At 45.8% G+C, this 288,358-nt stretch overlaps 1 protein-coding gene across 3 annotated transcripts; it reads left to right on the top strand.

Moving 5' to 3' along the window:
- The first annotated feature begins 18,176 nt into the window (after positions 1–18,176).
- On the top strand, positions 18,177–190,214 carry SYNPO (synaptopodin). Of its 3 annotated transcripts, none has more exons than XM_069199556.1 (4): positions 18,177–18,327; positions 59,344–60,505; positions 142,023–143,959; positions 184,380–190,214. In XM_069199556.1, the coding sequence occupies exons 2-4, from the start codon at positions 60,010–60,012 to the stop codon at positions 185,019–185,021; spliced, it is 3,075 nt and encodes a 1,024-aa protein (XP_069055657.1). In that variant the 5' UTR covers positions 18,177–18,327; positions 59,344–60,009; the 3' UTR covers positions 185,022–190,214. The 3 variants fall into 3 exon arrangements, with proteins under 3 accessions (XP_069055657.1, XP_069055658.1, XP_069055659.1); XM_069199557.1 differs by lacking the exon at positions 18,177–18,327 and adding an exon at positions 52,961–52,977; XM_069199558.1 differs by lacking the exons at positions 18,177–18,327; positions 59,344–60,505 and adding an exon at positions 87,444–88,110.
- Positions 190,215–288,358: the final 98,144 nt, after the last annotated feature.

Genomic DNA, 288,358 nt, shown 5'->3' on the forward strand with positions numbered 1-288,358 from the left:
TTGCGTAGGTGAAGTTTGTCTTGATTGATGTTGGTTTTGAGCCAGGTTTGTTGCTGTTTTCTGATTTGTTGTTTTATCTTTTTTAGCTGGGTATTTCTCGAAGGTATTTTTTTTCTTTTGTCCTGTTTTGTTATTCTTATTGGTATTAGGATTTCAAAAGCTTCCTGTAACCACTCATAAAGTTTTTGAAAATAATTTGTTGCATCTAGATATGTGTTCGCTATTAGGTGTGTTTCTAAGTATTCATAATTGAGTTTGTTCCAAGGTCAATAGGTGGATGAATATAAGGTGGTCTTGTGAATGCTGATTTGTGTTGTTTCATGTTGGAAAGCTACTAAGTTGTGGTCTGCCCATGTGACTGGAAATAGGTTCAGTGTGACCAGACCAGTGATGATCGTTTTTGGATGGGGCACATTGGGTGTGTCAAACCAAATGTTTAGGTCCCCAAAAATGCATAGGTCGGAGATAGTGTTACAAGGTTTGAAACTGTGTCTAGAAGTGTGTCTGGGAATGTTGCATTGCTAGGTGATCTGTAAAAGAGGAGGAAGTTACATTAGGAAGTTGGTGTAGAGTTGCATCTGGTGAAGAGGGCCTCATGACTGTATATGAAAATGTCTATTTTGCAGAGATTTATTGTTTGCTTCTATATAACAGCCAGTCCACCTCCTCTTTTGCCTAAACAGTTTTGTGTGATGGTTTGATAGCCTGGAAGAATGGTTTCAAGCAACACTGCAGCCAATGTTATCTCTCAATCATGATTCTGTTATGAAGAGTAATTCAGGTTGTGTGTCAAGAGTAGGTCAGAGATGTGGTGCTTGCTTTTAGAGAGTGAGCGAGCATTTATTAGTAGGCAGTTTAGAGATTGTGTTTTGGTGGTGATGTGACTGTTTTGTAGAGTGAGCAGTAAATCTTGAAATTGTAACAAGTGTGTCATTAGTGTTGGCATTATTTGTATGGGGGTCGCAATAGTGTTGTTTTTCTATATTGTGATCCTCGTCCGCCAGGCTTAGAAGGCATTTTGTTGGGTCTGTGTGTGTCAGGGGTGGAGATGGTGGTTGAGAGTGAGATGGTGAGTTGTGTTGTTTTTGTAGAGTAGCCTTGTTTTGTAATAGGCATGGGGATGCAAAGTTGTGAAGAGTAGCATGTTGTTTCTTTTATTTGTGTCTGTTTAGGGTGGAAGGAGTATGGGTTAGGGGTGGTGGTGGAGCATGTGGGTCATATTCTAATGCTCTAAACTGTGCAATGGATGACTGGCAGGTAAATGAGAGTTGTGTTGATGTATTTGTTGTTCTTTGTGGTGGTGAAGATATGTAATTTGGGAGTTAAGATGGAGTAGGATGTGTGTCATTTGTGTAGTCACAAGGAAGGAAGTGTGTGTCTGTTTCTAATTGGTGACAGAAAGTATTATGAAAGTGTGTGTGGTGATGATGTGCTGGTGTGTGTGTTTGTTTTAATTCTGTGGAGTAGTGAGAAGAGATTTTGTTGTGGTGGCTTTCTGAGAAGTATTTGTATGTAAAGGACGGCTGGTGGGTGGTTTTTGGATTGTGCAGGTGGTGGTGTTGTGTTTTGGAGAAAAGGGTATGTGGTCTGTAAGAGTGGATGGACAAAAGTTATGAGTGTGTTAGATTTGATCACTAGAAGAGGTAATATGTGTGCTGGAGTGGAGTGTAACGATTGTTTGGTTGTGTGTTTTTGGTAAAAAGAGGAGGAGGGTTTTGGTGAATGACATAAAGGAAGGCTAAGTATAGGTTTTGTTGTGATAAAAAGGGATCTGTTAGGAGAAAGTAGAGGATAGAGCTGGTGTTTTATATGAACAGGGAGTGTGTGTCTGGATGGATTAAAGTATAATGTGGCTTTGTGCTGTGTTTGTGATGTGTGGATTTGTTAGTGGTATAGGACAGAGTTGTGTTTTGTGTGAGAATGAAGGTGCCATAGTGTTGTAATTGGAGTAGAAAGGTTTATAGGTGTAGGTTTGTGGGGTTTTGTAGTGATTGGTGAGACATTAAAATCTGTATTAGGTGTGTTTGTGGTACGTGAGAAGAATGCCTTTGCTGAACCTCAAGTCCAATTGGAACCCTAGCTGTAGAATCCACTCAGAACCCTAGCCCTAACAGCCAATCATAACTCAAACCCTAAGGCCTTAGTCCAAAAGAAATCCTAGCCGTAGCAACCAATCACAGCAACAGATACAACAACCAATAGAAACTTATATAAGGGGCAAGTGACCTTAAGCACAGGCTGCTGTGGCAGGGATCAGGGAGGTTCTCCTCTATTCAGAATCTCCTTGGATACAGACAGGCTCAATCCACACTTTCTAGCTTCCTGATTCTACTTTTTATGTAAGGCCCAGTTCTGAACCCACTGAAATGCTGCTTTATGCGGACTTAAACTTATCACTTTGTCAAGCCAAAAACGAGTGCCACATTCACTTTCCAAGCACAGTTTAGAACCACAAAGCAGATTAAGCAGTCTCCTAAACACACTCTGGTTAGCCACTGAGGTGTATGTTACCTTTTTTAAACCTTGTAAGGGGGTGGGTGGTGTGAGGCCTAGAACAGTATAGGGGACAAACTAGGAGGGAAATGTATACAGTTGCAGGTACAACAAAACAGCAGTTTAAAAGCACCAAGTTTGCAGAAAATAAAGGAGTAAATGTAAACAAACATGGACAGAACAAAGACAGCAGTTTAAAAGTATCAAGTCTGTAGAAAACCAAGATGTAAATGTATACAGTTGTGGGTAGAGCAAAACAGCAGTTTAAAAGTACGAAGCAAATTGAAACACACAGGTAGGGGAAAAGCAGTTTTAAAATTACAAGAATACACAAAAGTCTGTATTCTAATCACCTTCTTTGTCTTTCGCTCACTGGGCTGCTTAGGGCACAGAGAGACTTGGCTCACAAAATGGAGGTGACTGTCTTGGGGTTACCCCCCACAAACCTAAAGGGGCAGTGCAGGTGTGGGAGGATGACTCAGGTCTGCCTGGGAGCTAGAGAGCCAATCACCAATCCTCTATTCAGATTCTCCTTTGATACAGACAGGCTCAAACCACTCTTTCAGGCCTCCTGATTCAAATCTTCAAGTAAGGCCCAATTGATATGGTAATGCATCTACACCACCAGAGTGTCAAAAAAAGTGAAGCTCCAGCAGTGCACCCGCTTGTAGGTATGCCCTTGTGTGCCTAAAGCCACCACTACTGTGACTGAAAGCTGCACACACTACTGTCATGCACCAAGACTAATACCTCCATTCAGCGGTACCCGAAAGCTTTACCACCCACCACTACATGGGATACTATTTAAAACTAATATCAATCCCAAAATAATTAGTTGTAAAGTAACTGATTTAAGATGATGTTGGGATCATTTTAAATAGAACTGACAGTAAATGTCAATGAGACATGAATGCTAAAAAAAGTCTTTAAAATTAATGCCAATAAAGTTCTTAGTACTGTGGGCTTCCTCGTGCATGCACAGGTCCTCTTGATCTTTGATGAACTCAAAATTTGAGTAATTCATCTCCAAGCGAACTACTACTGTAATGTTTTGTGGATTTGTGTCCATTTGGACATTATACCCTTTGTATACTGCACTTGTTACTGGAGGAGGGCAGGGTTGGGAGGTTCAGTTACTATAAGTGTGCTCACAGCATACATAGGCTCTGGGTGATGTACGTATGAACACACAGTTTGCCTAGTGGGAAAGGTATGGCCAGGTTTCCTTGGGCAATAGAAAAGTGTTTAACTAGTAGACCACACCACACCTAAATAAAAATGCAAATTATTTATATAGTATTTAATAACAATGCTTAGCCATTTTGAAGCACTCACAGTTTTGAGAGATATCAGGATCCATGTTTGACAAGGTGAAGTTTTTGTCCTGGATCCTGTAATCTTGTCACATGGGGAAACCAAGTTAAGAACCAAGCGTTCCTAGGTCTGAAGTAGGCACTTTAGCAAATAATTCAAATCTTCCCCATTAGACCACAGCTTACTAAGTCACATCCTAATTGGTCACCTACCCCAGATCACATCTTTTTTCATTGTAATGTAATAAAATGCAAAGGGAATTTATAAAATATGATGAATACCCAAAGAATGGGCTTCCAGATGCTAAAACTGACAACCAACTACCTGAGCCCTAACAGCCAGGGTTATGGAGAAGCTTGGGGGCCAATTTATCAAGGTTTCACGCAATGCAGCAAGACACCTTGCTGAGCTGTAGTGCGTGAAAGAGAGAGGGCAGGAATCTGCAATATTTAATATTATATGATGAATTCCTGTCCTTTCCTTGCGCTGGTGCATAATATGCTGCTTAGTGCCAACAACGGCACCCTTGCACCGCATTGTAGACAGGACTGTTTTTGGGCAGGAAGGCAGAATGCAGCACACTTAGAAAGTGGAAAAACGAGATTTACCAAGCTGTGCAGGTCCACAGAGGGTGGACTTTTGAGGCTTGGTAACTCTGAATCTAGGTTTTTGATCATCCTGCATTGCCTTGTGTTGCACAAGGGTGATGCAAAGCATTGATAAATTTGGCCCCAGGTTTTTCATTCTTTAAACTATTGATGATGGACTACAGCTCCATTGGGCTTGATCTTCACTACCCCAGTATTTACCAGAGCAAATCTCCATTAGACAGCAGTGCCACTTGACAACCCCTTCACCAGATTACACCTGCTGTGAAGTCTAAATGTACTCACTGCAACCTGGACACTTTGAAGACCCTTAGATGGCACCTGATGAGGCCTGAAAGTCATTGTGACTTGCCTGTGGGTTCTTGATATTTCAGTTGAGTGTGCTCCTTTCACCCCTCAGGAACCCTAACAGGGACACAGTGGTTCCCCTTGCCACGAGCTACAGAAATCTATCTTCAAATGCTTAGGAAGTCTCTCCTTCTGTCACCACACTGCACTAGTATTCACCGGGGCCAGGATGCCACAACTCACAGTCATCTGTATTATTACAGAGCCTCGCAGTGGCAACAGAAACCACATGACACATGGCTCCCTCAACTTCAGGAGGTCATTTTGGTTGACTAGAGGCCCAGGGGTGTAGCTTCAATTGGTGCAGCAGATGCAGTGACACTGGGGCCCAGGGGCCTCAGGGGCCTACTGAAACCCTGATTATTGTTGTATTTCATAGATCAAACAGCAGTCAAAAGCTCATTTTCTCTCCTTCACTAGGGTCCAAGACACTCTGGCTATGCCACTTTAGAAGAGGACACCTTTACCCTTTAATTTTTGTTTACATCCTCAAAGGAAAAGGGATCCCTTATAACCCCTTCCTATTTGTTAATGGATTACCATCCCCTTGAGGTGTCCAAGGAATATTAATGCCCTAAACAAGCACCTTCCAAATACCAATTCGCAAAGCCAAAATGCGATTCAGTTGCACGTTACAGAATCACAATTTGTCTTTTGTACTTACAAAATGCTTTTTTGTGGTCACAAATTGCTCGATTCGGCAAATTGGCCCATTTGCGAGCTCCAAAATAGTTTTGTTCAGATGGCCTTAAGTGACTTCACTATTCATTACTGGCATCTGAGTGTATCTTTCAGGTCATATGCTTGAATCCCAGCAACGCCACCACTGCCCTCGTTAGGTACCTTATTATTTGCAGTGCTACTAACCTTTGGCGCCAAGCACAATTGAAAACGTATATTAATACAAGGAATTATCAATACATTTGATCAAATTGCTATCAATATGTCTGAACTGACACAAAATGTGAACATTTTAAATATTGTCAGAAGAATACATTTGGAGCATCTGTAATCCTTGTCCTCATACAATGCTCAAAATCACTCTTATTAAATTTGCATTGTCTACGGAAACCAGAAATTGCTTAAACTGCTAATGCTGTGTGATCAGTCATGCAGATGGAATCTGGAAATGCTGCAACCTGTGGGTGTGAGGGAAATGCACTGCTGCCTCTGGCATATAAGGAAGGCCTACACAACTCCATGTGATGTACCTGAACTCTGTGTGCAAAGGACCTTTTCATTAGGTGGCAGCATGCCAGACAGCACTGCTGTCTGGTTTGCTAAAGACATCTTGGGGACATTCAGAAAGTTGACCTAGTAATGCATTCTGCCCATTGTTTGCCACTGGCTTTGAGGTTTGCTACTCACATTTTCTTGCTTTCCATTTGCTGGTTTTATTTGTTTTAAGCTGTCCAGTTTGAGTTAATTCTTCTCTTTCCAAAACCGATTTTGCTGTATTTTTCCGACTGCTCCCTTTCTGTAAACAGGCCAGCAAATCTTATTCTTATCTTGTCACATTTGAGCATTCAAAGACCAATGTCAAATATCAGGCCCTGTCTTCCGAGGGTGCCTATTTACTTTCCTTCTTCTGACTTCAAAGCGAGAGGACGTATGTGACAAGTTTTTTCTAGCACACAACAACGTTTAAATGAACTGTCTAATTATTTCGTAATATATCAGAATTGGGAACACAATGAAGTGCATTTTTGTTATTTCTGAAGTATTTTCGAAACAAATAATTTACAATGATCAAAACAAATTATTACCCTAGGTGATGCAATTTCCACACATTTTTGCCTGTGCACTGTAGAGTTTTATTAGTAAAGCTGTATCTCTGTCATTTTAATTGCAAATGTGTTGTCTGTAATGGCAGTGTGCTACCACACCATGAATACTCCACTCTACGCCACTCCACTCTACTCTGCACCACTTCACACCACTGCACTCTACTCTGCACCACTCTATTTTAAACCACTCCACACCACTGTACTCTGCACCACTCCACTCTATGCCAATCAACACCACTTCATGCTACACCTCTCTACTCAACCCTGTCCCACTCTACTTTATGTCAATGCACTCTTTGCCACTCTACTCTGCACCACTGCACTTTTTGCCACTGCACTCTACACCACTCCAGTCTAGGCCACACCAATCTACCCTGCACAACTCCACTCTATGCCTATGTACTTTACGACACTTTGCATCACTGCACTCTATGCCACTGCATTCTACCCCACTTTACTAAATGCCATTAACTCTATGCTACTCCACACAACTGCATTCTACCCTTGCCACTCCACTCTATGCCACTTCACTCCACTCTGAAACAATCTACTCTATGCAACTGCACTCTATGCCACTCTACTCCACTCTGAACCATTCTACTCTATGCCACTCTCCTCTTAACCACTGCACTCTATGCTAATGCACTCGCCACAATTTCACTCTATGTCACTGCATTATACATCACTGCACTGTACTCTGCATCACTGCAGTCTACCCACTGCTCTCTAAGCCACTCTTCTCCACTGCACTCTGACATTCTTCTTTGCAGCACTGAAATCTCCGCTACTAAATTCTACGCCACTCTACTATTACTACTCCACTCTACACCACTGCATTATATGCCACTGCACTGTATGACACTATACACTACTCTGCACTACTCTATGCTACTCTACTTTGCACTACTCTACGCCAATGTGCTCTATGCCACTCTGCACCACTGCACTCTACTATGCACCACTCGAATATATTCCACTGCATTCTACGGCACTGGATTGTACGCTTCTGAGTTCAATGCCATTGCACTCTAGGCCACTATACTCTTGAACACTCTACATCAATGCATTCTACAGCTGTCCACTCTACTCTGTGCCACTCCAGGTGACTCCACACTATGCCCCGTCCAATTCATGACACTCTCTGCCACTCCACTCTACAACACTGTACTCCATTCTTCACCATTTCACTCTACAACACTCCACACCACTCTCCCCTATGCCCCTAATTTTCAGCCATGCTAAATAGCAGTCACGCTGGGGTACAACATGGCTAAAACACATTGGCAAAGCAAATAGCTCTTGCATAGGCGAGACCTATTGGCTTTGCCAGTGCTTGTTGATTTTCCTCGCTGCCCCTGCTATACACAAGCCTCCCAGGCCAGGCAGCACTAGTTGAAATGCAGGCTCGTATCGGTGCTGCAGCCTGTACAGTGGCACCGGGGCCTTCCCTCCAGAGCTGCAGTTATTTGAAAAGCCTGACATCTAATCTTTTCCCGTGTCTGCGCTAGGAATGGTTCTGTGTTTACTCTTGGGGGGAGCAGTGGCGGTAGGGAGGGGCTGTATGTCAGCCATTTACAAAAAAACAGATTGCATTTCCTACAGAAGAGACATCGAGATTTCTCCCAGGAGACAGGTGGGTGGAGATGGTGTGTCACTAGAAACATCACTGGAGACATTTTACTGAGAGAGCAATAGCTGGGGACGCAATCTCCCAGCAGACGTTTGGGAAGCTACAGCAATGAAGTATAAAAAACCATGGGCGGGTCGCATCGGGGGTTCTGCCAAAGGGCAGAGTGAGCTAGGGGATAACTGAAAAGGGCAGTGACAGGGGCGTAGCACAGGCCCCATGAAGGGGGCTACCTTTTTCGGGGGCCCCAACTCTTCCAGTGGCTCCCGTTCAGCCCGAGGTCAATAAATATCTGTGAGATATTGGAGACTCGGGGGTCCCTCCTCATATTCTGCAGATGGGGGGGGGGGGGGGGGGGGGGGGTGGAGGGCACAGCAACAGTTGTATGGAGTTCATGTTCCAGAATGAGTTTAAGTTTGAAGTTGTAGGACCTCAGTGACTAACAGCTGCCCTCCCTGCTTTTGATTTCACCTCAAAACCACTCCACCTCACTTCTCTCATCTCCGGCCTGTTCCTAGCAGGGCTCCCCGCCTGCAGGGCCTCCAATGATGAGGGGTCGTGAACAGGCCATCAATGCCCCTCACCCCACAACACAGGGTTCTTTTGTAATGAGACGATCCCCCGGTTCTGCTCCAGGTTCCTTGGTGATGGGGTTTTGGGAGTGTGTTAGAACAGTGAAGAAATGCAGTCACTGCAGAGAAGAGAGTCAGGGACTGTTGAAAGATGTGAGATAGAAGAGGTGCACGGACTGCGGAAAGTTGTGATAGTGAAGAGAGGCATGGGCTTTGGAGAGAAGGCAGTGAAGAGATACAAGGAACGCAGAAAGGTGGCAAAGTGAAGAGGTGCATGATCCAGTGGAAAGAGGGTTGTGGAAAGCTGTGATAGTGAAGAGAGGCATGGGCTCTGGCAAGAGAAGGCAGTGAAGAGATACAAGGGTTGTGGAAAGCTGTGATAGTGAAGAGAGACATGGGCTCTGGAGAGAGAAGTCAGTGAAGAGATACAAGGGTTGTGAAAAGCTGTGATAGTGAAGAGAGGCATGGCTCTGGAGAGAGAAGGCAGTGAAGAAATACAAGGGTTGTGGAAAGCTGTGATAGTGAAGAGTGGCATGAGCTCTGGAGAGAGAAGGCAGTGAAGAGATACAAGGGTTGTGGAAAGCTGTGATAGTGAAGAGAGGCATTGGCTTTGGAGAGAGAGGGGCGTCAGTGAAGAGATATAAGGGTTGTGGAAAGCTGTGATAGTGAAGAGTGGCATGAGCTCTGGAGAGAGAAGGCAGTGAAGAGATACAAGGGTTGTGGAAAGCTGTGATAGTGAAGAGAGGCATTGGCTTTGGAGAGAGAGGGGCGTCAGTGAAGAGATATAAGGGTTGTGGAAAGCTGTGATAGTGAAGAGAGGCATGGGCTCTGGAGAGAGAAGTCAGTGAAGAGATACAATGGTTGTGAAAAGCTGTGATAGTGAAGAGAGGCATGGCTCTGGAGAGAGAAGGAAGTGAAGAAATACAAGGGTTGTGGAAAGCTGTGATAGTGAAGAGAGGCATGGGCTCTGGAGAGAGAAGGCAGTGAAGAGATACAAGGGTTGTGGAAAGCTGTGATAGGGAAGAGAGGCATGGGCTTTGGAGAGAAAGAGGCGTCAGTGAAGAGATATAAGGGTTGTGGAAAGCTGTGATAGTGAAGAGAGGCATGGACTCTGGAGAGAAAAGTCAGTGAAGAGATACAAGGGTTGTGAAAAGCTGTGATAGTGAAGAGAGGCATGGGCTCTGGAGAGAGAAGGCAGTGAAGAGATACAAGGGCTGTGGAAAGCTGTGATAGTGAAGAGAGGCATGGGCTTTGGCGAGAGAGAGGCATCAGTGAAGAGATATAAGGGTTGTGGAAAGCTGTGATAGTGAAGAGAGGCATGGGCTGTGGAGAAAGAAGGTAGTCAAGAGATACAAGGGTTGTGGAAAACTGTGATAGTGAAGAGACACATGGGCTTTGGAAGGAGAGAGAAGGCAGTGAAGAGATACAAGGGTTGTGGAAAGCTTTGATAGTGAAGATACGCATGGGCTTGGGAAGGAGAGAGAAGGCAGTGAAGAGATACAAGGGTTGTGGAAAACTGTGATAGTGAAGATAGGCGTGGGCTTTGGAAGGAGAGAGAAGTCAGTGAAGAGATACAAGGGTTGTGAAAAGCTGTGATAGTGAAGATAGGCATGGCTCTGGAGAGAGAAGTCAGTGAAGAGATACAAGGGTTGTGAAAAGCTGTGATAGTGAAGAGAGGCATGGCTCTGGAGAGAGAAGGCAGTGAAGAAATACAAGGGTTGTGGAAAACTGTGATAGTGAAGAGAGGCATAAGCTCTGGAGAGAGAAGGCAGTGAAGAGATACAAGGGTTGTGGAAAGCTGTGATAGTGAAGAGAGGCATTGGCTTTGGAGAGAGAGAGGCGTCAGTGAAGAGATATAAGGGTTGTGGAAAGCTGTGATAGTGAAGAGAGGCATGGGCCCTGGAGAGAGAAGTCAGTAAAGAGATACAAGGGTTGTGGAAAGCTGTGATAGTGAAGAGAGGCATGGGCTCTGGAGAGAGAAGGCAGTGAAGAGATACAAGGGTTGTGGAAAGCTGTGATAGTGAAGAGAGGCATGGGCTTTGGAGAGAGAGAGGCGTCAGTGAAGAGATATAAGGGTTGTGGAAAGCTTTGATAGTGAAGAGAGGCATGGACTCTGGAGAGAAAAGTCAGTGAAGAGATACAATGGTTGTGAAAAGCTGTGATAGTGAAGAGAGGCATGGGCTCTGGATAGAGAAGGCAGTGAAGAGATACAAGGGCTGTGGAAAGCTGCGATAGTGAAGAGAGGCATGGGCTTTGGCGAGAGAGAGGTGTCAGTGAAGAGATATAAGGGTTGTGGAAAGCTGTGATAGTGAAGAGAGGCATGGGCTGTGGAGAAAGAAGGTAGTCAAGAGATACAAGGGTTGTGGAAAGCTGTGATAGTGAAGAGACACATGGGCTTTGGAAGGAGAGAGAAGGCAGTGAAGAGATACCAGGGTTGTGGAAAGCTGAGATAGTGAAGAGAGGCATGGGCTTTGGAGAGAGAAGGCAGTGAAGAGATACAAGGGTTGTGAAAAGCTGTGATTGTGAAGAGAGGCATGGCTCTGGAGAGAGAAGGCAGTGAAGAGATTCAAGAGTTGTGGAAAGCTGGGATAGTGAAGAGAGGCAGGGGCTCTGGAGAGAGAAGGCAGTGAAGAGATACAAGGGTTGTGGAAAGGTGTGATAGTGAAGAGAGGCATGGGCTTTGGAGAGAGAGAGAGGCGTCAGTGAAGAGATATAAGGGTTGTGGAAAGCTGTGATAGTGAAGAGAGGCATGGGCTGTGGAGAGAGAAGGCAGTCAAGACATACAAGGGTTGTGGAAAGCTGTGATAGTGAAGAGACGTATGGGCTTTGGAAGGAGAGAGAAGGCAATGAAGAGATACAAGGGCTGTGGAAAGCTGTGGTAGTGAAGAGAGGCATGGGCTCTGGAGAGAGAAGGCAGTGAAGAGAACAAAGGCAGTGGACAGATGGCCAAGTGAAGAGAGGTGTAGGCTTTGGAGAGAGGAGATAGTGCAGAGATACAAGGACTTTGAAGGGATGCAAGCCATAGAGATTCAGGAACTTTTGCGGGTTGGCTCAGAAAAGAAATGTAATAGTAAGAGATGTAGAGACTGTGGAGAGATTGGGCGGTGAAGAGAAGCAGAGAATCCGGAGAAGATATGCAGGGGCTGTTGGGGGATCGGGCAGTGAAGGGTTGCTGAGGTTGTTAAGAGACGTGACTGTAAACAGATACATGGCCCTTTAGAGATATAACGGTGAAGAATTGCTGGGTCTGTGGTGGGTGCATGCAAGGAAGAGATCCATGGTCTGTGGAGAGAGAAAAGACAGAGAAGAGAGCTGGGATCTGTGGAGAGGGTAGGCAGTGAAGGGATTCAGGGGCCATAGAGTCAGGAGATATGGAAATGGTTAGAGATAAGATAGTGAAGGCAGTGGCGTTGCGTGGGTTGTCAGCACCCGGGGCAAGGCAAGTAATTTGCGCCCCCTAACCCGGGGCAAGGCAAGTAATTTGCACCCCCTAACCCGTGGATTTTAGCACTCGAGTCTCTTCCAAGATGTTGCGCCCGGTGCGGCCGCCCCCCCTGCAACCCCACGCTACGCCACTGAGTGAAGGGTACCAAAGGCTGCTAACAGATAAGGCAATAAAGAGATGCATGGGCTAGTGAGAGCAGTGGCTTTGAAAAGGTGCTGGGTCGGTGGAAAGAGGATGGAAGGAACAGATCCAGCAACCGTGGAGAGAACAGACAGAGAAGAGAGCTAGGATCTGTAGAGAGACTAGGCAGTGAATTGATGACGGTGCTGTGGAGGGAGGAGAAAGGGAAAGGATGCAGAGACTGTTGAGAGGAAGGGCAGTAAAGAGATGCAGGCGCTACAGAGAAGAGATTGGGCAGTGAAGTGTTGGAGAGGCCGTGAAGAGATAAGACAGTAAAGAGATGCTTGGGTATGTGACAGTGAAGAGGTGCTGGGTGGAGAGAGGACGCAAGGAAGAGGTCCAGGGACTGTGGAGAGAAGAGACAGTGCAGAGAGCCAGGGTCCATGTTGAGAATAGGCGGTGACGACAGTGCTTAATTTGAGCTGGTTTTTGTAGGTGGGGTACACTGGCAATTATGTTTTGGGGCTGGCACTTATTTTGCCTCATCAGACTTTGACACCCAGCAAGAGAGAGAAAAACACAAAAGGGGGTAAGAAGGATGAAGAAAAAAGAGCAATAGCAGTGGCAAAGAAAGAAAGCCGGGTTGAAAAAGAAACTGAAAAGAGTGAGTTAAGGAGGCAGGGAGCATATGGAGTGGGTGAAAAAGGCATGCGTTGGAATGAAGGACACTCAGCCTTTGAATTCTGCACGAGATATTTGATAGCATCGGCAAAACTTTGGGCCCTGGCACCTTTGCCATTCAAGCTCTAAGGTAAGAGTTTCACAGGCTGTGGAGAAATGAGACAGGGAAGTGACGTAGGATCTGTAGAGAGATAGGGAGGGAATGAGGTGTGAAAAGATATTTATGTATACAGAATACATCCATGATGTTTGCGCGTCTCACATTACTCGTCCACACTTGATATAAATCAAGTTGGACAATAAAATATGAACTCTACAGATCTTATAGTAAATACAGAGGGACAAAAACAGGTTGTCTTATGTTAACATACTTGTAAAGTGCTGTGGTACATAGGAAGGGTGTCTTGGTGCTGAGAAATTTAGAGAGAAAACATAAAGAAAGAACAGAATAGTGGACGAGTAAGGCCTTCATGTGCTGCTGAAATGTCTGGTGGTCTTAAGGCAAACTTTAAACTTTACAGCTGAGGACAATTGCCCTGCTGCCCTAAACACACCCTTTCACGTCTGACACCTTTCCACTTCTAGTGAACCCATCATTCCCATAAAACTCATGCTAAGGCGAGGGCAGATCAGGTTATAAGTCTTTTCCAGAATATCACCTACACATGCGCCACCCTTGAGATCAGAGGCCCTCTTACTTACCTCAGTAATGCCTAACCCGAGCATGACCCCCTCCTCATAACGCTCGTAGAAAAGTCCTACCCAGGGCTGGACATCATTGACTTAGTAGCGGCCATATGTGCTGTAACTCCAGTGTATCCTGCTGGCGTTAAGAAGGTAGCTCGAGTCCCTACAGGTAATGCACATGTGATTGCAACATGGCACCCTCAGAAGAGTCCATAAGTGTTATTGCCAAAGAGCAGGTACTAGGCTGCTTATTGGCCACTTGAAGGGATATGAAAAGCAGCAAAGCTTATCTTTATTTAAAGGGGTGCACTGCATCCCATCCTTTGTGGAGAATGTTGGGCAAGGCCACTTGAGGATCTTGGAATCCAGATTTAAAGGAGAAGTACTCTGCTGAAAGAGGTGTTTTTTCACTGATGGGTACCAGTCTCCATAGTGACAGGTGGTGTATTCTGTATGTTAAAACAAGATTTCCTCTGCATCCTACAAACTGTTGCTATATGGATTTCAAACGAGATGCTCTCTGCGTTGCAATGAGGTACTTATTCAGTGAGAACAAAGCCTTTTTAAGCTCAACAGTCATCGTCTGTGAAATGTACCTCTTGTTAAATCACATTAAAACCACACTTTATTTGCAGTGTATTGACGTACATCATGTGTCTTCATTTCTTGTAGTACATGCTGCCATGTCTGTATCTACCCGGTTAAATGTGTGCCCTCTGCATTGGCCATAGCTAATCTTAGTGCAGCAGGTGCAGCATCACCAGGTCCCAGTGATGTGAATAGGCACTGCAGCACTTATGGCCGCCTTTTATTCCCCAGTCAAGGAACGGGGGGTTAGTCTCCTTACTTGCATTAGAGCCCGTGGCTCCCTCGCCACGACAAGGATGAAATAGAATATGGGATGGTGGTCTACATTTTGCAGCGCTCCATGTCCAGATCCACTCATGGGCCACTGGCTGAGTGTTGGGGGGCAGGAGGGGGAAGTTCCCATGCTCATTCCAGCCAAAGGAGAGAGGCCGCAGAGCTGACATTCAGTACTATTTCATGTATCCCTGTTTAACAGAAATACAAGCTGCCTGTGACGTGGCCCTGCTTTTTCGACAAAGGCACGTGACAGACCACAGAAGCCTCGCTTACAGTATGCAGAAAAAGATCGCAGACTACTGGATTTATGTCTCTGTCATAGGCAGGACCTCAGTCTGGCACTTGAGCTGGCCTGGGCAGTTCTAGACTAGCTCCAGCCACTAGACATCGCCTCAGCCACAGCAGGCTCTCGGAGAAGCGACGGTGCGAGGCCAGTCACGTGGGCGCAATGCGTAACATGCAAACCGGCTTTGAAATGATGCTTCACCTAGGAACTGTGGCAACTGGCCTGACAAGGTGTATTTTACACACTGAAGAAATGAGGAAGTTGGCGCTGTTATGTGTGCTTTGCATTTAGAGGCACTGTTGAATGTGACAAGCATAGTTTTTCACATACTGGTGTGATGAGGAAATTGCCATGCATTACTACTTTACTGGGACAAAGTGGAAACCGGCGTTGCAATTGTGCTTTGCATATGAAGGCAGTGCATAAACTGGCATAGGAACGCATGTTTTACATATTGGGGAAGTGTGACAACAAACTGACATTGCAGTGGTGTACAAGAATGAATGGAACTCTGAGACTTAGCACGCTTAAATGAAGAGAGTTTATAATTTTGGAGATATACTCCATAAATAACAATCTAAATTGGCTGATTTATAGTGTATGCCTTATCTGCCTTTGAGATTGGTAATGCATCATCCATGCAAAGTCAGAAAGTATCTGAAGCAATCAAAAGTTCAGAAAAAAGGATTTTCAGTAACAACATTTCATTTGTTCTTTACATGCTGGTAAGTGGAAGAAATTGACAATATATGATGCTTTAAAACTTGGCCAAATTGGAGACCAATGTTGTTTATAAACTAAACCAGTGTGGAAGGTACTGCGATGATGCTTTATATACTATTGAAATACTATTGTTATTGTTACATGTGACTTGGACGAAGCATTTTTGAAGTTGACTGTAACTCGCTGTCTGGCCCCAGCTTTAGTAGCTCTCTGAGTGAGGCTTGCCCTGGCACTGTTCTTTACCTTTTCCTGGGAGAAGTGGATACTCGTTCCGCCCCTGCCTTGCCTATTCCCAGTGTAAACGAAGTATATAGTGTGGTATGCATTTCTGTCTATGTCAGGAACACTTACTACGCCTTACTGAAACTTTCTGTTTGAATGAAGTTCACACAGCTGCTGCCTGTGTTGGTCCTGTCACGTGAATGAGACTGAAGCTCTCATTGCTGCTGCCTTTGTTGGACCTGTCTCATGAATGCGACTGAAGCTTGCTCTGCTGCTGCCTTTGTTGGACCTGTCACATGGATGAGACTGAAGCTCTCATTGCTGCTGCCTTTGTTGGACCTGTCTCATGAATGCGACTGAAGCTTGCTCTGCTGCTGCCTTTGTTGGACCTGTCACATGGATGAGACTGAAGCTCTCATTGCTGCTGCCTTTGTTGGACCTGTCTCATGAATGCGACTGAAGCTTGCTCTGCTGCTGCCTGAGTTGGACCTGTCTCATGAATGTGACTGAAGCTCACTCTGCTGCGGCCTGAGTTGGACCTGTCACATGAATGAGATCGAAGCTCTCATTGCTGTTGTCTGTGTTGGACCTGTCACATAAATGTGACTGAAGCTCTCACTGTTTCTGTCTGTGTAGGGCCCGTCACATGAATGTGATCGAAGCTCGCTCTTCTGCTACCTGTGTTGGACCTGTCTCATGAATGTGACTGAAGTGCGCTCTGCTGCTTTCTGTGTTGGACCTGTCAGAAGAATGTGATTGAAGCTTGCACTGCTGCTGCCTGTGATGGATCTGTCACATCAATGAGACCGAAGCTCGCACTTCTGCTGCCTGTGATGAACCTGTCACATGAATGTGACTAAAGCTCACAGTGCTGCTGCCTTTATTGGACCTGTCACTTGAATATGACCAAAGCTTGCAATGCTACTGCCTGTAATGCTCCTGCCACATTAATGTGACAGAAGCTCACACTGCTGCTGCCTGTGTTAGATCTGTCACATGAATCTGACCGAAGTTCACATTGCTGCCGCTTATGTTGGACCTGTCACATGAATCTGACGAAGTTCACACTGCTGCCGCTTATGTTAGACCTGTCACAGGAATCACTGTGTTGTGTTAGTCTGCCCCAGGGAGGCGTTCCATAGGGGGTGCGTGGTTGTTCCGACACAACACCCCTGGATTTTGATGCATTCCCAGATTTATCAAAAGTGATAGACCTGGGAATGCGCCAAAACTGCTATCTCCCCAGGTGATGCGTAACAAGGAGAAATATGTTTCCCCTTGTTCTGAAGCACACATAGAAAGAGGCAAATGACTCTGGGGATTGTTTTTGTGCAGCAAGGAAGCCCTTCCTGCTCAAAGACAATCCTGCTTACAACGCAGTCGCCCTTGCCCCATGGTGCAAGAATGCCTGCATTGGCACTAGGCAGCCCATTGTGCACTAGCGCTGGGAAGAGGCAGGACTGCGCTGTATTATATCAAATGCGGAGCAGGGCTGCACTTCCTCTGTCACGCAGTGCGTTGCAGCAAGGGGGCACATATAGATAAATGTGCCCCTAAATGATCAATTTTTCAGGTAATCTAACAATTCATGGCACAATAGCTTGCACTGCTCCTGCTACCTGTGTGAGTTAAAGTCAATGATTAATATAATTGATTAAACGTTGCTCCCGCTAAAGGCTTCCAGGCACTACGATACTACCGTTTATGTCCCTGCGTTGCGAAGAAAGTCATGCACTCTGCAGTAGGTTTGGATGGCAACAGCGTGAGGTTCGGGCCTCAGAAGGTCTCAAAGAGGGACCAGTGTTTTCCACATTCCCAGCCCAGTTCGACGGACCTGCAGGTCTCGCATCTCCTCGCCTTGCCCGAAAATAGAAGCCCTCAAAGGTGTCCGTGTTCCCACACCTGCCTTTGAAATGTGGCCGGGCCCCCTTTGGGTCACGGGGTGAAAACACGCGGGGAAAGCAGAATGAAGCCAGTCACGGGGTGTATAAAAGGCTCCCTCATCCCCTTTCCCCCCAAGACCCCTTCTCGGGGTCGCTTGAATTCTGTCAGGTAGGTGCGGGAAATTCTGTAAAACACACCGCTCCAAAAACACCACTTGTACGACAAAAGCGCGCATTGTGTTCACTGCTTCTAGGTTTTCTCTTTTCTGCGAAGTTCTCCAATTCTACCTTTATTTGATTTCGGGGGAATATGGGTCCTGTGTTTATACTGCAGCATGAAGGCCTAAAAATATCCCCCTTAATGCCTTCAGCATGGGAGAAGCAGACCATATGCTGGCGGGGAAACAAAAGGGAGTCTGTTATATCAAAAGTTTCATATCCACACTCCCACCCGGCCCTAGTCCCCTCCCTCTCAGCCTGCCTCTCCTACTCCCAGACTTCCTCTCCGCCCGGGGCTGGGACGCAGAGAGGCTGAGGAGGAGAGAGAGGAGCCCGTGCGCAGGCACTCCCCAGGGGTTAAGCAAATGTGCTTGAAAGGCGAGGACCCCAGGGGCCTGGAGGACGAGGAGCGGCCTGGGGCATCTCTGCCCCCTTGGTCCTGATGCAGGTGAGGGCGCGAGCCCCGGGGACGCGCCGAGGGTGGGCTGGGACCACGAGGAGGGCTAGGAAGAAGATTACAGAACTCGAGCCCTAATTATATATAACTCGTGCATTTTGGGTAAACTTAAAAATCAGGGAAGAACTTGTTCATTTTTTTTTGCTTTTACTCAGAGTGAATTGTTTTGTGTGTATTGTATTATAGTTGCATTTATGCATGCATCCAAAGCAACGGGAAATAAGATGGTTATTTTATTTTGTTTTTCCCAGTCATTTTGTGATTTTTTTCGGGTGAGATGTGTGCCTATCCTAGATGGGGAAGGTTTCAGAGGTTCAAAGATGATTTATGTTCAGATACTTTTTATGTGACCGAAAACTTGAAAAACATGGGTTTCTATTAGCTGAATGAGTGTTTGGTATTGTGGTTAGAAGATTCAGGCATTTTAACTCAATCGAAAACTTGCATTTTGTGAGCGACGTGAAGATTCGAAAAGGACTTTGTGATTTTGAAATCTGATCCTGATGGGATCTGTTACGTCATATAACCTGCCTGACTGTGGCCTATATATTTAATTTTGTTGTTTTTGTATAACTCTAGTGGTACTAGTTAAATACTTTAAAGCTATTGGTCTAATATGATGCTTCTAAGCATTAGCTATCAGGATTGGGATAGGACGTGGGTTGACTTTTTTTTGATCAGGTTGTATTTGACTTGGCAGAAGGTTTTCAGCGAATTAATTTTTCCTCTCAGTTTCAAGCAGTGGAGGTTGCCTTCCAAGCCTCGGTGGTATTCTCTAATTCCCCATAAAGCGGTGTTTAATAGAAACCCCCAAACTGGATCCCAAACTGAGCAAGTGTTTGCTTCATGCAGCAGAGGACAGGCCTGTGACCTGTGCGCAGCGTGTGGTGTATGGCGGAAGATTTGTGATACATGTGTGTGTGGGTGATGGAGACCTGAACACATTTGCAATATGTGGACAATGTGTTCTCAATTTCTTTGAACATGTGCAGGATGCTGGGGCGAATATCTATTAGCATGTGTGCAATGTTCTATAGATGATGGGGAATTGTGATGCCATGTGCAGTGTGTGGTTCTGGAACTCTTAGCACATGTACAGTGTCCAGGGGTTCAATATATGTGAGCTAATTCGCAGTGGTGTAGGTCATACATCTCTGGGAACATATGTAGTATGTGCTCTTTGGAAATGTCTTTGGGAATGTACAGTATGTGAGGGTGCGGATCTCACTGCGAGAATGTGACAGAGATCTGAAAGTGTGCTGTATGTGGGCAACTATTAATGAATCTCACTTTGAACATGTACAGCGTTTTGTGAGGAGATCTATCACCGCCCGTGCATGGCTGGTGATCAGTTTAGAGATATTTAGGCACATATCAAGCATAGGGGTGAAGCTCTGCAGTGCATGGGGTTCCACATCAGACATCACATGCAGAGTGTGGCTGATGAAGGTCCTTGAGCTGACATGAAGCTTTCTGTGGATTAAGAACTTTGCGGACATGTGGAGGGCTCTATGGGCATGTGCAGTGAGGGGGCTGGACAGCTTTGTGAATAAGTGCAGTTTATGGGAGCTGGAGAGGTCTGTGAATATGTGCAATGTCTGATGATGGATGGATAGGTCTGTTAGCATGTGAAGAGCTCTGTAGACATGTGTAGAGAGTGAGGGCTGGAGAGTCCCATGAATATGTGGAGTATGTGGGAGATAAGGAGCTTCGTGCTCATGTTCAGTGTATGATGGATGGAGAGATTTGTGAGCATGTGAGTTTGTGAGGAATGGAAAGTTCAGTGGACATGTGTGGGGTGGAGAGCTCTGTTGATATATGCAGTGCATGGAGAGTGGAGAGCTGTGTGGACATGTGCACTGTGTGAGGGGTGGCGGTATCTGTGAACATGTGCATTGCGTGGGGGCAGTGATCTCTATGAACATGTGCGGTGTGGGGGATGGAGAGCTCTGTGAACATGTGCAGTGTGTTGGACTGTGACTTCTGTAAACGCAAAGGTACACATAAACGTGTAGTTTGTAGTTGAAAGAGAGTTCTGTGGGTATGCAAAGTTTGGACAGGACTGGAGCTATGTGGACATGTGAAATGTGGAGGTTGGAAAGGTCTGTTGCCATAGTTAATGATTGAGGGGGTGATGAGTTATGTTTATATTTGGATGGGTCTATTGACATTTTCTGTGTGAGGGTGGGAATCTGTGAAGAAGTGCAGTGTGAGGATGGAGAGCTCTGAACATACACAGTGTATGGGGGTGGAGAACTCTGTGGACATGCGCAGTGTGTGGGGTGGAGCGCTCTGAGGACATGTGCAGTGTGGGGGTGGCAAGTTCAATGGACTTGTGCCGTGTGGGGGTTCTGTTGATATGTGCAAAGCTCTGTGGACTTGTACAGTATGTAGGGGATGGAGAGCTCAGGGGATGCTCAATGTGCATGATGGTGAGCTCTGATGACGTGGAGTGTGTGGAGATAACTGAGAGCAAATGTAAACAAAGTGTGCTGTTGTGGTGAGTGTGTGCTCTTGTGTGTGTGTGTGTGAGTGAGTGAGTGAGTGAGTTTTTGTCTTTGATGAAAGCCTCTTTGGCTTGTACAGAGTGTTGGCTGGCGATATCTCTTAGCGTGTACAGTGAGGAGGAGTGGGACTGGGTGTAAGAGGTGGGGATCTCTTTGAACGTGTACAGACTGAGTCGCTGTATGATTACCCTTTCCTCGCTTTTCTACAGGTTTTCTCCCCAGCACTTTGTACTCCTCGTCCCGGTGCTCCTGGCTGACTTGGCCACTCTGCACTTACTGTGCAGAGCCTTAGTACATAGCAAGGGGTCTTCGGGACTCTCAAATACGATGAAATAATCAACTCCAATACAGTTAAATAAACAGAAAAGATAAGTCGATGGGTATAGGAGACGTGGCTAATGGAGGCAGGAAGCTGGATAAGACCGGAGATGAAGACCTGAGGGAGAGGTGCAGGAGATGGAGACCTGAGGGAGAGGTGCAGGAGATGGAGCTCTGAGGGAGAGGTGCAGGAGATGGAGCCCTGAGGGAGATGTGCAGGAGATGGAGCCCTTAGGGAGAGGTGCAGGAGATGTAGACCCGAGGGAGAGGTGCAGGAGATGGAGCCCCGAGGGAGGGGTGCAGGAGATGGAGACCTGAGGGAGAGGTGCAGGAGATGGAGCCCCGAGGGAGAGGTGCAGGAGATGGAGCCCCGAGGGAGAGGTGCAGGAGATGGAGGAGGGGTGCAGGAGATGGAGCTCTGAAGGAGAGGTGCAGGAGATGGAGATCTGAGGGAGAGGTGCAGGAGATGGAGCCCTGAGGGAGAGGTGCAGGAGATGGAGCCCTGAGGGAGAGGTGCAGGAGATGGAGACCTGAAGGAGAGGTGCAGGAGATGGAGCCCTGAAGGAGAGGTGCAGGAGATGGAGCCCTGAAGGAGAGGTGCAAGAGATGGAGACCTGAGGGAAAGGTGCAGGAGATGGAGACCTGAGGGAGAGGTGCTCAAGAGATGGAGACCTGAGGGAGAGGTGCAGGAGACGGAGACCTGAGGGAGAGGTGCAGGAGATGGAGCTCTGAAGGAGAGGTGCAGGAGATGGAGCCCTGAAGGAGAGGTGCAGGAGATGGAGACCTGAGGGAAAGGTGCAGGAGATGGAGCCCTGAGGGAGAGGTGCAGGAGATGGGCGGAGGAGGCAGAGATAGAAGCGAGCTGTAGGGGCGAGCAGTGAAGGAGGCAAATGAGGAATGAAAGAGTGAGAGAGACATGAGCTGGGACAGTGAGTGCAAGAAAATGGAGGACGAAGAAAACGAAGGAGAGAGCGGGAAGGCGAAGTAGGAGAGAGTAGAAGTGAGCGAGGGGAGGGAAGGGAAAGAACCAGGACCGCGAGAGCCGGGCCAGCCATAGAGAAATGACGCCAGGAGAGCAGAGAGGCTGAGCGCACATTATCTCCAGATGAGGCGGCGTGTTCAGTCAGTTTTAAAAACACTGAGTTCCCCAGATGCCAGACATGTCGGTGCAGTCAGCCTCTCCTGCCTCCTCGTGTTACCGGACGCCTGGTCACCGTACACAGCAGAGCCTGTAATACCCGAAGCCCGCACATCCTCCCAGAGGAAATGTGATACACGGGAGGCCGGCTGAGCCTCCACCGGAGGGAGGGAGTTAGGACAGGCCGGAGCAGAAATAGAAGGAAGGCTCGGCCTGGAGCTGCCAGCACCCCTACCAGCTGGCGTGGCATGCAGGCATCCGAGCCAGGAATGATTTTTGGATACAGCGCTCATAGAACAATTATACAAAAATGAGTGATTATGACTGCAGATAAGGACCACAGCACAAAGCCTCTACACTGTCTCCAGCGTTACCCTTTTCTTACAATTCCAACCGATCATTTCTATCTGGTCCTCTCAGAAACTGGGTACCTGCCAGCCTGCATTTCTCAACCATCTCTCTTCCCTCGTTTTCATTCCACAGATTTAGTCCTGAGCTGCGCAAGCCACTAGGGGGCGCCTGGGACACGCGATATGAATGAAAGGGACCCAACCCCTGCATTCTGACCGTGTATCTTCTTTAAGGACTACAGGCAGGCCCAGCCACCCCCACATTATCAAGCAGGGCTGGGCGGGTCTCTCATTCCGCGGGCATTTACCGCAGAGCTTGAGCCACTGGAGGCTGGTTTGGAAAACTCAGGGCTGCCCCCGGCTCTTCTGTCACTTGTCTCTGCTTCTTTTCTCTGATTCTCCGGAGGTTCAAGAAAGGCAATGAAAAGGAGGGAGGCACGGGAAGTAAGAGAGGGCGCGATCAGAGAGGGACAAGAAAGAGAGGAGAAAGGGAAGAGAATGGATGCATGAACAGAGAGATTAGCTTGGAGACGAAAGGAGTGTGTGGCTGGTTTGAGCATGTTAGCTCGGCCTGCTTTTGGGGCCCTTCGGGTAAGGAGGCTTATGCCTACTCGCAGCCTGATTACAAGTGGGTTAGTCAGTTCCGAACATTGCCTAGGGGTTACACATGGGTCGGAATTATGAATCAAAAAGGCATTTAACATATCCGATAATTATCAGATGTGTTAAATAGCTCGAGCTTTGTTCCATTTCGGCAGGTCAAACCTACCAAAATTTAACCAACACCACACGGTGCATTAAACACCAAAATCCGCATGTTATTCCCCACAAACTTGTAATAGGTGCTATTTATTGCACCCAGTGACGTAACCTGTGGTATTATTATTTATCAGGTGCGCTAAACAGCCCATGTACTTGTAATCAGGCCCTAGGTGGTTTATGTTCTATAGTCCAGTCCCATCTCAAGCAGGCACATACTTCCACCCACCCATGCCCACAGGGCAGACGAGGACCCAGAAGCATCGTTCTTACACATAAGGACACCCAGGCCCACCATTCAGCTCATTTACAGCAGACAAGGATGTCCAAATCCAAGCCCATAGAGTGCTTCACATCCCAGGATACGGTCAGCAAAACCTATGTCATCCGTCCATTTATTTCAGATTGGGCTGCAGGCCCATCCAACATGGCAGTGTGCTGTTGATGACAATAATAAGAGGCCAATCCAGGCTGCCCTTACTGTTAGGACATAAGCGATCTATTTAGTTTGCCACTTTCATGAAGACTGAAACCACTAGCCCCTTCACAGCCTCGTTCTCAACTGCGAAGAGCCCCAAGATCATCTAGCCCCCCATTTCCTGCACACATGGACCCTTCGGTCCTTCCAGTCTGGTGATGCTCTAACACTTTAAAACCACTGACATGGCAGCTAAAGACAAGAAGCCAAGAGCATACAGTTTATATTCACAAATAAGGCCACTGACTCTTAATACATGCACACATCGACAGTGCTGCCAGTGATGATGTAATATAAGTATGCAATAAGAAGCATAAACGCCAGGCATTAAACAGCTTGTATAGTTGGCAAAGATAAAAAAATCACTGTCTTATGGCACGTAACGAAAGAAAGCGGGTAAATACCAACCACAAGAAAGTGCTGTGCAAAAGTTGCATTTTCAATTGACATTCACATACCACAGAGCTCCCCTATAGTGAGATTTCAATGGTGAATCAAGTTACATGCAGAAGTTCCTTTTCTGATGTCAGAGACACTACAGTTCCCAAAGCTCACCTGGCAAGGATCACACAGGGGGTCATTCCGACCCTGGCGGTAAAACCCGCCAGGGCCGTGAACGACGGAAAGCACCGCCAACAGGCTGGCGGTGCTTTCCTGCCCATTCTGACCGTGGCGGTAAAGCCGCGGTCAGAAAAGGGGATCCCCTGGCTGGGCTGAACCTCCATGGCGGCGCTGCAAGCAGCGCCGCCATGGAGATTCCGACCCCCTTCCTGCCAGCCTGTTTCTGGCGGTTTTTACCGCCAGGAACAGGATGGCGGGAACGGGTGTCATGGGGCCCCTGGGGGCCCCTGCACTGCCCATGCCACTGGCATGGGCAGTGCAGGGGCCCCCTAACAGGGCCCCAGCATGATTTTTGCAGACAGTGAAAATCGCGACGGGTGCAACTGCACCCGTCGCACTCCTGCAACACCGCCGGCTCCATTCGGAGCCGGCTTCTGTGTTGCAGGGCCTTTCCCGCTGGGCCGGCGGGCGCTCCCTTGGCGGGCACCCGCCGGCCCAGCGGGAAAGTCAGAATGGCCTCTGCGGTCTTTTGACCGTGGAGCGGCCAAGTGGCGGTTCCCGCCGGGCGGGCGGCGCCCTCCGCCCTCCGGGGTCGGAATGACCCCCACAATGTCATACAATGGGAACGCTGGATGAGAACCCGGTGTCCTTGTAGTAGAAACTACAATTTATAATCTTTGCTCATTTCCTCTAGGCCACAGCTCCTTTTTGACAGTGATGAAAATACATCTCACATACAAAAATTCTGCTATCATGCTCTGTGCATGTTTGATATGTGTGTGTTTTTGATAAATGTGCATACATCTTTGATGTGTTGCTGTGTCTTTTTTTTAAAATGTAAAGTCCTGAATGCGTGGGATTTCCGCTAGCGGGTAAGAGTGCGCAAATAGGCTCCTGCTTGCTTGGCACACTGCTGTCAGGCAAATGTGCCTTGAACAGTTTCACCATTCAAGGTGCTCTGGCACCATTGTGGGCGTCCTGTGTTGTGGCGGGGGTGAAGGTCTGCATGGTTTTTACACTTGCTGTCTCAGGCATAGGTTGCTCTTTGGTAACTGTGTGGTTCTGGAGTCTGTTTCAGCCTCAACTAAGACTGATCGTTGGTGCAGTGGCCGAGTAAAGAGGCTGATGTCAGCACTTTGAACCAAGCATCAATGCTTTAAATAAGAAGGTCCTGTCAGGTACCATGTCCATGCAATTCTGTAATTACTAAGGGAGAGCACCACCACTTTTAGGAGGGGTACAGTACCTTTAATGGAAGAGAACCAACACTTCTCAGTAGCAAACATGTACTTTGGGGCGGCGAGTATCTGCACTTTTATCATAGTCCTCGATTGGAGCTAGGTCCCTGCCCAGCTTCTCTCAAAACAAGGGTCTGATTCACAAAGGGACTTACGCTTAGTAAGTGCAGAGCCTCCGCACTCGTAACTTTACCACATGTAAGTCCCTTTGTGAATCGGGCCCGAAGTATATTGTTCACCCTGGAGGCCAATAGAACATTCAGTGTGTGGCCTCAACTCACCCTGCGGAACATTTGTGCTGGTGCTCAGAAGGACTTTGAACTACAGGTGGCCGCTACATGTAGCCACCCTTTCCAGATGAGACTAAGCTGAGGTACGTTTATGCTCACGATGGCTACCTGTTGTAATGGTGCCAGGAGCAAGTGAAACACCTCCAGATCCTAGTAAAAGACCTCCTTTTTATGGAGAACTTGTTAGGATCCGGAGGCCTCCAGACGGCCCACACTCCCCCCGCCAGGAAAGCACGAGACGACATGGTTTGTTCGTTGGAAGGAGTATCTTTTATTTTCAAAAAGTCATCATATAAATTACCTCATAACTTTGACAAGCAAAACATCAAATAGCAAGTATAAGAAGGTTAGTCAATAAAGAAAACATTTTTATTTACATGTTACTGAGAAATTACTTGTGACCATAACCAGTGTGACAGGATCCCTTCCTGTCCTGAACCACCATATTGGACCACACAGGTGACCCGTGTCTCACCTGTATCCGTAGGAGGGACGGTTACCCTGACTACTCGGTACCTTGTCCTCCAGTTTAGGGTTCCGCCCCCCCTCCAAACACCAATCAGCCCTGGGGTGTAATGGGGGGAGCCAAGAGCGGGAGCCCCATGTTCTCCCCCAGCGATCTGAGGTCTCTTACCCCCTGATCTGGTGTGTACATCCGCTGGTTGGCTCAGAACTTCAGGATCCTATCCCAGATGTCCTCGTGGGGGCCCCACCTTGGGGACCCCCTCCTATTGTTTCTAGTCACATTTTTTATCTCAATTTCCAAACTCCCTTCCAAACCACTAACATAAAGGAGAGGGTGGGTGGGTCCAAAAGCGGGCCGCACGCCAGGTCCCGCCGCCGCACACGAGTAAAGAAGGAATAACCTTCTTTGGGGGGCCTTTAAATAGCCCCCCACCAGTGTGCGGCGGCCGGAAACGGCGGTCGGCCAACGTCGTCCCCACGATGTGCCCCCTGGGGTATGACTTCCCCCCCAACGCCTCGCGAGGCATCAGGGTGGAAATCCGGCCGAACTCGACACCCCCCCGGCAGGGGGAAAAGGGGGAAGGGAGTGTCCCAGGGCCTCGGAGGCCCCGTCCTCTAACGGGCCGCACCCCCCCACTACGGGGGGGGGCGCTCTACCCTAGGATCCGGAGGCCTCCAGACGGCCCACACTCCCCCCGCCAGGAAAGCACGAGACGACATGGTTTGTTCGTTGGAAGGAGTATCTTTTATTTTCAAAAAGTCATCATATAAATTACCTCATAACTTTGACAAGCAAAACATCAAATAGCAAGTATAAGAAGGTTAGTCAATAAAGAAAACATTTTTATTTACATGTTACTGAGAAATTACTTGTGACCATAACCAGTGTGACAGGATCCCTTCCTGTCCTGAACCACCATATTGGACCACACAGGTGACCCGTGTCTCACCTGTATCCGTAGGAGGGACGGTTACCCTGACTACCCGGTACCTTGTCCTCCAGTTTAGGGTTCCGCCCCCCCTCCAAACACCAATCAGCCCTGGGGTGTAATGGGGGGAGCCAAGAGCGGGAGCCCCATGTTCTCCCCCAGCGATCTGAGGTCTCTTACCCCCTGATCTGGTGTGTACATCCGCTGGTTGGCTCAGAACTTCAGGATCCTATCCCAGATGTCCTCGTGGGGGCCCCACCTTGGGGACCCCCTCCTATTGTTTCTAGTCACATTTTTTATCTCAATATCCGCCATAAGGGCGACCAGGGCCCCAAAGGTCCTTCGCCCTCCCCACCCAAAAAGAGGCTGCGGGCAAAACCCCACATGTCGCGAATAAATTGATCGGTTCCTTCGTCGGACAAATGCACTTGGTCGCTGTGAAACATGTGCATACCTTTCAGCAGTTTGTGGGGGATATTCCATAGGCGCCCAGGGCCTGGGCAGAGCTTCGCCATCTCGGCATTAAGCCGGCGAACTGATACGTTGATGGTGCGAGATCTTAACCCTGCCCCCCACTTAAGACGTGGAACCATGTGTGACCAGGCAAATGCTGCCCTTGGGAATTGCTTTGCCACTTTCGAAATTTCAAGAAATACCGTCTCCCGAAGGGTCTTCCGGCCTAAACGCACCAAATCATTGCCCCCCAAGTGAATGATGATCAGATCCGGAGACTGGAGTCCCCCACGACTACTCGCCAATTCGACCAAATGTTGCAGCTGGGTGATGCCTCCTCCGCCAATGCCGCACCACCGAAAAGCCACACTGTGCAAGTCTGCCCGTTTCGACTCACGGAGCTGTTGCAACCGGTATGCCGCCCGACGGACAAATGAATGGCCCAATACCCAGACTACTCGCTGAGGCATTTGACTGAAAGAAAAGAAAACATGCGCGTGAGACAACACCACCGAGCAACCCAGTCCCTGTTACTCCAACTCTTGCCTGATGTAACGTTTGTAACATTCCGAAGACCAACAACCTATATTTTTTACAGCGGACGCTGGAAGACCTGCTGCTGCTGCCGCCGTGGCTGCGCCAATTCTAAAGGAATGGGATGAATAACCCTGTTGATCCACTCCAATTGATTTTAGGGACAATTTAAATACTTCCCCGAACTGGTAGCGTGAGAGGCAGTCTCCGCCCGGGTGGATGAAGAAGGCCGGAGACTCAGCCATAGGGCGCACCGCCATGTATTTGTTTGTGATTAACACAGGGCATAAGGGGGAACCAGGCGCCTCACCTAGTGTGATGCGTGTTCCTTTTTTCAGCTGGTCGGTCTTTGATTTACACAACATAATGTGCAGTGCCCCCCTGCAGATCGTTACGTCTTCCCGCTGTAGGCCCCCCAAGTGGTCACCCTTGGAGGAGCCTACCAACTCGCTGATGCGGAAAGCTCCGTAAAAAGCCAAAGTGAAGGCCGCGGCGAAAAGCGCTGCCTCGGAGGGTGAAGAGCAGACGGTGTGAAGCGCCCTTAAAATCCCTTCCAGCAAAGGAGGGGTGACGGGACGCCTGGCATCCGAGCTACTCGGGGATCCCTTGGCCCAACCCCTCAAGGCTTGTTTTATGATAAAATTATTCGGAGGCCTCTCCAATTGAACTATTTTTGCGAAGAAACGTATCGCCGCCAAATGTGCCTTTGCGCATGACACCGGACGCCCTAGGCTGCGCAGATGTTTAAGGAATGCCCCTATTGCTGGCTCAGAAAAGGTGTCTGCCATATGTCGAGCATGCAAGAAACGCCTGTAAAGTAAAAAACTGTTCTCGTAAGCTGTTTTTGTGCGTGGGGCCAAGGATAACGCTACTAAATCTGGGAGGGAGGGGCACCAATCTTCCACAGAGATTCTGGGAACTCCGTCATCTTCTCCTTCGCCTGGGGGTGATACCGCAAGAATTCCTGCATCAATGAACGAGACAATGCTTCAGCTGCGTTGTTATGCACCCCAGGCACGTGCTTCGCTTTGAACGTGATGTTATGCTGAAGACAAGCCAGAATCAGGTGTTTCAAAAGGCGCAAAACCAAAGGACATGAAGCCCCTTGCCGGTTGATAACCTCTACCACCGCCATGTTATCAGACCAGAAAATTACCACCCTGTTCCTGAACTCCTTAGCCCAGATGTTTACAGCGACCACGATTGGGAATAATTCCAAGAAGGCTATATTCTTGGTCCAACCCCATCTGACCCAGTCCCTAGGCCAGTCTGCCCTGCACCATAATGGGCCCAAAATTGCGCCGAAGCCTATGCTTCCCGCAGAGTCAGTGTATAGGCCCAGCGTAGGGCTGGGTATTGCTTTCTGCGGCCAAATGACCGACCCGTTGAATGTCCTAAGGAACAAATCCCACAGCCTCAGGTCGTCTCTAACCTCTCTGGACAGCCTGGTGTGGTGGTGTTTTTCTTTTAGCCCCGTCATTGAGCGAGCTATTGACCTAGAAAAGGGGCGACCCATAGGGATAATTCTTAGCGCAAAGTTCAGCTGACCCACCAGTACCTGAAGCTGGTGCAGAGTCACCTTTTCCTGAGACAATATAAATTTAATGGACTCCTTAAAAGCCAACAGTTTATCTAAAGGCAAGCGGCACTCCCCGGCCAAGGAGTCAATTTCAATTCCCAGGAAAGTGATGCAAGTAGAAGGGCCGACTGTTTTCTCGGGGGCCAAAGGCACCCCAAATTCTTTGAACAAAGCGATTAAAGCTTGAAGAGCCCACCTGCACCTGTCAGAATTGGGGGGTCCCAGAATCAGGAAGTCGTCCAGGTAATGAATGACCTCCCGGTGTCCCGTACGTTGTGAGAAAACCCACTGAAGAAAGGAGCTGAATTGCTCGAAATAACTGCATGATATGCTGCAACCCATGGACATGCATTGGTCGAAGTAATACCCCCCTCTGAATTGAAAACCTAGCAGGTGGTAGTCCTCGGGGTGCACGGGAAGCAAACGGAAGGCAGACTCAATGTCGGTTTTTGCTAACATAGACCCCCGGCCCAGCGCTCTCACTTTCTCAACCGCATTATCCACTGACGCGTATCGGACTGAACATAGCTGCGGATCGATGGCGTCGTTCACTGATGACCCCCGAGGGGCTGAAAGATTGTGGATCAATCTAAACTGTCCTGCTTCCTTTTTTGGAACCACACCCAACGGGGAACATACAAAACCAGATAGCGGAGGGCACCTAAAAGGACCAGCAAGCCTGCCCAGGGACCTCTCTTTCTCTATTTTTTTTGCAACTACCGAAGTGTTCTGCAAGGCAGATATTAGGTTCTTACAATGATCTACCGGAGAGACATTCGGGGCCGGGATCCTGAAGCCAAAGGAAAAACCGTTAAGAAGTACTGAAGCCGCGTCCGCAGAAGGGTAAGCCTGTAACCAAGGGCTTAAGGCTTCTAACCTGACCGGGGAGGGAAGAGGAGAATCAATTTGATGGTTTACTGGGGTCCCGACCCCGCTCTTTAGATTTCTTAATGCACTTGGATTCAGGATGGGACGGGTGGCCACAAAAGGAACAGTTATGCTTGAACTTGCATGTTCCTGCGGGACGTGAACATGACCTTCTGTTAAATGCCCAGCAAGACCCTTTCTTCTCACCGGAAAACTGGGGCCGAAAGGGCTGCCTCCCTGGGACCTTGTTGTTAACACATTCGAGCCACACATTCACTTCTGTTTGATCCCACCCAATGGAGGGGTCCTCTACTTTTGCCCAACAAAAATCCCTATCATACTCCAACCAGGCAGACCCCCCGTACGCGTGTTGAGCCTTCAATATCTTGTTGGCATAATAAATCAAAGAGGTGCCCAACTCTGGGTTTTTTTTCCAACAGGATTGACATAAAAACATTAAAGCCAAATAGCCAATTTGTGATGTTTTCTTCAATCCTTGGCTTTCTTTCACCATAGAAAGATGATTTATGTTCCTTCTCCTTCCCTTCCATCTCCCTTCTTTTTGCCCTTATTAAAGAAAAAATGTCCACAAAGTCTCCCTTCCATATTTTTTCCCTTGTTTCAGCGCTAACGTGGGCTGCCAGCTTACCTGGTCTGGATAATAATGAGTCTGTCATCCCTTCCTTGACCGGGATGTCCGGATTCTGAAGTTTGCTTGAGTTGGGCTGGACGTCCTGAACCGGTGGAGGAGATGGGAGACCAATGCTCGGTGCCAGGGCGACACACGGGCTACTGATCGCGGCCTGCCGCAAGTTTGAGGAGTGCGCTGCAACTAGGGAGTCTACCTGGCGTTTTAAATCAGCCACTGTGTTTTGCCATGACATGTCCGCCCCCCATGGGGCAGTGGGTGGTGTGGCGGTGGTAGACGGTGCGTTAATACCAGCCAATAGTTTAGAAACTTCCATTAGCGCCAGCCTGGATGGCTCTTGATCATTCGCCCGGGAATCGTGGAATCCCACAGGCGGTGGACCGGATGGCGCGGGTGAAACTACCCCCTGAAGCGGTGTGGGAGATGGCCCGGTCTGCGCTGTTGGTGCTAAGGCCGCCAAGGAATTACGAATATCGGCCAGGACTCCCTCTATACCCACGCCCGCGGGGGCCGTGGAGCCCGAGATAAGAACTTGTGGCGTGGGGAGTGGGTCAGTGAGCGGGGCCGCGGCAACGGGCACGCTCAACTGTTCTGAGAGGCTAGTTGCTGCATGAGGTGACAGAATGATGGTTGCCGGTGCCGCTGTGGGGGGCGTCAGAATGATGGTGGCTGGCACCTGCGCTTTTGCATTCCTTCTACGCTTAACTGGGGGAAAAGCCGCATTGGGGGCCACGTGGGACCGCTTAGGGCGGGAACCCTTCTCCCTGCCCCCATCTTTTTTAGGAGCCTCTATGGCTACACTGGGTTCCTCACTCCCCAATTTTTCCAAGACTAATCTCAGCAGCTGGGACAAATCGGGGTCGCGCTCCCTCCCTTTTGGGGTGCAGGCCTTCTTAGGTGGCATGGTGACCTGCCCTTATAGCTATCACCAATTGTAAAGGACTGCCCAATTCACAGTATAACCCCCCTTTTATTTTTATTTTTTTTATATAGGGGTACGACCTGAAAAGAAATCAGAGGCAAAAAACAATCAAACACAGGGATCCCAAATGTCCACAAATTGAAACCCCTTAATCCTGTGTCCACCCCGCATAAATCAAAAGAGCTGAAGAAACCAATCTGCAGTAAGTGTGGCTCAACTGCCCAATAATTAATGCAACCACACAGGCTAACCACAGTGAAAATTAAGTGTGGCTCAACTGCCAAATAATTAATGCAAACACCCAGGCTAGCCACTCTTTGGCTGCCTGCAAATGGGCCACCTCTTAATAATGGCTCATACACATAAAGGACTACACAGGCAGGTGGCCTAACACTGTGCTAAAGCACGATAAATTACAATACCAATGTTATGCAACCACTGTCAGCCCCCCCACACCCACAAAAACCACAACTTTACACGAAATTGCAAAGGCAGAAAATTACAAACACTGAGCACAACGAAAAAAGACCAGTTCGCCCAACGCGTGTTTATCAAAATTGTCCAGGGCGTCGGGAAATCGCACTGCCCACCCCTTGATCGCGCGTTTAAAATTGCGAGCGCTTAAACTAAAAAAAACCCGGACAGTTAACACAGCGCGGGTTTGCAAAGCGCTGCTCGCCACATGTGAGGTTTATTCCTGCGACCCCACTCCTACAAATACTTTAGCCGGCTGCCCTGAAATTGAATAAGTCTGGGCACGAAGAAATCCGGCTCAGGCACCGAGCTGGACGCGCCTCCGAGGCTCGGATGAACCCTTAGTTATTTATTTTTATTTTTTAAAAGGCTGCGCGTTAGACTGCCCCCCCCACGCAGCTGGAAAGCAGGGGGCCCGGCACGCCACTTAGAGCGCGAAGCAAACCGGCTCCGAACCGGGCTGGACGCGCAAGAAAAACCCTGCAATAATTAGCCGGCCGCCCGGCACGCCACTCGCGCTGCGCTTTTTATACTTACAATCAGGAAGGACTTCCCCGAAGGCAGCAGAGGACGAAAACGAGGGGAGAAGCCGGAATCCTTCAGGTGACGTGAAGCAGGAAGGACTCTCCGAAGGTGGGCCGCACGCCGGGTCCCACCGCCGCAAAACCTCACCCAACTGGCAGCAGACGATGAAAATGAGGGGAGAAGCCGGAATCCTTCAGGTGACGCGAAGCAGGAAGGACTCTCCAAAAGCGGGCCGCACGCCAGGTCCCGCCGCCGCACACGAGTAAAGAAGGAATAACCTTCTTTGGGGGGCCTTTAAATAGCCCCCCACCAGTGTGCGGCGGCCGAAAACGGCGGTCGGCCAACGTCGTCCCCACGATGTGCCCCCTGGGGTATGACTTCCGCCCCCAACGCCTCGCGAGGCATCAGGGCGGAAATCCGGCCGAACTCGGCACCCCCCCGGCAGGGGGAAAAGGGGGAAGGGAGTGTCCCCAGGGCCTCGGAGGCCCCATCCCCTAACGGGCCGCGCCCCCCCACTACGGGGGGGGCGCTCTACCCGTTGCAATGCACGAGGGGCTATTTTACAATTCAAAGTAACGAGGGGCTATTTTACAATTCAAAGTATATCACAAGTTAAATTCTTTATCCAAAAAATGCATCCTCTGCAGGAAGGAATTGTTTTTTCTTTTTTTTTTCACTGCAACAAGCTTTTTAAAAATATTGTAGTCAGGACTCGATGTGCACCAAGATCTGTTGGCTTGCTTGTTTTTTATTTGTGTACTAAAGAAGTATTCCTTAATAAAGAACGACATCTGCCTAGACTGTCATCTCTATTAAACATAGTGCATTGTATTATATGTAATGAACTGCCATTTTATTGTCCCATTAATCACATTCAAACGTCTGCTAAGGGACAAAGGATGCTGGCAATAGCCAAGTCCGGGTCTTCTCTAAATCCTTGTCCACCTAGGATTATGGCTAGTGTGAATCTGGTGACTGCCCCAATGATAAGGGAGCTATTTAATCTCTTGTTAACCACAGCCAAGCTTCCAGCATGCTGGAAATGTGCACTAGTTCGGCCTATCCTTAAGAAACCTTCAGCTAATCCAGAGCTTCTTTCCAACTATTGCCCCATCTCTTTGTTACAATTATTTGTTATACTTTTAGAAGGGTATACTAACTTCCAGTTGCTGTCCTTTCTTGAAGAGCACACAATCCCAGACAACTCACAGCCTGGTTTTAGACCATACTACAGTACAGTGATAGCCCTGGTGGCAGTCTCAGACAACATCATACTCTCTCTAGATACTGGGGCCGTGATTATGCTGGTCCTACTAGATTTATCTGCAGCCTTTGATACAATCTCTCATTCCATTCTTATCCATAGACTGTATGGGGCTGGTATATACGGTAACACTTTGGTCTGGCTCAGGGATTTTCTGGACAACCAAACCCATAATATCTGTCTCGACTCCTTTAGGTTTAAAACTTCAAGAGTCAATAAAGGAGTCCCACAGGGTTCGTGCCTGAGCCCGACTCTGTTTATTGTTTACATAGTGGCACTAGCGCAAATAGTGAGATCTTATGGATTTGAGATCATATCCTTTGAGGATGATACCCAACTGCTTATGTCCTTTGGGTCTGACTCTAGGAGAGCACAGTTGCAATTCTCCCTTTGTATGTATGAAATTGCAACATGGATGACCAATAATTGTCTCCAGATAAATAGAGATAAAAAGGAGATTCCACCCTTTGGCAATGCAGTTGAGCTATGGTCATCCAGTTGGTGGCTATCTGAGCTGGGTCCTGCCACCTCCCCCAAAGAGGTCGTAAAAAATCTGGGGATCAAAATGTATCAATTTTTATTGATGAAACTCTGTGTGGATTGTATCTGTGGTACCTGCTATGCCACCATGTGGCTTCTAAGGAAGACCTTTCCGTGGTTCTCCCCAGATATAGAAAGTATTTAGTCCAGGCTGTCATCACCAGTCGCCTGGATTATGTTAACGCACATCTGGGAGCAGCTAACAAAATCTAGGTATCAAAACTCCAAGTAGTACAGAATACTGCTGCCCAGTTATTTTGCAATTTGCCTTGTCATACTTCCATGGCTCCCATTGTAATGGACCTTCATTGGATTTCCTAAAAAAAAAAGCATTTTCTTTCAGATATGCGGCCTGACAGAGAAAGCTTCAATTACGGCTTTGCACACCTATCTACATTCCAAGTATGTCTGTATCAGCCCTCTCGGGATTTGAGATCTTCCAACATGGCCTACCTAAAAATTCCTCATAGTCGTATGGCCAGATTTGGTGGTAGAATATTCTCCTACCTAATGACATCATATTGGAATAAGCTCCCCTGCCTATTGAGCAATGTGAGGTTCACGTAAAATTAAAAACACTACTAAAAACTTGGCTGTTTAATGCTTCCTTTTAAGTCTCTGGTAACTGCTCTGCTAACCTGCTTTGCCTGGTGGCGAGATACTCCTTCGGGAGTGAGTTGTGCACGATAGAAAGTGGCTATAACAACTATAACATAACACAACATAACATATATTTTGCATTGTTATGATGTACAAACCTTAACTATACTCTGGGACTTTAGTTCGGTTGGCTAATTTGAAGCGAACAAAGACTGCAACTCCCAGAAGGCACCTGTTTTTTTCCTAACCTTATCATTGGTGCTTTAGCGGTGACACAGGGTTATGTGTTTGCTCTTGGTGTATGACAACACAGACAGACACAGACTTGAGGCACACCCTTGCTCTTATGCACTCAGGTTTGTTAAAATGTGTTTTTCTTGGGCTGTGGAGGGTTTCTAGTGGCGTGTAATTAGCTAAAGGTATCATCTTCCCGCTAAGTGCTGTCGGCCTAGTATCTGAGACACACTGATTCATGTGTTCATCACAGAGCGGGCCAGGATTCTCTTAACATGCTCAGTCTATGATGGACAGCCGATTCCCAGAAATCCCCAAACCTCCTTGAGTGACCGTCAAAGTGACCTCACCCGGAGGCCAACCTATATTATCTTGTGGAATCTCCCAGCAGCTCCTCGTCTAGTAGATTCCCCTCTAGAACACTAGACTTATTTCCAGAACGTTCTTCATTACTCGTCTCTCTTTGATTAAAAGTTTTCAGCTTAACGAGGCCCTGGGATTTAGCTGACTGTTTCACATAAGCACAATTCAGATTTCCTGAGAGCTGTAAATCAGATGGCGGAAAATGGCCTTTTAATGCAAAGTTGTTTCACATAGTGGGCTTCTGTAACATGAGAGAAGCTCTCGGTCCCTGGTGGGCCATAGTGAGGGCGGTGGAGGTAGGCGCAGGAAGGTGATGGATGGAAGCTGTCATGCGCTGGCAGCGAGAATGATCCCATGGGGCTCTTCTCTTCTTGTGGCTGATAGGATTTCCACTGCTGTGTTGGAGTTTCCCTTACGCACGTTTGGCTTGCCCAAGAAATACACGTGCTAAGCTGGAGACTAGGATATTCTCTCCATGGACGGACAAGGGGATTCTGGGATGAACCTTCCTAGTTTGCAGGTCAAATGGGATGGTGAATACCTCTTCAAATGTGGGACATGGGTTTTGGGCTAGTCAAACGCCTTCATATTCGGTCCATAATCGTGAATCAGGCAATTAACAGTGGTTAACGACCTCTGCAGAGGACATTGACTAATGGTAACACTAAGTAGTAGGCAATAAGGTTCAGTTAGTAGCCAAATTTGCTCTGTTAAAACTAGTCACAACTTCTCTTCCCATAACTCTTCACATTAATAAATTGGAAGCCCAAGACTGGAAACAGGGTGCTCCTCTCACCACACGCCCAAAAGAGTCAGCTAGTAAGTGGTAACCCTGGAATAGCCCCACCAAAGGGCAACATTCTAGGTTTCTTGCCAAGAGGTACTCCTGTACCCGAGGTGAGACAAAAGAGACCTAGGGGAGCCCCATTGAAGGTTAGATTGGGGTGTCTTCCTACAGCCCACCACATCTGGCTGGCATAGTGGTGTAACAAGATGATGAGACCCTCCCTGCAGATTTACATGGAGGGCCCCTGGAAGTCGATAACCGACAGATATCTTTGGGCTTAGGGTTGAATGGGGTTTCCAAAGGGTGGGGCCCCTTGCAAAGCAGGAGCTGTAGTGGTGATTAGTGCTTCACTCTGCTGCTCTAGCCTTTGAGTCACAGCATCCCCTGACGGAACCTACCCACCCGACCTCTGTCAGTGCCTTAGCGTGCCTACTGTCAGTCTTCTTGTGCTGTGGTGACTGAGGTCCAAAAATCTGCAGGACAGGTTCACCAATGGGCACTGACAGACAGTAAGCAACCAAAGGGCATATTTACAAGAAAGTGGCGCATCATAAATGATGCGCCCCTTTTCTTGCACCTCCCTACCAGCACATAACGCCACCATGGCGGTCGTTAGCACAATAGCGTCAACCTTTTGATGCTATTTTGGTGCTTTACTGCACTAACGTTAAAAATGTTGATGCTAGTGCAGCAAGAACAGGGAGGCCCATTGAAACGTCGGCTCTGTGCTGGGGTTAAATATGATGGAAACAATTTCATTGTGAAATGTTGTAAATTTCACTGTGCCATTTTTTCGGGCCTCCCTGTGCCAGAACAGCCCCCTTGCATACATTATGCCTGACGCAGGCATAATGTGGCCCAAGGGTTTTCAAAGTGGCGAAATGCATGCATTGCTCCCCTTTGTAAATATAGCGCAGCAGAAAAGCCATTTTAGCGCCACCCTAGTGTAAAAAATAAAATGAGGCTATGGCGGCGCTAAGGTGGCGTAAGGGGCTTGTAATTATGCCCCGAAGTGTCCCCCAGAGAACTGCCATACAGAGAGCCCCTATAAACATTCATTATCATATTAAAAAGCAATACACTTTATTAATATGTGCAGATGTTTACGAAACTCTACTTGCTTTGCAAAACCCCTGTGGCTATCCCAGTGAGGGTGGTATGAATAGCAAGATTAACCTTTATTTCTATCTAGTGGTCAGTGGCACGACCTTGCTACTTCAAAGTTATGACAGGTGTTACTCTTGTCCGACACAACAGTATACTTTTTAGCGAGCTCAGAAGGATGAAAGGGGTCTGTCCCACTGCAATCTGAACTTGAGATCTGTGGGCTGGACATCTATTTTGCAGTTGGGGCACCAACACACACTAGCAACGTGGACCAACAGTAGTCTGACCTTAATCCCTGTGCCAGAATGACGCAGTGAGCCCTATGAGTAAGCGCTATGACTAGACTCACTTGGTGCATGGTGTCACTATGAGTTAGTGCATTAGTCCATTGCCTGAAGCATCACAGACCTCAGTGACCGTGGCAGGAGCCACAGAATCCTGGGAACGTAGATATCAAGTGGCACCATGCCGTAGGTGACATCTTCAGCCAGATACGGCTTTTAATTCAACAGCACCTGTTAAGATGGGTTCATTTTTGCAGCCAAGTGATGTTCGCTGCAAAGCCCAAGGCTAGCTGAAGTATTATAAATGACCTGGGTCCACTGGATGGCTGTGCATGGAAGGTACAGAGGGAGCTTGGTGGTGAAATGAATAGTTCATATTCACTGTACTGTAATACACCACTTTTTTGAAAATGTGAAAAGAATGCATTTAAAAAAAACATTATGGCCTGCCAATATTGAGTATACTGTCTGGGATCAAAACTTAAAAAACACGGTTATACATAGTTGAACTAACAAATTATGCTTGGGAATACTGTTTTAAAAAAATGTATATATAAATATATTCACGTAAAAAAACAAAGGTTGCAAGGGCGTTATTGTTAGGATCTGAATTTACTTTATACTTAGGCTCTCACAAATGCATAAAAATTCAGCAGCTATAGTTATGGTTAGCTCAAGTAACTATAACCCGTGCCCTAAGGTAACTGTAACTCGCGCACTCGCTGCGCACTGCTAATTACCCCACATATCACATCACTCTTGACATCTTTGATAAAGTAATTGATAATATTAATGTAACATTTGCAGTAAAATTATTTAGGAGAAAGCTGTGCATGGCAGGGGCCAGAGTTATAGTTATAGCCCTGCTGCCCTCCGAATCCTGTTAACCCTTGTCTTCTAGTTGAGAAAGGTGGCCCTCTATAAGGAGCCATGTAAATTGTAAATGTATTTATTTATATAATACTTAGGACCCCTGACGAAGCATTGAAGTGCTTTTTCAGCAAGTAGCACACTACTCTGGAACCCAAGGTTAGTAGTTAGTAAGTTAGCACATTTGTTTTTTTGTTTTTTCTTGTGCATTAGCTATGGTATGTTTGTGTTTTTGATTTCTTGTATGTTTAATAGAATTTGGAATAGAAGTATACGAGTGGTTTTGAAAAGGGGAAGAAGTACGATTGTTTTTGTAAATAGTGGTTATGTGTGCCTATTAGTTCGGTGAAATGGCTAGAAAGGAGGGGTGAACGTTTTAGAAGGATGCTTGGGAGTTCATAGGAGTCAAAGTTTTGGGATGAGTCAGAGGATGAAGGGCTGGGAAGAATGGAAGGGTTTTATTTTTAATCAAAATGAAAACAACTTATATATACACATATATGCCGTGATGCTTGGTAAAGTTTTGTTTGCTTGACGAAACCCTTCTATATAAATGTCCATATGTACACTGAAGCAGAAATATTTGCATGTTCTGCTGTTCCCATTTTTGCATGTGGTTAATTTTTTATGGTTTCAGATAATTGTAATTAACTTATATATACATATACATAAATATACACATAGCATTCATTGTAGTTTTTTAGTAGGAAGTGTACCCTCATATATTCACCTGTATATACATAGAAGCAACAACTTTCAGGTGGTATGAAATACACATGCATCATGTGGTGCAATATGTAAGTTTCCACTTATGCGAATGTATCTTGCTTGTAACAGGAGGCATTGTTCAAAGTACAGTGGTGTGTACTTGTATAACAACTGTTTTTTTTCCATACTATGAGAAGTATAGTTTGTCTTGTCTGAGTATAATGTTGTGGTACATTCTTGAGTTGTCAGTATAGTCCTCATGTGAGGTAGAGCCAGCTCCTGACCAATAGTCTAAAGATGAGATGGTTGTCTGTGTATCTTATGTTTGCAGGTAAGGAGTTCCATAGTTTTGCTGCTTGAACAGAGAAAAATGATCCGCCCATGTTTTTTTTCTTGTATAAAGGAATGGAGGTGGGCATATGTTCCTTTGTTGTATATATTTGTTTATTTTCTTCCTGATGAAGAGCAGTCCTTTGCCACATACTGCTTTGTGTGTAATACAAAGCAGCTCGAAGGAGGATCTTCAGGCAGCTGATAGAGCCTTCAAGGAAGGAGTTCTGAATTCTTCGTAGTCTTCTCTTACGTGATACAGACCATTAGTATAGTCTTGTTTTGATAAGACAAGAGGGATGGTAGCTTGAACCTCATACTGCAGAACCTGCCCAGGGACCTTTCCAGAGCTCTGTGATCTTTACAGATACCTGCATTTCCCAAATGAGAGCTATGGTCATCTGTAGGGAGACGGCCCCTCCTACGAGCCTGCCCTGCTGCAGAGTGGGACTTTACAGGACACTGGCTGCCTACACCGTAATGCATAATAGGAATGCCTTTGAAGAGGGTTAGCAAGAGGTGTTGTAACACATTTTAACTGATAACTAAAGGGGCGAGGTACTGGATAAATCACTATTCAGGCTTGCAGGCAAGAAGAAGTATCGACTCAGCTTAAATTAATGCATTCTTAGTGCTAACATGACCCACTTGCCACTCTGTGCGCATGAGCACCTGTGACTAGATATTACATATCAGTGACAAGAAAGCAGCTCTATAACTGAACACAGGTCCCAAACTTTACTGTCTCTTGATCATTTGAGGGTGTGAGCAGAAGCCAGGTTGTCTGCTTCCTGAGCATACAGTATGATCCTATTAATTTGGGGTAGCGCGGTGGAGTGATGACATATTACTGGCTTTTGTATCTAGCATCATTTCCCAAAAGTATGTCCACATAATACGTTGGGTGACTTGGGTGTCATCTGTGTGATTCCAAAGTTGCCATCATTCACGAAAGACTGAAAACTCTCGTGCTGATACATTTAGGGTGTTCTGGTATATCCAGGGAGGTGCAGTGTGTCATGCTTATCATGAAGTTGATCAAATATTAATATGTAAAATAATTCTCTTGGCATGTAGCATACTTTGGAGTTTATTTAAATTAATCATTGGTCTTTTGGTGACTGTTGGACCTGGCCCTTTTTCCATGGTCATCCCTAAACTTTTTGCCTTTCCCCTCCACGCTTTGCTGAATTCGTTTTTTGTTAGTTGTAGGATTCTGAGCACTTTACGACTGCTGACCAGTGCTAAAGTCAGTGCTTAATTTGTGCTTGTTGTTTCACTTATTTTTCTGCCTCAAGCATTTACTGCGAGCAAAAGACACATAAGGGAAACACGGAGGAAGAGAAAAATGAAAAAGTGTCACAATGGGAGAAAGTAGAAAGCTGCAAGAGTAAGCTGAAGGGGAAAGGAGTGGCTGTAAGTGGATTGAAGAGGCCTGAGATGAGTTTAGGATTACGCTGCCTCAGTATTCAGTGCTCGTACATTTAATTGTCACAGGCGCATGTTTAAGAGGAGGGCTCTGGGCACCAGCACATTTTTATTTACAAATTAAGCACTGACTAAAGTGCAGGTGTTCTGTGCTCTAAACATGGTAACATTGGCTTATCCACAATTGCATATTTGATTTACTTGTAGGTCCCCAGTAAAGCGTGCTATATGTGAACAAGGTCTGTAAATGAAATGCTACTATTTGGCTTGCAGCACTGGTTGTACCACCCACTGCAGTAGCCCTTTCAACATGTCTCAGGGCTGCCACTGCTGAGCCTTTGTGTGCAGTTTTAAACTGCCATTCAACCTTGCAAGTGTATCCATTTCCCAGGCCAAAACCTTCTTTTTTATTAAATGTAATTCGCCCCAAAGGCAGTTATCCCCAAGGGCAGGGTGTAGTGTATTTAAAAAGTTTGACGTTCTTTTTAGCTTAACATGTCCTGGTTGTGAAAAACGATGAAATTTGTTTTTCACTTCTGCAAGGCCTGTCTCTTCCATAGGTTAACATTGCGGTTACCTTGAAGCAGTCTTCAAGTGTAACTTCCAATTGAGAAAAGACAGAAATGTGGAGTTTGGTTTCTCAGGACTCACAATTTAAAATCACAACTTATGATGAAGTCAGCTTTTAAATTGTAAGTCTTAAAATGCAACTTTTAGAAAGTTGGCATCTTCTTACTTTAACCATTCTGTGCCTCTACCAGACTCTGAATACACATCTGGGGTGGGTGACGGCTGGGCTTTCTGCATTCCCTCTAGATAGTCACGCACAAAGGGAGCTGGGTTGTGACATTTGCATCCTGATGGTCCATCACCAGGCTGACGGAACCCTGGTCTGGATGGGAGGGAGGAGCTAACACTTACACATGAATAGGTGTACCTGTCTTCACACAAGAGCTGTATAACCCCCTGTAAAGTGCCTGGATCCAGGGAAGGAAGGACAGGGACCTTGTGCACTTTAAATGTCTCTTTTTGAAATCCCTCCCACTTCAAAGGCTAAACTGGGTTTAAGCAATGGACCCCAAACCTCACTGAATTAGACTTCTTCTAAAAGCAAGGGCATTCTGCCAGGCTCCTGTGCTGCTAGAAGAGCTCCTGTGCTGCCAGGAGGAACTGCCATTTTGCTAACTGCAGTGCTGTGTTTGCCTGCTGTTTGCTGTGCTGCAGGCGGGACTGCCACTTCGCTACCTGCTTTTTTGTGTTGGCCTGCTGCTTCTTGCCTGGGATTGAAAAGGACAGGACCTGCTCTCTACATCCTTGAAACCAATTTCTCCAAGAGCTTGCTGGCTTGCCTCCTGTTCTTGAAGTCTAGCGCCCATCAAAGACTTCCTCCAACGTTGCTGTAGCTGCTGGATTCTGCTTATTGTAAGCCCTGTCCTGCCAAGAAGTGGCAATCCAGTCCTGGGCCTTGTAAGTGGACTCTGCAGCTGTTTTTCCTTAAAAATGGATGCAACAAAGCTGTTGTTCTGCTCAGAACCGAGGAAGTGCCCTTCGACGGTGACGCAGTACCGATTCAACGACAATGTGGGACCCAACTATGAGGTTCAATGACAATGCGTCGCCAATCTGAATACATCACTGTACAGCTTGATGACAACGCATCACCTGCATTGAACGGGGTTCGAAGCTGACACGGGACCCGACTGAGAGGCTCAATGACAACGCTTCTGCTGACTGTGTGACTCGGAATCGACACACTGAGTCTTCGACGCTTGCTCTATCCGAGGTACTTTCTCAGGAGGCTCTGCATGAGTCCTGTAGCCGGCCTGCCCTCCATTGCGGTTGACCTGAACTTTGGCTTTACCTCGATTTAGCATGACCTCAAGTAAACTTTTAGCACTATGGACTTCTCAGCACTACATTACAATTTATTCTTTAAAAAATCATATCTTGAGTTCTACTTACTGGAGTTTTTTCCTTTTGGTCTTGTTTTACTCAGATAAATATTTTTCTATTTTACTAAACTGGTGTGGCGTCTTTTTCTGGTGTTTTTCACTGTGTTTCTGTAATTTAAGTCTTGCACAAATACTTTACACGTTGCCTCTTAAGTCTGACTGCTCTGTGCCAAGCTACCAGAGGGTACGCACATGTTAATTTAGTTTCTGCTACTAACTTACCCTGACTAGGATTATGGTCTATACTTGGAGAGGGTGCTTACCTCTGCCAACTAGAGACTCAATTTTTAACAATAGCATGGATAAATATGGACTGGCACAGTTTAGGTAATTGGACACAAGCTTAAAATAATGGTCCTGTTTGTCTAAGGCTAAACATGAATTTTCTGTTACTCATAAACTTGCACAGTCTAGTTCTATTAGTCACAGACTTGCACAAATAGGTCTGGTTAGTCACTAGTTGGCACAGCTTGATCCTATTAGTCCAAGGCTGGCACAGTCTTGTCTGTTCATTTACAGGTTAGTGTAGCCTGGATCAATTAGTTACATAGGAACAAAGACTTTTCCTGTTAGTCACATTCTGGAATACTCTGTCCATTAGAGATTGGCTACCATATGCTATTTATGTTATTAAGAGACTGGCACAGCCTTTCGTTACAGGCCAGCACGATGTCATCACTTTATTTGCAAGCTGACAAAATCTGGTCAGGCAGTGAAATGGTAGAGCTGTCTAGTTAGACATATGTTAGCACATACAGGTGGGTAAACCACTGAAAGCTCTACAAAGGCTCAAGCCACGTGCATGGTTCAGAATGAGCTCCTCTTGATCCCTCCAGGCCAAAATGTGGCGAGCCTTCATGTGGCTTCCGTGTGCCCCCCACGCTCTAACAGCCTGTGCCAAGAATGACACAACATTGACCTATGATGTAAGAGAGAAAGAGGGACCCATCTGGTGGCTGAATTAAACAATGTGTAACCAGATAACCTTGGATCAATATCGGCTTCACTAGTTGTGGTCCTAGGCAAATATTTTATTTCATTGAAACTCCTTTTAATTCATTATTACATGTGAGAGAACGTCCAAATATGTGAGTTCAGGATGTGCACTGTACAAAAACTTCTTGTGTTTGATTTAATAGGTTATATTGTTGTTCCATGCATAATAGAGGCCACATATAGGTCAAACATCACAACTGACTTGCCTGTTATTTCACTAATGTCATTGTCGCTGGGGGAAATGTTTTTAAGTTCATAAATCCCTCTCAATGCTGTGATATAATCTAATGTACTTATAATCTATGAACATAGGAAATGCTTCCACACATGAACAAAATACTTTTTAGAATTTTAGGGAAACTTTATCATATCAGCGCCTCAGCTTTGGCTCGGTCCTCCCTGTAAATTTGTTGCCTCACAAACCTCTATTAGTGCATCTTGTCCTGTTGTCATTGGCTGCCACAGGCCAATATTGTCAGTTCCTGATGGCCACAGATTGGCACAGTTGGGCTTTGCTGATCCCAGACCTGCAGAAGAGATTAGGGCTCACACCGCCTGGTATGCCGGACCCCATGTTACCACTCGGTGCCTGTGTTCGCTCAGGACCTCTTTGATGCCCCAGGGTGCTGTGCTTAAACCCGAACTCCCTCCAGTGGTTAAGCGCTGCCTCCCTATGTCTACTGGGAATCAAGAGACCTCGCAGTGTGCGCAGTTTGATCCCGGCCCGCCATAGAATATTCTCAAGATGAAGGCCGTCTTTCTACTTGAGGCCGTGGCATGTTCCCCAGCTGCCCTGAGCATTGCACATAGATGGGCCGTGAAGAATAAATAGGCAGACTGGACTGATATTTTAGGGAATTGTGGCAACATTTTGAGGCTACGTTTGGCAGGCTCAGGAAAAAAACTGCAAATATTATCAGGCTTATTAGAATAGGGCTCTGCAGGAGGCTGGATGTCAGGGTTCGGAACAAGCTCCTTCCTATTCCTGCTTGAGAAGACATGGGCAAGAGGGTAGGTTTTGAAAGGGTGAGGCTGAGAGAGCTACTGTCCAAATGAGAGCATGAGAAAGCTCACAAGACACAGTAAATGTGGCTGGACACGTCGCACGCAGGGCGACATAGGGGGTACAGCATCCTAGTGTTGCTCCCCTGATAGGATTGAAGCTGAGCACATGGGGCCACTTTAGGTGAAGAAGGTGGGCCACCCCTCTTTTTTATTGCCCTATTGTCAGGAGGGGAGGAGTGAGGCCCAGAGGTCTCATAAGGGGTCATCTTTCAGGGCTGGGCCTCTTTGGTGACCGTTGGTGATCTAAAGAAGGGATTTGCAGACAGTCTGTGGGTTCTGAGAAAGAACAAAGCAGTGCTAGCCACAATTCAGAGCCCGCTGGGCAGGCCGAACTTTGCAGCCAGAAGTATACCAGCTGGTATAATCTTTGCCAGGAGGCTAACCAGGGCAACAGAGAAAGTTACGAAAGACCATCACTTAGTGCATCTTACTGGGGGCTGAAGGATGACCTGTGCATGTGGCTGTCCTTTCTTGAAGAGTTAAACAGTTCATTGTTGTGGCGAACTCCATGGTGCAGCAGTCAGCAGTTCCAGCTCTTCACAGGCCGGGAGTAAATGTGTGGAGAAAGCATGGACTTACAAAAAACATCGCTGTTCTGGAAATATTCCCAATCATTTTGTCCCCACATTTATGGCTGCAAGTGCTGGCTAACAGAAGGATTACATTCTGGTCAGGCAATATGGCAGTAGTACAGGCCATTAATTGCCAGTCCGGGAGTTGCCCAGTCTTGGCTGGTCTGTTGAGGGAGTTGATAAAAGGTTGCCTGTTGAGAAATTTAGAATTTTGCACTGGACATGTCCAAGGGGTAACGAATGTAGCCGCTGATGCTGTTTCTCATTTTCAGTGGGCAAAATTCTGGGTGGCCTAACCCTAGGTAATGGAAGAGACGACACCCTTCAAGGTGGAATGGTGACCCTTGGTACAGTGGAACAAAGGATAGGGGCTTTAGGAGAATTATCACTGGCCCCTGAACACACGAGGAAGATACCGGGTGTGTTACAACAAGTTTACAGCAGTGAAGCATTCCCTGGGAGCAGGGGAGGGCCACCCTCCTGACAGAAGAGTGCAGTAGTCCGTTTGACCAGATTGGGGGACCCCAGGTATTGCCAGATAGAGCTACTTGGGACTTACATGGCCTGCCATCCCAAACAACCCAAACAGAAGTGTCCTCAGATGGGCACTTTCAGAGGTGGGATGCCATGGACAGAAATGGTCAACACATTCCTTTACAATTGGGGCTGCCACCACTGGGTCTAAGGAGGGTTTGCCACCAGGGACAATTAAGTGGATTGGAAGGTGGCAGTCAGACAGATACAAACTGTTGTTCAGACTGGAGACAGGGAAGAGTTGTCACTGCAACCTTCACAATTGTAGAGTACACAGTGACTTGTGGGGACAGGAAGGTAGAAGTGGGTCATCCATAAAGGCTGTATAATAAACAGTTGAGCATTTTTCCAATGTCTTCCCTGCCCAATCAAGTGGGGCAAGGGTTTGTGTTACAGTAAAGTGTTTTGCTGGAGAAGAAGTGACTCAAGACCCAAATAATTGCTTATGTCTTGATAATGTTGCTGGAAGCTAACAAATTGAGTGTGATCACCATTGTTCATAAAGTGTTAATGCTTACCTTCTTATTTTATTTAGGAGTGTGGGTGATGGGTCACTCCTTTGTGGCTAGGGCGGAGCAGTGGGCTATAGTAAGTAGTTGGAACCATGGTTTCAGCAACATTGAATTGTCCTGGATGGGTAACCCAGGAATGAGATGGGCCACGCTGGAACCTAAGTTTCACCAGTTTCTCTGGAACAGAGAGATTGAACCAGACATTGTGATAATCCATCTTGGGGGGAATGATCTGGGCGGGACACCCTTTTGCAGGCCATACAACAGGCTCTTATCAATATGGCCTCCCTAATGGGAGACAGTGAGATAGTCTGGTCAGAAATCATCCCACGTAGGGTGTGGCAGGGAGCTAGATCACCTGTGGCTATTGAAATGTCCATGCAGAGAATTAACCTATCCCTACAGAAGTTTACAATGCAGCATGGATTGAGTTTCATCAGGCATAGCCTCCTCAGTAGGCATCTGAGCGGTAATTTTGCACCAGATGGGGTACACTTGTCTGATGTGGGTACAGACATTTAGGGATTAAGGAGCACTGTTGCGCCATCGTCACCGCGGAATCCCAGCAGTCTGAGGAAGGAAATTTGACTCATTCCTTTTCAAGGAATACAGGAGCTTTACTCCTGTGGATGCAGGCTTAGGGGGCATATTGTTGGGCATTTGAGTTTTTTTCTTTTAAATACGATTTTGACATGGAAGGACTAACCTCAGAGGACTCAACATTACCAGACCTTGTTGACAAACAAGTGGAGGCTACCCTCACAAGGTAGTTTGCAGCATTCAGTTTTGCCATTAGAGCAAACATGTATGCTGCTTATGCTGGGCAGATCTTGTGCAGGCTAGATGCCGCACAAAGAACCTAATACAAGAATACTAAAGCTTCAGTTCTCTGTTCTGAAACTCTTGGTTCAGAGCTGCAGAGGAGGCTCTTCCGCTATGGAGCATTGCCCCCGCCAGCAGCTGCAAAACTTGAAAAATAAAACAATTAAAAAAATGTTTATTTTTGTTTCATTTTTCTAGGGGTGGGGGCATGGGGAATGACAGGCATAAGGGGGAGTGGTGTGCACTGTTGTCAGTGTGCATGTGGGTTTGGCTGGCTGTCTCAGGACGGCCAAACCGTCTTGCGCACTGACCTGTCTCCAACCCGAGCTGCATTGCCAGGTTGGAGAAAGGAGGCACAGGCTCTCAGTCTGTCTGGAGGAGCAAATTGAGGGCACTCAGGCTAATCCTGACACTGCCTTCATGTTCCCAGCAGCATGAGAGCAGCATTAGGATTGGTCCCAGGGCAGTCTGGGAGCCTGTACCTGCAGTGAAGCCAGAAGAGTGGTAATGCGGCGGGCATTGACCCCAATAAGAGCCGCAACTGCAAAGCTGGATGTAATGATCCAAAAGGCTGCTGAGGGGACAAAAAATCATAAAACCCTTCAAACTGAGAGCAAGAAATCTTTCATGGCAAAACAACAAACATAGAGATCTCAAGACAAACGTTCTTTTTATGCTGCTGCAGGACCCAAACAAATATCTCCCAAGATCAAGGACAATCAAAATCTCTATCCCAGAATTAGAGTGAGGTTGAGAATGGTTTTCATTGATGGAGGAACTTTGTCTAGGGTGCTCGTTATGCATTGTCTTTCTTGGATGCGTATGTCCTCTGCATTGTCAAAGAAGGATATCATTTTCATTTTCCTCACAAAAGAATACTCAATGCTCCTGGGAGTTCGGACCTTATTGGACTTGGGTTGAGTGATTCCAGAACCAGAGAAAAAAAGAAGAAAGGAATTTACTCTACTCTGTTTCTGGTTCCGAAAGCAGATGACTGAAGTTTCGCCCGAACCTAGACGTCAAGGCCCTGAACAAATATGTCTTAGTGGAGACATTCTGGATGGTGTCACTACAGACAATAATTCCTTTAGTGAAAGAAGGCGATTTCTTAGCAATATTTTACTTGCAGAATGCCTATTTGAAATGCCTATCCATGTAGAAATTTAGGGTGTTTCTACAGTTTGTGGTTTCAAGCACTTCATTGCAGCCTGGCAACCTCACCCAGAGTATTTATAAAGGTTTTGGCACGTGTTGTAACATACCTACAACTGGATAGGGTTACAGTCTGCCCACATCCCGATGATTGTTGTCTGTTTCCTCTTTCCTTAATGCCCAGGAAGATGTGAAGAAGGTTACGGAAGTCCTGCAACAGCTGTATTTCATCTTCAAGTTTGAAAAATTCCATCAACAACCTGCACGGACCAATACTTTTATAGAAGCCTTGTCCGACACCAACCTGGGTCATGTATTTCTTCCCCCAGCCAGAATATTTGTAATTCAGAATCATCTGTCCTATCTGTTCAGTCATTGCTTGGTGACTGTCATGTCAGAGGTTGGTTGATGGTCCAGCAACTCATGTCGACATCTACAGCGGTAATCCCTTGGGCACACTTCCATCTATAGCCTCACGTAAACCACCTCCTTTAGCATTAGTTCTCGAGTTCTCAAGAGTTCAAAAATCAGATTCTGAGACACCTTGTATTTGTCAGGCATTAGCTTGGTGGATGCAGGAATGCAATCTATGGAAAGGGATTCCACTCCATATTCCCCCTTCAAAATTGTTAACCACAGATACCAGTCGGTGGGGTTGGGGAGCAACGTTACAGGATTAGGGGACAAAGGTTACTGATTGAAGGAGGAGAGTGTACACTCCTCTAATTGGAAAGAGTTGGCTCTTTGGATGACTCTGCAGGCGTTCCCGTTCCAGATGGAAGCTTCCAGTGTAGTTATTTGAACAGACAACCAGGCCACCAGATCCCACCTGCATCAACAAGGTGGCACAAAAGGCACTAAATTGATTGACAGCACAAATTTTTACTTGAGCTGAGGAACACCTCCTAGACTTGAAAGCAGTGTACACCCAGGGTCGATTCAACTTCCAGGCAGACAGTATGAGCCACAATCTCCCATCCTCTGTGAATTATTAGCCTTCTGTCCAGGAGTTCAGTCACATCTGTGCACCATTCCGGACACCCCGGAGAGATCTATTGGTGTCCCCACAGATGTCCCCAGGCCAGAGCAGTAGATGTCCTGTCAGTCCCCTGGCCCAAAGTGATTCTATATGCCTTTTCCGCGATTCCCTTCCTCCTGATGGTGTTTCAGAAGATTTAGGAGAATAGGACATTGATGATTCTAGTTACAGCATTGTGGCCTTTGCTCCCTTGGTTTTCACTCCACATGTCGCTGTCCATGGGGAATTATCTCCACTTGCTTGCAGCCTTTCCCTATACAATTTCCTATACTGCTGATAATTCAGCTTCAACATCTCAGGCTGATGGCTTAGAACTTGAGAAGGTAGGCTTGCAACAGTTAGGCTGTTAAGAGCGAGTAGGCAAGTATATTCAGGTATCAAGACGATCATCAACATTGGTTTCCTGCAGGAAACTCTGAAAATGCTTGGTAACTCTAAAAAGGTTTATTCCCATTAACAGTAAGTCCCTTTCAGAAAAGGGTTTGTTAAAGGCCTACCACCCTTGACTCTGTCCTTGAAATGGTCAGCAATCATACCTTAAGACTAACACACGACTGGGTGAATATTTCCACTTTAATAATTAGGATCTTGAAGAGCATCACGTTAAAGAGACAAACTACTGTCAATCAAGCCCCAACGTGGGATCGCTCCAAAAAATGAGGTGAACTCCTGGCAGATATTGCGCCCTACCACTTTTGAATCAAGCTAATAAAGATTATAGTAAGTAACTGCATCATTCTTAAAGGTGTGAGGTTCTTCTATTCCAGTAGGAGCAGTCTATTCTTGGAGACTCTGCTGCCCTTGGAGGTCTGACTCTCAGACTTTCCACAATTTGCTTACTCCAGTCCAATCACTAAATTGATCCCTTGGGTGCACTTACACCCCAATAAATACACAGCAACTTTGCTGTATCTAGGTTTCTCCTCTGGTTTCAGGATTCCAGCCCTTAGAGAGGCTCCGTCCCCCATTGCAGCAATTTATTGTCCACCTGCATGCATCAGGAAGAGGTCTCCAAAAAGAATGAGAAAGAGGTGTCTTTGGGTAGGGTAGCCAGCTCCTTCCCCGGCTTTCCTTTGAGGAGCTTTATGTGTCCCCTCTGGCACTGGTTCCCAAAAAGGAACATGTGCAATTTAGGCTTATCCACAATCTCTCAGCTCCGAGGGGTCCCTCAGTGAACGAGGCAACAAACTCACAGCCATGCTGTGTGTGGTATGCATCTGTAGACTAGCAAAGCTATGTGCACTCGGGTAGGGGGCTCTTCTAGCAAAGACCGACAGAATCTTCATTCCAATTAATGCCAGTGTACCCTGAGGATTACCACCTATTGAAGTTTCAATTTGCAGGCTCCTATTATTATTTTGATAAATGCGTGCTGAGGAGGTGTGTTGTCTCCTGTACTTACTTTGAGCAGTTTAGCTCCCTGTTACAATGGATATTCACCATGCACATAGGCCATAAGGAAGTTATTCACTAGCTCCATTATTTTTTGGTGTTGGGCCCCCCAGATTCGGGGGCGTGTTCGTAGACATTGACTGCTTTGATTTCCCTGTTTGAAGACCTGGTCGTTCCTGTAGCCCCAGAGAAGACAGTGGGCCCTTCAACTTGCCTTACATTCCTTGGCATTGAAATTGATACAGTTGCTGGAGAGCTCAGCCTCCCATTTGATAAGATGCTGTCTTTCAGGCAGTCGATTGACACAGTGTTAGCACAGAAGAAAGTCACTTTGCATCAGCTCCAGGTTCTTGTGGGTCAGCTGAACTTCGCCCTCAAGAGTAGCCCCATGGCTCTCCCCTTTTCTCGGTCCATCGCTAGAGCAATGTCAGGCCTTAAGGAAAAACATCACCATACTCGCCTGTATTGGGAGTTTAAACAGGACTTCAAGATTTGGTCCTTCTTCTTACAGCAATTTAATGGTGCAGTTATATGGCTTTCCCGTCTGGTCTCTAGTTCTGCTATGGGTCTTTTCACTAATGCAGCAGACAGCACAGGGGTTGGAGCTATACTGGGCACCGAATGGTGCAGAAGGGACTGGGCCGGTGGCTTGGAATGATAGTGGCATCACAAAGAATATTGCTTCCTTGGAATTGTTTCCCATTGTAGAAGCAGTAACTGTATGGGCACAGGTGCTTAGGAACAGCTGTGTTATATTTCGGTTGAACAATATGACGGTGGTGGAAGCCATCAACAGGCAAGGGACTTTATGTAAGTTTGTTTTGAGAGTGCTAAAACATTTGGTCCTGTTGTGTTCAAAGTTTAATATTTCGTGCTAAACATGTTCCTGCTGTTCAAAATAATGCTGCTGATGCCTTATCTCGCTCCATGATGCAGGAGTTTCGGGAATACCATCCACGGGTAGCAGAGGAGATGACAGAGTTCCCATTATATCTGTGGAGGATTGGAGTCCCGCCCTACCGGATTTAAAGCGCACGCAGGTGTCTTATGAAAAGTAATTTGCAGAATATAGATCTTTTCTGCACACATGTAGGGTTGCAGACACATTCTGAACGGATGCCTTTTGCTTGTTTTTGGGTAACCTTAGAGAGCAGGGAAAGTCAGTATTGTGTGTAAGGGCCTACCTCCCTGCCATTTTTTGTGAAATTCCATGGTGTGGAGGACAGATTTAACCCCTTCTTTGTCAAGAGAGCAGTAGCTGGCTGGGCAAGACTTGAGGGTAGTGAGAAAGATGGCAGATGCCCTATTACTGCGCATATCTTGTCCAACTTGCAAAGGGTTTATGCAGCTTTGTATGAGGCTACTCTATTTGCCACAGAATTTACTGTGGCTTTTTACGACACCTTCTGGGTGAGTGAGTTGGTGGGGTTTGCCAAGACTGATTTTGCAGGGGACTAATAGTGGGCAGATGTTTGGTTAGGTGTACACTGGCTACTGATTTGATTTGGTTGAGAAAGTCTAAAACTGACCAGAAGAGGAAAGGGACAACGATCAAACTCAGAGCTGCATTGGGATCCCCCCTATGTCCCGTTGCTCGATTGGGGTTTTACTTAGCGGTTTGGCTGGATACAGGAAAACCAGTCTCGTTCATCCATTCGAATGGAGATTGCTTATCGCATTATCAGTTCTCAGCAGTCTTGTCCGCTGCTCTTCGGGCCGACAGGGTCGACCTGAGCTGTTACTCTTCGCACTCTTTTAAAGTAGGGGAAGCCATGGTGGCTATGGGCGTGAGTATGGCATCTAAGGAGGTACTAAAAATAGGCTGGTGGCCATCAATGTCTTACAAATGTTACATTCGCTCTGACGTGCTATGACTGTGCAATGTCACTTTGTGATTGTATACTCATGCTGTGTCTTTTCTGTTTTAGTAGAATGCTTTCTTGTGCAGTGTGGGTTCTTGGTCACTTCTTTGTCCGGTGGGTGGCCTACAGGTTGCAACAGCTCCATAAGCCCAAGCCGGCGTCTCTACTTGATGTGCCTTTCCGGTGGTGTGGGATCAGAGGCCAGCACATTGCACAGTTAGAGCAGCTGACCAAGGTAGCAAGAGGTTGTGAGGGACTGCACTCTCCAGTTCCCGTACCTCATCATTGTTCATGTGGAGGTTACAACCTGGTAAAACTTGGGCACAAGGCCCTCAGAGAGGTGATCTTCAGGGAATTTGCCCAGCTGGCAGGCAGCTATCACGTGGTCTCACATGGTACCATGACGCAACTGGGGCAAAGACGTTTAGTCTCGGATAATCAGTATATCTGTCTGATAACTGAACTCTGAACTGGCTAGGCTGTGCCTGGCCCTGGGTACCTCTGGAATATCCCACTCAAATTGTTAAGGGGCAAGGACATGGTTCACAAGGATGGCGTACACTTATCTGATGCTCGTACAGATCTTTTTATCGCAGATATTTGGTCTTTTGCTCAGAGTATCTTTGGGGTGGGGAGGGCGAAGGACACCTTGACCCTGGTCGCCCTTGTGGAGGGATCTCAAATCCTAAATTCATCCCTAAGCAGCAGAAGGGCCCCAAAATCAGGGCCCCCTGAACAACACCAAGGGTAGAGTCCAGCATTCCTGAACCAACCATAGATGTACACACCAGCTTGGGGGGCTAGGGTGCCCAGATCATTGGGGTGAGCACTGGGCTCCAGATCCTGGCCACCTCATCACAGCCCCTAAGGCAGCTTGGTGTTTGAAGGGCAGAGTCCCTGGCATGAGGACAAGGGACAGTGAGATGGGGGCTGCCTCCCCACGGATACAGGTAGTGTGGTTTCACCTGTGTGGTCCAATTGCATTTAGGAATGCAGAAGGTTCCTGGTGTTGTGGGCAGTATCAAGCCATGGATTGCTCTGTCTGATTTATTTACATGCCTGCTCTTTATGCTATTTCACTAAAGTTCTCAATCTTGCTTAGGGTAATGTTTTATATCATTAGTTTATCTTGTGCCAGCATCTGGAGTGCTTTGCTCATTCTGAAATAAACTGTTCCACTCACAATCACGGTGTATCTTTGGTGGTTTTTCGTTGGGGTTGTGCTGGGGCTGGTGCCAAACTGGGGAGCATTTTTGGGGGAGGTGATACACTTTTCACTTCCTTGGTTTGGTGAGGGGTCCTTCTCCACAAGGGGGTAATCGGGCCAGCTGCTCAGGCAAACAAAAGAGCTCCTGCTCCCCCACTGGAAGCTGAGTATCCCTGCTTCTTCTCAAGGAGCCGAGAGGCCCTGCCTCTTCTCAAGGAGTCGAGATGCTGATCTGGGAGCTGAGAGGCCCTGCTCCACCTCCAGCGGCCGAGAGGCCTAGATGCTTGGGACAGCCTCCTCGGCAGGGTCTGCTTCTTTAAGGACTGCCTTTTGCCTTGACCTGAAATTTCTTGGCTGGTTTGCCGAGATAAAACTGTATGACCCTGCCAAAAATATTTGTGTGGGTGGGAAACAGCAAACTGTGTCCTTTCCTTTTGTGAAAAATGCAGCAAAGTTAGATAAAAAAATTGAGACACATTGTGAAAGAGGGTGTAATGGAGTACACAGAGCATAGAGAGGGCTAGGGTATTACGCTGATTAGCAGGATAGGTACGAACAGGGTCATTACGTCCACTCCAGGCCGAAGAGAATGTATATATATATATATATACAGATCTATAAGTGATTGTGTGTACACATATTACTAGATGTTAGCATGTGCGTGTTTCTGCATGTACCATGTACATATTCATAAATGTGCAGATGCGTTGGCATGTCTTTAGATATTTAACTTCAAAAGTACGCGCGTGCAGCAAAGGAAATACAGATCTGTAAACAGATACGTGTACTGCCATGAATGTATAATAATGAATTCCATTCCTTCCTGCAAATCTACTCTCATAATGTGAATGACAGCCTGGTCCTTGACTTCACCTCTCGGGCCACAGAGGAGTATTGGGTGTGTAGTTTGTAGCTCAGGGTGTTGAGAGCCTGCTCCAGAGTGCGTTACCAGCAGGACCAACTCTGCATTCAGAGTTATTATAATATGTGCCACTGAATTGGTTTGTTATAACAGCTTTTGTTACAGATCCGAGGTAAAGTTTACTTTACTGCGTGCGCTGTATCAGTGCTTGATATTCTGGTATATTGTTTGCACTAGGGTGCCTTACGGATTAGGGTGCGGGTGTTTTGCAGCGGATGGGTGGTGGACCCACTCTCTATGGAAGATCAAAGGGAGGTAGGGGTGCGTCCTGCGTTTCAAAACGCATGGCATGCAACGCCCTCCACGGATCGCGAACAGCAGCCCCTGTCTTCCAAGGGTCCACAAGGCATGAGCGCGCCTGGAGTGTATGGTGGCGCCTCGTTAGGCGCACATTGCGCCTAGGGTCCGTGGTGGCGCCTCGTTAGGCGCACATTGCGCCTGGAGTATATTGTGGTGTATGGTAAGGCACACACTGCGCCTGGAGTCTACGGGAGTGAGTCGTTAGGCCGGGGGTCTTCAAACTGGGGGGTAGGCCCCCCTATGGGGGCTTCAAGTGCTCCCAGGGAGTGCGCCAGGCTCTGGTCAAAAGATGCAATATGCTGCTGGCAGGGCTGTGTTTTAGGCTGAAAAAAATGAGCAGCAGTAAAGGGGCTCCAAATACCCTTCAAACCACCCCCCCTTCTGATATTCACACTGTGGATAGATACTTTTACATGGTCTGCCTGACCAGAATAAAATGCTTGGCCTCATGTATTTGATCACATTTGTAAAACAGTATCAGATCTTAACTCCAATGTTTAAATAAGTCTAGACCAGAGGTCTTCAAACTGTGGGGGTGGGGGCGGGTGGGGGGGCGCCAGACTCTGGCCAAAAGAAGCATTATACAGATAACAGGCCTTTGTTTCAAGCAGAAGCATGTTATTACATTTTAAAAAGGTAACTACTTAACTGCAATGTTTAAATAGGTCTAGACATATTTAAACATTACCATCTTTATAAAATAATTCTGAAAAATTCTGAGGGGGGGCAATGATTTTTATTTTTCAACTGGGTGGGGGGCGTGACATTAAAAATTTTGAAGACCACTGGTCTAGACATATTTAAACTTTGCCAATTTAATAGAATAAGTATGGAAAATTCAGAAGTGGGTCCCAGTGATTTTTGTTTTCACTTGGGGAGGCACAGCATTAAAAAGTTTGAATACAACTGCTTAGGCGCACACATTGCCTTCAATGGACACTCTCGGCACTAGGCATGTATGAATGACAGAACTGGAATAGCGGAGAAAGGGAACAAGGAGACCAACTGTTATTCATATTTATTTGTATTTTTCTTCACGCTGACATAATCAAAGAAGGATGATAAAGAACTTTAGAAAACAGTGCAAGAGCGTGGTTACATGCATAACATTGGGGTACAGTACTGGTGGGATGTGCTTCGAGGTGCTTGTTATAAGGATGGTTATGAAAAAGGACAAAGTTGCTCAAATAGATGTCTTTCCAGATCGTAGGGGCAAAACCAGATAAGGAATGGGTTACAATTGAGGGTTTCTTGCTTTGTATTTTTCACATATGGAGGTTGCTGATGCTAAGGAGGTGTCTTAGGATACCTGAAAGTGTTGGTTTGTTTTTTGGGTAGTGAGGGAGTTTAGCATTACTTCTTTAAAGATAGCACGGCAGATCTAATTTATAGTGTGTGTGGAATGGGAGCCACTAGAGTTTAATACATGTTAGTGTGGCATGTTTAAAGTACAGCATGTCTGTGACTGCTCTCGCAGCAACATGAAGAATGGATTTTAAAATGTGTTCTAGGGCCCATACAAACCCTATGTATCCCTGCCACAAACCAGGCAAGGAGAAAATGGTGATACTTACTCCTGAGTGGCTTGTGTTCATGAAAAAGACCAGGGACCACGTTCCTGAGTGATCATGGACCTTTTCTCCTGAAAGCTCATGAGACCTTGGAGACTAAGTTTTCTCCTGCCTATATTCTAAAAACAGGGCCTGTAGATCAGGGATTTTTAACCAAAGAGATCAGCATCCCGAACCCTCGGAGGTCAAGGGTCCTTAAACCAGAGGGTTCAAGGGTCATTTAAGCATGAAAAGGTCCTGAGGCCAGATGCTTCAGAGGTTCAACAGAAATGGGAGACTGCCTGCACCCCTAAAGGATCAGGTGCAATCAGACCCTGAATATGAAGAGCTCTGAGGGTAGGGACATTAGGGTACATAAGACCAGACACATCCGAGGCCCTTAGATGTGTACATCAGAATACCTCTGGATGCCTGAAACCTTGTAGATCACTGCTATTAGATCAGAGGGATTCGTTGCACTTTGACCTCATAGATTAGGTTTCCTTAGACCATAGGATAATGGGCCTTCAGGCTTAGGAGTATTCCATCTGGAGCAATAAGAGCCCTTCTAACATTAAGGGCCATGGACCCTTAGAGCAGGATATCAGGAGCACTTAGACCTGGATAATTAGTGTTTTTCAGAACAGAGAGATAACTGACCACTGAGAAATCAGGGTCCCCTGGATCTGGAAATCAGAGGTACTTAGACCTGAGTGATCATGAATTATCACAACAGAGTGATCATTGTCCCTCAGATCTATGAGAGCCTGAATCAGGAGACCTGAGAGGTTAAATGTAGATGAGGGTCCCCAGACACAAGAGCTCAGGGGTCCTCAGAACTGTGGTATTATGGATTTTGACATACAGGGGAGCAGTGTTCATCAGATCTAATAAATCAGAGTTTGTAATGCCTGGAAAGTCAGAGTTCATGTACTTAAGAGTCAATGGCCAACAGAATTAAGAAATATGAAGTTCATAGACCAGAAACATGAGGGTTCCCCAGACCTGATAGATTGCACACATATCTAAAAAGAGCTGAACCGAAAAGTCTTAAAATGCAGTAGATCCATTAAAAATATCTCTGAAAGGGAGGAAATTCCAAGTATCAAAATCGATACCTGATTGGTGTAGACTGTTTTAGACCACCTGTTCGCATTTGGAATTCCCAGTTATTAACAGGAATTCCACTTGGGCAATCAGAATTCTCATTGCCAATTGACTTGCAGTGCATGACTGTGGCATCCACAATTCCAGTTGATCTCTTGGAACCCCAAATCACCAAAGGAAATGCGAATGCCTCTTGACTTTATTTTGCTGTACAAAAGCAATAGAAAGTGAGCAGGAAACATTAGACATTTAGAAAATCTTTGTTACAAAATCAAACCTTGACTGTTCATTAAAATTCTGTGTCACCCTAGGACCAATCTGAATTTTGCTGTTTCTACCCATCCCTGACACCTACTATCTGGTTCAGCATATCGTAAGGCAGATATATACATATTAAAATGTACACCAATTAAGAATTGGAATTTGGCTACGGTATATGGGCATATTTTTAATACTGTTTCTTTTTTTTTAGGCTTGGAGAAAGAAGAGATAGTCCAGAAAAGTTGTCTTCCAAGAAACCAATCTTTGAATGTCTTTAACTGACTGAATGTCTTGAAAGATGCCATATATTTAATGGAAAATCAGTTCTCAAGTTCTGCAGAAAAATGGATCAAACTGGGCAAGAACAGTGACTGGCCTACGACAAACACCACAAGGCATATAATTCTGGTCTTCAAACTTGTCTCTTCATTGAACACGCAACTCTGCTAGTAATACATCTGTTCCGTTTTTATGAAGCCATACTACATATAAGCTTGTCAACTGAAAATGCATTCTTACTAAAAAAGAACACGTTGGTGTATCAAAAAAAGCAACACTATCAAGGACTCATCTGTCCATCAAATTAGCTATTTTACTAGAAACAGGCCCATCAATCTGAATGTCACCATATTAGGAATCTGCCTGACCCCTAGGATGGAGCTGTACTAGGAGAGTATCTGTCCATCACTGCCACTGAGCCTCCAGGTATCAAAGTGTGAAGACTTAATAGCAAAAGGGAGAAAAAGCACTGTGGTTGTACATGTTTGTGGGGTAAAGAGCCCTGATATAACAATAAAGAAGGGTACCCAGGAACTATATAATTGAGTTTGCCAGCATCAATTACTGCAAACAGTGGATCTTGAAGACTCAATACAGGATGTTGCAGGCTCTTGAGTTGCCAGCCACGTGTGGTGGATCAGATGACATGAGTGAGAGGAACTACAGCATCTCCAAACCTGGACCAAAATGTCTACAAAAGAATGGCTCCCCACAGCAGACAGTAGGGGCAAATTTAACTAGCCGTCCACTAACTTGGCGTCCAGTAACAACAGGCTATGTCAGGCCAGACAAGCAAGAGGAAGCAGAAAGAGGCATGGAGTCAACATTACAGGAGAATGGTAGCAACACTCAAGTGAAAACGAAAAGGATTTCCACCACACTGAATAATAGGGCCCAGGGCTGGCAGCCCACGGGGCAAAGTTCAAAGCCAAGACAGTCTGGACCCTCTTCACAAGCAACAGGACCATCACACCAAAGCCCTGTGATGGTTGACGAGTCATGTACTGCCACCATAGATGACCCCAACCAGGAGTGGAAAGTGGCCAGGGTTCAGCACGTCCTCATTTCCGGTAGAGACCAGCCGAGGAAAGCAAGTAAGTCATGGGAGAAAAATCAAAGTGAGGGGACAGCTTTGAGGGACACTTTCACTTACTCACTCTCTTGAACTGCTAGCATCATCATAACTATGCCTCTTTCCCATGAGGAGATTGTAAGTGATATCTTACCTAAATCTTTGCTGTTTGAGTAAGTTTAATTGACAATGACACACAAGCTCGGCGATCCCACCCACCTAACATGCACAGTATGGGATTGTGATTTTACAGCCTTTTTCTTCACCGTCATAAACTGACATAGTAAACAAACAACATCACATGTCGAATGCTCCATTAGCACTAATATTTTACCTCTGACCATTCTTGCCTTCTTAAAACCCATGTGATTTCCTATGCAATTTCTTCTAAGCTCTGTGCCATGTTGGTAAATTCAAGATCGGCTGTAAAACTCCATCCTTCAGTTCTAGGCCTGTTGTTGAATCATGCTTGATTTTCTGGGGCAGAAGCCTGTCTGGCATACCACAGCACCAGCCCTAAGAGACCAAGTGACACTGGTTCTAAGATCTCAGAAAAGCACCATTAAGGTAGAGTAGGAAGTCTGCCATGTTTTCTAGGTGATCTTTGAGGGTTAACTACCTCAGGAGTTATTAACATGCCTACCTTGGAATATCTTTAGAGCTAGTTAACTACCACACTGCAAATTTTAGGTTCATCCATCGATCCCTCCAATCAAATACAATCATTTGATTCCTCTTGCAAAGGCTGCCATTCGGCCTGACATGGCAGCAAGCACCATGGGTGGTTCAGGTATATTCTATAATCTACTGTGAGGCCTTTATCTTAGGCACCACTCAAAATCAGACTGCTTGTCGGAAGGCAGATGACAGAACAAGTAATTTGAAGTTCCACAATTTTTGCTGGTGCAAAAAACTGCCCAAGTAATGGTTATCCACCAAAAAGGTGAGTATGCCGCTCTGGAGGCCAGGTTTAAATGCCTCCACCTATGCCCCTGCAGACCGCAAAGGCGACCCCGCCACCCCCCTTCAGCCAATAGGCGCTAGCGTGCAAAATTAGAAATTAAGCGCCAACGGCAAAAAGGCCGTTGGCACTAGCCCCTTTGCCTCCGGCCAGGCATCACCCCCACCTGTAGCCGGGGCCGGCCATTGCGGTTTGCCCCTGTATTTCATAGTGGGCTTGGGTGATTGGGGCGGGAGGGGTTTAAAGTCAGAATGGGGAATAAAATGAGTATGTTTACAACCATGTTTTAAACCACACATTTATACTATTTTCAACCTTTTAATTCGGGCAAATTCTTCAAGGCAATACCTGAACACATTTCCAAGGGAAAAAAACACCACGTTCGAGAGCAAATTTTACTGAACTTAGAGTCGAGGATCGGACACAAACACCAGGCAACTCAAATTGAATCCTAAAAAGTCACTGGCCCTGCCCTAAGGCCTATCATTCTATTAATCTACAATTTCTATAGACAGTCACACAGGGGCACATCCCCAGTTAGACAGGCTGATCACTTGGTAATTCCTTTTGACATCACAACCATTATTCTGTTATATAAACGTCAGTACCGGGTAAGGTAACCGGATAGCTCCATGTCATTAGGAACACCATAGTCACGTTCCAGCCTTTATTCCTGAAACCTGTGTCATCCCGAAATGTATGCTTAATTGTTCAAATGAGGGGAAATAGGACGACAGCTTCCTGATTGCAATTGGTTGTTAAAGTCCAGGCCAGAAAAACACATATCCCTGAAGACATGGAGCCATGTGGTTCAGACCTGGTCATGTAGTTTGTGCAAGTCAGAGGAGATTTATTCTTTTTGAACAGAAACCCAAGTGTCTATGTAATCTTGGGTAGTCAACATGAAACAAGAGATAGTGGTTCACATCGAACTCATTCACAGCCTGATAGTGTATACAGAACAGCAAAATTACTGTTATTGGTATTATTCACCACCACAAAAATATGATGCAGGTTCCAGTAACAAAGAAATGGTTTATTCACAGCATAGACCACATGCCTAAGTTGGCATTGCATAGGCAGAAGCGCAAAGTGACCCCAATGTGTGAAAACCACAAGAACAGTGACTGAGCAGCACTGAGATTCAAAGGTTTGTTGGGGTACAAACGAATGCGAGTACTTTAGTCCATCAAAAGAGGCCCTCGGTCGCCTGTGTACATATGAAGCATGGGATGGTAAGCAGTTCGCTTGTATTATGTGCCAACAACGATTTCACCCTTAATCCAGGGGTCTCGTTAGGACTGTGGTCACCATCTTGGCATGATGCATTCATGCACGTGTCAGGCTACGCCATGCCACTCGTTTGCCTCTCTTTTCACTTGTTTTTAAAAATTGCCAATACATTGCAGCATTGGAAAAAATATTGGCAAAACCAATAGGTTGAAGATTCGACACCTATTCGCCTTTCCACTTCTTGTTGACGTCCTTATATCTGAACACACAAGCTGCCGCCTCGAGAGATTGGCGGATGAGTGAATGCTCTGAATCATAACATGCCAGGGCGCTGATTTTGTTTCTCATGCAGCTTGTGGATGAATGCATGGCCCCCAGTTCCACGTTTCCATGTGTGTGGCTGAGGTGCCACTGCATGACCCAGTCAAGGGATAATTAGCATTCTGATGGAGCTCGTCTCGGGTGACGGGCCCTTTGAAGCTCAGTTAGATAGTAGCCTCTCAGCAGCAGGCCTGTCATCATGCAGCTAATGGAATTATCCTGCTAGGGATCCCAGGGTGTCTGTTGTTTACAAGGGCAGAACATCTGGCTTGGGAGGCACCCTAGAGCTCCCGAGAGGGACTTGACCCTGCCACGCTCTGAGCAGCCTTTGCCCCAAAGACAGGGGCTGCAAAGCACCCCCAGGTCGTGGCACCTTAATTCCCGCGATTCTCTGAAGGCGCCCCCAAACGCAACCACTAAAGTAACAGGGCCCCCTAAGTGCAGCCTGACCTCTGCTGACCTCCGAAGCTTAATGATGTTGGCGGGAGTCGTGATCCTCTGCAGATTTTGCTGTTCCACTGCCTGTAAAGAAGAGTGGGTGATGCACTGAGATGGAAAATGCCAATATATCTGCTTTAATGCGGTGCGCCCTGCTGTCGCACCTCTCACTGTGAATTCATACCTCTCACCCTGCACTCACACGGGCTCAGCACCCACCGGGCGCGCACACGGGCTCACACCTCCCCCGCATTCACGGGGGCTCAGCCCACTGTCCCCCCCCCCCCCCCCCCCACCGTCCCGCGCTCAGACAGGCACACACCTCTCCCCTCACTCACATGGCACACCTCTCACCCTCTACTCAAAGTGGCACTCATTTCACCGTACACTTTCTCATGTTCCACCCTGCAGTCACGCGTGCACACCTCTCACCATTCACTCTCACAGGCAGAGACAGAAACATGACTTCAATTATACACTCTGGTTAGTTAATTGTATGCCGGTCTACAAAGTTGTGTCTTCAAAATGTCCTAAATTTGGAATAACGTGAAGCAAATCTCATGTCAAAAGGGAGGGCAAGTCTCGAAAAACTGGAATCACCTAGTGTCTTCCTTTTGAAAGGAGGGATAAAGAAAAGATTCAAATGGGTAGATCTTAAATCGTGACCAGGTATGTATTTATGAATGTGAGCCAAGTTAAAAGCCTGACTGCGGCTCTGAAAGGATTTGAAGACAGTGCTGTAGCTCTTGAAAACATGGGATGGTAAGCAGTTCGCTTGTATTATGTGCCAACAACGATTTCACCCTTAATCCAGGGGTCTCGTTAGGACTGTGGTCACCATCTTGGCATGATGCATTCATGCACGTGTCAGGCTACGCCATGCCACTCGTTTGCCTCTCTTTTCACTTGTTTTTAAAAATTGCCAATACATTGCAGCATTGGAAAAAATATTGGCAAAACCAATAGGTTGAAGATTCGACACCTATTCGCCTTTCCACTTCTTGTTGACGTCCTTATATCTGAACACACAAGCTGCCGCCTCGAGAGATTGGCGGATGAGTGAATGCTCTGAATCATAACATGCCAGGGCGCTGATTTTGTTTCTCATGCAGCTTGTGGATGAATGCATGGCCCCCAGTTCCACGTTTCCATGTGTGTGGCTGAGGTGCCACTGCATGACCCAGTCAAGGGATAATTAGCATTCTGATGGAGCTCGTCTCGGGTGACGGGCCCTTTGAAGCTCAGTTAGATAGTAGCCTCTCAGCAGCAGGCCTGTCATCATGCAGCTAATGGAATTATCCTGCTAGGGATCCCAGGGTGTCTGTTGTTTACAAGGGCAGAACATCTGGCTTGGGAGGCACCCTAGAGCTCCCGAGAGGGACTTGACCCTGCCACGCTCTGAGCAGCCTTTGCCCCAAAGACAGGGGCTGCAAAGCACCCCCAGGTCGTGGCACCTTAATTCCCGCGATTCTCTGAAGGCGCCCCCAAACGCAACCACTAAAGTAACAGGGCCCCCTAAGTGCAGCCTGACCTCTGCTGACCTCCGAAGCTTAATGATGTTGGCGGGAGTCGTGATCCTCTGCAGATTTTGCTGTTCCACTGCCTGTAAAGAAGAGTGGGTGATGCACTGAGATGGAAAATGCCAATATATCTGCTTTAATGCGGTGCGCCCTGCTGTCGCACCTCTCACTGTGAATTCATACCTCTCACCCTGCACTCACACGGGCTCAGCACCCACCGGGCGCGCACACGGGCTCACACCTCCCCCGCATTCACGGGGGCTCAGCCCACTGTCCCCCCCCCCCCCCCCCCCACCGTCCCGCGCTCAGACAGGCACACACCTCTCCCCTCACTCACATGGCACACCTCTCACCCTCTACTCAAAGTGGCACTCATTTCACCGTACACTTTCTCATGTTCCACCCTGCAGTCACGCGTGCACACCTCTCACCATTCACTCTCACAGGCAGAGGCGTCTTGAATCCCACCTCCTGCCCGCTCTAGCAGCTGCAGCAGGGTGGGGTTCTTTATGAGCCCGTTTTATCTGCAATTTAGAGATTAAAGAGTGCATTTAAGGTTAAAAGGAGGAAATAAACAAGCATTTGCAATGCACTAGGTCTCCCGTTTGCTCAAGTTAGAGCAATTAGCGTTGTAAATTTCGAACTGGAACTTTCTTGCCACACAAACTGAAAGTAAAACAGTTGACATAAGTTGACATAAGCGAGCCGATTCAAAGCGCAGCTGTGAGCGCGAAGGATGGAAACAAAAGGAAAAAGAAGTTCGCTCGGAGTCAAAGTTATTGGCAAACGTGCAATTATCCATGTAATATGGTCAAGATGGCCAAGGCGGTAACAAAACTGCCCTAAGGAGTGAAGTGTGAAGCCCATGAATGAGTGATAGTGATGGGCGTATGGTGGACGTGGTTAAAAGCCCAGATACATACCAACACGTCGGAAAAGCAGCGCTTGCGCGCTGCTATGCTCGACCTAAAAAAAGGTTGGTAAAAAAGGGAAGGGTTGGACCAGTGGATGCATTAGTGGGTGAAACGATGAGTGGATAAAAGGATGGATGTCTGAGCGGATGAAAAGATGGCTGAGTGGGTGAAAACATAGGATGATGGATGAGTGGGTGAAAGGATGGGTGGATGAAAGGATGGATGGATCAGTGAGTGAAACGATGGATGGGTAAAAAGGAGGATGGTTAGATGAAGGATGGATGTATGAGTGTGCGGAAGGAGGATAGGTGAAAAGATGGATGGGTGAACAAATGGACGCATGAGTGGATAAAAGGACGGGTGGATGCATGGGTGGGAGGATGGGTGAGAGGATAGGTGAATGAGTGGGTTAGAGCATGGGTGAATGAGTGGGTGACAGGATAGATACATAGGTGGATGAAATGATGACAGAGTGAGAGGAAATCTGAGAAGATGAATTGATAGGAGGGTGAAAGGATGGCAGAGTAAATGAGAAGGAAGGAAGGTAGGCAGGTAGGCAGGCGGGCAGGCAGGCAGGCTGGCATGGCCACTGGATGGAATGGTGAAATATAGTTAAGTTATATTATCTTATTTTGTAAAGTGCACATACATTGGAAGGTCTCATGTCGCTGGAGCTACAGAAACATGACTTCAATTATACACTCTGGTTAGTTAATTGTATGCCGGTCTACAAAGTTGTGTCTTCAAAATGTCCTAAATTTGGAATAACGTGAAGCAAATCTCATGTCAAAAGGGAGGGCAAGTCTCGAAAAACTGGAATCACCTAGTGTCTTCCTTTTGAAAGGAGGGATAAAGAAAAGATTCAAATGGGTAGATCTTAAATCGTGACCAGGTATGTATTTATGAATGTGAGCCAAGTTAAAAGCCTGACTGCGGCTCTGAAAGGATTTGAAGACAGTGCTGTAGCTCTTGAAAACTGAGCGTTGCTCAATTGGTGATCAGTGCAACTGGGGCATGATGTGACACTTCCAAGGTTGTTGGTACAGAAGCTTGGCAGCCTGATTCTGTATTATTTGGAGTCTCCCGACTAGGCCTTTGAGGGGCCAAGTAGAGGGAATTAGCACTGTCAACCCTGGTAAGAGTGAGAGCCGTGAAGGAGAGTAGTTTACCAATCTTTCTGATTTTACGAAGTTGGACGAAGCAGGCTGAGACTGTGGCCCCTACTTGGGATTTCGTTGACAGCTTTGAGTCAACCAAAACTCCAAGGCTTTTTGCTAACTTCTTGCGCCTGGGGAGAGCCCACTGAGGAGGGCGAGAAGGCAGCATTCCACAGGTTAAGTTGCTTACCATGATGACAATTTCAGTCTTATAGGAATTCAATTTAAGTTGATGATTGTTCATCCAATCACAGATGAATAACATTGTATCCTGAAAGGATGGCCTTGATTCCGATGAGTTTCTAATAGAAAAGATCGATTGCATGTCATCAGCATAATTGTACATTTTGATGTGTATTTTATTCAGGATGTGCACTAGGGGTGAAATTTATGATTTAAAAGGGTAGGGGGATAGGGAAGATCCCTGAGGTACTCCGCAGGTTAACTTAACCTTAGGAGATTGGGGAAAGGAACGCCTAACTGACTGCAATCAATCATTCAGGAATGATAGAGTCCACTCCTGAGCGGTGCCATGAAGGCCTGCAGCCCCGAAACGGTCCACCAAAACCTTGTGGTCGACCATGTCAAAGACTGCTGGGAGATCAAGAATTACCAGTGCCTGGGTAGTCCCTTTGTCAACAGCCCCACGTAAGTCGTCCATCACTAAAGGGATGACCAACTCTGCAGAATTAGCTGGTCAAAATCCAGCATAATGGGAATCGAGAAAATTAATTTCCTCTATAAAGGAACAGATGCAGCCTGCTATGTGTGCCTGAAGTACTTTAGCCAAGTAAGAGAGGGGTGATATGGGGTGATAGTTTTCTAGTATAGAAGGATGGTCTCCGGCTTTCGTTAGCAGAGTTAGTACTTTGGCTTCTTTGAAGGCACTTGGGACCGTACCACAGCTCAAAGACTGATTTAGGAGAACTAAGGGTATATATATCAGGGAAGCGGGTTAAAACCATTCTTAGCACCTTCGGAGGGCAAGGAGCGTCCAGTGATTGTGATTTAACTTTGATTTATAATTCCATAAGGCGCGTCTTACTAATGACAGGCAGTTCCGACATCATCACAGGATTTCAGTCTTCCACTGTCCTACCCAGGTCAAAGTGCCTAAAATGAATACTGGCTTTAACGGTCGAGATCTTATAGATAAAAAATACATCAAGGGGTTCGCAGAGGCGTCACAATTCCAAAGATGTTCTTCGACTTCTTGGTAGAATGTATGACCCTATCTGAAAAAAAGCAGATTTATCTTGAATGACAAGTCTCTTATAGTGTTTTAGTTGCAGCAGGTATGCCTCTTGGTATTTTTTCAGCTTTCAAATGATCAGAAAACCACCTTGACGCATTATGGCTCCTAGGTGGTTTCTCAGAGCTGAGCAAAAGTGTTGCTAGCTTGTGTCAACCAGCTTGGGATCTCTTCCTCAGATTTGTCAATACTGGGATTTGTGTCTGCCACTGAAGTTGGCAGAGCTTTCTAGAGAGGGAGTTGGCACCAAGGAGGGGTTTAGGAAGGGCCACATCCAAGAGCACAAATTTAATTAGAAAGTGGCCCGACCAAACGCAGGGCAGTACCTTCATATTAGATATTGATAAATGAGAGGCCTATACCTGATTTGAAAGGTTGAATGATGGGATGAAATAATGACTGGGTGAGGGAACGTAAAGATGAACTGATAGATATCTGCAGATGGATGGGAGCGTGAAGGGATGAATAGATAACTGCTTGAATGGAAGAGGCAGGAGAGCACTTCTAGAGAGTTTCGGGCTCGCTTGCTTCATCTGCGTGGTGCCATCAGAGCTTTGTTCCAAAGTGGTAGGGTAGTCTAATTTTCTGGCTGTTTCCTTGCAGACAGGTTTGTCTCTCATTCTGCATTCACCCAGCCTCCTCTCTTTCCATGCATTCAGACAGACATGCCTCTCGCACTGCATTCACCCAATCCCCCTTGAACTTACATGACTCACCCTCTACTTAAACGAGCACAACCCTCACCTTGCACTCACACACGGGCATCACTCACTCTCTGTTCACATCGACACTCCTCTCACCCTGCATCCACATGGGTAGACCGCTACTCACTCACAGGGGCACACCTCGTCCTGTGTACTCACCTGGGCCCATTCTTCCCCTGCACTCACAAACGTTTAGCTCTCATCATGCATTTACAAGGGCCTCAAATTATACGTTGTATTGACAAAGGCTCACCTATCACCCTGCATTCTCCTCGGCTCACCATGCATTCACAAGAGCTCAGATCTCACTATTCACGCACCAGTGCTTAATTTGTGCATGTTGTTTCCGGGGCGGAGCACCGGCACTTATTTTTGAGGGCCGGCGCTTATTTTGCTGCCTCAAGGATTTACTGCGAGCAAAAGACACATATGGGAAAGACGGAGGAAGAGAAAAACGAAAGAGCGTCACAATGGAAGAAAGCAGAAAGCTTCAAGAGTGAGCTGTAGGGGCACAGAGTGGCTGTAAATGGACTGAAGAGGCCCGAGATGGCTTCAGGATTACGCTGCCTCAATATTCAGTGCTCCTACATTTAAATGCAGCAGCCGTGTGTTTCAAAGGAGGGCTTTGGGCACCGGCACATTTTTATTTACAAATTAAGCACTAGCCCTCACACAGGCTCATCTCTGACCATGCACTCATAAGGACTCACCTCTCACCATGCACTGTCACAGACTCACCTTTCCCCGTCCACTACCATAGGTACGCCTATCACCCTTCACTCACATGGACGCTACTCTCACATAGGCATACCACTTGCCCTTCATGAACATGAGCTTATCTCTCACCCGTCACTCAAAGAGGTAGGATCTGCATTCACAAGGTCTAAAGTGTGACTGTCAATTCACAGAGGCCCCCTCATACTGCTTTCACATGACTCAGCTGTCACCCTGCCCTTACATGGGTTCAAACTTCACTCGGCACTCGGACAGGTACACCACTCACCCTACGCTCAAATGGGGTCTCACCCTGGAGTCATAACTTAAGCTCTCACCGTACACTCACTCACTCATCCACACTGTCACACCCCTCACACTGCATTCGCAGTCACACTTCTGAGCCTCTACTCAGTCACACTTCTCACCCAGCACTCTCACCTAGCGCTCACTGTCACACCTCTCACCCTGCACTCACTAGCACTCCTCTCACCCTGCACTTTGTCGCGCCTCTCACCCTACACTAAGTCATATCTCTCACCCAGCACTCACTGGCGCTCGGTGCCACACCCTGCACTCTGTTCTCACAGTCACACCTCTCACCCTGCACTCCTTTCACTCTGGGCTCAAAGTCACACGCCTCTCAACCAGCACGCACCGGCACTCCTCTCACCCTGCACTTAGTCACACCTTTCACCCTGCACTCACTGGCACTCGTTGTTACACCCCTCACCCTACACTCGCAGTCACACCTCTCACCCGGCACTCACCAGCACTCCTTTCACCCTGCACTTAGTTACAGCTCTCACCCTGCACTCACATATACACACATACATACACACATTTACGGTACGACAAATATAAAATTAGCTATGGCTTGACCTCCCACCCTGCACCCCCAACCCGCCCCCACCCACCTCTCTCTGGTCCCCACTCCGTCTCTGCTGGGAGCAGACAGGGGACTGTGTTTCCTGACAGTAACAGATAAATTACTTTAAATATTTCATACTTTGTAGGCATCTGTTAAAGGAGAGCATACCTTTAGCTTATGCTTCGCTAGCTGATCTGACCTTTGTCCCAAAAAACGGGACATTTATTTAAAATTAAGAGAAGCGTCGGGGCACCGGGATAGTCCTCTAAAACCCGGGACTGTCCGCGGAAATCTGGGACGTCTGGTCACCCTACCCAACACCCACATCTCTCTGAGTGTCCACGTGCGCCCACATCCCTCGCCATAGGATCTTCTTCCGGGTGGAGGCAGGTGTTTGTATCCGGTCTCTCGATTAGCTGGTTTGAAGTTCCACGCGGTGTCAAGGCTCGGGCAGCTGGATTTGGCGGAAGGGAAATAACCTCTAACAAGAGGATTAACATCTTGGTATTCCTTCTAGCTGCGCCGCCCTTTAGACAGCTGTTGCCCTGATAAAGACTGCTCGGATGAAAGCATTCTTGGGACTGGCACTTTCATTCTCTGTCTCTGCCCACTGTGCAGATACCAAACAAAGGGCACGGCTGGGAAGGGAGCGAACAGTGTCCTTCTGGGCTGACATTACAGTGTCTAACAAAGACTCATGGAAATGAGCGCTTGTGCGAGGAACCTAGAAAATACCCCAGTGCTCGTCCAGCAAACGAACCAAACTGACGTAGTTTACCTAGCATTTACACGACCGCGGCAGTGATGAGGGAGTCTGTGTTGTTAGAGGCCCCGTGTTCTTCCAATGAAATTGAATCTCTCAGCTAAGTGACGCGGCGCGCGTGCAGAGGTCACATTTAAACAGAGATCCGCGAAGGCTCGCGTTATATGGAGTTTTCTGCAGCATGCTCGTGGGAAGGGAATCACGGCGTTGGGGGGCTCTGTCGTAGAAGATAAGGGGTGACACCGCTGTCTGCGCGTCGGGCACAGAAACCGGACCCGCGCGAGCTCCCACAATGTGCCGCGCGGATACTTCCATTTGCTGTTGGTGAAGTACCTTGCAGATGCACTGCGCACTTACGAGTGACGAAGAAATCCTGAGCGGTCCGTGCCCTCGGCGTGTCAGTGCCGACCGAGGGCAGCTCATACGGAGCCTCTATGGCACATGGGCACTTCAGCCTCCACCACCTCCCCCCTGTGGCTCCCAGACAGGGGTTGCAGGAGAAGCTGGGTGTGGTGATGCCGGACAGCACTAGAGTTATTCAAGTAGTGGCCCGGGAGGCACAGGCAAGGATGAGGGTCAGATAGACGAATTTTCCATTCATGAAAAGGGGCTGCAAATTGTACGCCGACTTTTTGCAAATGGAAAATAATTTTGCAAACTCAACTATGTACTAATAGGGCAGTTCACAGATTTGAGAATCGTAGTTGGTCATAATCTGACCTACCTCGTCCATATTCATGAGATATGTTGCAAATTAGATCTACCTACAAGGCGATGCATGACAGGAATGGGGGTGTTCTGGCATTAACAAACCACCATGTCTGTGATTGTACTTAAATGACGTTAACTTTTATTTTAACAATGCAGCCAATTTTTCTTAAAGTAGAAATAGCTGCATAAAAAATAAGTTTATTTTTTCTAAAGTTTTTCCAGATTTGTCAGTGGTACCCTGTATAACAGCCTACTCCCCAAGAAACCTTTCTTTACATTCACAGGTTTCAAATGGATCACTTCCTTTTTTGCAGGTTACCATCTCGACTTGGGGTTGAAAACTTTATATATTTTGCAAGCGTATTTTCATCGCAAAACACTGATACATAAAATGAATTGCTATTGAGACAGGACAATCTAAATACTCCCCTTCCATATAGCAATTCATTATGCCTTTCTAATCCCCTTTTGCAATTTGGTAACCTGTTAAGAAATAACAAAATGGGCTTAGTATATTTTTAAAAAGCCATTTAGAGGTTGCATCTCTGTGGTTTAGCAAATTGCAAGCTTTGCAACTGTTAAATGGCTTCACACATTTGCCCCTCAGCTCTATGTGCAGCAGTAAGAGGGAGAGCCTGCCCTCCTCACAGTTGGTTTTTCCAGTACAACCAACCAGACTGTAACAGGCTGCTGCAATTCTCGTGACATGGGAGAGGTGAGGGCACTTTCACAGAAACACAAAAAACAATAAACCCCATAATGTAGCAACAAGGCCAGGTTGAAACTTAAACTATGTTGACATAACACAAGCCATTCAGTAATTTTACATTACACTTCCCACTGCTTAATTTGAGTTGGTGGTTTCCGGTGCTCTGCACTTAATTGTCAATACTGGCACTTATGACAGTCTGCCACATGGTGCGCTATTTGCCCACTTTAGAGATGAGCACAGCACTGATGTTTATTTATTCAATGTATGTTTTAAATGACAAATAGCTAGTGCCTAAAACTGTGGTGCAACAAAACTTAAAGAGGTCCCCCTGCAAAGTACCTGTAGGGGGCCCCCTTCCTCCTGGACTCAGTCAAGGGCCTGTCACCAGTGTACTGTGTTAAGGGGGCCTCACTGGAGCTCAGAGGGCCCCCCACACCACAGGGGCTGTGGGGGTCTTTGTTACACCCCTGGCATAAATCATTCTTGTAGCTTTTTATGAATGGAATAGTCTGAGTAGTCAAATGTTTAAGAGTCTGATGGTTAGTAGTTGTGTTAGTAATTATTGTCATTGGTAATAATGGCATTCACAGTGGGTGGTAAAAGTTTCCCTCCTGGAAAGAGCCATGGCATGTTTTTCTTTACAAATGAAGCACTGATGCCTCCTATGTGAAGTTCTCGAAATTGTACCATTATACCAGTTTGGATAATTATGGGCCACTCAAGTAAAATGTTACTACAAGTGCTCAGGAATAATGCAAATGGTCAGTACGTGAGCAGCTGTTGCTCTTACCACTTGTGTTTTTTGAGCTATTCTTTTCCTACAAAATGCATCCTCGTGTCAAAAATTGAGAGGAAGATGAAGTTTGTGCTACACATGTGCTACACATCCAATGATGGGTTTGCTTTTACTGAAGTTACACATAATTTTGAATAATATTTCTGCAATTATGCAAACACAAATTACGCATATTTTGCATACTCACTTAAACGTCACTACCTCACGTGCACCAGTTGCTGCTTCTGCACTACATCATTGTGTTTCTGGGTGGTGCCATCCTGGGTGAGGGGAAAACGCTCTCCGTCATGGTGGAGTTTTCCCCTGTTATGCTGCTGTGTCATTACTTTTGAATTGTCGTTCAACAAGCGCTCTTTTTCAAAGCAAGTACACAAACCCCGCCCAATGAAATGCTGTACTCAAGGTAATTAACATGTAGCTGAAGGCTTAGCCCTCTCTTGCTGTGGTACTTTTTAAAGATCGTTTTCTGTTGGTCGCTTGAGGGATAGCAACAGCTGCACTGTCAAGTCAGGCCTAAAAACTGCATAGACAATGAGTACAAAGGTGGTAAATGTCTCAGGTCAGTGATTTACAGAATGATATAATAAAAAATAGAAATTAATGCATTTCTTTTTTATATAAACGTTTTATACAGGGCTGGCTAGAACCAAAATGTGACAGAGTGCTTTATTGAGTGGTTTTATATAGTGCATACAAGGCAAATGGTTTCTGAGTGCTTCATAAGGAAGTGTTGTAGGGCATACTTGAAAATACATAATGTCATCCGTGAAGGAAGGCCTAAGTAGGTACTAGGACTCTGCAGCCAGTACTTTGGGAATTGGCTCTATGAAGAACCATATGTACTTGAAAAGTGCCAGCTGGGCAATTTTACTGTTTGCTGCTGACGGGTCTGCGGGTGAGATGAAGCTGGCATGAAGTTATTCTTGGGGTGCCTGTCAGCCTGAAGTGCTTGTCTGCAGACCTTAAGTGCACCATTCAAAGGGAAGATTTCCCAGGGTAAGTCTGTCAGTCTACTGTGAATGTTAGACTGGCCAATGAACTGGGACCAGCTGTGCCAGAAATAACCCCATCAATGACAAAGTGTTAATGACAAACAAAGAGTAGTGGTTCCGCTGGGCTGCAACAGTGGTCCTTAGCTCCATGCCTAGAGCCAACAATCCATCAACACCGGGCATGTGAATAGCACAAGAACATCCACAGACACAGGCCACCTCGATTTGATGCCTTATTTGCACGTCACTGAGGGCAGCAAAAAGTAGCCATTGTTCTGTCGGCCAGTATTTAATAGTGGATTCCCTGCTTCTAAAATTTCTAGCACTCCAGCCTCCTCTTGACCAAGCATGATGAAAGTAATACGGAGTACTTCTGTGAACAACTTTATATGACCGATCCATAATTAGAAAAATTGTAAAAATGCTATATCTATGCTTTACTTATTATCCTACATGACTGACTATTAAATTCTTGGACTGGTTTTCTGAAATGGTACTTTGCCTTAGGTATGTGCCACTGATGCATGAGATGTTATTTGATACTCAATGTAGAGTATTGCTTCTTTTTCAAATATATATTTCCCACATTCAGAATACTAACTTATCTGGGCTGTCACAAAATCTCGCTCACTCCAGTACCATGTATGTAGAAGCCATGATGGAAATGATCGCTACTTTTATTATACTGCTTCGCTATCACTCGCCAGTGCTTATCATAGGTGCTGGAAGTAGAGATGTGAGGGATGCCCCAAAATAATCATGTCGCGTTCACCTTGGCACATTTGCTGTGCATTCAAAAATAAAGGTGAAATATGAGGCTATGTCTTTTAATAAATTGATGGCTATTCTTTTAACACGGAGAAAGGTGTTTACTTTTCTTTCTCTGATGTCAGTGTTAGAGGATTTTTAAAGAGAATTATCTGACAATCTTGCTGGGGTACTGGGAGTGTGAAGGGAAAGGCTGTAAGAAGATGTTAGTTTTGTTCTCAAACCAAAGCAAAAGGTAAGTACCTGTAAATTAACTTTACAAATATTTCAAAGTATACCAGCAGTTAGGAAAGAACAAATGAAAAATGAAGCACACTTTTTGTAATTCTGAATTGTGACGGAAACCAAGATTTTTATAGGATCAAAAGAAATCAAGGCACTTTACTTGATGATGTACAAATGACAAATATTTGCTGAAAGCCAATTACCACTCCTTATTGCTTGTGCATTACACAGTTTTATCAATGAAACTGCATGTCAGTACAAATTTCGTGAGCATTTTAGTGGAAAATGTGTTGTCTGTAAATGACAGTGCGATACCACACCATGTTTTAGTAATATATTTGCAAACGTTTTTTCCGAAGTGTACCACTGGCTATATATCACACCTTTACCACTCCCCTGCTGAATTGCATGGCTCATTTGTTTTATTTGTTCTTTTCGGAATGTTTCACAATCCCTATGACTTTAGTGATGTAACATTGATGGCAGAACTCCACCCCCATTCCAGCACCACTGACTCCTTTGATGCTGGGTCCTACCTTTACAAAACTAGGTTAATTCATACATTAATAAACCAGACAGGACAAACAGCTTCCCATGACCCATAACTTTGACTTGAGGGGTCAAGGTACTGACCATTTCAGTTGCCTGTATCACCTACTCCTAACTACAAGCAGTGGAGGTCAAGGCATTCTATGGCAGGCAACAGAACTTCTCGACCTCCCACTCCAAAATTCCTAGAAACATTAATTGCCCCCTTTGCTACTTTTCCAAAGGATTTTTGTTGCAACTAGTGCCAAATTTCAATATACCTTTGTTTCCTGTCTTGCTACATTGAGTATTATTTGTGTATACATGCCGGCAACATTAGACATGACACTGATTGCTGTGAGGGCCAAGTGCTGAGTTTCTGCCTTAGCCTGTCCCTAGGTTAACAGTAACTGCATCACTGCTATAAAATTGGTGGGCTAATACCTCATACACCAAGTAGGATAGAGTCCTCTGCTTTTGATCAACACCACCATGTTATTTGGAATGTTAATATTTGCATGCTTTCCTTAAAAGTAGCTGGACATTGCCCGTTATTGATAATGATGAGCTGTGGTACACTGTTTTTGTCTAAACCTTCAACCAGCACTCATGAGTTAGGCGTTAACTGATTCACCACACTTACCACTGTCCATTACCATACTTTTCTTTAAGAACGTGTAGGACCCTAAGCACCGCATTCCTACCGTCACGAATCCTGGGCATACAGAGAACACAGAAACATTCATGGTGTTCCCTACTAGCAACAGGATGTGCAGAAAAACCTAACTTCACACAGGAAGTTTGTTTCACCTAATGTTACATTCAAAGAAACTTAGTTTCACTCACTGCCTCATTTAAAGAAACTCCGTGTCACCCTTTGCTACTTTTAAAGTAGGCCTCTGCCACTTTCTTCCACATTTACAGCGTCTCTATGTGGTTCTGCTGTACTTAAAGTGACTGTGCTCGATTCAGAGTAACTCTGTGACACTGTATTACATGTATTATGACACTGGATCAACCCACTTTAACAGTGAAAGCATCGCCACCTTTGCCACTGTTGGCCCAAGTTTCTTCAAGCTTTGTAAAGCCTGCCCTTAAGTTAACATTGCCCAATTAATTTCAGTCTGCAGTGGTGTTCTGATTTTTTACTCATATTAGCTGAACACTTTCTGCTTTCACTTTCACTGTTTTCAACCATCATTTCAACCATTTTATCTGTGTACATTTAGGGTGTATTAAAAAAAAAACATATCTGTGAACGGACCCTCACTTATAGGGATCATGATAGCATCATCTTAATTAGTATATGGTGCCAGCCTCCGACAACCTGCTAAGAGAGGCTCAAATTAGAGTTGCCCTAATTAAATGATAACTGTACGGTAACTCGTGTTACTGCACATATAACAATTACGAGTAGTGAGATAGCCACCAAAGTCCTGGTTTTGTACCAAGCTATATTTACTGGGTAAAAAACGCCTGGTAAATAATGGGACATCCACATTTTGTGTGGTTATGTTTTATTTTGATGGCAGCAATTGTAATTGGTGTTATTTATAGCACCTGCTATATTCCGATCCCTGTGGTGTTTTCACTTCCCCCTTGCTAATACAATGAGGGGAATTCTTTCTTTTGGACATAAACACCCTTTTAAAGTAGGAATACTTCATCCGCATTTGGCACGAGGCAGTAACCTTAGGAGCCAGGTTCACCACATGATTGGTACAGCCTAGTTCATAAGAGCAGTTCCATGAGGAGGTGAGATGACAGCCATGACCTGCAAACTGTCCTTTTTCACATGCATGATGGTCCAAGGAAAAGACTCAGGGATAAGAAAAAAAACTTCTCCTAACTTGAGAACAATAAATAATCATCTTATTTATTCATTTTGCCCACTAACCTAATGCTTCTGGATGCCTAAGCTGAGAACCCTAATAGTAGGCACCAAACCCTAGACAATGTGGGTCAATATCACTTCATCATGAGAAGGGCTGTTACAACCTTACTGCACCCTCCTTTACTGTATAGGGGAGGTACACATTTATCAATGTACATTATACATGTATATAAATTTACAATATATACCTTGCATGTTTTCATATATAAATCTTATCCAGATGCCGAAGAGAGGCTTATGATCATGTTTAGTTTTTATTGGTGCCCTGAAGAGGCCATCTGGTTATTTGAGCATTAAAAAAATGATAAACTAGATTTTTATACCAAATGACAATGTAAAGAGAGCATTTTACTAATGTAAATCACGCACATATTTTCGATGTATTGATAAATTGACCTTATGAATGACACAAAACCACACTTTTAAACGAGCTTTGGCAAAGCCAATAGGTTTCGCCTTTGTTTTTTCTTTTGTATTCTATCTTGCTAAATGGATCATAAATATTACAAAAAGGTTATAACAATGTTTGGTTAAAATTAGATAAACTATTAATAGTTGTTTATGTTGTGATGTGTGTCGAATTAATATCCCAGAGTTCCAAACTTGTCATTTGTACCTTATTTATTATGGCATTGTATTATAGTATAGTAATGTGTAATTAGGAAAGTGCCACTGCACCTGCTGCGCCATTCAAATCATGCCCCTTTTAACTGCAAGGTAACCGCAATTGTGACTGCCTGTTTAATAGTAAAATATGGCCATATTTGGTGTTTAGAGGCAGTTTGACAACGTTTGGCCCTGGTGCCACTGCACCCGCTGCACCATTCAAATCATGACCTTAATGCCTGCAAGATAACTACACTTGTGACTGCCTGTTTATAAGTAACAGTTAGTAATAATATGTGTCTAGTGGAGTTCCTAGAGGTTTGAGCCTCGGTGCCACTGCACCTGCTCCACCAATCCAACCATGAGCCCAGTGCCTGCAAGGTAACTGCACTTGTGACTGCCTGTTTAGTAGTAACATTTAGCAATAATCTGTCTTTAGAGGGGTTTTGACACCTTGTGGCACTGCTGCCACTGCACCAGCTGCAGCATTAAAACCATGACCCTAGTGCCTACAAGATAACTGCACTTGTGACTGTCTGTTTAGATGTGAAATTTATCAATAATCTTTGATTAGAGGGGCACTGACACCCTGTGGCCCCGGTGCCAATGCACCTGCTGAAGCATTCAACTCATGACCCTGATGCCTGCAAGGTAACTGCACTTGTTACAGCCTGTTCAGTAGTAAATATAGCAATATCTGGTGTATAGTGGAGTTTTGAAAACTTTTGACCCTGGTGCTGTTGCACGTATTGCACTAGTGAAATCATGACCCTAGTGCCTGCAAGATAGCTGCACTTGTGACTCTCTGTTAATAAGTCACTGAGAGAATAACAATTCGAAATGAAACTTCACCCAGTGATACAGATGCCTTTTTTTTTTAAATGATGGAGTGGTAATTTATGAAACAAATACACAAACACAAACTATTTTAATATTTACAACTGCTTTCATCAGAAATGTAATTATTATGTAATGAAAAATACAACATAATGTGCCCACTCACTGCTTGCTTTATATTTGCACTCGATATTCCATTGCAAGATAGCTGACATGTTTACACACATTTCAACGCAAATTGACTTGCGTTCAGTTCATCTTTTCGTGTACAAACACTAACAAGTAACCAATCACCAAAAACTGGAAGATGTACTTCGGCTACACTGCACGTGATGGCAAAAGCAGAACAGAAAGCAGAACAGAAGAGCGGGAAGTGACCTGCTAGCCAATAAAAAGTAGTGAATTTAAGCAACGTTGGAACGGTGTTTGAATTAACAAACGGGAAGTTCAGGTAAGTAAGGGTCGAAATAGGCGGGTTCTTGGTCCCTTTAAAGATTTTTTGTTAAAGTAACATAAGACTTCGCAAGCACAACGCAGGCGCTGCACAGATGAAACCTAAAAAAGGGAACACTTTTTTTGGTGCATTTAAAAGGGGCGGGTTTTCCACAACTAGCATGTTAGCGGTATGAGGAATAGCTCTGAATTACAGCTATATATATATGACACCTCACCTCAATCCCCTTTAGACATGCTGGTCTCACTTCCACAACTGACTGAAAGCAGTCAATGCATGAGCCTCGTGCACCTGCATCCAGTAAACAATCTGAAAGGTCTTGGCCCAACCCTTGGGAGGTGTGCGAGGGAGATAGCACAGGGGAGTGAAAGAAAGATAAAATGAGAGAGAAGCGGAAAGGCAGACAGACAGACCCGGACATAAGGACAGAGAATGGAAGGAAACAATAAGAAAGAGGAAAGGATTCAGCAAGGGCATGAAGATAGAACAAATAGCCACATTGGTTTACGAGTACAGAACGTTCCAGACGGAGGGGCTGGGTGGGGAGGGGCCTTGTGGTCCCCAGTGCCAGCAGCCATATGGTACCGTGACCCGAGAGGCCAGGAGCCGCGACAGACCTGCTGCGCTGAATGAAAGTAAAAAATGAAAGCATATGTCGTTTTAATGCATGGCCCACCTGCGCCACCTCTTCTGGGTAACTCGGGTATCTGCGCAGACTGGTGGGACACGGAAAGGTACCCCCTCTGCAGGCCTGGGCGTGAAGATGGTGGCCAAAGGCACGGAATATTCCCCTTCCTGCCCCCCACCCCCGTCTCCCTGCACGTGCAAAGTGAGAGGCTATTCTTTTTTAGTTCACTTCGTAGTAAGTGCTTCAAATAAAATATATATATATATATATAGCCGTAAACATTGTTGTTGCATCCCAACCCAGTATTGAGAAACGGCAAGCGGAGTCTGTGTACATTAAATATATATATCTCACAGTGCCTGGTATAAAACACAGCCTTGCCCTGCAGCACCCCAGGGAGCAGACACGCACGCGCGTGCAGTCACGCCCTCGAGCACATCTTTCCAGTACCTCTTAATCGTCACCCAATCTGCGTCGAGGACGCTTAAACTCTGGCTACCTGCGAAGTACTTAAATGTTCAGGGACGAGAAAGGAGCAAAAGGCTGTTAAGCCCTTTCAGCCTTTTCTGAGAAAAAAAAACCTGGGACTGCATTCTTTATTTTCAGCGAGGGGCAAACAGAACAGAGTGGTTTGTTAAAAAAATATTTCCTCTGTACATTTGACCTGTAGGTTGTAAACGCGCTTAATTGTTGTCTCCGTTTCGATTTTTTTTCTTTCAACCCAAGAGGCCGTCACTTGTTGACTGAAGAAAGTTTGGAGGAGAAGATGAAACCTAAAGTGAGAGGTTTTTCACGGCAGGGGAACTCGCCACCCTCTGAGATTCGGAAGTGACCATTTGTGATGTGTTTTCTTTCTTCCTCCTTCTAGAAATGCTTCCGTCCAGCCCCCAGGAGGGTGAATGGGAAGATGGGCGCTCTTCCACAATCAATGTTACTCTGTGGAAGTCTGCATTGTGGGGGAGGGGGCGGGGTCACTGCTGCACGTGAAACCCCGGCGGGAGCTTTACCTTCCACTTCAGGGAAGATGGGACCGCCCCTGCAGGGATCAGCTGCAAAGAAGGGGGTGGGAGGAGGCAGTCGCCAATTATTCCGCCCAGAGATTACCTTGGAAGGGTCAGTCACCAAAAATACTAATGACGTCATATTACAGGAGGGCGAACTAACACCAACAGGGAGAGCCGAGCCCGAGTCGAGCCAAGACTGTGACTTGGCTCTAAATGGTGGTTCACCAGCGGAGTCAAGAAAACGTTTCAACCTTCAACAAGCATCATGTAAAAATATGATAGTTTCGCTTAAAAATTCTAAAAAATGTATTTCTTTAAAATGCAGAAGCATGTATACCCTGTTTGTGACTCAGATTCTTATTATAGATGGAGCAACGTCATGTTCTATTAAATCAAACAAAAATAGATTTTTGCACGGTCCACGTCCTGAGCTCCTGTGTTTGAAGCTCGTGTGTTCATATGTGATAATGAAGAAAAAAGATAATTAGTGAAATAAAATATTGCCTAGCATAACCAAATGTGGTCAGCCGGGAATTATCCCAGGTTTCACACTGTACAACTAAGCCATTTCATGGGTATCTCTTTTGCTTTGACAAGCAGATACCACCAGAAAGCTTAGCTCAATCTGGCCTCAAGGGATCAAGAGGACCCCAAAGTCAGCCAGAGACAGGCATCTGGCCTAGGCCTGGCTTGAGCTTGTAGTGGCCTGGCCACCTTTACATCATATAGCGTTCATCAGAGTGGGAGTGCATCCATGAACCTTCAATTGTAGTGTGTCATTAATACACAGCAACACTCTTCTATCAACTTTGAAGAACATGGGAGTTGACGCTGTTCACATTCTGTTCCATCCACAAATTATTTTTAAAATGGATCTCAGTAGCTGCCACTCCCAATCCACAACTCTGCTTTTCTGGAGTGGTTGGGCTCAAGCACGAGGCACATAATGAATATTAATGAGAGCTTTCTACACAAACTGGCTTACACATGATCCTGAAAGCCCCACTGGGGTTTGCTGCTTTGCCACCTCCTGTAAATGTTTCTCGTGGGTTATTTTCAGAGGTACATCACCAGGGCATCGATGAAAGAATACACTGGTTATATTTTTTGACTAGGATAAACACCAACGAATTGTCGGACTCAAACCAATGAAGGTTTGGACTCAACCCATGGGATTATAGGCTTCTATTAATGGGAGTATATAACTCAAACCATGAAATGAAAGGACATAATTTATTGGATTATAGGATTCAAACTATGGATGCTAGAACTCACCACCAAGGAGGACACAACTCAATCCAGGCGAGATTTGAACTCACTTAGAGATCAAAAGTTATTATTTATGTTACCTAGTGGTTGTACTTGGAAGAGGTGGGCAAGCAGGTGAAAGCTCAGCCAGGCACGAGCCAGATGCTTGCCTCTGGCTCAGCTCAGGGTAAACATGGAATCTTGAGCCCCAAGCGAGCCAAGCTTTAAGGGGAGGATACGTGGTCTAGTGGCTACAGCTGCCAATCGTGTACAGCCCTGTCAAGTTTCCCATGTGTATGTTGGATGTGCTGCTCCAGTCCAGAATTTTTCTTTGAGTTCTGGGACTTGCAGTCTTGTTTCTTCCGTTATAAAACAGGACTACAAGTCCCAGGTTTCAAAGGAGAAAATCTGTACTGAAGTAGCACATCACTATGGGCCTGGGAAACTTATCAGCTATGCACGTAACATGGAAAACAAGGGGTGAATCCTGGCCACAGCTCCACATTCTGTAAATCTGACAAATCTACCTGTGTCATTAAAAAAAGCATGTAAGCTGGTCTTTGTCGTAAAGCGCTCACATGTTCGCGCTACGTAAAATCACCAAAAGTAAAATATAGATTATGACTGTCACTCACGCTCTAATCTCCTCTTCCAAGAATTAAGAACAAAGCATTAACCTTTGATGTCAGAAAAAGACTCCCATCGAGTGGCTGAACTGCACAGCATGAAACTGGAAAATCTGCTATCAACCCCAGCTTCCCTGCTTGACCAAATAGCGTAACCCTGAGCAAATATTTCCCACTGAGTCTCCTTTTTGTTCATTATCACAGATCCAAGCACCCTCAAATAAGTGAGTTTGGGATGTGTGCTGTACAAAATCTTTTCTTGTGATTGATTTCATAAACTATAATATTACTCTGCATAATATGAATTTAGGCCACATATAGGGTATATATGACCATTGTCGTGCCTCCTAGTCCAGTAATAGCATTTCATTCCATTCCAGCATGGCGGGGGCAGGAATGTTTCTCAGTTTCTGATTAAAACCTATCATTTCAATTAAATACTTTGCAATGCAGAGATACAATCTGATGTACTAAGATGAAACACTCATGTGTTAAAGAAAAAAGCTTTTTTTGAATTTTGAGGACACCTTATAAAATTTTAATATGCTGTTTGTTGCATGATTTACATGCCAAATATTTTCAGGGCTCGGCTCATGCATGGGCGTTTAGAGCCAGAGCCCACCCTTGACTTGGCTCTGTCTTGGCTCTCCCTGTTAGTTTTGTTGCTCGCCCACCTCTGGTATTTGCGGACATATCACAGTAGAGTGCAGGTGATTTGATCTTCCACGTAACCCGTGTTAGCAGTATCAGTTTATCCACCTGCTTGTGTTCTTGGTAGACCTTGTTTATATGTTATGTCTGTTCTTTCCTATGTGTTACTAGAATGCTTGTATAAGTGGGTGTGTAGGGTTTATGGATATGATTGCATTACTGAGAGATTTTATGTTCGTTCTAAAGTTAAAGTCGTGTTGCTGGGTTGGTGACCTCTGTAATCCCAGAGTAAGAGTTATAATGTCTTTGTGTAGTTTGCAGTAACTCTCTGCATCTCTACCTTTCTGTTGTGTCCCTCCATACCTAAGGGCTTGTTGGGGATTTCAACCTTACTCTGGCCTGAGTAAGAGTCTGCAGTGAGGTGGTAAAATGAGGGCTTTCCTTAGGATCCGGGGCTTGTGGGATTATGTGGCACTTGAAAACCTTATTATGCAGCAGGGTTGTTGCGGTGTAACACAGCACATTCAGTGGCACTATTATTTCACTATTTGTCGTTTTAACAAAAAACCTGACTGCAGCAATCAGCAGCAAAAAAGTGACGAGTTAAATCTTTTTGAGTGAGACTACCACTTCATGCCACCTCATTCAACACTTTTTGCCTTCTCGCTAAAGGCATCTCCAGATGTCTGTTGCAGACAGCATTTTAACCAATAATTTAACATATACTTAGGTCACGCCTTGGGTCTGCATCTCCCTCATGATTGGATTGCTTTCTTGTCTGTTTCAATGTCCTGCTCGTGATTTGATGGTTTTATCCTTATTTTGAGGTTTAGCCCAGAGACAAGTTTAACCTGTTCGACAGCTTATGTTTTCTGAAAAAAGAATAACGAAAATACATACATATATACCTAAATACAGGGGCTTCTTGGTCAGGTATCTTCATCCTATGGTCTGTTCTACTGTCATTGACATTATGCTTCCGCCAATTACAGTTTACAGCATGGGGCAACGGGTCAGCCCACTTCAGTCATTGGCTTTTTTCACTATGTGGATTTGTCCTCTTCACATGGGCTTCATGTCACTTCACTAAAAAGTAGTACACTTCAATATGAGGCCATTGAACCAGTCTATTCTTTCATTTCAGTTTTCATTTTATGGTTTTTAATGTATTCTGTGATGGGTCTTTTTCACGCGTTTTTAACTATGCGTACCACATTTAGACAGGCACATTTTTAATGTTTATTACTTTTGAACTTGTAAAGCTAGTTGCAAATGTTTGCAAAAAATACAAATTACAAAATCACAGGCTTGCCAAGGCCTGATTTATGGGCCTTGCCTATGCTTGTAGTGTTTGTCTTGCCCCTGGAGCTTTTAGGTTTCACCCTGACTTCGAGTGGTTGAATGTAACTTTCTATTGCAGATATCAGAGGACTATTTATTTATTTCTATTATCTGTCTGGCGGATGTGATTTATCACTTGTAGTTCTCTCTCTCTCTCTCTCACACCCACACACCCTTGATATTTCTGTCTTTAACTCTCTGTTACCAGTCAAGGCTGGTGTCGGGCCCGGTGGCGGGGGGAGGCGGGTGGTCAGGGGTGGGGAAACAAAACAAAGACAAAACAAAGAAATGTGCCTGCTGCATCACTAAAACACCAGTCTTCAGGTGCCACTGAAGGCACAGGCTCCCAGCCTGCTCTGCAGCCAATCCAGATGCTGCTTTCATGCTGCTGGCAGCATGAGGGTAGCATCAGGATTGGCCTGAGCGCCCTGGCATTGCACTCCCAGGCAGGGTGGGAGCCTTTGCCTGCTGTCTACAATGTGGAAACACAGCTTGGGTTAGAGAGAGCTCTGTGCGCATGTGAGTTTAGCCATCCTGAGACGGCTGGCCAAACAAAATGCACACTGAGCGGAGTGCACACCACTTCCCCTGCATGTCATTCCCCATTGCCCCACACCCGTAAAAAATAAAATGATAATAAACATGGTTTATTTTATTTTTCAAGTTTTGCAGCGCCTGCAGAGGAGTCACTGTTGTCTGTTGCCCACTGCATGCTCTGTTCCCTTACTCTTGAGATGAATGGCCACAGCTACAGGTTTTGCCAATGCTGGTGATGCAATTTTGTAGGCACTTGTAAAACTAGTAGCAGCCAGAAATCTTGGAAGGACGTTTTATATTTGATGTGCCTCCAAAATGACCACCACATTGAGTCAAGAAGCATGGATGACATTATGGATAATACTGAGGAAATCACTCACAATCACTGGCCACTTCTCTGTATTCAGCAGTCAATTAATGCTCTGCACCCATCTCGTGTCCAACTTGAAGTAACTTTGATAACTTCCACTGTTATAGTCACACACCGAGTGGCAACTTTAAGACATTCTTTTTAGCTCACTGTCTGTACAAGACAGCTGCAATAGCTGACTCACAACCCTTGGAGAGAGTCTGAAGGCCTTACCCGCAAGCCCTTGTCTTCACTCTGGGTAGGAACCAGCACCTCAGACACACCTCCTGGGAGCTTCTAGATTATATTAATAAACGCTCAAAGCTACGACCCATGCTTAGGGGCTATATGAGTGACCACACAACTGAAAACCGTTGAGTAAACCTCAGAACTACTCCAGCCAAACGTGAACGTGGGAGGGTCAAACCAACTCCACCAAGGACAGCCGGACATGGGGTTCTCAAAACTTCTCCAAGGAAATGAGCTTCAACCCCTTAACTTACCCAGCCACAGTATTTTAAAGTGATGTTCCTGTATCTGCTGTGACAAGAAGCATTTGTACAGCACCTTCTACTGATAGAGAATCTTAGCGATTTCTTAACCTAGAGGCTCTTTTCGAGTGGTTCTGGTATCTCCATCGACCTGTTGTGTTGTATATGGCATAGGGTGACTTGATGGCCCGGATTACCCCGGACAGTCCCGGTTTTCAGAGAACTGTCCTGGCATCCTGAAGCTTTTCTTAATTGTACATACATTTCCCGTTTTCTGGACAAAGGTCAAGTCATCCTGCAAAGCAGAACGGAAATGTATGATTTCCTTTCCACAGGCCTCTAAAGTTAGAAATAACAGAAGTAATGTAACTGGGGTTTTTCAGGTGGTGCAGGACTAGGACGGCTAAAAATATAGAAGTAAAGTTTTAGACCTACTTTTATGTCTGGCCTGTGCCGGTTTTTGCTTATCAAAATCTGGTCACTCTAATTTGGTGGTCTATGGAACACTGGTTAGGTACGCTCAGTATTTTGAACGTGCACACGTAAACCTCGGCTTCCTATTCCCTGCATTATTTGCACTCAGATAAAAGGATAAAACAACACCCGTTTCTCCTGCCCAGTCCTTTCACGTAATAGCTCCTGCTTTTTGATACCCTCCGGCTCTCGCTAGGGCAGGAGCCAGTCAGTCGGGGGGTGAGGCTCAGCGCTCCCTGCAGGCGGCACTAGGACCCTGTGAGAGCAGCACCGAATGCTCCCGGCGCTGCACTGCTGGCTCCGGGCTCAGTGTGCGCTCCCAGCACGACGGGGAGCATCGGGAGCTTCGGGCAGGGAGCATCGGGAGCATCGGGCAGGCTGAGCCCGGGAGCCTACCTAAATCAGAAACTCCGAGACAGGGAGCCAGTTTGCCCCAGGACAGGGAGAACCCTGATAGGGCGGCAGAGACAGTGGACAGGTACATGGTGCCAGTGAGAAGGAGCGAGGCTGAGCCTGGGGCAGGGACCCAGGGACAGGGAGCCAGCGAGAAGGGGCCGAAGAGAACCAGGCTATGCCAGGTACAGGGGGGCGGGCCGGGTAGGGACATGGAGCCAGGGTAGAGAGCCAGCGATAGGACGCAGGGACAGGGAGCCAGTCAGCTGAGTCAGGGACGGTGAACTCGGCTGAGTCAGGAGACGCTGCCAGCCTGACCCGGACACATCAGGAGTTTGACGGACACCACCAGTTGCTGGGAATCGGGATACCTGATCCTCTGCCCGCCCCCCCCCCTCACCCGGGCAGCAGTTTGGGAGGGAGTAGGAGAGCAGCCCAGCGCTGCTCCACCCCAGAGGCTGGATGCAGCCCGGACGGAGCGGAGGAGGGAGCCTGGCCTGCCTGCATGGGGACGGTAAGGGGCTCTTTGGGCAACTTTGGGAAGCTGTGGCGGAGGGGAGGTGGGAGGGAAGTCTGGCCACATGGCCTGAGGAAGGGGCGTACTTTTGGCTCCCTTGCCCCCGAAAGTTAGCATCTCGGTGTCAAACGCGTGTTTAATGAACCTCCAGCGTAAGTTATGTCTTTTTGGTAGCGCCAACTTTGCAATGAGGGGAACTGGGAATACGACCTTATTCACCACTCCCCCATATTGTCAGCGGTCACAGCTTGCTCGCCCAGTAGTTCAGCGGGATGGGGTTGGACCGACTCTTGGAGTGTCCCATAATGTGATCCATCAAGTGATTAGCCGCATTTTTATAGCGCTGTCTCCTGCTGTGCAGTCTTTTGGCGCTGAGTGGAATGCGAAACCCTTTGGGAAAGTTTGCCACGGGACTGGACAGGGTCTGTGTCAGAGAGGAGGCTGGTATTCCAGCCACATACCCCAAGTGCCCGCAGGCACATAACCGGTGGCCAAGGGCCACGTGTACACTCCCCTTGGAGATACAACTATGTCCTCTTACCGGCCATATGTGCAATCACATGTCCATCTTCCCTTTGCCCACTTCCCACTGCCACATGTACCATGTAAACTGCCACTCACGCCTGAATGCATGGCCCAGATTCTCCTTCTCACACTGATTGCATGTACCACACGATGACGCCCCTCAGCTGCACCACGAGCCCATCCATATACATGCGACCCCCAGAGGTCACCCCAAGTGCCCACATGCGAACGTCATGTCCCCTGATGCCTACACGAGGGGCTCCCTAACCCCCCTCAGGTTGTCATCCCGAGTCCACGAATACCCACGCGCAGACCCGCAGCGCGCTCACGTTGTCACAGCGGTTCTCAATGGCGAACCAGACTGTATGGCCTACGGTTTTGTGTTTTTGGCCCTGTGAGGGATACTGTGCGGAGGGAAGGGTCTGAGATGAATTCGTTTGATGCGTAAGTCAATTTGCTTCTCCAGGTTTCACTTTATGGGGAATACTGGTTTGAAGTTTATTAACATTGACTCCCCAAGTTAATTCACCTCTAAAAGCACTTCAACGCCTCGTTAGGGGTAATACGTGCTATATAAATACCATTTACAAACAATTACAGGTGTCCAACTGTGCCCTAGAAGACTTAAAAACACATTTGTCTATAGTTTCTGCAGTGCAGACCCTTGGGATCCAAGAGAAATGAAGTGCAGAAATGATGCCTCCTTAGTTACCTCTGCGGTGATTGGTCTCTTCATTCAGCAGACCATGCAGCCCTTTCAGATACAAATTGAAGTGCTTTGCCTGGAGAAAGAGGAAGTGCTCGCAGTAAAGGTTCGTTTAAATTCAACTTATGTAAAGTCACACTGTGTAGGCGTAGATTCTGTACTGCAAAAGGTCAGCCAGGAGCCCACATTCAAGTTATGCAAAACTTTGCTCCATCCCCTTTAGGTAACCAGTGCCAACCTCTAAGCCTGTTTTGCCCGGGTGGCTTTTTAAATTGTTAAAGGCTTTCTCTACTTTTAAGGGAATGTTATCAGAGTCGTGTTCAAAACATCTCTTTATTAGTATTTTAAGTAGACTGGGTTTACTGAACATAATGGTCTGGGACAAGTGGAGCCGTAGTCCGTGGCTTCCTTACAGGTTAAGGCGAGTCTTGTGTCAGCTGTGTTAGCATCATATCTCGAAGCTGTCAGCTGCTGTCAACAGAGCCACCAGTGATACTGGAGAAGGGGCTTGCCCCTCAGAGGGGGGGTGCAAGCACGCTTTATTACCAGTGACATTCACTTGTCTCAGAACACCACTGAGTACTTAAGAAGCCCAACAAAAAGTGTGTACCCATGAAACAAGGAAGAGCGGGACAGGAAGTGAAGAAGCACGAGAAGACACACAGGTAGGATTTTACTCCAGGGACCTTATTGCAATACTTGCACCAGCACACATCAGATGCACTCACATTCTGCTGTTGGTGGAACCTGGAGGGGTACTGGTGTAGACTAGCCCTGAACATATGCCGCCTTAAAAGTCTGGATAGGGAAGACTAGAGAAGCACCACTCTCCATCCTAGATGTAGTAGATCTCTGGCTACCTGTGATACCCAGGGCTGTCCTTGAGAGGGGACCACTGTGATCCATACCCTGGTCCAGACAGTGGACACTGGATGAAGACAGGTTCACCTGAACCCAGGTGGTATTCCTCAGGACAAACACATATTGGCACTTTAATCGACCTTTCAATCAACCATCTGCCACTTAGCTGGAACACAGCCATTGCTGATAAGACCTTTCCATAGCAAACTTTGGCTTTGGTCACAAATAAGAAGGGCTACCAAGACCCACCATCACCGGTTGTGCCATACAATTCTGCTCTCTACCCAGTGGCTTATGGCTTCCTTTACATTTGGCTAAAATGGTCCATGCATCGTCCCTTTGTTTCAGGTCTATAACAGGCCCCACTTTATCTCTTTGGCTAACTCCATTCTTTCACAATGATGCATGTGAGTATGCTCCAGCAGAGGGTGGTGCCAGTATGGCACCCTTCGTGCCACTGGCCTAGCCAGGGAACTGCAGCCCTTGCACCCACCATTCTGACCATCTCCAACAATGCGAAGCACTAGAGCCCTGAAAAGAAGAGGACGGGCCTTGCCTTGCTGGTCAACGAACAGGAGCAGATGCACTCTCAGAGACTGCACCATACTATTAACATCTGGTGAGGAGATGCTTTCAGAGTAGGAGCAGGCCAGAAATAAAGACACAGCATATACACAGGCTCACTACAAAGGCCAACTACAGAAATAATGAGAACTAGGGACGAGAGGAATGGACCAGGCTGGTGCAGGAGACGAAATTTATGTCACTGAATAACCTTTCATGCATGCTGAAGATATTACTAACTTAGTTAATACTTTTGAAACTGCACGTGTGCTGGTACCCTTCTGTCCATAGATTGGCCTATATCCCTGGCACATGCAGTACAGAGGTAAACTTCTAGAACTGACCACAGACACCATCCATTCAGCTACTGAAATATGAGAACTAGGGGTGAGGGGAGTGGACCAGGCTGGTGTAGCAGAGGATATGTAAGCTGCCGAGTAGAATTGGTCAATGAGACAACATAATCCTAGCGCCTTAAAAGTCCTTCACTCCTGTGCTACAATTTCACCCCCAGTGGTAGTCCTGTGTCATTTTATGTGTTCACATAGTGGACTTTAGCACAGTACCCTCAACAATATGTACTTCCCTCAAATAAATACATTTAACATATGTTAACAAAAGAGGCCTTCTGTTTATTTGATCCACAGGATTGGAACAGCTGGTCACCTTTGAGCAGTTCATATTCATGGGCCTTTCAGTAGGGTATTTGGGAAGGGGATCTGTTTACAGGCGGAGAAGTAATGGTCATATTTTGGAGATGCTCCTGGTGACAGCACAGCAGCAAACTCATGAACCTTTTGTCTTCTTACTGTACCAGTGGGAAGGGGAGAACATCTGTTTGCTTCCTACTGGACCTTCAGAAGAAAGATCAGTTTGAACATTAGTTGAACCCCAGCGATGCATAAGATGACCCACTGCCAGTGACAAAAAGTAGGATACCAGGATCCTAAAAACATATGGGCTCTTGCAGCCATTTTACTGTCCCAGCCTTAGAGTATATAAGCAGGTCTACTGCCAGGAAGTGAGGTTATTCCAGCTATTGGACAAGTCAGGAAGAAAGACCAAGGGGGTTATTCTAACTTTGGAGGAGTGTTAATCCGTCCCAAAAGTGATGGTAAAGTGACGGATATACCACCAGCCGTATTACGAGTTCCATAGGATATAATGGACTCGTAATACGGCTGGTGGTAAATCCGTCACTTTTCCGTCACTTTTGGGACGGATTAACACCTCCTCCAAAGTTAGAATAACCCCCCAAGTGTCCTGTTGATGGTTGCTCTGTTTTTAGGTTGAGCGAGAAAGCGCTCTGTTGCAGTCTATCTGTGGGCTTTTAACCACGCCCACCGCACGTCCATCACTAATGACTGGTTCATAGGCTTGCCATTCAAAAATCCTTTGTTAGCATTGGTAAGTGCCTTGCATTTGTCCTTCCTTTGGGCAGTTTTGTTACCGCCTTTGCAATCAAACCTGTTACATGGATAATTGCATGTTTGCCTATACGTTTGACTGTGAGCGAACTTCTTTTTCCTTTTGTGTCTCTCCTTCTCGCTGTTGCTCATGGCAGCCATCACAATTTGAATCAGCTCGCTTATGTCAGCTGTTTTACTTTTTATTTTCAATTTATGTGGCAAGAAAGGCCCAGTTAGGAATTTACAACGCTAATAGCTCTAACTCAAGCAAACGTGAGACCCATTGCATTGCAATTGCTTGTTTAGTGAGGGATGAATTCAGTCAACCCTCTCCAGCTTCCCAGTGCTCGTCGTAAGGAGTGTATACTGGTAATTGTGGATTACACTAAGAAGCTCTCAGACTGCAGCTCCTGCGATGTGCCATAGCATGGAGTCTGGAAGATGTCACGTGTGGGTGGCAGAAGGGCCAATCTGCAGAGTTTGTTCTAGAGCTCGAACCAACTCATGCAGATTCCTAACCTGACTTTCACTAGATTCTTTCTCCAGACCCCCAGCCATGGGGAGTTTTTAAGCAGCTGTTTTGAGGATAACCGAACATTTAGTCCTCATTAGAGCAGTTTCCTTTCTGGCCTGAAATATTTATAACACAATTATTAAGATGAGGTGAGTGATATGTTCAACACAATCAACAAGGTAATTCTTTATGACCTGAAGTTACATTTATTCTTTTTTTTACATCAGATCACGTTGCAATAGAACCATAATAATCAAGTTAAAGTAAATCATTGACAAAATCTCAAACTCCATGTGATCTTTAGACAGCATTAATCTTGTAATTCATAGCTCATGAGATAACAGTGCACGAACAGCCAACTTGTGTTTTGTGTTAAGAGCACTGGTCTACTGTGTTACCCTGCATGTCATTTTTGATGATGTCTGCTAAATCACCAACTGTGATTCACTTCACGAAAACAATGTGAAATCTAATCATATCCACACCTCCGTCTAGGGGCGCTATCATGCTTATCCACACCTCTGTCTTGAGGTGTTATCGTGCTTTGGAAAGTCAGGCACAATTGTTGGAGATTTGGTATACCAATAATCCTCACTGAGGTCATTAGAATTTGGAGTTTTTACTAGCACATTCTATACAACATGGTGTTGGGTGGTCAGGTGTGAATATAATTAGGTTACTTATTGTTTTCGTGTGGTGAATTGAAGACTGTGATTTAGCACTGATGATTTAAATATTAGTTTGTGAATACCTTACTGACACAGCGTAGAAAGCAGGACAAGTAGGACATTAGGTCCTCATCAGCTCCCTTTACTGCTTGCAGTGCCTCCTTCCACCATTGTGAATCCCGCCATGTTACCGCTGCGGGGCTGCTTCTGCCCTCGCTGATCAGCCTAATTCAGCTTGCTTTGTTTGAAGCTGTTTGAATTTTAGATTTGTTTTTTTTTGTTGGCTGCAGTTTTTGGGCTTTGTTGTCCTCCGGTCCGCAAGCCTCACCGCTCACCCTGCGCCGTTCCTGGGTTCCTGCCACCTGCCCCCGCCGCCTATCGCCCACCTCTCCAGCACCTCTCCTAGGTCCTAATTAATGGATGCTGCAGCTTCGAACCCCAACCCATTGACACCCGCAGCCCCCTAGACCTCACAGATAGCCCCGCCAACAACAAGATCACTGTCTGGAACCAGCTCACCATGCATAACATCACCAACATCATTCATTCCATCCACTCTGGATCTCCCACAGACATCTTACCACACCACATGTTCAACCTCGGCAACAGCACCATCAGCAGCAAGCTCACTGACATCTTCAACATGTCCATCACCTAAGCAACCTTTCCGGATGACTGGAAGCATGCTGAGGTCAAATCCCTTTACAAGAAGCCTTCCGCCGTCCCCAATGAGCTCAAAAACTACCGACTGATCTCCCTCCTTCCCTTTCCTGCCAAAGATCTCGAAAAGGCTATCAACTAGCAATTCACGGAATACCTAGAGAACAGTGACCTTTGGGATGTATCCCATTCTGGATTCTGCTCCAGCCACAGCACTGAAACTAACCTTGTCTCTGCCACAGATGACATCAGAACCCTCCTGGAGAGAGAAGGCTCGGCCACCTTGATCCTCCTCAACCTCTCAGTGGCTTTCAAAACTCTCCCATGACACCCTGATCAAGAGGCTCCTTCAGATCGGCATCCAACACAACACTCTCAAATGGATTGCATCCTTCCTCTACGGAAGAACTTAAAGAGAGTTCACCTCCCTCCCTTTACCTTGTAGCCCAAGAACATTGCCTGTCGAATCCTTCAATGCTTTTCCCTCAGCCCAACACCCTTTTCAACACCTACATGATACTCCTGGCCAGCATCGTCAGAAACCATGGACTGAACAGCATATTCTATGTGAACGACACCCAGCTCATCCTCTCACTTTTCGAAAACCTTCCCACCACGAAGGCCAACTTCCACCTCTGCATGACCAACATCACCAACTGGATGCAAGACAACTGCCTCAGGCTCAACACAGACAAGATGGAAGTTCTGATCTTTGGGGGCACCACCCTGCTGTGTGACAACACCTGGTGGGCTGCCGACCTGGGACCCCTCCCACCCCCACAGACCACGCCCAGAGCCTCGACATCATCCTGGACAGCAAACACAACCATGAAGAACCAGATCAAAGCACTCTCCTCTGCCTGCTTCCTGACCCCTTGCATGCTTTGTAAGATCTTCAAATGGCTCCACCAGACATACTGTCACTCAAGGCCTCATCACCAGCCTCCTGGACTATGGTGACATTCTTTACGCCAGACACACATCAAACCTCTTGAAGAGACTTCAGACCATCCAGAACCAAGCAGCAAGACACATTTTCGATCTCCCCAGATGGACCCACATCACCCCCCCTGAAGAAACTCCACTTGCTCCGTGCACACAAGAGATGCCAATTCAAGAGCCTGACCCACGTCTTCAGAGCCCTTCACAACCAAGGACCAGCGTACCTCAACCAACACCTGAGCTTCCACAGATCCTCGAGACTTCTGTGCTCCGCATCCCTCTCCCTCGCTCACACTCCCACATCTGCTGCAGCAGCAGTGGAGCTCGTTCCTTCTCCTACCTCACTGCAAAATCCTGGAACAGCCTCACCATTCACCTGATGACCTCTCTCTCCCTCCAAAAATTGAGAAAGGGACTTAAGACCTGGCTCTTCGACTGAAGCCCCTGAGCTACCTGGACCTAGCGCTTAGATACCCTCATGGGTGCTTAGCATGCAGTACCAATCCTGATTGATTGACTGTTTTTGTGTGGTGAATTGTAGCCGGTGAATTGTGGGTACCACTGCAGGCCAGTTATGTTTTTGCTTTCTTACACAACAGAGGCAGGGCCAGGGGCGTTTCCCTAGCTTTAATAAGGAAGGGCCCAGCCACTCTTGCTAAGACACTGACAGACTCCTAGGTGGCGAGCACACTGGAGCTGGCGAGACGACAGAGCAGTCAGGCCAGGGCAGGGGACGAGGGTGTCAGTCTGCCAGGGTCAGACACACCTGCCAGGTGCCGGCTTCCATTCCTGGCATTCCCTCTCAGGTGCCAAACGTCTGCTTGAAAGGTCTCTTGAAATGGACCGGGCTCGTGTTCGTGCAGACACGCCCCCTGTTGTTCTAAACCCTAATCCTCAGTGGCATAGACACCAGGACGGCGAGAATGCCAGGGCAGTGATGTAACGGCAGCTGACGGGCACTCAATCGTGTACGTTTATTTGATTTTTTTGAAGGGCGGTGTGCTCTGTTATGTGCCAGTCTTCACGCCACCTTCTTTATATATTTATTTATAAGTGTACGTCGTTATGGTGAATTTCACACTATGACTATTCACGTTGCCGCGAGAATGCGTCATCTGCGTGAAACTGCATTTAGTTCCAGAAACTAATTGACTTTGTGTGAATCGGTCACTGAGTGGATTTTCCCACCTAGGGAACGATACAAATACCAGATCCAGGAAGTGCAACAGCAAAAACATGTTAACACTGATGCAGTCCTTCCTTGTTCTATAACCATCTAAACACCACCACGAAGAAATTTCAATTTGTTCCAATTTTCGAATGAGAAAAAAGGGCCTGTGTCTGAGACAAAGCTCCTCTGTTGCCTTGTGTGTATACTGCAATAAAAGGGTGCAAGTGCTGTGCAATGTCATGTCTTGCCCAGGGGTGAAAGGGAGCGATGCCAGTGCTTTGGTAATGCCAACGAGAAGGCTTCCTTACCCTTCCACAGACAGGATGGCGGGAGGAAGTTAGGAGCACCTCAAATGAGGTATTAGGTCCTGAACCCAGTAGCCTTGCAGCTCTGATGCTTACAGGTGAATGTGCACTGGGGGAGAGTCGTACCTTTCTCAAGTTCGTGATGGGGTCATCTGGGACTGATCTGCGTAAGGCTCCATAGGAAAGAAGAGTGATGTCGGCTCTAAGGTACCCCTGCACCCCATCTCCACACCTGTGTGCTCTGGTACAAAATATAACTATGATTAGCAGGGTCGGTTTAGGACCAAAAATAGGTCTGTGTAACCACAAAAAAAGTGGCCTTCATTTGCAAATTGCAAATGTTTGTGAAAAAAAACGCTTTTTTTTAGCGTGAGGGAGATAATTTCAGGAAAACTTTATGGTAAAGAAAGCCTTGAATAGCTTGTATGGCCCGTAACTGCACTGAAAGCCCCATTATTCCACTGACTGTCGCTCACTTGTCTCCTGAGGCTCACTTTCAGGTCCATGAATCTCTATTAGCCAAGGGACCTCTCATATCTCTACTGGGTCCTAATATATGTGCATTCAGATGAAGCAACAAATGATGAGTCAAAACTCTGTGTACAAAGTTTATATCTGTTAAAAAAGTGTCTGGAGAGGAGAGGGTAAAACAGGGTAAAATAGAAATTTCTTGAGTTTTTCTGCTCTTGCAGGCACCTACTCGGTAGGTTTGTGTGAATGGGACTGATGCCTGGGATAGTATTTTACTTTTTAAAAATATTTTAATAGATATGCCATGTACTAAATTCAATTTGATAGAAAAAGATAATGAAAATGTAAATAGCCAGCGACTGCCTTAAATTTGTATGGATTGTATTTGTACATGGAGCAATAAAGATGTGACAATATCCGTGATTTTCTTCCTTTTAGTAACAGAAAGAATTATGGATATTGTAATTTATTGTTCCTTTTTCAAGAAAGAAGTACATGATCAAAGATTCGCGCTCTCTGTCAAATAGTACTACTTTCTGTGGAGCCCTCCTTTTAAAGCCCATCAAACATGTTTCCGAGTGCATCTGGTGACAAAGCTTCCTCACTAAGGGGCAAATCTGCAAGACAGGTAAGGCAAAAATTTGCTTTCTGGCTTAATTTTGGGTTTTTGATGAAGACTGGCAGTGCAGCAAGGACAGGGATAGGAGTGTTGCCATCCACCGTGGGGACAAAAGCCAAACTCTGCTTATATCCCCCACCACGTCCCCTTATAAGGGGAGTGTGAGCTATGCCACTCAGAAGCATCCTCTCACATGAGAAAGCATCCCTGTCATACCTCAAGGCCGAGATGGGAGGAGGGGCACCACAACACGCTGTGTCTCCTTGGGCTGCCTCATTGTCATTCTGTATGTGACATTGGACCGGCTGACAGTCTGTGCTAGGTTGGGGAGGGGCCGGTGCAGCCTCTCAAGTTTAGAGGAGCAGCAGATCAGGCCGAAACATTGTTAAAAAAAACGGTCCACATCAGGCCTCAGGCATTGGACCTTGGCCACCGGCTGAATGCCTGCCTTCCTAATCCAACCCTAATCATAGCTACAGCCTGCAGCGGCCCTTGCCAACTTGCCCAAATTACAGTCACATATTTCCAATAAAAGAGCTCAGCATGGAGGCTGCAGGCCACATAGGTGCTACTTTGTAGCTTACTAATTGACACAGGAGTAGATTTACTATGGTTTTGCAGCAGGGTTGCATCACTTTTGTGGCACAGGCACGTTGCAAAATCATTTTTGGTATTTACTAAGTACTACAAAGCCCCTTTGAGTGATTTCATAAATACGAGGTCACGCAACACAGTGCACAGCGGTGCCTTGAGTTAGCTTGGGTTGGAAAGGGGCTCCATGGGTGGATTTTGGGTTTTCCTATACATCCCCCCATGGATTTTGGTGCGTTCCCAGATTTACTAAAGCTAGTAAACCTCAGAATGTGTCAAAACGCTACACCTTCCTAAGCGAAGTGCAACAAGGAGAAATGACACCTCGTTATTTCCTTTTTCCATGTCTGCTGCTGCAGCACACATAGAAAGAGCGATACACCTCTGAGGTTTGTTTGTGGGCACTAAGCTATCCCTTCCTGCACAAAAACAATCCTGCCTGTAACACAGACACTTTTCCACCTTAGTGTAAGGGTGCCAGCGTTGGTGCTAACCATTCTCAAGTGTGTGGGATGCAGCGAGAGAGCAGAACAGAACCATATCGTAGTAGATATGGTGCTCTCCAGCTCTCTCGCATTCATTCAATGCAACACAGCAGCTTGCCTTGTGTCACTACACTGCCAGAATTGTAAGTAAATCTGCCCCATGTTTTATAAAATCATAAAGGGGTAGGTGGCTTGCAGAGGGGGTGGGGGTTCTACTGCTACATTCCAGTAAGACATGAGAATAACAACCAAATGGAGGGGAAAACACATAGGACATGCCATCTTCCTAACACATCTCCCTCAGCATGCCATATTCCCAAACCTCTCTATTCCAACTCGGGAATGCATCTAGGCTCACTGAATGATGGGCCCGGTTAGAAGTTCTGAAAGTACAGAGCAGACAGAGCACTATTTTAATCCATTCAGTCCCCCTTTGGGCATATATGTACAGCCGTAGGGCAGGAAAGGGTTAACTTACTGGACGTTCTGAAGTATTGATGAATTCTAGGCAAGTTTGTTTTTAAATAAAAATAAGCCATCAAAGAGCTGGACCTCTTCCTGTAGCATGTTTTATGCAGGCAGTGACCACAACATTAGCTTCCAACCAGACCTTATTGAAGGCAGCCACAGTTTAATTACACCTCGCATTCAATAGATGAGGTTGTGGAAGTGGGAGAAGGTGAAAGATCTACTTCCAGGCCACCTCCCTGTGCCTTGGTGATCTCTTACAGACCACAAACATGCATCAGAAGAGCAGGTGGCGCACACTGATAGGCTCTCAGAAGGGGCATGAGTAGGGGCTGAGAGGTCTCCAAGAGGCATGCAGTAGAGAGGGTACAAGGAACAAGGGATGGGGAAGAGAGTATGCTAGGGTCATAGGATGGAGAAGATAGCGTACATAATACATGAGATGGGGGCGAGAGGGTGCAAGAGACATGATGTGGGGAAGAGTGGGTAAGGGGCATGAGATAGGAAAGAGAGGGTTCAAAGACATGAGGTGGAGAAGAGAGGGTGAAAGAGACATGAGATGGTGAAGAGTGGGTACAAGGGGCATGAGATGGGGAATGGAAGGTACAAACTAATGCAATGGGTAAGAGAAAGTACAAGGGGCATGAGATGAGGACCTGAGGATACAAGGCGTATAAGATGGGAAGAGAGGGTACAACGGACATGAGATGGGCAGGGTGTAAGAGGCACGAGATGGAGTTCATACAAATGGCATGAGATGAGGACCAGAGAGTATAAGAGATGTGCAATAAGCATGTTATGGGGATCTTGAGAAGGGCAAGCTATAACCGGCTTGGCATGCAGAGGAGTACAAGGGGGGTGAGATGAGCAGGGAACAAGGAATATATGACAGGAATGATACAAGTGGCATGAGGCATGAAATGAAAAGTATACAAATGAATGAGGCAGAATTACCAGCTGTCGTATTCTGGCCTGCATTGGATGGCCATGCACTGCCTGATGCCTCATCTTGTAAAATCTAAAATCATATTTGTTTCAATCTCTCACATCACATGGACCATATCATTCCTCTGTGCCTTTACTTTCCACTCCATTCTATAATCCTCAATGATTTAGGAGACCCAATCAACTGTGCATACAACCATTAAACTGCTATCGCATCTAGAAAATCTACACCCAGTCATTTCACCAAACACTAATTATGCTAATGTTCATCTACTGTTGCAGCTTCCTCTTCTGTCTTTTAATATAATACATCCCACTGCTGTAAGGGTGCTCAGCTCGGCCACACTATCTCTGTTAGCATGACAAGCTGCACCCTGACATCTGAGCCCCAACACGAGCATGCTTGTTGTCAAACCATCGCCGATTCTTATACAAGTTTCTGATCTACTGGTCCTTCCAGGGCTATGACCTCCCTACCCCTACGTGGACCAGTCATATCCAATATTCACCCTCCTGGCTGCTTTGATCTCAGCACAACCACTGCATCACTTTCCAGGGAGTCCAATCGTTCAGGCTTTTTGTTCTCTTCCACAAGAATATTCCCAGTCTCCTCCAGGTTAGAAGCCACCTTGAGTTCCTTCCAGAAGCCCAAAGGCTGCACCTTCTCATTATGGAAGGCTTTCCATGCTGGCTGTGACCAATGGTAAGAAAACACTCAAACCAGACACACTAAATCCAAGAATATGGAGATTGTTGTTGTTGTAACACACTCTCACAAATAACGTCTTCTCTGCAGCTCCTGGCTCATTAATCCAATTAACAGCCACACCCCTGTGCACTATCCTGATACAATATAAGATCTGTTGCTCCAAGGCTGTCATTGTAGTTTTGAAACCATTTCAGATGCAAAAGCTATAAATAATTAAGAAAATAGATAAATGAATACAAAAATATGAATACATAGGGAGTTGTATGGGTGGGATGAAAGGGGTATGAGATGAGGTACAACACACAGTCTCAGTCTAGACAAGTATCTGTACATTCTCCTTCTCATTCTAAGGTGATTGAATTGTTTGTTAGTCTGTCATTCCTTTTCCAGTCATCCTTTTGCAGTAGCTCTTCGGATGGCCTTAATGGAAGACTGTGCAATCTTCCCAGAACTCGAATCATTCCCCCATATAAGCACAAAGGCATTACATTACATCACATTCAGGGGAGGTGTGGCACCCCCACATTCACATTCTAGATGTACCCCCATTATAAGATGCTCCACAGTGCATTTTTTTAACCCAGAATCCCCATGTGCTTCATGCAGATTGGTACATTTATTTATCCTGAAGAAGGCCAGGAACAAAGTCAGTGAGAGATGTCGAAACTTTGGCAACTACTACCTATTGAAAACATTAGCACTTTATGAGTAGATGTGTTTTGCTTATGTCCTGGGTGAGAAAGCCCAACACATATTTAGAGCCAAAGTTTTAATTGCTCACCACTCTCAATGCATGTTTGTAAACCTCAATTACACACATCCTTACATACTTGTTATTTTCCACTTTTACTTATGTTATCAATTGTGCAATTTATATTCACATTGTGGACTACTTCTTACTACCCATATATTCCAAAAATCAAAGTGTCATTGAATGGATCTAATTAAAACAATTAGTATGATTACTCAATTTTCAACCATTCTCTGGCGGGTGTAAGACGTTTTTGGTAATTCATAGGTATGTATCACTGGTACTGACTACCATTTGACATCCCACTTCTTATACACACATCTCTTAGGATTAAGTTTTGTTTACAAGGCTATCACAAAAAATAAGACAACTATCCGAGCTAGCCTGTCCCTTTACTAACTTGCAGTAGAACTGGAAGCACTATTTGCCTTTCACCTTTACCAGTGTGCCTCCAACTCTTTCAGACCTTTGGTAAAAGTCATCGATCTTTTCTGTATCTGCGCAGTCTCGCTTCATTTTTCAGGAAGCACAGTGCAGCGCCTGGATTTGTAGAACCCCGCTGTACAAGTGTATTTATTCATTCATTCATGCGTTCATGCATAGTTTGATGTTCTCTTCCTCTGCCACAACCCCATGACTGACACTGTTTGTTGTTCTGCTTCAGTGCTTTGCTGTTGTCCCTGTTATTCTGGCTGGACCCGGTCCCAGTTTATCGTGGGGTGGTTCGATTACTCTGCCCCGATTTCCCCTACTGCACAACAATATTCGAGATAAGTTGTTACCCTTTTACTAAAAGGTGCCCTGTGTCTAGGGCTAAAATCAAGCACGCCTCGCAGAACTTCCGAGGGCTTTCTGCTAGAGTGCAGTTTCCTGTCATAAATTAAATGTTTGCACCTAGTTGTGACTCTACTGGGCATGCACTACTTCCTGTCAGCTGGAAAGAAGAAAGGTCGTGAACGGGTATGCATGGGTGTAGTTTGAAAAGATGGAACAAGTTTACTTTCTACATTTTGTATTGCAGAGCAAGAACTCTCTCATCAGAAGCAGCTGGCAAGATGGCTTTCATCGCAGGTGCCCCCGGCAGGCGTCTGTCATAGTAGCCCAGCTAGTCCCATGCTTGCCCCGACTGACAAAACAAGCTCAGTATAAACACAGTACGCACCATGGTTGGCCCATTTTATCCACAGAAGCCCTGGCAGGTTTACTGCCACTGACAGCAGCCATTGGCAGACCCAGTTCATGCCCCCATGACAGTTCTTGTTTAGACCCACTGACTACAGGCTAGCTCCGATTAGGCCTAACTACAGTCAGAACAGGCTCTCTAGCAGCGTCACGCTCATCGTATCAACCCTTCCACCATTAACGTTACTCCTGTCAGCCCTAGTGTTACTATAGCAACCCTTGCATCCTCATCCCCATTGTAGCCTTTGGCTCACCCATTCTGCCAAGAAGAGCCTCTGTGGTGGCCCACTGTAGGCACAGCAGACCCTGGCAGTCCCATCTAAGCTTCAGACGTTTCAAACACCCAATGCCATCCTCAGCTACTCCTGTGGCAGGACCTGCTGCCCCTCATATCTGCCATGGTCGACATGCCCCTCTGCTTTCATAACAGCCCATGGACGATTCACCCTGGCCTTATCTGCCCATGGGAGTCCATCTGTAACTAACAGGTCCTGCAATTTTCATTGTCACCCATAGCCAGGGCCACTGGAAATATGCGATTGTACGGCCGCGGTGATTTTCACATATAGATTTGCCGTATTTACCACATAATCTTTCATCTGCTGCATAATCTGCAGATAGTAACAAAAAATGTTCTAAATTTGATAAAAATGCAGCGACACGTGTTGCTGTGCGCTGGAAGGTTTTGGGAAACGTGCTGGTCACCTTGCTGTTTCTTATTGCTCTATTTGAAGGATAATTTGGTACTAGTGACGTTCAACCAATGCACAGCACAGACAGTGTTACTAAGTTTGAAAATTATGACATAATTAAGTAATACTAGAAAATGTGCCGCATTGTGCCGTTTAATTTGCGTTTTCTTGTCGCATAATTTACTCAAATCTGCCTCATAATGTTCCCCTCTTCTGCTGCATAATTCCGGTGGCCCTGACCATATCAGCCCAAGGAGGGAAGGTCCCTCTCATAAACAACAGCTCCTGACAGGCCCTCTGTAACACAGCAGTTCCTCTCTCTGTGTCACCCGCTGTCAGGCGCGCAGTCACCCATAGCAGCCCCTCGCGACACAACCCATGACATCATCGGTTCCTGCCAGACATTTACACAGGGCTAGGCCACAAACAGCGGTGATATCACTTCCCCCCCAACTGTCCTATTTTTGGCACACCTGGACTACAGCAGTGTAATTATTGTCTGCAGTGAGAAAACAGATCCCCGAGTGCGGGGGAGGAAAAGCAATATTTATTTTGAGAAAAGGATCAACAGAGGTCTGTTTTAATTACTCACGACTGCGAAATGTATTATGGCGTAAACAGTGCAATGGCCCCATCTGTCCTTCTCATGCGCACACACAGGGGTTTGGGGACGGGGTGCCTTGTGCTCTTACGCAGAGCAGTGCTTGAGGGAGTTTGAGCTCTCATCTTCCAAGGGGGTGTATGATGGAACAATGCATGCAGCAACCACACATGCCTTAACAACGCAGTCGAAAGAACAACCGTGTTGTTTCCATGTATGCCTTTACCACGTATGCCTTTAAAACGAGCATGTGTGGAAACGGCATGCATGGTTGTCGCATGCCACCCCTACCCTAAAAACAGAAGTACCCCAACCCCGCACCCTTAAAAAATACCCTGAAACCCCACACCCACCCTGAGCCCTAAAACTGATCCCCACCCCCAAAAATAAAACAACCCAACCTCTAAAAACAAAATTACTCTGACCCCCCACCTCACTCCTAAAACAGAAGTACCCCGACCCCCCACCTTTAAAAACTACCCGATACCCTCACTCACCCTGAGCCCTAAAACTGACCCCCACCCCCAAAAATAAAACAACCCAACCCCAAAAAAACAAAATTACCCTGATCACCCAACCCCACCCCTAAAAACAGAAGTACCACGACCCCCCACCTTTAAAAACTACCCGATACCCCAACCACCCTGAGCCCTAAAACTGACCCCCACCCCAAAAATAAAACAACCCAACCTCTAAAAACAAAATGACCCTGATCCCCCAACTCCCGTCCCTAAAAACAGAAGTACCCCGACCCCCACCTTTAAAAACTACCCCAGTGCCCCCCCACCCACCTTGAGCCCTAAAACTGACCCCCACCCCCAAAAATAAAACTACCCAACACGTAAAAACAAAATTACCCCGAACCCCCATACCCGCCCCTAAAAACCCGATCCCCGCCTGCCCTGAATACAAAATTACCACGACCCCTGCCCCTAAAAACCCAACCCCCATCCGCCCTAAATACAAAATTACCCCGACCCCCACCCCGCCACTAAAAACAAAATAACCCCAACCCCCCATCCCGGCCCTAAAAACCATAGTACCGACCCCACCCCCACCCCCTTAAAAAAAAAAAAAAACACCCAACCCCTTTACCCCCTGTCCCATCCCCTAAAAACGAACCACAACCCTGCCCCAGCCCCACTTACCTGACCACGTCCTCTCCTGATGGATCTTCTTTTTTTCTGCCTTGACCACGCATGTGCGTTGTTCAGCACATGCGTGGTTAAGGCAGAGAAAAAGGCCTGCGTTGTTCAGACAAGCGTTGTTGCATGAACAACGCAGGCGTGGTCTGGACGCGTTGTTCTGGATCTTTCCCCTTCCAAAGAGCTGTTGAACTGAACGCGCAATCAACGAGTGAACCGCGTCTTACACCAAATGCCTTTGTGAGTGTTCACTCACCTATTGTGAGTGTCACTGCTCATACTCCTGTTGTGATAGTTAATAATCCTGCCGAGTGCCGACGCTGTAGTTCTGAGTGCTACTACTGCTGATGACTATGCTGTTGTGAGTGCTTACTCTGCGGGGAGAGCTGAATCGCAACTGTGACTGCTAACTATGCTTCTGTGAGTGCCAACGCGTCTTCTAAGTGCTGACTCTCCCACTGAGTGCTGACTCTCCCACTGAGCGCTGACTCTCCCACTGTGAGTACTTATTCTCCCAGAGTGTTAACTCTCCCACTATGAGTGTTGACCCTCCCACTGAATGCTGACTCTCCGATTGTGAGTGCTGACTCTCCCACTGTGAGTGCTTATTCTCCCAGAGTGTTGACTCTCTCACTATGAGTGTTGACTCTCCCACTGAGTGCTGACTCTCACTGTGAGTGCTGACTTTCCCACTGTGAGTGGACTCTCCAGCTGTGAGTGCTGACTCTTCCAACAAGAGTGTTAACTTTTCTCCTGAGTATTGACTCTGCTGCTGTAAATTCTGACCGTCCTGCTGTGAATGTTGACTCTCTGGCCGTGAGTGCTGACTTACTTACTTACTCCGCCAAATGCTGACTTTCACGTTGTGAGAGTTACCTCCGACTGTGAGTGTGATTGTCTGGCTGTGAGTGTAGATTCTCCAGCACTGAGTGATGACTCTGCCTTTCCCGATGTGAGTGCTGACTCTTTAACCGCGAGGGTTGACACTCTTTTTTTGAGTACCCACTGCGCTGTGTGCGTGGACTCTTTTTTTGTGAGTAGCCACTGTGCTGCGAGTGTGGACGGTGCAGGAGTTAGTGATGCTGTCTTTCGACACTCTCTCTGCCTTATTGCCCTGGCACCTGTGTGCCTAACTCCTGATTTAACTGTAAATTTCTTGAATAAAATCCGCTCGTGCCTAAATCCCCACCCAGAGTCCTAAGGGCCTGGCCAGTCATCTGGTAAGGTGAATTCTCTGGCGCCGGGCCAGGCGAGATGCAGCAAGGTACTTTAAAGCTAACTGACAGCTGTCTGTTCCACAGCATCCCTTCATCCGCATTTTAGCTCCGCGGATACGTTTTTGGCGGGAACTGGTCTGAGCTCGCGGCTTTGAGGTGAGACTGCGAGCGCATGGCCCTCCTCCGGTCTGGGGTCAGTTTTCAAGATCTGCCGTGGGTTTGCCAGTAATGAGAACTAGAAGAAGAGGGCCATGTGTGAAGAGTTCACCTCTACTGGACCTAACACACAGATGTTACCCTACTCAGTGGTACCAACTTGTTCGGTTAAAGAATGATAAAAAGCTGTCAGCCTCTCGGAATTGGAACATGCGTCCTTCTGTTTGCACACTGATTCCCCACAGCGGGCCCAGCAAAACTAACAGTGCTAGTTACTTCAACCGGTGGCCTTAGTGAAGGGGGGTATTCGAAAAGTAGGCTACTTAGCTAAAATATATACTTAAGCATTTAAACAAAATCAGTATTGCGAGGTAAAGTTAGAAGAGTTTTCACAGTGTTTTTGATACTGTTAAGTAAAGCTCTTGAAAATAGTGGCGAACGTGAATGTAAAGCTGGTAAAGTCGATGGCATACATAAAAAAATACTCAGAAGCAAAAGTGTGCAAAATTGTATTTGCAAAATCTGTATAACTACATTCGCAGCCGGACAACCTTGTGAGGTTGGGGAACTCTGCTTCCAACTTCAGGAACTTGACACGGGGTTGGTCTTTCGCTCACGTTTATGTCATAAAAAATAGCTATATGCTCGTTCTTTTCAAATTATGAAGGGCGCCTTGTATGGTTTGCCTTTTCCCCGCCATAGCCTACGAGTAGGCCTAGGAGCATGGAATGCTGGGAGCCGGCCATTTTGGGTACTCCTCTCCCTTAGTTGGGAAGAATGTTGGGTGAGCCCCGCTCCCGAGGCATCCACAACGGCGGACGGGAAAATAGCCCACTGCCCAATTACACCTTAAGAGTATTGCTAAGAAAAGCTGCACAGCTGTGCCATGCCCGCCCCCAGACGATCGTTTAACTCTCACAGACCCGGGAACGTTGGCCCCAGAACTGGACAAGTGTAACGAAGGCGCAGTCGGTGCCTTTGGCAAATTTCTGAGCACAGGTCGTAAACTTTATGACCAAAATAACAGGTTATGGCACTCACAAAAGAAGCGTTAGCCGCTGGGGCCATTAAACCTGCCACCACGGACCACCTCTCCTACCAAAGGTATTTCTCACTCCCTAGGCAAACACAGCTCCGGCGCCAGGGACTACCGCTTCCGCTACCCATTATGTGTGGTGTAATTCAAAGGAGTTCGGGGTGACCCCCAGGAGAACTTAAACCGTGTGGGGGACTTGTGAGCCTAGAGTGCCAAAGTAGCTAGGCTGACTGCATCAACTTCGGCGGACCGCACCAACTTTGTGGGCCAACTTCAAGGGAGTTTTCGGAGCACTGGGAAAGACACCTTTTGGGTCCTAATATTTGGAATAGATTTGACCTTTTTACCCATTTTAGCTAATTCAGGTTCTTGTAGTTGCAAATGTATTGAATTATATATTAATGTTTCAGAAATGGGCAAAAACACCTAAAAGTTTAAGCTGGCTTGCCTAGTATGCACCAAACAGTACCAAAATAAAGTTTAACAAGTTTAAACTTGCACTTTTGTCTTGCAATAACAGTATTTTAGGAGGAATTCAGCATCAAATCACCCTCTTCCTTCCATTTTAGAAAATGAATGGTAAGGATGCATAATAATAAAAGAAGAAATATAGACTATGGGCCTGATTACGACTGCGGCGGAGGGGATTACTCTGTCCCAAAAGTGACGAACATCCCTCCAGCCGTATTACGAGTTCCATAAGATATAATGGACTCGTAATCGCACCTTTAGTGCTTACAATTGTAGATTTAATTGATGAATAGTCATACTCACAAATGAATCATTCTTCACACCTGCCTTTCTCACTGAAACAAAGAAAATGTAAACATTGCTCCAAGGATTTTCACAATTTTATGAGGTTGTGCTTTAAGTGGACTGAAAATGTGTGCGGGTTATAAAGGGTGTGTGGCCTTGGAAGCGTAACTAAGAATAATTTATAAAAAGCATAAGGAATGCCCTACTACATATGACCTAGAATCACTTCTAGCCACCCTCGTCATGGTGATTCTGTACCTCGTCCTCGCGCTCATGGGGTTCCTGGTCCTAATCCTGCTGGCGATTTCGGTCCTCCTGGTGGCTCTCCTCTTTCTGGTTCTCCTCCATTTGGTCCTCCTGCTCTTCTGTCTCATCCATCATCTGGTCATATTGATTGTGATCCTCCGGATTAACCAGGTCATGGTTTCCTGGTCCTGCCCCTCCTAATGGCCATGGTGATCATGGTCCTCCTCGTGGGCCTCCTCTTCCAGGTCTTCTTCACCCTGCAAATCCCTGCTCTCTGAATACTCCTGATGATTCTGTCTGGTCAAAGTCCTTGTGGTTCCGGGGCTTCCCCGCCAGGTCTTTCTAGGAGTCATTCTAGTTTTGCTCATCCTCCTCCTGGTCCTCCTGGTCAGGGGCCTCCAGGATCTCTTGGCTCCAGCCCTCTTATTGTGGTCCTTTGGGCCTGGCCTTCCTGGTGTTTTTGGTCTTGGTAATCTTAGTCCTGGTCCTCTTAGTTATTCAAGTCCTTGTGGTACTGGTCATCCTACTGGACATTCTCTTTCATGTCCTAGTGTTCCTCCTTACCCTTCTGTTCTTCCTCCCTCAATTAGCTTTCAGTCTAGGGCATTGGATGTGCAATCTAGTGTGTGCAGGGATGTCCTTCCTAGTTACTGTGAGCCTGCACCATCAGGCATTCAGCAAAACAGTGAGCATTGGTGATGTGAGCGCATAGTACATCTCCATTGTGGGTTTCACCCTTGACATGATACCATCAAAATATCTATTTTCCACCAGGATTTTGTGAAAGGATGTAGGGTGAGTGGGTCAGAAGTAGGGCCACATATCTCCCCAGCGTCTGTCCTTCTTGCTTCTGGACGACTATGTTTCCTCGCCCGCACACCCTTGTATATAATGTTTTAAAAGATGTATTATGTGGAGACAGTTCTTATGTTTAGTAGTTGAAGCTCCGAGCCATTTCTTAAATTCTTGTAAGTATTTCACTGAGAATAGGGGTTTTAGTATTCATTCATCCTACCACTTCCCCTCTTTTTTCTGAACTGGAACTCTCTGGTTTTGTGACCTAAGACTGTGAATGGAGACTGGTCTGAGGGCAGGGTCCATCTGCTGCTCTTCACATCCAGGTTCTGCAACTTGGTTAGGGACCTTTGTGAGTTGAGCATGTGCGAGATAGTTGTATGATGTGTCAACACATGCCTAGGTATGGTACAGAGAGATGAGGCAGTGATAGGTGTAGAGAGAGAAGGGGTGATACAGAAGAGATGAGTGGAAGTAGGGGGAGAAATAGAGGCAGAAATAATTTTTCATTCCTGGTCCTTGCCTTTGAGATGGCTTCTGCTGTCTCGCCAGGCTTACTGTTTTCCTTAAGCATTTCAACATAACACACTCACATACATAGAGGGACCTTTGGTCACTGGGCTTCCTCCATTAGTCTGTTAAACATTCAGATGTATTTTGTTTCCGTCCACCAAGCTTAGAGCGTAGGCAAAGGGTCAGAACACCTTAACCATGGCTCCCTTCGCTTTGACTGACTGCACAAAGCCTGTGCACATTTTTCACATCCACTTGAATATACTGTAGTTCCCTACTCTTCAGCGACAAAGCTGATACAAAGCATGTTTTTTACATTACATTTAAATACTGGTTATTTTGCCTGCACTTTGGGTGCCTGTTAGAAGGTGATTTTATATCTCCATTATATATATATATACACACACACACACACACACATATTCACTGACAAAAGCAAAGGTTACAGGGACGTTATAGTTAGGTTCGGAATTTACTCGCACAAAACCTTAGAAATTCAGCAGTAATAGTTAGATTTATTTCAAGTAACTATAAGGCGCTCCCTAAGATAACTATAACTTGTGCTGCAGATCTACGAATCGGTCGAAAAAAATCTTAAGTGGACAATTTTTGCCCACAACCCCTCTATGTGTCCTGTGGGGTCAGGATACCTGTATCCTGACCCTTTATGTGTTTTTTCTCTCTTCTTTTCCCATCTCCGAGCCAATGCAATAAACAAAATGGGGGTCACAACTTTTCTGTCAGGTTGTAGCCAGCCAATCATATTCTTCTTGTGGCACGTGGATACGCATCCCTATATATCTACATTTTTTTGGGCTTAAATTGCTCTAAAACTACTGAATGGATTTACACCAAACCGCGAAAAGCGTGATCTGTGCAACAGTATCTACCTTCATGCTAAATTTTGTTTAATTCCATTCAGTGGTTCGGGCTGTAGGCATGTCTAAAGGTTCTGTGGAACAATGAATGGGGAAAACAAGTTTTGGGACCCCTCTTTTTTTTCTACCCCTGCTTGACAGATCACCCTGAAACTTTCAAGATAGAAGCTGACTTAGCAAAGTATACGTTTTTAACATTTCGTGAAGGTTCATCAAACAGCGCCAAAGTTATTAGCAAAACAAAAAACACCTTTTTCCATAGAAACTAGGCCCTAACTATAACTACCTAGTGGCAACCATTACTAGGTAATATATATATATATAAATATATATATATATATTTATATATATATCATAATAATATACTTATAAAACCTTTCAGTCGGCTGGCCTTTCACGCGGCTGCCTTTATCCGTTGATCTGTTATAGTGCCATTCACATTTTCTGTCACACACTGCAGCATACTGCATGGGGCAGTGTGCCATCCCACTACATCAAGTGGCTAACTTCACTGTGAGTGAGGGCATTCTGCTATTTTCCAAGGAGCACTTCCCCACACAAAGTAGTTTCTTTATGTGCCAGGGATTATGATGTCAAAGTGCTCTTTATGAGTCCAAAAATATAGTTTTCTTTTGGGTGTTTCTATAAATGTTAGCAAGGACCTTGCCCCTATCACCAACCATAATGTTTTGCAAAAGAAATGACAAATCACCAACCATAATATTTTGTAAAAGAAATTATCAGAATCAGGCACTGGCAAAACTAAAAGGCAGACAGCCAATGCCAGACCTATTGACTTTGCCAATGCTTGTTTTAAACAAAATGTAAATAACCATTTTTACTGCTGTTACCGAAAGATCTTCTGTTAGTTTCCCCCCCGAAAATACGTGTATGCAATTTTAATGTTTTATAAGTATTTTTTACTTACACTTACTTCATTTTGTGAGTTTCCAAACACCATCAAGTCCACAAACAGGAAGTGATACCCAGAGAGTGCAGGAAGGGCTGTGTGTAGTTGTATTTGCACAGAGAAGCTGTAAAATGAAGGGTTACATATTTTCTTTCACCCAGTGAGTTTATTTACCCGGGAATCCTATCTCCACTCCCCCCTTCTTAGTAGATTCATATGCATAACAATGCTTCTTCTTCTTATACATTACACCTTGCAACTCCCTCTACCATAAAGCATCACTAGTACTCTACAGACCGTGATAAAGTCAGATGCCCTCCTCTCTTCCAACAGAATGCCTCCGCTGTGAAAACTTACCAATCAGAGACCTTAGTGTACTCTGAGGATCTCAAAGTGCCTAGATGCTTTATATTTGGCTGAAGCGGCAGTATACAAAAGCTTTATATCATAAGAAACCATATACATAACAATGTTGACCACGCCTCCAGATATATATATACTTGCAGAACATGTCCCTTCATGCCTATAACTAATAGAATTATTTTTGTATGTACCATTACTTTTGGTCCTACTTGTACTATTATTAGTGATGCTCATGATGCCACTGCTATTATTAGCACGAAGGATGTGCCCAATGCTACCACTATCACTACCTGGAGTAATGGCAGTCACAGTCCTACTACTATGAGTATTATTGCCAGTACTACTGCTGCTGTTACTACTTCTGTAATTACTATAACACTACTATAGAGTCTACTGCTACTGTTAGACGTAAGTGTAGCATTATTTCAAGTACAAGTACTACCGCTACTGCAAGTACTGCTACAGGAACTCCTGATGACACTGCTATTGCAATGAGTGGCACGAAGGTTTGCAGCATTATTAGTTTGAGTACTATTGCCTGCATTACCACTTCTGGTCCAGTCGCTATCAAAATTAGGACTGCAACCTTTTATGCTACTACTAGTCTTGCTACTACCGAAGGCACTGCTGCTACTGCAAGTACTACTGTGGCTACTCCTGAAGGTACTAGAACTGCCAGTATTCTGAGTGATAGCAATGATAGCAATAGTACTAGTAAAATGAGCATTATTGCCAGCACCGTCATTTCTGGTAACTTCTCTGTACATACAGCTGGTGCTGGTGTCAGCAGTGCTGGTTCTACTACTACCAGAAGTAGTACTATCAGAATGCTGCAAGTTCTACTGCCACTGCTCCTGTTGGTGCTACTACGCGTACTACACTAATTACTGCTAGTGTTGTCTGCAGTATTTCTTTCCCTAATTTCTTATTTCATTTTTGCGATATAGTTAAACAGTGACCATGCACACAGCTGAACAAGGTCCAAGTCAAACACCATGGCATGGCTGGAAGCCGAGCTGTATTACAGATTAACACGGTGGGACTCTAATGGAGGAACCCGGAAGGACCTAATGTTGTCAAAGCGATGGAGATCAGTTTCTGGCAGAAAAATGAAAGTCTAGGAGACCCCAAATTTGAGGGAGAGAGCACTCTAGAATAGGGAAGGAAGAAGGCAGCACTTCATGTGTGGGAATTGTTGCAGATGGTGGGAGGGAAACAGCCCGCTATTTTCAGGACCAGGACTATGTTTTTATTATCAGACTTTGATCCACAGCGAGAGAAAAACGCAGAAAAATTTAGATAAAATGGTGGAAGAGAAAGTTAGGGAAAATGTGTCAAAGGGCCAAAGGTGGGATGAAAAAGGAACTGCATGAGTGCGATAAAGAGACAGGAGTTGCTGTGAAATGGAAGAAAGACTATGAGGTAGAATCAGGACTGGGCAGCCTTAGTATTCAGCATCCCTGGCTCTGACCAGCAGTGGTGCCCGGCACCTAATAAAAATGTTGAGCCCCTTTTCTTTTCACAAACTAAGCACTGGAAGAGAATAAAAAGAGGAGAAGCAGAGGGAGGCGCAAGAGTGGGCAAAATAAAAACAAGCATTGGCAAAGGCACTAGGTCTCACCTTATTGACCTATTTGCATTGACAATGCTTCTTGCTAATCCGTTGTACCAGCGTAGCAGACAAACACTGCAGCAGTAGCAGTTGTTTAGTGTAGTAAGATCAATAATCAGACAGGTATGTACAGGAACAGTGGTACTGAGGTTGTAGAGAGGATGGGGTTAGAGGGATATTTATGTTAAGTAGATGTGTCTGTGGAAAGCCACCTACCAAGCACATATCTATGGGTGCATGGTGAAAAGATTGAAAAGTATACACGTTTGTGAGGGTGAAAGAACTGCCTAATCAGTGACTATGCAGTGCTGTGGAAAAATAAAAGAAGATGTAACCTTTTATTTTACGCGTTTGCTCCTGTTTTGGATCTGCAGACCACTCTCTCTGTTTCGCTTGCTGTTTCTCGGTCTCCCTCTCCAATGTCACCTCCTTATTCGGGGTTGAAGGTACTTTACAGAACATCCATGTAACTCGTTACAAGATGTTTGAACAGATATTCGGTAATAATGATTCTGATGGAGGGATCTAGTTGTATTTACAATATTAAGTGATGAACTGTACCGGAGATTTCATGTTTGAAGAAAGTAGTTGTTGGGCCTTTTCTCAGGGACTCATGGCACTCAAGGGCAAGTGGACAATCCTTGTGAAAAATATTGCTTCCTGTTCCTCAAATTACAGGAACCGAATTTGACCTTCATGGGCTGGTGAGGACAAACAGTAAAGACTTCCTCTTGAAGAGGGGTGTGCAGTAGAACATTTGGTAGTGAGCACATTGGGAATGCACTATGAACATGTTGTCCAATTAGTGTTGCATCTTTTATACAAAAAATGTTAAAACTTTATTTCTACTTTCGTTCACTTGCTTTGTAAATAAGCACAAGGTTGTTGGCTCAATTTCAACTGCGTAGGATGCAGGGGATTGGCTCGAGTTTGTTTATGTGTACTAACAGAGCTCTCATAAAGTTTCGGTGAGGAGCAGGCTGATAGCGGTGCCTTGTGGGTGTGGTGTGGCATCTGTGGTGTATGGTGAGCGTGGGAAGTTAAACTGTTGATCTCAGTAGTTTTTTTCAGTTCCACTCCCACAAGCCGGGGTCATGGGTCCCGGACGAGGACGCCCTGGCTCTGGTACTCATGTGCGCCTGGCGAATGCAACACCATTCAGGATGGGGGCTCTGAGTCAGAGAGTCCTGGTGTTCCTGGGTGCTTGCTGTTGGTGCGGCATTGTTCTGTGAGGGATGCAGAAGCAAGTCAGAGAGTCCCAATGCCCATTAATTCACCATTTGGGTGATACAGCAAACACAATGTGCGCAATGGTGCAGCAGCATAGAGGAGATGCAATCTCTATGGTCAGGGATGCTGAGAAACAGAGGACTAGAAGCTCTAGCAGCCCATGTCTTCTGCAGTGGTCTATCTGAACTCTTTTTGACTCTTCCCTGACTCTTACCTACCAGCAGGTTTCAGTTCTCTCTTAAAGTGATGTGGAGGAGTTAGGAAGAGTTATGTTCTGAGTGTTAGTGATGTTGGGTTGGGCAGGACTGGGCAGTGGCAACAAGTCTTCATACCTGGCAACGCTTTGCAGTCAAAGGACGTCATGGGAGCAGATGGAGTAGCTGGACTTGTAGCTCTCGACCTCTGTACGGAAGCTTCTCAGCACATCAGGCAGTATTTCTTCTTCTTCTTCAGGACTTAGCAACATCAGATCTTTCCTCCTTCCTGGAGTATAGCTCCCACTCTTTCAGGGGGGACAGCCAAGCTTCCTCTTTGGGTTAATAAGTATTTCCCTGGTAGAGCACAGGGCTCCTTAAGTCAAAAGTGAAAGTTGTGACCCTGGCTCACAGGTCATTAACAGTGGGAGTCAGGCCACCTAAACACATAAAGTGAAGCTTGCTCTCAAACATTTGGGGATCTAACCAGTCATATATATGTTTTACTGTAGTTGTTCATCTCCATGGAAACCAGCTTTTCAAAAAGTGTACATTCTTTAAAAAGTGTGCATTATTTCTGGTTTCCTCAGTGACGGCAGGCATCCCATAATGTCCTCCGGGGTTGTGTGCCTGATCGGGACAGCCTCCAACCAATCAGGGGGTGCTGCTGAGCTCAGCTCTCTGTGTCAAGCCTAGGCACAGAATACCTGGGATGGGCGTGCGGGCCATCTAATTTGTGAAGGTGTTTGGTGACCAGACTTGGATCAGACAGCAAACAGGTGTTCTGAGAACAAAGCTGGTCCCCCTGCCCTCTGATTCCAAGAGTGCTGGCCATTATATAACAAGGGTCAGGATCCATGGACCTCAGAAAAAGCATGCCAATAGAGATGCCTAGGTCATGTATCTGCCCCCTGATACCTCTGTCACAGGTTTGTCATTCCATCCAAGAGCACCTCTGTTCTTCAGGGCAGTAACCCTCTCCAATAGCTTTGCTACCAATGTGAGTAGGAGCCCTGCGATGAAGCTTGCATCCTCTGTGTGGGTGAGGGCTTTCATCCTACAAGGAAATCACCCCAAGAGGATACACTGCATGGTTCTTCTCCTTAGATTTCCTACTTCTTGGTTACCTTAGCACGTATAAGTTATGATCCAGGAGAATGTGCCCTTCTAGTTAATTCTCCAATGCTCCCTATTTGTTATGAGTATGTGTCTGGCTATAGCTATGCCTTCTACACAGTTTTTTGGTCGGTTGTCCCTCGCGCAGGCCGCAGGCCTGGCTGATGGAATGGACTTGATACAGAAAAAGTGAACACAAAGACTCAGGAAGGAAAGGTGATTTCAAACCAGAAACAGAACACCTGTCTCACAATGGTTGCCCAAACTGGGAATGCAACTGGTGTGATAATATACCACCTTGTAAATGTTTGCCTGCTTCATTTTTGCTAAATAAAACCTGCCGCAGATTTTGCATGTTTCAGAAGAGATTACAACAGATGGCATCACTGCTTTATCCACATTCAGTGGTAGCTAAATTTTAATGTGGGGCAGTTGCATCTCAGGTAAATAACCCATCCGGTGGTACCATTATTCACCGGGTGCGCTACTACCTGCCCAATGTGTGTGTGCTTGTAATGATCCCCAAAGTATTTTGAGTGGCCAGCCAAGCCAGGTTATATTATGAAGGTGTCTAAAGTAGTTGATCATTTTAAAGTATTTTATATAGCTTTATTAACAGAAAGAGACGGTCCGTTTGCCACATGTGAACAAAATAAAAGTTATTCGAATTTCTTACGCGGATTGCTTGGAGGATCTAAGAAAAAAGCAATGGATAAATAAATACATCGCTACTGACGTAAGATGTGATCATTACGATTATCCAAAGATGCCCACGGACAAAGAAAATAAACAAATTATTTGTATGTTTTTAAACGGAGGAGCAAAGGCAACAGCCAAGAAAGGAATGGCGATCAGTCCTGCTTTACCTGCTTAAATAGTGTCCCTCCTGTGGCACCAGCGACAGGGGGAGGGGCCAGGTATAAAGGCATTAAATTATAACCGTGGTCTGTTCTGGACCTGTCTAGGACATTCGAGGTATAAACGCTAATGTACTTGATATATAGGATCCCAATGGAGTGGAATCCGAGGGCGGTGGACGAAGATGGAGGCTAAACGGAGTGTGCATATCTTTAAGTGACAGACCAGGTGGGCTGGTTCGTCCAACGGATGTATCTTTAACCAAAAAATACCAACGTGACCCCGCTGCGTCCAGACGTACATTGAAGGGTGGCCGCCATGTCCGCTCCCCTCCTTCCACCCTGCCACCACAGCCTCTTGGGGGCGGGAGGGCATTCTGCTTTCCACAGGAGAGGGGGCAGGGTGAGCAGGTAGCATTCCATTCCTGACACACTCTCCTGTTTGTATACGGGGTGGGCGTGTGTGTGCGAGGGAGTGTGGGATCCCACCTGACAGCCTACCCGGAGCCTGGGACTGGATTAGATAGCTGCTGAATCCCCCTCACCCCCAAATTCAGGAGTGTCTGTGACCCCAGACTAGAATGGGGCTGCGTGTGGGGGCTGTGCAAGATATCCAGTGCTACGAAGAAGCCCTCTGTTTGCTAGGCCTGCGTGTGTAATGTTGACAGGGGGTTGGGGGAGATGTGCTTTGTTTGTTGGCGAATAGCATCCTAGACCTATTGAGCCAGTAGACTGCATCACCTCTCTTGAAAACTCAGGGGCAGATCTACCAAAAACTTACGGTGGGTGTGCACCATGAAAGTGACTCACACCAGTACAAATTTTTTTTCTTCTATTATTTACTTTCAGGTTTGCACTGGAAAGTAACAAAAGTAATGCAAAGTAGCGAGAGGCCCTGCTTTGCATCACTTTGCATCAAGGGGGCATTACATGGGCGTTCCCATGCAACCACCCACCCTTTTTGACGCAAAACCCTATCTACCAAAAATGTGTGTGTTTTTGTGTAAAAAATAAATACCTTTTAAACCCAGGCGTTAAAAGGAGAAATGTTGTAATTGCTCCTTTCTTTTCCTATTTTGCATGTGTGCTGCATGGTGCAGCGCACATAGAAAGTAGGAAATGTTTTAGAAGTTGTTTTGGCCTCGTACTTTGTACTGGAAGAGTACCTTCCAATACAAAAACCTAAGCTAGACTCTCACACACACACCTTTGCACTATGGTGCAAAGGTGTGTGCATGGCGCACGGCATCTAAAATCAATACTGGTGCTAGGGAAAGGGGAGGAGAGAGCCATATCTCGGCAGATATTGCCAGTCGCGGCTCGTGGTGTTAGAGGGGGTGGGACGGCGCGTGTACGGGGGAATATTAATAAAAAAAATTGCAGCGGCAGGATTGGCAGGAAGGGCCCAGCCAGGGAGCTCCCAGGCAGACTGGGAGCCAGTGTAGGATATCTCCAGCCCAGCAACTTTGTTGCTGGGCTGGAGGAAGCCCTGTGCGCATGTGTGTTTGGCTGGCTGTCTCAGGCTGGCCAAACACACATGCGCTCTGAGGGAAGTGCACAGAGCACTCACCTCTGCTCGTCACAGCCTGTTGCCCACCTCTTTCACAAGGAAGGGTTAATAAACACAGTTTATTAACCCTTCCTTGTGAAAGGATTTGCAGGGCTTGCTGCTGGCAGGGGGGCGATGCTCGTCCGCCCTCATGGAGGAGCCGCCCCAGGATATGGCACTCTCCAGCTATCTCCTTCTCGCACAATGCAATGCAGATTGTTTGGTTGCTGCACTGTGTTGCTGGGAAGGATGGTAGAGCTGCCCCTCAGTTTGTTTTGGGCTTGGGGTTCGAGAGGACCTGGTGCTGAGCCAGAGCCAAACTATCGCTCAGGCTTCCACTGGCTCTCACAATCTCTCATAACCCACCACGTAAACAGGCACAACACGCATAGTTTATTATTACTATGATCTCCCAAATAACACGTTCTAGACTCTTCCCTCTTCTATCCCTCCTTTATGCTATTCATTCCAGTTAACAGACTCACATGTCCACCACTAAAATTAACTCTTATTTCATTATACTAATCCACCACTCATCCTTTTTGGGTTCCAGAGTAGCGTGTTACTCGCCGAAAAGTGCTTTGATCCCTCATCAGGGATTAGTAAGCGCTGTATAAATACAATTACAACATATCACAGCTGCTAATAGAAGTGGCCCGTTGCCAGGGAAGGACGCCCTCTCCCAGCTTCATTCTGGTCATCAAGTAAGACACCTAAACTTTCCCCTCATAGGCCAAATCTCAATTCAACAGTCTTCCAACTAAGCACAACCCATGCTGCAGCGCTATACTCGTCCTCTAATGCACTCCAGTGCAGTGCCATGGGCATGAAGCACAATATAAATGCAACTGCAGTAGTGAGTTCCATGCTAGCCTGGCGGCTCAGCAACCAATACACCCAGTCCAGAAGCCTTTGTTTGTCCTCATGTCTACAGGTTTGAACTCTGGTGGGTGCACTCAGCATTTCATCCTGCTGAGTGGATAAAGTGAATACCACGGAGTAAAAATAAACACCTGCTCTTCATTACCAAGATGCCCTCAATGGGTGAACTTGAGCTCCAAAAACATATTATGTCTACTGCACAGTACATCCCCCTTGTGTGTTCTCAGGAATATCTACGGATTCAGAGGCCTGAATAATAGAAGCTGCCTCTTTAACCTAAAAGTTGCTTCCAGGAAGAGGGGAATGCCTGGATAGACTGCTTTCTCAAAGACCATGCACTCGGCAGCAAACTTCAGGACTGGTTTCTGGGCACTGCAGGCCCCACCGTATAGGGATGATTGGATTTTCCAGCATGACCCTTAAGAGAAACGTTCACAATGACATTAGTCTAATGGAAGGAGGCGACCGCTCCCGGCTTCCTGACTTTGGGGCCTTTCCGTGTGAATGTCTGGCCCTCATCTCACGGCCTGTGCCAAGCACTGACTCATTTCCTCGCGAGACGGTAGCCTCGGGCAGTGCATGCATCGCCTGAGAACCCTACGCACGGACTGGGTGTGCCCAGGCGGTGCCCCCAGATACATGCCATGGGCACTCGTAATCAGGATGTGGTTCTGGGCCATGAAATGACATCTGCCAGCTTGCTTCCTATTGACGTCTTCATCCTAGCGGCGGCTTCACACACTGTGTCTCCCGCCTCCCACAAGATAGCTTTTGGGTAAGGAGGCTGCTGCAGAGTCCGTGTACAACCCGAGGGTCAACGTTTCCCATTCCTGGGTGCAAACTCCAAAGTTTTTAATCTGTCTGAAGGCAATAGTCGGCGAGGTGCATAATTCTAACACCGGTTTAGACAGTCATTTGGCAATTAGCAGTACATAGCCGTGAAAGCATGCAGTAATTGCTGATATGGTTAGCTGACACAGACATATTGTGGTCGCAATAACCCTTTTTCGATGAAGCATAGGCTGTTCCGGCAGACATGGCCTTACCCTCTTGGACTGGCTTCTGTCACTCCTCCTTTCAACCACCTCTCTAGGGACCAGTACTCGAGGTGTGTTTTTTGAGAGGTGGTGCTTGTAAATTATTGGGGAGCTTTCAGGAGCATCGGTGTGCACAATTTAACATATAGTGAGCCAGGGCAGGTACCAGCCACCCTTGCAGCTGGCTGGTCACCTTGGAGCATTTGCAAGGAAAGGTTCAGTTCAGCCCCCTAGGAGAAGAGGACAGTGATTTGACTCCCTAAGTAAACATCAGTGGGTCAGGTTCTGAGATATGGTGCACGGGGGGAGTACCCTATCTGGAGGATTGTGAGCTGGTTTTGTGAAGCAGATCTCAAGCACCTGTATCACAGGAAGAGCGGGAACTGGTGGATATAGCAGGCTAGGAACACATGGGAGGCTTTCTGTGGACCAGGAAGAGATCCTAGAAGTGGATGTGATGTTTCTCATGCTCCAGCAGGCAGTGCAGGGCTCTCATTGCTGGAGAAGTATAGTAGAAGCATTTGATGCCAAAAATGAGACGGGCTACATGGTTGTGGGTTCTCCGAAGGATCTGGAGGTTTTCAGCCCGGCCAATGTTGACAGCATTACAGTGACTGTGCTGGGCCATTACTACTGCGAAGACTAGCAAGATCCTGTAGGTATGGAGTGGGAAGATCCCGTGTAGATGGCGCAATGTGGACCACATAAACCTGGTCCAGGAGGGACATGTTGATGTGGAAGGTCACCTCTGGTGACCCACTTAACAAGTACAAATCTTTGGGTTTGGAGATGCAGAAGGAGGTGAAAGATGATGACAGTTTTGGTAACCATAGATGCACCTGGGATACCGGAAATGGTGCAACAAATGACAGCATAATGAGAGATGGATCCATACTGATGTTTCTCCTTTTCATAACTGTGATAGCTAATTCGGTATCCACTGGTGAGGAATAGATGAAATCAACTATGCTTGCCTTTGCCGCTTGCCACCTGAGAATCAGGAACAGGGTACTAGAAGTTGTCTCTAACTTCAACCCATAGTTCACAATATTAGTATGCTACCTTCCATACTCAGTAGAAACATTGTTTAAACATAAGTTTTGCTCGAGTCTTTCCAGAGAAAATGTTTATGGGATATAGCCATCATTACCTTTAGATCAACATCCTCTGTTCTATATTTTTTGCAAGAAAACAGCAAAAATAGTGCCACATCAATGTGCTGAAAACTGCAACAATGTTTGAAAAGGGTGTTTATCCATTTTTCCCTGATAAAATAGTGTGTGTAAATGGACTCATGTTCCTGTTCTCTCAAATACAATGCTGTGGGCTTATTTATTTGTGATTTTCTCGAGCGTGTGCCAGGTCATTTCTGCCACTGAAACACTATACAGATGCAAATCAAGCCAAAAGTTGAAGTAAATAAAGTAAACTGTATAATTTGGTCGCCCTTTGTGTGTGAAGAACACTTATGCTATACATCGTCAAGCATTTTAAAGATACCACCATTCTCTTGTTTGTGTTAATTTCAATTTATACATTCCTGTGTTAGAGTATAGTTTTATTCTTTTCAATTGCTTCATTTGTAGACATTTCTTTGTATTGTATATTATTTTTTATTTTATTGAGTATTTTTGCTTATGAAAACCGAATAGTCTTGTAATTAAAAATAATTTATAGTGGTTCAGAAAGAGCGCACATTTCAAGCAAGAACATAGACAAGGTTCCTGTGTGCTAGTTAGGTGGACACAGGCGGGTGCATCCATGTGAAGGTCTTGTCACAGGAGATGTACAAAGATTTAAGAGATACACCAATTGACTAGGATACGTCTAAACCACGGGGCATTTTCTCAAGGCTTAAGCAAGAGGATGAGTCTGTACATCATGAGTGATGGTGATTGAAAGACTGAGCACAGCTCAGCAAAAAAAGGTCATATACCATGTTGACTACAGTCTCCTTGGTAATGACGTGGATACATTGATGATTCTATGGGATATCATATATATGGTAATTGAAAAAATCTAATTTCAGGTATACATATGAATCTTTATGAAGTGCTGTAAGGATGTATCTACGTACGAGTGGGAACATATCTATAATATAAAGTGGAGCTGTGGCACATGAGCAGTGATCAGATACCAAGGGCTTTAGTTCCCCAAAATAAGTAAATCTGGGTACATAAAAGTGCATCTATGTACGGGTGATATTTTACTGCTGTTTACAACTATTTGCTGTCCATCAACATCCATGGACGTACCTCTGGAAAGGTGTGCCAGCCTGAGGTTTGCAGGCGTACTATTGGGATGTCATGTGATGTCCTATGGAATCCAGTTCCCAGTGCGGATTCCTAGAGTAGAATTCTGCAATGGAGATAGAGTCCTCTGTGCAAATGCAGATTTTTTTCCACCGTAGGGAAAACATTTTCCCCCACAGAGACAGCCCTTCCCTTACACCCTCAGCAAATCTGAGGGTGATCCGTTCTCCTTCCCATCCTAGAACAGGAGTATCTCCAGCCTTTGAGTGGAGTAAATCTCGGACCATCTCCAAGGTTGAAAGAGGTCGCCCCGGAGTTCGGGAATGCTCAGAGATGTACATATGTGAGGCTATTCCTAAGCTTCCAAACCACACCTTGAAACACACACTTCCTTGAATACACACTTCCCACCACTTCAATGGGAATTACAAGAGCAGATTTCTCCTCAATCATAGCACAGAAATTTGCAGTGGTATATCCTGTTACTCTTGCCGTGAATTCCTGGCAGGCTCTTCCACGTTAAACTACATTTATGGCTGAAAATTCCTTTGTGAGTAGGCTTAAGTTTCAATTCCCCAGTTTTACGCACATAATATTCTCAGAGTGATTCCATCTTAAGCAAAGTAAACAAGCTCACTTGCTGGTCTATAGCCAGTTTCATCTTGCATGAGATTACCAATGCTTTCCGTTGTGGCTGGGTCCATGGGTGTGCCAACGATCTATGGGTTGCACTGGGACATACCTCTCTCCCTCCCCTTATCTTTCCATCCTTTTCTTGCACTTTCTTCCTTCCACCCATTTCGTTCACTACTTCTCTCCTTCTCTTCATACGCCGCTCTCTGCTTCTTCCATTTCCAATGGTTTTTCTCCCTTGCCTTCTTCATTCCTTATTTATATCCTGGTTATTCCTTTCACTCCTTCCTTCCTCCATTCTTCTGTCATTTCCTCTCCTTCTCTCTGTCTTCCCCTTGCTTTTTCATTCCTTCCCCTTAGTCCTTCAGTGATATATCTTTAACTTTCATTTGCACTTATCTTTTTGTTAAGTTTTCTTTTACTCAGTCTTCTGCTATTTTTCTCAGGCCTTTCTCCATCTGCTGTGTTACATGCAGTCATCACTCTTTCTTCATGGCACCTCTTTCTTCCTTTTTCATTTCTTCTTTGTTAGTGGACAAGGATGCAGGACATTTTGAATTCGAGCCCTGCATAGTCGTATATCCTTTTGGAATTTCTCGGCTCTCTCCAAGTGCCAAGGGCACTGCTTGTTTGTGAAGTGAATTCCAGTTGTAATTTAGTAGGTGGAGAGCTGAATGTGTTGGACCAGGTCAGTTTTCGGCTGTGTTACGTACCTGTTAGAACGCTCCTAATTTTATCCTGCACCCTAATTGGTCGCCTCGTCCTCACTCTTTGGCCCCAGGCCTCACACACACCTGCGCCTCTGCATTCTTCGACATCCAGCCTCACACACTGGGGCGTACCATAATCAGTGAGATACAGGAGGTGGGGTTATGCATTTCAAATTTCCCAACTGAAAACGCAGTGGACTGCAGTGTGGGGGGTGAGAAGACCAAGGTTTGGGATGGATTTATTCCATGAGGAACAGGTTCAGTACTAATTTGCATTACATGGGAACAGTGGGAGAAAATCAATGGATTGAATGCTACCCTTAGGTGATTGCCACTGGTTAGACTATTTGCAAGCATTCGTCCTATCACTTTTTGGGTGTTTGATTGCCAGCAGCATGTCTGGAAAATAGAGACTAAAGCAGCTTTCCAAACCAACTACTGCCGTTTTTTGTGAGTTCCATTCAAGGAGAACATCTTTGGGTGCAGATTTACTACTTATTTGGTAAACTAGGTACTATATATTTATATATGTTTATATATATATATTTAAGATATCTATTCAAAAAATCAACAAGTTAAAACATCTCAGTGAAATCAGAATGACAAGAAAAACCAACACAGGCATAGCAGACCCAACTCATGGCCTGAAGACCCAACTTCCAAACCATGAACACATTTGTGTCACAGCGTAAACACCCACACTGAAGTTAGTCCCTGCCCGTACCAACTGGGCCTGGTAGTTCTCACTAGGAGCTTATGACTGCTGTCACATACAACACAAAGTCCTGGAGTCCATGTCCTGGGATTACTTATTTTTAATATATTTACACCGCATATACTCTTCTTCATCTCTGCTATAAGAAACTTTGATGGTAGAATTGTCAAATTGGTGAATGTGGGCAGGGCTCCCTGGTTCTAATTCTAGTCTTTTACAGATCATTTTGTCAAGTAACTGACGGCCCAATTTACTAAGCCCAAATCATAAATAGAGGAAGACGCAGGTACAAGTTAAGCCATGAGTTTGGATTGGCTCTAAGAGTATGTGCTCGAGTAGAGCTCTGAGAGCGTTTGGCCTGCATGTTATGCAATGAACATAATGTAAACATATGATATAATCTCTTTAAAATTAAAAAAGTGCCTTTCTTTAACATGCAGAGCCAGTTCACCATAATACATCAGTTTATATTGCTGCATAGACAAACATTTATTAATAGTGATAGTTTTTAGGAACATTAATGGTTTGCCCGCCAACTACAAAGCCATTAGCGAACGAAGAGGCAAGTCAGTAGTCATGTAAATCTAAAACATGGCCTTGATTCTTATTATAGATGGATCAACATTATAATATAATAAATCAAACATAAGAGGGGCTTATATTGCTCTCATCCTGAGCCCAAGTATTTAAATGTGCGGTCATATGTGATAAAAAAGAAAAAGAAGTCTCTGTGAAATAAAATATTTGGCTAGGATCACACAAATTGGACAAGCAGGGAAGCCGATATTGATTCCAAGTTATCTGGTTTCACATTTTGAAATTCATCCACCAGATGGGTATCTCTCTCTCTTTTCCCCCTTCCACTCTCACATTAAAGGTCACTGTTTCGTCTATCATTCTTGGCTCATGACAAGACAAAACGACACAGATATAGCAGACCCAAATCAGGGCCCCAAGCCCAACTACCAAGTCACAAATGCATTTATTTGGTGGTGTCACACCCCAAACACCCCCTGAAAGATATGCCTCTGCTCACTCGCACTGTCTCTGGACTGCTCATCGCCAGCCTAACACACACCCCGTGTCACTGCTCTCCTCGGCCCCAGCCTCACACACACCTGTTGTGAGAAAGTAGCCTCTTTCTAGCCTTGTTACCCCCACTTTTGGCCTGTTTGTGAGTGTATGTCAGGGTGTTTTCACTGTCTCACTGGGATCCTGCTAGCCAGGGCCCAGTGCTCATAGTGAAAACCCTATGTTTTCAGTATGTTTGTTATGTGTCACTGGGACCCTGCTAGTCAGGACCCCAGTGCTCATAAGTTTGTGACCTATAGGTATGTGTTCCCTGTTTGATGCCTAACTGTCTCACTGAGGCTTTGCTAACCAGAACCTCAGTGGTTATGCTCTCTCGTTACAAATTGTCACTAACAGGCTAGTGACCAATTTCACCAATTTACATTGGCATACTGGAACACCCTTATAATTCCCTAGTATATGGTACCGAGGTACCCAGGGTATTGGGGTTCCAGGAGATCCCTATGGGCTGCAGCATTTCTTTTGCCACCCATAGGGAGCTCTGACAATTCTTACACAGGCCTGCCACTGCAGCCTGAGTGAAATAACGTCCACGTTATTTCACAGCCATTTACCACTGCACTTAAGTAACTTATAAGTCACCTATATGTCTAACCTTTACCTGGTAAAGGTTGGGTGCTAAGTTACTTATTGTGTGGGCACCCTGGCACTAGCCAAGGTGCCCCTTCATGGTTCAGGGCCAATTCCCCGGACTTTGTGAGTGCGGGGACACCATTACACGTGTGCACTACATATAGGTCACTACCTATGTGTGGCTTCACAATGGTAACTCCGAATATGGCCATGTAACATGTCTAAGATCATGGAATTGCCCCCTCTATGCCATCCTGGCATTGTTGGCACAATCCCATGATCCCACGGGTCTGTAGCAAAGACCCGGGTACTGCCAAACTGCCTTTTCAGGGGTTTCACTGCAGCTGCTGCTGCTGCCAACCCCTCAGACAGGTTTCTGCCCTCCTGGGGTCCAGCCAGGCTTGACCCAGGATGGCAGAACAAAGGACTTCCTCAGAGAGAGGGTGTTACACCCTCTCCCTTTGGAAAAAGGTGTTAAGGCAGGGGAGGAGTAGCCTCCCCCAGCCTCTGGAAATGCTTTCATGGGCACAGATGGTGCCCATTTCTGCATAAGCCAGTCTACACCGGTTCAGGGACCCCTCAGCCCTGCTCTGGGGCGAAACTGGACAAAGGAAAGGGGAGTGACCACTCCCCTGACCTGCACCTCCCCTGGGAGGTGCCCAGAGCTCCTCCAGTGTGCTCCACACCTCTGCCATCTTGAAAACAGAGGTGCTGCTGGCACACTGGACTGCTCTGAGTGGCCAGTGCCAGCAGGTGACGTCAGAGACTCCTTCTGATAGGCTCCTTCAGGTGTTGCTAGCCTATCCTCTCTCCTAAGTAGCCAAACCCTCTTTTCTGGCTATTTAGGGTCTCTGTCTTGTGGATTTCCTTAGATAACGAATGCAAGAGCTCATCAGAGTTCCTCTGCATCTCTCTCTTCACCTTCTGCCAAGGAATCGACTGCTGACCGTGCTGGAAGCCTGCAAAACTGCAACAAAGTAGCGAAGACGACTACTGCAACTCTGTAATGCTGATCCTGCCGCCTTCTCGACTGCTTTCCTGGTGGTGCATGCTGTGGGGGTAGTCTGCCTCCTCTCTGCACTAGAAGCTCCGAAGAAATCTCCAGTGGGTCGACGGAATCGTCCCCCTGCAACCGCAGGCACCAAAGAACTGCATCACCGGTCCCCTGGGTCTCCTCTCAGCATGACGAGCGAGGTCCCTTGAATCCAGCAACTCTGTCCAAGTGACTCCCACAGTCCAGTGACTCTTCAGTCCAAGTTTGGTGGAGGTAAGTCCTTGCTTCCCCACGCCAGACTGCATTGCTGGGAACTGCGACTTTTGCAGCTACTCCGGCCTCTGTGCACTTCCGGCGGAAATCCTTTGTGCACAGCCAAGCCTGGGTCCACGGCACTCTAACCTGCATTGCACGACCTCCTGAGTTGTCTTCTGGCGACGTGGGACTCCTTTGTGTAACTTCGGGTGAGCACCATTTCACTCCTCTTCGTAGTGCCTGTTCCGGCACTTCTGCGGGTGCTGCCTGCTTCTGAGAGGGCTCCTCGTCCTGCTGGGCACCCCCTCTGTCCCCTGACGCAATTGGCAACATCCTGGTCCCTCCTGGGCCACAGCAGCATCCAAAAACCCTAATCGCACGACTTGCAGCTAGCAAGGCTTGTTTGCGGTCTTTCTTCAGGAAAACACTTCTGCATGACTCTCCACGGCGTGGGGCATCCATCTTCCAAAGGGGAAGTCTCTAGCCCTTGTCGTTCCCGCAGAATCTTCAGCTTCTACTGTCCAGTAGCAGCTTCTTTGCACCCACAGCTGGCATTTCCTGGGCATCTGCCCATCTCCGACTTGCTTGTGACTTTTGAACTTGGTCCCCTTGTTCCACAGGTACCCTCGTTTGGAAATCCATCGTTGTTGCATTGCTGATTTGTGTCTTTCCTGCAGAATTCCCCTATCACGACTTCTGTGATCTTTGGGGAACTTCAGTGCACTTTGCACTCACTTTTCAGGGTCTTGGGGTGGGCTATTTTTCTAACCCTCACTGTTTTCTTACAGTCCCAGCGACCCACTACAAGGTCACATAGGTTTGGGGTCCATTCGTGGTTCGCATTCCACTTTTGGAGTATATGGTTTGTGTTGCCCCTATCCCTATGTGTCCCCATTGCATCCTATTGTAACTACACATTGTTTGCACTGTTTTCTAATACTATACTACATATTTTTGGTATTGTGTACATATATCTTGTGTATATTTACTATCCTCATACTGAGGGTACTCACAGAGATACTTTTGGCATATTGTCATAAAAATAAAGTACCTTTATTTTTAGTATATCTGTGTATTGTGTTTTCTTATGATATTGTGCATATGACACTAGAGGTACTGTAGGAGCTTCACTCGTCTCCTAGTTCAGCCTAAGCTGCTCTGCTAAGCTACCATTATCTATCAGCCTAAGCTGCTAGACACCCTATACACTAATAAGGGACCTGGGCCTGGTGCAAGGTGTAAGTACCCCTTGGTACTCACTACAAGCCAGTCCAGCCTCCTACACCTGTGCCTCTGCACACCTCAGCCCTAGCCTCTCACTATCACCTGTGCCTCTGTACTCCTCAGCCCCAGCCTCTCTCACACAACTGTGCCTCTGCACTCCTCAGCCCCAGCCTCTCTCACACACCTGTGCCTCTGCACTCCTCGGCTCCAGCCTCACACACATCTGTGCCTCTGCACTCCTCAGCCCCAGCCTCACACACATCTGTGCCTCTGCACTCCTCAGCCCCAGCCTCACACACATCTGTGCCTCTGCACTCCTCAGCCCCAGCCTCTCACACACCTGTGCCTCTGCAGTGCTCATCACCAGCCTCTCACACTCCGGTGCAGTGCCGAGGAGTGCCATGGCACTGCAGTGCAATGCTGGACCTAAAAAGAAGGGATTAATAAATGATGGCAAGAAAAAAGAACAAAAAATAACAAAGAGAAAGGAACGTAAAGAAGATGGAAAGAAGGAAGGAATGTAAGAAGGAAAGAAAGACAGAAGGAAAGCCTGGTGAATGTATTACTTTTAGAGCAAATGCTATTAAAATGATGCTGTAAATGCATTATTCTGTTCAATTTACCCCCAAAATTGCTTAGGGCAACCATTCCCGTGTGCATTTACAGAAAAGTTAGGGTACACTTACTTTGCTCGCTCATTTGGTGCCAAATGCCCAATGGCCATTGGCTAAAGGAAAGCCAGCGTATGCTCCTCCAGCAGACATATTGTGGTGTCTCCATCTCTAGAGTTGGGAGGACTGCCATCTGACAGAACACCCTGCCCAACAAGCTCTAAATCAGGCCCTAAGAGACAAACAGGCCTTTATACAAAGTGTGGGAATTCTAGGCAGAGGCTGGTGCCTCTGGCGAGGTGACATTCACCTATGTGTCAAAAGACTTACATTTTATTGACTTCCACAGCACCTGTGGTCGTGCGATTCTCACAGCATCAGGATAGGCCAGTTTCACTCTGTGGACTTCATATGCCTGGGTCATGGTTGTGGTCTTGTGAGACCCCAGCACGCACAGCGCTAATGCAGCAGCAGTCTTGCGTGGCCACCCACACTCTGGACCCACCACCCCAGCCCAGCCGAGAAGACAATACAGTAAGCCTCACACTAGTGTGGGAGGGGGCACCCCTCCACTCCAACGAAGGAACTTTCACCCACAATGCCACATCATTATCACACTATGGCCCATATTTATACTTTTTTGGCGCCTCGTTGGCACCACTTTTTGACGCAAAAGCTGCGCAAACTTGCAAAATACAATTGTATTTTGTAAGTATGTGCAGTTTTTGCACCAAAAAGCGGCGCCAACGCGGCGGTAAAAAAGTATAAATATGGGCCTATGCACCCAAAAACCCTGTAAATGAGGCTACCTTCACAATACTACATGCAGCAGCTTTTCAGGTGAAACAGGCACATGCGCTATGCACCCAGCACTGTAGCAATAAAAGCAATCCACACAACACAACACACACACAGCACCATAGCATGGGAAGGAGACTCCCACAGTATGCACACAGCACACATGACACAACATTCAGTAGAATAACTTGTGAAGGAGCCACCCACACTGCACTCATGACACGATGTGCAGCATAGCATGAGAAGGAGATATCTACACTGTGCACTCAGCGTACACACACCACAGCACCTAGCATGGGAAGAAGACACCCACACTGTGCACTCAGCGTACACACCCCACAGCCCTCCGCACGTTAGCATGAGAAGGAGATATCCACACTGTGCACTCAGCGTACACACACCACAGCCCACAGCGCCCTAGCATGGGAAGAAGACACCCACACTGTCCACTCAGCATACACACACCACAGCCCACAGCAGGCTAGCATGGGAAGAAGACACCCACACTGTGCACTCAGCATACACACACCACAGCGCCCTAGCATGGGAAGAAGACACCCACACTGTGCACTCTGCGTACACACCCCACAGCCCTCTGCACGTTAGCAGGGGAAGAAGACACCCACACTGTGCACTCAGCGTACACACCCCACAGCACGCTAGCATGGGAAGAAGACCCCCACACTGCACTCAGCGTACACACACCAGAGCCCACAGCACAGTAGCATGGGAAGAAGACACCCACACTGTGCACTCAGCGTACACAGCCCACAGCACGCTAGCATGGGAAGAAAACACCCACACTGCACTCAGCGTACACACACCACAGCCCACATCACGCTAGCATGGGAAGAAGACACCCACACTGTGCACACAGCACACACAACACAACATTCAGCAGAATAACATGGGAAGAAGCCACCCACACTGTACTCACGACACAATGTGTAGCATAGCATGAGAAGGAGATATCCACACTGTGCACTCAGCGTACACACACCACAGACCACAGCGCCCTAGCATGGGAAGAAGACACCCACACTGTCCACTCAGCGTACACACACCACAGCCCACAGCAGGCTAGCATGGGAAGAAGACACCCACAATGTGCACTCAGCATACACACACCACAGCGCCCTAGCATGGGAAGAAGACACCCACACTGTGCACTCTGCGTACACACCCCACAGCCCTCCGCACGTTAGCAGGGGAAGAAGACACCCACACTGTGCACTCGGCGTACACACCCCACAGCACGCTAGCATGGGAAGAAGACACCCACACTGCACTCAGCATACACACACCAGAGCCCACAGCACAGTAGCATGGGAAGAACACACCCACATTGTGCACTCAGCGTACACACCCCAAAGCCCACTGCAGGCTAGCATGGGAAGAAGACACCCACACTGTGCACTCAGCGTACACAGCCCACAGCACGCTAGCATGGGAAGAAAACACCCACACTGCACTCAGCGTACACACACCACAGCCCACAGCACGCTAGCATGGGAAGAAGACACCCACACTGTGCACACAGCACACACAACACAACATTCAGCAGAATAACATGGGAAGAAGCCACCCACACTGTACTCACGACACAATGTGTAGCATAGCATGAGAAGGAGATATCCACACTGTGCACTCAGCGTACACACACCACAGCCCACAGCACGCTAGCATGGGAAGACGACACCCACACTCTGCACTCAGCACACACAACACAACATTCAACAGCCCAGCATGGGAAGCAGACACCCACACTGTGCGCTCACACACACACACAACACAACTGCAGCATAGCATGGGAGACAGCTAGCCTGTGTGCTCAGCACGCACAACTCAATATTCAGCAACATAACATGGGAAGGAGATACCCACACTGTGAACCCACAAACAACACAACGTGCAGCACAGTATGGGCAGGAGACAGCTACACTGTGTACTTGGCACACACCACAACGTGCAGCAGCCTTGCACGGGAAGGAGACATTCACACTGTTCACCTAGCACGCACAGTACAACATGCATCAGCCTGGATTGGAAACCACACCTTACACTCAGCACACATAATAGATAGCACGGGAAGTGCTCATGTGTAACCCGACCCAGCATCTCAGCGTGAGAGGCAGTCAGCATAGCACATCCCACTGCAAGGACATTTTAAAGATTTTCGAGGCCCTGGGACAAAGTATTTCAGAGACCCCTGTTCGGAACAGCTTTGAGTTTATGATCCAATTTCAGCTCTTCTATGCCTTTTTTGGTCAGGTCACTGACAGTAATGTGTGTTTTCAATATTGTAAAACGGCAGCAACTCACTAATATTACTGCGAACAATCTCTGTGACACCGTCCCATTTCTCATGTTTGAGGTCCTATTTTGATCTAAAAGAACTTTTTTTATGGATGTTGTTTGAAACATAAACACAACATTTCTCTGCAAAATGTCTGTAATAGACTGACACATCACCCACATTAAAAATAAAGGAAAACGGTATTTAAAATAGTCTGTTTAAGAATTATTCATGGTCAATAGGGCAACACGTCCTGCAGAGCGGAGCTGGCTCTATCCGGGGCTCTCCGAAAGGCTGGGGTCCTGGGCCGGAGCCCACTTTAACCATGCCTTAAAACGCCTCTGTCCCGCTGCATTTCGCAGCACCAGGAAAGCAGCGCAGCCACACAGTGTAACAAAAATCAGTTTACCCTGGGGAAGGAGCATTGCTCCCATCACTCTAGCAACGTTACCTGCAAACACACTTCAACATGCTGCCGTCTAGACTGAAGGCGGGGCAGCCACACTCTGCAATCTTATCAAAGGACCCTGCACGCACTAAACGTCATGCGGACGTGTGTGACGGGAAGGACACGCACACCCAGCCCCCTGCCCAAGGAGGCCACTCTCACAAATCATCAATACATAATTCAGCAGTTAACTTATGGGGTATCCGCACTGCATGGAGCACCCCCGAAAAATAAACTGTACCCACAACTCTACAGACTGGAGTGTGAAACGAGATGAAGCACTCACTCTCTGCTTAGCATCCCGAAAAACACACAAGTAGAGGCAAAGCCAATAGGTAGTGCCTTTCGGACCCATTGACGTTGCCAATGGCTGTTAGCGACACTGTACTGCACCCCCGTGTTGGGCAGCATGGCGAAATAGGATTTAAAAAAGGCCTACTATGCGACCGGCCTCGTCTTTTTGCAGGCATGCGTACCATGAATGCAAGCACTTACAAAATGACGAGGGCGCTTGCTTTTTTTTAAATGAATCTGAATTGAAGTAGTAAATTAAAAGAAAAGAACATTAAAAATGTGGGGTTTTTTAAACTTTTTTGATGGGGAGTAGCAACACGGAGTTGCAGAAGTAACACCAGGTGGGGGAAGAGTGGAAGCAACAAGGAGACAGAGAGAGAGAGAGACAGCAATGTGAAGCGTTGGGATAGAAAAGCAAACTGGAGAGAGACGTCAACATTGAACTGTGGTGGAGAAATACACAGGCGACAAAGCAATGCAGGGGAGAACGCATTTTTGGGGGATGGGAGAGAAGCACCCAGGCGAGGGAGATCAACACAGATCGCAGTGGATGAGGAAAGAGAAGTACATGAGAGAGACAGCTGGAAAACACATGCACTCTTCCGGAGTGCTTAACCAAAAGGAAAAAGAGTAATTCCTGAAAAGAAAGCAATGGAAGGGCTCAAGTAATGAGGACACCCTCATAGTACAGCATGCAGAAACGTAGCACAGGAAAGGAGGGAGGCACAAAAAGATAACGCATTACAGAATGGATTCTTCTAAGGACATGCTTTTAGAAAAAATACTAGACGAATGACAGAATGATTGATTGCAAAACACAGAGAGAGAAGGCGCTTCACAAAGCTGCCAGAGGAAGGGAGAGTGACAAGGTTGAAGAAATGCAGCAAGATTTCCATGGAACTGTTCATAATTACACTTTGTTTTCTTAAGGATTGGAATTTGTGTCCTCTAAATGAGAACAATTGCACGGCCGTTCCCCAAGCATAGCAAGATGGAACTTGTTAACGAGGAACAGGCTTTTATTTTATGTGCATATGTGTCTTTGGGTGGGTCTGATTGTGTGTCTGTATAAGAGTTTACATGTCACTGAATGCCGCGCATTCATGCCTCTGGTGATTGTCTGCGTATAGCGCGGAGTTTTTTGACAGTGTATATGTATCGCCGTATATCAGTGTAGTTCGTTGTGTTTGTGTGTGTAAGTGTCTATGTGTGAGTGTGTATACCTGATTCTGTGTGGCTGTGATTGTGCGTTTGTAAGACTTTAAATGTGTTTAAAAATGTCTCCGTCGCCACGCATACAATCATGCTTGGGTGTGGATTTCTGACTCTGATGCAGGTTGGTGTGGGTGCGTGTTTGTGAGAATAGCACCGTGCGCCAGTGTGCATGTGGCGCCGCGTGTCTTGCATAGCACTGCGTGTCTTGCTAGTGCATTTGTGTAGCATCAGTGTATGTCACTGTGTGGGTCCGTGTTTCTGGGAGTGTAACTGCACATTTATATGTGTTTAGGCGTGAGCCGGTGCCTGGTAGTGTTTTTCCCTGTGTGTCTGCTTCAATCTTTGTGCGTATAAGCGCATCACCTACATCCAATTAGGAGGAACATGATGGAAATGTTATTGTACGCAGTCTCAACCAACGTGTTTTGCGAATTTATACGCTTCTTCGGCGCGCTGAGCTACAGAAACAATAACTCTTGTCGCGACACGATCAGGCAATCTCCAGGGCCTCATTTAAAGTTCCATCACAAGATTGTGGAGGCCAAGGGTACTAAAATATAGCAGCTATGAGCTCTCAGTGGGCCGCTCTGGGCCCCGGTGGCACTGCACATGCTGCACATATGCTAGCCGCGCCCCTGGACGTGGCGATGGCGACTACTTCTCGTTTCTTCCAAGGGAGAATGCTTATTTTTTTATTGACAAAAGACCATGTTTGCGAATCGGTTCGTGAAACGCGCTGGTTCAGATCGTATATAGATAGTTTCAAAAACAAAACAATAAAAGAAACAACGAAAGAAAAGTGAACGTACACAAGTGATTAAAGAATTTAAAAGGAGTGTCTCCCTTTAATTGGATGTTGGTGAGCATCCAGTAGTTCACCGTTGCCCGGATCAGTCAGAGCACCAAAACACAGCTCCGGGCGGCAGGATCCCAGAGTAAACCTGGTTTGCCGCCTAAGGGTCTAGTGCGCATGTCAGCCGGGAGCATCGGCCCTGCGCCTTAACCTTGTACTTTGTAGTCGCGTGCGAGGTCGCGTGCGGAGAGTGTGCCAAGTAAGCTCCCATTCCTGTCATCGGCCTCAATAGAATAGAATTTGCACTTTTTTTTATTTATTTATATTTTCTTTTGAGTGCACCGTCAGCCTTGGAGGCCGCCCCTCGCGCTGCTCAGATTTACGGGCAGATGTCTGGAACACCCGACTGTCTGCGCCCACCTCCAGACAGATGGAGAGATTAGATTTTGCCTTTAGTGAGGAATTTTAGTGACAGATAAGCTTAGGCGGCACATCTCTCCCTCAGGCCCCAACCTCTATATGGCTTAAGTGCTATAGCCAATCATAAGGCAGTCATGAACTAGAGTTTGGGAGATGTTTATCACTCTGTGGAGAGCTTTGCTCTCTCTCAGGCCTGCACTTGTAAGGTTCATGCAGATACATGTGTAACCTATGGGGCAGCTGTGCACTATCTGAGAGGACCAACCTGTCAGACCTGATGCACGAGCCTATGAACTCCATGCAACCAGGTAGATTTGCTGAACAAAACCTGCATCATCGGTGTAATCTGAGAAATTTGATGCCTTGTCGTGAAAAACCCATGTAACGTGAGAGTTAGCTCTGCTGTACAAGGTGCCCACAATTCTGCCTGGTTTAGAGTGCTTAAACACGCCTACTTATTTATTGCTCTCGTGTTGGTAGGTTAGAGGTGCTTGCCTCATCACAGTTCGCTCTAGACTAGGCAGCAGTGAGGCACCTCACATTTATCTCACCTTACGGTAATCCCTCAAGAACTGACTCTCCAGCACCACGTTAACCCAAGACTGGAGGGTCCAGGTGCTACTCACAGTTCTCCCTAGATGGGAGGGCTCAGTCACTTCTAACAGTTCTCCCTAGCACACAGAAGCCCCTCACACTTCTCCCTAGGTGGGAGTCTCAGAGGCTCACCTTTCTCGCTGGGGCTCAGAGGCTCCCACAGTTCTCCCTAAGCAGGGACTCAGAGCTCATGACAGGTCATCTTAGATGGGAGGGCTCGGTTGTTTATAGGTCTCCTAGGCCCTCTGCTTCTCACATTTCCCTCTGGGCTGGAAGTTGCTGAGGCTCCTCAGAGTTCTTCATAAGATGGCCTGCTCCTCCCAGCTCTCCCCACTCTCAAATGCTCAACCATGCGCTTCATGTTGCTGTCTTCATCATCTGCTCCTCTCTCTCTCTAAGTGCTTCTCCCCCAATGCTCCATGTTGCACCCTCCCTCATGTGAAGCTTTCTCCCTCCGTCATCCCTTCTGCCCTCACAAGCTTTACTTTTGTGAGACCCACCTGCCCACTCCTGATTGCTTCTCCCGCCAGCTCCTCTGTGGTCATCCACCCCTGGAGGTCCTTTACAACTGTTTTTCTTCTGTTTTTTTCCATCTTTTATATTTCTTGGAGGGCCCGGACAGCTCCCATTTACTCCCGGGCCACTCACCTTGCTAAAATGAGCTTTAGGGAAATTGAAAATTTATTTTTTTATATTCTGTGCCAAGTACCGTTTACCTTCTTTGACCTGTAAATAAAAAAATAAATAAAATGTGCCTGCATCCTGCACTAAGCAGGCACATGTATATTGACAAATGTACGTACACATGTTATCATGCATTCATGTGCGTATTGAATGATGCCAGTATTGTAATACTGCATTTTTCTTTTTTTTGCCAATGCTGAGGATCATCAGCACAAACCATTTTGCATTTTATTGATGCTGTACAGCATCTACAACAAGCATTGCCAATGCCAATAGGTCCCAAAGGCTAGACCTGTCAGGTTTGCTCGACAGATCTAAAACTGCCCGTTAGCGTACAGTCACAGGGCCACTGGAAATATGGTCATTGTGTGGCTGCACTGTTTTTTGCATAATTATAGTTTTGCTACATTTGCTACACAATCCACTATCTGCTGTGCATTCTGCAGATTTTAATAAAAAAATAAAAGCGCAGCAGCACATGTTGCCGCTCAGTGGAAGGCCCTTACCAAAGCATAACTGGTTACATTTCTGTTGCTTGTTGCAACAGTTCAGTCTTAAACTGGAACAAATGAGGTACAACCAATGCCCGGGCAGTGTAAACAAGTGTAACAATGACAAAATAATGAAGTAATACTATCATAAACGGAGCACATCATTTGTCTTTTCTTGCGCTTGATTTACTCATCACTGCCGGAATGTTGGCACTCCCCTGCCGCATAATTCCAGTGACCCTGCTTACAGTCCACCAAGAATGCCTGAATGGCCAGTGCTCTAGGCTGGGCTCAGTTGCTGCTCACAGTTGTGACTGGTTGGAGAGCTCAGAGGATCCCCACTGTCTAGGTGACAATAAACACCCGCCAGTTCAGTCCGAAGGAGAGGGCTCAGAAGCCCAGAGGGCCCTCAAAGTGCTCAACAGGGCTCTGATGCTCCTCCGTGTACGCTGGGCGGGAGCGCTCGGAGGCGCCCACAGTTTCTCCCGGGGGTCCGGAAGCCCTCTACTGTCCTCAGACGCTCCCCACAGCCCCCTTAGAAAAAAGGGTTCAGAGGCTTCTGTCTGCAATTCTCTCTGCGCCACAGGGCACTCGTGCTCCTCATGTCTCCCTAGCTATGCCTGGGGATGAAAGGCGCATTAGTAATGATTCCCTGGCTCGGGCCCAGGGCCTGCTGCAAGCAGGAAAGAAAAACGCACACATTCCTTTCAGTCTGGAGCCGGGAGGGGAAAGGGCATTCCTTAAGTACTCCCCCAAATGTCAGTCTGCCCTGTTGGCCCCGTGCCCGCGCTGTACCTCATCAACGGACACGAGGGGGTGATGTCACCTTGAGGATGCCTCGGCTGTGAGGCACAAAACTCACCAAATGTGTGGGAGCTTCCCGCTTCTGTCAGTTAGTGGGAGAGTTCATGCTTCGGAGACCGGAGGCTGATGGAATGTTCTCGTAGATTATTTATTTAATTCCATGGTGGAATCCAAGGCCCTATCTGCATCAGGCGCTGAGAAAAACAACGCTAGGAACACCAAAGGGAGAATCATATATAGAGCTACGACTTTAACCCTTTCTGGAAGCACAACGGATATGTAGTGGCACACGGTTCCATCATACTAGTACCAAGACCGCGAACCCCGAGCACCCTGTGACTTACTATTGGGGGGGCCCAAGGAAGATGATAGATGACTGATGCACGTGTGAAGTAAGATACAATGACAGTGTATTACACGTGATGTGTGGCATAAAGTACTCGTTCATCTTGGCTGCTGTCTGTGGCAGCAGTCACTATGACGTCACGAGGCACCTGTAGCAAGATAAAGTTGAGCAGCTGCATCGTTTTATTACATAGACTAGAGGGTGGCACCTTGACTTGAATAAAGGCAGGGATTTATACTGGGATTGCAGGCTTCTCTATATCAAACATGAATTTAACAATATACATATCAACAGTTTTAGACACAACGAGATGAAGTGGTTTTAATTAAAACCATCCAATGTTTGCTCAAGTACCAAAGCTGGGACTGAATTCAAGTTAGCCAAGTTCAGAGGTTAGCAGCTTTAGCCTATAGAGTCATCTTCCCCCAGCCCATCTCACAGACCTCTAGATAGGACAGAGAAAGATATGAAGGGGTTAAATGGGGAATGAAGGGACATCAGCTATGGTATATGTTGTAGTAGGTGTGTGATGCTCGAGCCAGGCCCTGCCTGTCATTAGGGCACCGCACAAAGTTGCAGGTAAACATCCAGAGTAAACATATGATTATTGACAATTGCTGCAATTATGTCATCCGATTGCCAAGTGAAGGTCAGTTTTGAAAAATATGATCACCAGTTCTGTGTCTACAGATGCCATTTATAAGTTCCAGTATATCTAATGTGGGCCCCAAAAGTGATTTTCCACATTCCCAGTCAATGATACTTAAAGGATGCTCCCAAGTTGGGGAGCACCACCAGTATGTTGGGCTTGGCAGCTGGCTACCATGCTGCACAGGAGTATGAAAGACTGGGCCCGCTGTTGTTTAATGTAGCGGTCTTTCCTGGCATCCCTGGACCAGCACCACTTACATCCGTGTCACTGAGTAGGTGCATGACATAGAATGTATAACCACCCCCTGATGTTGGGGAGATGTATAGGGGGTTAATGTCTTGGGCCATGAGCTAACATCCATCTTTGTGGCTCACCCCTCATGGCCACAGAGATATGCAGCTCGTGGGCACGACTTTCAGCAACGTTTCATTTTCAAACCATCCTGTACCGTTTTGTAGGTAATACTGTGTACTTCAAATTGTATTTTATGTATTCTCTTTGACTTTATGAGGCAGTGGTCTTCTCAGTGGAGGAAGCTCGCAGTAGCAGTGGTTTGCCTCTTTTTGTTGTGTTTTCTTAAGAATGAGAATTATGGTTGTAGATTAATGGCTTGCGCGCATTTTCTCAGGTGTGGGCTGGGTGTGATGGTCACATTCTCTCTCTCTTTCTAACTCCATCTCTCTCTCTCTCCCTCTCCCTCTCCCCATCCCCCTCCCCCTCTCTCTCTCTCTCGGGTTTTTTGTCTGTTGTGTGTAGTAACATCGTTTGCAGTGCTGAGTAAATGTCACTGCTAACATGTAGCTAGCTAATGTCCTCAATTCGGTGCACAATTTTGTGAGTAATAAATAAGACCCAATGGCATCCAAATAGGGGTGGTCTTGGCGAAAGGGGGTCCGCATTCTTGCTAGTAACACAGACTGTACCGTTTGCACTCTGTGGTGCATCCCACCGGGGTAGTCTGAAATATGCAGAACTATGGGGCAGATTTAAGAAAAGATTTAAGAAAAGTGGCGCTGCATCCAGTGCAGCGCCGCTTTTCTTGATCACTTTAAAATGCGGCGCACCAATATGGCAGGGGGCAAATGCGTAAACATTTTTGACGCTATCGATGTACTGTTCAGCATTAGTGCCAACATTTTGGCACTAACCCTGAAAATAGGGGCCCATTGTAACCAATTGTGTGCTCCCTTTTAATGCCTGCTCTGAGCGGGCTATAAAAATGCCAAAACAAATGGCACAAAGAAATCTTTTAGATTTCTTTGCACTATTTTTTCGGCCTCCCTAATGGGAGAACGCCCCCTTGCATACATTATGCCTGGCACAGACATAATGTGGCGCAAGGGGTTACAAAGTGGAGCAATGTATGTATTGCACCACTTTGTAACTATGGTGCAGCGTTTTTGTAATAATAGTGCCACATTAGCGTAAAAAAATATATGACGCTAATATGGCGATACATGGCGCAAGGGGCCCCTATGTATTTCTACATACATGCTTTGGAAAAAAGTATCTAACACAGTGTCGTATATACACACATACATGTGCAAATAGAAACACACACTCTTACACACACACACACACACACACACACATATTAATAATAATAATAACTATTATTGTTATTATTATTATTGTTGTTGTTATTGTTATCGCCATAATCATCATATTGCACACTCCTATGCAAGCGTCTCTAAGCGCTGGACATCTAATAGCCTGCAACAGAAAAGTAACAGGTAACTGAGGAGAATCAGTGGCTAAAGAGATAGGAGATTCATACTGATTATACAATAAAAATGCAAAGTTAACGTCTGTGTAAGGGGGCGGAGAGCAAGAAACCAAGCAGAATGAGGGTAGGGCCGGCCCAAACGAAGGCAGCCCACAGGACACGGTCCCTTTAGTCATCTGGAGACAGAATAGCAGCCACAGCTCCCAGCCCAGCTGGCTCCCGCCGGCCGTGGAATAGACCACCCCTGCCTAAGGAGAAAGGGGTTTGGACCTCGTGGAAGTAAGGCCTCGTAAAGAGCCCGTGGAGTGCAGTGCTGGCAGACGGAGAGAGCAGATGCACATCTCCTAATGAGGAGAGCAGAACTCCAGAAGTGACAATAAAACTTATTATATGTTACGCTTATTATAAGCAGCATTACAGATCCACTGTTAGTCCTTGAGTCCTTTAAGAACAAGCCCCGTTATACAGATGGATTTTGGGCGAGCCAGGTCAGTCGAAAGAAAAGAGCACATATCCATATCAAATTGTTCCAAAATAGTAGATCCGTTCAGATCAGCTCTGGAATACAGGAGGGTGAGACATTGTAGGGGAACAAGGCATTTGAAGTACACTTTTCAGTGGATCGGGGTGAAAATGTGTTTTCTTTTAAGTAAATAGTGTTTTACCTTCGCCTAATGAATCAATAGTTTGTTCCATTGATGTCCATCGTGCACAATTTACTTTCTTTCTGGAAGGTTTAAACATTTGTGTGTATTATGTTACGATGTTCATTAACCTTAAAAAAAACGTTAGGATAGTTAATCTCCTATTTTAGCATTATGTTTTAAATTACAGTTTCAGCCTTCAGTGAATTTGTTGGAATTATGCAAATTCTGAGGCCCGTTTAGTGTGGTGGTTAATTATTGGCAAATTGATGATTCTCAAAGAGCTAATGTTGCCTTTCTGTTTCTGTTTTTAGATCTCTCCAGGAGTGCCAGCCTCTCTGAGAAGGAGCTGAAGGAGGCCAAAACCAGAAGCCAAGAAATTGCGGCCCACTTGACCACTCCACCGGGTGCCAACTCCAGGGGAGTCCTGCTCTTCAACAGACGTCGGCAGAGGGTGAACAACTTCATCTCTGGGAGTGACAGGGTGGGTGTGACAGGATCCAAAAAGGAGGGGGAACAAGGAGGACTTCTGGATGACTGCCACTCTCAGAATGGTAGGCAAGTCTACGTGAACCACAACTCACAAACGAAAGCAGAGTTAGTGATCCTATCTACATCCAACCATTTTCAACCACTGCCACTGAAGCCTACAATGGAAGAAGGAGAGACAAACCCAGTCACTGATGAAAACACTAGCAGCCTGAATAATACAAAAGAGGAAGGTGGGCAAGGTAATCAGAGCCTGCCCCAGGAAACAATAGCTCTCGTCGCCACTGAGTCTCCAACAACAGAAGTGGAGCAAGTCCATACCAGTAATTATCCAAAAGAAAGTCAAATTCAAAAACCAGACTATGGAGCTGCTGACTCGGACACATGTGAAGTCCAGTCTGCACTGGCTGTTCCAACAGAACAGAGTGAAACATCCAACAAGCAATATTGTGAAGTTCATCTAACCTTATCTAAACCAGCTCCGGTGACCAACAGGACAGCAAGACCATTTGGAAACCGGTCTCCATCCAAGATCAGTGTTGCAGAGGCAAGTAGCCCAGTCATAGACCTGCCTCCACCACCCACCTATGCTGAGACCCTGTCAAGCCCTCCTTTGCCATCTCACATCAAATCCCCACCATCTTATTCTGCTCTGTATCCTACTGCAGTAGAACACATGTCTCCTGTTGTCCTCCAAGGGCAAAGTGTTTCAGAAACTCGGCGATCACCCATGCCCAAATCAGGTGTCCTGGAAGATGCCATGGCCCGGAGAGGGAACAAGAAGTCTATGTTTACCTTCATTGAGAAACCCAAGATGTCCCCCAACCCAGACCTCCTGTCTTTAGTTCAGAATTCTGATGAAAAACGCAAACAGAAGGATCAAGGGGAGGTGCTTCCCGAAGAAGAACATTTTGCTCTTGGAGCTGAAGCTTCCAATTTTCTGAATGATAGTGGATTAAGGGGAGGAAGTCATGCAATCCCTACAGATACTCCACCAGAGTGGGTCACTTGCCTGAAGTCTCCTGATGTCCTCCGCAAACCTCCTTTATCACCACAACCATCTCTGCCATATGCCGGAGGGAAAGGAGCAGAGTTATTTGCCAGAAGGCAGTCAAGGATGGAAAAGTATGTAATTGAGTCACCAACACATCCAGATATGCTGAGATCACCGTCACCCACCATGTCACTCCCACCATCATGGAAGTATGCTACTAGTACCCAAATGTCTCCCTCCAGAAGGCATTTCAACCACACAGCAAAAAGTCCCCAAAGTTCAGCTAAACCTTCTCTAGTGCCACAAATCACCAATGACAATGAAGAAAGCGAACAGTCCCAGAAGGAACTTCAGATCTCAAAGCGCCAACCATATCAGCTCCAGTCATCACTCTTCATCCTCACACCTGTCAAGGATCCAATGAGCTCTTTGCCCAGAGCAGCACCTCCACCTAAGCCCATGCTCTGGGACACAAACCGTTACGCTCGGCAGACCTCTTGTCCAACCTCTCCTTTGCCACCATCTCCCCATGTACAATCTCCAGATCCATTCAGGTCTACTCAGCCAGCAACATCACCTAGCAGCAACATCAGAAATGCAGCACACAACACAAGAATGAGTGTTGGAAGCCCATCTGTGACCACTGAGGTACCACCTACATCTCCTGTTTCATTCATGCAGGCCAGAGGGTCCTCACCCCGAGCCCGAAGCACTGTCCAAAGTCCCCGACCTTCGTTTTCCACCAAGGCAGCAGGAATCGAATCCCAGGTGTGGAAGCCTTCTTATTACTACAAGTAATCATGCTTAGATGTACGGTGTGGGCTTTTTGTAGTGCTGAATTTATCGCACCTGGTCCAGATTCTGATGTTGGTCAAAGTAATTGATAAAAGTGAAAGTTGAGTATGGTGCCACATTTGATAGCCATACTGTTACACACCCAGGCTCACACCTTGGTGGAGCCAAACACTGTTGGCAATGCCTTCAGGATCATCAGAGAGGGAGCATCAGAGAGGGAAGTGATTCTCAAGACTACTACAGCTTTAAAAAGTAACCAGCTACTAAAGTTCTAGGTGATCCACAATGCTGTTTGTGTGGGAACTAGCTAGGGGGGTCCACGCCTACTGCACACCTCATGCTAAACCTGGTTATAAGAATTGAACAAACTGAGTTGATCTCCACAAGAACTTTCTCCAGCACCAGCTCGTCTGCACTTTCCTTTCTTCTTTCTTCTAAGACTTCTAAAAAAGCTCATGAACTGTCCTCCTGTAACTTTTTATTATTTATGCTTTTGTAAAAAAAAAAAAATGCTTTCTCTTGTGTTCCTCTTTAATTTGTGGACATTCCTTCGGGATCTGCTTCTGTTTTGCTTCCTCCAGATTTCTGCCAAAGGTCTGTTTTTAATGGGTAACTGGTGTGCTCAATGCTCTCTTTTTTCCTGTGCTGTTTTTCTTTTCACTCTGCTTTCCTGTTCTTTTTTGCAGACTTGAATGCCTACTTTTCCTTAATATGTATAAGCATAACTTTATATAGGCATATTGCATCCTGCAATGGACATTAGAGAGAATAAAACTCAAAACAGGCATAGTATCCTCCACTTCAATATTCATGCTCCAACTATTACAAAATAAGTTTAAGGGAGATGACTCGTAAAAGGAGCTGACATATTTTGGTAAAGAATCGGACATCAATTGCATGTGATAATGTGATTTACATTGCTTACTGAGTACTAGTATTAGCAGCTGCTAGATATGAACTTTGAATAAGAGAGAGGAAGAACTAACGAGGGAGGAAAATATCCTAGGACATAACTGGTATGTGGTTGTTAATCGCGTTGTGTCTTAGCAGACAGCCCGACAGAAGTTAATCGCATTGTATCTCATCAAAAAGCCACTTAAGAGCCTTGCAGATCACTCTTCTAGATGTCACTTCCTCCAAACAGATTCCAAATGGACTCAGACTATCTGTATTCCCATCCCCTCTCTTTAGGGCAGAATCATTTTTATCAATTTATAGAAATAGCTTTATATTCGGGCAAGACTCTGACTAGAACTTGGAAATTGTCAACAGATGCTTCCTCACCTTAAAAGCACACACATCTTCCAGTGAACTTGCATCCTTACAACTCATGCCTGATCTACTACAATTCCAACACGTACAATATCCACCACCCTCCACCGCCTCTTGGCAAATCCACTCTTCTCTCAGCCCTGCAAACAAAACTACTCCCATGGAGAACATGTGTCATACTTATACCTCAGCAATTGGCAGTAGGGCCACTGAAACCCCCAGGGCACTCCGCCACACTAAAATAGCACATCAGGGCAGTAGCCCACTACTGACTGTAGAAAACCATCTCCAAATCATAATGAACCAAAATAACTCCGAAAGCCAGTATCTACTGCCTCTCTCTCGTTTACGACAGCCTGAGGGCAAACAAACTAGCCATATGACTGATTCATCTAGGCACACTTCCACTCCAAGGAGGCAGAATATATCTCGACTCCAGTCATATAAAGAGATAGTCTTAGATGCAAACAGCAAGCTCTCGACCCCGCCCCAGAACACTTCCAGCTTGAGTGCAAGAAGATCGAATTTACACACGCAATCACACCCAGGGCAATAAACGAGATGGAAAACCTGTCATTCCAACTCGATAACCCATCACAAATCAGGATCACTAAGTTCAAAGGCAACCCATCCTCTCATTGGCACCCCTTAGGTAGCAATTTTGATCTCAAGATAGATGTAATTAGTGCGGAACTTTGACACATGATGGTGAAGTTAGACAAACAACTACTCGTGAGAGGGCTTCTCCTGCTATCCTTAAATGCTCCCACACACAATCTGGACCGCACCCAAAACAATGGCTACCTACCCTGTACCTAACACCACTCAGCGTCCCAACAGGTTATTACGTCAGCTGTCTAAACTGGATATCAAAGACCTGGTATACCAGAAACCTGAATTGGGACAATCATTCCACTCTCTGCCAGAGAAAACTTACACCCCCAGAGGAACTATTGGGCATACAAGAGAACACTATTATCACACGATAACCAACATAATGGAGGTCGTACCCCCTGTGCCCCTCAAAATGCTCACAAACAAATGAGCACAGCCATGGCACAACCAGAACCTAAAAGAAGGAAGCAGGACACTCAGGTGCACAGATAGGCTCTGAAGGCAAGAACCCTCCTTGCATCATCCACAACAGCTTAGAGAACTAAGGAACACCTACAAAGCAGAATTCCTCAGAAACCAACTGGATACTGACCGAAATCACCCAGGCAAACTGATAGAGATTAAACAACAGACGAGGTCCGACAACACCACTGCAACCTATATTGCTTCCTCCGAGAATTGTGAAGCTTTCTCATCCTTCTTCGAGGAGAATGTAAGGAAAATGAAAAAACTCAAAAGTAATTGGCATTGAACAGTTTCAAGATCCAAGGCCAAACACCCACCAATCACAGTGGGAAGTTACTAATAGTGAGAAGACACAAACATGCATCTTTCCCACCAAGAAGAAGGCCACATGGAGTGATTTCGAAGCCCTAGTTGAAACTAAAATATATACAATCATAATGTCAATGAAACCAACCTCACATTTCTGCAACCCCATTCCTTCCAAAGTAATGATGAGATACCATATTTTCTTCCCTCACTGAGCAAGGATAGTGAACTCCTCCCTAACATAATGAACAATCTCAGATTGCTTGAAAACCGGACAATCAACACTTCTAATGAAAAACCAGGTGCCGAATCAACAGATCTAAGTAGCTTTCGCCCGGTATCTAACAGCCTGTTCTTATCAAAACTGCTAAAGAAGTGTGTTACTAATGATCTACGTTAACACATCGAAAGATTCAACCTGCTAAATAAGTTCCACGTGGGTTTCAGACCTGGGCACAGCACTTAAACAGATATCCTACACATTGTGGATGACACACTCAAAATCCTTGCCCAGAACAATCTGTGTCTACTAATCCTCCTCAGCTTGTCCTTAGCTTTCAACACAGGCAGTCACAACAGGCTGTTCGAGTTACTAGAACACAGAGCGGGAATGTCTAGAAGCACACTAAATTGTCTCTCCTCTTTTCCTCATAATCGATTGCAACTATTCAAAATGGGGGTGCTCACTTTCCAACCCATCCCTGGTCACACTTGGAGTACCACAAGGATCAGTCCTATACCACACTCTGTGTGTATGAAACCACAGACAGAGATGCTTATACAAGCTTTGCCTGAACATTTCCTCTCCGGAAGATATCATAAGACTCAACAACACACCTCTGAAAACTCAGTTCTGGCTGTCACAAAACCAACTCAAACTGAATGCTCTGAAAATGGAAATCCTGCTCATATCCCCACTACACAGCTCACCATCAGTTGAGGAAAGGATTGCCCACGTTAGTGCCTTTAATTACACACCTGGGCCCATATTTATATATTTTTTGAGCCACATTTGCATCATTTATTGACGCAAAAGCGGCACAAACGTACAAAATATAATTATATTTTGTAAGTTTGCACCACTTTTGCGTCAAAAAATGATGCAAATGCGGCTCTAAAAAAGTATAAATATGTGCCCTGATATCATTGAGTCAACACAATCACTTGGGATAACGCTGGATAAAAACCTCAACTTGAAAGTATATATCAGTGTAGCCTCAATAGAAGCCTGTATCCAAATGAATCATCTCAAGAATGTAAACCCATATATATACCACGTCCAGATTTCAAGATAGCAGTACAGTCCCTAGTCATCTCCAAACTGGAATATGGGATTGCAAACTTAACATGTCTGCAGAAAGCAAGAATTAGACTGCTTAAAGTGAATCTCAATGAAGCAGCAAGATTGAGTACAAGATTGAGATGTTTTAACAAAATTACTACATCTTTTAAATGTCTCCACTCATTGCCTTTCGAAGCCAGGATCTGTCTGAAGATAGAATGCTAGACACACAAAACCCTCCACCTTAAGGGACTCTTGTATCTGGCACAGAAGCTCACAATATCAGGAGGCAGCCGCTCCATATGTGTCAACTCCGAGAATCTGGAACTTTGTCCCTCCAGAAACACATTCAAACCCTTCAACCTGAGCCTTTAAGAAAGAAGTAAAACTTATCCTATTTAGCAGATTCCTTCCCTAGGATCTCCAATTCAGGTTCTTGTCTGATCAGTTGGACACTAGACTCAGGAAGGGTTGGGTATAGAAAGCCCTCATGCTCTTTTCATGCTGCTACATCAGCATTAATTGGCATCTCCTCACCCAGGGTGGTCTGCGACAATGTTCATTTCCATTGATTATATCGTGCATGTTGATGTTTGTGATGTAAGAGGATAGGCGCTTCTCTCTGTACAGCATTATGATACCATTGGGTCTTGTTCACGCTTTATAACACTCCCTAAATAAATTGTTTCTGGTTTGCTAGCGGCCGATCGGACAGGAATGGTGCCAGGAAATGGAACATTAACTATACACTCTTACAATGGTCCTTTTCAGAAGTTTAGGTGTAATTTGGCTCCACCTGGAGTTGAGGCTTCAAGGCTGCTGCCTTACTTCACCCTATGGAAGCTATAGCACTGCAGTTAGGATAGCCTGGTATCATAATGTTTAACTTTATTAGTCAGTCTCTTTCAGCGTGCCTCAAAATCTGAAGGCAAGGGGAACTCAAGTGCATTTTCCATTTCTTCTGGCAGTGTGGACCTCACTAGTCAAAGTATTTTTGACTCTCCTGATCTGAAGCATAGGCAGATCAATCACGTCAGCTAACTGTTTGTAAACCTGAACGTTTATAGAGTGTCAGTCTTGCTGACAAGCACTCTGACGTGTAGGAATGGACATGAGGCTTTAATAAAGCGCCTAAATACATTGGCAAGGGAGCAACCTGAGGCATCTTAGAACACACATGCCTAAATATGTCTGTCAGAACTACCACCAGGACCACCTCAAAAGGCATAGGGGCATATTTACAAACCCCTTGCGCCTCCTTGCGGCTCACTAGCTTCATTGTTTTATGCTAATGTGGCGTAAGGATGCAATTTCCCCATGCTACATTTACAAAGTGGTGCAATGCATACACAGACATAATGTATGCAAGGAGGGTTTCCCAAGCAGGGAGGCCCAAAACAATAGCACAGTGAAATTTGCTACATTTCACAGCGCCATTTTTGGCGTTATTTTTAACACATGCTAAGGGCAGATGTTAACATTTTGCACCCATAATCTCCTATGAGTCTCCCTCTGCTTTGCTGGACTAGCGTCAACATTTTTGGTGCTAGTGTAGCAAAACGCCACAAAAGCACCAAAATTGTTGACGCTATTGTGGTATTGTGTGCCATGGTGCGCTGTATTGTAAATACGGCGCACTCAGGATGCTGTGAGGGAGGCGCAGGGGTGCAAGAAAAGTAGCACATCAATGCTGATGCGCCACTTTCTTGTAAATATGCCCCACAGTGTTGGCTTACCAAGAAGAAGGAAGACCCTGCAGCCCACCCGTTGCTTACAATTTGTTTGCTTTACTGTCACTTTCATTTACCTGCTTCTTATTCGATGGCTTGCATTTTCCATCATGTTTTTGTTCTTCCTCTGGAGCATTGCTAATTTACTTGCGCCTTCCACTGTTCACTTTTAGGGCACTACGTTTTAGGTTGAGAATAGCAACACGCAAGCACTGCTTTTTGACCTGTTGTAATATAGTCTGTGGGTTTTAAACACACCCATCTCACACCTGTCCCTTTCATTTGTTCCTGGGATTGCCTTTCAACAATCCCTCGATGTAATTGGTAAATGCTTTACGTTTGTTCCACTTTAAGACTCTTTTGTTACGCTTTGCAGACTGACTCTATTACACGGATTATTGCACGATTGCCGATATACTTGTGGGGGAGGCAAACTACTTTTTAGGGTCGAGCGCACAAGCGCTCCATCCCTGTTGTAATCTCTCTATGGGCTTTTAACCACACCCATGTCATGCCTGTCACTTTCATTGGTTCATGGGCTTGCCTTTTAGAATCCGCTTGCTTTCCTTAGTGAAAGGCATGCATACGTCATGCCTTTTCTGGTGTTTAGCCCACCTATGCAACACCGGTAAACTACTGAAAACATACGAGGCTCCATGTTTTCCGCCTGGTTTCTGCTCTACTTTATCTTTTTATTTTTCACGCAGCACGATTGTGCTGGGTTTTACGTAGCGCGATTGCGCTAATTTTTTTCTTTTTTCAATTTATGTTGCAAGAAAAGTCTGGTTAGGAGTTTACAACGGTAATATCTCTAACCTGAGCAAATAAAAGACCCATTGCATTGCAAATGCTTGTTTCTTTTGTGTCTCCCCCTTCACTCTCCATGGCGGCCATATCGCTTTCAGTGCAAATGGCGCAAAGTCAATCAGCAGTATTGGAGCGCTCGTCACATTGTTCACAGTGTTACCTAATCTGAGTCATTTCAATTTTGCTTTTGTTTCCCCCTTCGTGCTCCATGACTTTAAAAAACCCTTATAATTGGTAAATGCTTAACCTAAATAAAAAAACACAGAAATCATCAAAGCGGCTCTCCCAGCACAGCGGGAGAGCCGATACTACAATATTCACTGCACTCAGTAACACTCCCAATAATGCTTTGCAAATGTTTTTCATGTTTTTTTTGCCCACAACTCAATCCATGGTGGTCCTAGGACAATGGGACCACCACCAAACCATTCATCACGACACACACTTTCTGTGTAGGTCAACTCTGAGTCCCCACATAGGGTAGCAGGGACCCCAAAATAATAACACTTCCCATCATTCAGTGACTTTTTAATCTCTCTCATACCTGGAACTTTTGTTTTATAGGTGAGAGTAGTTAATGGTTTAAGGGTGTTTGTAAGATCATTGCAGTAGACCTGTTAGCCCTGAAAATGTATAATGAACTATATCTTTTATAGACTAAATATATGATTGCACTGCATTAGTTTCTGTCATTCTGGTTTCATGTGGTTATGCTCTCTAAGGGCTAAATATATGGTCTCAGACCATGTTTTTTTTACAAATTCTGTTTTTATTGTGATGTACTCCAGGTGCTGTTTTGAGCATTACAGTCAACATACTACAATATTCACAGCACTCGGAAACTTGCCCCATAATGCTCTGTAGGGCATTCTTTTTTTTTTATAAAACATTTTTGCTCATAACTCAGCCTGTGTGGTCCTTGAACGATGGGGCCACCTTCAAAATGTTCACAACAACATGCTCTTTCTGTCGAGATCATCTCTGGGTCCCCACACTAGGTTAGTGGGAACCCCTTTAAATAATCTCCTCCCACCAATCAGTATCTTTTTAAGCTCTCTCATGGCTGGAGCTTTTGTTTTACCGCTGAGAGCAGTTTGTGTTTTAAGGGTCTTGTTTGTAATATCATTGCAGTACTTTTGCTAGCCCTGAACATGTGTAATGCACTACGCTCTCTAGTGGCCAAATATATAGTTGCTCTGCATTATTTTCTGTCATTCTGTTTTCTTGTGGTTATGCCCTCAAGGGGTTAACTATATGGTCAAATGACCATGTTTCTTACAAATGCTATTTTTATTGTGTCGTCCCCTAGAGGCTTTTCTGACCATTACAGTCAACATACTGCAATATTTGAGACACTCGGAAACTTGCTCCATAATGCTTTGAAGGGCATTCTTTTTACAAAATATTTTTGCTTATAACTCAGCCTGTATTGGTCCTAGGACAATGGAACCACCACCAAAACGCCCAACACAACGCACTTTTTCGGTCTAGATTACTGGGTCCCCACACTAGGTTAGTGGGAAGCCCAAAATAATTACCCCTCCCACCATTCAATATTTGTTTAAGCTCACTCATGCCTGGAACTTTTGTTTAGCAGTTTGTGTTTTAATGGCACTGTTTGCAATATCACTGTAGTAAGCCCACTAGTCCTGAAAATATATAATGCACTACGCTCTCCAGGGGCTAAATATATGGTTTTGTAGCATGAATCCTTTTCTGGATTCACATGCTGTGCATTATTCCGCCATCTAGTGGTTGGGTCTGGAAAGTTGTTTTCTATTCTAATCTTTTTTTTTTCCCCTCGTGGCATCGTCAACCACCATTTGGTGCTTAGTCTGTCCTTTGTGTGTCATCAGACGGCGCCCCCGGAAATTCCTGTGCGTGGCTTCCATCTTCAGATTCTTTTTTTCTGCTGTTGGGTCTGGAAGCACGACAGAGGAGCTCCGACATTTTTTATTTAAAAAAAAAAGGTTTTTAAAGGTTTTTTAACAAAACAGTGTTGAAGGAGACACCAAGAAGAGAAGGGAGACCTTGCCCCACCAGGAGGAAGCCACAGGGGAACCGAGCACGTGCCGTCAGGGGACTCTCCAGAGAAGCAAGAAAACTATTTGAAACAACAGAAGGAGGGGATTATTGGATCAAGGTCAGCAAAGACAAAAGGAGCCGAGCGGATCCCCATCAAAGGATACCCAAGGCCAGAAGGTGTTGTCAAAACAGTTGGCGAAAGACCCTGAGCACCAGGCAGCAAGGAATAAAGCCAGGGTACCGAAGGCTCTGGAACCCTCAACTCCCAAGAGGAAGGCTTCGACATCAGACAAGGCAGACCTACGGGCTAGAACCTTGAAAGGAAAGAGAGGAAACTCAAGGCTGAGATGGCCACCCCCATTCAGAGGAAGAATTACTTCAACAAATCCTTTAAAAAGTTCTGCATCTCAGCAAAGCCCTGGGCAACTCCGGCTGCAGAGGAGGAGGAAATGGCCCTAGAGGCACCAGCAACACCAGAACCGCATGAGGAAGACCAAGAGGAGTTCTTTGAGGGGGACAACAATATCAAGTACATTGAAAGCTTTGACAAATCCAGCCATCTCAAAGACACCTAGCAGGATCTCGACACCGACTCATCGGAGAAGAGTATAGATAGTTACCCATCAAGACCATCCTTGCGTGATGACTTAGCCAGGTACAACAGCCTGGTAAGAAGGGCTGCAGAAACTTGTGGGTTGCAGCTACAGGAAGAAGAAAAGGAGGGATCATGCTTCCTCCTATAAAACCCTACTGCCACCCCAAAAAGGAAACCTCTACCTGCCCATGCTGCCCAACATCCTGGATCAGGGCAAAGAGGGTTTTAGGGAACCCGCTAATGCCAGGGTTCTCACACCCAGAGTGGAGGAAAAAACAAACACTCCACACAAGACCCTAAATATATCAAGGGCAGCATCCCCGCAGACTCAATCACTGTGACCTCTGCGAGAAAAAGAAACAACGCTCCCACTTCCATGGGTCCACCACCCGAGAAGGAGAGTAAGAGGCTGGACCTAGTGGAAAGAAAAATGGAAAGGGAAGCTGCCACACAATGGAGGATAGCCAATTCCAGTGTCGTCATGAACTGCTACGGGCACCAGCAGTGGCAGGAAATTGAGGACATCTTGCAATACCTCCCTGATGATTACAAAAAGAGAGCCACGGCAATTATCCAGGAGGGAAAAGGCATCGCAAATACATGCCTAAGGTCTACGTTGGATGTGGCAGATATGGCCAGCAGACAAATGTGCACAGGCACCACCTTAAGAAGAAATGCCTGGCTCAGGATATCAGGATTCAAGCCTGAGGTACAGTCATCCATAATAAACATGCCTTTCACAGAGGACACCCTATTCGGACAAGCTGTGGATGATACCCTAAGGCAAATAAAAAAGGACAATGAGACGGCAAGAGCTATGGGCACCTTATATTTCAGAGTGGCACATAAAAGGGGCATACCCAGTAGAAGACCCACAGGAAGAATGCCTTCAATGCAGGGCAACAACAGCGGTCTTCTTTTCAGACCACTCAAACACAGCCTTATGGCAGCATCCAGCAAGACAGTCCTTTCGTGGAAGGGCAAAAGGAGGAGGACAAACCCCCAGGGACGGGGGCCTTCAAACAAGTGACTACCTAGCCAAGGGCCCCCAACACATAACACCTGTGGGGGGAAGAATCAAAGCCTTCCTCCAGGTTTGGAGGAACATCACCACAGACAAATGGATCGTAAACATTATCTGCCACGGATACTGCATAGAATTGAACAAACAACCCCAGCAGACACTGCCAAGGGCAAGGCCTTTCAGGGGCAAAGAACTAAAACAGCTTAAAACACAGGTGAAAGAAATGCTCTTAAAAAGAGCCACAGAACTTGTCCCAACAAAAGAAAGGGGTACAGACAACTATTCACCTTATTTCCTGGAGCCAAAACAAGACCTAACTTTGAGGCCAATCATAGACCTCAGGTTAATAAACAAATTCATATGGACACTGTGCTTCAAAATGACAAACTTACTAAAGGTAATCCCACTACTGCAGAAGGGAGATCACCTTCACATCCCCATGAATAAGGGCTACAAGTTCATCTTAGTCAAGAAACACTACCAATTCACAGTGCTGCCCTTTGGCATTAAATCTCTTCCAAGAGATTTTACCAAAGTTCTCTCTGCAGTAGCAGCACACTTAAGAAGGCAAGAGATCCACGTCTACCCATACCTGGACAACTGGCTAATAAAGGCAAAATCAAGGAGAAAATGCAAGGAGGACATACAAACAGCCATACAGACATTACAACTCCTAGGGTTTAGCATAAACCTGAAGAAGTCTTCATCTCATGCAGAGCAAGTGAAACTATTCATAGGAGCCACACTGATCTCCAGGAGGGCAAGGACATACCATGTCCAGAAAAGGATAGGAGCATCAAGACTGAAACTCACCTCTACCAGAGGGGTCAGTCTCTGACAGTGAGGATGATCATGAGACTCTTGGGCATGATGGCATTGTGCATACCATTGATCCCCCATGCAAGATTACACATGTGGCGCATCCAAGAATGGATCTGCAGCAAGTGGTCACAAGATACAGGGAGCTGGGAGGATCTAGTGGTTATCTCAGCAAAGGTACAAAAGCAGATACAAGGGTGGAACACAACAAACATGAACATAGAGAGGACCTTCAAAACACCAGCTCCTACTATGATCATAACCACAGACACATCACACAAAGGATGGAGGCTCAAATGGGCCCTCTGAGGGTACGGGGCCTATGGAACAAATCAGATGCAGTGAAACACATCAACTACCTGGAACTGAAGACAGTCTTCCTAGCTTTAAAGGCCTTCCAAACACACTTGACAGGAAAAAACAGTTCTGATACAAACGGACAACACAATCATCATGTTCTACCTAAACAAACGGGGGAACAAAATCCTTCACACTGTCAAGTCTAGCTCAAGACATCTGGCACTGGGCAATACAGCACCAAATAACTCTATAAGCAATTCACCTACCAGTAGAACTAAACATGGAGGCAGACAGACTAAGAAGAAACGAGAACAACTCTCACAAGTGGGAGCTAAAGCAGGAGGTCATCCAAGGAATTTTCAACACCTGGGGCACACCAAGCATAGGCTTGTTCGCAACAGCAACAAACGCGAAATGCCAACACTTTGCCTCCAGGTTTCCGCACCCCCAGTCAAAAGGGAATTCCCTGTCAATGAACTGATCAGGGACATTTGCATATGCCTTTCCTCCAACTCCCCTAATCCACTGGGTGCTGGAGAAAGCCAGAGACAGGGAGACCAAAATCATCCTCATATCCCCACAATGAGCAAGACAGGCCTGGTACTCCGATCTACTGGAGATGTCCAGGGGACAAATAATCCCACTGACACCACTGAAGGATTTACTAACAATACAACACAGGGAAGTCTACCACCCAGAACCAGCTGCACTCAACTTAGCAGCTTGGCTCCTGTATACTTAGAGTTTGTATACCTAAAACTCCCTCCAAAGAAAATGGAAATACTATGGAAGGCAAGGAGATCAAGCACACGAAAATGCTACACCCTAAAATGGGAAAGATACATCCATTTGTGCACAGTCAACAATAAGATGGACTCAAGAACACATCAAGACATGGTACTAATATACCACATCCACCTGCTAGACAGTGGCCTCACCTATGCTTAATTAAAGGTACATCTGGCAGCAATAGTGGCATATTCTAGAGACACATCCGGAGCCAGCATCTTTACATCCACAGTAGTAAAGAGACTCCTGGAAGGAGTAAGTAGAGTACCACCACCAAGATCATCGCCAACATTATAGAACCTAAACACAGTGTTAACACAACTGATGGCAGAACCATTCGAACCTGTGCACAAATCAGATCCAAAGTCATTCTCTCCAAAAACTGCCTTCCTTTAAGCAATCACATCACTTCACAGAGTCAGTTCATTTCACAGAGTCAGTGAACTACAACCGCTAACGGTACAACCGCTATCGATACAACTACAACCACTAACGGTACAAATACACAAGGACAACGTGGTCCTCATAACTAACCCTCACTTTTTACCAAATGTAGTAACACAGTTCCAAGATAATCAGAGCTTACTACTGCTGGCTTTTTCAAGGAGCAAAAGACATAAGCAGAAAGAGTCCTCCACAGTCTAGACGTCCAGAGGTCCCTAATGTACTGCCTAGAGGAGACAAAGCTTTTAGCAGAGGAAACCAGCTTATTGTGTCATTTGCAAAAGCAAACAAAGGCTCATCAGTATCCAAAGCACCTATCGCCAGATGGATTGTCAACACCATCCAAATCTGCTACAAAAAGGTGGCAAGCAGCTAACTACCAACCCCAGAGTGTACTCAACCAGAAAGAAAGGCGCCACACTGGCCTACCTGGCAAATGTACCAATCGAGGCGATTTGTGCTGCAGCGACCTGGGTAACCCACACACCTTCGCAAAACACTACTGTGTGGACATCCAAATGAACAAAGAAACACAGGTAGGGCAGAAGGTACTTCAACACCTATTTGCTAACTCATCCACATTTCACCACTGCCAACGCAAAGGAGGGGATACCGCTGCATAATCTGATGCACAGCATGTGAATCCAGAAAAGGATTCATGCTGCCAAATTAAATGGTTTCTTACCTGTAGAAGTAGTTTTGCAGCTTGAAGAATTTACTGGATTCACATGCAACTACCCACCTCCCCAAGAAATGGGATAAGAAGCAAATAGTTGGGAGAGAAAAAAAAGAAACAGAGGAGAAAGAGGAGAAAGAGGAAAAAAGAATCTGAAGATGGAAGCCATACACAGGAACTTCCGGGGTGCCGTCTGACATCACACAAAGGATGGACTAAGCCCCAAATGGTGGTCGACGAGGCCCCTGAGAAAAGAAAAAAAAAGACTAGAATAGAAAACAACTTTCTGGACCCAACTACTAGATGGTGGAATAATGCACAGCATGTGAATCCAGAAAACTCTTCAAGCTTCAAAACTCCTTCACATAAGAATACATTTGGTAACACAGCATTACTTTCTACCATTTTGTTTTCATGTGGCTATGTTCTCTAGGGGATAACTATATGGTTACATGACCATGTTTCCTAGAAATTATATTTTTATTGTGGTGTTCTCTAGGGGCTGTCTTAAGCATTACAGTCAACATCCTATAATATTTGTGGCACTTGTAAACTCACCCCATCATGCTTTGCAGGGCATTCCTTTTCCAAAACATTTTTGCTCCTAGGACAAAGGGACCTCCTTCAAAATGTTCACCATAACGTGCTCTTTCTGTCTAGATCATCTCTAGATCCCCGTACTCGGTTAGTGGGGACCCCAAAATAATTACCTATTCCACCATTCAGTGTATTTGTAAACTCTTTTATGGCTGGAACTTTTGTTTTGCACCTGGTATTAGTTTGTGTTTTAAGGGTATTTTTTGAAAAAAGATTCCAGTAGGTCTACTAGTCTTTTAGTTATATGCATAGCCACTGTAATTATGTAGTAGAAAGGACCAACATAAGTGGCAGGTAGGAAGCTGGCCTGGTGTGTGGTGGACACCTTATACCAGGTCCAGGTAACCCCTATTAGTGAAGTGTAGGCAGTGTTTAGAAAGCCAGGGCGCTCTAGAGGTAGCTGTGGATGAGCAGCCAAGACTTATCTAGGAGACTTGCAAAGCTTATGCAATACCACTATAGTCACACAGCAACGTGTCACACATGAAAGAACCACACAGTGTTACAAAAATAAAGGTACTTTATTGTAGTAACACAACACTAGATTTTGTATAGGCAGTTCCCCCAACTGGAGGTAAGTAAACACTAGTTGCATACACAATAGCAATCAGAAATTAGCATAGAAACAACAAGCATTGGCAATACTTAGTAAAATAGTAAGGGTCCTAGAGGAGGGCCGATACGATTGACTGCAAGCGAACTTCTTTAGATCGAGCGTAAGTGTTCAACCTCTTGTATACTTTTAAGTATACTTCTTCTGTGGGCTTCTAGCTATTTCAATTGTTAGTTTCAGTGTCATTAAAAAGTCCTTGCTTGCTAGTAGTCAGTCATGCCTATTTGTCCCTCCTCCTTCTGTGTGGGAGCAGTGCCCAACTACTGTATAATTACGCTTTGTCCTGTTAATCTGGTCTGTAAGGGACTTTTTTAAAACTTTGTTTCCTGCTCCTGTCCAGGTAAGCTTCCCTTTTCATTTTCAGAGCATTCTTCCTCTGAGCTTAACTGTAAACAAAAGCTATAAATCAGGCTATTATCTTGGTCACATTTGATATTTGTGGGCTCTGTGCACCCTCTCTCAGCTGCCTGGCTCCCGCCCTTTCGTGACTTGAATTTTCTTTACCACTTGTGCCTGCCTGTGTGCTGAGAGCAAGGGCGGATGATAGCTTGTAATTGCTTACAGTCTAGGCATTTAGCTCTACCAGGGCTCCGCAGTCCTTAGAGACAGTGCTCTATTCTGCTCCATACTGGGATCCCACTCGCACCTCCATCAGTGCACCTCAGTTCACACACTCCAAGCCTTCAGCCGTGCCAGTGCCAGGAACCCCACACACGCTATCTGCCAGAGCACCTCAGTTCTTGCAGTCAGTACACTCTGCACTGCTGCAATACTGGGACCTTGGGTGCAGCACCATCAGGGCACTTCAGTTCACACACTCCAAGGCCTCAGTTGTACCAGTGCCAGGAGCCCCACACATGCTGTCTGCCAGAGCACCTCAGTTCTTGGAGTCAGTACACTGTGCTGCTCCAGTACTGGGACCTCAGACGCAGCTCCATCAGTGCTCCTGAGTTCACACACTCCAAGCCATCAGCCGTGCCAGTGCCAGAAACCCCTTACACGCTATCTGCCAGAGCACCTCAGTTCTTCAAGTCAGTACACTCTGCTGCTCCAGTACTGGGCCCTTGGGCGCAGCTCCATCAGTGCATCTCAGTTCACACATTCCAAGGCGTCAGCTGTGCCAGTGCCAGGAACCTCACACAAGCTGTCGACTAGAGTACCTCAGTTCTTACAGTCAGTACACTCTGCTGCTCCAGTACTGGGACCTTGGTGCAGCTCCATGAATGCTCCTGAGTTCACACTCTCCAAGCCATCAGCCATGCCATTGCCAGGAACCCCACACACGCTGTCTGCCAGAGCACCTCAGTTCATGAAGTCTGTACATTCTGCTTCTCTAGTACTGGGACCTCAGGTGCAGCTCCATCAGTGCACCTCAGTTCACACACTCCAACCCCTCAGCCGTGCCAGGAACCCACACATGCTGTCTGCCAGAGCATCTCTGTTCCAGCAGTCTGTACAATCTGCTGCCCCAGTACTGGGACCTGAGGCACTGCTCCATCAGTGCACCTCCGTTCACACACTCCAAGCCATCAGACGTGCCAGTGCCAGGAACCCAGCACACGCTGTCTGCCAGAGCACCTCAGTTCTTACAGTCAGTACACTCTGCTGCTCCAGTGCTGGGACCTCGGGCGCAGCTCCATCAGTGCAACTCAGTTCACACACTCCAAACTCTCAGGCGTGCCAGTGCCAGGAACCCCACACACGCTGTCTGCCAGAGCACATCATTTCTTGCAGTCAGTACACGCTGCTGCTCCAGTACTGGGGCCTCAGGCGCAGTTCCATCAGTGCACGTCAGTTCACACACTCCAAACCCTCAGCCTTTCTCACGCCAGAACCCCACACACGCTGTCTGCCAGAGCACCTCAGTTCTTACAGTCAGTACACTCTGATGTTCCAGTACTAGGACCTCGGGTGCAGCTCCATCAGTGCACCTCAGTTCTACCCCCGCAATGCCACTTCCTTTCCTATACTGGAACCCCTCTCACATACAGTTCCATTACAGCAGCTCAATTCTAATATTCAGTCCTACTGCCAAGTCAATATTGGACTCAAAAGAGCAAAACACAGCTCAGCCAGTGCAACTCAACTCTAACATCCAATGCCACTGTTGATGGGAACCACCACTGCTCCTCCACAATCCATCAATCCTAACATTCAGTGCATGTTTCTTCTAAGTACTAAGGCTCACACACTCACTCCTCGCTTCTGTGGTTCAGAGGCAATGCCATTCACATACTGGGCCCCACTCGCAGCTTCATCAGGGCACCTCCAGGCTAACACTCTGCAACATTGCCATGCCAATACTAGGTGCCATACAAAGCTCCATTATCATACCTAACTTCTGACCTTGTTTGTCTGTTACTATTCCAGTACTTCAGCCCACATACAACTCTGTCAGTGCACCTCAGCCATAACCTGCAGTACCCCATTATTCCAATACCAGGAGTTACACAGCACTCCGTTGCTCACTCTTCACCGGTGCCTTTCTGTTATTCCAGCACTGGACCGGCGACACAGCTCTGTCTATACCCCCAATCCTGATCTGAAGCGCCCCAATATTGCTAAATTGGGGTTCACATGCAACTCTGCTAATGCACCTTCTGCTGCTCTGCAGTGCCCCCTGCTGTTCCACAACCTGACTTCTGTTTGAGGATGTGGGGGAGCCAATTAAATATATTCTTAGCTGCCATCTTTATTTGGGAGGCTTTGTTTCATCTATCTCACTCCGTTCTTTCCTTTACTCTGTTTACTCTCAAGGCTTTCTTTCTCCCCCACTTTTCTTTGTCCAGCTCTTCAAATCTACACATTCACAGTTTTGCTCTTTCTTTTAACTGTTTATTTCTACTCCTCTCCTTTTTTTTATTTCCCTCTACTTCTTGCTCCTTCCTCTTTCAAACTCGCAAAACTTGGTTATTTCTTTCCTTGTTCCGTTCCTCTCTTTTTTCTTCATCAGGCATTCATTCTTTCACTATTTTTTCTCTTCCATTCATTTTTTCTTTGTGTTTTTCATTTGCTCTTTCCTTTGACTCTGTATGCGTCCTTTCACTTTTTTTTTCCAGATCTTTCTTCCTTCATTGCTCTGGTGTTTTTCTTACCTTTATCTGTCAATTCATGTTTTACTATAAATCCCTCTTTTTCCTATCTGTATGTGGAAGCCACAAGTTACTTGCGGGGACCGTAAGTGTCAAAGTGGTTTTCCCATTCTGTATCTGAGGGAAATGTGTCAGTACATACTTGTCCTGCGTTGTTCACTTATTATTTCTCTCACCATCTCTCTTTTTTCTCTGATGTTAATTTTTGTCTTTCTTTTCACACTTTTTTCATTTTTTCCTCTTTATCTTTCATTCGCTAGCTTCCTTCCCTTTTTTCTTTTGTCTCACACATTTGCTCTATTTCTTCTCTTAGTTGTGTTTTCATTTTCTTGTTCTTTCTTTCCCTTCTATCTTTTATTTCTTTGCGACTCTTTCTCTTTCTTCCATTTGTCTGTTGAATTCCTTTCACTTCTCTTTTTCTGCACCATCCACTCTCTCTCCTGAGGCCTAGTCATCAATGGAGCAACAGGTGCAGTGGCACTGGGGCCCAGAGACCTATGGACCTCACTCAACTGTAATTACTGCTGTATTTTCCTACCGAAATTGCAGTCAACCATTTTCCTTTCTTACACCAGCGCCCATGACACCGTTGCAATGCCACTTGTCCTCTCCATCCTTACTTCTGACTTCCTCTTTCCTTTCCCCCTCCAATCCATCCCAAATTATATTTTTGTAATGGTGTTTTGAGCATTACCACCTAATGCCAAAAGTTTATTTCCGATAAAGGTTTATATGATAATTGTATCTGGTTTAATGTATAGGAAGAAGGTAAATGGAAGTGCTTTAGTTAAAAGCTGGGCTATTGGAATTATATGGCAGGAAAAGACGAAATTATGAGGCAGGGTCAACCAATATATGTGGCAAGAAAAGTCCAGTTATGAATTTACAATGCCAGTAGCTCTAACTCAAGAACATGGGAGAACTATTGCATTGCAAATGCTTGTTTTCCTTTTATGTCCCTCCTTCACGCTCAAGCTCATGGTGGCTAGGGTGCTTTGAATCAGCTCGCTTATGTCAATTGTTTTACTTCAATTTGTGTGCAAGAAAAGTTAAGTTAGGAATTTACAACGCTAATAACTCTAGCTCGAGCAATTGCGAGACCCATTGCATTGCAAATGCTTGTTTTTGTTTTTCTTTAGCTATGTTGCTCTCCATCACTAAAAACCTGTGCCAACGCCAAATGGGTTCCAAAGGCAAGACCTACTGGCTTTGCCAGTGCTTGTTTCCTACCTACTGCCCATATTTCATCTAAGGCTGTCCTCAGTTTGTGAACTTAAGCACATGACATAGGGGTAGTAAGCACTATATAAAGTTGCAATATAATACAATACTCTTCTGTCCCCACCACGTGTTCTGGTTGTAACTATATTCAGTGCTTGAAATGGAAAAATTTAAGTGCAGGTACTCTGTGCCAGAGTACCTGCTTGTTTCTGAGAAGTGCCGGCACTCTCCAATTAAAAGTATTGCGTTTTTCTTGAGATGTGCCGGTACTCTCCCTCTCAAAATAAAAAAGTGCTGGTACTCAGTACCGGACACTACCGGCCCATTTAAACCACTGACTATATTTTATATGAACAAATATTCCAAGTCAGTTATGAGCTTGCCCCATCTTCTCAACTCTCATGTGGGGAATGCTGGGCCTGGGGTTGTCTTCAGATAGCACCAAGCTGGACGAATAATAGTTTTGTTTCTTTCTCAAAGCCTGCCTCGTATTCTCCTCTCCCATTCCCTCCAGTGTACGTATGCTTAGATTCTAAAGTCTGTCTTCCCAGTGGTATCTTGACTAACAGTGGACCTTCTCTTCACAGTCTCTTTCGTTTGACTCCATGCATGCTCTGCAACGTCTTAGGCCTGCCTGAGCACTGTCTTTGGTTTTCCCCAGTCTGTACATATCCTCTAGACTGTACGTGAATTGCCTCTGTAGACTGTGGTCTGTTTCCCGAGCCCCTGCAGTCTGCTTGTCTCTCATCAGTCTCTCATCTCTACCGATCTTACTATATGTCGGATTATCTCTTTGTCTGGGAGAGGCCAGTCCCCAGCACAATCACAAAGCCCTGCACAGTGGGATAGCCCTGCTCTTGGACTCTGCTTGTATCGAGGCACCACCCCCACTTATCTGCAGCCAGCACTCGCAAGGTATGTCTGGAATGTACCAGGCAGGTAGCTCTGCCATCTGGAGCCATGTTTTTTTACCCTCACCCACCGCTCACAAGGAAACCGGGGCTTTGAAGTGATGCACCACGTTCTGAGAGGTGCTGAAGACAAGGGTGTTTCATCCACTGGTAATCATATGAAACGTGTTCAAACCAGGGGAGTAGCTTCAAGGGTGTGTATGGAGCGTTACACCCCCTAATGTATTTTCTGGTAAATAGTTGGGCCAGGTGCTCGTGTATGGTGAGATGTCTGCCGGGTTTCACCAGACAAAAATGCACACACTCTCTCCCTCTCTGTTTTAAAAGTCTTCAAAAATGTAGGTTATTTTACAAAATATTGTGTTTTCTCGCTTAGTACACCTACCAACCCACATTCCTCTCCATTTCCACTGCCCCTTAGGGCCCTCTCGTGTACCGTTCTTGTCATATAATGTATTTAGGCAACCCAATCCATGAAATCGGGGTTAAGAATTTCAAAGTTGAAAACACAGGGGGAAACCCATCCGCCAACTAAATCACATGACAAAAGCCTTTTGAAAGGAGGTGGACTAGCTAATAAGGAAATACGGCAATTGTTATCATTCCTCAAAAATGCACATTTTTCCAATTTCTCAATGTCTCCATGGTCCTGTCCACCACTGAGCAAGGAGAATTCAAAGACAATCTTAGAGGGGCTTTTTTAAAATAATCTCATCCCGTCCCATTGTGAAATGCATACTGACATAATACCATGCTGGAGTGTTGGATTGACCAACAGGATGCTATCAACATTTTGATTTCAGAAGTTTGAAATTTAGAAGCCAAGTTGTACGAAGTTGTTGGAACTGCTCGTCTTTTGGCTTGTCCATTGTTTCACATGACTAACCAATCAGGAATTAGAAAATTCCCAAGAACCAATGACTGCTCTAGATCACTGGCACCTATATGTGAAACAAATTGAGAATCTAAAAATTCAGAACAGTCCAGAATTTCCAGCGAGAATGCCAGAAAATATTCTACAACAGTAAAGTGACAAATGTTTGGCAAACTGAGGTCTCCACACTTAGATGTGGTTCAAAACATTGGCCTTTGGCTGTCGGATATGATTAAAATATGCCAAAGAATCATGTGAGTAGCCATTTGACAAGACAAATTCAACCATCATTTTTAAATTGTGTACACACAATAAAAGTCCTAAAAATATACTTTCAAAGGTTATTTATTTGTAAGCAAACCGTAGGCCCAATGGGCATCAACACACTTTACAGAGATCAATAGTTAGGACAGATAAATATTGGAGAAAAGTAGGGTATTTACATAATTTCTTCTTCTTACAAAGCACTTACTGGGGGCACATCATATTTTACAACAGAGAACACGTATAAATGGTATCACAAAAGGCATTAGCAGTGGAGCCCAATAAAGGAAGGTGAGGGCGATCACTCTCTACCAGGAGGCATTTCAGGTATTTTTTTAGGTCTTGCCTACAGATAGCCTCCCATCCCTAGCTCCTCTGTTGCTCCCTGTCCCTCCCTGCTTTGTGTTGGTCTGCATCCTCCTACTCTCTCCTCCATCACTTCCACACCCTTCCCCATCCCATTTTTTTCATTTTTGCGGGGCCTGGCTGCTGCAATTAGATTCCTTAGACTTCCTTTCTCAATAATGTGCTTTCATTCACTTTTTCATTTACAGCTCCACTATGGGCGTCTGCTATCTTGAAATGGTAAATAAAAAGGTTTATAAAATAAAAGGCCATCACAGCTTCATTAGCACATGTGCTTATGCGTGCTGATGCAGACATGCGCATACATCATCAGGCTGGGATCCCCTATTCATTTTTTTTTTCTTTTTGCGGATGCTGTTCAGTAGCAGCAAAATGCATTAAGAAGCAAAAAAAAATCTGCTAATACCTTTAAAGAGGTAAGACTTATTGGCTTTGCCAATACTTGTTTGAGAATGTGTGAAAGAAATACCCAGGACTGGGTCTGGGTGTGAGTTTCAGAGTTTCAGCTTATACGTCACTGCTGCATATGAACAAACCATTAAAAAGAATACAAGTAAACTGACAGAAACAATCAATCAATCAGGAATTTGTGAAGCGCACTACTCACCCGTGAGGGTCACAAGGTGCTGGGGGAAGGGGAAGAAGGAGGGGTGGAGGTGCTGCTAATGCTCAAACAGCCTGGTCTTGAGAAGTTTCCTGAAGGTAAGGAGGTCTTTGGTCTGGCGCAGGTGGGTGGGAAGAGTGTTCCACGTTTTGGCAGCGAGGTGCGAGAATGATCTACTGCTAGTTGTAGTTCTGCGGGCGCGTGAGATGGTTGCGAGGGCGAGGTCGGTGGAGCGGAGATGCTGCGTAGGGGTGTAGAAGGAGAGCCGTCTGTTGAGGTATTCTGGTCTGGTGTTGTGCAGTGCTTTGTGAGCGTGGGTGAGGAGTTTGAAGGTGATTCTCTTATTGACTGGGAGTCAGTGCAGGTTTCTCAGGTGGTCTGTGATGTGGTAGTGGCGGGGTATGTCCAGGATGAGGCGTGCGGAGGCGTTCTGTAGAGGGCATTGCCGTAGTCCAGTTTGCTGCTTACGAGGGCTTGAATGAATGCGCTTCTGGTTTCGGTGGGTATCCATTTGTAGATCTTTCAGAGCACGCGGAGGGTGTTGAAGCAGGAGGGGGAGATGGCGTTGACTTGCTGGGTCCTGGATAATGAGGAGTCCAAGATGAATCGTAGGTTGCATGCGTGGTCGGTGGGAGTCAGAGCGGCTCTGAGAGTGGCAGACCACCAGGAGTCATCCCATGCGGAGGGGGTGGAGCCAAAGATAAGGACTTTTGTCTTGTCGGAATTGAGTTTGAGGCAGCTGCTCTTCATCCATTCGGCGATGGCCTTCATTACTTCGTGGAGGTTGGTCTCGGCGGAGTCCTTGGTGAGGGAGAGGATCAGCCGAGTTACAATGGAAAAACAAGAGTCCTGTACTCATTCCAGTCATATCAAACAGGAAGACATGAAATCTAAAACAAGATTCAAAACTCTAGGGAATTAGGTATTCTTTTTTTAAAGAAAATATTTAGTGCAATTCTTAAGACTGGTCAATTAAGTACATAGTATTAAACAACCTCCTAACAAGCATTAGAACTTAAATATAATTCTGCCTCTGCATTTTCTCTTCCACAGGCCCACCTCCTCCCACCAACTTTTAACGCAGGGATACATTTTGTGCATAAAAAACACACAAAATGTTTTTTTTCCATGAACAACAGCCACTCAAGTTCTGCTTGTTCACATTTTTCCCGCCTCATAACTTTGCCATAAACAGTGGAATAATTTCACGCCATGGCATAATTTCAGGAATTTCAGTAAGTACCACGCGTAATTTCACGCAGGCCTCGCTACTTCATATTAAACCACCATTAGGGATCATTATCAGTACATATTTCCAGAAAGTTCCATATTGAAGTAATTGTTCTAGCTTCCGTGGTGTCTTTCATGGCTTTCTTCTCAAGCCAATATCAAGGACTTTGTGTCTCGCTTTTCAACCCATGATGTGCTTTGAATAGCTATCCACAGACCTTTGCTGGGTATAAGAATGTGATGTGAGATATAGTAGTTCTCATCACAGAGGGAGGACTTCGAAATCTCTCAGGTTAGAAGACAGCATTCCAAGTGCCGCTACCAGCTCAGCTACTTTGTGGCTTTCTCTCACAGCTCATGGAGTTAATCTATTTATTACAGTTAGATTACAAGGTTGCCCTCGTTCTGGGAGGAAATTACTATCATCACTAAACATGGGACTAGGATGGTCCACATGGCCTCATAGTGATGAATGAATCTTGCACAACTTCCCCAACTTCTGAAAACTCGTTGACTCTTGATAGTGGGCTGAAACACATTACATGTGCGAAGTACAAAGTTCTGGAAGTTCCTTACTTATAGTGGGGGGTAGTAAAACTTCTGGAGAGCAAATACAACTATCAAAGAAGATCTGAGTTTGGTTCTCCCTGACAAATGAGGAGCCAGAAAGGTCCACTAGCAACAGATCTATATTCCATCGAGAGCTTGATGTGTGTGTGACCATTTCGCTGCTCTTCTGGCCTTTCTGCTCTCAGAAAACGTCGGGACTCATCACTGGTAGCATCCACATTAAACAGTACTAAGAGCATCCCTGGTGCCCTGTCCAGATCATGTGGGGGTGGAGAGATACCTTCGAAGAGAGAGGTGCATCTCAGCTTCTGAGCATTCTCATTCTGTCCTAGCTAGAGCAACTGCATTCTTTACTAACTGGGGTGCTCATTCGTGCTCTGAGCTCGCTGGAACTTCTAAGTCCTGCACTAGCTGTCATGTTTCTCTTTCTACTCTAGCTGGATCTTTAATATTAGGAGTGCCCATTTTTTTACAGTGGCTAGAAATTCTACATTTTGCACCAAGAGAGTTTCTGTGTGTACCACTAGCTGGAGTTCTGCTGTCTTGCACTAGGTTTAAGCTTCCAAATTCTGCACTAATTGAAGTATGCACTCTCTGCACTATCTAGACTTTCATCTTTCTTCCCTGGGTCTGTTTTCTGATATTTGCACCAACTAGAGTTCCCGTGTCCAGCAGTAGCTGGAGCCCTCAAGTTCTGAACTTGTTAGAAATTCACATGATGCACTACCTAGCATTTGCAAGTTCTCCGCTAGCTGAAGTGACATAATTATGCAGGGGTTCTGCTTTCCGAGTAGTCACGCTGGAGTTTCCAAGCTCTGTTCTAGCTGAAGCGTCCATGTTCTACAACAGACGATGCTTCAGTGTTGTGCAGTTGCTGTAGCTTTCAAGGTCTGCATTCACTAGAGCTTTCACTGTATGTACTATACTGGGTTTTTAAGTTTTCCAATGAGGATGGCTTCCACGTACTGCACTAATAGGAGAAAATGAACCTCCTTTCTTCTCTATCCATATTTTGCACTAGATTGTTTCCATTTCCTGCGCTCTCTTGGGATTCTACATTCTAATCTAGCTACTGTCTTCTGCATAGAATGGGACGTCCGTACTTTGTACCAGATTTAACTTCCACATTCAGCACTACATGAAACCTCATGTTCCGTACTCAGTATAATTTCAGTGCTATGCAATACCTAGAACCTCCCTAGGCGCTAGTCTGCATTTCTGTGCTGCAATATTTTGCTCTTTCAGGTTCTAGTCTGAAGAGCCTCATTCTGCATTAGCTGATGCTTCCATGTTCTGCCTCACTTTCTGCAGTAGCTGGAGTTTTCAGGCGCTACACCAGGCTCGTCCTCCATGTTCCACACCAGCAGGAGGTTGCACATTTCAACTTAGTTGAAACACCTATATTTTGAAGTAGATGGATTTTCCACATTGAATGCTAGCGGAAGGTTCTGCGTTCTTTTCTATCCGAATCTTCAGTGTTTTGCAGTGACCCAGATTACACCGTTTTGAACTAGCTTCTGCATTATGCAGTAACTGGATCCCCACACTATGTACTGAGTGGAGCTCCTGTGTTGTGCAGTGGTTAAAAGGACCATGTTCTGAACTTGCTGTATCTTTACTGTTCTGCGTTATTTGAAACTTTCAGATTCTGCACTATCTGGAGTTCGTTCATTCTGCAGTAGCGGCGTTTCCCCTTTCAGTACTATACGTGTAGCACCAACTACTTTGTAGGGACCTACCTTCTAAATTTCAAAGGTTTGAAATCAAAATGTTGACCTAAGCTCTAGAATAAGAAGCTCTTACTTGTTCTATTCTAGCTATAGATCCCCCCTCCAGTACTACATGGGTTTCTGGGTTCTGCACAACCTGAATGTTCTATGTTAACTCATTGCCTGTCTAGAACTAGCTGTTACTTTCCGCAGATTGTTGCTCTGTAATTGCTAGGACCTCAGATGTGTTTTTACCATTAGTGCAGTCACTCCATGGCCCAGGGCTATGAGGAGCCACTGCACCTCTATTGTGGGTGTATTTTACTACAAAACTGATGGGGGGCAATTTTCCCTGCTGTAATTGGGGGCCCACGGAACCGTTGTTTTGCCACTGTGGATCTTTCTTGTGCTGCAGTAGCCTACTTAGAGGGTCAGTCTCTATCCTGCTTCAGATGGTGCTTTTGTGCTGCTCTGGACAGAACATTAGCTTTCTGCTCCACCTGAAACTGTAGCTAAGCCACATTAAGGCCCTCATTACAACATTGGTGGTAACTACCGCCTACCACCAGGGCAATGGCTGTCAACATACCGCCACCATGGCTACCAGCCGTCTACGCATATCATGATCGCCGATGGTCATGGCGGCGGTCGGCGGTAAGGCGGCACTGCTGACAGCAGCACCGCCACACCAGCAAAACACAGCCAACCGTATCAAGGCCAATGATACAGCCTGGCGGTGTTTTGCTGGCAGACGATGCTGCTGACAGCAGTGCCGCGGACCGTCTCCAGCCGGAGGACTCCCCTGCAAGCAGGTAAGTCGGGTTCTCCAAAAGGATGGGGGGTGGGGGCTGTTGTGTGTATGTGGGGGGATGTATGTTTTGGAATGCGTGCATGCGGGTGTGAGTCGCGTTGAATGTGTGAATGAGTGATTTTTTGAGCGTTGTGTGTTGTGAATGCATGTGTGTGACAAGGTATGTTGGTGTGTGTTGCGGTGTGTGGGTATGTATGTGTGCATGCGTGGGTGGTGGTGGGTATGTGTGTGTGCATGTGTGTATATGGGTGCGCATGTGGGTGTGTATATGTGCGGGGGCAGGAGAGGGAGGGGGAAGGAGAGGGAGGACTCTGGGACTGATAGTGCCTACCACCATGGTTTTTGTGGCGGTAAGTTGGCACGAAAACCATGGCGGTAGGCTGGGTCGTAATCCCGAGGGTGGGATTGTGACAGCCGCCCTGGCCGTCGGTGTGTTAAAGTGGCGGTCTTTGTTGGCAGTTACCGCCAGGGACAAAATCCAATTTTTTTTACCGCCGGCCTGTTGACGGTATTAACGCCGCTTTAACACCGACCGCCAGTGTTGTAATGAGGGCCTAAATCTCTGTATAGAAACTCCTGAAGGCACAATGTCATTATCAATTATAAATACATGATCTACTCCTGTGAGTCCCACAGACTTGTCATCAGAGGGAATATGTCTGTCCGCCCTCTACCATATTTGCCCCAGTATCAAGCTCCACTATCACAACCACTTCGTTTGAACCAGCTTGCTCCACAGGCCGCCATTTTCCCCTTGGTGGAGCGGCATTTAGCCCGTCAACAGTTCCTTTCTCTTGGGGGATTTACAGGGCCGGCCAGAGTGATGACTCAGTCGGTATCTCGCAGGGTGGATTCCGTGCTCAGCGGTCTGCGCTCTAGCCAGCCATGAAACAATAATTATTATGTTTTTGTCTTTGCTCGTGTTGGACATGTCAGCATTTTCTCTGGCACCCACCCGTCCCACGTTTGCAGCAGGAGGGGCTGGGTCATGGACAAGTCCAGGAGAAGCCAGTTTACCCCCAAGCTCTACGCTGCCCACTCCACATGGAAAGCCAGGGTGGGCCTCCCTGGCTAACTTGCAAACGAATCTGACCAGTATTCTTTATAAAGTGCCGTCAATGTTACAGATTTTATTGTGTCCCTTCACTGGTTGTTAGTTTCATAGACAAAAGTGGGCTGTTTTACTAACGGTGGTGTAGCAAAAGTGCATGGCCTCAAGCTACAAAGAAAGAAAGTGGGCCCTCCTCCGCATTTCTGGTATACATCCTGGTGCCACTGCACCTGCTACAACATTGATAGTGACATCCTTGTTCAATATAAATGGGTTTGCAAATTCTAGCACTACCTTCATGCAGACAGTCTCTTACGTTGCTATATTACCTGACACATTGCTAGTGGTGTTTCAGTTCCTACAGCGTAAATAAAGCATGATTAAACTGTTTCGTTTTTCTGAGAATTCCAATACAGACCTAGGAGAAAATGGTCACCCTGCAAAGGCAGCCATTTTTGATAGCTAGCTAAAAAAAGCTTGCTGACCAATTGTAGTAAATGATGTTGAGGAAGCTTAAAAGCTGTCCCATTTGCTCATAGTTTCACCCTAGATCTGATGATTATTTCCCTTTTCTGTGTAATAAAGAAGACTAACTTTCACAGGCCGTTTTTTAAATCTAATTTGTGGTCTGGGGTACTCCTACATTCTGACTGCTCCAGCTTCTGGAAGAAGTCTAAAATGGAATATTTTAATGGTGTAAAATATCAGCTCTTTTTGCTTTGCCCTTCCTGTCTAACTAAGCACTTTCTGCCATGAGTCCTACTGTCCTTACTTTTTAATTATCTTAGTTTTCAATTACAGTATCAACCAAGTGTGTAGTGTTATTGCGCTGAATGTGCAGTAACAACACGCTAGGCAATGGAAGACATCATTGGGAGATAAGAAATTCTGAAATAATCTGATATATGGTGCACCCGAAGATGGCCTACTGAATTCCAAAGCTGCTGGCAAGCGTGGAAGTAACCCCTCGCATTGATATTCATGGTAGACACTGAGAACACCCTTGTTTCTCATTTGTATAGTCCTGTCCTCTCATTTGTATATTCCCGTCCTCTCCTCTCATTTGTGTATTCCTGTCCTCTCCACTTCCACAAAGACACCACCATTGGCACTAAATTGGGACTTCTGTTTGAAGTCTCCCTAGAGAGGACAGCGATGGAATGAGCTTGGGATCTGACACATAAAAAGCTCTCCGATAACCCTATTTGTCTTGCCAGAAAAGTGAAGTTTTTTATGATCTGGCTTGAAAGTGTAGCTGTCACCAGACTATGATGTGAGCATCACTAGAGAGGGGCTTTGGCTCCACTCACATGTGGGGAGTCAGGAGTACCTGTGTTAACTGGGCAGACGTGTGCTTCCACAAAAAAAGTTGTTGCCCTCCACACAGCTTTCATCGTTTTCTTGTATGTATCCAGCTGCCTGTGCTTTAGCTTTCAGGGCACACACATGACACGGTAATGCTATTAAAGTGTCTTAAATAGCTAGATAATTTATGTGTTTTTCTCTGGCTGTAGTACAGATGGGAGGAGGGCAGTCAATAGCCTGCATGGGTGTTTAGGTCTGGCCTGACAGTCCAACTGTCACCTGACCTTCTAACCTACACCTAGTGCTTTAAATGGGCCGGTACTGAGTACCGGCACTTTTTTATTTTGCGAGGGATAGTACCGGCACATCTCAAGAAAAACGCAATACTTTCAATTGGAGAGTACTGGCACTTCTCAGAAACAAGCAGGTACTCTGGCACAGAGTACCTGCACTTTAATTTTTCAATTTCAAGCACTGCCTACACCAATATTTATTCTACAATTCTTTACTTCAGCAGGGATGCATATCCACTCCCATGCTGTTTACATGTAATGCTTTATTTTGCTATGCAACATTCCTTAAAAGCCAGATCTATTGGTATTGCCAAAGCTTTTCACTTTCAGTAGAACTCCACCTCCCTGCTAGGCTTTCTAGCACGGACTATCAGTTCCACACTGTGCAGCGAGTTTATATTATCCAGGACACTATTTATCCGGATCTTTTGCCTCACTTCCTCCTCCAGCCTTGGGGTGGTCTACCTTCCCTGGTGTAGACCTTTTCACATCCCTCGACACGTTGTACTGAATGCTTGTGTGAAGCGTTGGCATACCCTGTGACAGAGGGAGGGGCGGAGATCAGGAATCTTGGCAGCCGAGGCGACAGCTGAATGGCGTGTTCACACCCGTGAGTGGAACACGATGTGTGGTGCTACCACACTCCAGCGGAGATTATTGTCCGCGGCATGAGTCATATGGTTCCCATCCCTGGACAGGAATCCAAGACTAAAGCCTGCAAATCCAGTTTAACTCCCTCTCCCCTGTTTCTTCAAAAAAAAACATCCTGGAGGTATGTGGGGAGGGTTGGCAAGATTGAGAATGGCGCGGCCTAGGCCCTTTCTAGAATGGCAGTGACTTCACTGCAGGAGTGCGTGGGCCTATGAGCGAAAACCTTCCGATAGCTATAAAACTGTATCTTGGGAGAAGTCACACATTACCCACAATGCATCGGGGTCAAACAATATGGCACGGGCGAAACGATGCTCTTGAGAACCTAGAAGGCACCACAGAGATATAGGGAAAGGCTTGCGTGAAAATACATGTGGCAGTTCACATTGGGAATTACTTTCCACTGTGTTCAACAGTTATGGCCACTTTTTTGTAAAAAGGACTTATACTCCAAGTCTTTGATCTCATGCTAATGATGCACTTTGTAATTCTGTATAAACAATCGTAACAGTTTGCTTGTTGACTGGTAAACAGCTTTAGCAATATGGATGCTCAGAGGTGATGGGTGTACTGTGAGAGGCTGTTGGGTACCGTAGCCGTGCCTAGCACAGGAGTGCAAGGTCAGGGCTATTAAAATTACACACACTAAGGTCTTAATGTGCCTTTTAAAGTCAAAGGTGTTTACTTTATCGGAACTCGGCCTCAGCACTGCAAAACAGAGCTGCAAGCCCTCCCTCCCCCATTGGCCATGATGTCTATAGAAGACAGACTTTGAACAGAGTCACGTGACCAGCACCTAGTCCCTAAAGAAGATTCCTGTCAGACACACCATTGATGATGGAATATTCAGCGCACGCGGTGGCGCTCATGCTCTCACCAGAATGTACTTTCATATCAGCTTTTAATGGTCGATTGAGGCCGAGGAGAGCTAAGTATTTTCAGAGATGGGAATACCCGAGCTCTTTGGCAACAGGCCATACACAGATACTGGCCACAAGCGCACTCCCGGGCCTCCATGATGCAAGTTTAATGACAAATCCATGGATCCAGGAGGAAGTTGGCTTGAAGTGAGATAAAGGACGTTGAGCTGCTGAAGATAATATGTGACGAATGTAAAAATATTTACTTTACCATTATTGACATAAAAACATCGGTATAGTGTGTACAGGCAAGAAAATCAGGCTCAATTGAATAGCAAGCTACAGTTCTTTTTAGTGACCTAAAATGATATGTTTTCTAAGGTTCTTGTGGGCCAAGTAGTTGGATAAGTATTAATAGCTGTTGTATATAGTGCTCATGGCTCTTACACATTTTAGTGGGGTAGAGAGCCCAGAGGTATGGCAGGTAAAGAAGGAGATGGCTGAGTTCTGATCACTCCTTCCCTCATACAGTCATCCTTGTTTTCTCATGGAGGCACTAGGCGCTGAGAGCGGAGTTGAAGACAGCCATTGGGGAGGCAGAAACAAATGTTCTCTAAGCATCTTCTTGAAGCATGTCGAGCTACCAACTATGTGCATGGTAGGCCCGACCCCACATGCCGTAGATGGCTTCAGTTCGAGATAAGGCTCCTCACCCAGGGGCAACACATCGAACGGCTCTGGGCAGCAGAGAGCACCTGGCCAGGAAAGGGAACTGAATTTGAACGACGCAGCCCAGGCTACTGGACTGTCTTGGAGTAGTTCAGGGGAAGGAGGCAGGCAGAAGCCCAAAATTCTCTTCGACAAAGTTAGGACTAGTTAGAACACAGGCTGATGCACAATACGAGTCTGGGTCCTGCTCAATGTCCATGACTATGTCATTGATCATGGTGTCTTTACTAAAGTAGGATGTGATTGTTCTTCCAAAGTTCAAATACTGTCTGTGACCACCGTTATGGAAGTGAAGGGGAGACGACAACTGCACAAAGGGACATATTCCAGAGAAGGGATCTCCGGTGTGTGATATTTATTCAAACACACCTATCACACAGGCATGCATACTCATGCTGACTGCAACAAGCTTACTGCAGCATGACCAGTTCATGTACCAGGACCCCACACCCCCCAAATAACTCTCCCCATACAGGACATATGCACAACCATGTATTATGTGAATCACAAATATGTGTCCATTACTAACTGCTCCAGAAAATGTGAGTACTGCAATGACATACGAATGAAATTTGTGCACTATACAAATTCTAGATAACACAGCTTGACGTCCACACTGATCTTTTCACTTTTATTGTGAGAGTTGTGACGTAGAGGACAGCATCATGGTTTCGTAGCGTTGTTCTGCTTCACCCCTCCAGGAGAGTCTTACTTGTAAAGGCTGGCAAAGCCACGTTAGTCTCTCTTGTTCTCCAGTGGGAGCTGTGGTTGAGGGGTCAGCACATATTCTAAAAGATGTTTACGGTTTCAGATTCAGACACTATATAACAATAGTTGTCAAATTCAGTAAACATACATTTTCAATCAGAGGCATTTAATTGAGCCAAATATCTGTTCAATACACCAATAAAAATAAAAGCAATTAAACAGAACACAGTGTTAAATATCTGAACTGCCTAGTATTGTCTGTTACTGACATATGACCCCCAAATGTCTCCCACTGTTACTAGTCAGGACAAAATAAGTCACCTCATAAGTCTCCGGGTCCAATTTTACAGACCGTTTGGAAGGTTACAATACTTTTTATTGCCAAATCTGAGGCCATAAATGGATGTAGTCTCACTAGTTGCTAGTTAAATCTAGCACAACAGTCCAGGAGGGGCCTACTTCAGCTCAACTGGTTTGGCTTCTGATTTAGTATTCACGTCCATGCGTAAAGCTGTGACTAGGACTTACAAAGTTTGTGGGTGAGCCTGGCCTTTTAGATGATACAGGTATCCTTTCAAATCTCTGTCGGTGCCTCAAAACCTCACTTGACTCACAGTTAATGGTTAATGCTACACGATTTCAGAGGGCAGAAGCTCAACATTGGCTGCTCGTGATTGTTTTTTTCTGGTGCCCTTTGGTGATTTGAGGACTTAAAATGACTGCGCCTCAAAATGCGCCTGTCATGGTCAAAATATTTTAGTGCCTGTATTGCTTGAGCTCCCTGGTCCAAAAAGTCTTTCACTGGTGGCCCCTGTTGAAATGTGGTACCTGTGCTGGAATTTGTTTGAAGAAAAACAAAAGGCTTAGGAAACCCTCATGTAACCACGGAGAGATGAAGGGAACACAATGAACAATACAAAAAGTTCTCTCACGGAAATCAATGCATATCCTTTGTGGTAAACAAAAGTAGCACTTTATTAGTAACATCAAATGAACCCTATGGCACTCCCCTTTTTTTCTGACCAAGCCTGTCTCTCAGCAAACGTTTTGGGCGCACCAATGTGTGCGTGATATGGTGGTATGCTTTGAGGACTTACCCGCATAAGCATGCCCCATCACAAGCATCCCCCTTCACAAGAATTCCTTCCTCACAGTACTCATATTTTTAAATGGAAGAAGTTGGTTCCCATACATCAGAAGGTTAGTGGGATAGTCCAGAGGAGAACTATAAAATACATAAAAGGCCGAAACGGATCTACACCCTCAAGGCCAAATAACCATACAATATGAGGACACTTTTTATGGCGTTAAACACTTGGACAAATTCTTTGGCCATATTTGTTTTCTTACCACATTTCCAAGGCCTAAACCATAAAATCACCTCTTACTGGGAGATGTTTAATAAAGAGTCACAAACTCAAGGACTTGATCTGTGAATGAACTTTTGAGGCAGCAGTTTCAGTTGATAAAAGCATTTTTTCTACCTTTAATAAATGTATGTTTTTGAAAGCCATATATCCTTGCTTCACAAGACTTTCTTTACATCGTATACTATCTGAACTGTTGCTATAATTTTTAGTTGAGAATAATGATTTAAGTTCTGATTTTAAAATATTAGGTTTATAGTCACCAACCATTAATAAGCTGCAGTTTTTTTTTTTTTTTTTTTACCATAAAAGTCATTTATTGATCCCTGTTCGAAAACTGCATTTTTTATGGAGTTTTTTTAGGGCGCTAGGAGACAAGGAACTTCGAGGTAAATTACATTTGCAGACATGAGGTTAGTTTACCATTGGATGGTTTGCTCAGGAGTTATCAGAAGGAAGTTTGCTATTGGTGTTGGTTGTACTCTTTGTGACATCATGAGGCAGGAAACAGGACAGTGATTTTGGATGGTCTACTAATAAACTCAATAAACATGAGGCTGATTACTAAGGGCTGGTTCTGCTCTTGAGTTGCTCCCTCTCTGCTCACGATATTGCATAGCCGACCCTTCCCTATCTGTTACCTGGGCGAGGACCGAAGCCTCGACCATATGGCCTGGAAAGAATCATGGAACAATAATTCAGCGTAGCATAAATAGAGAAATCAAAAACCTTTATATATCAATGCGAACGCCCTAAAAGCATGTTGGAGCAGCCTGCTTCTGGGACTCGCTGCCTTAGCACAAGGGCCCATCTGTGAGCGGAAACCAAGCCTTGCATCCCAGCTGAGCAGTCATACACAGCTGCCGGGGCACCTCTGCAGTAACCAAGGAGACCAAACAGTTTTCTGGAGCTTGGATGATTTCACACCATCCGCCTGGGAGTTCGATTGACAAGCTGAGAGTTGCTACCCGGGGTGTGGCCCGGAGGGGTTCAGTAGAACTGACGCTGACGAACATGCTGGATGACTGACAGAGGCAGACCAGGGCACGCTCACTGTTTCCTCCGGATGATCTAATGTTTCCTACCAGCTTGGAACTGCTAAAAGAGAAACTGCGGCAGCCTAACCCTTTATGCCAGTGGTTTCCAACCTTTTGATTTCTGTGGACCCCCACTTTAACATTAATGGAACCCAGGGACCCCCACTGAATCATCATGGAATCTGGGGACCCCCGCCTGCGTCATTACTGGAAGCTGGGGACCTACTTTGTCAATATTTGTTAATATTTTTTTATTTTCTAGGCTCTCGCGGACCCCCTGAGAAGGCTTTGCGGACCCCGAGGGGTCACCGGACCACAGGTTGGGAACCACTGCTTTATGCCCTTTGAAAGTGTAGTTGTTCCGGTTCAGTTCTTCAGTATAATACAAGACACTCTGTAACGTAATTAAATGATGCTTGTATAATAAGCAGCTGATTTCGAGATCTATAACTTGAATTACTTCTATGTCCGAGCCAAACGTCAGATGATAATCTCATTGATTATGCAATAACCACCACAAAATCATGATCTGCTCATAACACACATGCAATGATTGCCCTCATTGCATAAAATAACTTCTTAGTTCCAAACAGACTTACAATTGTGGCACCCTTGAGGAATTAACAGGGAGAGTTGTCTGGTCCAGACACTTGACATAAATACACCTTTCATGCAAATGTCAGAGGAAGGCCTAGGTCTTTCCATAACCCTAGCAGGGACTGCCTGCCCACAAGGAAGGTGCGGGAAGTGTGGACCCTTTCATAACAGGAGGGGGCTTCAGGCTTGGTCCTCTCCACATCAGGAGGAAGAAAGTCTCTGTTATGGAAATAGGGCTGGTGCTTCCGTCAAGCAAGATAAAGCTAATTTCTTGTGGCAACACCACTAGGTGGCAAGAAGGTGCAGAGAAATTACCTTTTTGGTAAATGACCGACAGGTTGCTCCTTTGGCAAAATATTATTTTAGCAGGCGATTGAATACGCAAAAATGTTTCACCTGCTGTAATCTATAGCACTGGTTTTAAGACAAACTCAGACAAAACAAGACACTGAACTCAGACAAAACGGAAGACCTCATCCTCGGAAACACCCTGTCTGCCTGGGACAACTCTTGGTGGCCCACGGCCCTTGGCACCGCACCAACCCCCTCAGACCACGCACGCAACCTCGGATTCATCCTGGACCCACTTCTCACCATGACCAAACAAGTCATCGCCGTATCATCTTCCTGCTTCCTCACTCTCGGCATGCTCCTAAAGATCTTCCGCTGGATCCCCGCCGACACCAGAAAAACTGTGACCCACGCCCTTGTCACAAGCCGCCTGGACTACGGAAACACCCTATACACAGGAACCACCACAAAACTCCAAAAACGTCTTCAGCGAATACAAAACGCCTCCGCCCGCCTCATCCTCGACATACCCCGCAACAGCCACATTTCCGCCCACCTGAAACACCTGCACTGGTGTCAACAAAATGATCACCTTCCGGCTCCTCACCCACGCACACAAAGCCCTCCACAACAAGGGACCCGAATACCTCAACCGTCACCTCAGTTTCTACACACCCACTCGTCAACTTCGCTCCGCCAACCTCGCACTCGCAGCCGTCCCTCGCATCCGCCGCACTACGGCAGGTGGGAAATCCTTCTCCTACCTGGCGGCCAAGACATGGAACTCCCTCCCCGCCAACTTCAGGACCACCCAGGACCACCTCGCATTCCGGAGGCAGCTCAAAACCTGGCTCTTCGAGCAGCAGTAACCCCCCCTCCCCTAGCGCCTTGAGACCCTCACGGGTGGGTAGCATGCTTTATAAATGTTGATTGATTGATTTAAGGTGGAGGATTAATTTCTGATCCCTGTGCACACAGTGATCGGATTTTTGACTTGTGTAATAATTGCATTACCCTCACTGCTTTCCGCTGACAGATTTCGGAAACTCAAGATTGTTGAAATTTATTGGGAAAAAAAGCCCAGTAAAAAGGCAAAACATGCAGCGTATGGTAAAACCAGTTCTGCTTGTTATGACTTATTCCCAATTTGAAAACTCAGATTAGAAGGAATTTGCCATGCTTGGTAAATCCCTTAACCTGGGGTACTAGTATTTGCTAAGGCACTCATTATGAGTGGCCCAGTAGGAGACAGATTTTCGATCGCCCCATCAATAACTATCAGTACACTGTGGAAAGGTATTTATTGAAGTAAATATATTCCTCCTATCACAGTTTTCTCCAACCAAATGTGGAACAATGTGCTGATTTTGATGCTTTTTTGGACCAAAATCCACATGTCTCAGACTTTACTGGACATGTTTTCACCATTTACATTTCTGAACATTTGACTTGCTGAAATGTCATTCTGAGTGTCACACTTTGTCGCATCTGGTGTTTACAGGGTGCAGTAATCTTGGTGATACTAAGAATTGCAAACCCTGGTCAAGCAGGTTTTTTGGTGAGTCAACATTTAGTGGGCCGCTCATAATAAGTGCCTGGATGTGGTAAATACCCCACCCCACTCCACAAAACTGTAATCAGATCTCATGAGAGGGCAACAGAGAGGCTATAATCATTATCACTCAACTCCCACAATGCTGATCCCTGTTAAAACTTCTAATTGTTCAAGGATCGGAATTTAGCAACACACTTGTAAGAGGGCGTTAGTGCTCATAACCCTGCCTCCACCGATTTCTACTTACTTGGTTCCTTGCCTTCCAGAAACTGAAAGCAGCACTCAGTGATGCTGGAAGCGTGTAGGAGCTTTAATGCAAGTAAATAATTTTGCAGTTTTACTGCCCCTGTTGTAAAAACCAGTCATAACTGGACTGCAGTGGCCAACTCGCACCCTTGAAAATGGTACAAATTTACCTGCCACACTAGCTAGGTCCACTCCTGCTTGCGTTTAGTCTTATCTCGCTAACATGTGAAAATGGAGGGAAGGTCTATGAGCCATAGAGCATCATGTCAGTGCATTAAGGGAAACACCCACGCTCCCTCTACCAGTGGTACACTGAAATAACATGCATCTGTTTCCCTGCCACCTTCCCACTTCAGTCAGTGAGGCAGTTTAATAATGTCATATTTGCCTGCCCTGTAATAAGATGTCATAGGTGACTTATGATGGCACTTTGCTATAACAGGGAAGTTCTGACATCATCATAATCAACCTGCAATAAAGAAATTAAAGCAATGCAAAGCAAGGGACGTTGCATCATTCCTTGTTTTATAAGTTGTGATACATAAAGAGCATGAAACAGCCTTCACTGAGGGGTCGAAGTGCATGCCTATGGGCCTGATTTCGACCTTGGCGGATGGGTTACTCGTCACAAATGTGACGGATATCCCATCTCACATATTATAAGTTCCATTATATCCTATGGAACTTGTAAAGCGGCGGGTGGGATATTCTTCATGTTTGAGACGGAGTATCCCATCCCCTAAGGTCCTAATTAGGCCCTACATGCTTTCTGCTAACTGTACCCTCCATTCTTTGAAACAAATCTGCCCAACTGTATTGCTGCAGAACAGTGTATCACACTCCTATGGCATTTGACATACTTACCCTATAAATCACTCTGCAGACTCCAGTTCTAGAACTTTTAGTGACACAGGCAAAATGGCTGAGACGAAAATATAAAACATTGCCCAAAGACTGATTTCTCTGAAAGGTCACCTGCCATTAGGCAGACTCAGCTGGATGTTTAGGGGGGAATCACCCCAACTCTTTGCCTAGCCATTAATTCTTATCTTCAATACTAATAGGTATTTCTAGCAATGAATCCTAAACCTAAGCATTAACCACATTCCTTATTCCTAACCCTTATTTGTAACTGCAACCGATAATCAGTCACCATAGTTCTTGTCTCCAACACTTAAGCCTGGACTTAACTCTAAACAGTAATTCTAACTATTAGCCATACTCCTAGCCTGATCTCCAACCCTAACCTCAACCCAGCCCTGAATCTAAACCTAAAACCCAACCACCACTCAGTTGAAAAGAGAGCAGTAGCCCCAGTCATGACCTTAAGCCTAAACCTTAACCCCCAAGGATTTCCCATAGTCTAAAAACAGACCTAAATCCCGGTCCCTTTCACAACCCTAATTGTTACTCTTGAGTTCAGTTCCAGATCTTATCTGTGACAGAACAGTGCAGCCTTCTGGGCAAAACAGATAATAGGATGCATGGGGCTGGGGGTCAAGGTTAAGAAGAAGGTTAACAAATGTAGGAAATTGGTATCAGCTTGACTTTCTCACCATTGGATGTAAGTGGCAGGAATCAGGAAAGGACAATGTTGAGCAGGAACTTGGCTGTAAGCAGACTAGCTCTACTAATTGATTAACCAAGAATTGCTTGAGGGTGATCACATAATAAAATGTGACACCGGAGTGAAATACCCCATTGAGCTGGTTGACTCGTTTTCAGACAGAGCGTGACCTTCAGTACTATGTGACCATGGCCTGTTCCAATACCTGTGAACAGGAAGAGTGGGCAACTTTCAACGTGAAATTAAATTGTGGTGACACTGAATCTGTACTTTAACTAAATCTACGAACATCATCTGCTATAAATGTATCCTAGGTTCATTAGACAAAATGAGAGTTTCTAACAAATCACATACAAAAGTGACAAATGAAAATCTGATTATCAAAAAGCAATGATGTAGAACTTCTAGCAACTAGCAAGACTTCAGGCAGTTAACAAACAATGTGCTTGACAGCTTATTGTTTAAAAAGTCATAAACCTTATGGGCATGATTTAAGAAAAGTGGCAATGAACCCAGTGCAGCGCCACTTTCCTTGCACCCCTTAGCGCCGCCCTAGCGCCACCATGTGTGCAGCGTATCTAAGGTATGGCACACCATGGTTGTAGTTAGGGACCTAGCGTCAGAATTTTTGACACTAGTTCGGAGCTTAGCACGATTAGCGGCAAAAATGTTGACACTAATACTGCAAAGCCCATTGAGGCCCGTTGTAAACAGTGGTGTGCCTCCTTTTAACGCCTGCTCTGAGTAGGCGTTAAAAGTGCCAAAACAATTATGCAAAGAAATCTCTTAGATTTCTATGCGCCATATTTTCGGCCCCCTAACGGGGTTACACGCCCCCTTTGCATACATTATGCCTTGCGCAGGCATAATGTAGCACAAAGGGTTACAAAGTGGTGCAATGCATGCATTGCACCACTTTGTAAATCTGGCGTGGCGATTTTGGCCTCATTGGACAACATTAGTGTAAAAAAAATTACGCTAATGTGGTGCAAGGAGGCTCTAGGGGCTCTTAAATTTGCATCTATGTCTTTTCCATTACTTGTTTGACTGGTGGTTGTATAGCTCGTAGCCAAGTAGGTGTCAATCTCATGTGAAGTCCAAACACACCTCCTAGGCTAGGAAGGCCAGGACTTTATATGTCTCTCCAATGGTTTGAAAGGGCAGTATTTGAAGTCAGTCACCTTTGTACACAGGACACAAGCCTTGTACCTAACTTGTGAGGAAGCATGAGCTTATCCACAGTGCTTAAGAGTTTGATACCAGCATAGAGTGGTGTCAAGTTGCTTGGCTTATAGAGGGTTGATATTGCTACATTGATAAAATAGCCAGGCAAGCCCTCGCTTTCAAGAGAATACTGAACTGCTCCTTCTGGGACATAGGATAAACAAATAGAAATTCTTCGGGGCATATTTACAAACCCCTTGCACCTTCTTGCACCACATTAGCGTCCTTTTTTTTATGCTAATGTGGCGTTAAGGAGGCATTTTCATTCCGCCATGTTTACAGAGTGGTGCAGTGCAAGCATTGTGCCACTTTCTAACCCCTTGCGCCACAATATATCTGTGCCAGGCATAATGTATGTAAGGGGCAGTGAAATCTTCAAGATTTTACGGTGCCATTTTTAGCGTCATTTTTAATGCCTGCCTCGTGTATTCAATGGGCCTCCCTTCACTTTGGTGGATTAGCGCCATCATTTTTTGCACTAATCCACCAAAGCGCCACATTAGCATCAAAATGTATGATGCTATTTGCCTAACGTGCACCATGGTGTGCCGTATTGTAAGTACAGTGCACACATGGTGTTATTAGGGTAGTGCTATGGGGCACAAGAAAAGTGGCGCATCATCAATGATGCGCCACTTTCTTGTAAATATGCCCCTTAGTTTCAAAAGCCCACCATCTCTACATCAAGCCTGTCACTAATCCTGCTTGAGTTGCTTGATGAGATGTCAGGATAGAGAAGTGTCTTTCTGGAGATTAAGGGATGCCATGGCTAGGGCTGAGTAATCCCTCCAAAAGTCTTGAGCGTTTTTTTGTACATCACATCTGTTCTGTTTATATCCTCTGGTAATGCATAGCATGATGACTCTGGCCCACATACTAATGTCTGCCTTCTTCTCTACAGGAAAGACGAGCATCACCTCTCGCCTCCACAACCTGGACCCCCAGAGTGCTCCAGCACAGCGCCTCTATGGATGAGAGTGCATTACCAAACCAAGCTCTTGGTTCATGCGAGAGAAATGTAGAGTCAATGAGAATAACAAGCACTCCACCTGCTGCTCCAATGTCCCCTTCTTGGAGTGAAAGATCCCTCTCCCCTGTCAGGCAGGATCTAGAGCCAAAAGCCAATCGACAGATGCAGGCTTTGATTGCCCGAAACATCATCAATGCCGCCCGCAGGAAGAGCTCCTCACCCCACGTACCGGAGATGGATGGGTACCGGTCTTCCACACCACCTCTCATCCCCCAAGCCCATCCTCGCAGTAACACCACTGCCACCACACCACCGTGGAGCCCACGGTCCATAAGAAGCCAGTCGCCAGTTATTAGGAGCCCTCTACTGTCACCAGTTTCCGGCATGACGCGGTCACCCCTGAGAATGTACACCACCAGGTCACCAACAGACTCTGATATTTCTGTGGATTCGGAAGACTCAGGCAGAAAATCACCTGGTCTGCGGAGCTACAACATTTGTCCCCGAGGATGGAATGGCAGTTTGCGGATAAAAAGAGGGAGTCTGCCAGTGGAGGCTTCCTGTACCACCTAAACAATTTGTGTCACATACCAGAGGAAACCCTAAGAGCCTATGATTAGCCAATACGTGAACCAGCACATACTGGTTTGATACAATCCTATCAAGTCCTAAATCGCCACATTGAGGCACAATCCCTTATTCTATTTAGAAATAAGGTCACCGCCTATCAACAGTCACATCACATACAGCCAAAATCTAATTTCAGCTTGATGAGACAAAATCCCATTCAAAATCTTATCTTTAAATAACATTTCACTATATTCAGTCACACAGCCACAAGGAACAGGCAAAATTCTGTTATGTGTAGTCCAAATCACGCCACGTTGAGACATAACAGCCCTATTGATGCAAATCCACCACCTCAATCAAACATAATGTACATCGCAACGGAGACAGGAAGACATACCAACACTCTTTACATACCATTTCCTGGATACTTCTCTTACAAAACAAAATGGTGGGTAGGAGAGGGGCTGGTGCAAAATGACTGACACTTGTAAAGCCCTAGGCACCAGAACTATCAACAATATGGTTCGGAGGCTTCACGCATCTGCAGCCGTATGGTTCCACCCAAACCTTGAGGTTCAAAAGCCCCCGATCGCTAGAAGAGTGTGCATTTCTGCCGTGCTGCCGCAAAAGCTTCTAGATCTCTTTATCTGTTGTAGAGAGAATGGGGACCAAAAGATAAGATGGCGATAAAAGGGTGCCAGCAACAGTGGGTGTTCTTCTGTGGTTCTGTGCAGGAAGGTCAGGCCCCACGCCCTCTGTGAAAGCCACGCCCCTGAATGTGTGTTTGGACAGAGGGTTTGCTTAGCTGTTTTCTGTGCAGCTGTGCTACCATCTGCTGAAATTTCAGGAGAGAAAGCAAGTAGAGGACGAGTGGTTGTGTCTGGAAACCAGTTTTGGGAGGATGTGTCTACTTGTTTTGCCGAGTGCTGTGGCGGTGAGCCGGGTTAGTGCCTATGTCAACAGCCCTAGGGGGGAATTGCAGGAACAAGAGGAAAGGATTCTGGAATGTGCAAGGTTGCATGCTCGCTTCAATGAATTTTATAAATGTTTTTTGCGCTTGCCAGCCACTCACAGATGTCAAAGCAACAAAGCACAGCTTCATTACATTTCTCACTGTCCCCATGGGAAAGTGAGCGGTGGCTGCCATGTTTCGTTCTGAAAGCCTTGGCTGGTTCATGGATGGGGCGAGGCAGTGGTGACCACCCTTTTCCGCTAATGTGCCTTGGCGCCGGCACCAGCTGGCCTGCCCATGCACCCACCACTCCTTCACAAGATTAGATAAATTATTATTGAAGGCTGGCTGAGCTGCCTGGCACGTAACACACAAAAACACCTGGGTCTATTCACCAACAAAAAAGAGAAGAGAAATGAGTAACCTTAGTATGATGGAATGATTTTTTTTAAGGACAATTTCCCTCACCCTCCAAAGGTGGCATGCTTTGTCATTGGGAATCTCCTCGCCCCCCCTGACAGCCGTTCACGGGGCGGGCTACAACACCAATGGTATGCGGGAGGAGCTCTTGCAGATGTTTTAATAAATTAAGGAGAAGTGCCCTGAGATGAGTATAGTGGTGAGAGAGTGAGCAGAACGTGCAAATGGTGATAAAGTAGTGCAAAACGAGTTTAAAACTGGCTCCAGGGTGCACATATACCTTGGTCAGGATTAATAACACAGCACAGTAGGATGGAAAACATCCTGCTTCAAAATACAAGCAGAATGGGTCAATATGTTTCTACCATCATTTCCTCTAAAGGGGGTGTAGTGGCATTCGTCATGACCTTGGAAAAAGAAGCCTCTGCTCAAAAATGGTACTAGAGTGAGAAAGTGATACAAAACTGCCCAGTGGTCCACCGTCAGCCAGTTCCAGCAAATGGAGGATCCACTGTCATTCAACCTAGGAAGAAAATAAATCATAGACAGGTTACAGAACTGGGGCAGCTTCCCTCAGTGCCAACCAAACACTCAGTTGAAATAAAGAAGAGCATTCATTGTTCTAGATTGCTTATATGTAGTTCCACCATGTTTTAAATAGCCATTGCAACCATTGCAGTCTCAACTAGTCCAAAAGCAGGGCTTACTGACAATCGTCGGATGTCGTGCCTCAGTTCAGGCCCTGGCATAGGGCTCAGGGTGCTCTCTACCCTGGCAGGAACCTTGAGGGATAGAGAAGAAAAAAAGCATGATACTTCGGAATCAGAAAAGAAAGAAACAGAAAAAGAAAAGAAAAGTCTAAAATGGCACATATGAGTACATCGAGCAACAATGTGTGTATGGACCTCTCGCACTCTGGCCATGCCGTCTCATGAAAAACCTCATTACATGTGAAGTTAGTTAAATGCCACTGGTTCTTTAGCTGGGCTCTCGAGAAAGGCATGGGTCCTTTAACTGGCCATGCAGTGTTTCCCAAAGCATATAACTATGATATCAAATCAGTAGCACTAACCACTCACACAAAAACACCTGGCTGTCAGAGTTTATGTGGGCCTATATCTCAGACTATCATTCTCATGGTATCCTCAAGATATATAAAGGGAAACACCACTTGTTATTTAGCAGCACTCTAAAATATAATGTGAGTCCTTGATTCTCTACAATGTTGGAGGGCATCTAACCATAATGCATAAAATAAACAATGATACCAACCACTCATGACAAACAATTATAACATAAATGAGTTGGATCGCCGATCAATTAGCTGTCGAGGCCTTATAAAAAATTGCCAGTCACGCTCAAAATGTACACAAAGTAATACACTAGATGAAGGGCTAAAGTATGCCATGAATTCCAGCTCCAAAAACAAGATCATAGGTGGCAGACATGCAGAGGAGGTTAGCCTGATTCTCACCAACTAGGAGATGAAAACAAGAGCTTAGAGCAAACCCACTTGTGTCAGCTTACAGAAACCAAAGGCTGAGACCTTAACATACCCGTAGAGGTTTGATTAGAGCAACACCCTTAGAAGGTACCATCTTAAGCCGTCATCGAAGGTGGCAGCTTTGAACATCCTTGTGACATCAGAACTAGGAATAACACCATAACATAAGAGGGTCGAAGCATCTTCAAAAGACAACGGGAGTGAAACCATAGAATATTCTGAGACTATTAGAGCAACCAATGTTGTCAAGAGATGAGCTTTAAAAGCTCCCTGAGACATTTAGACCTAAGTATATCAGCAGAAGGAGAGATTTAAAAATGCCCAAAGGGGTTTAGACCAAGAAATATCATCAGATGGCGAGATCAAGAACATCCTAAACTGAAGGTGTCTATCCTGAGAAGGTTGGTGTTTAAGTAATCTATGCGGGAAGATGATGGCTTAGAACATTCTGGAAAGATGACAGTACCTTAATGTGAGGAAATCCTGATAGGGCGACATTTTTCACCACCTTAAAAATATACAGGTGTATTAACAGCTCCAAATAAGAGAGCTTTGAACATCCTTAGAGAATGGAAGCCGCAAACATCCTGGGAGGATGAGAGCTCAGGACTTTCTGAAAACACTCAAAGCAGGTGAGAGCATAGTTATTCACATGAAATTAAGGTTTAGAGCACTCTAATAATATAAAAGTTCACATTTATTTAGTAAGAGCTTATAAAATCCTGGCAAAATTAGAGTTTTGCTCATTACAAGCAACGGAGAGTTAATGATATTCAGAGGTGGTTGTAGAAGAGGACATCCTGATACAGCAAGAGGTTGTATCAAAAAGATGGGAACATGGAGAATTTTGAGAAAATTTGAAATTGAACAGTAAAGAGACAATTTAGTACATTCTCCAAAGATAAATGCATTGAACACATTTTTGCTTGCGAGACTTGGTGCATCTGCAAGGCCTTTTTATATGTAGCTACTACGTAAATCTAGAATTACATTTTACAGTATAGTGATCACATCCGAGTGGCGCCAACATGCCTGCTCACTTTTACAGTTGACAATGTACCATGGACCAAAGTAAGTGACATGCAGACCAAAAAACCTAGATTAACCTGCAATTAATGTGTTTCTCTTGGGATGTGATAGGAAGGACGGCTTCGAAAACGGGTGACATTCCAGTGCAGTGTATGGGGTCAATGATGGGGAATGAGTGCACATGAAGCAATTGACAGAGAAATGAGACAGACTCCACTGTAGTGTGTGTGATCTGTTAATGTTGTAGTGTTCGTGATCGGTGATTGGGAAGTGAGAATCCAGTGAAATGTGAGACCCTGATGGTGAATGTGTGAGGCACATTTGGGGTACATAAGGGAAGTAATTGGAAGTGAACTTGACGTGGAATACTTGTCACTAGAATTTTTGTAGGATGTATAAAAAAGTGAGAGATGGAGATGCACGTTTAGACTGATGTGAGTGCTTTTGAAGAGATGGATTACCTGCAAAGTGTGGATGGAATGCACAAAGAACGATTTTTCTACAGAGTGTAACGCAAGCACTCTTTGCACTGAGTTGAACGAGGTTTACTGGTGCGTGTTTGAGGATGGAGCTGCATGAAATGACCAGGTTTGGCCTTCTGTTCGGCCCTCAAGCACCTTATATCGAGAGAGGCCCGGACATCTCGCTGATCCTGTGTTTTGGCGCCGCCTGGTGGTCAGAGGAGTAACAACATTGACTCGAGGGCATAGTGTCTCTCCAACCTGGCCGCCATCTCTAGGCACAGGTCTGATTAAGTTTTCTGTGCAAGATAGGCTACAAATGGCCATCTTTAATCGGCCAAAGAGTTAGCATCACAAGCGTGTGACGCAGATCCCAGTTCTCTAAACAGTTTGTGCTCATTGTTGCCCCGTTGGTCAAAAAGGCCCTTACATGAAGCCCGGGGTGAACACCTGGAACTGAGATGACCAATCTAGACTCCTACATGCACACGAGACTGGGAAAAACGAAAGCAGATATAGAAACACCGCCGCCTTTTGGGTCGTCAGTATATACATAAAAAGCACTGCCGCCTTCTGTTTACATACTACGCGCTAGATTATAGCAAACATTCCTGCTTCAGGCATGGCGGCCCGCGTTGCACGGATTGCTCGATATGTTCGCCTTTTGCTTCTCTGCAGACCGAAACACAACAAGAGGGCCTGCCAGCTCCCTGTCGCGCCAGGGACCAACGCTCGGACACGTCTCTCGGTTTTATTATTATTTCAACGCACACGACTGGTTCGACCTCCTAAATAAAGCTTTTCACGCTGCCCGTCAGCGCTTTGTGTAAGAGCTCTGGTATGTGAGTCTGATTTTCGGCTTCTAATTACTGTTTTTATTGTTAAGTTTCTATCTCGCACGCAGGCGGGGGGGGGGGCCCACGGGTCCCCACCTGTTCAAGAAGACGCATTACAGCAAAGTACACATCGAGAGGATGGCATGGGGGCGCCACGAAGATACATATTCAAGGCATAATTGAAGCCTTTAAATACCCGTCGAGCTTTGAAAGCACTGATAAAAGGTGTTATTATCGCTAAACTTAAGAGTACTCATTTTATGGGCTCTTGACTATCACGTCTCCCTTTCTCCCCACCCCTCTGCCCCCATGTCCGCCACCCAGGCAACATATACGTTGCAGGTTGATCACGGTTCTTTGCAGCAGGCGCATTAACCCAATTCCTTACAATATAGGTTTTCATAAGGGGCACGTTTAGGTAGCAGCCGGTCAAGCTGTCCTGATAGCTAGTATAAAAGGCTTGTTTATGGGGTTCAAAAGCAGGCGCGGTATTTTTAAGGCTCCTATGGTAAGATGTAGAGATGGGCGAGCCAACAAATTAACAGGGAGAGCCGAGCCAAGGGTCCCGTTCGATTTTAGAGGCCGTGCAGGAGCCAAGCCCCATAAATAGTTTGCTATGTAAATCATAAAACAAACATCACATAAACATATGATAAAGACTCTTCACATTTTTTTAAAGAGTGTTTTTCTGTAGCATGTGGAAGCTCTGATGTTAACATGTCGAATTACACCAATTCACTGAGAATTACTTTATTAAAAGTGATAGCTTTTAAACATGAATCATTAGTAAACTAAGAAGGCAAGACGGTTGTCATGTAAACCCTGTACGTGGCCCAGATTATTATAGATTAACATTATAGTCTATTAAATCAAACACAATAGGTTTTTGTGCAACTGGTATAATGAAGAATACGTTTTTCAGTGACAAACTATTTGCCTAAGATCAGACAATTTAACCCGGGAAGCCACCATTTATGCCAGGTTTCTGATTTCCTTTTGTACAAATCAGCCAGTAAATGGGTAGCTATTTGTCTTGTCTTATGTCAAGGCTTTGTTTTTACCTGTTTGTCCGGTTTTGTATAGCACAAACTGTACCTGGATGGTATTGGAGCACTTTACTTGATCACCAGTTACATTATACAAGATCATCATTCATTATTTATAGAAATGGAGAGATTAAGAAATGCCCAGAATCACAGGATGTTGAGTCGGCACCAAGACTTAAACCTGCTTCCCCTGCTTCAAAGTGGGAGGCTCTGCCCTTTAATACCACATCCAGGTTACATGAAGGAAGGCTAGCAGAAACCTCATGAAAGCTCAGCTTGTTATGGGCTCGAGGTTCTAAAGGTACCTTGAGCTAAGCCAGAGCCAGACTTCCGGCTTGAGTAGTCCAGTTTTGCTGTCCTGTTAGATCTTCAACCTACACGTACAAGCATTTCTACCTTAGGTGAGGACAGCGTTCCTGATCTAGAGGATCAAGCAATTTTCCACCATTAAGGAATCCCAATTTTCTATTGAAGACTGTAAGGGCTACAAGAGTTATGAAGGAGTGCTGAGCATTTCTCGTCTCATGTAAGCACCTGAGATGCAAACATTGGCAATACCAACAGGTATATAAATGAAAGTGCATCTGCACTCACTGATTTTTTTAGGCACTCAATAAGTCATCAAATATGTACTCTCACATTCTACCTTGCACTAACCCATCCATTTATTCACCCACTGTCCAACTCTTAGACTCACTCATGTATACATTCACAGTGAATTATACACATACAAACTGAACACCTACGCAATCAGGATGGGCATATGCCTGCAATATCAAATACATTCAAACATAGCGAAAGGTAGCAGCTGTCTTGCTGTGGTATTGTACATAGTGTATCATTGTTTGAAAGTTACAGCCTGGCAGCCATGTTTAAAACCAACATAGTGGCCATTTTGCACTGGTAAAACAGTGATAAACCATGGACAATACAATTTCATGATGGTCACCTGGTTTACAGGTGTTGGCAGTGTGGTATGGGCGCACTGCACGAAAAGAGCAACAAGCAGTATCTGAGCACTTTCTGGGGGACTGAAATATGCTTTAAAATGAAAAATAGAAAGCAGAGAAAAAATAAATAAAAGGAGGTCTATAAAACAAGAAACAGGAAAGCTAAATGTCTGGCCCACCAGTCCTGGCACTGAAGTGGACTAATTTTCAGGCAGATGTGCACAAGTGATGAGAAATGCCACCGCTCACAGCTCAGAAGAACCAATGGCTGAATTGGGATGACCCATTGTCACATGCTGTATGCTCTCATGAATGGAGGCAGAGTATAAATGGCGCTCATACAGACCAATGGCAAAAGAGAGCTGACTAAAAGCCCCTTTATGTATATGTAGTTATCTATAAATATGTGCATGTTATTTTTAATTATTTAATTTGATTGCAGGATCCTGGCAGACAATGAAGCCTGCCAAGCATTCAAAGAGGTTCTATTAAAAAATATTACAGTGCAAATCTTCTATCCATTGAGTTTGACAAAAGTGATCATTCGTACTAAAATCCTTGCCTACAAAGGTAATCTGTGAGATTTCATGTAACAAAATACACAGCTGTGGGTGACTTTAACACAGTGCAATACTAGGTGCAATAACAATCCACCATAAGAGGCCTAATGGCTTTAACATATGCAGTTTATAGTAAATAAGTCAGACCTACTGCTTTTGTCATAGCTTTCACACTAAACAGATCAGAACTATTGCATTGGAAACATTTCCCAATGAACCAATCTGCTATCTACCCTTTTTCATTAGCTTGTCACCACAACCAATTCGGACCTAATGTACTGAGCACAAGCCTTCCCAAAAGGAAATCATTAGATAGTACTGAAATAAAATTGCAAATATGTGAGGGGTGTGGCCGGAGTGGCAAGATGCCGGTCGAATCTTGCAAGAGCTTCTGGTTGGTGCCGATAATAAGTCCAACATCCTTCTCTGAACCAGCACTTCAGAGCTGCTGAAGGTGTACTTGAACCCCCTAGATACCTTACCCAATATCTGAGTTAGACCCATTGAGGCACTTTGTGATCCTGGAGGGCCCCTTGAAGGGTGGGCATTGGGTCCTTGGCAGAATATGCATACCTCCAGCCCTGATCAACAACACACTGCAGGCTCTGTCCAAAGTAGTCCTCCAGGCTCAACCTGGGACTCTGCTACTGGAAGGGGATTTTAATATGATCACGAATAGATCCTTAGACACAACATTTCCTGTTTTTTTCCCTGAGAACCCTGGCCCTCAGCAGTTGGGTGGCCTCCCTAGATCTGGAAGATGTATGGCGCACATGACACACAGGTGAGAAAACATACGCTCATTGCTCCGCCGCATGCAAAAGTTACTCTAGCCTAAACTATGGGGCATATTTACAAGGAACTGACTCATCAGCTCCGATGCTCCAGTTTCCTTGTGTCACCCTGTGCCCTCCTAACAACACCATGCTAGCGGTGTATTTACAATACAGCACACCATGGCGCACGTTAGGACAATAGTATCAACATTTTAGATTCTATTGTGGTGCTTTGCTGAATTAACACCAAGCATTTTGATGCTATTCCAGCAAATCTCAGGGAGGCCAATCGCAAATAGCCTAGTGTCACTTTGCAGGCGTTAAAAAATGATGCTAGAATGGCACAGTGAAATAGTGTAAATTTCACTGTGCCATTTGTTTGGGCCTCCCTCTGGGGGAACGCCCCCCTTGCATTCATTATACCTGGCTCAGGTATAATGTGGCGCAAGGGTTTACAATTTTGACTTTGTTAATATGGCCAGGGTGAGGGCCTGTTCAGCACCGCTGTAGCATAAAAAAATGATGCTAAGAGGAGCAAGGGGCTTCTAAATATGTCCCCATGTTTTTATGCCTGTAGACTCCCTACCCATGGTCTCCAATGTTCACATTCTCCCCTGGGGTCTCTCAGATCATGGAGTGGTGGAGACAAGGCCCCAGTGATTTGGCAGTTCAATGACTGGTGACTTACAGAGGAATATTAGACAGAACTTATTAGGACGGTCATGGGGCATATTTCCAACTGAACCAACCCTCAGTGGAATCCCTGGTCAGCCTCTGGGAGGCCTTAAAGGTAGCGATCCGTGGCTTTAACTGCAGTATGTGGCTGAGAGCCAGAGAGGAAAACAGAAATAACCCAACTAGAAACCCAGATACCAAACCTGGAATGCACAATTAGGCCAAATTCACCTTAGAAAGTCAATCAACTCTTAGATGAGCTCCACAAGACACTTAGATGTAAATTCCTCGACACTGCAAGCATTGTCAAACCTCTCCCTAGATTTCGACTGTATGAACAAGGGAAAAAAGCAGGAAAACTGAACTATTGGCTGTCCCAGAGACTGCAAGGATCATGTGTCTTCCCGGCACTCCAAACAACATAAGTAGAGTTGCTCTGTACTTCTGCTGAGATAACACAAACCTTTGCGAATTACTATTTTTCCTTCTACAAGCGCAGATCCCCGCCACCACGGCAGAGGTCCTACCGAATAGCAGAGGACCTACCCATTCAATCACTCAATCCTGTCCAACTAGCAGTCCTAGATGCCTCCCTAGCTCTTGAAAAACTCCAGGAAGCCACTGTGAGCTCCCCCTCAGGTAAAACACCAGAACCAAGCAGCTCTCCTCCTGAATTTTATAAGAGGTTTTCTTCCCTCATATCACAACAACTTCTAAATCCAGGTGTGGCTGCTGCCAGGTAGAGCTGAGGGGGTAGCGCATGGAACAGGGGGCGCAATAATAAAAACAAATACACTTACTTGCCGCCTTGCTTCTGCCAATCCCGTCACTCCCGCCACCTCGGTGCTTGCCTTGCACCCCTCCCCACCCAATCCAGATGCTTCTCTCATGCTGTTACACAGCATGAGAGAAGCGCCGGGATTGGCCTGAGCGGACTGAAATGCGAGTGGGAGCCTATGCTTGGTCTCTACCCGGCTGTGAAATACAGCTTGGGTGGAGAGTTCTAAGTGCGCACGTCAGTTTGGCCGACCTCAGACAGCTGGCCAAACTGACGTGCGCACTTAGAGTGCAACACTACTACTACTCCTCCCTGATGATGCAGAGGATGATGGCTCACAGACTCAGCAGAAAAATAAAATGATAATAATTATTTTCTGCTGCTTTTTTGGCAGTGGGGCGACTCTCCTCGGCCATAACGGAGGGGCTGACCCTGTCTAAATCTCTTTACAGCTATAGGTAGCACAGGCTTATTACCCTCAGACCTCAAGGTTGTTATTATTACTACCATACTCAAGCTGAACAAGGCACCAAACTTTGTTCCTCTTATAGACTCATCTCTGTTAAATGTGAAATACAAGCTAGTGGCAAAAACAATGGCTAACCCAATGACTGCCAGACTAGCTGGTGTTATCACATGCTAGTCCATGAAGACTGAAACAAGTTAATGCCAGGCAGAGGCACGCGTCACTGCCTGTGTAGGTAGTTGGTTACACGTTAACAGCTTGACCAACTGCAGGGCCCAGCAGCCCTACTTCTAGTCAACTATAAAGAAGCATTGACAGTCCATTGGCCCTTTCTTTTCCATATCCTGCGACAAATGAACTTTGGTCCGAGATTCCTGATTTTGATCAATGCACTTTGTAACTTCCCATGTGAACGGCTATGCATTAATGGGTGACTGTGACTGTCATCCTAAGTCCCAATTCAGCAACACACAAGGTATGTCTGTCCGCCCTCACTCCTTCTTTTTGCCCTCGTAATGGAGCTATTGGTGGCATGGATCAGCGTAGATGAACAGCTGCAGGGCTTCCACCGGGCAAATGACCATGAAGCCAGGGTAGCACTGTACGCAGCCAATATGTTATTATTTTTACAGTTTCCACAGATTGCATTGCTGTTCCTGATCCAAATATTGAATATTTACGGGAACACAACAGGATCACAAGCTACCTATGGTAAAGCTTCATATATTAGATGAACCGGACCAGTCCCCTCACCGTTGTTGGAGACCAAACTAAGGGTCACCCTGGGTTCATTCCGATACCTGGACATTACGGCTACCCAAGATCCACAACCCTCCTGGGACCTCAATATCGTCCACATTATTAAGAAGGTACATAGTGACTCGGACCTCTGGACACACCTTCCCCTCAACCTCCTGGGCAGGGAGGCACTGGCTCTTTACAAGATGCCAGTACTCCCTTGCTTCCTATATGTGTTACAGAATCACCCCCCTGACCTTCTTTGCAGAGATTCCGTCTGCTGCAACGAGGTTCTATTGGGCAGGGAAAACCTTTAGAGTGGCTTACACTAAGTGCATGGCACAGATGTGTGAGGGTGGCTTGGGTGCACACATGACTTCATTAGGGGACTGGCTTTTTGGCCAATGCCATGAGTCCAACCCGGAGTTATCACTCCTGGAGTGGTGGGGAATACATGGCCTGCTCTATGGAAGCTGCCCTCCTGCCTCCCTCCCAGAGGTTTCAAAGATCTCACTTACCTGCTGGAGGGACGCCCTCTCCCATATTAAATGGCTTGGTAAACTGCCTGCCCAAACCTCGCTGTGGACCGGGCCTGGCTAAAACACGTATCTCAGTTGACAGGCTTTTGCGGTCATGACCTGATTGGAATCTCAACACTGGCTGGACTTGTGGGATCACGACCATATAGTGTCCTTTGACCACCTTAAGGTGGAATGTGGGATCCACAACTCTCAGTTCTTTAAGTATTTACATGTACATCATGCCCCGGATGCCCATAGGGACGCCTTGGGAGAGGTCCGAAAAACACAATCCCCTACAGGCCAAGCTGACAATGGGTATGCTGAGCCAGAATGACATTTCCCACCTCAAAAGATCCCTGCTGCTTAACGCCCCCTATGTACAGCTCCCGGAATTGCCAGGCTACTAGCGTAAAATACTTACCTAGAGGCTTTAGCACTGTGTAATAGGGCATATCTTGTCCTAGTGAACCAAACAGCCTTATCGCTTTTATCATGAACTAGTTACCAACCTCAGGACTACTGTTTTGAGTGTAAGGAAACCATAGAGTAAAAGGTCTTAAATTTACAAATGTATACAGAAGTTATTGTTCTTAAATATCGAAAGGCAAGAAGGGGTGCACACCCCTTCTCTGTGGCAGCTGCAAATTATGCAACACCCTACCAAGTTACATTGCTGAGACTGAGTCCTTTGTTCTCTTTCAAAAACATTTTAAAAACTGGCTTCTTTTCTTCCTAGGCCTGACCTTGGTCTCACAGATTATTCTTATCTCCCTCTCTCTTTCTCCCAAGTTGTGCAGGTTTTCCATCCCTTTTTTCTTTTCACTCTGGGGGGGTGGTTCCCTGATAGGATTCTGGAATTCTCAAATCCAAAAGCCTTGATACCTTCAGGTTTAGAGCGCTTTATAAGTCTCTTTTTCATTCATTTCATGTATAGTCATCCAAACCAAATACTACTTCTCCTAAGAGAGATCATTGTGGTGCAGATCTTCTATCCCAAAAGTTTGTCAGCGGTCCTATGTAACACCCAAAGCCTTGCCTACTATGATAATTGTTCCAAAATAATTCTATGCAGGCTTTTATACAGAGTAATAGGAAACCATGCTTAAATGCCTACCCATTTTATCCTTTGCTTTTGTATATGAATATGTCAGCTTACTACCTTTATCGTAACATGTCATAATAAACAGTTAAGGGCTATAGCTTGATCATTGACTTCCCAAATGAAACACTCAGTCCTGCTGTATTGAGCATGGGGTTTTTCACAAGGCAAATAGTGCCAACAAGCACTCTCAGTGTAAGCACTTAACCTGCACCCAATCAAATGCTGTAGTCAAGGGAATCGATATGTGGGTGAAGCCAAAGCCCCTCTCTCAGTAATACTTATGAAAGTTATTTTCCCATGACACAATGGCTATGCCACTGCTCTCTTAAGGACTTTGATAGGATAAGATCAGGTGACAACTTTGCTTCCAAGTCAGGCCTAGTGGTTGTGAAATTTATTTTTCTGTTAATAGCATAAGGTCTAGCCTCAGCTGCACTGTCAAGTCAGACCTAGTGAGGCTTGGTGGGGGCATCATCTCTGAAATGTTTTAGTCTGGGGGCATGTCTACACATGAAACAGCATGTTACTCTAATTCTGGATGAACTTCATGACAGTAAGTCCACCAGCTGTCATAGTTACCTTGGTAGAACTCAATAGAGGAAGACCTACCTGTGTACGGCATCAAGACATGTCACGGAGCGCGGGTGCAACATGGGCAGAATAGGACAATGTAAACATCCCTCTTTGTTTCAGGGAATTCCAGTATACTAAGCACACCAGTAGTTGCAAGCCCCCTGGGGTGAACCTTGCTTTGGCCCTACCCGCGGTAAGAGTGCCAACCTTGCCTGGCCTCTATATTTACCATACATTCATGCAACTTTGAAGTGGGATTGAGTCTATTCTATATGATGGCCCATTTACTCCTGACCTTGGACAAACAACACCTGGTCGCTCCTAGTTCAGACACACTGGGGCATATTTACAAGCCCCTAGCGCCACCTTGAGCTGCCCTAGTGTCATTTTTTTTTAACCCTATGGTGGCGTTAAGGAGGCCTTTTTTCTGCACTGCATTTACAAAGTGGTGCAATGCTCGCATTGCACCACTTTGTAAGCCCTAGAGCCATATTATGCCTGTGCCAGGCATGATGTATGCAAGGGGGGCGTTCCATCACAGGGAGACCCAAAAAAATGAAGCAGTGAAATTTACAACATTTCACTGCACCGTTTTCCCATCATTTTTAACGCCTGCTCAGAGTAGGCGTTAAAATGATGCATCTATTTTAATCAATGGGCCTCCCTATGCTTTTTTGCACTAGTGTCAACATTTTTGACGCTAGTGCAGCAAAGCACAGCAATAGCATCAACATTTTTGATGCTATTGTTCTAACGGTCCCATTGGCGCGCTGTATTGTAAATATGGCGCAACCATGATGTCATTAGTTGGGGCATGGGTGACGCAAGAAAAGTGGCGCATCGGGTTGATAGGCCACTTTCTTGTAAATATGCCCCACTGTATCTCTTGCCTCCCCTGTCTAAACCCTGCCTTCATGTCTGTCTTAACTTGTCTCCCAGAGCCCAGAGTGGACAGCAAAAGATGGCTTAATGGAAAAAAATCTGCAGACCACTACATGTTCTAGCGCTTTGAAGCTGCCTCTCGAATCAAGGATGGACTTGCTGCCTTCTGGCAGACGTATTTATTTGCATTTATTCTAGCACCAGCATTTCCTTTGTATACTTTGGTGCACAGGGGTTTAAGAATAAAAGAGCAAGAACATACAGGAATCATGAAAAAATTACCAAAATGAAGAAAAGACGGAGGAACCAATAAGAATCGCCAGAGAAACTCTGTAATACCTCTCCCAAAGATAAGGGCGCAATATTTTGGAAACAGGTTCGAGTTCACAAAACAGCCGCTTAGAATTTCATCATCCTTAAGCTGTTAACATGAGTACAATTGAGTTTTGTGATAACATCTATTATTTCAGCACCAATAAACAAGCCTGTGATATGTGTCACATAAATTGTTAATTGTTCAATTCAGTGAGGCCAAGAAAGAAATGACGGGAACTTAGGTCGGAATAAGGCGTCTTCATGTTTTATTTCCAGAGCTAAAAAGCGCACAGAAAGTGCTTAGATGAGTGGGCAAGGCACAGAACGTAGTCGCATAGTGCAAAATACCCTCCACTCCACCCACCAAAGGCTGGTGAAGGGCAATCAAAATGTCACTTAGGGTGGCCGCTTCGAAACAATTTAAAGACCTTGATCCAGACGGGGGCATGTTGAGGGCTGGGGAACTGCGCGCAAATGAGACAGGCTCCTATACCTGCCACTAACACCCTCTCCCGCCTCCACCCCGCTACATTCCCCTACAAAATAAACACACAAACACTCACCGCAGCCACCCGTGGCTTGACAATAGCATGACCTAAGTATGACCTGTCTGCCACTCTCCTTCACCCTCGGGGTGCCCAGCAACGGGTACACTGATTGGTCGGCAGAGTTTGGGGTAGTGTCCAGCGGCTTATTTATCCACCGGGGCAGTATCGATGCCCTTATTTTTAGGCCCTGACCTTTAGAGGCCTGGGATTGCCTGCTCAGCATTCATCCCGAGCCGCTCCCTTAGGCGAGATCGCTAGTGCCAGCCCGTCGCCCACGCATTGGTATACCTGCCAACACACCCGGTTCAGCCGGGGGACTCCGGATCAACCAAGTGGAAAAAATGATCTATTTTCGCTGTCTCCCGCCTGAAATCGCATTTGATTCAATAGAATTCAATGGGGAAAATATATTCCTCCTTTTTTGTTTTGTCTAAAATGTTGCCAAATATAAATTAATTGGCATCAGGTCCCCGGCCTCGCCCTGTTTTTAGCTGTCGCCCTTCCAGGAGCAAAGCTCATGCCGCTGTCAGTCAGACCAGGGCCCCAAGAAGGCCCGTCGGGCTGGTGCGGTCTGCCAGCACGTCGAAGACACAGGGCCTCCTGCAGGCTGGTGCAATGCACGGGCAACTGCCTAGGGCACCACAATTAGCTCAGCACCGAGGACTTCTGCACCAATAGGGCATAAATTATCTATTTCTTCTTCCTTAGTTGCGAGGCCCAGTAGAGGAAGACATAAAAGGCCCACTTCCACAAGGGGCAGAGCTTCCATTAGTGCAGCAGGTGCAGTGGCATTGGGACTCACTGAACTCTGATTATTGCTCTATTTTACAGTTCAAATAGCATCGGGGGTCCATTTCCTTTTATGCTCTGGGCCACATGACTCCTTGACCATAGTGTTCTCTCAAGGACTTCACAGAGCTATATTATGGCTCAAGCCCCCGGGATGAGATCTCTCTCCTCCGGGCCACACAGCACTAAACCATGGCTGGGGTCCTCTGCTGGGCCTGACAACTCTGGGTTATAGCTAGGGGGCTCAGCGGAGAGGTTTCTCATCTGATGGGCCGCTAAGCACAATCCCATTGCTGCAAAGTACAGGATAGTTGGTGCATCCTCCCGGGATCCTCGCATCATTAGTCCATTGCTGAGAGGCCCACTGGAGGAGGTCCTTCTCCCCTGAGTTTTGCAGCACTAAACCATGGATGTGGGGGACCTCTCTTTGGCATGACAGTACTAGAGATGACTACGAGGAGGCCCCCCTATCTTTGGCCTCGCAGAATTGACTCTGGGCCTCACAGCTCTATGTCATAGCTGTGAGACCCGGGTGAAGGGTTCCTCTCACATGGTCCTCTGTAGCCATGATGCAGAGCTTTGAGGGCCATTAGAGGCCTATCATCTCCTGGCACTCTCAGCAGAGGACCATGGTTACAAGGTACAGGAGAAGAGGCATCTCTGAAGGGTATAGCTATCAATACTGGGATTATGGACTCATGGCACTCAAAGTTTGGCTGTATTTTACTATCCAGTCAATGAACAAGGGGAAGTTTACCTTGCTTGGTCTAGGGCCATTGTTACTTCACTGGCTCCCTACCGTGGCCCTCTCACAACACAGGAACATGGCTGCAAGGTCCAGGGGCTGAGGCCTCTTTCAGGAGTGTAGCTATCAGTAGTGCAGAACTTGCAATGTCACCGGAGCCCAAAGGCATTAAGGGCCCACTGTACCCAACTTATGGCTGCAATTTCCTGTGGAGCCAATGTTCCTGGGAAGGGAGTGACCTGTTTACTTTGCTTGCATCAGTGCCTGTGACACAAGTGCTACACCATTGTCCCCTCTCTCATGATCCCTGCAGCCATGACCTAATGCTGTGAGCCCCGGAAAGGTCCCCTTCCATGGTACTCACAGCTTTAATCCAGCATTGTGAAGACCAACAAACTAGGGTGGAAGGCGGCAAAATTGTCACTCATTTTAAATATTTGTCCTAAATTTTGAAATGGACTCCTGCAGGATGCCAAATGTCCAACCTTTTTTGTTCCCCAAGGGACTGATGCAAACAAGTAGGTTAACCAAAAATTGATGTAAACCAAGCAGGCCAGCTGGTAGCTAGATGTTTAATTGAATCAGCATTGTGCTAATTTACAAACACAAATGTACTCTGGACCTACCTAAGTGTATTCTAAAAATGAGTATTAGAACTTTTAAAGGCTGCAGTGCGGGTAGATAGGCGTCTTGTAGCCATGGTTCAGGGGACATGCATTTGAACCATTTTAGCCTATGTATCTGGCAGTTTATCAGTGTATCTGGCTATTTATCGTTGTTAAGTTTGACCTGAAAAATGTCATAACGCTAATCGCTGTCAAAGAAATCCCTAAATAATAATGCTTTGTTTGTACGGCACTCTGATGCTGTTTTCCTAGGCCCCATCTGTGCTTTATAATCTTTCAAATAAAAAAAGTAAATGTATTAGAACTCAGGTTTATCTCACTAGATCCCATTGCTTATTGTACAGTGACTTTAGTGATGCCTTTCATAAAAGTAAAACTATTTTTAACAGTTTTGCTTGCTTTCATATCTTTTGAGTTCAGAGACATTTTCTGCCACGTACTATATCTAGCACTGGGTATGTAGAAAACCATCTTGAAATTCTAGTCCACATGGGCCCCCTTTAAAGCCATCCTACATCCCACAGCATGCCTCTTTAGATCCTGGTGATGACCACATCATCCACCCTGATGGAGCTCCACAGGCTGGCCTTGCCAGCCCCATCACCTTCAAAACCAGCTGTATCTTCTGCAGATCCATCAAGAGCAGCACCCCTGCTTACTTGAATTACAGGTTTACCTTCTCCAGTGGCTCTCCTCACACCTGCAGCCAGGACATTTTCAGAAGGTAGAAGTAGATATGCAAAAAAAGAAAGCAATATTATAAAAGCCCTTCTCTAGCTATGCACAGAAGCTCTGGAAAGATATCCCTGTATCCGTCGGACTGCCACAGCACAGGTTCAGTTTAGGAAACAGCTGAATGCTTCTCTTTTTTAAAGAACATTGCATCACAGTGTAGTAACAAAGGAATTACATCTCCTAGAACATGTTGACTATATCTTAGCATTTGTTCCTGTGCAACTCTCACCTGCTTTTCAGTTACATTTAACCAATATAAATAACATGCATACATAATACATACGTACATGGTAACATGTTACTCTTATTACTCAGCAAAAAAACATTTTAACATTCGAGAAAAGATATACGTTTTGGAGAAACCTCGGTCAAGCTTTGCCACCCTGGGTGACTAATAGAATGTATTTACACTTATTAGAACTTTAAAATATAAGTATTTATTTTATTAGGGTTTTAAAAAATGTTTTTATTGTTTTACTGATATTCACTCCAGCAAAGTTGCTTCTTGTAAACCACTTCAAGAATATCAGGGGATTAATACTCAACTGCTAGCACTTCCTGTGATGTCAAGTCATATACCAATTGGAGGGACCTCACACTTTCCCTTCCTGCCGGGGACCCTACAAATCTAGAACCGGCCCCTCTTCTTGAGGTGGACCCAGTGCCAGGACTTTCACAAGAGGGATGCTGCCTGGCGTAGTTGATCTTGGCCCACTCTTGCCACAGCTCCATACTTCTGCTGCAAAATGAGAAGATTAACTGTTCACAGTAAAGTAATGACTACATGATCTAACTACAAACTATTTCAGGTACTGGGTAGAGGTGAATTACGGGCTCCCAGTCAGGCCCATTTTCTGTAGTGGGAACAGGACAGGGGAGGGAGGAGGGATTTATCCCCCACTAAATACTAATATTCGGAATATGCACGTCTTCTCCAGGTGACACTGCAGTGTAAAATTGTGGCTTTTCACTTCCACAAACACTGACACAACCTTTTGGCTTTAGATAGCTAAAAAAGTAACTGTTCCTGAACACACATCGCTAGAGTGGGTTAGTTGGAGCGATGGAAGAAAGAGCAGGGGAATAGGTTGGTCTGGGAGGATACGAACAAAGGGCCATATGTACAAAGCATCTTTGCGGTTGGAAATTGCCACATTCGAAGATTCGGGTCTTTTGCGACAGCAAAAATGCCTTTTTTTTATGTACAAAAGCACAAATTGCAATTCGGTAACACATTACTGAATCACAATTTGTGTTAGCAATTTGGTAATTGTAAGGGGTCTGTTTAGGATGTCCTTTCCAAATGCTGAATCTCAGTGATATGAATTCTGGTCACAAAACATTAATGTTTTACTGATACCTCAGAGGAGGTGGTCATGCATTCGCAAGTAGTAAGGGGTCCAAAGGACCCTTTGCCTTTGAGAATGTTAAAAATTATTTATCAGCGGGCAGTGATCCCAAGAAACCACTACCTAATCTTAAAAAATGAAACTTCAAATTCCTTTAAGAAAAATGGGCTGCATTTAAAATAAATGTTTGCTTTATTAAAAAGCAATCACAGACATGGTGGTCTGCTAACCTGAGCAGGCCATCATCCCTGTGATGGCTACGATTCATAATAGGTCCCAAATTGTGACCTATCTCATTAATATTCATGAGGTAGGTCAATTTGCAAACCCATTAGGAATCACTATTTTACATATACTTATTTTGCACATTGGGATTTGTGATTTCCTAATTGCTACTTGGAAAGAATTGCAGTTAGAAAATCAGAATTCCCGAAATGTTTATACATCTCACCACACATCTCTCCAGCACACATAGACCCAGATTTAAGAGGGTCTAGCATCGTATAGCAACACTTTAGTGTTTAGGGCGGGGGTTCTGGCGTTAGGGGGACTGAAAAAATGGTGCAAAGAAATCTGCTTAGAGCAGGCTCACATTGGTTTCAATGGGCCTCTGGGTGCTTTGCAGGATTAGCATACATTTTTTTTACGCTAATCCTGCAAAGCGCCAAACCAGCATAAAAAATTATGACACTAGGGCCCATATTTATACTTTTTTAGTGCCGCATTTGCGCCTCTTTTTGACGCAAATGCGGCGCAAACTTACAAAATACAAATGTATTTTGTAAGTTTGCGCCGCTTTTGCGTCAAAAAATGACGCAAATGCGGCGCAAAAAAAGTATATATATGGGCCTAGGGCCATATGTACGAACACATTTTCCCATTGACACAGAATGGGAAAAACCCTTTGCTACATCTGGCCCCTAGTTCTCTAACTACTGCTCATGGTGCGCTGTGTATTAAATACGGTGCACACATGGTGGCGTTAGGGGAGAGCTAGAAAAGTGGCGCTGCACTCGGTGCAGTGCCACTTTTCATAAATCTGCCCCATAGTTTTTTGTAATGCACGAATGCCTACAGAAATGATTTGCTTTGAATGTGCCACAAACTAAAATGAGAAAATCATTCAGCATTCATAGTATTCATGCTGCTGTTCCACCTTTTTCTAAGCATGTTCTTTATTAGTGTGTTAAAGTTTTACAGTTAAGTGGTTTAATGTGCCTATATATTCAAGAGTGGTGGTTGCCACTCTGTAGTTATAGTTAGGTCAGAGTTTCCTTAGGAAGAGTGGTTTATGTTTCACCTATAACTTTGGAGCTGTTTGATGAATCTTCAAAAACTTTCCAAAAAAAGAAGCTCATCCACTTCAGCTCCTTCCTGTAAAGTTGCATGGTGATCTATTAAATGGGACATCCCAAAATGTAATTTTACTATGTTCTTATAGGAAAATTTGGAAAGTGATATGGAAAAAAACAGTTGAATGTAATCACACCAAATTTGCTGAAAGTTTGAACTTTTCTTAGTAAGCATGCTTTTTGTTATTGGGTGTAAATTCATTCAGCCGTTTTTAAGCAATTCATACTTAAAGAGGTGCTCAGGGGTGGTCATGAAGAGATTAACATTTTAGTGATATCTGGATGGCTGATCCCATGGGATTTGTGCTTTACTATAAATTGAAAAATAAGGGCGGGGAGGGCATTTTCACCTATTATCCTTTTCGGTTCTGTGGGACTGATAGCGATAAACAATCTAATTTGCTTGCCACAACTTGAAGAAAACTGTTGCAGCAGCCACTGCAGGACATGGGTACTCTGTACTCATCTCCTAAACTAAAAACGCACATATGTCGGAAGGGTAGAGAGATGGCACTCATTTGGGGACCAAAAGGGACAATCCCAGGGGCAAAAGAAAACATAAATTCTTACCACTGGTACCGCAGTACTCCTGCAGGACCAAGCACAGCCCTCCCGTGAGGTATTGCAGTATTCACGCTGGAGTTGTACCACAGGACCATGCAAGCATCAATAGGTGAAGCTTGCATAGTCCTGCTGTACAATGGAGTTGATGCTTGGTAACTGTACCAAGTAGTGTGGTAACTGTTATATGAAAAAAAAAGTATTTATAAAATTAAAAAAATTATAATAAATATACTTGTGGGGTGGGGGTCTGTGGAATAACTGGCACCTGCCTAGCAGTAGATGGGGCACCCGTGTGGTTTTGGGTGCTGGGCAAGGCAGGAGAACAGGCCCTGTGGCCAACTCCATGGCACTCATGGCCAACCCCACACCAGCACGTCTAAAGGCCATGTCCAGCAGGTAGTTGTTCTCCTGCTGGCCAGAGATAAGGTCCTGAGGGCAATACACCACTGTGTGTGGCCATAAGCTGTGCTCAGCAGAGGAGTTGGGTAAATATGATCAGAAAAAGTAGACATTCACTGAAAAAAACAAAGATTAAAGTAACTTTGTAGTTAAGTATGGTTATAAAATTTTTACTTACATTTAAAAACCCTAGAAACTCACTGAAAAAACACAATCATTGTTCTACTGTCCTGTAGGGTTTGAGGACTCAAGGTAATTCAACACACTACAGCTTTGGATAATTCGTTATTCACCTCAGTGGGATTACCCCATTAGGCCCATATTTATACTCTGTTTGCGCCGGTTTTGGCTCATTTATTTTGGCGCAAATTCGGCGCAAACCTAACTCCATATTTATTCTTTGTCGCTAGACCCGTCTAGCGCCAAAGTTATGGAGTTTGAGTCATTTTTTGTACGTGAAAACCTTCCTTGCGCTAATGACATGCAAGGTAGGTGTTCCCGTGCAAAAACTGACTCTAAGGCATGGGCGCCTTATTTAACCTCCGGCATAAAAATGACGCACAGGAGGAGGCGGGCCTTAAAACAAGGCATCCAGCTGGATTGGTGCCGTTGTTTAACACCTGGGTCAGGGCAGGCGTTAAGGTTCCTGTGGGCTCATTTCCATGGTGGGAGAACATGGAAGCAGTCCACAGGTGCCCTTCCCTGCACTCAGGGACTCCCACTACCACCCTCGCCCACCCCTGGAGGACACCCATGGATGAGGGGACCCATCCATGGTGAGTGCAGGTAAGTATAATTTCTTTTTTTTATTAAGTGGCATGGGGGGGGCTAACGTGCCCCCCCTACATGCCACTGTGCCCAGTGGCCATGCCCAGGGGACCAAAGTCCCCTGGGCATGGCCATTGGGCAGGGGGGCATGACTTCTGTCTTTGCTAAGACAGGAGTCATTTCCATGGGGGTTGTGCGTCAAAAAATGGTGCTAGTCAGGTTAGAGTCAATATTTTTTACTCTAACCTGACTTGCACCATTCTGTGGCGCACAACCCCCAGTCTTCCGTTCGCCTCCGCTGCCCGGTTACCACCATTTATTTTTACGCTAACGGCGTTAGCCGGCGCTAGCGCTGATTTGCGTCAAAAAGTATAAATATGGGCCTTAAAGTCTTCACACGACCGGCAATTTTAAGCTGACAGATATAAAGTTATCACTGACAAGACACCTACTGTGAAGCACTTTGAACAAGTCATAGTTTAATAAAATACACTACACACTTTCCTGAGAGGTTATATTGGCATAAATCTTATATCTATACCTACAACACTAGTGTGAGATAAACTACATCTAAGTAGGAAGCCCATACAATAAATATTATTCTACATTCTGCAATGAAGCAAAATCTTCAGCAAAGTTATGGAAATAGACACCCACACCTTATAAATGTCCTTGATTCATAGAATTTGTGTACACCACCGTAGTACAATTATTTAACGCTGGCACATGGCTAGATAGTTACTGGTGGATAATTAAGACAGCTTTAGTAGTCCATTTCACAGTTTCTGTGCTTTAAGCCACAATCTACTTTAAATCAAACCTCTACAACCCAAATCAGGTGGTCTCAGTCTTTCACTTGTTTAACTTGGAGCACTACTTCCACACATAATTTTGGTAGGAGAGACATTCCTCTGGTTATATCTAAATTGGAAACTGGCTGTTAAGTACATATATTCTTGTTATAGAGACATTATTTCTCCAAGCTGACGGACAACCAATTTGAGTGTCCAGGAGCTCAGAGACACTGAGGGGGTCCATGGGTTTATGCTGCAGGGAAGGGTGGGACGGACTCCTGCCCCCAACAAACCTCAAATTAAGATTTATGCAGGGTTCCATGTTGTACCAGACCTGTCAATAACCCCTATCCTAGCAAGCTGTAACCCACAAAGTTCTGGATATGCCATAGCAGAGCTAATAAGAACAAACAAACTTTGTCTGCAATGGGTATATCTGATGCCAAGGGATGCATGCAATGACCACTTTTGTAAAATGTTTCATGCAGAGTTGCCCTAAGCCAAAGAGTTCTCAGATAATAGTTGAGCAGCTAATGCTCAAGGCCTTATTTAGAGTTTGGCACATGGGATATCCAGACTTGCGCACTTCACAAATATTTTGCTGTATAAGGAGGGGTGGAACCTCAAAGATAGCAGGGCCTTGTACAGAGAACTACGTAGGAAGCATTCACAACCCTGGCCTATGTTCCACACTCCTAAAAGAAAGCTTACAGAGGCTCAAAGTGACATCCTCGAGTGTTTTCACCCTCTTTACTTGACACTGGCTGGTCAAAGTCTGCAAAAACGAGTTGGAAATCCACTCTGTGCAATGATTTCCAGCTCATCTTCTCTGCCACTGTGTGATATCGACTCCTCACCAGGCAAGTTTGTAAAGGGAGCCGGTGTGCCCTGTGGTAGATACCCATCCTCCATATCACAAGTGCATTAGAGCCCATGGAACTTGCGTTACATTGGACAGGATATCAGCTCCGTTTTGACTGAGTATCCTATCCACAAAACACTATGGACAATATTTATACTTTTTTAGCGCCGCATTTGCGTTGTTTTTTGACGCACAATCGGCGCAAACTTACAAAATACATTAGCCCATATTTATACTTCTTTAGCGCCGCACTTGCGCCGCTGTTTGACGCAAAAACGGCGCAAACGTACAAAATACAATCGTATTTTGTAAGTTTGCGACGTTTTTGCGTCAAAAAGCAGCGCAAATGTGGCGCTAAAAAAGTATAAATAAGGGCAATTGTATTTTGTAAGTTTGCGCCGTTTTTGCGTCAAAAAGCAGCGCAAATGCGGCGCTAAAAAAGTATAAATACGGGCCTAAATACGGCCCATAGTCCTTTTCATGCATGAGGTAGGGTTGCAAAAGGGAGGAATTCATGACTCAAGCAGCAGGTGACGTACACTGAACAGGGCATTCTAGCACTGTTCCAGGTGTTTGCATTTAGGCATTTTGTGAAACCCTGACATGTTTTGTGCTTCATTCGGGGTAAGTGATGCAGATTTCACCACCAACATATTTGGTTAAGAAAATCAACATGCCAGTTTTATAATCTGTGCCAGCAGGTTGTATGGGTGTGCTGATCGGCAGGCCTTCGTTGTGTTGAAATGCGACATTTGAGGCTCTTTAAAGTAATGCTGGGATACCTAGGGGCATATTTATACTCTGTTTGCGCCGGAATTGCGTCGTTTTTTTTAACGCAATTCCGACGCAAAACTAACTCCATATTTAGGGGCATATTTATACTCTGTTTGCGCCGGAATTGCGTCGTTTTTTTTGGCGCAATTCCGACGCAAAACTAACTCCATATTTATACTTTGGCGTTAGACGCGTCTAGCGCCAAAGTCCATGGAGTTTGCGTCATTTTTTAGCGTGGACACCTACTTTGCGTTAATGATATGCAAGGTAGGCGTTCCCGTCTAAAAAATTGACTCCGAGGCATGTGCGCCGTATTTACACTCCCGGGCAAAATTCACGCCTGGGAGTGGGCGGGTCAAAAAAAATGCCGTCCAGCCGCTTTTGCGCCGTTTTTTAGCGCCTGGACAAGGCAGGCGTTAAGGGACCTGTGGGCTCGGAAGGAGCCCAGAGGTGCCCTCCCATGCCCCCAGGGACACCCCCTGCCACCCTTGCCCACCCTAGGAGGACACCCAAGGATGGAGGGACCCATCCCAGGGACATTAAGGTAAGTTCAGGTAAGTATTTTTTTTAAATTTTTTTGTGGCATAGGGGGGCCTGATTTGTGCCCCCCTACATGCCACTATGCCCAATGACCATGCCCAGGGGACATAAGTCCCCTGGGCATGGTCATTGGGCAAGGGGGCATGACTCCTGTCTTTGCTAAGACAGGAGTCATTTCAAAGGGGGTTGGGAGTCGAAAAAAATGGCGCAAATCGGGTTGAGGCGAAAAATTTGCCTCAGCCTGACTTGCCCCATTTTTTGGCGCTCAAGCTCCATATTCCCCTACGCCGGCGCTGCCTGGTGTACGTCATTTTTTTTCACGCACACCAGGCAGCGCCGGCGGCTAACGCCGGCTAACGTCATTGAATAAATACGGCGCACGCATGGTGCTTCAGAATGGCGTTAGCCGGCGCTAATTTTTTTGACGCAAAACTGCGTTAGCGCAGTTTTGCGTCAAAAAGTATAAATATGGCCCCTAGTGATTAGGGCATGCATGTGGAGTCGACCCTTCCAATCGTGACATCGTCACCGGCTCAGAAGTTCATCTATACTCCCCGTGACAGAAGAGCTGGCACCTGCTTGCTATTCACTCACTCCTTGGCACGGAAAGTGGCCAGGTGGTGTGTTCTTGGTTTGTGCCAAGCACCTCTAAAGCCTTTTAGACCTGCAAAAGATTAGTGGATAAGTGATCGCGCTATGCAGTGACAGCTGTGATGTTTGTCACCAGGTGTTTTACTGTTTACCACTCTGCTACGTAGGTCTCATTAGCAGGGCAGATATGTCTCCAGGGACTTCCCTCAAGACATCTCTAGCATTAACAGCAGGAGAATGCCCTTGAGGAAGTAAGTCAGTGAAAAACAAGGTACCACCACCCACAGTTCATGAGTAGCAACGAGAGAGACGCCAATGCAAGAGGCCACCAAGTGTGGCTGGTTGGAAGCTTATTCCCGCCCGCAAACAAATGTAATTTCAAATGTTTTACATAACTCAGACTGGCGCTTACCCTATTTAAAGATTGTTTAAAGATTCATATTTTTAAACTAAAGCCTCTGGGGCCTGTTATATGAAGTGATGTGCCCAGGATGATACCTTTTAATCAAGTATGAAAACAATGAAATAAACATTGATAAATTCAAAAGGTCTCAGTCTCACCTTTATAATGCAAGTGCCGCACTATTGCATCTGTCAACACTTTCTTGTAAAGCATTGTTATAAAAAAGTACAAGAAAAACATTTCGAAATGCTGAAGAAAAGGCAAACATATCTTAAGGTATCGGCAAAATGTACAATGAATTCAATAGTCTCAGTCTATATAAATGGCGTTGTTTATTTTTCAAATATTTTAAACACGGGAAATTCTGAACATGAATTATAAAAAAAGGAAATGAGAGAAATGAAAGGAAAATGCAGGCCAAGGCTTCATTTACTTTCCACACGATCAGAACTGAAAATGCTTTGACCATTTAGTGCTCTGTAGCAACCTAGGAAACAGATTAGCAATAGCCACCACTTCTCTAATGGAATAAATGCTACCTTTGTGTGTTATGGCCTGGGCATTCATGAAACATGTGGAACAGAGGAGTTTAAGCAAAGCCAAATTGATAATGTCTGCTCTTTGATCAAACGTCTGCAAAAATGCTGCCGTTGTGCCTTATCGGACAAGCTGGGAGCAGTGCATGCAGTACTGAGAGCTCCAGGGGTGGGATGTAAGGAGGAAGCAGCAAACAGAGGCGAGAGCAGGAAAACACATGCACTACCATGGAGTGTTATAAGAAAAAGTACAAAAGTAGGGGCGTATTTATACTCTGTTTATGCCACATTTGCGTCATTTTTTTACGCAAATGCGGAGCAAACTTAACTCCATATTTATATTTTGACACTAGACCCATCAAGCGTCAAACTATAGGAGTTAGTGCCATTTTTAGGATGCGTGAATCCTCCTCGCATCAATGAGATGCAAGGTAGTCGTTCCCGTCCTAAAGACAACGCTAACCCCTTAGTGCCATATTTATACTCCTGTGCAAAAATGACGCACACGGAATAAGGGGATCCAAATAATGACGCTAAGCTTGCTTAGCCCCATTAGTTAATGCCTGGATCTGACCAGGCGTTAAGGGACCTGTGGACCTATTCCATGGTGAAACACCATGGAATGGGCCCACAGAGGGCCACCCCAAGCCCCAGGAACAATCTCACCCACACCCGAGGGACACCACAGGATGGGGGTCCATATCCTCGGTAAGCTTAGGTAAGTATTTTTTTTGCACTTGGGGCCCCTAACATGGGGCCCCCTTACCTGGGACTGGGTAGAATGGTCTTGCCCAGGGGACACTGGTCCCCTGAGCTGGCCATTAGGGTGGTGGGCATGACTTCTGTCTTTAGAGGCAGGAGTAATTTTTTGGGTAGTTGTGTGTCAGAAAATGACGAAAGTCTGGTTAACTGTATTTTTTTGCCTCTAACCAGTCTAACATAATTTTTTGATGCACAACCTCCTTTTCTAATACCGCCACCCCTACCCGGCTAGCGCCTTTTTTTAGACGCTAGCCCAAGCTTTGCGCCGGCTTGTGGCATGCCATAAATATAGCGCGCGGCTGGCGCTCAGGAATGATGCAGGCCGGCGGTACACTTTTTGACGCAAAACTGTGTTTGCGCAGGTTTGCATCAAAAACAACAAATCTGGGCCATAGTTCCCTGAATTAGAGCGAAGGAAAGACACAAGCTGTACAATCAAGAGGATGGTAAAGAAGCTATGCACCAAGGGAGGAACGAATGTAAGAAGTGGAAGGCAGGCCACCAAGTGAGTAGCAAACAAGCAAGAGTGGAAAGAAAGTCAACCAATGGTAAACAATGCACTGTCTCTAAGCCCACAATACGTTTTTGATATAGTCTCCAAGAGGTCTTTCAACAGAAGACACCTAAAAGCTATCTGTAGGCAATACCTAATAAAAAGGGAAGCCTGGCTCCTGCTACAGCTGATTGCAGAATGAAGACCATAGTTTTCATGATAAAATATCGACCACAAAATTATTGTGGTACAAAATATTGTTTGTTTGCAGACGCGACCTAAGAAACCAAAGTCTTCTGGTTCCAAATAACTTTGGCCCATATGTATACTTTTTTGCACCTCATTTACATCATTTGTTGGTGCCCAATTGGCGCAAATTTACAAAATTCAATTATATTTTGTAAGTTTGCGCCACTTTTGCATAAAAAAATTACACAAATGCAGCGCTAAAAAAGTATAAGTTTATCTCTAGACAATGTCTTCCGCAACAGGAGTGACTTCAGCAGAGCTGCAATTAGCCAAAATTCTGCACACAGATTGTCAATAACTCCTAATGCTTATATGTACTTGATAGGTCCTTTCTAGATAAACAACATTGGCCCATTTAGTGTTTTTCAAAAACAGTTTTATTATTTTTATTGAAATATATTATTGTGTAAAACATTTGTCCTAGACTTTTTGTGGCAGGTGCCATTTCAATATTTTGGTGCTCGTAGACACTTTTGCAGTTATGTGATGCAGGTTTTTGTCTCCACGTCTCTCAAGGCTGCTCTAAATTGTGCAAATGATTTGAAGTTTGGCATAGGGAGTAAGTGCAGGACTTAAGGTGTACAGATTGGAAACAAGCATTGGCAAAGCCAGTTAGCCTGACCTTTGTTAGAGAAGATAATGGTAATAGTAGAGCAACTTCATTGTGTTGCTTCAGCTGTCCTAGAATGAGCATCTTATATGATGAAAAATCTTGGGCTTCAACAAAATATAAGCTAACAGTGTTAAACAGACAGCATTAGCAGAGTTAAGCTGTACAGTCAAAGAAGAAAGTTAAGAAATAAAATATAAATCAGAGAGTTTGCATTGTAATTGGTGAACCTAAAAGGCATGCACCACAAAAAATTACATAATAGGCACTTCTGACAAATGACTGTGTGTAAAACCAAAAACAGATTATAGGGTATAAACCACTTCTAGATTTACATGCTTTGCAAATTTACACTACTGCAGCATCTAGTGGTTCGGTATATAAATCTTGAATAAATAAAAAAAAAATCTTTTTTTTTTAAAATCTGTTTATTGAGATTTATTCCACAAATAGACTAATAATAAAACTGTAACATAGAATCCACAGAGTCCTGTGCCATTCCCACCCCATCACCTCCACCACTGTACCATGTCTTAGTTCGGCCCAACAGGCACCCCTACAGGCATCTATGTGCATGGGCCTCTCCTACTGAGGAGAGGCTTACCTCACTCCAGGATGTCTCCTGCATCCCACCATGGGCACCACACTTTCTCATATTTGCATGAGCAGCCACAAGCTCGATAGATCGGCTTCTCAGCCCTCAAACATCAGTTCAGATTAGTCTTCCAATATGCTACATATCATAGGGCAGTTCCACGGTGTATGCGATAGAGTCTCTTTCTGCCCACATCCCCTTAGACACAAATCATTGCCAGTCCTACCCATAGTGAATAGGCATTTCCTAGTGAAGTATGCACCCGGAAGTATTTTGAGCTGTATCAGCCAAAAGGAGAGGATGTGGAATAATGGCCAGAGTGGATGACTTTGGAGCTAGGGAACCAGTCTCAGCGTCGGCTCAACATCCTGTGATTCTGGGCAAATCACTTAATCTCCCTGTGCCTATCAAAAACATGAATGTGTCCTTGAGTAATGTAACTGGTGCTCATGTAAAGCACTCCAGTACCTTTGAGTCGAATTGGCGCTATATAAAACTGGGAAGAAAAACAAACCCTGCCCTTATAGAGACCTCCCTGGGATATTGGCATGCCTTCCCCCATGTGTCATGCTCCAAGACCCCCAGATGTTGTTCCCATTTACTCCTAAGAGTGTCCGGGGTGCAGGTTATTTGGCCAGGAGAGTGGTGAAGATTTGAGATATGCATTTGTGCAGCGGAACCCTAATAGCCTGAATTCCAGTGGTATCTTCTCTGCCACCTTGCACAGCAGGGCCACATACCCCTGAAGAATGTGTTGCACGTGCAGGTAATGAAGGCCCCCAGTTAATGTGAATTGTTGCAAAAGCAACCATTTTGCCTCCCACCAGATATCCCCCAGCTTAGAGATACCTATAAAATCCCACTTTCCATGCTCCTCCACTGACTGCAGTCCCTTCAGCATCTCTCAATCCCAGAGGGGCGTCTCCAACATCACTTTCCTACTCAACCTACCAGAGTAGCTGCCTTTCACCCTATCTTAAGCACTATCACTGTTGGAGTCGGCAGGCAGGTTGTCCTACCCATAAAGTAGAGGTGACCCAGGTAGCATCTAGGTCCATCGGTCTACTGTCTGCTAAAAGGGAGGGTTCCTGCTGTGTTGTGAAGGACCAGTCATTCACCACCAGTAACTGGGCTGCCCAATAATTGAATTGCAGGTTGGGATGGCCACCCCCTATCATATGGTTTTCTGGTCAGGGATGCTGGGGCTATTCTGGGCACCGCACCGTCTCAGAGCAGTAGGCTTGTCCTGGCCTCCACATCATGGAAGAAGCAGCCAGGTACATCAAATGGAGTTTTCTGGAGAATGTTGATGATCTTGTGTAAATATATTGGCCCTGATTTAAGAGGGACTAGTGCCACTTTACGCCACCTTAGTGTCATTTGTTTTACACTAAGGCAGCGCTAAGGTGGCCTCTTCCCCGCGCAATATTTACAAAGTGGCGTAGTGCATGCATTGTACCACTTTGTAACCCTTTGCGCTTTATTATGCTTGCACCAGGCATAATGTATGCAAAGTGGGTATTCCCCCATTAGGGGGGCAAAAAAATGTTACAAACAAATCTAATAGATTTCTTTGCGTAATTTTTTTGACACTTTTAAAGCCCGCTCAGAGCAGGCATTAAAAGGAGGCACATCATTGTTTACAATAGGCCTCAATGGGCTTTGCAGTATTAGCGTCAAAAATTTTTATGCTAATCCTGCAAGCCCCGAACTAGCGTCAAATGTTTTGACGCTAGTTCCCCAACTGCCTCCATGTTGCACCGCATCTTAGATATGGGGCACACATTGTGGTCTTAGGGGGGCGCTAAGGGGCCCCAAAAAAGTGGTGCTGCATTGTATACAGCACCACTTTTTTTAAATCTTGCCCATCGCTTTATATAGCGCTGCTCTATTCAGCGTGGACAGGGGCAGCTTTTGCCATTGTTACACATCTCTCCTGTACCCGTCTAATTTTAATTCCAGATTTTCCTGGAAGAACAATTTGCAGTGAGTGGTTATTTCTATGCCCAGGTATTTGAACCCCTCATTTCCCACTGTAAGGACCAGTCTCAGTCACTCAGAGACTCCCAATCGGTCAAAGGGTAGGCTACGGATTTGCCCCAATTAATATGAATCCCAGCGAATCTGCCTAACAGCTCGAATATACATAGAACTCTCAGGACAGATCTTTCCAGGTCTGCCAGGTACAGGAGAACTTTCTCTGCATATCGTGAGACCACATCCTCTAAGTACAGTTTCAGCTCAGACGTGGACCAATGCAACACCCAGTAGCCACGTCGCCATCTGCACGATCGCCACTGCAAACAACAGGGGGAAAGAGGGCATCCCTGCCTCGTACCCTGTCCCAGCCTAAATTCTGCCAGCTCCAGCAATCGGTCTCTCTGGGGCAAGCAGCCAAAAAATTCACCTCAAGTTGTGTCTAGTTGACCTATAGGGCATTAACAGTGACTGATCTGGAGCCACCACTGTATGCACTATTTGGATCATTGGTTCACCAGCACCTCTTCCAAGGGTTTGGTCTCCACATTGACGAGTGAAATTGGCCTGTATGAGGCACATTCTATGGGTGGCTTCCCTTCTTTGTGGATTAGGATGATGTGGCCTGGCATAGGTTTTAGGGCAACATGCCCTGTTGCGTGGCTTCACAGGACACCTCTCGTAGGGGGCCAAAAATGTGCGATTTCATGTATTAAAAACATTCTGATGAGAAACCGTTTAGGTCCAAGGACTTCCTTCCTTTATTTGGGCTACAGCCTCCAAAATTTGAGTCTCTAATATCTCCCCCTCCAAGGACTGTCTCATATCGTCCCCAAGTTGAGGTCCCCGATGAAGCCATCCATTTCGCCCCTGGAGTTCTCAAGCCATGACTGATATCTCTGGTTAAGATGTTCTGTGAAAGTCTGTGCGATGTGTCTGCCGTAGTCCCACCCCTTCTGGATACCTGATATATCTTCCTTTGGCCCTCCTTCCTTCAAGCTAGACATGCCAGCATTTTCCCAGCCTTGTTTTCCCTTTCGTGGAGTGTGCTCTGCATGTTCCTGTAATGCTACCTAGCCTTGTACTGAACCAGGGATTTGAACTCGTCCCTAAGATTCTCCATAAGGAGGGTAAATTCCGTGGTATGATTTGCCATATATTCTGCCTCGGTCTCTGCCAGTCTTTCCTCCAGGACCTTGCACTCACTCATTCTCTCTTCTGTTTTCCTGGTTGATGTGAGCAATCAAATGTCTCCTCAACACTGTTTTGTAGGGTTACTACATGGTGGTGAGGGATGCCATTGTCCCAGCATTGCCCTGAAAATATATGTTGGTGGCCTGTTACACTGATTGTCCAATGTTCCAGTCCATATATTCCTGGTAAACTACTTTCCAACTCACCCATGTCTGGACGTGGCCCGCTTACAGGGCTGTGACCATAGTGGGGTGGTCAGAAATGCCTTGGTGGCAAAAAACTCTCCACAGCTAAGTTGCTGCATCAACAGATAGTCCAGTCAGGAGAAAGAGAGAGAGCACATTGAATTGGAGACTTGAATATTGCCTTACCCAAAGGTGTTGTTCCCTCCATAAGTCTGCCATTCCGACTGTCTCCAACAAATCACATAGACGGGTATCTACTCTAGATTGTGATCTAGTCCTGGTCACCCTGTCGAGGTGCCCTTGCAGTGTCAAGTTTAAGTCTCGCCCCTATATCACAAGGGCTTTGAGTACCCCTGTAAACCATTTGCCCAGTTTATAAGTCGACTTCATTGCAGACCCAGGGGAAATTAACAGGTAGCCACCAGACATTTGCTGCAGGCACCCCTCTTGAACCTGCTGTGAATCCAGCTTGAACTAGTAGCCTGTAATGGGCTTCTGTGAGGGACCAACACCTATTGTCTGTTAGATGTGTCTCCTGCAGTGGGACCAGTTCTGGGTCATGCCAGTTTAAAAATGACAACTATACCCCCTTTCAATCTGTGCCCCAGGCTGTTGACGTTTCAGGAGATGATTTTAAGTACTTGCCTACCCAGGAGATGTTGTGTTAGTGCACCTGCTATGGTAGTTGTGATAGCTTTCCATCATGTGTCTATGAAAGCAGGTGGGGCCATCTTCCCCCCTCCCCAAATTCCTTCTCCCTACAGCCTTGCTCTGTAGGCCTAGAACTGCCTACATTCCCAAAGCTCAGGGTGTCTGTTGCCTTATCTGAATGAACTTAACATTTACGAACAATGAACCATTCCAAATCTTTGTTGTCATCAATTGTGGGGTTCTGCCTGAGAAGAAGAATACAAGCCACCATAATGTCATTTTTCCTCATGTCATGCAGCAGAGGTCAATTGGGGCAATGTCTGGACCCAATCATACTATCCCATTTAATGTTATTGGCCATCTACGAGATAACCTACCCTTTGGGCAATTCCTGAGGATACGACGCAACTGCTAAGATAAAAATGACTTCCACATACAAGCCAATACTCTATGTCACAAACTTTGTGAGCGTAATTACCCACTGTCTCACATCCGGCAAGCTAAAAAGAGGGCTGGCAATATCCCTAGAGATACTCTACTGATTAATAATACCCGTTCCCCACAGACTAGATTAACCTGCGTCACCACATTCACTCCCCTGAGTAATCGTGTAAAAGGTATTATCCGCAGGTTTTGGCCCATTCTTAACAGTGCAGGTGCCACACTAGAGCGCCCCCTATTTGCTTTCAAAAGAACTCCCAATATTAAAGACTTGGTGGTTCATACTAGACCTATGGCGAAACGGACTCCTGATAATCTGGGCACTGGTCAATGGCTGAAAGTTAAGGGACATTACCCATGTGGCTCCTGCAATGTCTGTCCTTTGACTGACATGACCCGAGAAGTGGATATAGGCGAACATAAGACCTGGCAATTAAGATCCCATACCAATTGTCGGACCAAGAACTGTATTTACATGATTATTTGTCCGTGCAATCTGAAGTACATTGGTATGACAACTAGGATGGTGAAAGTTCGTATCAACGAACACCGGAGCACCATTAGATGTAAAAGATCCTCCACCCAATTGACCAACCACTTTATTGAGAAACAGCACACACCTAATGATATCAAATGGCTTGTTCTAGAGACCATTAGAGATAATATTGACAGTGCGAAGAAGCTTTTTGAAAAAGAACAAAGGTGAGTCTTTAGACTTCAGACCCATGTAGTTGGTTTAAATGATGATATTCAATGGACTCATTTCATTCATCAATTTTAAAGAAAACCCCCTCTCGCTCTGTTAACAATGGTCAATTACACATTTTGTCATCTATATATTTTTTCACAAAAGACCTTTATTTATTTATATAGGTTGGAACATATCTCCGAAACATTTACTATCATTTGGCAGTAACATTTTTGGCCTTTTTCCTTATGAAACTGTCACTTTTGATTCTTGTGTAAACACTGCAATATGGCCGACACTTTTGCTGCCCATTTTCATGCCCAACATTCAATATGGCCGACATGTTGCTGCATTCTTGGCTGACAAGTCCTTTCTCTATTGTTGACTCTTTCTTTTCCTTTTTAAACCCCTCGGCACGAGTATCTCCAGGGATTCCGGGGTACTCGTTCCAGCGTAGGTTGACTGGCAGTGACCGTCAATTACCGAAGTAAGTGCTCCCGCTGATAGGCGTAATTACTTCCACATACCCTTTTTGACGCCGACCTTCATGTAATCGATTTGGACGCTCGGCGGCGTCCCGCTTTTTGGGCATCCTTTTCTTCTCCACTGCGTTCACCAAGCGCTACTAGCATGGCGCTCTATATAGACACGCTCTCTCCTATGCTCACTCGCGCACATGAGAGGGAGTGACGCGGTTTTCTCCACGCGCTCCCCCACCCTTCTATATTTTCATTTTTCTATACGCGCATTTACTAACTTGCGCCCCAGCCACCTCTGTCAAATCTAAACTTATATATGGGCATTAACGTACAGCCTGTTGATCATCATACTTTTTGTGACATGTTCTTTCTGAAATAATGCTTGAACCAGTAAGTGGCACTGGTTGACGAACTTGATGGTTTTTATGATGGATTAGTTTTACTCCCCGCAGCTGATTTAGTGCTACTTCGGCATTTTCACCATAAATAGCTTTTTCATGAATTTTATCATCTGTATAGACAATATGCTACAGAACCAGAGTAGCGATGCTCCTATCTTTATAGTGACAGTTGTTCTTATGTCCCCTCTTTTGTGTGTACATATATGTATAGATCAGAGTTGATTTTTTGGTCTGGACTCCCCCGATGTGGCCCTACCCTAATTTTTGGAGGGTAAGCAATAGAGATGTGTATCTGCCTATTTGGCTTTGTATTCCTACTTGCACGAGACACGTTCCTATACCACATGGCACTTGAGTGAATCTGCACTTCAATTTGGGGTGACACCATGTAATTCACAGTGAATTTGTTTTTTTATATGAATTATGTGATGCTAACTGTGGTTTTCTTTCTGTTTTTACATTCCAATAGGTTTATGATTTACATATTTGTGGAAGTTTCCACGATTTAAAGGATTAGGTTTGTTATTAGGTCCTGATGATTCGCATAAGGTAATTCTTCTGTTTCAAGCGAGAAACATGTTGACCAACTACGTAGAGTGACACAGGGGATCCTGTGTGCTCTGTCTCTTAGATGTTAAAAATTCTCTTTAAGAGACATTATTATACCTACCTATATTTCAATGGGGTTTGTGGTCATTACTCCACCGACTCCCCGTTTTCTTGGTTTTTAATCTTGTCAGAGGTATGAGCACGAGTATTAAAAATAATTAGTTGTTACCTCTAGGCATTTTTAATAGTTTTTTTTCATATACCAATCCTTCACTTCATTATTCTTGACCGGCTATTTTCGATTCTCAAAAGAACTCCGGCAAAGAGCCCCCTCGCGGGGCCCGTCAGGCATTGCAGTGCCGGCCTGACGAGGAGCTGGCCCTATGATGAAGCATGTCACCGGATGGTGAGTGAGGGCTCTTGCTTCGAGAAGCTTCGGTTCCTACCTGGTGACCAAGCTCTTCACTTGATTGAAACCCACAGCACTATATGGAACCATGTGTAATCTTTTTTGATTTATTGGCCATCTCTGCCTCCCAAGTACCATACATCTTAGATCTGCATGCACTGCAGCCGTTTTAAACCAAAGATCAGAGAGAAACAAAGGTGAGTGCACTGCCCCATGGCACGGTCAAAGGACAGGGCTTGGCAGAATATGGATTATCTGTTAAACAATTTTTAACAAATTTGTTAAAAATCCTAACAAATACTGTTTGGGCAGAGGGGAAATATATCCAGGGTTCTGACAATGAGGACACAACACGCATAGACATTGAGTTAACCGATATGGTACCCTAGATATTCCTTTAACGCTGAAAAAACTTACATATACAAAGCATCTGAAATGAAGGTCTTTGGAGCTGAAAATATTAGACTCCAGTAACGTACAAGATAAGCCCTCAATAGCAGTATCACAATGATCATATCTTGGAAGGATCGACACATTGATAAAAAATTAAGGATACAAATGTGACAAAAAATATTGTGGTTCCTCCACTAGGGCGGAGGAGGTCGCCTCCTCCCCACCCCACCAGCAGCAGAAGCTGCAAAACTTTTATAGAAACAACATAATAAACCCAGTTTATTATGTTGTTTCTATAAAAGTTAGCGGGCCACTGGCATGACGTGGACGGACGGGGAGTGCACAGCATGCCCCCTCAGTGCGCAAATATGTTTGACCGGCCGTCTGGGGCCGGCCGAACACATGTGCGCACAGGGCTCTCTCCAGCCCAGCAACCTGGTTGCTGGGCTGGAGAGAGCCTGCACAGGCTCCCAAGTCTGCCTGGGAGCACCCTGGCTTGGCACTCCCAGCCAATCCTGACGCTGCTTTGAGCAAATTCAGGATTGACCGCAGGCTGGGAGCCTGTGCCTGCAGCCTGAGGAGACGGAGCAGAGCAGATGGCGCAGCGCGGGAAAAAATGTAAGTTTAATTTTTTATTTTATTTTTAAACCCCCACCCTCCCCGCCACGAGCCGCCTGCCCCTTTTCCCTCACGCCAGCCGCAACCGCAAAAAAGCCTAAACTATCGGGCTCAAAATCGAGAGAGGACTGAGACTGGAGGAAGGAGAAGGGCAAGTAGTCCAAAACACCATAGCCCAAGGTTCACAAGGACGATAAAGTGGTTGACATTGAAGAGGGAACATTCAATGTCAAAACACCAAAACACAGACTCAAGGCCAACAGATATTTTTCAGATGAAGAAAAAGGAATTTGACACTTTAGTGGCCTCCTACAGGATTTCAAGTAAAAAGGGACAGAAAACAAAGGAAATAGAGGTAGAAGAGGAATAAATAGAGACCTACTCACAGACCTTCATATAAAGATAGAGGAGAAAACACGCAACATACAACAATAGCAAGGATAGTACTCAGACTGTGCTATATGTTCTCAGATAAGGCCGTTTCCTCAGAAGAAGCAGTAGAAACATAACCTACTAGACCATCCTTAAGAGATGAGCTATCTATATATCAGGTGGTGATACAAAGAGCTACAAATACTGATGTAATATTCATGTTTTTATCACCAATAGGTAGTTATAGTTAGGACCTAGTTTCCAAAGCAAAAGCATTTTTTGGTTTTGCCAATAACTGTGGCACAGTTTGGAGAATCTTTATGAAATTTTCAAAACTAGTATGCTATTCACTTCAGCTGATGTCTTGGAAGTTTCGGGGTGATATGCTAAATGGGGGCTGAGAAAATGGGGCGGGGGCAAAACATGTTTTCCCATTCCAATTTCCCACAGGGATTAAAGACATGACTACACTGGATGGCATTACATCAAATTTGGCAGAAAGCTAGCTCTTGGTCCAGACAGAGCTTGTTTTGTAATTTGATGTAAATCCATTCAGTATTTGTAGCAATAACAAAGGAAAAATAAACATAGATATCTAGGGACGCGGATCAACCGCATTGGATTCATGGATCCACATGCCAAAGCAAGGCCCTGATTGGATGGCCATAACCTGACAGAAAAGTTGTGGCTTGTGGCTTTTGCTTATCGGCTTGGTACGGGGAGTAGAAATAAAACTGAACATAAGAGGTCAGGATAGAGGTATCTTGACCCCATAGGATAGATGGATGGGTCCCAGAGAGACCCCTCATGTGCAACAATTTGCTTACATACTTTTTGGTTGATCCACAGACTCACCACATGTCTCAGGGCGGCACCTAGTGTAAATTTGCGAAGGATCCTTGGATCCGGAGCACGATGAAAAAAAAACCATACATCCACTCACTCACCAACCCTGCTTGGCGTTACGCGTATGGTTGGTTGCACATTGAGAGTTGGCTGCACATAGAGGGTTGGGAGGCCGGGCCCTGCGCCCAGCCCCCCGTTGTGCACCACCAAACACCGTGCATGGCGAGGGTTGGGTGCATGCCAGGCACTGCGGCTGCATGCAGAGGGTTGGCTTCATGTAGAGGGGCCCCTTTGCGCTCAACCCCCGCTGTGTTAAAAAAAACATCGAAATTCACAGAAAAAACAAAGGTTATGGGACATTGTATTTAGGAATTAGCATTTAAAGAAACTTTAGAAATTCACTAAAAAAACAAAGTGCCTTAAGGGAACTGTAAGTCGTTAGTTTGATTATAGCACCTCTCATACCAGGGAAGGGTGTTGAAACACTACAGGGGACTACAAGGTGTAGGATTCACCTCATCCATACCGTTAGGCATTTTCTAAGAGAGCTGGGTCTGGAAAAACACAAACTCAGGATTCAGAACATAATACAGCGGCTAGCCTTGACTTTAATAATAGCGTACTCCTATGCAAGCAAACTTATTTTAGCAGTATTGAAAGAATTGGAAAAATTATAATTTTCTAATTTGTTCCATGTAGTTCTTTATTGGCAGTTCATAACTCACTGTGCCAAATTATGATTGTGACTTATGAACTGCACAATAACAAAAGAATCTCTATGACAAAAGCGGTAATCCACTGTGCTATGCACATAAACGCCCATATTTATACTTTTTTAGTGCCGCATTTGCGCCACCTTTTGACGCAAAAACGGCACAAACTTGCAAAATACAATTGTATTTTGCAAGTTTGCGCCGCATTTGCGTAAAAAAAGGATGCAATTGCGGCGCTAACAAATTATAAATATGGGCCAAAATGTGGCTCTCTTTGCATGATACAAGTTCTTTGCATCTGGCATATTAACCATCTGCACTACCTCCAGTGAGTCAAAACTGCCACTACTAGACAAACTCCCATCTCTCCACCAGGTACATTAATCACCAGAGTTATCTTGACACTTTTATTTATGTGGGAAAGCTTACACTGAACTTTGCAGTGCTTTTAAAGTTGCTGCACAAATGAATAAACTGATAAAAAAGGCATGCACATGTTTCTGTAGAGGGCCCAGCTGGAGAAGTGCCTTCATACCGGTCCGGCCTGCGGACCCCCTAGGAATGTCTCACGGGCCTCTAGGGGTCCGCGTACCACAGGTTGGGAAACGCTGCTATATGGAATACAAACATTTGGACCCAAGGCGGCCCTTTCGTTGGAGAAAAGCAGAGTGCCTGGAGGGTAAAAAAACAGCATACGAAACACTAAACAGGTTAACGTCATGCATACAAACGACTGAGAAACACTTGTAGTAAAAAGTCAAGATTATAAAGACCGTTTTATGCATATATGAGTTTCGCAGCGCACTGTGTTTTTCTTCCCTACGGGGACAAGCACTTCTTGTTATATTTACACAGGAAGCTGCCTGTGGTTTCCCGCACCCAGCAATTTGTGACATGTTCCCTCCCAGTTATTCAGCATTGAACTTCCAGATGGTGCGTGTGGCGAGCTTTCCTTTTATTTTGTTAAACCTGCAGGGACAAAAACTGCCTCGTTGCTCATCACTGTTCCCTAGGAAAGCCAGTTTAGGAAACTTATGCGGGCGCCATTTTGGACTCTCTGACCTTCTCTTGTGTCGCATAAGGGAAGGCTCCACTACAGAAGGGGCCTCGGTGAGATCTGAAGAGTCCTCAAATATGACTCTCTCCCCATGCAGAATCAGAAGGGACCACTAGAGGACTCCCTGTCTTACATTGCATTAGAAATGTCTGCAAATAATAGCCTGCCGCACCACTCTCTGCCTTGTACAGATTGGAAGAGTCTGGAAGCATCACCATGCGAGACTGTAAAAGCCTGATTGTATGATTCAATGACTCGCTGCCCATGTAACAGCTGAGGTGCCCACTAACACTACTCCTTTCCAGTTGCCAGTTTTAAATGATTCATGATAGTTTTGAAGAAGGCACTTTATAAATGCCATGTTTTATTTTTCAAATACTGTTCACTCAGAATTTAAAAAGAATAAGGTAGTGCCTGAATGTAAAGGGGCATGTTTGCCAAGGCCTCATTCACTTCCCACAGGATTCGCCATTTGGTCTTTTGCTGGCTCAGGGGACAGACATATGGGCCTCAAGAAGAAGTGTCATGTTAAGTCCACCCTCGGCATCAAACATCAGCTGAGTGAATGTAGCAGTGCTATAAAAGCCTTTGCATGCCAGAACTTCTGCTTTCATGCAATATGTGTAGCAGGAGATAGAACAAAAACAGACAATAAAATCTGCTCTGCATCTACATCCCAACAAAAATATCCCTTCTTTTACACACATTGTGGGAGGCATGAGTTAGGGGTAATTGAGGAGGGGAAGCAGTGCACAAGGAGGGAGGAGAGCCCCCTCTTGGAATGCTGAATGAAAAAGAAAAATAGAGTCCTTAGATGTGAGCAATGGAATGACAGGAGTCAGCTAATCAAACGGATCTTAGAGAGGGTATGCTCCAAGGGAAGCATACACACAAGAAGAGTAAGGTAAGACATCGAATAAGAAGCAAGCAAATGAGAGTGACAATAAAGTCCATCAATGGTAAGCGATTGGTGGGCTCTAAGCCCACTGCAAATTCACAACAGGTCTTACAGTGTCTAGTAGACTCGACCTACAAACAGTTCAGGAGAAAAATAAGAACCCCCTGTGTAGGTGACTACACAGAAAACTCCCAGAGAATGTCATAAAACTATTAGACTTTCATAGACTTAAACATACAACCATTCACATTAAAATAACTGGTACAATACAGTTATGACATCAGGTCTTATGATGTGACAACTAGTGAAATTGTTCAAATAGGATATTCTAATCCCTGTCTTATAACTTGTGCTCTGCTTAAGGGTTACAGTCCCCAATACATAACCCTAAATTATAAATGTGTAATGCGCCACCAAGAAAGACCCCATGTAACAAGTGCTGGTGAAACTGGTCACCAGGGAGACAGGATAATATTGTGCATCTACAGCCAGTAGGAATCTGTGCTACTATACTGCACTTATGCATTTCCCATCATAAAGTGTTTCTGGGAAACAGAGCCAGCACTAAACAGTTAGATATCAGGAAAAGCAGTGCAAGAAACAAGAGAAAACACTGAGAAGTGGAATTGATGCTCAAATTTCACCAGTTTGCAAGATTGAAAAAGTCCCAACGGGCAGATTTACTAAGAATTCACGCAGCCAAGTGCAACAAGGCAAGTTGCTGAGCTGTGGTGTATGACTGTGAGAGAGCTGAAGAGCGCCGTATTCACAGAGCTATGGCTTTCTTCAGCTCTCTCGCATAATAACTGAGGCAATTGCGGCTACATAGCGCAACGCAAGCAGCCATGTGCCATGCTGCAAGGACGACTGTGCTACGAGCAGGACTGTTTTTGCGCAGCTAGGGATACCTTCCTGCACAAAACAATCAGGCCTTGCGTGTCTTTATGAATCCCATATAAGCCTTTGCGTTGCCTTGCGTCATTCTGCGCAATGCTAGGGCGATGAAAAGTCTTATTAGATCTGGCCCCAAATATCTTTGGATTCATATTCACTTCTGACTTTTTTTCTCCGGGTGGTCAAAATAAATCCTTCACTTACCCAAAGGTGCAGACCTAGGCGGCTAGAAAGGGCCTCAACCTGTGAAAATAGGAGCAATATAAGCCCAGCATTAACATCTCTCTGGTGCACAGTAGAGTTTAGAATCAAATGTAGAACTATCTGCATGTTGCATAAAGCCGTGTGGGGCCACAGCCTTGCTGTCACTAAGAGTTGGCATATTACTAGGCCCCAACATGGAACATGACATCGCCAATCTTTCGCCTGATCCTCAAATGAGCCATCAGTACTCTAAATCATGCAGTCCCTGCTGGGAATGAAACATATTCACATGGGTAACCCTTAAATTAGGGGTGCAGCAGAAGGGGCGGGGTTATGATTGGCAGCAGCATGACGAGTGGAGTGACTCACAGCTGGTGTATTATATTTTTGTTTACAAACTTTGCCCCAAAGCAAATTGGCAACAAGAAAAATGTGATAATAAATCTGTTATGGATTATTCAGTTTGTTACAAATATACTGCACTGACGCCCCTGGTGAGGCCTTCAAGATTCTGGGAATAAGTAAGGTAACAGTGGTGGTTAAAGCATTTGCTGGAGAGATCTGTGTGCACTGTCTGGCCACATGTTTGCTATATAACGCCAGCCAGTGCATGAATGCGCCTGGTGCAGAGATTAGCATCTAGTTTATACTTTATGTGTGACAGCCCACTTAACTAACCCTTCGCTGCAGAAACCCTTGTTTTACCTGCAAGTTACAGTCCTGGTAAAAAAGCTCGATTTTCTGTGCACCGTTTCCTTGCAGTGTTTTAATGAGCCATTCACTTTTTGCGAGGTTGAGTAAATTGTTCCAAAAGATTCTAACAAACTCTTTGACCTTTCCTTTTCTTTCTGAGCAACTTGTGGGGTTATGCAGCAGGGGGATACAGTGCTTCTTGGGTGTAGAGGTCTGTTGTGAGGTTCCATCTTTGCTTCAATTACATCTTCAACTTTTCTCAGACAGGGCACCATTTGGAATAAAAGCAATTATATTTTTTGTGGCACCGTGGTGCATTCCAGTGACTATCTTATTGCCCAACATGCCACACCAGACAGAAACCAGCCATGTGCAAAACAGTCTTTATCCTATTCCATTAGTAACCGTTCAGCCCGAACTGACAGTCCATGTCCTCTCTGAAGAGAAACCAAGCAACTTGAGACTGGTTTCGGCTATTTGGTCTTTGTCAGTAGGGTGCAGTGAGCAGGGTACCCATGTCTGGGTGTACCAGTCACAATTAATTAGGGTTTTGCACTGAGGAAAACAAAACATCACGTGTGGAGTGCTTGAATTAACCTCACCCAATGGTGATTGCTGGTTGCTTTCTAATGCCCAAAAACTGTAGTTTTTCCTTCAGTATGTACTCTGGGGCAGATTTATGGAAAGTGGCGCTGCACTGAGTGCTGCGCCACTTTCCCTGAGGCCCTTTGCACCCCCCTACTGCCACCATGGGTGTATTTAAAGTATGGCACACCAAGGCAAGGGGGGCAATAGCATAATTTCTCAAGACGCTATTGATGTACTCTGCAGGAGTAGCACCAAAATATTGGTGCTACTCCTGCAGAGTACATAGGGCCCCATTCTAAAGAATGGAAGCCTTCTTTTAATGCCTGCTCTTGAGCAGGCATTAAAACTGCCGTAAAACATGGCACAAGGCAATCTCATAGATTTCCTTATGCCATTTTCCAGCTCCCCTAACAGGGGAAAGCCCCCTTTGCATACATTATGCCTGGCGCAGGCATAATGTAGCGCAATGGGTTACAGAGTGGTGCAATGCATGCATTGCGCCACCCTGTAAATACAGCACAGGGATTTTGGGCTCGTTGGGCCACATTAACGCAAAAATGATGACACTAATGTGGTGCAAGCGCATTATAAAGATGCCTCTCTGTTTTTTACACATTGATGGTGTGTGGCACTGTATAAAGCCCAGGGATGAATGCAACCTCAGTGCACTTTTCTTTTCTACATGACCAGTCTTCAGTCAGACCATCCTGTGTCTTTCATCGACGCTCCATTTGATGCTTGAGCTCAACCTCACTGGAATGGAGCAGGCGTCAAGGATAGGGTGAAGCTCTGAAGTAGAGGTGAGTGAGCAACTTAAAACTCGAGCCAGAGCCCTGGCTCTGGCTCGGCTCGAGGTTCTCTCGGCCCTAGAAGCCCATAACGAGCCGAGCTTTAATACGGCTTCTACCTGCCACCCAGACTCTACTATCAGACACAAGTAATAAAACAAAGTATAAACCTTTGGTGTTAAAAAGGAGAATTGCATAAAGCAAAACCATAAAACCTGGGACCAGACCTGGCTTCCCCGCTTGATCAGTTAGTGTGGTCCTAGGCAAATATTTTATTTTATAAAGCCTCATTTTTCATCTTTATCACATATGAGAGCACATTCCAGTACGTGGCTTCTGGGTGCACACCTTACAAAAGTTATATATGCTGTATTAGGGTGACACACTTCTGCATGTTAAAGAAATACCTTTTATTTTATTTTAAAGAGACTATCATATGTTCACATACTGTTTGCTGCATGAATGAAATGCCGGATGCTTTCATGACTCAGCTCATGCATGGGCTCTTACAGCCCAGCCACACCCTTGGCTCTGCTCTGGCTTGGCTCTTCCAGTTAATTTGCTGGCTGGCCCACCTCTGCTTTAGAGTGCTGGCTTGTGCCCACCCAGGAGATGGCGCAGCACATTGCCAGCTTACCTAGTGCTGATAGCAGCGCTTTAGGTCGCACATGTGCAACAGGCAGGGTCTCACATTTTGGCTGTATGACAGATAGTTTGTCACTCACTGAAAATGGGTTCCCTACAGAGCACTGTGTTCCAGCACTCAGGTCAGACATTCATTCCCAGCATCCCAGCCTAGTTATGGCAGCATTCTGATTGGCTGGCTGTGGTACAGGATTCCCACACACAGTGTGACTGATGGCCTGGGACTGCAATACAGGGTCAGTCGTCACTTTGGTTATTGTTAGCGAGAGGAATATAGATTTACTAGATTAAAAGCCCTGCGAAGGCAACATGATGCACAAAAAGCAAGATTTTTGCAGGGCAGTAATGGGGAGAACAAGCTGGCTTCAAGAGCAGTACTGCTTTTGCCTAGAGGACTGCAACATGTCACCATAAACGAAGATGGGGAGATGCCAGAAAAAGAAAAAAAAGTCAGAATACTTAAAAAAAATGTGTGTAGTAGGATTACAGATCATACCGAATTATTTATAGTATAAAGACATACTCATAAAACACCATAGGGCATGGAATAAGACAAGAAACTGTCTGAGTTGCCAGGGAGCTCTATAATTGTATAGAGGGCAGGCCCTAAAGCGCCACGTTATAGTGTGTATAGTCCTTTGGTAGTGTCTGGGCATAGCTGTAAGAAATTGGATTATTAAATTGGATGGGTTACTACCCAGCTCAAAGAATAATCTCAACCCATGTCAAGGTGAACCCTTAAAGTCAATTAATTAACCTGAGCACAACCCTCTAGCAGGCCTGCCAAGTTTCCCATGAGTGATGTGCTCAATTAGTCCAGGTTTTTCTTTGAATTCTGGGACTTGCAGAGTTCTGGGACTTGTAGTCCTGTTTATTGCATTATAAAACAGGTATTCAAGTCCCAGAAGTCAAACAAAAAACCTGGAATAGAGCAACACATGAACCATAGATTTGGAAATTTGTCAGGGAAGCACTGGTAGTTATGGCACAGACCAGACAGGCTTAATTTAGGGCAAAGTATAAAGTATTTATGCAGTAACAAAACATCAGTAAAGTCAAAATGCAAAATGCTAAAAATCCTAAACTGAATTTTAGAAAATAGAGTAAAATGTAATAAACAAAATTACAGCAAATTGACAAAAACACAATAAGGGGAGCCGGAGATATGAATTTTTAAAGGTTTAAGTAGGAAAAAAACCAAGAAGCACACAGTGCTAATGATAGTCTGTGATTATGATTGACCAGAACCTAGCCACAATTTGATGTTTACTGCAATAAAGCACAGATAGGATACACCAGCCAGATTCTTCAGGATCAAAGATTGTACCTTCTGACTTAGGGCCAGATGTAGCAACAAAGCAAATTGCGACTTGCAATTTGCGAGTCCCTGCGACTCGCAAATTGCAAGTCGCAATTTGCTATGCAGAAAGGTGTCTCAGACACCTTCTGCAACTCGCTATGGGGTCGCAATGACCCACCTCATGAATATTCATGAGGTGGGTCGCAAATTGCAGTCCCATAGCGAGTATAGGCACTCGCAAACATGGAGGCCTGCTGTCGTCAGCAGACCTCCATGTTCGTGACTGCTTTCAATAAAGCAGTTTTTTTTTTTTTAAGTGTAGCCCGTTTTCCTTAAAGGAAAACGAGCTGCACTTAAAAAAAAAACGAAACCTTTAGTTTCGGATTTTTTTCAGGGCAGGCAGTGGTCCCTTGGACCACTACCTGCTCTGAAAAAAATGTTTTGGGTCCATTCACAAACTGGAAGGGGTCCCGTGGGGACCCCTTCCAATTTGCGAGTGGGTTACCATCCACTTGAAGTGGATGGTAACTGTGATACCCTTTGCGACCGCATATGCGGTCGCAAATGGTATTGCATTCCATTCCGAATCGCAAATAGGAAGGGAACACCCCGTCCTATTTGCGATTCTGAAATGCATATTGCGAGTCGGTACCGACTCGCAATATGCATTTCTGCATAGCAAAGAGGCATTTGCACCTCGCAAACGGCGATTTTCACCGTTTGCGACGTGCAAATACTTTGCTACATCTGGCCCTTAGTCCTTTAAGTCCCAATCACTAAAAAATAAAAAAATAAAACAAGACCACAGGGTAGCAGCCAGAGGCCAAACAACAGGGTCCCCTACAGGTTGGGTTGCCACTGGCTAGCTGGGCATTTGTATAAAAAGGCCTCTTGTAGCTTGTTTTGTCCCTGTAGCTTTAAGAAGATAAGGTCAGTCGTATGATCCTTGGATTCCACTTCTTTGTCTTGGGGACAAGAGAGAGAGCTGGTCCAGTATTCTAAGCTCTTCTCAAGTCTTACACAGCAGGTTCAGACCTCTTCTGAGTACCACTGGTTTAAGAGTCTTCTGAAGTGAGTGCCCGGAGATGCTACACTTAGGCTAGCATGAGCTAGTGGGTAGGAATGATTCCTTGAAACACCCAAATCAATAGAATGAAAGTTCCCAGGGCCAACTCTACCTACTTTGGACCTTTTCAAGATGGCCAAAAGTATTTGACCACACTAAACTTGGGCTTTGAGAGCTGGGGATGTGTGCAGAGAGTGTAATCCTAATGTCCTCCAACAACTAATATTAAAATACTGATTACCCCCAAACAAACCCAGAGACACACATCTTCTAGAACAAAGCAGGGTTTTCCAGCAACAACAGTGTATACACAAGAACTGTTTCGGAATCATGTTTCCCTTGCTTTCAATTGCTTCCACAGTGTTATGTGTCAAATCCAGTGATAGAAGCCTTGTGGGACAGAATAGATCGTTTAGCAACCAGATAGTTGATGTACAAAATTGGTATATAACATTTACCCACATCCTTTGCCCCAGAAGGCCTTTACCCCGTAGTCTTTACCATGCAGGTAAGTACCACCACATAAGTGTCTTTAATGGGTTTTTACCTTTATCCTGCATTCTTTAGCATGAGGTACTTTACTCCACAGGTAAGTATTTTCTTTAAATAACTTTGGCCCATATTTGTAGTTTTTTAGCGCTGCATTTGTGCCGCTTTTTTATGCAAAAGCGGCGCAAACTTACAAAATGCAGTCGTATTTTGTAAGTTTGCGCCGCTTTTGCAGGAAAAAATGACGCAAATGCGGTGCTAAAACAGTACATATATGGGCCCTTATTTTTATGCTATTTAAAAAAAGGGTTATGGTGTGGGTAGAGGTCATGGGCTAAAGAGGCATGGGAGTGATTTAGGGCTAAGGGATGGATAGAGGTAAATGGGTAAGAGGGTTGAATTTAGGGCTGTAGAGTAGGTAGAAGTGAAGGGAGGTAAGGGTGATTTTAGGGTTTAGTGTCAGTAAAGGTAATAGGGGTAAGGATGTTTTTAGGTTTGGGGTGGGAAGGAGTAAATAGGGTTAAGAGTAGTTTTATGGTTAAAGGATGGGCAAATCTAAAGGGAGATAGGCATGGTTTTAGGGTTATGGGGAGGTAGAGGCAATAGGGGGTAAAGGTGAATTTAGGGGTTTGGGGTAGGTTCAGAGAAAGGAAGGTAAGGCTAATTTTAGGGTTAAGTAGTGGGTAGAAGTAAAGAGAGGTAAGGGTGATTTTAGGGTTCAGATGTGGGTAGAAATAAAGGAGTAAGAATGAAATTAGAGTTTAGGTGTGGATATAAGTAAAGGGAGATAAGTGTAATTGTATGGTTAAGGTGTGGGTAGAGGTAAGGGGGAGAGTGTTTGGTAGGGTTTAGAGGTAGGTAGAGGTGAAGGAGGTAAGGATATTTTAATAAAAAAGATGAGTTTGATATTCTTCAACCCCAAAACATATATATATTTATTAAATATTTCAATATATGCATACATATAGCTGTATCTATAGAAAGATAGATAGATAGATGGATAGATAGATAGATAGATAGATAGATAGATAGATAGATAGATAGATAGATAGATAGATAGATATCAGATTTTACTTTGTAGGGTAACGATATGCATTGTAAAGCCCTGTGCTGTATTACAATGGGTTCCAAAGGTCAAGGCATTGCAATGCCGCAAGGTGATGGCATGTGGGGTAAAGCAACATGTTGTAACGTCTGATATTCAACAATAATTGTTATGCCATCCTTTCTCCCTTCCTTTCAAGTGAACCTCAAACTGTTGCATGTAAACCTGCAGGATTTGACACTGTAACATCAAAAAATGGACATTCACACACCATCCTGCATGTTCTGTTGGGTCAGAGGAGAGAAATCTCTGCCCATTCGAGTCAGCCTATTGTTTGCTCCTGTTAAGTACTTCATACCTCTTTCACAACTATTCAAATGCTAGTTACCGGATGGCAGAAGTGTGAGACCAAATGCAGATTTAGACTCCAGGAACATCAGGCAGTGAAAAAATAACATTCTAAAAGTTACTTTTCGTTAATATTTGTTATAAAACAACTTTAACATTTAATTGATTTTTAATAACAGTTATAAATAGTTGTTTAGTTTTTTCTCTAGTGAGTTCTGTCCTCAAGATACAGTATTAGGATTTTAATCTGTACTCTGGTTTTCTACCATAGAATAGCTAGGTCTGCCACAGTGAAAATAGCTTATGGATGCTAGTCCCTGCAAGGACATGTTAACATTAAATTTCTTGATGTCGTACCTTTAAAACCCAGGTACCCTGCCTTGTCGGTGACGAGGCCCAAGTAGGGTGACTTATTTATATTTACAAGGGAGGTTTTGATCTGTCAAAAGGGTTCATTTGGTGAATAGCAGTGTCTGAACTGCGATAGGCAGGCTACAGCGGTTGGCCTTAAGCCATGTTTTACAATGGCACAACAGGTGCTGCAGTCCACTAGTGACATTTAACTTACAGGCTGTGGGTACAATTTGTACCATATACTAGGGACTCATAGGTAAGCTAAGAACATCAATAAATAAAATGCAAAATTTGACCATGTTTAAAGGGGGAGCATGGGCACTTTACTACTGGTTAGCAGGGGTAAAGTGCACAGCGTTCTAACATCAACCAAAATATAGGTTCAGCACAAGGTTAAAAATCCGGGTTGACCCCACAGATTTCCTACCATTGCCATATTCAGACCGTGGAAACATACACAGGGACAGGAGGTTTGCCATGTTGCTCGAGACAATAACAAGTGTTTCTCTAAAAGGAAGTTTTTAAGTTCTTCCCAGAAAATAAGCAGAAAATATTTCAGTGGCATTTCTGGTGGGGGGTGTTCCATATTTTTGAGTGAGACTCGAGACAAGATGATTTGGGTTTGAAGACTTATTCAATTTCATTTTTGATAGACCAAGGCAATTTCTGCTGTAAAGTTTCTGGAAGTAGACAGAGGCACCGTTACACAGGTCTAATGACCAGCAGCAGACAGGGAACAGATTATACAATAGAGCTGACAATATTATGCAGCCAAAAAAGGCAAATGATGCAGCATAATGCAGCACATTTTGTAACAGTATTTCTTCCCTATTTTGTTAGTTTTACTCATGTTAACACTTATGGGCACTTGTTTCACCTCATTAATAGCAGTTTAACACCCAAACACATCAAGAAGCAAGTGAAAGGTGACCAGTCAATCTTGATGGGCCTTCCACTGCGTGGCAGTAGCTGTTGCTTCATTTTGAATTATACTTTTTAAATCAAATCTGCAGATTGTGCAGCAGATTAAGGATCATGTGGCAAGTGCAGCAACCTTACTTATGTGGAAAACACCATGGCTATAGAATTACATCATTCCAGTGGCCCTACGAATAATGCTAGACAAATAGGCTGTGATGTGTAGATAGCAGGGCCAGTGTTCTTTTAACACAAACTAAAGAAGCAGCTGTTGGGTGCCATCACTAGGTGGTACTAAATAACAAGAAATTGCCTAAAAATGTCATTTTAGTTCTCTGTTTTGACAGCAAACAGACACAAACAGACACATTGTTAACAATATACATACAGTGGGTTCTGAGCCAGTCCATTGCCTTTTCTAAACCAGTTTTTTAAGCCATTTGCTTAAGACTTTGTAGAGAACGTTTTGGCTCTGCCAAATGGAGCTTTCATCTCTCACCAAATGCTATTGACTACCTGTGGTATCCTTCCACCTACACTTCAGTGCTTGCATTAAACTGCATAAGGGACTATTTTACAAGTTTAACCCTCTCTTTCTGCCTCTGCTGGCTCCCGGCACTGGACAGGTTAGCACATTAAACCCATATCTAGTGACTTAGCAAATGCTTTTTAAAGATGAACAGGAAGCACTGAAATCCTTCCATCTTTCTTCTTTATTGGATCTTTTGGTTGGTCAAACAGGCTGTCTTGACAGCACATTGGGCTTTGATGTATGCATGTGTTCATGTGGTATTTGGTAGAGGTGAGCAAGCAACTGTCTGGCTCAGTCTGAGGTCCTCTTGGACCCTTGAGTCCAAAGTGATATGAGCTTTCATATGGCCTCTCTCTGCCACCCACACTCTAACCTCATGCACAAGGAATTGATGTAAAAAGGAGAAACCAGAAAACCGTGGATCAATTCCAACTTCTACACTTGAATAAACTGTGTGACCATATCCAAATGTTTTATTTCAGTGAGCGTCTTTTTTCTTCATTATCGCACATAAGAGCACCTTCATATATGTGGATTCAGTATGTGCATTGTACAAAAACCTCTTGTGCTTGATTTAATAGACAATAATTTTTCTAAATGCATAATAAGAATCTAGGTTACTTATAGGCAGGACCACTGAAATTATTTGATTCTGCTGCATTTTTCACATAGTAATGGATCTGCTGCATTTGCCAATGCTCCATCATCTGCTGCATGATCTGTAGATTTTAACAAAAAACTTGTTTCTAGCTCAAATGGATCAAACATCACTGAAAGTATTGTATAATGTGACACCTTCAGTGGAAGGCCCTTCCTGAAGGTTAACTTCTAATCTTTTAGTTGCTTCTCTCTGTATTTGTTTGTTAAACTTGTCCAATTGAGGATAAATCTTGCCCAGACAGTATTGGCATATGTAAAAAATTAGAAACTAATTAAGAAATACTGTTAAAAACATGTGCTGCATAATGCCACATAATTTGACTTTCATTGCTGCATAATTTAGTCAAACATGCCACACAATTTGGTGCTCTTCCTGTCGCATAATTTGGTGCTCTGTCACTGATTATAGCGTTCACACAACAAGTGACTTGCTGCTATGTTCACTATTGGCTTTATTATCTTGTGTGAGGGGCATGAATGTTTCTGAGTTCATGTTTAAAAACTATCACTTTTAATAAATGCCTTTCAATGCAGTTACACACAATCTGATGTACTAAGATGACACCCTTCTGCATGTTAAAGAGACTTTATCATATTTTCACATCATATATGTTATTTTGTTTATATGATAAATGATTTAATGAGTCGGCTCCTAAAGCAAATCCAGACCCTTGGCTAGGATCTATCTGGGCCTGATTTACATCTTGGCAGAGGGTTACTCTGTTTCAACGGAGAAGGATATCCCACCCGCCAAAATCTAAATACCACAGAAAACAATGGTATTTAGATTTTGGCGGATGGGATATCCATTACCGTTGTGACGGAGGTTCCCCTCCACCGACATCTAATTCAGGCCCTCCGTTAATTTATTGCCTCATCCACTATAATATTTGGAAAGCCAGTGACATTATGCGAGGACAGAATAATATGATCACAGCGGGAGGTCAGTCTGGAGCAGCGTGTGGTAAGGCTTTTAGGCTGACTCTAGGCTTGTGAAAGCCAGTCACTAAAATGTGGACTGGACATAAGCACCAGTATTCCTAACAATGACAGCTGTGAGATATGTCCCAGTTCCCAGTCTCTAAAAACACAAGGAATGCTTCTTTGTCCCTTGAGAAACAATAGACTAGTTTTGGTACCCAGTCTACCACTAGCCCCCGGGGGTGAAGCTTTAGAGGGGAGTTTGGGGTGTTACACCTCCCTAATAGATGCACTTCCCGACAAATAGCTGAGAACAAGCGCTTTCAGGCGGGTATAGTGAGGTGTCTGTCGATTTCACCAGGAATTTTTACACACAGACAAAAACACTCACGCACACTCTTTCCCGCTCTCTCTTTGGAAAGGTTTCAAATAGGTTTGTATTTTCTCTCACTTACTCACCCTACCAATTCCTCTCATTTTCCACTGCCCCACTCATATGCCCTACATGTTGTATAATTTATTTTAACATTATGTGTCAGCGTGATTATTGGGAAATCTCAACATCCCCACAATCAACATGAGCAAGCTATGCCCCTGCTAGCCCCAAAGCAACAGTTACTACACACAGTGCACTAGTCGTTTTTAGGTTTTGCCTGCACAGCGCTTGCGCTGAGCCTGCAAAGAGTTTTGAGTTTTAAAAAAACAAAATCTTAATAAAGGCTTAGAAACCGCCCCCTTATTTACCTGAAATTACCATTGGCTGATTCCAAGGTTGCTCTGATTTACTTGCTTCTCATTGGCCAGCATGTTCTCAGCAGGTTGTCTGCTTTTACTTCTTGCTGCTTTTGCCATCCAGGCCGTCAAAAGAGCTGGGACCAAGTACACCTTCCGGTCACTCTTCACTTGCTTCGGTATCATTTATCTAATTGACTTTACAGGTACTTTATTTTTTAATTTGCTCAAAGAGTACACCATCTTCACTCCTGCCCAGTTCCTACTCTTGGCTAAGTTTTTACTTAGAGACATGCACCCCAAATTCTCATATCCCACTCTTTCACCCACACTTCATTGTATTTGTTTACTACTTCAACCTGCTGTTTGTTCTCTTTTTGCTTTTATTTGCACATTTATACAGCAAACTCGACCCGAGGTATCAGTGTGCTTTACATTAACACCTGTTGCATTACAGATGCACCGGAACCAGCCGGGAGAGGCGGGGCTCCCAGAGTGAGACATGCCAGCCCTCTGTTTACCCCTGCGAGGGGATACCTAATGAGGGCTCCGCCGCCTACATGCTCATCTCACATTTTTGTGGGTTGTGGTCCTCACAGCACAGAAGAAGAATGATCCTCGTCCCAAGCACTCCTGCAAGGGAAATCCTGCTGTGTGTTCTTAACTCCTACCCCGACCCCACCACCCGAGCCTGCAACTTCCAGCGTTTGATGCCAGAGCTCAAATGTTTCACAGTCAGAACCGAGATGGCTTGGTTTTGAAATTAAAAATGTGGTTTGGGCAACCTTGTGCCCTCCGCAGCCTACACATAGTACAAAGGCACAAACATACACACCCTCAATAATGCACACTCAAGTTTTACACATTCACACACCCATACGACACATGCACATACACTAAGGTACATAGCCATGTACCCATACTCACACGTACACAGTTACATAGGAGTACACATATGCACACGCATATATGCTTGCAGACACACAGATGGAAGCAACAGTCACACAGGTTGCGCACTCACACAAGGCGTGTATTCATACACATATGTGTAAATAGACAGACAAGTGCACACACATACGCACACAGACATCCAAAGGCACATGGTTGCACATTGCACACACAAGCTCAGACAGACACACACGTGCCCATTCACACACAGGACCGTGCATGCAGCACTCCCATATGTGTCTTTGAACATGCAGACACCATCCCTGCCCACAGTTCTGTTGAGTCAGAACAAACTGTGGGCAGACTCTGGCTTTTATTTCATGATATAACTGAAAGGCACTCGTGAAGATTTTGGTTGGTTGCATCCTCTAGTTCAGAGATCTTCAAACTGGCGGCAGGCCACCCTAGTGGGGCCTCAAGTGATCCCAGTGGGGGCCCCAGGCTCTGGCCAAAATAAGGATTATGCAAATAACAGTGCTTTGTTTTGAGCAGAAAAACATTTATTGCATAAAAAGGCAACAGAACTTAACTGCAATGTTTAAATAAGTCTAGACAAGTTTGAACACTGCCAATTTAATAGAATAATTGTCAAAAAATCTGAAGGGGGGCCTGATGATTTTTTGTTCCCACTGGTGGGGGGTCAGCATTTAAAAGCTTGAAAACCACTGGTCTAGTTGCTTGCTACAGCAGTTGCTCATGGAACTCACATTTTCCTGGGTGATTGTTCTCACAGTATGGAAGAAGGGCGATCTCCCCTCCAAGCACTCCTGCCTGGAGCCCTGCTGTGTGTGCCCATAACTCCCTGAGGGGACGGCTAATGAGGGCTCCACAATCTTTGTTTCATCAGAGCCATTAACAGTGGCTGGGATCCAGAGAGCTCATTGAATTCTGGTCATGGTGCTAGCGCTTACTGATGTGGGAATACACCAACTTTACTTCAAGCTGTTTTTTTAAACTTCCTGCAGTCACTCTCTTTAACTTTAGATACACTCTGGAAGAGTGCATGTGTCTGTGATCCCTCTCCCTCCCCTACTTTGCTTGTCGCTCCTCATGCCCTCCTCCCATTATCACAGAAGGGCAGAGAGCACAGAGCAAGCACTGATCTACAGATGCGGGCACTGGGCCGGTACTTGCTAGGCTAGGCCATAGCACTGGTACTTCGGAAGAAGGCGCTGTGCACATGCTGCCCTTGCAGCTCTGCCTCTGGTATTTCTGGGAAGCATTGCATGGACTCGAGAAGCACCTTACAGTGTTCTGCCAGTGGAGTGTTGAGCCCACCCCATGGCACTGCTCTGACCATTCATATATATGAAGGCACTGTGTGCATTGTGGTACTTATAGGCAATGCACAGTGCACAGTACAGAGAACAGGGGTGGCAAGAGTACTTGTGCTGAATGACAGCTCCATGTACTAGTCTGATGGAGTGTTGCAGTTCTGCAGTGATGAGCTTTAAGGGGATGGGGTATTGCTGAGCCCATGTTTGTTATTGACTTTCCAAGCCCAACCAGCCTTACATACATACTCACCTATCTGGACTCCTACCAGCCCCACTCCTTTATCCCCCATCCCCTACCTCCCCTGCATGGCAGCAGACTGCGTGTGAAGTGCCTATAAGTTCTTGTACACTTTGCAGGTCCAGTAGCTATCTTCCCAATAACTACGTGCAGGGACTCTGGCATATCGGGAGGGAGGAAGAAAGTGAAAATAAAAAAGGTTCAGCTCTATATAGGGCCTGATTCTAACTTTGGAGGACGGTGTTAAACCGTCCCAAAAGTGGCGGATATACCACCTACCGTATTACGAGTTCCATAGGATATAATGGACTCGTAATACGGTAGGTGGTATATCCGCCACTTTTGGGACGGTTTAACACCGTCCTCCAAAGTTAGAATCAGGCCCATAGTGTGTTATGACTAGGGTCACTGGAATTATGTGATTCTGCAGCGACAGCGATTTCCACGTAATAATAGATTTGTCATATTTGCCACATAATCCATCATCTGCCACATAATCTGCATATTTGAATGCAAAAAAAATGTTTCTCGCTCAAATACTTCAAAGGTTACTAAAAATGCAGCTACACATTTGCTGTGCAGGTCAAGGCCCTTTGCAAAGCTTGACTGGTCACTTTTCTGTTTCTTACTACTACATTTGAGTATTAAATGGGTACTAATGAGGTGCAACCAATGCCCATACAGTGTTGCCAGGTGTAACAAGCATTTGCAATGCAACGGGTCTCGCGTTTGCTCGTGTTAGAGCTGATAGCGTTGTAAACTCCTAACCCGACTTTTCACCTATCGGCAAAAGTGCATTTATGTACATAACCCGAAAAAGTGGAATTAACTGTGTATAGCACTCGACTTCTGCAAAGCAAAATCGCGCTAGGAAAATAGAGAAAAAGTAGTCCACAAGCCTGACAGAAAACAGCGAGCCTTGCATGTTTTCTGTACTTAGACGATGCGCTCGAGGAGGGCTAGCCACCGGAAAAGGCAGGCTTTCAACTAATGAAAGCAAGCAGATTTTAATAGGCAAGCCCACGAACCAATGAAAAATACTGACGTGACGTCGACAGGGCTCCGAGCCCTTTTCTAATACCTAAAGCATCTCGCGAGCGCATGCGACGCAGGCTCGACCCTAAAAATGATAAAATAATGAAGTAATACAATTACAAAATTTGCAGAGTTCTGCTGCATAATTTGCCTTTCCTTGCTGCACAATTTACTCAACTCTGCTGCAAAATTTGGCCCTCTCCTTCCGCACAGTTCCAGTGGCCCCGGTTATGGGTAGATGATAAATGTAAGGATGATGGGCGCGTGTGGAATTCGGGTGGTTTAATGAATCTGTGTTGATTGCATGTTTAATGGATGGATGTTTAAACTGCTCCATTCCTTGTCCACACACATCTGAAACCCCTTGCTCTAAAATGAGGGAAAGTATCTTTAAGTCAGGCACTAAACCACAAATACTCGAGTAACTAATTCAATTAATAACTTACTGTCCATCATGTGCAAAAACATTAACAAAGACAAATAGATTTGGCATAATTGATCTGCATATTTTAGCAAAAAAACAAATTTTGTTTCCAACCCAAACAGTTCAAAAGTTACTAACAATCTGGGGGTAATGTTTGACAGCTCCTTGACATTTGATATGCAGGTTAACAGAACAACGAGTGTCTGTTTTTGGATGGTCAAAATCCAAAAAAAGGGTCCTTCCTTTTGTACCCAAAGAACTTAAAATATTTGTGGTCCTAGCTCTGATTCCATCAAGATTGGACTATTGCAACACATTGTATCTGTATATATTACTCAATCATCTCTGAATAAGCATCAGCTTATTCAGAATGCAGCTGCCCATTTGGTCGTAGAACTACCTAAGCCTTCCTCCACCATCGAGGGTCTAAGACAGTTTCACTGGCTACCCATAAGAAAACGCACCTCTTTTAAAGCTCTTTGCCTGACCCATAAGGCTTTTCATTCACAGGGATCAGGATATCTTCAATCCTCCCTAACGTGGTATACTCCCAGTCACCCATTAAGATCTACTGACCTCCGGCTCTGGTACCACGTTGTAAGAAAGTTACATGGGGTGACCGGCCCTTCTTGGTGGCTGCGGCGAAGCTTTGGAATTCTCTCCCAGTCTACATGAGAGACCTGAACTCATACATACCTTTTCACAAGCAACTCAGAACTTGGCTTTTCTCACAGTGGTTTTCCACAGTATTCCTACCACGCTTCTCACGCCGCTTAGAGCTTCGATGCATTTGGTCTAAAAAGGGCTTTAGGGGAAAAAAACTAAAAAGGCTGTGACACGTGTTGCTGCACAGTATAAGGCCCTTTGCAAAGCTGGGCTGGTCACCTTTGTGTTGCTCATTGCTATATATAGATATTAAACTCGTACTAATGAAGTGCAATCAGCACCCAGACAGTATTACCAAGTTTATAAATGATGAAATAATGAAGAAATACTATTACAAAATATGCTGCATTATACAGCATAATTTACCTTTTCTCGCTGCATATTTTACTCAACCCTGCCATATAATTTGGCCCTCTACTGCCATATAATTCCAATGGCCCAAACAGTGCATTATTTCCCTATGTGAGCATAGGCGAAACCTATTGGTTTTGCCAATGCTTTTTTCCCCTTCCTCTCGCCCTTTCCATACATTGAGTCAAAGCAAATCCAGATGCCATTTTGTACCATTAGGGAATGTGTTTCTGATCCTTTATCTCATCTGAGGACCAGGGGTGTAGCTTCAGGGGGTGGTGTGTTTGAGGTGTTACACCCCCCTAATAAATGTATTTTGTGATAAATAGTTGGGTCCAGGTGCTTTCAGTCGGGTATAGAGAGGTGTCTATCGGATTTCTGCAGGAACGTATACACACACAAAAACACACACACGCTCTCTTCCTTTCTCTGTTTAGGAAGACTTAAAAAATGTGAATTCTTTCACTTAGTACCCTTACCAATATGCATTCTGCTTCCTTTCATCTGCCCCTTAAGCCCCTCGTGTTCCCCATGCTTTTCTAAAATGTGTTTTAACATTATGTGTCTCCCTGATTGTTGGGAAATCTGAAGCTCCCCTCTCCCCCCAAATTACTGATCGAGCTGCGATGCTGCTGAGGACACAGTATACATGACACCCGCACCACGCTCTCAGCCGTGAAGCCGGACCACTCTATTAACTCTAACAAAGGTTTCCGTGGAGCAGCACTTCACAGCGCAGTCAGTACTGCGTTAAAGATTGCAATCACACCGCTGTCTTTTATTACTGCCGAGCGTCAGAGGACAGAAGCTAACAGCGGGTGTTCAAAAGAAACGTTTGACAAGCTCCGAGGGAAAGCTCATTTCCAGGTCCTAAGGGTTGGACATTCCTATGTGCTAAATTCAGAAGCGTGGACTTGGACATTTTCTCTTGCAAAACAATGTAGCTGATTTGTCTCCAGCTACATAGCCCTGCAGTTAAGGACCACTGGAAGTATGTGATTTTGCGGCCACAAAGTTTTCCACGTAATTATGGATTTGCCATGTTAGCCGCATAATCCATTAACTGCTGCTCAATCTGCAGATTTCAACAAAAAAATTCTGGCTCAAACAGATCGAAAGCTACTAAAAAACGAGATAACACATGTTGCCACACAGTTGCCTCTCACAAAAGTTGACTGGTCCCCTTTCTGTTGCTTAGCGCTATATTTGGATATTAATATGGTATGAATGAGGTGCAACCCCTGCCCAGTATTAATAACTATATAAATGACGAAATAATTAAGTAATACTAACACATAGTGTGCCGCATTTCGACTTATAATTTGTCTTTTCTTGCCACATAATTTAGAAGTTGAGAGCTGGAAGTCATACTCATGTTTAGTAGCAATTACTGAACTCGGTGAGCTATCTCTACGAAACGCCCTCACGTCTGCAGGGAACGATGCTTGATGATCTGGAAGTTAAACAGATTATCCTGAATGCTTGGGAATCCCATTTATCGATTGCAAGTGTTAAATCCTTTTATGTTAGCATCCCCAGTCTTATTTTCGACAGTTTAGTAACACGGCTATTGAGTGCGCTTCTTTCAGTTTCTTCCTCGTGTTTTTTCAAGCGCTGTAATCCTCAATCATCGAGCACACTGTGTCCCTCCTAGTCTTTCAAACGAGAACTGTTCAGACCTGATCTTATGTTGCCCCCTGGTGGAAAAATGGGGAAGTACAACACACTGCGGTCAATGGTACAACTAGAGAAACAGCCCTGCGGGTGTATCGTAAGCGCATTATTTCATTGAATATAACTCAGTATTCACGTCACACTCAGCAAGACAAAGGACTGTCGCCAGGAGGGCTTTGTCCTCAGCCAGGAGTTGCTCTTGACAATGACCAAGACTCCAAAATAATGGTGTAAATTAGTAGAAGAAAATGGACATAATAGCTAGTGCTCCCCAAGCAATGAAACTTGAATATGACTACAGTGACCACGAAAGCCAGGGGACATTGTGGAGAAATGTAAAATGTAGATTGCGCAAATCCCTGCAGCAAGGGACACCTCTCCTCCTACTTCAGAAACTGAATAAAATCCTGGACTCTACAACTAGACAGCTTCTGCATCTTGGCACATGGGGCTGCATTAAACCAATATTGCAAGACTTCACGGCTACCTATAGCCAGGTATTCCGCCCTAAGGGCACACTGTATTGTTCACAGCGCCATTCAAGGCAAATTGAATCTCTGCACCAAACTCCAAAGGCACTCCTATAACAGAACGCCCTAGACGATCAGTTCCCAAACTTTTTTGAACCACGACCCACTTTATGGAAGAACAAACTTTTGCGACCCACCTACCTTAAATGGTGAAAGTACCCTGGCATGAGCAGGGTGCCCCTAAAAGACCCCAGGCCAATTCCTGGTCATGTGAGTGCGGGAATCCATCTTAGCGTATGTAGTGTTCACTGATCTACACAAGTAGTCCATCTACATAATGGCTACTCAGAACCTAGGCATGTTTGGTATCAAACATGTTGGAATCATGCAACTACACTGATTCCAGTGCTAGATGTACTCTGGGAGTCCCCTAGGGGATCCCCCAGTTCTGCCTGTGCAGCCTTACGGGGTCCAGCTGCCAGCCCGCACTGCTGCTGACCCCAGACACTGTTCAGCCATCTTGCTGATGAGCCAGGCTCAGGCTGGAGGAGCAAAACAAACGATTCCTGCAAGAAAGAGATGTGACAATGTCTCCCTGTGTTTTAGGTGTCTCAGGGCCAGGGTGGTGTGGCCTCTGAGTACCACCAGCCTGGTTTGAAAGGCACATTTGGTGCCCTCCTTGCATAATCCAGTTTGATTCAGTTCAGGAACCCCCGGTTCCCGCTCTGGCATGAAACTACACAGGACAGGGGAGTGACCACCCTTGTGTCCAGCTCCTCCCCTAGGGAGGTGCCCAGAGCTCTGCCACTTGATTCTGCCATCTTGAAAATAAGATGTGCAGAGGTCCCTGGGAGCATCTGGTTGGTTAGGCCAGGTAGATGACGTCCCTGACCCCCTCTGATAGGTGGGTCACTTCAGTGAGTGCCCAACCCTCTTTTAGAGGTATTTAAGGGCTCCCTCGTAGATGGGTCCTCAGATTTACCAAGCAAGACTCTACAAGGAACTCTCTGAAAGACATCTTCTGCTCCTGGCCTCTGGAACTGCTGCTGCTCTTCGCCTGGAACCGTACAAGTCTGCTTCTGGTGGGAAGGCTCCCACTGCAACAATGTTTCTCTTGATCCTGCAAGAATTCTGCAATATCCAAGGCTGTGCATCCTCCAGGGTCACAAGGACTCAGTTTGCACCAGGAAGCATGAAGGAATCTCCATTGGGGTGAAGGAGTCACTCTCCTGCATCCGCAGGCACCTCAAGGCATAGTCAACCAGTTGGTGGGGTCTGCTGTCTCTGGACACCTGAAGATCCTGCTTCACACATGGTGAGTCTGCGGCCTCCCCTGGGTCCTACTTGTCTTTTATCCAAGTTGGGAGACTGTGGGCCCTTGCTCCTGCCACTGGAGTGGCACCCCTATGAACCATAACTGTTGCGTTTGCCAAGGCTTTGTGATTCTTCCCCTAGGAGATCTTTAGCCTCCAAGAAGCCCCAGCCCCCATCACCCTGGAAACCAAAGATCAGTTCCTGCCCTGCAACTCCTGTGTCGCTGGGCTTCTCTTTTTCTGGGCTCTTAAGGCCTCCTTGTGACTCCCTGTGCCCGGCACCTGTGGGTCACTTGTGGGGGCTCCATCAACTTCTGTTGGCCCTCCTGTGTGCTGAGAGCTAGCTCTGACCCTTCTTCCTAGATAGAGTCTCCTGGACCTTGCTGGTTCCCACAATTCTGCAAACTCCTCATCTGCTCCTATTTGCACTTGCCAGTGCTTATTGGTAACCTGGCTGGTCACTGACCCTCCTGCGATCCGGCGACCATCAAGGCACAGCTCATAGGCAACTCCTGGGATCTTGCTCAGCTCCTGGACCCCGCAGCTAGACATCTTCTCTCACCAAACTTCCAGGAACTTCATCTTCAGGAGGCTTGGCATTGCGACCTGCACCACCTGGGCACCTCCTTGGGTGCTAGACTCTGTCCCCTTCCTTTGCAGGTCCTCCATGCCCGGAATCCATCCCTGGGTTCCACCGGCCTGATAAATGGATTGTGACAGCAGCTGGACAATCCGAGGCATCCACAGTCTTCTGAGAGCGTTCTTTCTCCCCTCTGCATCTGGGTCCCTGGTGTAAATACTCCTGTCTTCTGGATGTCTCAGAGTGGGGGCACTCTCCATCCATCCTCTGGCCTGCTGGTTTCCTCAGGGTCTGCTGGGAAGGGTCCTGAATTCCACTAACTCCAACCAGTACACTCTGTGTTAGCCTATTAGACAACTTGGTCAGTAACTGACTTACTCCTGGTTACTGGGGTCACCTACCACACTTACCTCCGGCGTTCCTGACTGGCCCCAGCCTCTAGCTAACCACCACACTTCTCTTGGATAGAGTTCTACTTTCACATTCCATATTTTTTAGTATATGGTTTGGCCTCCCTTAGGGCCTTGTATATTTCTGTGCTATTTTGCTCGTTATTCCATGTGTATAATTGCATGTAATATCTCCAAAGGTGGTATACCAATGCCAGTTTACTAGTAGTGCTGTAATAAAATATCAGTTATTTTTGCAAAACCTGTGTGATTCTTTCTCGTGACTAAGTTATTGACTGACTATTGTGGTATTAAAGTGTTTTACATTCCTCCTGGATAAGCTTTAACTGCTCTCCTCAGCTACCCCTAGAGAGCTTCTCCTATCTGGGCACTAAGGGTTGCCTGGATTCAGTATAGGGTGCCACACCATAGGTGCACACCATAAACTGAGCCAGCATCCTACAATGAAACTATATAGCATATAAATGATGATGTGTGGAAATAGGGTTTCTGTGAATATAAATCATTTGTGCATCACCAAGTGTCTTGATTTGTTTTGATCCTATTAAAATACCTGTTTCCAGCACACTTAAAAATTACAAAAACGTGCTTCCCTTTTGTTTTCCACCAGCTGAATGCATACAGATTATTTACAGATATTTATACTTTGTTGAATATTGCACAAATAGCATCCTTCATTGTCACATAATTCACTTTAAAACCTCCTCTTACTTTGCAGTCAGAGAAAGAAAAATAAACACCAATCCCCATGTTAAAAGAATAAAGCAGACTGTCAGTTGACCTCTGCCTTTGAATCACTGTCAAATGTGACAAATTAAACAAATAATTTTAAGGCATCTTTATTTGTTGCTCAGATTTTTGCTGTCCACAAAATATCAGCTCGCGCCGCAACACACTATTTGGGAAACCCTGCCCTAGACCTAACATGTTCATCTGCTCATAGACGAAAACCATTGGTCTCAGTACAAATGGCAGAACTCAGAATCTCCCTACCAGAAAAGTAACTAAAAAACATAAAACAATGGTGTCTGGGAAGGAAGTGAAGACAAAGGCCCTCATTACAACCCTGGCGGACGGTGTTAAAGCGGCGGTAAGACCACCAACAGGCCGGCGGTAAAACATTTGCAATTACGACCGTGGCGGAAACCGCCAACAAAGACAGCCACTTTAACACTCCGACCGCCACGGCGGTACAAACAAACTGCGCGGTGGTCACCGCCAACAGACAGGCGGGAGACAATGTACCGCCCACAGTATTATGACAGGCCAATCTGCCACCTTTTCCGGGGGGGATTCACCGCGGATAAAAACACGGCGGAAACAGGACTTTCGAAGGGAAAACGCTCACCTCTACACACTCCACGAGGAACGAGAACACCATGGACCCGGAACTCCAAATTCTACCTGCGATAGTCTTCCTGCTCCTGTACCAGAAGCACGAACGCCAGCGGCGAAGACCACGGTGAGTACTGCACCTACGAGACAGGGGAGGGGGAGGCTAAATACAGGGACACACACACGCAACACCCCCACCCCCACCCTCACCCACTACAACACACACACTAATACATATCTATATATTATAGTTACACCCCCAAGCCCCCCGGAAGAATACAAAGACCAAAGGGAATGATTGTAACCATTGTAATCGATTAAAATACAGTACTATAAAATATATTTACACTATAAACAAATATATACACCAATAATACAAGTCCAGGTATTGCACCATTTATAGTCTGTGGACCACTGGGCCCAAAATGCATGGGCGAGGCCCACACTCGATACCAGATCAAAACAGAGAGAACACCGCAGGGGCATCAGTTAGAAATACAACATGCACCTCAGGGGGAAGGGAAGGGGGGCACCTCAGCTGGATGAGTGCACGACGCCAGATCCACGAGGGGGCTCCATGCCCACTGTTCAATCCTTGGGAGTGCAAAGCCACAGTCTTTCAAGTCTCTACAGTGGGTGGGTTGCCCACTGTTCAATCCTGGGAAGTGCAAAGCCACAGTCTCTCAAGTCTCTACAGTGGGTGGTTTGCCCACTGTTCAATCCTGGGGAGTGCAAAGCCACAGTCTCTCAAGTTGATAACAGTCTCCACTGGTCCTGGAGGGGGACTGGTGCCCAGAGTGCTTCATCCTGTGAAGGACAGAGGTAGTGGATGGATCTCTCCACTGGTTCTGGAGGGGGAATGGTGACCAGAGTGCTTCATCCTGTTAAGGACAGAGGTAGTAGATGGATCTCTCCACTGGTTCTGGAGGGGGACTGGTGCCCAGAGTGTTTAATCCTGTGAAGGACAGAGGTAGTGGATGGATCTCTCCACTGGTTCTGGAGGGGGACTTGTGCCCAGAGTGCTTCATCCTGTGATGGACAGAGGTCGTGGATGGATCTCTCCACTGGTTCTGGAGGGGGACTGGTGCCCAGAGTGCATCACTCACCCCGTGACGGTCCCAGTTGCGTCAGTGCTCCTGCCGCTAATGGGCTAGCGGTGCTTGAGTTGGCGGTGCCCTGTTCAGCGGTGCTTGATTTGGCGTTGCCCTGTTCAGCAGTGCTTGAGTTGGCGGTGCCCTGTTCAGCGGTGCTTGATTTGGCAGTGCCCTGTTCAGCGGTGCTTGAGTTGGCGGTGCCCTGTTCAGCGGTGCTTGATTTGGCGGTGCCCTGTTCAGCGGTGCTTGAGTTGGCGGTCCTTCATGGCCCAGCCGGGCTTGTACTGGCGGTCCTTCATGGCCCAGTGGGGCTTGTGCTGGCGGTCCTTCTTGGCCCAGCGGGGCTTGTGCTGGCGGTCCTTCATGGCCCAGCAGGGCTTTTGCTGGCGGTGGCCTCCTGGGCAGCTGGTTTGAGGCTGGCGGGGCCCTCCTGGGCAGCTGGGCTGGGGCTGGCGGTGGCCTCCTGGGCAGCTGGTTTGGGGCTGGTGGGGCCCTCCTGGGCAGCTGGGCTGGGGCTGGCGGGGCCCTCCTGGGCAGCTGGGCTGGGGCTGGCGGTGGCCTCCTGGGCAGCTGGGATGGGGCTGGCGGGGCCCTCTTGGGCAGCTGGGATGGGGCTGAGGTGGCCTCCTGGGCAGCTGGGCTGGGGCTGGCGGTGGCCTCCTGGGCAGCGGGGATGATGACGGTCTTCTCCACTGTGCTGCTCTTCCCAGACTTGCCGGGTTTCTTGTGGCCCTTCCCCACCTTGGGAGGTGTCACAGCTGAGTCCACACTCCCACCAGGACCCCCGGGAGCGGCTTTGGTGGCTGGAGTCTTCCCCCTCTCCCACCGGGCACTGGCCAACTTCTGATGCTTCACGGGGAGGACTGGCTGTGCTGTGGCTCCGTGCCACACTGGCTGTCCAGGTGGCCGGTGCACTCCACATACCTGTGACTACAGGCACCACTGGTCCCGGAGATGTTGTGGCTGAGGTGCTAGTTCGGGACCTATGAGATGAATGGGGTGGGGGAGGTGTGGGAAAAAGGTCAAGGCTGGACAGGAAAAGTTTTTGGGACCCACTGGGACGGGTAGCTGGAGGGGGTTTGGGAGTGGAGGAAGTGGTGGTGGTAGTAGAAGGTGTACGTTTGGTGACTTTGGGTGCAGGTGCATGCGCTGGAGGCTGTCATGAGGTGGATGGCTGTTGGGTGGGTGTGTGCCTGCGTTTGTGTATCTTGGGAGGGGGCGTCACAGACACACTGGGAGAGGACACAGGGGATGTGTGAATGGTAGTGGGGGTGGTGACTGCACGTGAGCCGGGTGTGCTGGTGGGTGTGCTGGCGAGGGACATAGTGGCTGTAGAGGTAGTGCATGCAGGTGTGTGTGTAGACGAGACTGGGAGGGAGACGACGACGAGGGGGACACAGTGGAGGCAGTGGATGTTGGTGTGTCTGCATGTGTGTGATGCTTGCGTGAGTGCCTGTGGGATGTATGGTGCCTATGTTTGCCTGAGCTTCCCTTGTTTGGTGAGGTGTGTGCAGGCTGGTCTGATGGTGTGCTTGGGATAGGCAGAGGTACAGAGGATTGGGTCTGGGTGGAGGAAGTTGGAGGGGGGAGGCTAGACACAGGAACAATGGCTGCCATCAGTGCTGAGGCCAGAGTTTGAAAGGCTCGGTGAAGGGCCGTCTGGCCAGAATGAATGCCCTCCAGGAATGCATTAGTTTGTTGCAACTGCCTTTCTACACCCTGGATGGCATTCAAAATGGTAGACTGCCCAACAGTGAGGGACCTGAGGAGGTCAATGGCCTCCTCACTGAGGGCAGTTGGGGTGACTGGGGCAGGGCCAGAGGTGCCTGGGGCAAAGGTGATGCCCACCCTCCTGGGTGAGCGGGCACGGGGCGAAGGCTGAGGGGCTGCTGGGAGGGCGGTGCTGGTAGGGGGGGTGGCGGCTGTACCTGTAGATGCGGGGGCACAGATGTTGCCGCCACCACAAGGGAGCTCCCATCAGAGGACGAGTCCGTGTCGCTGGTGTCAGCTCCTGTCCCCGCCGTGGAGCTCCCCTCGCCCTCCGTCCCACTGGTGAATTCAGAGTCCGTAGTGTGGCCCTCCATGGCCATGTGAGATGCAGCTCCCTCGTGCTCCGGTGCCACTGCTCCTCCGCCTGATGATGCAAATGCACACAAGAACAGGGAGACCACAAAAAGGGGGGGGAACAGAATAAAGACATGTTGAGTGCATGGATTACCGCTACCGTTGGCGGACAAGACTGACACAGAAACCCCCTGCACTACGCCACGCTCTTGGGGTCTACAGTGCAATTCCTGGGAAATGGCCTAAAAGGCTATGGACAACATCTGCACACATAGATGACACAGGGGCATGAATAGCTGTACTTGGCACTCTATAGAGGTGGGGTGGGGGGCCACAGGGCCATGCCTTACGGAGGGGCCTAGCCTACGGAACTCCCCCTGGCCTAGGGAAACCCACAGCCCTCCTCCCCCACCCAGACAACTCCACTGCGCACAAAGTCAGCTGAATGAGAGTGTACTCACCCTCTTGTGTCTGCTGTGATGCCCTCAAGCGCCCATCCAACTCCGGGTAGGCCACCTCCAGGATCCTGAACATCAGGGGGGTCATGGTTCGACGGGCCCCCCTCCCAAGTTGGGAGGCCATCCCCAGCTGAGCCTCCGCCGTCTTCTTGCTCCAGCGGCGAATGTCCTCCCATCTTTTCCGGCAGTGGTACTCCGTCTGTGGTAGACCCCCAGGGTCCGGACGTCCTTGGCGATGGCACGCCAAATATCTTTCTTCTGGTGGGCGCTGACCTACATGAAATTTACAGGGGAAGAAGAGAAGTCATTACCAACTGCACCGTCAAAGTGAGTGGCCCCCATCCCTACCCTTGCCATGTGGCACATGCACCCACCGTCTTTCATGCACGCAGAACTCTGACCCCTTCCTTCTTACATCCAGCCCTCTCCACACAGGCATAGCCCATACAACATGCTCCCTGTCTACTTACCTGTTTGTTTGGAGGACCGTAGAGTAGCGCGTACTGGGGGAGGACCCCATCAACAAGCTTCTCCAACTCCTCCGATGTGAAGGCAGGGGCCCTTTCCCCAGACGCACGAGCCATTGTCTCTTCCAGACCAAGGTCGCAGCAGCACTTGCAGTGTAGGTCCTCTCCTGTCGAAGATCAGGTATCGAGTGATTCAACAGATAGAAAATGGCGGTCACGTCCACGGCTGTCACGTCCGCGGCGGTGCGTACCATCACCGCCGGCGTACATCGTCATTGGCTCCTGGGACCCATAGGGTCCAATGTTAACCAATGCAGCATTGCACTGCGGTCTCCGACCGCCTACCGCGACGGTGTACAACGCCAGCGCAGGTACCACACATCCCATTGTCCCACTTTAGAGGTCAGGCAGCCACCATTTCATGGGCCCACATGGCCTAATTTCCAACTGCGTCACACATACCTAGGCCTAGTCTCAACACACATACAGGCCACCTTTTGTGTATGATTGGTGTTCTGTGTAAACTGTGGGTACGTACCTCTGAGTTGTTTGACTCTGTGGTCGCTGTTGTCCTTCATAGGTACCGTCCGCTGGGACATGTGAGGAGATGGCGGCATCCTCCGGTGTACCGACCGCTGGTGGACCTGTCGACAATGGAGGAAAGACATTTGATAATCACCTACAGGTTTGACCGTTCCACAATCCAGGAACTGTGTACCCAATTGGAGCCAGACCTGATGTCAGCAATCCGCCATCCCACAGGAATCCCCCCTCAAGTGCAGGTGCTATCAGTGCTCCATTTCCTTGCAAGTGGGTCATGGCATCAGGGATGTCCCAGCCTATGTTTTCCAACGTATTGTCCAGAGTGTTGTCTGCCCTGCTGAAACACATGCGGAGCTACATCGTTTTCCCTCAGGTGGAGGATTTGCCTACAGTGAAAGGTGACTTCTATGCCCTTGGACATATCCCCAACATCATAGGTGCCATTGATGGGACCCATGTGGCTTTGGTCCACCCCCCCACAGGAGTGAACAGGTGTACAGAAACCGGAAGAGTTATCATTCCATGAATGTACAGATGGTATGTTTGGCAAACCAGTACATCTCCCATGTGAATGCCATGTTCCCTGGCTCAGTGCATGACGCCTACATCCTGCGGAATAGCAGCATCCCTTATGTGATGGGTCAACTCCAGAGGCACCGTGTGTGGCTATTAGGTGAGCCCCTGGAAGCAAGACAGTGGGAATGGTTGTCTGGGGTTATCCCTACAGGTTAGTGTGTGTCTAACAGTTGTCCCTCGCCATTTGCAGGTGACTCTGGGTACCCCAACCTGTCATGGCTACTGACCCCAGTGAGGAATCCCAGGACCAGGGCAGAGGAACGCTACAATGAGGCCCAGGGGCGAACTAGGAGGGTGATCGAGTTGACCTTCGGCCTCCTGAAGGCCAGGTTCAGGTGCCTCCACATGACAGGTGGATCCCTATTCTACTCACCAAAGAAGGTGTGCCAGATCATCGTGGCCTGCTGTATGCTTCACAACTTGGCTTTGCGACGACAGGTGCCTTTTCTGCAGGAGGATGGTCCAGATGGCAGTGTTGTGGCAGCTGTGGAGCCTGTGGACAGTGATGAGGATGAAGCAGAGGAAGAAGACATGCAGAACAGGGACTCAGTGATCCAGCAATATTTCCAGTGAAACACAGGTGAGAATGCATTCCTGCCTACTACATGTACTTTTACACTACTACCTCTCTACTGTCTGTCGTTTTCACCCAGTGTATGGTCACTGAGTTGTCACTTTCCCTTACGGTTTCACATATGTGGGTCCCAACGTGTGTCATCTGTTTAGATTCCTCATGGACTAGAGCTGTGTGACATAGGTATGTTGACATTACTATTTCAAGAACATTTGGTCACTGTAATTGCAAATACACTATTTCGAAATCACAGACAGACTCCAGATCATTTTGTGCTTTAGGTGTGTTTATTTAAATGCAAAATATTGGAGGGGGAAGTTAAATGGTGAGGGGTGATGGCGGAGGAGTGTCCATGGCAGAGTCCAGTCTATTAGTCTCACAGGTGCATTGCCCATATGGGCATAGGAAGTGGAGCTGGGGCAGTTTAATTATGGACAGAGTGACAAAGTGGGACAGTGGGATGACAATCAGGGTGGTCTCATTTCTTGGCGGGGGTCTTGGCATCGTGCTCTGTCTTGTTCCTGGATCTCAGGGACGTTTGCGGGGTGGTTCTCCCTCTGCAGGGGGTGGGGTGCTGGTGTGGTGGTCCTGTGGCGGGGCGTCCTGTCCACTAGCGCCGGCGGAGGTGGTGGGCAGTTCATCGTCCATGCTAATGTCAGGGGCCCCTTGGAGTGCCACAGTGTCCCTCCTGGTGTTAAGTAGTTCCTTCAGCACCCCTACGATGGTGCCCAGGGTGGAGCTGATGGTTCTGAGTTCCTCCCTGAAGCCCATATACTGTTCCTCCTGCATGTGCTGGGTATCCTGAAACTTGGCCAGTACCGTTGCCATTGTCTCCTGGGAGTGTGGTATGCTCCCATGATGGAGGAGAAGGCCTCGTGGAGAGTGGGTTCCCTTGGCCTGTCCGCCCCCTGACGCACGGCCGCCCTCCCAGGTCCCCTGTGTTCCTGGGACTCCGACCCCTGGACCGTGTGCCCACTGTCACTGCCCCCAGGTCCCTGTTGTTGTTGGGGTGGTGGGTTATCCTGGGTTCCCTGTAGTGGTGGACACACAGCTGATTGACGTGTCCTGGGGACAGAGGTATGGGCCCGCTGGGTGGGTGCTGTGCTGGTGTTTGCAGAGGGGGGAAGGTCTGTGGTGGCCTGTGCCTGTGTGAGGGGAACCGACTGTCCCGAGGCCCCCGATGGTCCGGGCTGGTCATCTAGATCCAGTTGGACAGAGGTGCTGTCATCACTTTGGGCGTCTTCTGTGGGTGGAGTGGACATGTCTGGACCCTTCTGTTTGGTGATGTTGGGTAGGAGTCCTGCAGGGGTGGAAAGGCATGATTATTGCATCTGTGTGTGGCATGGTGTGCAATGGGTGGGTGACCGTGTACCCCAGTGCTGGCATTCCTGTGTGGGAGCTTGTGTGATGATGGTTTAGGGGTGTGTATGGGTATGTGCAGTGTGCATGCTTTGGTGATGGGTGTCCATGCTTTGTTGTTGCATGCAGGGCTTGGTGTTGGGATGTGTGGTTTGTGATATTGGTATGTTTGTGAGGAATTGGAGTGATAGGGGTGGGGGCGAGGGTGGGGGTATGTGATAGCATGAAGGTAGGGTGGGGGATGTAATAGTTAAGATTTGACTTACCAGAGTCCATTCCTCCAGCTACTCCTGCGAGGCCCTCAGGATGCAGAATCGCCAAGACCTGCTCCTCCCATGTTGTTAGTTGTGGGTGAGGAGGTGGGGGTCCGCCGCCAGTCCGCTGAACTGCCAGGTGATGTCTTGAGACCACGGAACGCACCTTCCCCCGTAGGTCGTTCCACCTTTTCCTAAAGTCCTCCCGATTTCTTGGGTGTTGTCCCACTGCGTTGACCCTGTCCACTTTTCTTTGCCATAGCTCCATCTTCCTTGCAATTGAGGTGTGTTGCACCTGAGCTCCAAATAGCTGTGGCTCTACCTGGACGATTTCCTCCACCATGACCCTGAGCTCCTCCTCCGAGAACCTGGGGTGTCTTTGCCGTGCCATGGGGTGGTGTAGGTGATGTGTGGAGTGGTGTGTGTGGTGATAAGTGTGGTGATATTTAGTGGTATGTTGTGTGAGGTGCGTGGAAGTTGTGTGGGTGATGGTGTTATGTGCCTGTGGATGCTGTTGTACTTGCTGGTGGTGTATCTCTCTGTGCTTCGTTCTCAATTTTTGTCGTAGGGGTTTGTGGGTGATGTGGGTGTGTGTTTTATATTGTATTGGGTGTGTGGGAGTGGTGTGTGTATGTGTATCAGGTGTGTGTATTTGTAATTGTCCAATGTGGCTGTGTTGTGTAAGAGTATGTGTATTTTGAGCGCAGCTGTGTGTACCGCCAATGGAATACCGCGGTTGAAAGACCGCCGCGTGGATTCGTGCGTCGTGATAGTGTGGGCGTATTTCTGTTGGCGTGACGGTGTCGGTTTTGTTTTCGCCAGTTCATCACTGACCTTTGGTGTGGCAGACTTGTGTGGGTGTCTGAATTTTGGCGGGTTCCGAGATGTGGGTCATAATAGCTGTGGGGGAATTCCGCAGCCACGGCGGTGTGTTGGCGGTCTTCTGCACGGTGGTAAGCAGCTTTTACCGCCAATGTTGTGATGACCGCCAAAGTTCTTCTCTAATTAAGAAGGCAGATCAGTTGTGAGAGGTTGTACAAAAAAATGAACAAAATCTGAGATCGTTTTACTCTTATGTCAACAATCGCCAGATGTTTTTGTGGGTATGTACCTTTGAACAACTTTGGGAAATCAATCACAATCCTTCTTTAAGGTATCAGCTAGCTGAGCTTCATCACTCTCAGACATAACTCTTTTAAAACATAAGTAATCCTTTTGTGTTTAGGGCTCCCATGTATTTCCCCCAGCTCTGGCCTCATCTCCCAAAGTGTAGTTCATCCCCTTGTAATTTAGCCCAAAAATGCAGCATCATTTGAGAAATGGGATCTGCCAGTCTATCTCTACTGTTAAATTAGGACATTTAATTAAAACTGCTGGTTTACATTGAATCGGTTTAGAAGCATACGGTGCACCTTACCAGTAGACTCACAAAATCATAATTTAAGCCTTCTTTATTTCTAAATAAGATTATAAAAGTACTCTTGATAGTTAATTTCCAGAGTGCCAAATGGCACAATTAAAGTGACTACAGAAATGTGGCATTGCCTTTAATTTTTAAACTCTCCATTATGGACAATGTTTCATATCTTCAAAATGTATCCGTCGAATGCCAGTAAAGGACAGGGTCAGCTTTATGATGTGGGTGTGCTATTGATTAAATAATCTACATGAGAGTGGCATGTCCACATTTGCAGGGGTCAGGGACAGTATTAACCTCAAGAACTTTGAGGTAATGTGTCCATAAAGTCAAGATTCAAAGCAGCATTTTAAAATACAATCAATAAGAAAAGACTGACCCAAAAAGGGAGTTTGATATCAGATTTAGGGGGGGAAAAAGAAAAGTTTGTTAAAATTTAAAGTACACTAGAGAAATTAGAAAATTAAGGTACTTAAGTGTCATTTGTTTTGAAGGCTCTCAGTTACAGAAATAATGCAAATAATAAGCTGAAAATCAAGAACATAGACTAAGGACCTGATTACGACCTGGCGGATGGGATACTCCCATCACAAATGTGACGGATATCCCGCCCGACATTTTACAAGTTCCATAGGATATAATGGAACTTGCAATATGGCGGATGGGAGTATGCCATCCACCAAGGTCGTAATCAGGCCCTAAGTCCCAAATAGTGGCATGATACAAAATAATAGAGGCCTCCTGAAGAATGTGATGAGGGGACCCTGATTTCTTTAACACCTTAAAGATATTCATTGGCATTTATCTGCATAGGGGGCACTCCTTGAAAGCCTGGGGTCTCTTGAAGGTCTGGGGTCTTCTAGGAGGTTGGAGTCCCACTGCACTGCAGGGGCCTGCATTAGAATCCATAGTCCTAAATGTGCGCAAATTAATAGAAAAGTAGAGACCCTCCGATTGGTATAGAGTCTGGCTCACCCTCACATTCAGGGAAAGACATAGCCGTTTTCAACATACGAAATCATGGAAATTGCAAAGTCAGTATGGTGTGAGCATCATTATAGCAAATAACCTTACCAACTTAGCACTAACCCACTACATGAATATTGATTCGCCCCTCCCAATGTAATGTCATCCAGAGCTATCAGAACAAACTAGTTACATAAACAACAGAAACATGCGTGGATGGCTTGAGCGCTTGCCAGCTCCAGTGGCAACTTAGCGAGCTGTGAGCTAACTAGTCTGCCCAAATTTATTTTTTAAGTCAAATGAAAGGCCCAGTGACCTTAATTCCTTTCACTCCATGAAGGCCGAGTGGGTACACAGAGGACTATTTCTGGAGCGGCTCGCAGGACAGAAAAGGGGCGAGGCAGCGTGGCACGTCGCGGGAGGAGGAGGGCAGACACGATAAAAAAGTAATTTTTAAAAACGTACTTTTTTGTGCCACACCTCGCTACTCCCATTCACTCCTCAACCGGCCCTGTGTCCAAATCTAATGCTGCTTGCATGTTGCTGGCAGCATGAAAGCAGTTTTAGGATTGGGCAGAGCGCCCAGCCAGGGCTCTCCTTGGCAGACTGGAAGTCTCTGCCTGCTGTCTCCAACCCAGCAAAGCAGTCCTTGCATTGCTAGGTTGAACAAAGCCCAGTGCGCATGTGTGTTTGGCCGGCCGGAGAAGGCCAGCCAAACAAACATGCGAACTGAGGGGGAGTGCTGTGCACTCCCCCTCGTCCCCGTCACAGCCCCAAGGCCCGCCTCCTTTACTATAAAACTATAACAGACGTAGTTTATTATCGTTTTATAATAAAAGTTGTGCAGCTGTTGCTGTTGGTGGGGGGGGTGACGCTCCTCCACCATAATGGAGGAGCCGCCCCAGGACTATTACCTCCTGACAAGTGCCTCAAGTTATCCACACATCTTCAAAGGAAGATTAACCATGTATCCCCATAGTTTGTTAAGACTACATGTGACTCTGGGTTGCTCTTTCACTTGTCTCGATGAAGACCTGCATAGCTGTTCCTGATTACCTGCAAGGCTTTGGGTCGAAACATCAATGACGTACCTAGTGTTGGCCTGCACTGGTTCTAATTCCCTTAAGCGCGACCAGGAATAACCATGTCTTGCCTTATTGTTTCGGGACTGGATAAAGGAACATTACTAGAAAGGCTCTTTATGGAAATTGTTGTATAGGCTTTTGAATTTTTTGTTTTTTCCAGTCACACCTTTTCACTTGTTGCACTGCACTAGCACTTGCACTTTTTGAGCAGCTTCCTTCATTTATGTCGCAAATACTTTGGGTTGCTGTTTTCAATGCAAGAACAATTCTGATTCATACAGTCTTTATGTGTTCTTGATTTAAAGATGTTTCATATGTCTCTCCATTAATGTTTCTGCATGTAAGGGGACTTATACCCCAAATATTTAGATACTATATAACTTAATTTTCTACAGTTGTCTTGCACCGACAGGAGTATTGTTCTTTTTATAGCACATTTCACTGTAACTGACATCAAGGTGTGAATTCTAGTCACTCCCATGGCCTGTATTGTGAGACTATCAGCTTCAGAGTCTCACCTGCTATGCCAGACAGCCTTTCAGGAGAAAAAAGCAAGACAAAAGTGTACACATCAAAAGAAGCAGGCCCCCAACATAAAATTTCAAAGATCCAGACTCTAAATCACATTTGGTGTCTGGACATGGACTATAAGAAGAAGGAGTTAAGCGCCCAAACTTTGTCATATGCAAAACAGCTACATGCTTTGTGAGACTTCTGCCTGTGACAAGGACTGGGGCCGAGGCCTGCTAGTATCTCTACTTGGTGAGGGGAAATCACCCAGGGAAACCAGGACTGCCTGCTCTGGGGCCTGGAGCACTAGCACCTGTAGCTTGCCAAGAAGAGTGTGCCCTGTGAACAAGAGGAGAGCATTGGGGAGAGTGGGGTCCAGAGGGGAACTTGCCGATAAGAATCCTGGTGCGAGGTGTGAGAAGATGGCTGTGCACTGAACTGGTCATTGCCTGTGTCAGGATGAAATCAGTGACCCCTGTGCATCAGTGAACTTAGCCATGAAACAAGTGACGTGTGTAAGTGTGAAGTCCTTAACCCCTCGTTGTGGTGACCTCATATGCAAGAGGGGGCCACAGTGGAAGTAATTGTTGCTGACAAAGCACCACGACCTGTGCAGTCCTTTGCAGTGCCCCAGTATACCAGGAGGGGCTGCAGTTGTACAGGTGGCTGTGCAATAAAGACTGACACCTTGCCAGTGGGTAATGAGGGAACCCTATATGTTAGAAGGTGATGCCGGTATTGAATACTGCAATGGTCGGGCAGTTGAATGGGAAAACTGAAGCTGGGACCTGCAGATTGGAAATAAACATGGAGGCACCCTGACCTGCCCTGTGGACTCCGGAGAACTTCGAGAGGACTTCACTCTGTCACTGGGACCCTGGGGTGGCATTAGTTTTTGGCATTGCCACAGATTTACACCTTCTTGTAAATCTGGAGCAGCTTGAAAAGCAATGGGTGTTGCTGTGGAATGCCCCTCTGGCAGAGAAAACTGCATCGGAGGAGCCGATATTTACAAGGAGGCGTAACGCCACAAAAAGTGGCATTATACCTCCTTGTAAACATGGAGAAGTGGTTAGCGCCACCAAAGTGTCGCAAAAAGTGATGCTCTGGTGGCGCTAGGGCCTAGTAAATCTGGCCCTAAATTTTTCCTATTGGAAATATGGTTGTATTTTTGTGTTATATGTGTAACAATGCCACATATGGTGAAAGGTATGTCCTGTGCCATAAGTACATATAACACAGGCTCACAGTCACCCATCCACATATATCTTATTCATATGCACACATGCTCATACATTCACAAAGACCATGCTCTCCCTGACACACATGCAGCCCTGTCATAGTGACCCTAGTCAAAATAATTTATTCAAACCATAGTATCTGGCCTTATGGAGATTAGGCTTAAAGTGACTCAAGCTGGGTGTGGAGTTGTCTCGTAAGAATGCACAAGTTGTTTAGTCTCCAGTAACTCACAGTCATTTTCACTGATCAGAAGTAGCTCTTACTACAGAAAATACATGATGCTAAGTTTTCATTTGTTCTTTGAATAGAATTGATCTGCACTGAGACATATGACTGTACTGAGATCTGGCTACTTTGTTTACTCATGATATCTAAGAGAGTGTGATAACCATTTTATTTCTAGATGAAGAGATTATATCCAAAAATTCGGTGGAGAATTTCCAAATATAGAAAAATATATTGATATTTTTAACACAATGTGTGTATAAGATGTTATGTAAATAGGTTGATGTATGAAACAACTGCAACCCATAATAAAATGAATAGATATTCCAATAGACCCGTGCCCCCTGTATTTGGTTTGGAGAGCCAACTCCCAGCAAGTGGGATCCTACAGAGACCTGCAGAATGATTCACAACAATCAAATGATGTAAAGTGTGTGTGTTGTATCTCCCCCTCCTCTCCCTGACAACACACAATTACGTGCTTTGACCTAAGACAGGATAAGAGAGTCACTCATATGACACCAAAATGCTTCTCACAGCCTACAGTATAACTGAAAAACTGTTCAGCTGAGCACGCGCCTGTGCAGCATGCTACTCACCTGACAATTCTGTTTGCGCCTCATCCTGGGTATAAATCACATTACAAATGCAAACTCATTTATGTGGTCCATACAAGGCTCTTAGCTCACCATTAGAGTAACCATGTCTCAATCAAGGAGGAGTACCTAATACATTACAGTTCGTGAAAAGGATATGCCCCAGTCAGCATGAATGAATGGTACATTAAAAATGTCGTCGGTGGTGCATAATACTGGGCTACATGAAAGTGAGATGTCTCAACTGATGGGAACCTCTGAAAACATCTCTAGGGCTGTAGTTTGGTCAGGTGCCAGCTAAGACTCACTAGATGTGAGCCAGAGACCAGCATATGGAAGTCGGTGCCTCTGAAAGTTCAGTGGGGTTGGGGCACAGTCAGTCACATGTAAGACCGGGCAGAGTTAATCACATGGCATAGCAAGTTTTATCTCACCCTACGAAGAATGCATATTTATGTGAGCAATTCATTTTCTCAACTGGAATATTTCTTGGTATTTCCGAGACACCATAAAATACCGCAATAAACTCACAGACTTTTTTATGAGATCAGCAAATGAGCCTTCCCCTAAGCTTAGGGGTTTATATTTTGGCTCAGTCGCGTTAAAACTCTTCCAAGCGAATTATAAGGCAGTCTGCAACGTCGAAGGGCTCTTTGGGGATTAAATATGCCTTGCACCGATGGCTGCGCTATGCGCCCCTCTGTTAATTGGACTGTTTCTCGGGGCCTGCTGCAGAGCAAGCGTGTGAAAGTTGATCCATGTCTGAAGCCTGTTCCGGCGTGGCATTTCTGTGTTTGCATCGCCCTAAATATAGTGTTGACAAATCTGGCATGTTTTGGTTGTGTGTGGTGTTTAATTTGAGCCTGTGGTTGCCGGTGGCGCCCAGCAGCACGAATTTTTGGGGACCAGCACTTATTTTTTGCATCGGACATTCACCGCGAGGAAGAGGGAGAAAATCACACAAGAGGGAAAGAAGAGGAAAGAGGAAGACAGATAAAACAGCCACGAAGGGACAAAGCAGGGACTGGCAAGAGCGGGATAGTGGGGCAGCAGTATGTGGTAGTGAACGAAACAGGCCGAAGGTGAATTTAAGACTATGCAACCATAGCCAATGTTTTATTTTACCGCCCATGGGATCCTGAGCAGATCTTCGGCACCAGCACTCTCTTTCTTCACAAATTAAGCACTGAGGGGCATATACTGGCCACTTTTCTTGCCTCGGCCCCACCTAACGACACCATGGTTGTGCCGTATTTACAATATGGCGCACCATGGCGGTTGTTAAGACAATATCGTCAACATTTTTAACTCTGTTGTGGAGCTTTGCTGTACTAGGGTCAAAAATGTTGACCCATTGAGGTCCATTGATCAAAATGGGTGCGTCATTTTAACGCTTGTTCTGAGCAGGTGTTAAAAATGATGGAAAGATAGCGCAGAGCAATGTTGTAAATTTCACTACGCCATTTTTTCGGGCCTACCTGAGGTGGCACGCCCCCTTGCATTCATTATGCCTGCCGCAGGCATAATGTGGCGCAAGGGTTTACAAAGTGGTGCAATGCAAGCATTGTGCCACTTCGTAAATATGCATGGGAGAAAGGCCTCCTTAATGCCGCCTTAGCATAAAAAAAAATGATGCTAGGGCGGTGCAAGTTGGCGCTAGAGACGTGTAAACATGCCCCTGAGTGTTTCCATGAACCACATCAAGTTGGGTGGATGCAGCTGAAAGTTCCAATTGTTGAAAGACAATGTGGTCTACCCTTCCATTCGAGGTTGATAAATCAGACAGCTAAAATGCAATACTCTTTATATAGCAAACCATTAAACCACACAACTGTACTATTAAAAAGACATTGCCATTGTTGGAAGTGTGCTAATGTGTAACACTTTCATGTTTGGAAAGTCCTTTTGAGTTACATTCCCATGCTTGTAGTGTAAATAAGTGTGAAAACTGGGTGTTTGGAGTCTGCTTCTGTGCAGCATTTAAATGATCCTTCTTTATATCAAAAGGCTTCACAATGGGGACAGGAGATTTGTAATTCATGCATTCTTCTGAAATGTATCTCTCAGTCCTTTCCTCATTCAAAATTCCTCCAGTTTCCTTAACTTTACACGTTAGCATTTGGTTTCCGCCGGTCAGCCCAGTGGGAAAGTCCTAATAGGGTGGGCAGGGAGGTCACCAGCACAGCGACGACCACCCCGTTGGGAGCTTGGTGGACAGGTGTTTCCATCCACCAAGCTCCTAATCAGCCCCATAACCTGTGTGGCGGTATGCTCAAGGAGTGCCGTAGACAATGTCCATCCAGGGTATTGTCCAGGCCGACTTGCAGTGAACTGTCAACAAAGATATATTAAGAAAAGCAAGACCATTCTATCCAGAATGGGAGCGCATATAAAGAAAGATGCACGCACATTCACAGCCACACGTGACATTGTCCTTTTTCTTACAAGAGCCTACTGAAGTACTTGGATCTGACATTCCTTCCTGTACGTGTACAGTGGTCTACACTGAACAAATGGTGGAAATAATGCAGTGCTTACAGTCTAAATGTGTCTTAACTCACTATGCACAGGAAACACTTAGCACAGCGTTCGGTCTGTATGTTTGTGCATACTGTGTACATACAGTGTATGCGGTAATATGTGAAACTAGAATAGTATACAAATAATGCATCACTTACATTGTGCGTCTCTGTGTTAATGCAATCACTATGCATATTATTCAAGCTCAGTGAATTCAAATGGTTTGTGTATCTGCTGATAGCATGCACATAAAACAAAGAGTGCAGTATTTACATTCATTTTGTCAGGGTGCACCAAGCCTGTGGTGCAAATAGTGGAATGTTTGCATTCTCTGTTTGTCCATTTGCACTTTCTGTGCGTCCGGCTGCACATCACACGCTGTGATGGGATGGGTCGTGCTGCTAGACAGTAACTCTCCCTCGGCCCGGCTGCCAGTCCGAAAGATTTATATGAAAGTTGCCGCATTTACATGGAATTTGAAACTAGCAAACACTTAGTATTGTCACACGGAACATTGAATTAAAATGCAAGATAAGACAGCAACGATTGAAAAAACTACTTTGGAGGAGCATTGCTAAGACCCAACACACCAACATAATTGTAATTAAAAAGATGAGGCGGAGATGAAATATAAACCCACTCCTTCCAAGGATGATGGACTCGAACGAGTTTTTAAGTTAATATTTATGATAAGTGCCTAATATGCCCGCCCTCTTCAGCTGTATCGTCTTTCCGCTCTTGGGCCCATATTTATCCTTTTTATGCTGCAGTTGCGTCACTTGACGCAAAGCGGCGCAAACTTACAAAATACAATTAAGGGGCATATTTATACTCCGTTTGCGCCGAATTAGCGTAGTTTTTTTCGACGCAAATTCGACGCTAAACTAACGCCAACTAACGCCATATTTATACTATGGCGTTAGACGCTTCGGGCGCCAAAGGGCCCGGAGAGTGCGTCATTTTTTTGCGTGAACCCCTTCCTTGCGTTAATGAGATGCAAGGGAGGCGTTCCCGTCTTAAAAAATGACTCCCAGGCCTTTACGTGGTATTTATACTCCCGGGCAAAAATGACGCCCGGGAGTGGGCGTGACCAAAAACGGCGCTTTTGCGCCGCTTTTTAACGCCTGGGTCAGGCATGGCGTTAAGGGACAAGTGGGCTCAAAATGAGCCCAGAGTGCCCTCCCCTGCCCCCAGGGACCCCCCCTGCCACCCTTGCCCACCCCAGGAGGACACCCAAGGACGGAGGGACCCATCCCATGGACATTAAGGTAAGTTCAGGTAAGTATTTTTTTTTTATTTTTTTGTGGCATAGGGGGGCCTGATTTGTGCCCCCCTACATGCCACTATGCCCAATGACCATGCCCAGGGGACAGAAGTCCCCTGGGCATGGCCATTGGGCAAGGGGGCATGACTCCTATCTTTACAATGATAGGAGTCATGTTGATGGGGGATGGGCGTCGAAAAAACATGGCGCAAGTCGGGTTACGACGATTTTTTCGACGTAACCTGACTTGCCCCATTTTAAGACGTCCATACGCCATTTTCCCCCTACGCCGGCGCTGCCTGGTCTACGTGGTTTTTTTCCACGCACACCAGGCAGCGCCGGTCCGCTTGCGCCGGCTAACGCCATTCCATAAATACGGCGCCCGCATGGCGCTTCAGAATGGCGTTAGACGGCGCAAAATCTTTTGACGCTAAACTGCGTTAGCGCAGTTTAGCGTCAAAAAGTATAAATATGGCCCTAAATGTTGTAAGGTTGTGCCGCATTTGCGTAAAAAAGTGGCACAAATGTGGTGCAAAAAAAGTATAAATATGGGCTTGGTCTCAGCGCTACTCTCCTGCACCTGATTAGATGACCCCTGTGAGGGTGACTGTGTTACTACTGTTCTCAAATGTTCTTTGATGCCACCAGGTGGCATACCAGGTACTGCCTCACACACTGTGACAAAGAAATGGAAAAAAGTAATATCTCAATCCTTTCCTTTCGTGCTCAGGAAGATTGTCAGTTCATATTACAAAATACTCTCACTTTGCAGGCAAAGAAAAAAGCTAAACACAAATCTCCATGTTACAAAAATAAGCAGCAATTTATCAGAAGATGGAGCTTAAAGTTTGTGCTCTGTGACAAAATGAAAACAAAATGTAAAGACATCTTTCTTGCTCATTCACCCTTCTGAACTCTAGCATGATTATTTTGGGGGTGCTTCAGCACCCCCAGGCACCCATATTCCAGTACCTATTCTGTCTCCACTTCCACCTCACTGCTCACGAAAGAGCCCTTTCATGCTATAGTGCGTTCTTGGTGTGCATGATACATATGGGGTATTGTTAATAGTTTATCCAGTTTTTTAGTAGCACCAAACCTTGGTGAATGTACATTTATTGATAGGTATATAGGGCAACATAGCTACAAACACTAGCCTCCCATTTGTACCCAGATCACGATTTAGTTATGTCATTGAAATGCTGAAACAAAGGCACAAGGACATGACCGAATCACTGTTTTGTTTGAACCGCGTTGGATCTATAGATTATGCATAGATCTGAGAAAGCTTAACCAATGATATTTCTTGGTCTGTTCTGAATGCCCATAGGAAAGCAAGATAAACGTTGTATTTTGTTAGTAGCTAGTAAGATGGGCAGAGCCCATGTTCGTCTTAATAGCCATTGTTACGAGGACTTATGTACATGGTGTACTTGGTCTAGGAAGCTAGACCTTTATGTGGTATGTCAATACTGTGTAAAAAGGTCCAGGGGTTACCAAATGGGTGGCCAGGGCTCGCTATGCACTCCCAAAGGACTCTATTTGGAGGCAGTGTGGTTGAGCAGCCTTAGGCTTAACACAGAGGAGTGTCAGAGATCCACAAATACACACAATGGTCAATAAATGAGACACACGACTCAAAAAGGAGATCCACACCAATTTATAAAAATAGCAAATATCTTTATATATGTTTTGTCATTAGAGAAAAATCATTCAGGTAAGTACATTTGTAAATAGAAATTATTTTCACATTCAAAAGTGGGCACAGTGCATTTTCTGAGTTCTGCAATGCTATCCTATGGGAGGGACAACAAGCTCTGCAAACAGGTAGAGTACATCGACTTACAAGACCAATCTCGAGGAGTTAAGGTGAGTAGTGGACAAGGTCCAATGCAGCACCAGTAGTACACCACCAGCAGCACGGAGACGGTCTGCTGCAGGATGCAAAACAGTGTTGGGTGCCCAAAGCTTTTCAATTGAGAGAAGTCACTGCGAAAACAGACTGGTCAGGAAGCAAGTCGGACTGAATCAACAGTCGGGCTCAGACCTCACAATGCTTGGGCACAGTTAGGCACCTTTGGTCCTCTTTTCCACAGCTCAGACGTGACAGGTGAAGAGGTGTCTTTAGGTATTGGGTTTTCCTTACCGGAGCGGTCGCGGTAGAGGAGGGCTGGGTGCAGAGGCTGCAGGCATCATCATGGTGTCCAGGAGGGTTGAAACCATAATGGACTCGTGTTCCGGAATGCTAGGTTACCTTGTTGGCACCGGTGTTCCACTTCAACTCAGGTCGGAGACGGCAGGTTCAGTGGTGACTTCAGGGGTCGGGCTTTAGTGGTTCCAGAGGCTTCAGAGTCCATTCTTTGGCATTTGCTGAAGAACAGGTACACTGTTCACGGGAGGTCTTGAGTCTTTTACGAGGCAGGCAGTCCTCCCAGGTTTCTGGAGACACAGCTGCAGGACGAGTCAACTTTGTTGCAAAATTTCGATGAGGGACGCAGACAGGCCAGCGGGGTTGGTACCAGGTTAGCTGCTTCTTTTTTCCTCTTCTGCTTTTGCTGAGGTTCATGGTCCTTGGTCTTCTTAGGTCATAGTGATCTGCTTCTCTGGTGCCAGGGGCTCCCCTAAATACCGAATTACCCACTATATGCCCACTTCCCAGGGGAAGTGGGCATAACACTGTCCCAGAATACCCAGGTGTGCCATTTCAAAGATGGCTAGCCCTGAAAAATCATGTTTACCTCAGTTTAGGAGTGGTACTAGCCTGAGGGTTGCACACCTACCTGACTAGTTAATTTTCCCACCTGTCCAGGTGCCAAGGGGCTCTGGACAAGGGGGTTGGTTTCCTCTCCTGTGAGGGGTCTAGATTTGCATTTCAAAGGCGGCAGCCCTTTGAGGCTTGCTGCCTTTGAAAGGTTAATCAGTAGGTCATCCTGTGGGAGGGGACGTTACACCCTCCTCTCAGACAGGCTTTTGTTCTGGGCCTACTGAGAGCAGAAGGATCTCAATCTAGGGTGCCAGAACAGTGCCGTGGGTGGCCGGCTGGCAGACACTAGTCAGCAAGCACACCAGAGATTGGTAGATGTTCGGGGGGCACCCCTAAGGTGCCCTCTGGGTGCATGTACTGATATGTCCATCACTGGAATCAGTATGGGTGTATAAATATGAGATGTTTAATACCAAAATTCCCTATCTTCACTAAAGCCATCACATAGCTGGGGAACTTGTATTGACCAGTGTCCAGCACATGCATTTAAAATGGCTTCCTTGTCCACTTACTATGTCTAAGAATTGACAAAGACATAGCAGGGGCATGTCTGCTCCTGCAGATATGCCCTCACATGTAATATAATGCACCCTGCCTTGGGGCTGTCAGGCATGCTGTAGGGGTGACTTACATATATTGCATGCAATGTCAGGGGGCATGGCACACAGGGATGTGTGACATGTTATGCTTTCACTTTTGTCTCCCCCAATACACAAAGCCTGCAATGACAGCTGTCATGTGCTTGGGGAGAGGTCCTTTTGGGTCGCACAATTCATCCTGCAGCTCTTAAGGACCCTCTTTAGGACCTCAGGCCTTGGTACCAGGGGTACAACTTACTAGGGACTTACAGAGGGTGCTAAAGGATTTTCCAATTGGGGAAACAATTGTACAGTTGAGGTAAAGAGATATGGCACTGGGAACCTGGTTAGCAGGAATCCTGTGCCCTATGAGTCAAAATCACATCGGATGCCAGGCAACAAGTGGGCCGAGGGTAACCATGTCAAAAACAAGCGCTTTCCTCTATGGCAGTAAGAAACCAAATATTTGTGGCTTACATACTAATGAGTTGTGAGGGATATGTGGTGATTGTTTTCTTCCCCCAAATATCCCTCTCCCCTCAACTGTTGTTGGCTCTTAGAGTCGCTATTATTGCCCCTGCATGTGAAGAAACTTGTGTATTGAGGATTTATTTGAAATAAAAAGGTTTTTTTTTCTCTCTTGGAAGGGTCTGCATGGATTTTGCCAGCTATTAGAATCTAAATAACAATGGGTTGTCTGTTTCATTTTAAGTCTACCATTGGCTGCCGAGGGAACTACATTTCCCAGCAGCCTTGCTGATACACACTTGACGCATGTTGCAGCAACATCAAAAGCCATTTCTTCTCCATTTAATGATGCAGACTCCTGATTCTGGTTATGAGTGGCTGGGTTATCGGAGTCAAGGTGGGTTGTGGCCAGTATACCTCTTGACTAAGTAAGTCTCGATTTTTTACACTTCTAGCTCAATGTCCTATATAGATGGATGCAAGTATGTGTGAATGGATGCCCCCACTGTCACCAATGATTGGGGGATTTGCAAGTATGCAGTAATGGGTGCCCCAACTGCTACCAATGATTAACAGTTGGTTCTGTTTATAAGGATTGGGTTCCCGTTTCTGAGATGTTCTTGGAGTATAGAAAGGGATCCCCTTTAGCCTTGATGAATGCCCCTAACTGCTATCAGCATGTAAGTGGGCAGAAACATGTTGGCTTAGTACGGATGGATGGGTCATTATACCTACTTACCATCCACCTGTTTGTTTCTAGCTGTGCCTATGGAGCCCATTATTAAAAGTATTATCCTGGGTTTACCTTAATGTATTTTTTAGTCTTTCTGGATCCCTTCTTGTCTAGTTTTCTTTTAATAAGAACTCCCTCTTTATGAGGTTGAGTCCACCCTGGTAGTACCATCTTACCAGGGTGGGATGACACTTCTAAAGATGAAGCATGCCACAAATAGTGAGTGAGGCTTCCTCATCCCTTCAAATTAGCACTTTGAGATTAAGGATTATCTCTTCATGATTCCCAAATTTGTTATTTTTTAGATTAATTTGGTACAGACCTAATCTGGCCTTATACTGTTTGCCACCATACTCTTTTGTATCTGTTTTGGGTATTCTGGAGTGTGTCAGGTGGAGTGTCTCCTCCTCTATTTTCTTGTTACTTGGAGTTTCATATTTAACATCAGGCTCCAAAATTGGCAAAGTCATGCAAAACAGTGTTAAGGGAGTCCAATATCTACTGAAGGCAATGCAACCATTCATTCCAAATCCAAGTTGTAAAGACAATCATACAAGCTTTGGGTCTTAGCAGAATAGATTATGGTAATGATCTACTAGCAGATTTCCCTAAATCTCAGCCAGCCACACTAAAAGCTGTTCTTCAAGCAGCTGCATGTCTAGCTGCTAACATTAGCTACATTGATTATATCACTCTAGTACTAAATGAACGTCAGTAGCTTCCACTTAAAACACTTTGTCAACTCAAACTTGTGCTGATAGATAAAATCATCATCTCCAGTGTCTCTCAGCACACCTGCAGCTAGGACACCATCAAACAGGAAACAAGGAAGTGTAAAAATGAAAACACATGGCAAAAGGCTTATGCATCCAGGCTCTGGTACCACATCCCTGCAGCCATCAAGACCACCTTACTGCTACTCTAATTCAGGAAAAATATAAAGATGCACAACTTTAAAGAACACAGGATCACAAGGACACAACTGCCCACCTCCAATCTTTTAACCTGGCTTCCAATCTATTTACTAATTGACTGTATCTTTCTCTTTAACCCTGTACAACTAATCACTGCCTATTGTTTAGGTTTGCACTATTTAAAAACCTTACTATATATATATATATATGCATACATGAGGAACACCATATTCTGAAACAGATTTTTCAGGAGTATTGCCTGGACCCTATCTTGTCAGAAACCACCAACTATCAATATTTTCAAGATTAAACTCAGAACATTCTTAATAAAGACAGTCTCACAAGAAAAGAATACATCTGTATTGTATTGTATTGCAAGATTTATATAGCGCTTACTAACCCAATGTGGGGCGCTGAAGTGCTTGCGTACATAGGCAGGATGCTACACTGTTTAGGGTGTGAGTTGGTAGAATGTTGTGTGTGTTTTGACCCTACTTGAGAAATGTGGGAGCACTAGTGAGATGAGGTTAAGATGTTGAGGAGATGCAGCCCTTACCAGTGTAGTGGATGAAGAGATGTTAGAGACAGGTCCATAGTTTATGGCTTTTAATTAACTGGAAGTCTTGAGCAGTTTTGCAGACCCCTCTATGGTATTTCATATGATCACTGACCACGTATCTGGTTACTGCTGGTTACAATCTGGTTTCTGAGATATTTCACTTATGCTTAAGGCTCTGAGAAGGCACTGGTTGGAGGGAGAATTAGTGGAGAGATTTGTTGGAATGGGCAATGTTGATATCATCCCATATCTGATTGTCCTTGTAAGATGTCAAGAAGCAGATGTATGACGTAGCTTGTTGGGACCTTAGTGGTGAACTAAATTAGAGAACTGTTCATGCTATTCATTTCTATTCTAAGATGCTTGTCTAGCACATGGCTACCTGTATGCCTCCCAGTGCAGGAACAGTCATCATACAGTCAGAACGCCACAGAGAAGGGTGACTAGTGGCTGAATAACCAGGTTTTCAATGCTTTTCGAAAAAGGCATTCATTAGTCATCTGACGCAATGCGAGTGGAAGGCTGTTCCAGAGTTTCAAAGCCAAATGACAGAAGGAGAGGCCGCCCCATGAGGATCTTTTGAACTTGGGAACCTGGAGCAAGAGAGCTGTAAGGAACCTAACAGTGAGCAGCCTCTCTTCTAGAGTGCTCTATGCAAAATGCACAAGGGCTTAAATTAGACTTGGTGCTTCACTGGAAGCCAATGTAGCTTTTTCAGAGCTTTTTTGCTGATAAATGCCTTGGGAGGTTCATAAGGAGGCAGGCCACAGCATTTGGAGGGACCTCTAACCTCTTAGTCACATCTTGAGGAGAACCAAGGTACAGAGCATTTCCATAATTCATCTGGGAATGAATTGGGGCATAGATAATAAGTCTTCTTGCTAAGAACGGAAGAAGACTGATTACCTTTCCTAACAATCTTAAGATCCCAAAACAATTGTCAGCACGCTGTTTAGCCTGTTGATCCATAGTGAGCCTGGAATCAAGCTACATACCAAGGCTTTTTATCATAAGCTTCGAGTTGCGTAGACTCTCTATACATACAGGCTCAAGGGTTGGGGAGGGCGTGTTGAAATTGTTGCCCAGTATCATAACCTCAGTCTTGTCCACCTGGCTACTTCATGGAGACAGGGAGCAAGACTGGGGTGAGAAAAGCCGTCACTAGGAGATATTGAAGTCACGAGCTGAGTGTCATCAGCGTATGAGACTACTGACAGCCCATGGGGGCATACAATTTCAGCTAATAGACGCACGTATAGATTAAAGAGAGTGGGGCTCAAGTAAGATCCCTACAACTGCCCTACCCTACAACTCGTAGGTAAGGTGTCAGAGTAACAGGCATGATCTAAGACCTGAAAGGTTCAGTTCTCCAAAAAGAGGAGAGCCATTTTAGGCACAGTCTTCAATTTCGGTGGAGGAGCATGGAATGATCAACCACATCAAAGGCCGTTCTGAGGTCCAAGAGAATAATCGATGCTGAACCTCCTTGATACAACAGACGTCTTGCTTCCTTGGTCACTGCCAGCGAAGCAGTGTCCATGCTATGCTGGGGTCCGAAACCCATTTCAGTGTGGTGGAGGATCTGGTTGGAATCTAGGATTCAGAAAGATGTTTGTTGACATGCTTTTTTAAAAGCTATGAAGCACCGGGCAGCAGGGAGACTGGCCTATAGTTACCCAGACAGCGAGGGCCAAGACCAGGTTTTTTTAAGAGTGGTTTGACCACTGCATGCTTTCATTGTGAGGGGACATGCCTATATGAGAGGAAAAGGTAAGGAAGTCTACCAAGGCTGGGGCAATGCTACCTGAAAATGTGAATGGGGCAGTGTCAAGGGGGGAACCAGACTTTATTATACTAAGAATGCCTGTGAGAAAGTTCATGGTAATTTCCGGAAAGGCTGTGAGGGTCTCAGCTAGTTGTGCTATGTGACTACCGGTGAAGTCCTCCAAGTTTACACTGCCAAAAAAAGACGAATAGATATCTAGTATCTCTTCCTGAAAGAAGTGAGCCATATTATTACTATGCTTCACGGAGGCTTCCTGGGCAGAGCCACAAAGCTTTGGTTTCATGATAACCTTTAAAATCTGAAAAATCTATTTGGGAGAATTAGCGGACTGCTCAATTTCATAGGAAAAATAGGCTGATTGAGAATCTTTTATTTCTGCATGATAAAGCCTAACAGCACTCCTGTATTTAGCCTCGCTGAATTCATCATAGGACTTCTTCCAACTTCTCTCCAGGTGATTACAACCTTTTTTAAACTAAGTAAGTGGAAATTAAACAAGGGAGATTTTTTACATTGCCAAGGTTTCTTAATCTGCTTTGCCGGGAGTACCCTATCCAGAGAGTTAATGATCCATTTGTTGAAACTAAACGTGGAGGACATAACTTGGTCAAATTGATTAGGCCTTGTTGCATCCAGGACCACTGAACAGGCCACCAAAATCAATTTGGGTCAGCGTTGTTCTATCTGACCAATTGGTGGGGAGAGAGGAGGTGGAGAAGAGTCAGACATGGTAAAGGGGAGCAGGTAATGATCTGACCAGGTTAGAGGTAGTGGGCTTTGCACCTGAATGTGAGTTAGATTGCTGAAGATCAGGTCGATAGATAGTGTGGCCTTTCTCACGGGTGGGGCCCTTCACTAATTGTGACAACTCAAGTGATACCAGGTCATGTGAAAGATTCTTTGATGCGCTGTCATTTATATCCTTGAAGTGTATGTGAAAATCCCTAAGCAGGGTGAAGTTCACCCTGTTCAATGCTAGACCCGTGACCAGATCAAGGAAAGCCTGTAGAAACTGGACAGGTGAACCAGGTGGTTTGTACAGTGAAATTCCTGAAAGGATAAATGTGGAACCAAGAGTCAGAGTGACCAACAAGCTCTCACAGTTCAGTATCTGGAAAGGAACAAATATACCCTTCAGGGTTTCCTTGTGTAGGATAGATATCCCCCACCTCCTTTGCTTTACATTGTCTAGCCTGTAAATACAAAATCCAGGGGGGTAAGGCTTGAACCACATCAAGGCCAGAGCCGCTATGCAACCACATTTCAGTGAGAAAGAGTACATCAGGTACCTGGTCCATTGAAGGAGCATAGATGTACAGTTTATGTGCATCCAAGGAGTGACAATTGACCAGAAGCAAATCCAAGGTTGTAGGTGTCAAGGTCAAGAATGGCTCACTAAGACAGTTGCTCATGGGTGGTTTGATATGTAGGCTGATACAACACTGGCAGGGCCAAACTGGGAAACCAAAAGTGTGAAGATAGCTTGTAGTATTTTGGTGGTATGGAAGGTATGGGAAGATGCTTCTGAAGTATTCTCAACTGGCTCTCTTAACTGTTTCACTTAAGTAAATATTCTATTTTCTGAGACATGTAAAAGGGCCCTTCCCGGTCCCTTGATGCTGTTTATTGTTTTAAGATGTTGTTACAAGTGCATGATGGTAATATTCTATATCTTTCTCTAAGAGTCCACAGTTAATGACACACACTGGTAAAAATAATTATATATCCAGGATATGTTTCCCTAACATGCAATACAAATTGGTTGGCACGTTATGTAATACTTATGCTTAAGATCCTCTGATAATATGACACCTATTCTACAAGATCTCTACCTGTATGGTACAAATGTGGCTGCCTCCCTCCTTGTGGTGCTAATCTGCATCCATCTCTTCACAAATCATGCTCATTGTGTGAGAAAAGGTTTGACTGAAAGACATTACCCCTCCGCTTCCTGGTTCTCCACTAAGTTACAAGAGGAAAAAAAGATTTTGTAAACAACTGGAAAGGAAATGGAGGAAGTTTTATGATGAGGAATCAAAGAGGCATACAAAAAGGCACTGAAAGTTTTCCGCAAGAAAATCAAGCATGCTGAGGCTGAGGCTTTGGCCTGTCTGATATTTACATTTAAGAATAAAGCCAGGTATGTATTTAAGATTGTTCAATCTCTTTTATCCCCTGCAGCCATCCGACCGAAAATTCCTACTTCTCAAGCTCTGTGTGATAACCTCTGTGATTATTTTCGTAAGAAGGTGGCCGACCTCTATACTCAGTTTGATAACCAGAGGAAGGTTGTCACTGCTGAATTTGATATCAGTGATTAGAGGGAGGTGCAGGGCCCTTTGTTGTCCAATTTTGAGCATATTTCTTCCATTGACTTCGAAACAGCTACCTAGAAACCGACGTCTGGTTCTCTGTTGGGCCCCTGCCCACCCACGTTTTAAAAATAGTGGTTTCATCTGTGAATCTAGTAGTTATCCAGTGGTTTAACCAGTCCCTAGAAACAGGTGTCTTCTCCTCACACTGGTGAAAGCACAGTGTATTCTCCTTTTGAAGAGACTGAATGACGATCTGGCCACACTGAGCAACTTTAGACCTATTTCACTGCTTCTGTCATTAGGGAAATTATGGAAAAACTGATAAATAAGCAGCTTTCTGAGTTTACTGAAAATAATAACATCCTGCATACCCTTCAGTATGGGTTCCACCCCGGTTACTGTATGGAGACAGCTCATTTGTGGTTTCAGATTTTATAATAGGTAACCTTGATAAAGGGAAGAAAGCTGTTGTGAGACTTTGAGGCCCATATTTATACTTTTTTAAGCAAACCAGCGCCGGGGCTGGTTTGCGTCCAAAATGTGAGCGCCGGCTAACGCCATTCCTACGAGCCATGCGGGCGCCTTATTTAAGGATTGACGTTAGCGGGTGCTGCAGGCTGGTCAGAGTAAAAAAAAAATTACTCAAACCAGACAGCGCCGGCGTAGGGAAAAATGGGGGTCGTGCATCAAAAAATGGTGCAAGTCAGGTTTGAGTAAAAAATCATGGCTCAAACCGGACTTGTGCCATTTTTTGACACACAACCCCCATTGAAATGACTCCTGTCTTGGTAAAGACAGGAGTCATGCCCCCTTGCCCAATGGCCATGCCCAGGGAACTTCTGTCCCCTGGGCGTGGCCATTTGGCATTTAGGGGGCTTAAATTAGGCCCCCCTATGCCACTTTAAAAAAAAAAAAAAAAAACTTACCTCAACTTACCTGTACTTACCTGGGATGGGTCCCCCATCCATGGATGTCCTTCTGGGGTGGGCGAGGGTGGCAGGGGGTGTCCCTGGGGGCAGGGAAGGGCACCTCTGGACTGCTTCCATGGTCTGAGACCATGGAAGTGAGCCCACCTGCCCTCACCCAGGCATTAAAAAACGGCGCACATCAGGCTGTGTGCTGTTTTTTAAGGCCCGCCCCCTCCTGTGCGTCAAAATGACACGGGAGTATAAATAAGGCGCACAGGCCTTAAAGTCATTTTTTGGATGGGAACGCCTACCTTGCATGTCATTAACGCAAGGCGGTTTCCTGCATTCAAAAAATGGCACACACAGAGGTTTTTCGACGTCCGCGGGGTTGGGCATCATAGTTTAAATATGGGGCAAGAATGTGCGTCAAACCTTTTGACGCACATTCGGCGCAAACAGAATATAAATATGCCCCTTAGTTCTCTGTGTAGCTTTTGCCGCAGTTCCCCGTGACATCCGATTGGCATGCCTTGAGTCAGCAGAGCCAATCAGTGGCTTCAATCCTCCTTGACTGACGGAGTGCAGGCTGTCTTTTCGTCCTGCTTTCACTTCAAGTTACAAAGAACTGCAACACTGAGGCCCTGATTTATGCATTTTTTTTGCGCTGCATTAGCGTAATTTGTTGATGCAAAAGCGGCGCAAACTTACAAAATACAATTGTATTTATATATTGTATAGTATATATGCAATTGTATTTTGTAAGTTTGTGCCGCTTTTGCGTAAAAAAATTACGGTACTGCGGTGCAAAAAAGTATAAATCAGGGCCTGAGTACTTAGTTGAGGACAGGGTTTTAATAGGGTGTCCAATGCAGACGACACTCAATTAATGCTTTCCTTTCAGCAGATTGATGTGGCCCTGGCAGACAGGTTCAAGGTCAGTCTTTCTCATGTGGTGAAATAGATGAAAGATAATTGCATAAAGTTTAACTCAAGTAAAGCGGAGATTTTTTTCTTCAGGATCAAAGGCCCTTTAAAACTTTTGAGCTGATGGCTGACGGCTCTTGGTGAACCGCCCATAACGTCCAAAGAGGTAAGAAATCTAAATGTTCAAAGTTTAATCAAGAACAATCTTTCAAACCACAAATTAGAGCTTCGACACAACCTGTTTTGGGATATTAATATCTTTAAAAAAAGAGTCTGAATATTTTATCAGTCCAGACCCGGACACTCTAGTTAATTCTAGGCTAGATGTTGCCAACTCCCTTTAACTAGGAACTCACTTATATTCAATCAAGAAACCACAGCTAGTCAAAAGTGCAGCAGCGAGGTCAGTCCTTAACTGCCCTAAGACACAATCTATCCGTGCAGGCCTAAAGCTGCATCACTATTGAACGAATCAAATTTAGAGCTTTTCTGATTATATTGCAGGTGACTCAGAAATTGACCTGCATATCTCAGAAGTAGATTCTGAGAATCACAGCTTACAAGAACCCTTCATTCTGCCAATCAGGGATTTTTTTCAATTATCAGGATTTAACAGCACTACATAAAATTAAGTGCATGTATATTGTAAGGAAATGCCTCCTTGGCATGGCTACCCCCTGACTTTTTGCCTTTGCTGATGGCAAGTTATGATTTGAAAGTGTGCTGAGGCCTGCTAACCAGGCCCTAGCACCAGTGTTCTTTCCCTAAAACTGTACCTTTGTCTCCACAATTGGCACAACCCTGGCATCCAGGTAAGTCCCTTGTAACTGGGACCCCTGGTACCAAGGGCCCTGATGCCAGGGAAGGTTTCTAAGGGCTGCAGCATGTCTTATGCCACCCTGGGGACCCCTCACTCAGCACATGCACACTGCATGCCAGCTTGTGTGTGCTGGTGGGGAGAAAATGACTAAGTCGACATGGCACTCCCCTCAGAGTGCCATGCCAACCTCACACTGCTTATGGCATAGATAAGTCACCCCTCTAGCAGGCCTTACAGCCCTAAGGAAGGGTGCACTATACCACAGGTGACAGCATAGGTGCATGAGCACTATGCCCCTACAGTGTCTAAGCAAAACCTTAGACATTGTAAGTGCAGGGTAGCCATAAGAGTATATGGTCTGAGAGTCTGTCATACACGAACTCCACAGCACCATAATAGCTACACTGAAAACTGAGAAGTTTGGTATCAAACTTCTCAGCACAATAAATGCACACTGATGCCAGTGTACATTTTATTGTGAAATACTCCCAGAGGGCATCTTAGAGATGCCCCCTTAAAACATACCCGACTACCAGTGTGGGCTGACTAGTTTTTGTCAGCCTGCCACACACCAGACATGTTGCTGGCCACATGGGGAGAGTGCCTTTGTCACTCTGTAGCCAGGAACAAAGCCTGTACTGGGTGGAGGTGCTTCACACCTCCCCCTGCAGGAACTATAACACCTGGTGGTGAGCCTCAAAGGCTCACCCCCTTTGTTACAGCACCACAGGTGTGAGAAAGTAGCCTCTTTCTAGCCTTGTTACTCCCCACTTTTGGCCTGTTTGTGAGTATATGTCAGGGTGTTTTCACTGTCTCACTGGGATCCTGCTAGCCAGGGCCCAGTGCTCATAGTGAAAACCCTATGTCTTCAGTATGTTTGTTATGTGTCACTGGGACCCTGCTAGCCAGGACCCCAGTGCTCATATGTTTGTGGCCTATATGTATGAATTCCCTGTGTGATGCCTAACTGTCTCACTGAGGCTCTGCTAACCAGAACCTCAGTGGTTATGCTCTCTCTTTCCAAATTGTCACTAACAGGCTAGTGAGCAATTTCACCAATTCACATTGGCATACTGGAACACCCTTATAATTCCCTAGTATATGGTACTGAGGTACCCAGCGTATTGGGGTTCCAGGAGATCCCTATGGGCTGCACCATTTCTTTTGCCACCCATAGGGAGCTGCAGCCTGAGTGAAATAACGTCCATGTTATTTCACAGCCATTTACCACTGCACTTAAGTAACTTATAAGTCACCTATATGTCTAACCTTTACCTGGTAAAGGTTGGGTACTAAGTTACTTAGTGTGTGGGCACCCTGGCACTAGCCAAGGTGCCCCCACATCGTTCAGGGCAAATTCCCCAAACTTTGTGAGTGCGGGGACACCATTACACGCGTGCACTGTACATAGGTCACTACCTATGTACAGCGTCACAATGGTAACTCCGAACATGGCCATGTAACATGTCTAAGATCATGGAATTGTCACCCCAATGCCATTCTGGCATTGGGGAGACAATTCCATGATCCCCCGAGTCTCTAGCACAGACCCGGGTACTGCCAAACTACCTTTCCCGGGGTTTCACTGCAGCTGCTGCCAACCCCTCAGACTGGTTTCTGCCCTCCTGGGGTCCAGCCAGGCTTGGCCCAGGAAGGCAGAACAAAGGACTTCCTCAGAGAGAGGGTGTTACACCCTTTCCCTTTGGAAAAAGGTGTCAGGGCTGGGGAGGAGTAGCCTCCCCCAGCCTCTGGAAATGCTTTGATGGGCACAGATGGTGCCCATCTCTGCATAAGCCAGTCTACACCGGCTCAGGGATCCCCCAGCCCTGCTCTGGCGCGAAACTGGACAAAGGAAAGGGGAGTGACCACTCCCCTGACCTGCACCTCCCAGGGGAGGTGCCCAGATCTCCTCCAGTGTGCTCCAGACCTCTGCCATCTTGGAAACAGAGGTGCTGCTGGCACACTGGACTGCTCTGAGTGGCCAGTGCCAGCAGGTGACGTCAGAGACCCCTTCTGATAGGCTCTTACCTGTGTTGCTAGCCTATCCTCCTTCCTAGGTAGCCAAACCTCCTTTTCTGGCTATTTAGGGTCTCTGCTTTGGGGAATTCTTTAGATAACGAATGCAAGAGCTCATCAGAGTTCCTCTGCATCTCTCTCTTCACCTTCTGCCAAGGAATCAACCGCTGACTGCTCAGGACGCCTGCAAAACCGCAACAAAGTAGCAAAGACAACTACTGCAACCTTGTATCGCTGATCCTGCCGCCTTCTCGACTGTTTTCCTGGTGGTGCATGCTGTGGGGGTAATCTGCCTCCTCTCTGCACTAGAAGCTCCGAAGAAATCTCCCGTGGGACGACGGAATCCTCCCCCTGCAACCGCAGGCACCAAAAGAACTGCATCACCGGTCCTCTGGGTCCCCTCTCAGCACAGCGAGCGTGGTCCCTGGAACTCAGCAACTCTGTCCAAGTGACTCCCACAGTCCAGTGACTCTTCAGTCCAAGTTTGGTGGAGGTAAGTCCTTGCCTCCCCACGCTAGACTGCATTGCTGGGTACCACGTGATTTGCAGCTGCTCCGGCTCCTGTGCACTCTTCCAGGATTTCCTTTGTGCACATCCAAGCCTGGGTCCCCAACACTCTAACCTGCAGTGCACAACCTCCTGAGTTGTCTTCCGGCGTCATGGGATCTCCTTTTGTGACTTTGGGTGAGCTCCGGTTCACTCTTCTTCGTAGTGCCTGTTCTGGCACTTCTGCGGGTGCTGCCTGCTTCTGTGAGGGCTCCCTATCTTGCTGGGCGCCCCCTCTGTCTCCTCACACAATTGGCGACATCCTGGTCCCTCCTGGGCTACAGCAGCATCCAAAAACCCTAACCGCAACCCTTGCAGCTAGCAAGGCTTGTTTGCAGTCTTTCTGCGTGGGAACACCTCTGCAAGCTTCTTCACGACGTGGGACATCCATCCTCCAAATGGGAAGTTCCTAGTCCTCTTCGTTCTTGCAGAATCCACAGCTTCTACCATCCGGTGGCAGCTTCTTTGCGCCCTCAGCTGGCATTTCCTGGGCATCTGCCCAATCTCGACTTTGTCGCGACTCTTGGACTTGGTCCCCTTGTTCCACAGGTACTCTTGTCCGGAAATCCACCTTTGTTGCATTGCTGGTGTTGGTCTTCCTTGCAGAATTCCCCTATCACGACTTCTGTGCTCTCTGGGGAATATAGGTGCACTTTCCACCTACTTTTCAGGGTCTTGGGGTGGGCTATTTTTCTAACCCTCACTGTTTTCTTACAGTCCCAGCGACCCTCTACAAGCTCACATAGGTTTGGGGTCCATTCGTGGTTCGCATTCCACTTTTAGAGTATATGGTTTGTGTTGCCCCTATACCTATGTGCTCTCATTGCAATCTATTGTGACTATACATTGCTTGCATTACTTCCTTTTGCTATTACTGCATATTTTTGGTATTGTGTACATATATCTTGTGTATATTTGCTATCCTCATACTGAGGGTACTCACTGAGATACTTTTGGCATATTGTCATAAAAATAATGTACCTTTATTTTTAGTATATCTGTGTATTGTGTTTTCTTATGATATTGTGCATATGGCACCAGTGGTATAGTAGGAGCTTTGCATGTCTCCTAGTTCAGCCTAAGCTGCTCAGCTATAGCTACCTTCTATCAGCCTAAGCTGCTAGAAACACCTCTTCTACACTAATAAGGGATAACTGGACCTGGTGCAGAGTGTAAGTACCCCTTGGTACCCACTACAAACCAGGCCAGCCTCCTACAACAGGACATCCCATCTAGTGGAGATGCCCGCCCCTCCGGCCACTGCCCCCAATTTTGGCGGCAAGGCTGGAGGAGATAATGAGAAAAACAAGGAGGAGTCACTGGCCAGTCAGGGCAACCCCTAAGGTGTCCTGAGCTGAGGTGACTCTGACTTTTAGAAATCCTCCATCTTGCAGATGGAGGATTCCCCCAATAGGATTAGGGATGTGACCCCCTCTACACCGGGAGGTGGCACAAAGAGGGTGTAGCCACCCTCAGGGCTAGTGACCATTGGCTACTATCCTCCCAGACCTAAACACACCCCTAAATTGAGTATTTAGGGGCTCCCAGAAGCGAGGAAGATACATTCCTGCAACCTGAATACGAAGAAGGACTGCTGAGAAGATGAAGACACCAACTGCTTTGGCCTCAGCCCTACCGGCCTGTCTCCCCACTTCAAGTAAAACTGCCACAGCGACACATCCCACAGGGTCCAGTGACCTCTGAAGCCTCAGAGGACTACCCTGCATCTAAAAGGACCAAGAAACTCCTGCGGACAGAGGCCCCGTTCAACAAATCTGCAACTTTGCAACAAAGAAGCAACTGTTAAAGACCACACGTTTCCCGCCGGAAGCGTGAGACTTTCCACTCTGCACCCGATGCCCCCGGCTCGACCTGCAGAAAACTATCTCTACAGGGAGGACTCCCCGGTGACTGCGAGCCCATGAGTACCCAGAGTTAACCCCCCTGAACCCCACAGTGACGCCTGCAGAGGAAATCCAGAGGCTCCCCCTGACCGCGACTGCCTGCTTCAAGTAACCCGACGCCTGGAAAACACACTGCACCCGCAGCTCCCAGGACCTGAAGGAACCGAACTCCAGTGCAGGAGCGACCCCCAGGCGACCCTCTTCCTAGCCCAGGTGGTGGCTCCACCGAGGAGCCCCCCCTTTGCCTGCCTGCAGCGTTGAAGAGACCCCCGGGTCTCCCCATTGAATCCTATTGAAAACCCGACGCCTGTTTGCACTCTGCACCCGGCCGCCCCTGTGCCGCTGAGGGTGTACTTTCTGTGCCTGCTTGTGTCCCCCCCGGTGCCCTACAAAACCCCCCTGGTCTGCCCGCTGAAGTTGCGGGTACTTACCTGCTGGCAAACTGGAACCGGGGTCCCCCTATTTCCTTTGAAGCCTATGTGTTTTGGGCACTACTTTGACCTCTGCACCTGACCGTCCCTGAGCTGCTGGTGTGGTAACTTTGGGGTTGCCTTGAACCCCCAACGGTGGGACACCTTGGACCCAACTTTGAACCCTGTAAGTGTTTTACTTACCAGTGAACTTAACAAATACTTACCTCCCCCAGGAACTGTTGATTTTTGCACAGTGTCCACTAGCTTATTGCCATTTTAGCCAAAACTGTACATGCTATTGTGATTATTCAAAGTTCCTAAGATACCTGAGTGAAATACCTTTCATTTAAAGTATTGTTTGTAAATCTTGAACCTGTGGTTCTTAAAGTAAACTAAGAAAATATATTTTTCTATATAAAAACGTATTGGCCTGGATTTGTCTTTGAGTGTGTGTTCCTCATTTATTGCCTGTGTGTGTACAACAAATGCTTAACACTACCCTCTCATAAGCCTACTGCTCGACCACACTACCACAAAATAGAGCATTAGAATTATCTCTTTTTGCCACTATCTTACCTCTAAGGGGAACCCTTGGAGTCTGTGCATGCTATTTCTTACTTTTAAATAGTACATACAGAGCCAACTTCCTACGTATATTTTTTTCAAAGTAGTTCTTTATTGAGTTTAAACACATTCAGAGTAGTGTCACTATACATCATATATGTTCCATATAGAAGTTACATCTCATTATCTCAACATGCAGTACAGTGTAGAGTGTCTTGACTCATGTCGAAGAATGAGAACTCTAGGGGTGCAGAAGAGTAACAACAAACACCTAAAAAGCGCAAGTCAATGGAAAGCAATTCATATCCAACACAGCGTCAGCAGGTAAAATGGAGGAGATAACCAGCCCTAGTCGCCACTCAGAGCACCTCAATGTAGAGGGGTGGGAGGTCTAAGGGATGTGATGAGGTCCGATTTGTTAATAAATTGGGTTTGACTGCACAGTGTCAATTCTAAACCCAGGTGAGCAGCACTAATACTTTGGTTTGCCCGACAAGAAGTCAGGGAGGCATTTCCTCTGATTTTGGCCTCAACCTCTCTCAGAAAACCCTCCCACTGCACTGGTCATACTAGCCGCAAAGTACAATAGACGTTTCTCGCAAGAGCATCTAGTTGAGCATACATTCCCCTCTTCAGGTCCCTCAGCCAGCTTATTAGTGGTGAGAGGCAAGTGAGTACAAAGGCAAAGACCAAGAATTTGTGCATGTTTTGGTGGCTTTGGTGTGTGTCTTTGCTGTGTTTCGCCAGTCCTAATAGGCAAAGCGTGGCATCTTTGGATATCTGCTTGCCCATTATGTTGGGTAAGTGTCCCGTCATAGTATTTAAGTACACTACATTATTGAGGTAAAGCCATACCATGTGATAGACATCAGGCCATTGTAGCTGCGTTACAGTGTAGTATTGTTCATAATGTGAGTGCCCCTGTCTGCCCCCGGCGAAAAAAGGGAGAACAATATGGAGATAGCAACTCTACATCGGCCCATAATCCACATCATAACAATCATTTGGGATTGGAGATCCCTGACATATTTAAAATGTCATCTATATATGAACACCCTAAAACCTACTTCTGTGTGTTACAGAGAGCATGGAAAGTGGAGCGACATTGAGTCTAGAGTTTCTTAGGGAAAACAGATGCACTGCACACCTTGTTGACAGCAAGGGCTGCCCTTGTCAGTGGAGGTGTGACGGCAGAGCTCTCTGCGAAGGGCATCCACACGCTGCAGGAGCAGCCTTCATCTAGGACTCAGCTTCATCAGCACTGAGGGAGATTAGGCATCTTCAAAGTGTGCCAGCAGTAGGCAAGACCATCTTCTGGCAGAATCTCATGTGGTAATGTGGGTGAAAGACCTCTCTTCCAAAGTGGTCAAATGCCAGTCCTTATATACTAAAACTAATTAGAGACTGGAATTTCTGCCACAGGAGGATGCCACATTCAGTCTATACTATTTTGGCTATATGTCTGTTTTTGTTCCTATTTGACCTTAACCATGTGATAAGTAGACACTTGACCCACACTGATGTTACATCAGGTGTTATATCAATGTTATTAGTTGAACGACTTGGGACTTTCACAGTTCTTAGGAAGATAAGGTGAGACAATATCTGCATCAAATGGCAGACATGACAATGATTCTGCATGAATTGAGAAAGATGGTGACGTCCTTTGTTTAAAATTGCAACCTCCATTGTCTAAAATGATAAAGTCCATTGTTTAAAATGGTGTCGTACATTGTCCACAATGGCAACAGGGCCTACCTAAAATAGAGTCAGATGAGTCAGACATTAGGGGCTTTATACCTGGTTAGAGAAGATTTTACCTAATATTTTGTAGTCTAAATTTAACAAGGATAACAGGCTATATGGCTTCACCAACAACAGGTCCATATTGAGTTTTGGAAGAACCATGAGTATGGCTTCCTTCATAGAGTTGCATAGACGCCCCTTTGCGTGCACTGTCTAGTATACCTGTAGTTGACTGGGGGCTAATTTTTTAATACCCCGTTCTAATGGGAGTCTTGCCTCTAGCCACTTGTGTGATAGCTAAGTGTATCTTCTTCACCGCCAATGGAACATCAAGCTCTGCCCCCTGCGTTGGAGACACCATCGACAGATGCAAGGCATCTAAGTATCTCTTGATGAAAGGGGCCTATACCTCAGCCAAGCAGCATAAAGACTGGCATAATATGAGCAAAAGACCTTATTGATCTCAGACTGGGAATTCACTATCTCTCCAACTGAGTCTGTTTTGCAATTGGGATCCTGAAGGCACTCTGAGCGCAGAAGCCATGCAAGCAGTCACCCCACCTTCTCACCCTTCTCACTCTCGGAATGTTGGAGGGCTACACGTTTGGAGGGAGCATAGCCGCGACAAGACAGCTTTATGAATCTACCTTCCCTGAACTAATTGGGTGAGGGTGGCAGCGTTCCACACAAAGTCTATCTCTAGTGCATGTATATCAGCTTTCAATGCTCATAGCTCCCTATGGAGCACCAGTCTATTACCATAAATCGATTTGAGACACAGACCCTGAGGAACACCTTGAAGGCCTCCCTCTTCTTTAGATCATCTGAGGTGGTGCCAACATTGTTGTGAAAGTATTGATCCATTGCTTCGACCAGAGAGGCTTGGAAGGCTTTGTCCCGGAGTGCCTCTGTGTGGAGGTCCCACAGGTGTATGGCCAGACTGTTTAACCTGGCAGCTCTTAGCGTGGTTTCCCAGTACTTTTTGCTTCTGATCTCCTGTTTTTGGACCCAGTGCTGTATTCGTTTTTGCTGATTTTGATAATATGGGCACTTCACCACTGCTAACCAGTGCTAAAGTGTAAGTGTTGTCTGTCTAAAAGATATTCGTAATTTTGTTTGCCTGATTGATTCATTTGATTTACTGCTACGTCCTTAGTAAAGTGCACTATGGGTGCCCAGGGCCTGTAAATCAAATGCTAATAGTGGGCCTGCAGCACTGATTGTGCCACCCACATGAGTAGACCTGCAAACATGTCTTAGACCTGCCACTGCAGTGTCTGTGTGTGCAGTTTAGCACTGCCAATTCGACCTGGCAAGTGTACCCACTTGCCAGGCCAAAATCTTCCCTTTTACTACATGTACATCACCCCTAAGATAGGCCCTTGGTAGCCCCATGGGCAGGGTGCAGTGTATATAAAAGGTAGGACATGTACTGGTGTGTTTTACATGTCCTGATAGTGAAATAGTACCAAATTTGGTTTTCACTATTGCAAGGCCTATCTCGCCCATGAGGGCTGCCTTTAAATGTATTTTAAGTGCAGTTTCCCATTGGGAGAAGATAGAGGTCTAGAGTTTGGGGTCTCTGAACTCACGATTTAAAAATACCTCTTGTGGTAGAGTTGGTTTTTAGATTGTCTTTTTGAAAATGCCACATTTTGAAAGTGGACATTTTCTTGCTTAACCATTCTGTGCCTCTGCTTGCCTGTGATATCCACATCTGGGTCAGACTAA

Source organism: Pleurodeles waltl, chromosome 7 (assembly GCF_031143425.1).
Source record: "Pleurodeles waltl isolate 20211129_DDA chromosome 7, aPleWal1.hap1.20221129, whole genome shotgun sequence".
NCBI classification, from domain to species: domain Eukaryota; kingdom Metazoa; phylum Chordata; class Amphibia; order Caudata; family Salamandridae; genus Pleurodeles; species Pleurodeles waltl.

Excerpts from the sequence above, each read along its gene's own strand:
- SYNPO (XM_069199556.1), top strand. The coding sequence starts at position 60,010 with ATGTTGCAGGCTCTTGAGTTGCCAGCCACGTGTGGTGGATCAGATGAC. Across the intron at positions 60,506-142,022 it reads AGACCAGCCGAGGAAAGCAA|ATCTCTCCAGGAGTGCCAGC; the intron begins GTAAGTCATGGG and ends TTCTGTTTTTAG. Across the intron at positions 143,960-184,379 it reads CAGCAGGAATCGAATCCCAG|GAAAGACGAGCATCACCTCT; the intron begins GTGTGGAAGCCT and ends TCTTCTCTACAG.